Source organism: Trachypithecus francoisi, unplaced genomic scaffold (genome assembly GCF_009764315.1).
Source record: "Trachypithecus francoisi isolate TF-2019V2 unplaced genomic scaffold, Tfra_2.0 Lachesis_group11, whole genome shotgun sequence".
In the NCBI taxonomy this organism is placed as follows: Eukaryota; Metazoa; Chordata; class Mammalia; order Primates; family Cercopithecidae; genus Trachypithecus; species Trachypithecus francoisi.
Genome location: NW_022681456.1, coordinates 13,445,547 through 13,733,904, shown reverse-complemented (window position 1 = coordinate 13,733,904; position 288,358 = coordinate 13,445,547). Strand labels below are relative to the sequence as shown.

The 288,358-nt window shown below is 43.6% G+C and overlaps 2 protein-coding genes and 1 long non-coding RNA gene across 9 annotated transcripts; 1 reads left to right on the top strand and 2 right to left on the bottom strand.

Moving 5' to 3' along the window:
- Positions 1 to 3,646: 3,646 nt before the first annotated feature.
- LOC117090953 lies at positions 3,647 to 7,384 on the bottom strand. Of its 3 annotated transcripts, none has more exons than XR_004440169.1 (3): positions 6,989 to 7,378; positions 6,633 to 6,891; positions 3,647 to 4,172 (listed from the first exon to the last, which is right to left on the bottom strand). XR_004440169.1 is itself a non-coding variant. In XM_033223510.1 (3 exons), exons 2-3 carry the CDS (start codon positions 6,874 to 6,876, stop codon positions 3,726 to 3,728), a joined length of 711 nt encoding a protein of 236 aa, XP_033079401.1. In that variant the 5' UTR covers positions 6,877 to 6,891; positions 6,989 to 7,378; the 3' UTR covers positions 3,647 to 3,725. The 3 variants fall into 3 exon arrangements, 2 of the variants coding, with proteins under 2 accessions (XP_033079401.1, XP_033079400.1); XM_033223510.1 differs by having other exon boundaries at positions 3,647 to 4,192; XM_033223509.1 differs by having other exon boundaries at positions 3,647 to 4,192; positions 6,633 to 7,384.
- A 27,965-nt stretch (positions 7,385 to 35,349) lies between these two features.
- On the bottom strand, positions 35,350 to 48,576 carry LOC117089319. Its single transcript, XR_004439549.1, has 3 exons — positions 48,544 to 48,576; positions 46,934 to 47,035; positions 35,350 to 37,159 (listed from the first exon to the last, which is right to left on the bottom strand). It is a non-coding gene; the product is annotated as an uncharacterized LOC117089319 (long non-coding RNA).
- Positions 48,577 to 80,215: 31,639 nt separating this feature from the next.
- CCDC60 (coiled-coil domain containing 60) lies at positions 80,216 to 286,714 on the top strand. 5 transcript variants are annotated; one of them, XM_033220423.1, is made up of 15 exons: positions 81,107 to 81,241; positions 93,946 to 94,033; positions 170,089 to 170,168; positions 213,978 to 214,148; positions 221,054 to 221,161; positions 230,345 to 230,452; positions 242,282 to 242,453; positions 247,685 to 247,919; positions 259,796 to 259,880; positions 263,193 to 263,264; positions 266,011 to 266,073; positions 266,762 to 266,887; positions 273,744 to 273,875; positions 276,009 to 276,198; positions 286,281 to 286,707. In XM_033220423.1, exons 3-15 carry the CDS (start codon positions 170,104 to 170,106, stop codon positions 286,380 to 286,382), a joined length of 1,629 nt encoding a protein of 542 aa, XP_033076314.1. In that variant the 5' UTR covers positions 81,107 to 81,241; positions 93,946 to 94,033; positions 170,089 to 170,103; the 3' UTR covers positions 286,383 to 286,707. The 5 variants fall into 5 exon arrangements, with proteins under 5 accessions (XP_033076313.1, XP_033076311.1, XP_033076312.1 ...); XM_033220422.1 differs by lacking the exon at positions 93,946 to 94,033 and having other exon boundaries at positions 80,216 to 81,241; positions 242,282 to 242,372; positions 286,281 to 286,714; XM_033220420.1 differs by lacking the exon at positions 93,946 to 94,033 and having other exon boundaries at positions 80,216 to 81,241.
- Positions 286,715 to 288,358: the final 1,644 nt, after the last annotated feature.

Below are 288,358 nucleotides of genomic sequence, written 5' to 3'. Positions count from 1 at the left end.
TCAGCCTCCCGAGTAGCTGGGACTACAAGCGCCCGCCACCTCGCCAGGCTAGTTTTTTATATTTTTTAGTAGAGACGGAGTTTCACCGGATTAGCCAGGATGGTCTCGATCTCCTGACCTTGTGATCCGCCCGTCTCGGCCTCCCAAAGTGCTGGGATTACAGGCTTGAGCCACTGCGCCCGGCCGTTCCTTCCTCTTAAGGAGTAGTTTAGAATTCTCTCCAAACAGCCAAAGGGAAATAGGGCTTACCCGCTTACGCTTACTTGAGCCTCTTGGCCTGATATCTGTTAGGCACTCAATAAATGCTTGTTGAATGACTGCTTGATTGGCTACTACGGATACAGCTACTGTAGGTCCAAGATTTTAAATACGAATATTCCAATTTTGAAATTTTTGTTTAACTATCAAATCATTTTGTATTTATAAAAGAGGGAGAAAGGGCCTGGGGTCTCCACATTGTAGAAGAAAAGAGACTACTAGGGCATTTTAATGCAAAAGAGAAGGCCTTGGACAAATCACTTAACCTTTCAGAGTTTCCATTGATTCACCAGGAAAACTGGGGTGATAACATCAACCTAAGCTGGTTCCCTCCACACCCTCATACCTGCTTCCTTCAGCGTCACACACACTCACACACGCTCGTGCACACACACTCTCACACACACACACACTCAGGCCTGTCTCTGGACATTTTTCGTTTTGCAGCCTGGGAAGCAGGATGAGGTTTAACGTGGAGGAGGAAGGAGAAGATGGCCAGGGGTCTGGTCCCCCAAGGAAACTGAGGTTGGAGTGAGCTCCTATGGCAAGAGGGAGTGAGGATCAGAAGCTGATGGAAATACTCATGACAGTCTTTGTGCTGTGTGGGGCACAAGCGGGATAGCCTTGGGGCCCAGGTAGCAAAGTATGTTCCCGAGAAGGAGTAGCCTTTCTTCTCACCATGCATGGGCACGGCGCCATCCTGGCAGCCCCAAGACCAGAAGCTTTGAAGCACCAGGAGGTAGCTTCCTGGTATGGACATCGGCGTTATCACAATGAGTTCAGTGGTGACAGTGTCATCACTCCAAGTGGCTCCACTGGTTGAAAACATGTGGATCCAGAAGAGGAGAACAGGACAGCCAGATGCTGTGAGTGAACACATCTGCCTTTGAGGCTTCTGGGTACGGGTGTGAGCTGGAGGGAACCTGGATGGGGCAGGATGAGAGCTTTCCGTTCTGCATAACCAGGTTGGGAGTCAGGCCAACCCACCCTGGATACAGAATCCCCCACTTCTCACCAGCCCCACTCTTACTACCTGGTCTGAGCTGCCATCGTCTCTCACCTGGATCCTTGCAGGAATTCCTAACGTCTTCCTTGCCCCTCACAGACTGTTTTCAACGCAGCAGTCAGGGAGATTATTAAAACCGAAGTCAGATCACATCACTTCCCTGCTCAAGATTCTACAGGGGATCCACATTCAGAATCAAAGCCAACTCCTTACAATGGCCATAGGCCCACAGGACCCAACACCCTGGACCTTCTCCATCCCACCTCCAATTACTCTCCTGCCTCATTCCCTCTGCTGCTGCACATCGGCCTCCTCATTTCCCCAAACATAGCAGACATGCTCCTGCCCCAGGGCCTTGGCACCAGCTGCTCTCTCTTGCGATTGTACTTTTCTCCAAAACATGCAGATGGCTCACTTTCTGCCTTTTTCAGATCTTTGCTCAAATGTTACCTCTTCAGGGAGACTTTTCTTTTTTTTTTTTCCTCTTTTGTGGAGAACAGGGTCTTGCCATATTGCCCAGGTGGGTCTCGAACTCCTGGGCTCAAGCTATCCTCCAGCTTCTGCTTCCCGAAGAGCTGGGATTACAGGTGTGAGCCACCACACATGGCCCAGGGAGACTTTTCTTGACCATACTTCTCAAAGTTGCAACCTCACTCTATCCTGCACTCACCATCCCCATTCCATGCTTTGGTTTCCACATAGCACTCCTCCCCATGTGACATCCCAGACACAGTGCTAACTTGTTGTTGTCCTACCCACAGCCCACTAGCATGTCAGTTCCATGAAGGCAGGAAATATGGACTCATGGTCTGTCTCCTTTTCTGCTACATGCCTAGAGCTTAGAATAGTGCCTGCCGTATATCAGATGTTCCATTCAAAAGATATTTGTTGAATGACTGAATTAATGAATATAGGCAGTGTGAACTTTATTTATTTATTTAGACAGAGTTTCACTCTTGTTGCCCAGGCTGGAGTGCAGTGGCACGATTTCGACTCACTGCAACCTCTGCCTCCCAGGTTCAAGCGATTCTCCTGCCTTAGCCTCCCGAGTAGCTGGGACTACAGACGTGTGCCACCATGCCCAGCTAATTTTTGTATTTTTTTTAGTAGAGATGGGGTTCCACCATATTGGCCAGAATGGTCTTGATCTCTTGACCTCGTGATCCACCTGCCTCGGCCTCCCAAAGTGCTGGGATTATAGGCATGAGCCACCGCACCTGGCCAGACCCTTTTTTTTTTTTTTTTTTTTTACTCATTTTTTTTTTTTAATTGAGACAAGGTCTCACTTTGTTGTCCAGGCTGGAGTGCAGTGCTGCAATCAGGGCCTTGACCTCTCAGCCTCAAGCAATACTCCCACTTTATCCTCCCAAGTAGCTGGGACCACAGGCATGCACCACCACACCTAGCTATTTTTTGTATTTTTGTGTAGAGATGAGGTTTCACCACGTTGGCCAGGCTGGTCTTAAACTCCTGGGCCCACATGATTGACCCCCTCAGTCTCCCAAGGTGCTGGGATTAGAGGCGTAAGCCACCGAAGCCTGCCACACCCTTTTCTTTTAAAACATCCACAGGTAGATGAGGCCTGACACGTATGGGTCATGCTGCCTCAGAGGGTCATGATGAGCACTAAACGGGCTTTGGTGTGTGAAGTATCTGGCACATAGTAGACACTTTTCTTAGTCTGTTCAGGCTCACAGTTTTGGAGGCTGGAAAGTCCAAATCAAGGCATTGGTAGATTCGGTGTCAGGGGAGGGCCCGCTTCTGGTTCATAGATGGACAGCCGTCTTCTTGCTGGTCCTCACATGGCAGAAGGGGGCAAGGGACCTCTCTTGGGCCTCTTTTATAAGGGCACTAATCCCTTTCATGAAGGTTCTGCTCTCACAACCTAATCACCTCTCAAAAGTTCTGCCTGCTAATACCATCACCTTGGGGTTTAGTATTTCAATCTATGGATTTGGGGAGGACACAAATACGTCTCCCACAGCAGAGCTCTATTGGTGGTAGCTGTCATTACTGTTGCTGCTGCTGTTGTTGCTTTTGATCTTCTTAGCTCTAAACCTCTCTGTGTCAGAGGCAGAGCACAGTGGTTCATGCCTGTAACCCCAGCACAAGGCAAGTGAATCACTTGAGGTCAGGAGTTCGAGACCAGCCTGGCCAACATGATGAAACCCCAGCTCTACCAAAATTACAAAAATTAGCTGGGCATGGTGGCGCACACCTGAAATCCCAGCTACTTGGAAGGCTGAGGCAGGAGAATCACTTGAGCCTGGGAGGCAGAGGTTGCAGTGAACTGAGATTGTACCACTGCACTCTAGCCTGGGTGACAGAGCGAATGTCTCTCTCAAAAATAATAAAAATATAAAATAAAGAAATAAACCTCTCTCTGATCCTCTGTCATTCCTTGTGCTTTATTCCCAACCCCACTGACTCCTACCTTTGGCTCTCCCTGGGTCTCCTATCCTCATTCATCAGCTCCTACTGGCTCCTTGATTTTCCTCCCTTCCTCCCGCTCAGGGAAACAATCTAACCCAGCAGGCCCCTGGGACCCAAGCCTGCATCTCCACTGGGTCTCCCTGACTCCCTGGAAAAGCAAATCATCATGAATCACTTCTTCTCCGGACCAAAGACCAAAAGCATCCTTGACAACACGCGCTGGTTCTGGCTCCCGACAGACCTTTTCAGATGGGACAAGCTTCAAATCAATTCCTATTTCTTCCAGGTGAGAGAGATGGCTGTTTGGTGACCCAGGAGGCCCCCCATGAGTCTCCTCCAAGAAATCACTTTGACTTCTACTTTTCTGCTCAGATGAGCTGCCAGCTTCTCTGCAAACTCGGATCTTTCTCCAAATAATTCGCAGAAACGATTCTCCCCAAAGGCAAAGACAGGCCGATCCCCTTGTGCTGGCATCCTGCAGCAGAGCGGCATTCACTAATTAAATAAAAATAATAAAGGAATAATGCCAATAATAATAGCTAACCCTTATAAGCACATACTACGTGCCAGACTCCAGACATATAGTAGCTTATTTGGCTCTCACCACAACATTTTGCAGTACATAAGATTCCCCACTTTGTTGATAAAGAAAATGAGACACAGAAAATTGGAGTAACTTGCCTGAAGTCACACAGCTAATGAGTGAAAGAAGCTAAGATTTCAACTCAGGCAGTCTGGCTTCAATTATGTCGAGCTGATACTACGGCCAGGCACTGTGCTGGGTGCTGGGAATAGAGGAAGGGACAACGGAAGACACAGCCCCCTGCCCTCAAAGACTTTATGGTCTACGGTAGGTCAGGGAAAGAGGCATTCATGAAATGCACAAATAAATCTATAGTTACAGGTTGTTATGATGCCAGGAAGGGAAGAGGGTATGAGATTATTTTTGGGCTTCCTTTTAGAATAAGAGGAATTTATTTGAAATTTATCTTCAGGAGAACCCAGTGGTAGCTTTTAGACCCTAGAAGCCTAGGCTTAGGTAAGCCCAATGACTATTGTTTCTTGAGTATCCACCGGGTACTAAATGGCATGATTTATGCCCAAACTTCTTTCCATCATTACAAAACAGTAATCACTCTTTGTCCCTTCTCACGGATGAAAAACTGAGACTCAAAAAGATTGAGGGACTTACTCGAGGTCTTATGCCTGAGACAGAGAGAGCCAGGACTGAATCCAGTTAAGTTCAATTCTTTCTACCATATTGGAGATCAGATTTCTCATCCTCAACATTTACTGGCATTGTAGGCCAGATAACTCTTTGTAGCAAGTGGTGGGGCTGTCCCAGAAACTGCAGGATGCTGAGAAGCATCCCTGACTGATATGATTTGTCTGTGTTCCCACCCAAATCTCATGTTGAATTGTGGCTCCTATAGTTCTCACGTGTTGTGAGAGGGACCCAGTGGGAGGTAATTTAATCACAGGGACAGCCTGTCTTTCCCGTGCTGTTCTTGTGATAGTGAGTAAGTCTCACAAGATCTGATGGTTTTATAAAGGGCAGTTCCCCTGCACATGCTTTCGTCTGCCACCATGTAAGACGTGTCTTGCTTCCCCTTCACCTTCTACCATGATTGTGAGGCCTCCTCAGTCACGTGGAACTGTGAGTTAATTAAACCTCTTCCCTTTATAAATTACCCAGTCCAGGTATGTCTTTATTAGCAGTGTAAGAATAGACTAATACACTGACCTCCACCCACTAAATGCCAGCAGTACCTACTCCTCTTGTGACAACCAAGCATGTCTCCAGACATATCCCAGTGTCCTCTTAGGGGTAAAAGGAAATCACTCCTATTTGAAAACCACTGCTGTAGATGCCAGCTCCCTACAGACTGTTTCTTATCTATCTTTATGTACCTGGTACCCAGCACTGTAGCTCAACTAAAGTTTATTTAACAACAGAATGGAAGAAAGGAAGGAAGAAAAGATACAGGAAAAGAAAGAAAAGGAGGGAGAAGGGGAGGGAAGAAGGCCTAAGTTCACCCAGTATGTATATTATGGAAAGCTTATAGATAAATCAACCAAAATGGATTTTGTAGCCCAAATTCTATTTGAACTACCTGGGGTAGAAATCAGGGCTTCAGATTTATCATGTGATAAATTCTTTAAAAATGAGCAGTCTTTCTGACATGAACATATACATCTGCACATCTGCATGCACACACAAATGAAAATGCCCTGTGGGGCCGGGCGCCATGGCTCATGCCTGTAATCTCAGCACTTTGGGAGGCCAAGGTAGGTAAAGGTCAGGAGTTCAAGACTAGCCTGGCCAACATGGTGAAACCTCGTCTCTACTAAAAATACAAAAATTAGCCAGGTGTGGTGGCACATGCCTGTAATCCCAGCTACTCAGGAGGCTGAGACAGGAGAATCACTTGAGCCCAGGAAGCAGAGGTTACAGTGAGCCAAGATTGCACCACTGCACTCCAGCCTGGGCAACAGAGCAAGACTCTGTGGCAAAAAAAAAATAAAAACAAATGAAAACAAAAATGCCTTGTGGGTTTGGCATTTCCACATTAAATTTACATAGAGACCACTCCCCAAAGTGGGGTGAACCAAGCCATCCTTGTTCCCTCCCAGCAGGGAATTCAATTACCCATTTGAAACAACCAGCACCCCAGGGGTCCCTCCAAGCTTCTTCATGAAATAATATTTATTAATGATTGTTATTATTACCAAGTGGATTCCCACAGGCCTGGGGTCTGCTCCTCCCCCACCCAGGAGTTCACCCATTTCCAGCTCTTCTGGGTGTGGCCGATAATATCACAATCTCTTCAGCTCAGAATTTCCCCCGGAACTGAAAGACGGCTTTCCTGTGTGTACATTTCAATCAACAGAAGCACCGGCATTTCCAAAGCAGATGTTTCCTGTCGCTACTTACTGTGTCCTGAGCAGGTGGCCCTGTTAAAGCTGTATTGTTGGACAAGTCTTTCAATCAAGGCTTTCATTCCTGGATATGAGTGACGGGCAACAGGAAAGGGAGTTCTGCTGTCAAATCCAGGCAGCAGAGAATGGTGCAATCTACTGTCTTCCTCATGCTTCCACATGCGACCGAGGTGTGTTCTTCTTGCATTGGGCACCTGGTTGGTTAGCTTAGCAGCGTGGCAGGTGAGAATCACAGACATGGACTGAAATCCCACCTGCAACATTTGCTAGTTGAGTGATTTTTGGAGGAGCAACTGTAGTTCTCTGAGTCAGTATCCTCATTCATAAAATAGAGATCCTCATATTACCTACCTCATGGGGTGGTTGGGAAAAATAATTAAATCACTCGAAGCACATAAAATCCTTTTAGCACAAGGCTTCACACCCGGTAAGTTCTCAATAAATGATCGCTCTTGTTTTGACAACAATCTCACATCAAGGGCACAATCTGGTTGCCCCGGGAGATCCAGACTTGAAATGAATAAAATGCTCACAAAGCTTCAGTCTAGACCTCAGCACAGGCAATACTGTCCTAACACTGTCTCTCCCCAGCTGTGCAACTTGGGATGTGGAATCTCACCTCTCAGAGGCTCTCATCACCTGGGAAACAGTGAGGGCAATTCCTGACTTAAATTGTTGGAAGATCTTTGGTACATGGCCCATAGCACAGAGAAACTCAGGATGTGTTAGCTAGAGGTACTGTTGGCCAGTTCCAGGCATCATAGTAGGAGATGATTCTTATTAAAGTGAATTGGAATCTTGGGGAAAGCAGCATGATCGGGGAGGTGATCGTCATGGTGATTGGATTTGCGATGTGAGGAATGGACTTGCCTGCTTTAAATCTCAACTTGACTTGGAAGGGCGTGGGGCTGTGAAAAATAACTGAGACTTGCTTCTGTCAAGCTACTTCCTGTGACAACATTAGAGGGAATTTCTGTCTTTCTTTCTTTTTTTTTTTTGAGACAGGTTTTCACTCCCACAGCCCAGGCACGCTGGAATGGGCACAATCTCAGCTCACTGCAACCCTGCCTCCCAAACTCACGGGATTCTCCCGCATCAGCCTGGGACTACAGGCACACACCACCGCACCTGGCTAATTTTTGTAGAGACAGGATTTTGTCATGTTGGTCAGGCTGGTCCTGAACTCTTGAGCTCAAGCAATCCGCCCACCTTGGCCTCCCAAAATGCTGGGATTACAGGTGTGAGCCACGATGCCCGGCGTTGGAGGGAATTTCTATACATGAAGGACAATGCCAACGAGTATCACTTCCTCTGTTATCTGGAGTTTGAGCTCTGTGTCTTCAATAGGCATGGACAGGAAGTTCCTGGCTCAGAATGATATCAGGGGTTTTCCAGTGCTTCTCTAAGAACAGAGATGGTAGATAAGTAGGAGGATGGTGGGAAAATCCTTCAGTTTTCTAAGGAAGGTTCACGTTTATGGTAGAAAATTTGAGACAAAAAATGTATATTTTCTTCCCACCAGTCATAATTCGCGTGACTTTCATGTGTCTCTTAACCTTTCTGAACCACCGTGTGATGGAATATTGAGTTGTTCCCCCAGATCATTTCCCTCCTTCCTGCCATGCACTTAGGTTTTCCGTAGGTAACTACATTAATTAAGGATTTGGTGTAGGTTCCGTAGGTAACCACTCACCATCTTCAGCTCTGTTGTTTTCACTGGGATTGATCTCACCCCCAGCTCTAGAGCAGGTCCGGATTGGCTTAAGCCAATAAGTGCCTACTATCCCTTGTTCACTGTAGTTTGGTTGAAGGATGGGCATCTGACCTAGTTCATACTAATGTGACATGTGAAAAGGTTTTCTGAGGTTTCTGGGACAGACAAGTGCTCCATCTTCCAAAAGACCTATGAGAAACATCTGTCTGCTTTTTGTGTGGTGTGATGTGAGGCTGAGAATAGAAGGCCAGAAATACCGTACTACGGAAGAGTCAACCTGAAGAGGAAGCCAACAAGGCAGCTGAAAGAATCATCCAGGAACAAAGCCAGAACCTTAATGGTAGCATGAACCCCTGGATCAAACCATTCCTGAATCAGAATATTACAGGGCAATTCAGTTATGTGAGCCAACAGTCTTCTCATTGACCCCTCTCCCTGTTTCTTTTTTCCTTACTAGTTTAGGTTGGAGTTTTCTGTTGCTTGCAACCAAAATATTCCTAACTAGTACACTGTTTTCTCTGCCCTCTCCATACGTCTGGAAGAAGAAAAAAAGATAATAAGGTATGTGAAAATAATACTGTTTTGCCTTGGGCAGGCCTATGCAAACCTACCCCAAAGTCTGAGGAAGCTGAGAAGCTGAAGAAAGAGGCTGACAAATCCAGTTTCTTAGGAAGAAATATGTAATAGGGGCTTGGGAACACAAGCCATGCCTGCGTCTTGGGTGGTGGCAAGACAAGATGGTGGATCCATGCAGCACCAATAGCCTCCAGACCCAGAGAGATTATATACTCTAGGGGAGAGGCACACATGTTTCACAGAGAATAGGTAGGAAATTTCCCTGATGGCAAGATTTGCAGGAAGTACAGTCCTCTTACACAATGAACAACAGATAAACTGGAAATCTCAGAGGCCTTCCCAGAATGGGTTAATCAGAAGCTAACCTGGCAGATTAGCATCCAAGATGGAGCTGATTCGACCTTCACAGATATGTAAACTGTAAAGCACAGTACCAATTAGATGTGAGGATTATCGGAACAGTTATTATCACCACCTCAAAGACTTCCTAGCTCAGAATAATCCAATTTGCAGATGTGTAATATTTCCTTCCATTCCTCTGAAATGTATCAGTTTCATTATGTTGAAACTATTAGATCATGCATTGATAATGATGCTTAATGAAGCTAACAGTATTATTCTCCTGTAAACAGAAATGTATATAATTAATGACTCTCTTAAGACTTTTGGTATTCACTGGTACTAATTACATTCCAGCCCTCATCAGCAAGAGTCCAATCAGAGTAGTCTGAGTGAAAACAGACACCCAGTCCTCAAGGAGAGAAATATGAGGTCTCGGTATTTGCCTTGACTGTCAGTTGGCCGTACTTTTGTAGAGAAGAGAGCACTAGTCTGTGTTCCAGCTCTGCCACTGAGTCTCTTTGTGACCTTGGACATTTAGACATGTCACTTAACCGCTGTGTGCCTCAGTTTCCCCATCTATAAAATGAGGAAGATAGACTTGCCAGATTCTTAACTTTTGTTGAACGCTTGTGAGAATCTGCTGAAAACTCTGCATCTTCTCCAGAGAGATCCACTTCTATATATATATCTATAGTTATAGATATATATTTTGGGGATGGAGTCTCACTCTGTGGCCCAGGCTGGAGTGCAATGCCACAATCTCAGCTCACTGCAATCTCCACCTGCCGGGTTCAAGCGAGTCCCCTGCCTCAGCCTCCTGAGGACCTAGGATTACAGGCACCCACCACCACTCCCGGCTAATTTTTGTATTTTTAGTAGAGACGGGATTTTGCCACGTTGACCAGGCTGGTCTCAAACTCCTGACTTTAAGCAATCCGCCCACCTCAGCCTCTGGAAGTGCTAGGCTTACATGTGTGAGCCACTGTGCACAGCCTTCTATATTTTATATATCAAATAATTTATATACAATCACAAGAGGCCCATGGAAAACTCCATTTGCTTTTTTTTTTAATCAAGCCAAACCAACAAGTAAGAAATTCAAAATTAAATGACCTTTAAGGGCCCTTTAAGCTCTACCTTTTCAGTGCCCATAATTCCATGATTCCCCTAGAAGTAGCAGAGTCATAATTGAGTTCTAGAATGTTTTTTTTAACTAAAAGGTGGAAATTCTTTGAGCATGGGCATTGGTAGGGAGGGGCTTGAAAACAGGGGCAGTGAGGAGATTGTTACAATCACCCCAGCAAAAGATGATGTGGCTCAGACAAGGATAAAAGAAGGAGATGTACTGAAGAGATAGCCAGAATGCAGAACTTTGTATAAGAGGAGATTTGGGGAAGCATTCCCAGAATCCTATCACTTAGGGTTAGTTTCAGCTGTGAGGAAGAAGAAATCCAATTATAATGACTTAAACAGCAAGAAGAATTTGTTTTTCCTCAGGTGAAAGTCATCTGATGGTAGATAGTCCAAGTCTGTTTAGAAGCTCTTCAATACTTGATTCTATCTATTCAACCACTCTGCCACATTTGTTCTCTCCTCAGGTTCCAAGGTAGCTGCAGGAATTCCAGCCATCACACCTATGTTTCAGGGTATAAGAAAGAGAATACGTGAAAGTGCAAAATGGAGCCCCTTTAAAGAGCTTTCCTGGAAGCAAAGCTTCCACTTACATTTCATCAGCTAGAACTCAGTCACTTCCAGCTGTGGGACAGTCTGGGAAATGGAGAAACCTAATGTTTTGCTAGGCATATTACCCAAGATTCCATTTCTAAGGGAGAAGGAGGAGGCAACTAGCAGCTTCTGCTACAGTTTCCATTTAAAAGAAATACAGTGTGGAGGGGACAGTGGAGGAGAGTCAGCTTTGGGGAGGAAGAACTAGAGTTCAGTTTGTACATGCTGAGTTTGAGGACTTGGGAAACAATCGTGAGAGTTGTGCTATAGAGAGTTGAATATACATGTATGAAACTTGGAATAAAGGTGTGAGCCAGAGCTAAAGATGTGAGAGCCACCAAGATACAAAGGACACATGGAACCCTGGAACTTTTCTTCACAAGAATGATCTCAAAACACAAACCTGACGATCTCAAGCCTCTTTGTCATTTTTAAAATAGTTCAAGGTCTTCTTACAGCTCTCAAGATAAAGATGAAAATCCCGAATGTGAACTACACTGATTTTCGTTATTTTGACCCCAGATTACCCGTTTCATCTAAACTCACTATCACCTTTGCACATCTCACCTCAAGGCCTTTGCAGGTGCTGGCCAATCTCCCCTCTCCATCTCCACTTCCAGCTCTACATTCTTCAATATGATCTCTGCTGGTCTTTAAAAGCTTTAGAATGTTGGAAAATTGGAATCTTCGCCCCAGTTTTATAGATGAGCATGACATCAGCTCAAAGAGTAAAGGAACTTCTCTAAGGTTACACAACTATAGTAAGAGACAGAGTAGAAATCAAAGCCAACGTCTTCTAGCAGCTGGAACCTTCTCTCCACTTAGCACAGCGGGCTGCTGCTTTTGGGTGGCTCTCCATGCCCTCACAAGAAAGGATAGATAAGAAGAGAGAGGGAACAAAAAAAACCCAGATACTCAGAGCTGACTCCACAGAAGGGCTTATTCAATCAGTCTAGACAAAAGCCTGCCCCATTCCTCCTTTCCTCCCTCCCTCCCACCATTTCTCCCCACTTCCCAGAGGAACTTGATTAATCCATTAGGTTTAACCTCTATTTAACTTCCTGATTAGTTACATTTATAAACTCCATTTGTTTTTGCTTTCTCATCAAGCCAAACCAACACCCCCAGAAAAAAAAAAAAATAGGCCAATTTTCAGTGACACTGATTTACTGCAATTTCTGAAAATCAGACCGAACCGAGGAGAAACATGACTAGAATTTCAACTCCCCTTTTCACATTGCAGGTATCTTTGCGAATGGAAGAGAAGCTTTAACAGAGAGAAAAAGAAAAAATTCAGTGACGGCAGGATCCCAAATTTGGCCAAAGTGGCAAAATACAAAGCCCGTTAACGAAGCAGATTAATAAATTCTGTAATTTCCATTTCCTAGTTGAGTAACAAAGCTACAAAGTACAACAAAAAAATAAAAGCTGAAGCTCAGGGATTATATGTTTTTATCGGCAAAGTGAAATACTCAAGCTATTTTCTCACTTTCATTTTCTCCCTGTAGTCCGTGATGTAGGATATTTAAACTTTTAAATAATTTTATTTTAACAAGACTAATACATATACATAGTGAGAAGCTATGTACATGTATTTTTTTTTTTTTTTCTGGGAGTGTTGGTTTGGTTTGACGAGAAAGCAAAAACAAATGGAGTTTGTAAGTGTAGAACTAATCAGGAAGTTAAAGAGAGGTGAAACCTAATGAATTAATCAAGTTCCTTTGGGAAGTGGGGAGAAAAGGTAAGAGAGAGGAAGAAGGGGTAATGGGGCAAGCTTTTGTCTAGACTAATTGCAATTTTATTATAAAACTTATAACAGGCTGGGTGCAGTGGCTCACACCTGTAATCCCAGCACTTTGGGAGGCTGAGGTGGGCAGATCATGAGGCCAAGAGATTGAGACCATCCTGGCCAACATGGTGAAACCCCGTTTCTACCGAAAATACAAAAATTAGCTGGATGTGGTGGTGCACGCCTGTAGTCCCAGCTATTCAGGAGGTTGAGACAGGAGAATCGCTTGAACCTCGGAGGCAGAGGTTGCAGTGAGCCGAGAGTGTGCCACTGAACTCCAGCCTGGTGACCGAGCATGACACCGTCTCAAAGAAAAAAAAGTATAACAAAATTTCAGCAGTCTCGTGTATGTCCCCAAGCAACGTCAGCCCCTAATCTTGCTCCACAGAGGCAACCACATTCAGTATTTTAGGCTGCCTTTTCTGGTATTCATTTCCACATTTTAAGTAACACACTGATACTACTATTTATTGAGTTATCAACTAAGCATTATCTATTATATTTTCTATTTTTCTATGGAAGAAACATTTTAATTCTTTGACATCATGACCCTTCACTCACATAATCTAACTCTCTCTCCCTTTCTCTCCCCCACCCCCAATTCTTCCTCATAATATCTCAATTTTTGTTTAAACTAGTATATAGTGTTATTATTAGAATCATGTAACTAATGTTAATTCCTTAAGTAAGTATTGTACTGTTATTACATGTCTTTTCTTGTCTTCTATTTTTTTTCTAGAGATAATAATTGCCTCAAAACCACAATGAGATACCATCTCACACCAGTCAGAATGGCTAGCATTAAAAACTAAAAAAATAACAGATGTTGATGAGGTTGCAGAGAAAAGAGACGGCTTATACTCTGTTGGTGAGAATCCAAATTAGCTCAACCACTGTGGAAAGCAGTTGGAGAGTTCTCAAAGAACTAAAAATAGAATTACCATTCAATCCAGCAATCCCATTACTGAGTATATACACAAAGGAAAATAAACTATTCTACCAAAAAGTCACCTATACCCATATGTTTATCACGGTACTATTCACAATAGTAAAGACATGGAATCAATCCAGGTGCCCATCAATGATAGATTGAATAAAGAAAATGTGGCACATATACACCATAGAATACTATGCAGCCGTAAAAAAAGAATGAAATCATGTCCTTTGCAGCAATGTGAGTATAACTGGAGGCTATTTTCCTAAGCAAATTCACAGAAGAACAGAAAACCAAATGCCAGATGTTCTCACTTAAAAATGGGAGCTACACATTGGGTACACATAGACACAAAGATAAGAACAATAAGCCCTGGGGATGCCAAAAGTGGGGAGGCAGAGAGGGAGGCAAGGGTCAAAAAAACTACCTATTGGGCACTATGTTCACTACCTGGATGCTGGGATCATTAGAAGCCCAAACTTTAGCATTGCACGATATACCCATGTAACATACCAGAACATGTACCCCCTGAATCTAAAATAGTAATAATAATTTCCTCTTGCTTTTGTTTATTATGTACTTATTATTAGTTACTCCTAAAATCTACAATGCAAAAATCTTAATACTATTTTTCTACCTGCTCAAAAGCATCATAAAGTCTACCAGCTCCTACTTTCCTCCCTCCCTTCTTGCCATCCTTCCTTCCTTTCTCTTCACCCTGCCCCATCCCCTTCTCTCTTCCTCCCTTTCTCACATCCTCCCTACCTCTTTGTCTTTCTTTCCTCATTCTTCTTCTTTCCTTTTCTTTTTTCCTCCTCTTTCTCCTTCTCCTCAATGTCCTCTGTTCCTCTTGCTCTCCTCTTTTCCTCGACTCTCCATTCTCCTGCTTCAAAATGAACTGGTTTTATTTAAGGCCTGAAGCATGACTGTTGTCTTGGGACTTTCCTTTGTAATTGTCCTGAGACTTTCACTTCTCTCCTGGATCTCCTATCCAAATATCCTGTCACTTTTTTGGATGTCCCACTTGTTTTCCTGGAACATTTCCTTTAGCAACGTTTTGAGAAAGGTACTTAGGAAATATTGGATACTTCGCAGATCTGAAAATATCCATCTTCCATCCTTGAACTCAACAGACAGTTTCCCTAGATATATACTTGAACATTGAAAATAACATTTACTATGAATTCTGAAAGCATTGATGCATTCACTTCAATCTTTGAATGTTACTGTTGGTGGACTGATGCCAGTAAAATTTTTATTCTCACACACCAAGGTAATATGGTTTGGCTCTGTGTCCCCACCCAGGTCTCATGTTGAATTATAATCCCGAATGTTGGGGGCAGGACCTGATGGGAAGTGATCATGGGGGCAGATTTCTCCCTTGCTGTTCTCATGATAGTGAGTTCTCATGAGATCTGGTTGTTTTGAAAGTGTGTAGCTCTTCCCCCCTTCACTTCCTCTCTCTTCTGCTGGCCATGTGCTTGCTACTTCTAACAGCATATGCTCATACGTGTTCACAAAGAGATGGTCTGAAATTGAAACTTACATGTAAATGGGAAGAATAACATAAAAGTTTGGCAAATTTGCAGGCTGACCATGTGGTAGAAAAAAAAAAAAATTTCTGGGGAGGAGTTCAAGGCTGCATACATTTGCGTAAGTAAAGAGAAGCCGAATGTTAATAGCCAAGACAATGGGGAAAATGCCAACAAGGCCTTTCAGAGACCTTTGTGGCAGCCCCTCCCATCACAGGCCTGGAGGCCTAGGAGGCAAAAAATAGTTTTGTGGGTTGGGCTCAGGGGCTCTGCTCTGTGCAGCCTCAGGGCAGATTGCCCTGCATCCCAGCTGCTCCAGCTCCAGCTGTGGTTAAAAGGAGCAAAGGTACAGCCCAGGCCGTTGCTTCAGAGGGTGCAAGCCCCAAGCCTTGGCAACTTCCATGTGGTGTTGGGCCTGCAGGTGCACAGAAGGCAAGAGTTGAGGCTTGGGAGACTCTGCCTAGATTTCAGAGGATGTATAGAAATGCCTGGATGTTCAGGTAGAAGTCTGCTGCAGGGGCAGAGCCTTCATGGAGAACATCTACTAGGGCAGTGTAGTGGGGAAATGTGGGGTTGGAGCACCCATACAGTGTCCTTACTGGGGCACTGTCTAGTGGAGCTGTGGAAAGAGGGTCACCATCCTTCAGACCCTGGAATGGTAGATTCACCAACAGCTTGCACTGTGCACCTGTTAAAGCCACAGGTACTCAATGCCAGCCCCTGAAACAGCCATGGGGGTTGCACCCTGCAGAGCCATAGGGCAGAGCTGCCCAGAGCCTTGGGAGTCTACCCCTTGCATCAGCATGCCCTGGATGTGAGATACAAAGTCAAAGGAGATGATTGCAGAGCTTTGAGGCTTGATGACAGCCCTGCTGTATTTTGGACTTGCATGGGGCCTGTAGCTGCTTGGTTTTGGCCAACTACTCCCTTTGGAACTGGAGTATTCACTCAATCCCTGTACCCCTATTGTATCTTGGAAGTAGCTAACTTGTTTTTGATTTTATAGGCTCATAGATGGAAGGGACTTGCCTTGTCTCAGATGAGACTTTGGACTTGGACATTTGACCTAATGCTGAAATGAGTTGACTTTGGGGGACTGTTGGGAAAGCATGATTGTGTTTTAAAATATGAGAAGGGCAGGAGATTGATTTGGGAGAGTCCAGGGGTGGAATGATATGATTTGGCTCTGTGTTCCCACCCAAATCTCATGTTGAATTGCAAATTCCCAATGCTGGGGGAAGGACCTGGTGGGAGGTGATTGGATCATGTGGGCAGATTTCCCCCTTGCTGTTCTCACAATAGTGAATGAGTTCTCATGAGATCTGGTTGTTTTGAAAGTGTGTAGCACTTCCCCTTTACTTTCTCTCTCTCCTCCTGGCCATGTGAAGATGTGCTTGCTTCCCCTTTGCCCTTTGGCCATGATTGTAAGTTCCTGAGGCCTCTCCAGTCATGTTTACTGTACAGCCTGTGGAACTGTGAGTCAATTAAACTTCTTTTCTTCACAAATTACCCGGTCTCAGGTAGTTCTTTATAGCAGTGTGAGAATAGACTAACACACACTGTACGTGACCTATGCTATTTTAAAATTTCATTTCTGGTCACCTTTTTTTTCTTTTTGAGACAGGGTCTCACTCTGTCACCCAGGCTGAAGTACAGTGACATGGTAATGGCCCACTACAGCCTCAGCTTCCTGGGATCAAGCAATCCTCTGCCTCAGCCTCCTGAGTAACTGGGACTACAGGTGCATGCCACCACACCTGGCTAATTTTAAACCTTTTATAGAGATGGGGGTCTCACTATGCTGCCCAGGCTGGTCCCATGCTCCTGGCCTCATGCAATCATCCTGCTTCAGCTGCCCAAAGTGCTGAGATTATTGGCATGTGCCACCATGCCTGGTCTCTAGTCACTTTTAAGATTTTCCTTTTATCCCCTCTGTTTTAAAAATATCATAATGATGTGCCTTTGTGTGGATATTTTTTCCCCTTTAGGATGCAGATTACTCAATAGACCCTCCTAATCTGTAGTCTCATATGCTGTAGTTCTTGGATATTCTCTTATACTTTGATTATCTCATTCACTCCACTTTTTTTTCTGTTTTCTAACTCTATGACTCACTTACTCCTGTTTTGAGTCTCAGACTAAGTCTCTAATTTTCTTACTTCTTCCGTTTTATTTTCCAGCTGTTCATTTTTTGTTCTACTTTATGGGAGATTTCTTCAACTTTACAACCTTTCTATTGATTTTTTTTAGCAGTATAATTCATTTTATTCTACTTTTAATCATTGTAGGTTGTAAACATACATATAGAAAAGTGCACAGAGCAAATATGTAACCTGAATTATTTATAGTAAAACAAACAGTCATGTTCTTTTAAATTATTTCAATAACTCATTCTTAACTCTCACTGCCCCTTTTGGTGATATTCTTTTCTTATTTCACGGATGTAATATCTTCTCTTAGCTCTACAAGGATATTAAGTATTTCTTTTGTTTCTATTTTACTTTATTTTCTGTTTCTATGTCATCTCTGCTTTCTCCAAGTTTCTCATTTCTGTTTGTTAACTTTGGTATCTGTATTTTCATGTTACAATTTTACGTAAGTCTTGTCCAGTCCTAAAATGTCCAGACATATGAATAGATTTAAAAACTAGAAAGCTAATTGGAATTTTTTTACCTACAAGCAGGATACTTCAACCAATGGATCTCTTAATTAAGGGTGACTAGATAGGAATCTGTCACATCTTCTTTGGTGGGTCACCCAAAGGTTAGCACCAAAGAGTATATAGTTGATTCTCCACAATTATTTACTGAATGACTGATATTTAATGCCGTGTTGTTTATACAGTGGAAAATTGAAACTCTGCAGCCTATTTTCTAACTTTGTATTCATGAAAATCTCAAACACAAAAGAGTATAGTCTCATGTACCCATCACATTTGGCCAAGCTTGCTTTGTCAATATCCCACTCTAGAGAATACTTTAAAGCAAATCTCTGACAGCAGATCACTCCATCAAAAAGGAAGCCCATGTTGGCCAGCCATGATGCTCATGCCTGTAATCCCAGCACTTCGGGAGGCAAAAGTGGGAGGATCACCTGAGACCAGGAGGTCAAGGCTGCGATGAGCCATGATCATGCCACTGCACTCCAGCCTGGGCAACAGAGTGAGACCCTCTATCAAAAAAAAAACAAAGAAAGAAAAAGAAAGCCCTTTTTGACGTCTTGCCTTTGCACATGAGAGGAGTATCTCTGGTTGGAATGCAAGACTGTGGTGACTTTTATTCTTCAGTTACCCCTTGTATGAGTCCACTTTCATGCTGCTGATAAAGACAAACCCAAGACTGAGCAATTTACAAAAGAAAGAGGTTTAATGGACTCACAGTTCCACATGGTTGGCGAGGCCTTGCAATCATGGTGGAAAGCAAGGAGAAGCAAGTAACATCTTACATGGATGGCAGGAGACAAAAAAAGAGAGCTTGTGCGTGAAACTCCCCTTTGTAAAACCACCAGATCTCATGAGACTTATTCACTGTCACAAGAACAGCATGAGAAAGATGTGCCCCTGTGATTCAATTATCTCCCACTGGGTCCCTCCCACAACACATGGGAATTCAAGATGAGATTGGGGGTGGACACAGCCAAACCATATCACCCCTGGTTCCAGGAGTAGCTCTTAGTCTCTTAGTCTTCCTCTATAATGCTCCCTGCAGTGATTTCAGGCCTGACCCATGGAATGTTCTTTGAAATATTAGTCCCAAGGAAATAATAATCAGTTTCAGAAGAATCAGGACCTATTCTCACCCAGTGTGGATATTAAGGAGAAAGGATGATCCTGGTAGCAAAAACTTTTAAAACCTCTATAGCCCTCAGGAAAATCTCTGGTATCAGGACAACTGGTAATGAGATGTTTCAAGCTAAACTCCCAGGAGGAAACTTAAACCAAGTTTTGTGAAGCTTAATCTACAAGGCCACTTTGCACAATCCCCATTACCTCTTTTGTCATGATAGCAACCCACGTTCCATAATAAGTAGTAAAGGCATTATCAGAAAAGACAAGAGGCCTGCAAATGTACACTTCACTCCTAGTCATTCTTAATCCTTAGATGTTTTCTTCTTCTTATAGTTACTTGGTGTCTTGCGATCTATCATAATCACCTGTTAGTGTTTGGAAGCATCTCCACATAAATCAGGATGTTTATAATATCTTGACATCAGGCCAATTCACACTCAAATTTCTCAATGAACCCAGTAGTAGTTCAGACCCAGAATTTTAGTTCAGACTTTCTATCTACATCCCAATCACAAAAGTCTAAGATAAAACTGAATGGAGGCAGGGCACAGTGGTTCACGCCTGTAATTCCAACACTTTGGGAGGCCGAGGTAGGTGGATTGCTTGAGCTCAGGGGTTTGAGAGCAGCCTGGGCAACATGGTGAAACCCCATCTCTATAAAAAATTAGCCAGGCATGGTAGCAGGCATCTGTGATCCCAGCTATTTGGGAGGCTGCGGTGGGAGGATCACCTGAGCCTGGGAGACCAAGGCTGCAGTAAGCCCTGATCACACCACTGCACTCCAACCTTGGATGACAAAGTGAGACCCTGTCTTAAAAAAAAAAAAATGTGAAGGAAAATAGATTATCAGGAACAAACAGCCTCTCAGTACTTCGATTCCTTAATCATAAAACAGGAGTGATATCATCTCCCTTACCTCTATCTACAGTTCAAGAAAGTTCCTATGAAAGAGTGACCACTAATCAGGCACTAGTCTGTACAGCAACCTGAGTGTTAGTTCCATTTTACAGAGGAGAAAACTGAGGCTCCAACACTCCTAGTATTTTATCCTAGTACTTTATGGCACAGCTAGAAAATGTTGGAAGTAAGATTTGAACCCGTCTCTCTTATTCCAAAGCCTTCAGTTTTAATTATTGTGCAGAGAGACTGGATGGGCGGGTTACGATGATTTCCATTTGTAATTGAAATGATCAATTTCTCACCAACGTAGCTACTATTACTATTTTTAGCTCTCCTTTCAACCAGACACACCTTATCCCTATTCCAGCTGAACATGGAAACCAATCTTCTAACAGTGGACAATCTGCAAGATGCAGCTTCTACACCTGCACTTTTCAAATTATCTATTATGACAGACTGATTTTTTTCCCATCCTTCATAAGCCAATGCTTGTGGTCTAAAACCTGTTCAACAAGATGAGTCCACTCATCACAAACTTGGATGTTGTACAAATATTGAACTTCTCTCAAAGTTTCGAAGTGCTTACCCTCAATTACACTTCTCATCTCATCCTGGAAAATAACAAATGGTTCATGAACCAGCATGGCCTCTATCAATGTCGGCTGTCATTCATGGATGGAGTGGGCATTCACCACTTGTTCATGCTTTCTAGCATCTATTCCCTCCCCTCCCAACTTAACCTTCCTAGAGGCTCTCAATTCCCATCTGAGAACTCATGTTACTCTGGGGAAGTTGATACCATCCCTGGATGCAGGCATGGGACGTGTGACCCAGGAGAAAACAATCAAGGGGTTTCATCCCTCTGGCCTCAGTGATTGGTTCTGGGGCTAACATGTGACCCAAAATGGTCCAACTGGAGTGAATCTCAAAACAATTCCTTGGAATATTGGAGACAAGATACTCTCTTCCCCTGGATTTGTGGTGTTTGGGAATGAGATCTCAGCAGCTATTTTTTCTACCATGATGCAGATCTCCCCCAGAGGACAAGGACACAAAGAATTGCCAATCTGAGAAGACTACAGAAATGAAGTCACAGCTAAGATAACATCATACACCTCTGGACCAATGCTACAACCCCTTACCTCTGAACATTTCTCTGTCTTCTTCTTGTTGTTAAGCCAGTTTGAGTTGGATTTTCTGTTAATAGCAACTGAAAACTTCCTTTTCTATTACTTGGCTGCATATATTTCATGAGCAAGCACCTATTAGGTGCCCACTTTGTATCAAGTACTGTGTTAGGTGTAGATATAGTGCTTCTCACAAAAGATACTGTAAAATGGGTCAGAGGAGGGATGAGTGGTTAATAGAGTTGGAAGCATTTAGACACATCAACTGGCTCGCTTTAAGAGAGTCCTATGTAATTTTAAGGCATTTGAAACATAGATATTTGTAATTTATTTGCAAATTATTAATTTTGCAAGTAAAAAAAAAAAATACAGTGATTTTAAGGTTATCCCTGGAAGAAGGACAACCTGACTTCCTTGCATTATAATATCTGCTAATGTCATAATCTTTACCAGTTTTACATACTACCTGTTCATTTTTATTTAATATTATTAAATTGATTCACTTACAGAACTTACATAGATGTATTTCAAGACAAAATTTCTATAATACCACTAAAATGGAAAACGAGTACCACTTTACATGAATAGAAGGCAATCATAAAATACGTACAATGAAATTATAGAATGTTACTAAATACTGAGAAAGGTGACCTGACAAACGCCCTGACCCTGCGGACTGCTCTGTCTTTTGCCAAAAGGGAAATTAGCAAGTGTCCAAAAGGTGTTAAAGACATGTTAGCACCCCAACTGAGACTTTCTCCTTGTTACGTTTGGAGGGATTAAAAGAAAATTGAAAAAAGGGATCAATTTCTCACCAAGTATTTCATTGTTATTTAATGCTGCCTCTGCGCACAACCACAAATTATCTCCTTTGCACAAAATGTACTGCCCTTGCCACTCTTTGAGAAACACGATTTTAAACAAATTTCATTTGATAGCTGAGCAAATCGAAGCCCGGAGAGGTCATGGGACTCTCCTAAGGCTTCCTGATTTCCAGCCTGCTCAACTCCCCTGTATTCAATAATATTTTATTACTTTCATTGGATTTATTTTGTGATTACCTTCTAATTAAGGCCAGCGACTCTGTTTTATTTTTTATTTATGGTAATGAAATCAAGTTTCCTTTTTAAATAAGCTTTGGTTGCTTTTAAACCATCCCATTGTTGAGACCAATTTGAAATAAGGCCCTTAGCAATGCCAATGACCCTGTGTTCCCAACACTGATATGGGAGTTGGGGCTGGGAAGTGCTGGGCAAAGAAGGGCAGGGTCCCTGGCAAAGGCTTCACCCTTGGGCCTGTGCCCACGGACCTAGGTGAGGACAGGCACTCCTGTTTTCACGCCCAAAAGTTGCATTTTCCAAGACCACTCTGACCTGCTACACCCTCCTCCTGTGCCTATAAAAACCTGGAGACCCTAGCAGACACAGACACAAACAGCTGGATGTCGAGAGGAACACTCTGGCAGAAGCACACACCAGCAGACACCAGTAGACGCCAGCAGGCCATCTACTGTGGGTGCAGAATTCAGTTAAGAGAGGTCGGAGGAGAGTCCGGCTGCTGAGCATCCCGGAAAGATCACCTTTCCACTCCATCCCCTGCTGGCTCCCCATCCACGTGCTGAGAGCTATCTTCACCCAGTAGAACCTTGTACCCATCATCCAAGCCCACGTGTGATCTGATTTGTCCAGGACACTGGGGCAAGAACCCAGGATACAGAAAGCCCTCTGTCCTTGTGATACGGCAGAGGGTCTAGTTGAGCTGATTAACACAAGCCGCCTGTGGACCGCTACGCGGAAGGAGCACACTGTACCACACGCCCACTGGGGCTTCGGGAGCTATAAATACTCAACCCTAGATGCTGCTGTGGGGTCGGAGCCCGCGCTCCCCACAACCTGCCCGTCTGCGTGCTCCCTCTAGGGACTTAAGCTGTGGGGCACTGAAGAAGTGAGCCACACCCCCATCGCACACCCTGAGAGGGAGATAAGGGAACTTTCCCCGTTTCACCACTACCACCCCCAAGCAAAGGCAGGCACAGGGATTTATACCGTCCTCTACTGCCCCACGCTGGAATCCCCAGATATGCCCCATGATTCAGGTCGTTCCCTCCCCAAGCCTAGAGGGGAAAATAGAAGCTAGGATAAGTAATTCCTCTAAAGCAGGGTTTCTCAATGTCAGCACTATTGACCTTTGGGATGAAATAATCTAGCAGCTCTGTGGATGCTGAGCAGCATCCCTGGCCTCTACTCCTGAGATGCCAGTAACACCCCCTGCCACACACACAAGTTGTAACAACCAGAAATTTCTCTAGACATTGTCAAATGTCCCCTGGAAGCAAAGTCACCCCTGGTGGAAAACCATGGGCTTACTCATGGCCGGCAGGTTCCTATCCCAGCCCTCCAAATTTTCACAATAAACTTTAAATACGGAGCAGTCCTTTGCCACTACAGTTGAGGTCATTTGAGGTCACTTTCTTTTTTCTAAGACCAGAATATTTTCTAAGAAAAAAAAAAAAACAATATGAACTCTCCACCAGCCATAAAGTTTACTCTTTTTGGACAATTCATGTACACTCTCCCAGGCAAAGGAAGCTTAAGTGACAGCACCTCCAATGGGTCCCTTACATTTGCCCACTGCTGGATCCTCTCTTAATATTACTGAGCAGAGCCAGAAGGTGGCACCTGCTGAAGTGGGCATTCTATTTTCTCATAACCCCTTGCACCTTGACTTTAGACATTTAAAACCAGATGCATTTCCATGCCTCATTTTGATATTTGGTGTCCATGCATGGCAATAGTGTCACTGACTAAATGCTGTGCCTGAACAAGTTTGAGCATGACTTAATGCCCCAGAAAGCAAATGTGCCATTCTTAAAGGAATTGTTGATGCTAAAAAGTCAAGTCACAAGGGATAGTATGAATGAATGAATGAACAAATGAATGAATGAATGAAAATGTGTACATATTTATCCATTCATGTAATACGAAATTATGGTAAAATGCTACTGTCTTAATTTGGGTTCCTTTTTAAAACAGACTCTGAGACAAGGATTTGGGTGCAAAGAGTTTTTTTGGGGAGTGATCCCAAGAAGCACTGTGAAGGAGTGGGGAAGTCAGACAGAGAATGGAAGATGGCAATCGACGACATCTTAATGAGCTGGTCACTCCCTGTGGACTGCTGGGGTTTAATCCTTCAGGATACTTCTAGTAGACAATGTAGAATACGCTTCAGAATTGTCCCTCCAAGGGTCAAGGAAGCTGGGGTACTTGTCCTCATGGATTGAGGAACACTCATGAGGTGTCACTCCTCTGGTGCCTCCTACCTGCTCTGAGAGGTACCAAGCACATTACCATGGTGCAAGGACACCCTTAGGCTGAGAGACATTGAAAAACATCACAGTGTACTGGAAGTCATCAGAGCATCCAAGAACTGCCACAGACAATTAAGGCCTAGGGAGTGCGGGCTGGGTACCAACTGCACCTCCCAACAGCATCTGCCTGGAGTAGGCACATGTGGCTTCAAAAACCTTGTGTGGGGATGAAGGAAAGCTCCCACCCCCTAGTTCAGGCTGCAGGTCTCTGGAATTATTTGAACAGCCTTCAAATAGTCTTCCTATTCCCCTTCGTCTGCTCTCCACTTGGCAGCCAAAGTGAGCTTCCTGAAACACAAATCTGATTATTTCACCCTTAAAACTCCTCAGTGCCTATAAGATAAAATCCAAACCCTTCAACGCTCTAACTTTACTTATCTCTGTGGACTTACTTCTCAGCATTCCCACGCCTTCTCTGCTGAACCTGAAGTTCCTAAACAGAGCACTACTAACTCTCAGAAGTATGCCAAACATGGGAGATGGAGAAGACAATGTGGTACGATACACTCCCTGCCTTCAGTGATGTCACTGAGAGCTATGATGTGGTCTATCAGGGTTGGGGAGTGGAGGGCATGCAGGAAGAACAGGATGGAAATGAAGAATTCCAGCCCTGCATGTACCCAGGAAGCTACCATGGAAGGCACACATTAAGTAGATGTCATCCATATATACAGATTTGGTTATTTTAAGATTAACTCTTTCCTGTCTGGAGTTGGCTAACAGAAAGTCAGGGATGGGAGACAGGGCTGCTAAGTTTGGGAAAAGAATGTCTCCCTGATGTGTGCAACAGGTTGCACAGGGCACTGGGAATAGGAGGATGTACTGGAGGGAGCCAAGAGGGAAAAATCGAAGTTGCAGGGCTATGTGTTTTTCTCAGCAGCCTTTACAGCCCCAGATGACAGCCTCTGCAGTCAGTGTCTGTGGCCCCTCTACAGCCCTCTTGGAAGCTTCAGAGCTCGGCAGACGCATAGATCTTCCGCTGATTAGGCTCAGAGGTGGCTGGGCGGCTTCAAGAGGCTAGAAGCAAAGAAAGCGCAGGGAGTGTGGAGGTGGATGGGTCTAATTATGCAGGAGCCATTTTCTGTTTACATAAAAATACCTTGAGTAATCAGCGGTGATGAGCAAGGGGAGCAAAGAGCCTGCCTGAGAGTCTGAGGATGTTATGATCAATTAAATACCATCTTTCCAAATGTTTGCAGAGGGGAATTTTAAGGTGGAACTGATTTTAATTTGACAGAGAAAACCTGAAGCGCTTTTCCTTGGGGCTCCAAAATGCATGCATACTGGCCTAGCCTGTGTCACTTGCTTCACTAAGAGTATATATTCCCTTCCTGTATTTTCAGGATGAGCAAACAAAACAGAAGAAACTCTCTTTAGATGATGAGTGCCTACTCTGTGCCAAGTGTTTTGCAAATATTATTTCTAACCTTTGAAAATCCCATAAAGGCGGGTGTTACTATTAACTCCACTTTATAAGTAAGGAAACTGAGACATCAAGAGGGGAAGCAACTTGCAAAATGGAAGTCTAGAGTCAGTTTCACAGCTATGTAAAGTTGGTATGACTTCCATGTATCTATTTCCAAAGCTAGGCAGGGATGGGGATCACTACTATCCCACAGGACAGAAGCAGAGCTTGGAACAAGGATAAGAAGGTCCCGGACTCTGCCTCCAACTTCACTGTAAGGTTAGGCTGGACTAGATGATAAAAAGCCCCTCAAAACTCCTGCAATCTTTGCTTGTCGGTGGATTTGGCCATGGCCTGGTTGCTTACGAGAAGTAGACACTCCTGGCAATAGAGCAAGGTGGAGAGTATGTGCCTTTTGGAATCAGACAGGTCCCACTTGCAAACTGGGTGGCCTGGAGCAAGTTGTTCAACCTCTCTGAGCTCCAATTTTCACACGTATGAATGGGAGGTAATTTTTTTTCTGAATAATTAGTGCAAGATTCAGTGTGATGATGTCCATTAAGTATCTGGCACAGAGTGGGTATTTATCGAAGGTATGCACCTTCCTGTTTCTTCTCCATCATTCTTCCCAGGTCAACCCCAAGATTGAAGTCCTAATCATGCAGTAATAGCTGCCTCATGGAGCTGCACTGTGTTCAGAATGCGTGCAGGTCTGTGAACCTAGCACAGACACCTACATAGCTCATAGAGCACAATGAATAGTAACACCTATAATAAGAATTATTCTAATTATCATTGTTTAAAAATATACCCCTATCATCCAAAGATAATCCCTGTTAACATTTTCCAATATATCCTTGCAGATATACAGAGTGAGAGATATGTTACACATATTCTCTTCCTTACTTCATCCACTTAATTTGCATTATGAATCTTTTCCTGTCTATAAATATGCAGCTACATCGTTGCTTTAAGAAAACCTGGCCTGGCGCGGTGGCTCACACCTGTAATCCCAGCACTTTGGGAGGCCGAGGTGGGCAGATCATTTGAAGTCAGGGGTTCAAGACCAGCCTGGCCAACATGGTGAAACCCCATCTCTACTAAATACAAAATAAATTAGCCAGGCGTGGTGGCGCATGCCTGTAATCCCAGCTACTTGGGAGGCTGAGGCAGGAGAATCTCTTGAACCCGCGAGGTAGAGGTTACAGTGAGCCAAGATCATGCCATTGTACTCCAGCCTGGGCGACAAGAGCAAAAATCCATCCCCTCCACAAAAAAAATAAAAAGAAACTCTATAGTATTCTGGTGTATTTACAAATCCAAAACTTTGTTGTTGGAGGTTTAGGTTTATATTCTTTTTGCTCTTATAAAGAAAGCTTCAATAAACACCCCTATAGCTAAGCACATTTTTCTTTGTATTCATCAAAGGTATTGTTTTAATACCCAGAATGCAGGAATGTCGTAATTTATTTATTTATCTATTCATTTATTTAAAGCAGTGTCCTACTGCTGGATATTTAGATTATATACTTTTTTGGCTTTTATAAATAATAATACGAATGCCTAGATACCACATCTTTACATCTTATCTGATTATTTCCTTGGGATAAATTCTTAAGAAGTGGAAAGAATGGGATCAGAAGAAATTTACATTTTTAAGGCTCTTGACACTCGGTAAAATCACCCCTGGAAAGGATTAAGGGAGTTTATTCACTCACCATCTTACCCAGTCACTTGCATTCATTCAACAAACATTTTCTTTGTTAGGAGGGGCTTCTAACCTTCTTCTCCTCAGCACAGTCATGCAATGATATGATTGGGACCCGGCTAGATTTGTACTGGGGGGTCTGGTTCTACTCCTCTTTAGCCTGTGTGATTTTTGGCAAGTCACTTCACTTTCCGAGACCCTGTCACTACCGGCTCACCAGCCTCCAGGTTTATTGTGATGATCACGTGAGACGCTAGATTTGAGAGGGCTTTAAGGGCTGAACAAACAGAAGGGATTTATTGCTAACACAAAGCGAATTTCTCGTGCAGTATTCTCATTATTTTGCTTTTGCACATAACTTTAGGTTTGCCTTGCGACTTTTTATTAGGTTTCCTTAACTGTCCCCTGCTGTGGTTACCAAGACACAGATAGACCATAATTTCTTAAGGAGGAAATGGGTCCAGAGAGACATGGTGGCTTTCTGTAGGCGCCATGAGCCTCAGGACTGCTACCGAGCCCTTTGTCAGGCTGCTGCCTGGGTTGTATTTCCTTTTTCTATATCAGCAAGATAAAAATGGCTATTACCCCAAAAAGATGCAGTTGTATTCATAACGAATCTGATGGTGCCAGCAATTCAAAACATAAAGGCAATTTACCATTTAGTGCTTTGTAACCAAATAAAATGCAGTGACCCTTTCTTTCTCTTTCCAAAAGATTTGGAATCTTCTTTGAGGGTTGATAAAGAGAAGAGGGAGGAAATAAGATGGTAGATTCCTTAAGCATTCAGATCACTACTTATTTCTGTATGCAGCAGAACACCTGGTACAGAATGAGGCCCTCTGCAGGGGCAGCAACTGAGCCATAGAATAGGCATTCATCTCAAAGCTTAAAACCTAGGCCTAAATCACGGTAGATCACTTACTATCTGATCAATTAACACATAACTTATTAGTTGCCTACTAGACATCAGACGTTGCACTAGGTACTGTGCAGCTTTCAGCAAATTAGTTCACCTCTCTGAGCCTGTGTTTCTTCTCCTGGATAATTACTGGAGAATCTGGAGAAAGACCTGGTCACACAGTAGAGGTTCAATGACAAATGACAGAGCAACACTTCTTTGTTCAAATGTGTCATTGTGCATGATTTATGGAGACACCCATGAGGTGTGTCCCAAAAACTTTGACAAAGGGAAGTGTAACTGCCCTCCTAGAGTAACTCTTCAAAGCATATAAATAAGGCAGGGTCAATAATTCGTGTCACACATGCCTCTGTCATCCTTCCCTCACCCACAGCAGACATTGCTAATCAAACACGTCGATCTTTGCTGAAATCCTTCTAAAGGAATTCCAGCCAGTTAAAACCAACAGAACAGGGTTGACTAATGTGGTGACTAGCCAATTCCAGATTTAGTCCATCAGAGCACAATTATTTTCAATAATTATCCTCAGGTAACTGTCTTCCTGTAGTTTCTAAAACACAATGCCCCTTTAAAGACAATGTTATAGAAGTACCATTTCCTCTGCACTGAAGGTCATCAAAACAACCCATTTAAAAGTGACCTTGGAACCCAGGGGCTGCAGAAGTAGCTTCTTATACATATCAGGAAATGCCACATACCCCTCAAGTTGGAAATCACCCAAAATTGGGTTTACAAGGGACAGGGGTTTTGTTTCAGCTCAATCCAAGTGTCCTTATGTTCTGCCCTTCCTCTTCTCCTCTAGAGAATGTGCTCAGTCTCATGTGAAATTAACCTTTTCTGCTAGATGTTTGACCTCAGACAAGTTGCTTAACCTCCGTGCCTCAGTTTCCTCAACTGTAAAATGGAGCAATTAACAGTACCTGCCTCATAGGATTGACAAGAACACCAGATGAGATATTATGTGGAAAGCACTGGCCCACGGCATCTGCTCAGTAAGCTCTAATTATTAGCTATTATTATTAAGCACTTACCAAGTGCTAGGCTTCACTGAGCATTAATTGTGTCTTGAAAACAATCCTATGAGGTAGGTTTTGTGTTATTAAAATTTTTAAACCAATTGTTGTTGATTGATTTGCACAAGCATATGGTGTTTGTTGATAGCAAAACATTTAATGATAAGGTGGTTTCGTTCCCATGCCCACACGATCTGGAAGTCACAGCCCAGTGATAGAAGAATACTATGTGGTAGATATGACAACGTTAATTGTACGTGGCTTTAAACAGGTGGTGCAACAATTACGTGGCAGAGTCAAGATTTGGACCTGTATTGTTTCGGTTCCATGCACCATGAGTCCTCCCCTGGTCCCTTTTTCACTACTCTCCCCCTCCACCCACCCCCTCGACACTTTATTAGGAAACAAAGACACAAACAAACATTAAGATAAACAAAGCCAGCGTGTGTGCTGTTATTGTGTGCCAGGTAATCTCTTATATGTTTACTTCCCTGACTTACGTGACTGTCACAACAGCCCTGTGAGATACGCATTGTTAGTATTCCCATTCTCCAGGAATCCTAGAGACACTCCGAGGACTAAATGAAATAATGGCACCTGAAAGCAGCATTTTTGGCTTAAAGCCCTTCCTGCCACTCACTAGCTGGGGAAATGTAGGTCAGTTACAGAACCTCTGTTTCTTTATCTTAAAGAGTAGTTAGCTCCACCTCACAGGATTGTCATTCATTCATTTGTTCACTAAACACTTACTGAACATCTAATGCAAAAAATTGTGCTGTGTACTGAATCTATACCGGAAACCAAAATGGGCATCACAGCTGGACATGGTGGCTCATCCCTGTAATCCCAGCGCTTTGGGAGGCCAAAGTGGGAGGATCACTTGAGCCCAGGAGTTTGAGACCAGTCTGGGCAACATAGTGAAGCCCTATCTCCCTAAAATGTAAGAAATTAGCCAGGTGTCCGGACGTGGTGGCTCATGCCTGTAATTCCAGCAATCTGGGAGGCCGAGGCGGGTGGATCACATGAGGTCGGCAGTTTGAGACCAGCCTGACCAACATGGAGAAACCCCATCTGTACTAAAAATACAAAATTAGCTGAACATGGTGGCACATGCCTGTAATCCCAGCTACGTGGGAGCCTGAGGCAGGAGAATCGCTCACACCGGGGAGGCAGAGGTTGTGGTGAGCTGAGATCACAGCATTGCACTCTAGCCAGGGCCACAAGAGTGAAACTCCGTCTCATAAATAAATAAATAAATAAAAATTTTTTAAAAAAGTAGCCAGGTGTGGTAGCACACACCTCTAGTCTCAGCTACTCGAGAGGCTGATGCAGGAGGATCACTTGAGCCTGGGAGGTCAAGGCTGCAGTGAGCCATGATCACACCACTACAATCCAGTCTGGGCAACAGAACAAAACCTTGTCTCAAAAATCTAAAATAAAAAATAAAACAAGCATCACCCCTGATCTTAGGGAGATTCCTGTCTAGGATTAAATGAGATTATTTCTATATAAAACTCACAGCACAGAGCCTGGCAAACAAAACATGCTCCATACAAGTTGACATTATTATTAGTATTATTTCTATGGCCCAGTTGGGATTTGAACAAAAGTCTTTTTGACTCCAAAATCTTTTCCATAAAAATAGCATTTTGTAGGGGGCCCGCTGAGGTAGGAATAGAAGGGAACTTGAGGATGTTCAGAACAGACTTCAAATGCTAGATTTTTAATACATAGAGCAGCAATCTGCTGTATATATTATACTTCCAAAGCATTCTTAGATCTTCTCATTCTCTTTCTCATCATCCACCCCAGCCTGATGTGCACATGTCTCTCCATTTCCGTAAACACACTCCTCTCCATGGGAATAAATTTATTTCTCCCTTGAACGTGGACCCCGTGTGTTTGATTTGCCTGGAAAGGTGCGGAAACCACCCAGACATAGAGCTAATGGGATGTGACAGAACTCACAGCTTCTCCAGGCCTGGAAGGAAGAATGTTGACAAAGGGGAGCTTAATGAGCTTCCACCCACATTTCAATTATCCTAACAAGCTGCCAGAGGAATCCCTGTTTGCCGTACTGCATTCTGGAAAGTTTTGACAAGCCCAGGAGGAATCTATCAGGCTGAAGCTGAGGGTGCCTAAGGGAAAGAAAAACAGTCTTCCTCCGGAAGGGATGTGCATGGATGACAAGGCCAAGCCAGCAGTCAGCTTTGTCACCTGATATTTGAAAGGGTCCTCTGCTCAAAAAACACTCCCTCCTTAGCTACCCAGTACAATGTATCGGTTACCATAATGCTGCATAACAACCAACCACAAAGCCCCAGTAGTACACGGTAACAATTGACTATTTTCACTCACAAGTCAGTGGGTCAGTTGGGCAGCTCTGATCATCTGAGCTGAGCTTGGTGGGGTTTGCACATGTCTCTGTGGTCAGGCTAAGTGGCTCTGCCAATCTTGGTGGGGCTGTCTCACATATCTGGGACAACTGAGCTGATTCTGCTCTTATTCACGTGGTCTGTCATTCTACCCACGGCTTTATTCACAGGACAGCAGAAGAACTCCAAGAGACAGGCCCAAATCATGCAGGGTCTCTTGTTCCCAGGCTCAGAAAAGGTATAATGTTCTTTCTGTCACATTCTGTTGGTCAAAGCAATCACAAGACTAGCCCAAATCCAAGGACTGGGAAATAGACTTCAACCCTCGATGAGAGGGGCTAACAAGTCATGGCAAAGAGTGTGGATCCAGAGACACCATTGATGAGGTCCATCAGTGCAGTAAACCTCCCACAACAACTAGATATTGAGAAGAGTCTGGTGGAGAAGTTCACAGCATTGTTACTTTTGATGGGACAGCTTTGGCCAATAAACTGGATTCTTTCATTCCATGAATCCCTCTCAAAAGCCATTACCTGTGTCTGTCCGTACTCCCCACCCATGTCTCTTTGCTTGACAAACTCCTAATCCTTCAGAGCTCAACAGAAATCTCATTTGCTTAGCCAAGGCTTCTCTGCCTTCCTGGATGAAGTTTCATCCTTCTCATATGTGTACTTATCAGGTATTCAGTCCTGTTTCCCCTGGAATGACATGCCAGACAAGGAAAAGATTACCTCTGTCTTGTACCTGGAACATAGTAGGCATTCAATAAATATTTGTTGACCAATTTATTTTTTTTAAAAAAACTAGTTTAAAACTGCAATTACAGCCAGGTGTGGTGGCTCACGCCTATAATCCCAGCACTTTGGGAGGCTGAGGTGGGTGGATCATGACACCAGGAGTTCAAGACCAGCCTGACCAACACGGTGAAACCTTGTCTCTACTAAAAATACAAAAATTAGCTGGCCATGGTGGCGCGTGCCTGTAATCCCAGCTACTCAGGAGGCTAAGGTAGGAGAATCGCTTGAACCCAGGAGGCGGAAGATGCAGTGAGCCGAGATTGCACCACTGCACTCCAGCCTGGGCGACAGAACAAGATTCCATCTAAAAAAAAAAAAAAAAAAAAACTGCAATTGCTGAAGTCTCTTAAAAAATATCACAGAGCACAGAGGCATTCCATTCATACAATAGAGCAAAGCTTGAAATGCACTTCCTTCTCATTGTGTTCCCCACAAAACGCTCCACTACATTCTTCTCTTCTCTTTTATAAACTCCCTAAAAATCTCCAAATCTAGCCGTGCCCCCTGGCTTGTGTTCCCTAGTCTTCTCTTCCCATGCAGCAGTTTCTCCTATGAATCGACTGAGCCTTTCTATCTCTTTTGAGTTTTCACATTTATCCATTACCCAGATTCTAGAAAGCAAAGAAAGCCTTGAAACTGACTCAATAATCTTCCCTCCTTGGAAAGTGAGACAGGACTATAAACTCCTAAAGGCATGGATTTATGCCCATTTTTGTTCCCTGCTGTGTTCTCAGTCTTTAACTGATGCTCAGCCAAGATTTACTAGTCTAACAATATAGTTCTCTTAAGCTTATCATATATTTTTGTTGTTGATGATGAATAAACAAGAAGACGTGTTGCCGGAGTGAAAGGAGGAAAGGAAAAGTTTAATAAGGAATAGATTCTCTATTTGGAGGTCTAAGATGGGAAGTCTGCCTGAAGAACCATACCAAGTGGAACACAGCCCCTGGTCATTCTCAGACTAGACCAGCCTCTGTGTGCTGCTGAATCAGCAGAAAACAGCACAGGGGATATAAGTGAGGTACAGTTCGGCAGCGTGGCAGCAATTTGGCTGACAATTTCCTTCTATGTTTCAGCATAATTGAATTAGCATCCATGGAGACTGTCTCCCAGACATCGGCAAATGCAATACTGTGGAGCAGGCACCACAATTCATCTGGCATTATGAGGCACTGAATTGCCATCCAACCCCACACCTCTCCTTGTTGCTTTGTGTGCGCTCATTAGAGAAAATTAGGTAGATGCGACAAGCCTGGTAACAATTAAAATCTTCCCACTTAGCCAATTCCCAGCAGTGGTGTCCAAGTTCTCCTGATACGCACTCGGCTTGCTCAGCTAGTATGCACAACTTCCTGGATGTGCTTTCAAATTTTAAGCAATGGATAAAAATTCATTTTGCTCCAGCTGAGGATAGGAATTGTTAGGGCACAGAGGGACAGCCATGATACGAACCAACCAGAACATCATCCATAGTGGATAGCATCAAGACCAGGAGTCCTGGAACTCAGTCCAACTAGGAAGAGCATTTATCAAGACAAGTCTAGGGCAGTGGAGCTGGGTGGTGAGTCAAAGTCAAGGGCCAGGGAGAGAGCATCCAGCGTTGCATCCAGAGGGCTAACAGAAACTAGATGTTGGGGGTGTTAAAAGCAGGATGCAGTGGAGGAATAGCATTGAGCACATGATTCAGAGCCAAGGTGCTGAACATCAAGAAAGTGCTAGATTAAACAGAGGCTATGGGTGGCCAGTTAAAGAATTGTATTCTGCTGGCTGGAATGGCTTACAACTGCCGGGGAGCAGAGTGGTGTGAGGAAAAGAGTATATTTTTGGAGTCATATGGATCTTCTGCTTCCTCAGTGGAGAAAGAAAGAAACCCATCTTGCAAAGTTAGGAAAGGATTAGAGATGTGCTAGGAATAAAGGTATTATCTGAATAACAAGGCTTTGTCTTAGTTTGAGTTCCACCAGAAAGGGATTGTATTCATCCATTCTCACACTGCTATGAAGAAATACACAAGACTGTGTAATTTATAAAGGAAAGAGGTTTAATTGACTCACAGTTCCTCATGACTAGAAAGGCCTCAGGGAAATTACAATCATGGCAGAAGATGAAACAGGCATGTCTTACATGGCGGCAGGTAAGAGAAGTGAGTGCTGAGCAAAGGGGGAAGCCCCTTACAAAACTATCAGATCTTGTGAGAACTCACCCACTATTATGAGAACAGTATGAGGGTAACCACCTCCATGACGCAATTACCTCCCACCAGTTCCCTCCTATATGGGAACTATAATTCAAGATGAGATTTGGGTGGGGACACAGCCAGAACATATCAGGGACCCTGAGATCAGGATGTGAGTACAAGTACTTTATTTGGGAAGTGATGGGAGGGGACTTGGATGTATTAGTCTGTTTTCACACTCTGATAAAGACATACCCGAGACTGGGAAGAAAAATAGGTTTAATGGAATCATAGTTCCACGTGGCTGGGGAGGCCTCACAATCATGGCGGAAGGCCAAAGGCACTTCTTATATGGTGGCAGCAAGAGAAAATGAGGCAGAACTGAAAGCAGAAACCCCTTATAAAACCATCAGATCTCATGAGACTTATCCCCTACCATGAGAACAGTATGGAGGAAACTGTCCCCGTGATTCCATTATCTCCCACCGGGTCTGTTCCACAACACATGGGAATTTTGAGAGTACAATTCAAGATGAGATCTGGGTTGGGACACAGAGTCAAACGATACCATGGGGGAAAAAAGTCAGAGAAGAGAAAAAAAATAAAAGATTTAAAAAATCAAGTCAAATACCATTTTGATGGGCATCAAAAATAACTTCCTAGGAACTCTGAAAAGCATGCAGAATACATGCCTCAATGTTCTTCCAACTCAGCAGTGAGGGATCTGGGAGCTTTATATACTAACTCCCATCAGTCATTGGCTGATGGCTTTTCCCGGAGGATGTTAATTCCCTGGCACTTCCGGTCTCCTTGGGAATGGGCAGACTGGTCTTCCTCATCTTCAGAGAAAGCCCCCAAGCACAGAGATGGCGATACTGAGAGATGACAGTTGGCCTTTCAGGGTTGCTATGATCAATTCTGATGGGGCACTGACCACTTCTACTGCCAGTTTTGGGAGAGAACATGGCCCAGAACTCCATCAATTCTATCTAAAAAATCTCCCTTCCAACGTTCTCCCCTCTCCACGCTTCAACATGGACTCTCTTATGCCCTCAAATTCGAGGAAAGGCTAAAGGGACATGAAACAAGCTCTGACCACCTCCTTTGCTGGTCATGTTGAGAGTCTTGGACCTCACTTTGGAGCATTGGATGAGTTGGCATTTACTGTTTTGTTCTTGGCTTTCTTAGAGCAGGGATCCCCAAGCCCTAGGCCACAGCCTGTTAGGAACAGGGACACACAGCAGGAGGTGGGCAGGCGGAGAGCGAGCAAAGCTTCATCTATATTTACAGCTGCTCCACATCCCTCTCATTACTGCCTGAGCGTTGCCTCCTGTCAGCTCAGCGCAGCATTCGATTCTCATAGGCGCACAACCCCTATTATGAACTGCGCATGCGAGGGACCTAGGTTGAGCGCTCCTTATGAGAATCCAGTGCTGGATGATCTGTCACTGTCTGCCATCACCCCCAGATCAGACCATCTAGTTGTAGGAAAACAAACTCAGGGCTCCCACGGGCTCTACATTATGGTGAGTCATATAATTATTTCATTATATATTAAAATGTAATGATAGAAATAAAGTGCACAATAAATGTCATATGCTTGAATCATCCCAAAACCATCCCCCGACCCGGTCTGTGGAAAAATTGTCTCCCACAAAGCCAGTCCCTGGTGCCAAAATGTTTGGGGATGGCTGTCTTACAGGACTCAGTCCAAACTGAGACAATGTGTCCCATATGAACACCAGCAGAAGTGGTCAGTGCCCCATCAGGATTCGCCATATCAGTGCAGAAAGGCCAACTGTCATCTCTCGGGGAACAGCAGGGGCGCACTCCTCCCACCTGAAGCCTGATGAAAGCGACTTTGCAGAGAGGCCTTGGAGAGCTTGATTTCTGTCCCCTGATGATTGGGGACCCCTGTGGACTGGAGTCTGACTTGCACCTGAGAAATCCAAGGGGCCCAGGGATAGCTGAAGAGGGCTTCAATCGAGGAAGCAGCTGCACTTTCACCAAAGGCCAGTGTTTTCTGTGGGGGGCAGGGGATAGAGAGAGAGTGTGTACAAGCAAGCTGACCTCGGGATATTTGAAAGATGTTTTGCCTGATCTTCTCAGGCATGATGAGCCTCTGTGAAGGGGATGTCATGCATGACTGGACAGTTAGAATGTGAAGCTCGTGCAGCTCCAGTGCGAAGAACTACAGGTAAGAGACGTGCATACAGGATCCCTGAAGATGGACGTGTCCTCAGTGCACTGAACAAACGTTCTCGTTCAAGAGTGTTGCAGACATCCAGCCATGTTCTGCTCTTAGGATGTACATGTCCATGTGGGCTTACAGAAACCTAGAGAAAGGGAAAGACTGTTTCTAACTTGCACAAGATAGCATCCATTTGCCAAGCTGAGCATACATGAGGCTGTGTCTGATCCCTTTTTTTCTAATCCCTACAAAGATCTTGTGTTTCGAAGCCAATGGAGCCAGAGTTCCAAAGTTCACACGAACTCATCCTGAGAGAGTGGCATCCTGTAGGACACAGCTCACAGCAGCAGTCCCAGTGAAGCCAGACCTTTTTCTACCCCTTGTCTCTTCCCACTGTGCCCTCACCAACCTTAAAGGGGCAAGGGCAGCCTGGCTGGGGAAGAGATGGGAGGGCAAAATTACCACTCTCTTAGAGAAAACTCACAAAGCTGACGGTACCCATTTCCCACTGCAGCTTCTGCCTGCAGCAAGTCTGAGCCAGTGAAGTCAGAGGCATGACCCTGCACTGGACTGGACACATTAATCACTGAACTAAAGTGGTGTGGGGGACCACTGATGCCAAGGACATTTTTATTACCTACAAATAACAAATTTGTAGCAAAGGGGCCGGCTGACATTCATTCAGAGGCAGAGGGGACTGGTCCTGAGATTACACAATAGGGGAGGGGGCAACAAAAGTAGCTTTCTGATTGTATCCTACAGCCCTGCTCTTTCCATATACGGGCTATTTAGAGAAAGCGTCCAATAGGCATTGTATATGGAAAGCCTCCAAAAGGCACTCACGAAGTGGTTGCTCTTGTTATTATGAGCTGCTTGTGCAGGTGAAGGTTAAACCAGACTTTCAGAGCTAAATGCCAAGAGGGTTGTTCTTGGTTATCAGCCCTGGGCTGGACAGGCCAGGAGGAGGAAATGATTGGCTGGGAGCAAGGTCTACAAACCAGAGTGGAGCATGAGGGGCCCTCCACACCGCCACTGCTGGGTCGTCAGCCACAGGAAAACTGCATGTGTTGTGATCATGATGCTGGCTCCTGGAAGAGCATCTTTCTTGTCCCCGTTGGACAGCAATTCCAGGGAGAGATTTGCTAATTTGTCTTTCTGAAGCTAAACATCAGGGTGGGTTGGGGAGGGAAGTTGGGGTGAGAGTCAAGACTGTCTGCCGCCTGCACCAGCATCATAATGCAAAGAGGACTGCTCACCCAGAGCTCAAGTCCCAGGCACAGTACAGACACAGGTAGAACTTCTGTTCCTCCGGGGTTTAGGGAAAGTGCCCTGGGACACCTCATGCAGATGCCAAAAAAATAAAGTCAGAACTAAAACGAAGGGATATCCACACACAACCTATGCATTCACTGGTTTCTTTCTTTACCCAAGGGCAATGGAGATGAGCTGTTTTATTTATACCTGATACACACTTCAATAGGGAACTCTTTAGCTGAGCTAGCTCCTTTTTCTGTAAAACACAGAGCTCCTTGAGGGCAGGGACTGTGTCTCAACTCATCTTTGACTCCCTAGGACCTAACCCAAGGCCTGGGTAATATAACAGAAGGTGAGTGGGCTTTAAACTCATACAAATTAGGGTTTGAATTGCAACTCTGTCACTTACTAGCTGTGTGACCTCAGGCAGGTCACCTCACCTCTCTGAAGTTCAATTTCCTCATCTGAAACACAGAAATAAAAATATCTACCTTCAAGTTTTGGAGAAGCAGAACTAAATTTAAATTTAATATGTTGATTATGGTAACTGGCCCCCAGAAAAATAGTAATTATCACCATCATCATCATCACCATTATTTTCCTTTAACATCCTCTCAGTTCCTCAGTTATGTTCAGACAGCTCTGGTTCTCTTACAGAATTTACTGCAAACATTGCCAGATCATTTATACACTGAAGACATCTCCCAATTTTGGCACGAATCCTTAGTTACACAGTCTGTAAACATAGTCAGAGCTAAAAATACTTTTTCATTATCGGATAAGAAGATTCCTTTCTTGTCCTTTCTGCTGTCTCCTCATGCTCTAGCTCTGCCCCCAGTGGGTCCTGAGAAAAGTAATCTTGTGTGACACGTGAGCTTTATATCTAAAATCAAATTTGGCATCCCAGTTCCCAATAGGGCAAGTGTAGCATTTTCACACATTTCCAAAACGTCAAAGAGAATAGCTGCCCGTTTTGTTTCACGCCAGTTTCCTCCAAATCGGTTTTCTACTCATTAATTTATCTGAGATTCAGTTGCTTAATCTGTAAAATGGATCCGTAAAGTGATCTAAAAACACTGTCTTCACACATAGGAATGCTCTGAAGATGGATGAGTGGCCAGAGAACTCGGCTTACTTATGTGGCTGCTTTCATCAATCTCCACTGTCCCAGTGAAGGAAATCAGTGGGTCTGTCCTTCCCAGCTGCTGGTCAACATTATGTCCAGGCTGAGCTTGATCAGATTTGCTCTGCTGAGCAGAAGGAAGTGACTCTGTGACACTTTTCATGAATTCTGATCAAATGCCATCCCCAGGGTAGCTATGAAGTCCTGCTGTGTTTTTTCTGTTTAACCCTTTTGGAACTCTGTAAGTTACAGAAGACATAGGAGAGAGGAGAGTGTTTTGGGGGGAATGGAGGGACCCGTCGCAGGGCTTGTGAGTGGCCGTGGTTAGAGACAAGGCTGAAAGGAAGTAAGACAGGACGGTGAGGGTGAAGAAACTGCAAGTAGAGGTGTCTAAATATCATGCCTTAGGCATCAGGACTAGGGCAGGAATCAGAACAGAAAAGAGTATCTTTCTCTTTTCTGACTCCATCAAGTCACCACACATGGAAAACTGGATTTCTTGTGTGGAAAGTCCCCAAAAAAGGAAAAAAGAGAGGTGAGCAGGAACAACCATTGCAGATATCACTTACTGAGTACTGTGCTAGGCGCTTTATATAGAGTCTATATTTAATCCTCCCAATAACCCAAGAGGTTGGTAGTATCATTATGCTTTTCATACCGAGATGGTAACTGAGACCCAGAGAAGTGCCTTCCTTGACATTCCCCAGCTCCCTCTATCTGCCAGGCCTTTAATGTTTCCATCATTCATTCAATCTTCAACCATCATCGACTGAGTGTTAGACTCTGTGCTAGGCACTAGAAGGGTTCCAATCAGGTAAGCAGAGAGAAGAGAGGAAAAGAATTTCAGACAAAGGGTCAAGGGGTGAAGACAGCACAAAGCCAGAATGCAGGAGAGTTCTGGAATTCAGAGTGTGCTTAGAATGCCAGGGAAGCAGGTGGGTCAGGCCCACCTAGGAGGTTCCTCAGGGAAATCATCCCCATAGTCCCACCTCCTCCCCAGTTCCCCAGTTCCAGTGTCACTGCAACAAGAGAAGCCTGTGGGGTTAAGGAGCAAGTTTTGTTGTTTTCCAAAGTCCCAGGAACAATGGTGCCAGCAACCCATGCCCAAGTCAATCAGAAACAGAGCCACAGTCTCTGGAAGGAACAGGTGTCACCTAATCCCACCAGGAAGATATGTCTCCCTAAATCATGGTTTTCCAGAAACAGCCAGTAACACTTACCAAGCAATTTACCTTGTCCAGAGCTCTTATAGGGATTTCACATACATAAGCCCATTTAACCCTCACTCTATGAGGTAAATAGGTTAATGATCCCCCATTTCACAGATGAGCTAGATGAGGTTTGGGACTTGGAAGTGGCATAGTCAAGATTCAAAGCCAGATTTATCAAACTCCGAAGGCTTTTTTTTTTTTTTTTTTGAGACGGAGTCTCGCTCTGTCCCCCAGGCTGGAGTGCAGTGGCCGGATCTCAGCTCACTGCAAGCTCCGCCTTCCGGGTTTACGCCATTCTCCTGCCTCAGCCTCCCGAGTAGCTGGGACTACAGACGCCCACCACCTCGCCCGGCTAGTTTTTTTGTATTTTTTAGTAAAGACGGGGTTTCACCGTGTTAGCCAGGATGGTCTTGATCTCCTGACCTCGTGATCCGCCCATCTCGGCCTCCCAAAGTGCTGGGATTACAGGCTTGAGCCACCGCGCCCAGCCTCCGAAGGCTTTTTCTGAACCCTTGTGCTACGCCATCCCTCCCACCATCTTGCAACTGTGAGCTCACCCCACTTCTCTGTGGACACAGGTTGGCCTACTCCTAAGAGGGCTATTGCAGGAAAAGCAGCATGGTAGCTCTGCCCCTTATGAACTAGGTGACCTTGGGCAAATGACTTCATCTCCTGCAGCCTCAGTCTCCTCATCTGTGCAATAGGAACTATATCCTAGAGTTCTTGGGGGTACTTTACACAGGACTTTGTGCATAGGAAATGTGCACACTGGAGATGATCCATCCCTCTTAGGAGTCTCCTACGCCATCCTCACTGTTCCATTGGCAAAACAAAGCCGAGCAGACCCTGGAATGGTGAAGAAAAGGCCACAGCTATCTGCAACAACCAGTCACTGAGACCTAGCGGCCAAGATAGAATTTTGCTCATCCTTTTTTTCCCAGAAGGCTGGTCACATGACGATAGGTATTCAATAAATATTTCTTCTGAAAACATACACACACACATGCATACATACATACAAACACACACACAGCAGAAAGGAAATACATCAGCATGTTCTCCCTGGTTATCTCCAAGCTGTGGAAACTTTATCTTTCTGTTTGCTTATCTGAATTTTCTGATTTTTCTTTTTTTTTTTTTTTTTTTGAGACGGAGTCTCGCTCTGTCGCCCAGGCTGGAGTGCAGTGGCCAGATCTCAGCTCACTGCAAGCTCCACCTCCCAGGTTTATGCCATTCTCCTGCCTCAGCCTCCCGAGTAGCTGGGACTACAGGCGCCGCCACCTCGCCCGGCTAGTTTTTGTATTTTTAGTAGAGACGGGGTTTCACCGGGTTAGCCAGGATGGTCTCGATCTCCTGACTTCGTGATCCGCCCGTCTTGGCCTCCCAAAGTGCTGGGATTACAGGCTTGAGCCACCGCGCCGGGCCATTTTCTGATTTTTCTATGTTGAGCATGTATTATATGTGGCACTGAGATCTTGAAAGACACACATCTCACTATAGATTACCTCTGGGAAATGAAAGTGGGAAAAACTAATTAATTAGGAGGGCTTTTTTAAAGTTTTGTGTTCATTCTTCATTTTTGTGTTACTTTTGAAATTTTTTACACTTTCTTATTAGTTCAAATTTATTTTCTTCTTTTTCTATTCCACCAAAAAGTCTTCCTCTGGATGGAATATTCACCAATACCCTCTCCCCAACTCCAAAAGATGACGAGGAAGTGAGCGTCATTCCGGATGCGTGGTGGAGTCCAGCTAATCTTTCCCTGTGTCTTTGGGAATTTGCTTGCCATTTGACTCAGATGCTCTACACACGCTCATAAAAACCTTCTGCCGAACTTCATTAGCCATTTAGGCTGCTGTGGTGCTATTCTGAGTACCTTATCCTCTGGCATGAATTTAAAACAACATTGTCTCACCTCTGTAGGCATGCTCTCATGAGTTAGAGGCTTAAAAAATGGACTGCAATGGATTTTGTCAAAAATTGCCGAAAATCAAAATGTCTGGTTTCATCTCCTATCTCATTTCCAAATCATTAGTAGCAACTGCCTGTAGCACTTAGTAGGAAAGACCCTGAGACCATTCCCAGGTAGAGCAAAAACAATCAAACCGAAAGAAGTTAAAAACACCGGCCAGGCACGGTGGCTCACCTGTAATCCCAGCACTTTGGGAGGCCGAGGCAGGCAGATCACTTAAGGTCAGGAGTTCGAGACCAGCCTGGCCAACATGGTGAAATCCCATCTTTATTAAAAATACAAAAATTAGCCAGGCATGGTGGCTGGTACCTGTAATCCCAGCTACTTGGGAGGCTGAGGCAGAAGAAACACTTGAATCGGGAGGCAAAGGTTGCAGTGAGCCAAGATCGCGCCACTGCACTCCAGCCTGGGAGACAGAGCGAGACTCCATCTCAAAAACAAACAAACAAACAAACATACACCATAGCCTTTATGAATTAATGTTTTCTGCTAATGGATTACTGATGTCCGCCATGGCATGAAATCAAGGGCTACTGGCATATCTGATATCCCAAATCTAATGAAACACATCCTCCTTTCTCCAAAGAAGCAAATTGGTGGGACTCCCATGTGGCACAGTGCGGCAATCACACAGTTATTATTTGTGGAGTGCCGCTTTGATTTTTTTATTTTATTTTATTTTATTTGAGACGGAGTCTTGCTGAGTCATCCCAGGCTGGAGTGCAGTGACGCAATCTCAGCTCACTGCAACCTCTGCCTCCTGGGTTCAAATGATTCTCCTGCCTCAGCCTCCCAAGCAGCTTGGATTACAGGCACCTGCCACCAGGCCCAGTTATTTTTTTTTTTTTTTGTATTAGAGTTCCACTTTGAGCAAAGGATTTTCCATACCTAACAAATCTTACAGCAACTTCCCAGTTATCAGGACAGTTTTGGTTACAAGCGTCAGACAGCCAACTCACACTAGCTCAAGCAAAAAGGGTGTGTTTTGGCTCATATAACTGAGAGGAGAACTGAGTTAGAGCTTAAAAATCACAGGAAGAGCTTTAGGGGTTACAAGCGTCAGACAGCCAACTCACACTAGCTCAAGCAAAAAGGGTGTGTTTTGGCTCATATAACTGAGAGGAGAACTGAGTTAGAGCTTAAAAATCACAGGAAGAGCTTTAGGACTGACATCAGTGGCGGGTTCCAGAAGACTTCCCTTTTTCTTACCTCTGTGTGCATTTGCATGCTACTCTCTCATTTCCTCTTTGCTGTGGTTTGAAGGTGACCCCCAAAGTTCACGTGTTGGAAACTTCATCTCAAATGCAACCATGTTGGGAGGTGGGCCCTAACAAGAGGTAACTGGGTCATGAGGGCTCTGGCCTCATGAATGGATTAAGGTTGTTATTTCAAGAGTGGCTTTGTTTTTTTGGTTTGTTTGGTTTTTATTGTTTTTGTTTCTTGTGATGGAGTCTCGCTCTGTCGCCAGGCTGGAGTGCAGTGGCGCAACCTCAGCTCATTGCAACCTCCGCCTCCCGGGTTCAAGCAATTCTCCCGCCTCAGCCTCCTGATTAGCTGGGACTACAGGTGAGCGCCACCACGCCCGGCTAATTTTTGTATTTTTAGTAGAGACGGGGTTTCACCATGTTGGCCAGGCTGGTCTCGATCTCCTGACCTCGTGATCTACCTGCCTTGGCCTCCCAAAGTACTGGGATTACAGGCGTGAGCCACTGCACCTGGCCGAGAGTGGCTTTATTATAGCAAGTTCCAGTCCCTCTTGCTCTTGCACTTAATTACCCTTCTTTCATGGGATGACACAGCACAAAGGCTCTCTCCAGATGTAGGCCCCACTACCTTGGACTTCTCAGCCTCCAGAACTGTAAGAAATACGTTTCTTTTCTTTATAAATTACCTGGTCTGTGGTATTGTTATAGCAACACAAAACAGATTAAGACACTCATACTACAAACAGGCCTCTCCCATACGAAGAGGAATATGGTTGCTGTTTCCCCAGGCACAGAGTGCTAACTTTTCCCAACATGTGTTTATCAGTCCCAGGGGAAAACTCTGATTGGACTGTTTGGTCGTATGGCCATTCTTTGGGCCAATCACTGTTGTCAGGTAATTTGGTCAGAATTCAGCTATATTCCCATCCTTCTGGCCAAGGGGTCTGTGTCTACCAATAAAAGAAAGGTTTGAGAAGCTTAACAGTCATTTAAAAATCAGGACCACTATGAACAGTTGCGCAGGTTGCATGCTGCACAAGGGCACCAGCTGAGTGGATAATGAAGGAATAAAATCCTGCCTGTGCCCTGTTTATGGAGCAAGCCATAAACTCTGGCCCCAGGTACATCTGCTAGAATTGTTCTAATTCATAACATGGTGTCATGCAGGCTGGCATTAGCCCAAGGAAAAAGCAACAGCTACTGCAAGACACTACAGTCCCTAGGAAGTAAATAATGATTATCCCATTTTTAAGATGAGAAAACAGAGCTTACAGAGGCCAAGTGAATCACCCAAGGGTATATAGGAGTCTCTCCTTATTCCCAATGCCCAGCAGATGCCTGAAACCATGGATACTACTGAACCCTATATATATATATTTTTTTTTTTTTCCTAAGAAACAAATCTATAATAAAGTTTAGTTTATAAATTTGGCACAGTAAGAGATTAACCACAGTAACTAATAATAAAATAGAATAATTATAACAATGTACCGCAATAAGTTATGTGAATATGGTCTATCCCTCTTCTAAATATCTCACTGTAATGTATTCATCTCTGTTCAGACAGCAGTGGACCACAGGTACCTGAAACTGGGAAAAGTGAAACCGCAGATAAGGGGGAATTACTGTACAGCAGGAAAAAGTAGAGTCAGGATTCGAACCCAGATTTGTGTATCTCCAAAGCCTCTGTTTTGCCTATCATAACCCACTCAACAACCTGTAAGAGAAATGGGACCCACCAGGCTCCTAACAGCATGAAGAAGAAGTGAAAGAAGTGGATTCTTGTGCCTCTTCTCTCTGAAAACCCAGTTAACCCCACAGAAACAAACAAGCCACTTAAGAAAGCCAACCCAAGCCCAAGACGAAACACTCCAAAAAAAACCTGTGTTTGCAAACAGCTTGAAAGTCATGGTGTTCCACTTAAAAAGGTAATTTCTTGCTTGGAACAGTGAGAAATTAGATGCAATCTGTTTTGATTTCTTCATAATTTAGGACACGCTTTAGTGACCAATCTGCACACATGCCAGCATCCTTCTGTCTTGAGGGTGTGCTGGCTTGGTTTGTGTCTCTGTTCATAAAGGAAGTCTAAATCATCCCACAGGAAAAGTGGCCTAGAATTTATACCACAGGCATGGAGACAGGCTGAGCAGCCTCTTCCTGGATATTATTATTAATAAGAACAAGAATAATTACCATTTACTGGGCTTTTACTGTGTGTCAGGTCTGGTGCTGAAAACATCCATCACCACAAAACCTTATTGGGATGGGGTTGGGGGGATATTTTTTGTACTCAGCATCTGAGCACCCTTCCTCTGTAGGAGGAGAATCCCCCACTGGGCAGTTCTTGGTAGGATTTGGACCTGTCTCCCTCCATAGGCTCAAAAGAGGCCAGAAATCCATGAGCTCCCCACGATCCTTTCAATATATTTTGTTTGTAAAAAATAGACTGTATTGTTCAGAGCGGTTTTAAATTCACAACAAAATTGAGAGGAAGATACAGATTTCCCATATATCTCCCTCCCGCAACATCCTCCCCCACTGTCAACATCCGCCACCAGCGTGGTCCAGTTGTTACAACCGATGAACCTACATTGACACATCATCACCCAAAGTCCATAATAACATGTGCCCACCAGTACAGTCTCATACAGAGTCGTTTTGCTGCCCTGAAAATCCCACCTACTCATCCCTTCCTCCATCCTAACACCTGACAACCCCTAATCCTTTTATTGTCCCCATCGTTTTGCCTTTTGCAAAATATCACGTCCCTGAAATCACACCATGTGTAGCCTTTTCAGTTGACTTCTTCCTCTTAGCAATGTGCATTTCATTAAATTTCCTCCACATCTTTTCATGGCTTGATGGCTCATTTCTACATTCTGTGTTTGCTTACATTAACCAAAGTCTATTTCTGTTGTTGGCATCCAAGCACCCTGCTACAGAAAAAGTGCTGTTATCCCCATTTTACAGATTAAAAACAACAACAACAACAAAAAACCCTGAGACTCAGAGAGACAAGACTAGGTGAAAGAGTAGGAAAGCTACAAAGGGCAGAGGAAAGCTGCAGGAAAGCATGCAGGTGGCACGATGCAGTTGAGAGAAGTGCAGTTTTGTAGTCAGGAACTCAGATATGAGGGCCGGCTTCATCACTTACCCGCCGGGGGGCCTCTGGAAAGTTGCTTAACTTCTCTTCATTTCTTCATCCATAAGGAAATGGGTCTCCATTTCTTCATCCATAAAATTCAGGTTACTGTGCCTGTAACAAGCAATTCTTGAGAGTATTAAAAGAAATCAGGTATAGGCCAGGTGTGGTGGCTCACACCCGTAATCCCAGCACTTTGGGAGGCCAAGGTGGGCGGATCACTTGAGGCCATGAGTTCGAGACCAACCTGGCCAACATGGTGAAAACTTGTCTCTACTAAAAATACAAAAATTGGCTGGGCATGGTAGCAGGTGCCTGTAGTCCCAGCTACTCAGAAGGCTGAGGCAGGAGAATAGCTTGAACCTGGGAGGCGGAGGTTGCAGTGAGCCGAGATCTTGCCACTGTACTCCAGCCTGGGAGACAGAGTGAGACCCTGTCTCAAAAAAAAAAAAAAAAAAAAAAAGAAAAAGAAAAAAGAAAGAAGAAAGAAAAAAGAAAGAAGAAAGAAAAAAGAAAGAAATCATGTATATATTGCACTTAACACAGTGCCTGTCTCAACATGTGTTAGCTGTGGTATCTGTTATTGTTATTATTTGTGTTCATTAACCTAATTCTATCATACCCTGTTATAAACCAGGACTATCTGACTATCTGGAAGGATTCCGTTTGCTCTATTTTGTCCTCTCCTCAACCCCCAGAGTTGCAGGTGAGGGAAAGGAGAGGATGAGTGACCCTTCTGCCCGGAGATTCTTGACATGAGGTGATGTCTGAAACTAGACATTCCGTCTGCTTCTTTCTATATCTCAGGGGAACCCTAGCACAAGGTAGTGGGCACTCGGCCTGTGCTCATTGATTACACTCATGATGATGGATTTCCTCCCCTTTGGCACTTAATCAACAGCTGCCCAGTGTTTTATCACCATTTCCCAGGGCAGAGCAGGCCACCCCAACCCCTACTCACGAGGGCCTTTTCTTTCTTACTCCATGTGACCCAGAACAGAGCCCATTAAAGAACTCACTCATTTCTCCACCCTCCACCCCTTTAATTACAAACAGTGCTGAGAGCTGAACAACACAGAACAAAAGACAGATTTATTTACCCCAGGACATAAACAAGATGATCAGAAACAGGCATTCAGAAGCCCTTAGCTCCTGGGAGAATTTTAATTTGCTGACCCCTGGCTTACAGAAATCTTAGGTCTTTTCATATAATTATAAAACCCCGAGAGTTTTGCCTGCTTGAGTTATTTATTGGCACGCATCCCCAACCCGGCTGCTGGCTCTCATTGGCCAATTACAGGCATCTCCACTGGGACTTTAAAACAGGCTCTTTTGAGACAATGCAGGAAGGCTGAAAGAAATTCTCTTTTCCTTGGTGAAGTTTTCCTACTGGCGGCTTCCTGGAATGACCGAGGTACGCAAACAGGAGGGAGAAGGAGGCATGATTACATTGATTAGAACATTTGGGTTACAAATCACTTAATCCCACATCGAACTGGCATTAAACCAAAAAGGGACTGTATGGTAACTGAAAAGTCCACCATTAAAGTTACTTTCAGGCACAGCTCAATTCTGGGGCTATAACCATGCCAGTGGGCTCAGTCTCTCTCTACATCTCTCACTTGTTTGCCTCTAGGTCGTTGGCTTCTCTCTCATTGGAAAAATGGTCCCCAGCCCTCCTAAGCTTCCAATCTATCAGCTCCTAGAATTAAGTCTCATTCGCTCAGCTTTGGTCATGTGCACATAGGGAACCAATCACTGTGGCTGGAGGAGGAAATAAGCTGATTGGCTAGACCTGGGTCATATGCCCAATTTTTTTCTTTTGTTTTTCTTTTTTTTGTTTTTTTTTGTTTTGTTTTGTTTTTTTGAGATGGAGTCCAGCTCTGTCGCCCAGGCAGGAGTGCAGTGGCAGGATCATGGCTCACTGCAACCTCCGCCTCCAGGGTTCAAGTGATCTTCCCAACTCAGCCTCCCAAGTAGCTGCGATTACAGGTGCCTGCACCATCACCCCGGCTAATGTTTCTGTATTTTTAGTAAAGACAGGGTCTCACCAAGTTGGCCAGATTGGTCTGGATCTCCTGACCTCAAGTAATCCACCCGCTAGGTCTCCCAAAGTGCTGGGATTACAGGCGTGAGCCACCGTGCTCAGCAAGTATACCCTATCTTGTATCTGGGGTGGGACCAATTCTATCTGAACCATATGGGCTAAGGCATCATGGGGTGAGTCCTCAAAGAAAAGTCAGGGTGTGTACCCAGGAAAAGGGAGACAGATGCTGAGCAGATAAAAGCAATGAAATGCTTCGCTTTTATCTATCCATCATAGTATTCCTCTGGGTTAGGGGTTACAGGACACCCCACACTCTTCCTGGAGCATCTTGGAAGTGGCCACTTTAGCATCTGTTAGGGGTTACATTGTTTTCTCCCCCTAAATGTATAGCTTGACATCGTAACCCACAGTACTTCAGAGTGTGACTGTGACGGTTAATTTTAGGTGATGTGTAGGGGAAAACTCTCCTCAAACTGCGTTTTTCATCTACTCTCACACCACAGCAACCATCAACACAGAAGGCTTCTGTGACCAAATGTGGGGCAGCGGTTTCCCCACATACCAAGCGGCAGACACCGGCTGGGTGTCCTCTAATTCAGTTCTGACACCATCTACCTGGAGATAGTATCGTATCCCACAGGTTGAGGGCTCAGTCCCCAAGACTGCCTCTCTACACACACAAACCAGTTGCAAGTTTGGAATTTCTGGCAGATCGGTTTCAAGTTGGGGTTCCCCCAACCCTCACTTTGGATTTGATTAATTTGCTGGAGTGGCTCACAGAACTCAGGGAAACACTTACTTACATTTGCCAATGTATTATAAGGGATATTGCAAAGGATTCAGATGAAGAGCTGTATAGGGCAAGGTAAGGGTAGGAGTGCAGAGCTTCCACGCCCTCCCTGGGCACCACCGTCTGGGAGCCTCCATGTGTTTGTGAAACCCGAAATTGAGACAGGTGCCAGTTAATTTAGAAAGTTTATTTTGCCAAGGTTGAGGACTCGCGCCCATGACACAGCCTCAGGAGGTCCTGACGACACGTGCCTAAGGTGGTCAGGGCACAGTTTGGTTAATACATTTTAGGGAGACATGAGACATCAATCAACACATGTCGTAAGATGAACATTGATTCTTTCTGGAAAGGTGGCACAACTCGAAGTGGGGAGGGTGCTTCCAGATCATAGGTAGATAAGAGACAAATGGTCGCATTCTTTTAAGTTTCTGATGAGGCTCTCCAAAGGAAGTCATCAGATATATATTTATTTCAGTGAGCAGTGGGGTGACTGAATAGAACGGGAGACAGGTGTGCTGTAAGCAGTCCCCAGCTTGACTTTTTCCTTTAGCTTAGTGATTTTGGCGGCCCAAGATATTTTCTTTTCACATGTTCAGCTATGTGGAAGCTCCCCAAACCCTGTCCCTCTTGGGTTTTTCCGGAAGCTTCATGATATCACCATTCCTTCCCCTAGGATATAGGGTGGGACCCTCTCGTGGGAGGGTCTTAAGATCCACGGTCAGAAAGGTGGGGGAACATTAGAGTGGAAAGAGGGCAGGAGAAAGTCAGAGGCCACTCACGAGGCCAAACACACCCACCATTCTTAAAAAAGCCGTAACAAGGGCTGTGGGAGTTATAAGCCAGGAACCGTGGACAAAACCAGTACATATCATAACACCACAAGGGTCAACTTGGCTTCATTAAGGAATAACTAGAAACCTGGTGAAGCATTATTTTGGGGTAGGTCTGTGGAGATATTTCCAGAGGAAATTAGCATGTGAGTCAGTGTGAACTAGATGGGGAAGAGCCATCCTCAGTGTGGGCAGGCACCATCCAAACTGTTGGCGGCCCAGAGAGAGCAAAACCAGAGAAAGGCAAATATGTCTATCTGTCTGCTGGACTTGGATCCACTCCTTTTCTCCTGTTTTGGGGCAACTCTAAGTTCCCCAGCCTTTGGACTCCGGGACTTAAACCAGCACCCCTTCCCTCTGACCCCAGGTTCTCAAGCCTTTGACCTCAAACTGTGAGTCACACAATCGACTCCCTGGTTCTCAGGCCTTCAGACTTGGACTGAGCCATGCTACTGGTATCCCAGGGTCTCCAGCTTGTGGACAGCCAGTCATGGGACTTCTCAGTCTCCACAATCATGTGAGCCAAGTCCCCTAATAAATCCCCTCTCATCTATCTGTCTATCTATCTATCTATCTATCTATCTATCTATCCTATTGGTTCTGTCTCTCTGAAGAACTCTGACAAATCCAGTGACCCTTAGGTCTTTAAAGAGAGAATCAAGTTAAGGCCAGGCGCGGTAGCTCGCACCTATTATCTCAGCACTTCGGGAGACTGAGGCATGCAGACTGCTTGAGCTCAGGAGTTCGAGACCAGCCTGGCCAAGGTGGCAAAACTCCATCTCTACTCAAAACACAAAAATTAGCTGGGCGTGGTGGCGCATGCCTGTAATCCCAGGTATTTGGAAGGCTGAGGCTGGAGGATCACTTGAACCAGTGATCCAAGATTGTGCCCCTGCACTCCAGTCTGGGCAATAGAATGAGATTCTGTTTCAAAAAATAATAATAATAATAATAATAAAGTTAAAATAAAGTCATTAGAATAGGTCTTAATCCAATATAACTGGTATCTGTTTAAGAAGGGGGTTTTTGAACACAGATATGCATATGGGAAAAATGTCGTGTGAACATGACGATGGCCTTCTACAAGCCAAGTAGAGAGGCCAGAAACAGGTTATTCCCTCACAGCTCTCAGAAGGAACCAACACTACCAACACCTTGGTCTTGGACTTCAAGCCTCCAGAACTGTGAGACAGTGAGTTTCTGTTGTGTAAGGTATCCAGTTGTGGTATTTTGTTACCCAAGCAGCCCAAAGTAATACAGCATCCTTTGAGGAAGAAGTGAGGCGAAGTGTTCAGGTTCCCCGAGAGCCTGGCTCAAGCCTCACTCCATACTCTAGGAGATTCCAAAGCTCTCCCGGGATTCCTGTAAATCCCTGGAGGGTTATACCACCATGGTCCCTCCTGATTTCAGGCTGCTGTTTCCATGTGGGTTTTCTCTGTTAATCACCATTGATTTGGATATGATATTCAGCCCTATCCTGTAACGGCCACCCAGAAAAAGAACCCATTCATCCAAGACATGTCTGTGCACTTTGCTGAAGTCTCTTGGATTAGGGAGAGGAGGAGGTTAAATGGTAAGTTCGCATGAAGCTTCGAAATTGAACGATAAGAGTCCATGTTCATTCATTCATTCATAAAAAAAATTATTTATTTATTTATTTATTTATCTGATACAGGGTCTTGCTCTGTTACCCAGTCTGGAGTGTAGTGGTGCGATCACTGCTCACTGCAGCCTCAAACTCCCGGGCTCAGGTGATAGTCCTGAGTAGCTGGGACTACAGGAGCATGCCACCATGCCCAACTAATTTTTTGTACTTTTTGTAGAGATGGGGTTTTTTGCTGGCAAAATAATATATATATATGTTTATTGAAGCCCACTTTGTGCCATCACTGAGGCACGAGAAGACACAGTGAAGAACAAAATAGACAAGACCCCCATCCTCACAGAACTTATATTTTAGTTGGGAACACAGACGATAAACAGGAAAAGTAAGCAAGAGAGTTCCAGCTTGTACTAAGTGTCATGAAGAAAACAGCATGGTTGGAGGCTAGGCATGGTGGCTCACACCTATAATCCTAGCACTTTGGGAGGCCAAGGGGGTGGATCACTTGAGATGAGGAGTTCAAGACCAGCCTGGCCAAGATGGTGAAAACCCATCCCTACTAAAAATACAAAAACATTAGCCAGGTGGCAAAGTCCTAGTAATCCCAGCTACTCAGGAGGCTGAGGCAGGAGAATTGCTTGAACCCAGGAGGTGGAGGTTGCAGTGGGCCGAGATGGCGCCACTGCACTCCAGCCTGGGTGACACAGTGAGATTCTCCATCTCAAACAAACAAAAAAGAAAACAGCAGGGTCGGGTGGTGGCAGTTACACGGGAATGAGCACTTTGGAGATGACATTTTTTAGCAAGGGTGAGGGAGTCAGAAAATGACTCTTGGAGGAAAAGAAAGTGGGGGTGACTCTAAAAAAAAAAAGGGGAAGGAGTGAGCCATGTGCCAGTGATGGAAAGCTGGGCCCAGATTACAAATGAGGCTGTGATGTTAATTTCCTGTGTCAGCTTAACCAGGCCACAAGGTGCCCAGATATTTGGTTGAACATTATTGCTGGGTGTGTCTGTCACAGTGTTTCTGAATGAGCTTAACATTTGAATCAGCAGACTGAGCAAGGCAGATGGCCCTTCCCCGTGTGGGTGGGCTTTCTCTAGTCCATTCAAGGCCTGAATAGAATAAAAGGCTGAGGCCCAGTGTGGTGGCTCACACCTGTTATCCCAAAGCCTTGGAAGGCCAAGCTGGGAGGATAACTTGAGCTCAGAAATTTGAGATCAGTCTGGGCATCATAAAGAGACCTTGTCTTTACCAAAATTTTTAAAAATCAGCCAAGCATGGTGATGTGTGCCTGTAGTCCCAGCTACTTGGTAAGCTGAGGCAGGAGGATCACTTGAGCCAGGAAGGTAGAGGCTGCAGTGAGCCATGATTGTGTCACTACACTCCAGTCTGGGCAACAAAGTGAGACCCCATCTCAAAAAACTAAATAAATAAAGTTTTTTAAAAAAGAAAAGGCTGAGAAAGAACTCTCTCTCTCTCTCTCTCTCTCTCTCCGATTGTCTCTAAGCTGGAACATCAGTTTTCTTCTGCCTTCAAACTGGGATGTAGACTGGAACTTACACCATTAGCTCTCCTGGTACTCAGGCCTTTGGACTCAGACTGGAACTATGAGATTATACCATCAGCTTTTCCGAGTCTGGACCTCTCAGCTTCATGATCATGTAAGCCAATTCCTTATTATAAATCTATATATGGAGGTACACACACACACACACATATAGAGAGAGAGAGCGAGAGAGACTGCGTATCTTCTGTTTCTCTGAAAACCCCTGACTAATACAAAGGGCCCCAGGGCAGCATACCCCCTGACAATAGGGCCAGATTTTCCCTGAAGGGAGTAGAAATTTCCACTGCCAGCGTCCTGGAATGAGGTCAGACAATGAGGCTGCGGAGAGGCGGATCTTCTACTGGGCAGGCCTTAGACTGGGCCGTGGTGGGCATGGGCTCCAAGAAATTCGTTGCCCTGACCACCCAGGGGCGTACTCTGTGAATGTGTGTGCCCAGTGAGGGCGCTGGGCTCTGAGCACGTTGCCTCCGGGAGTAGCTGGGAGCAACACTTCATGCCTCCTTCCCTTCTATCATCTTGGAACTTTCAGTAGACTCAGCATAAAAGCTGCAGCCTGTTCTTTGCTGGTGCTGTAGACAATGAGGAGAGGGCCTGTTCTGGGTCCGAGGGGAGGGGAAGGTGCACCTGGCGGAGCAGCAGTAGCGGGAAGCAGAAGGAGGGGAGCTGAAGCAGGGAAAGAGCCACGCCTCCTGGGAAATGTGAGGCAGTGGTCCAGAGAGCGCAGCTGGCTACAGTGACAGGCAAGATGGATCTGCGGAGCATGCCCGTGCTCCCCAGCAAGGGAAACCTGGTCGTACAAAGGAAAGTGAAAAGAAGAGGAAAAACGAAAACCAGAACAAAACAAAAAAAGCAAAAGGAAAGGAAGAAAAAGAAAGGAAAATGGAGAAAATCTTCTGGAAATCGAGTGGGATGGGAGCCAGAACATCACAATTAAGGTCTTAAAAGAGATAGCAGGCTGGATGCTGTGGTTCACGCCTATAATCCCAGCATTTTGGGAGGTGAAGGCAGGAGAATCGCTTGAGCTCAGGATTTTGAGACCAGCTTGGGCAACGTGGCGAAACTCTGTCTCTCCAAATAATACGTAAATTAACCAAGTGTAGTGGTGCACGCCTATAGTCCCAGCTACTACCGAGGCTGAGGTGGAAGGATGGCTTGAGCCCAGGAGGCAGAAGCTGCAGTGAGCCACTGCACTCCAGCCTGGGCAATACAGCCAGACCTTGTTTCAAAAAAAAAAAAAAAAAAAAGATAGAGAGAGAGCAGCACCACAGATGGGTAAAATTTAGGTCTACTGGTAAATAATTAAAATTCAATCAATCAATCAATAAAATAAGAATATAAACCATTTACCCAGTTACTGGACTGAGTCCTCTCCATAGCTTAATTAATGTGTACTTTGCAACATCACTGAGCCCAGTATGACTACTTCACTGTATGCATGCAGATATTGAGGCTCAGAGAGTTGAAATAAATAGCCCCAGCTCACATAGCTAGGAGTTAGTACACTCAAGAGTTAGACTTGGTTGTGTGTAACTCCAACCCTGGGCCCGAGCTTCTTAAGAGCTGTTATACAGAACACCACACCCAAAAGGTCTCTGTATTAAAAAAGGAGGGGATGGGGAGAAAAGGAGATGAGGATCTCCCACCTCCCTTTCTCCTCATTTCAATTCCAAATAGAATTGGAAAATGAGGCATATTACTAGCCACTTGGAAAGTCACGACACACGCAGCAGCTGTGAGAAGCTGTCTTGGTTACCTGCTAGTGCATAACCAACCAACCTGCAAGAGTTAATTTTATGTCAAATTGGCTAGACCATGGTACCCAGATATTTGGTCAAACACTAGTCTAGATGTTGCTCTCAGGTATTTTTTTAGATGAGGTTAAAAATCCATAGACTTTGAGTAAAGTAGATTGTTCCTTATAATGTGGGTGGGCCTTATCCAATCCGTTGAAGGCCTACAGAGGAAAAAGACTGACCACCCCAGAAGAAGAGGGAATTCTGCCTGCAGTCTGCTTTCAGACTCGAGCTACTGCCAGCCTCCAGAATTGCATGAGCCAGTTCCTTAAGATAAATCTTTCTATATGGTGGGATGGAAGGGATCCTCCAAGGAAAGAGACCAATAGGAGATACATATATTCTATTGAATATGTATATCCTGTAGAAATTCTATATATAGACAGAATTTGATATAGCTCTATATCAAATTATATATAGATTGATATCTACAGATCTCAATAGATATCTGTATCTGTAGATACAGATCTACAGATCTGTATCAAATTATGTATAAATCTATATAGAGAGATCTATAATCTATATAGATATAGATACAGATACAGATGATATTCTATTGGTCTGCTTCTCTGGCAAACCCTGATCAATTGACAGCCTTAACTTAGTGGCTTAAAACAACATCATTTTATGATGTTTATTACTTCTATGGCTCAGGACTCAAGGAAGGCACTATGGGGACCTCTTGCCTTTGCTCTAGGATATCTGGAATTTCAACTGGGAAGCCTCAAACGGCTTGGACTAGAAAGGCTGGGCTGAAGGGTTCAATCCCTGGTATTATAACTTGTAAATTTTATTTATTTATTTATTTTTTTTTTTATTATTATTTTTGAGACAGGGTCTCACTCTGTTGCCCAGGCTGGAGTGCAGTGGAGTGATCACAGCTCACAGCAGCCTCAACCTCCCTGGGCTCCAGTGATCCTCCCACCTCAGCCTCCAGAGTAGCTGGGATTACAGACACATACCACAATGCCTGGCTAATTTTTGTATTTTTTGTAGAGACAGAGTTTCACCATATTGTTCAGGCTGCGAGTGATCCTCCCACCTCAGCCTCCCAAAGCGCTGTGATTACAGGTGTGAGCTATCATGCCTGGCTAGGTAGCTTTTATTTTTTTTCTTTTCCCCCAAGCTGGAGTGCATGATACCATCTCTGCTCACCGCAACCTCTGCCTCCCGGGTTCAAGCGATTCTCCTGCCTCAGCCTCCTGAGTAGCTGGGATTACAGGCACCACCATCATACCCATCTAATTTTTGTATTTTTAGTAGAGACAAGGTTTTACCATGTTGGCCAGGCTGGTCTCGAACTGCTGACCTCAAGTGATCGTCCCACCTTGGCTTCCCAAAGTGTTGGAATTACAGGCATGAGCCACCGCACCTGGCTCAGCTAGGTAGTTTTTTAACTCACCTGTCTGGCACTTTGGCAGGATAGCTGAAGGACTGGGCTTAGCTGGGACTGCAGGCTAGAGACTTTATATATGCCTCTCAGGGGGATGGCCTCTTGGTATTCAAATATCTTGTATGACAGCTCAATGTTCCAGCAAACAAGGCAGAAGTGGAATGGCCTTTTAGGACCCAGGCTTAAAAGTCACATAGCCTCATTTCCGTCATATTCTATCAGTCCCAGATTCAAGGGAGGGGACAGAGACCCCATCTCTCAATCGGAAGAGTGTAACAGATTTGTAGCCACATGGTAAAACTGCCACGGAGGCCCTGAAGTAAAGAAATCTGTTGGATTTTGCTTGACTCAGCTTTCCTCAAGATTTCACTTAGGTGTTGTTATGGGTTGAGTTGTGTCCTCTCTCAAAATCCATATGTCTTAACCCACAGGAACTCAGAATGTGAGCTATTTTGGAAACAGGGTGGTCACAGATTAAATAGTTAAGATGAGGTCACCCTAGAGTGGAGTGGGCACCTCAAAGAATATGCCAGTGTCCTTCTAAAAAGGAGAAATTTAAACAGACATGCCCCCCGGAAAGACACCATAAGAAGAGAAGGCAGAGATCAGGTTTATGCTTTTACAAGCCAAGGTACACCAGAGATTGCCAGCAAATCCCCACATGCAAGGGGAAAGGCTTGGAACAAATCCTTCCCTCACAGCCCTCAAAAGAAACCAACTCTGCCAACACCTTACTCTTCAATTTCTGGCCTCTAGAACTGTAAGACAATACATTTCTATTGTTTGTTACCTGGTTAGTGGTACCTTGTTGCAGCAGCCTGAACAACTGAATACAAGTTGTCAAACTAAATAACAGAGAGAGGCTCTCTAAAAGAAAAGATGTTTACTTGGGAATATAGCACAGCAATGGGAATACACATGTCATAGTAAACATGCGCATATTCAGGGAGGTAAAAGAAGAGAAAGGCTTTTTAAAGGAAAAAAAAATGAAGAGGATTACATAACTGTTTAGAAATAATTATCCGTGGCCAGTGTGGTGGTTTATGATCCCAGCATTCTGGGAGGCCTAGGTGGGAGGATCATTTCAACCCAGGAGTTTGAGATCAGCCTGGGCAACATGGCAAAACCCCATTTCTACAAAAAAATATAAAAATTAGCTAGACATGATGGTGTGTGCCCGTAGTCCCAGCTACTAGGGAAGCTGAGGTGGAAGGAACAGTTAAGCTGGGGAGGTTGAGGCTAAAGGGAGCTGTGATTGTGTCACTGCACTCCAACCTGGGTGACAGAGCAAGACCCTGTCGAAAGAAAGAGAGAGAGAGAGACAGAGAGAGAGAGGGAGGGAGGGAGGGAGGGAGGGAAGGAAAGAAGGAAAGAAAAGAACAAAGAAAGAAAGAAATTATCTTTGGCCACAAAGTCCAAGGTTGGACAGGTAATGGCTGAGCAGATGTCCTTTCAAAACATTTTTTTGTGTAAGGTTGCAATGGCTTTTGTGTGAGGTTGTGGTTTTTACAGTCTTTTGTGATGGTTTTTGTTATCAGGCATACACGCTTGAGAACTCTCTCTTCATGGCCTTCCTGGGCTCTATTTGTCAGGATTTTCTTAACACTGGTGACTCCCTGTTGATTCTGACAACTTTCACAAGGTGTTAGCTCCGTTCATTTGTTCATTCACTCGCTCATTCAGCCATATTGAAGGCCCTTCACAGCACGGCCTCTGCCAATCCCCACTTTCACCTCCAACTCCCTTTCTTTCCCCTCACTCAGCTACTTTGTGTTCCCTGAAACTAAAATTTTTGTAAAGATTAAATAAAATATGCAAAAGCCTGGTAAGTAGGAACTCAGTAATAAATACCCATCCCTTTTCTTAGCTGTTTATTCTCTCTCAGTTGTTACTTCTTGTTCTGCTGTTCTTGCCCTTGGGTTTTCTTCTCTTGCTGCATCCTAGGCTTCTCTTCCAGACACCTGAGATTCTAGTCTCCTAAAGAGGCTGGAGTCCGACCCCTCCATGCCCCTGTAAGCTCCTCCTTCTGGCTCCACGCAGAGCTCCCAGGCAGCCCCATGGATAGGGCGAAGGGCTTGCAAGGGCAAGTTCAGGGAAAGAAGACTTTGGATGTTTCCAGGTTTCACAGAAGCGGCAGAAGAAAGGGAATGCTACCTGAGCCAGGCAGAGAAAACTGCTGAGACCTGGGCAACACAAAGTGTTCAGTCCTGGCTCTAATAATAATTAGCTGCTGTAGGCACAGCTCAGAACCTCTTTAGGCCTCGGTTCACCCATTTATGCAGCCCAGATAGCCACAGGGATCCTCTTTCCCTTAAGATCTAGATAAAATGGATAAATACACTTCCTATAAATCACAGAAAATCTGGCACCTTCGGCAAGAATTCTGTGCACTCCCAGCTTCACAGCTTTTCTTTTGGTCTTACTTCTATTTAGGGATCATCTTTCCGTCTCACCCGTAGGGTCCGATTCTGCATTGGGGAAGGCAGAGGAGGAATCCAGTTTCTTTCTTAATCTCCACCAAGCTAACCACTCGCATGAGGTATCTGTGTGAATGAGCATGTTGTGGTCACATACTGTGTGTGCTGCCCACCATTGAGTCTCCTTATGTGAACCTACTTTTCCAGCAACCACTCCTCCCTTGCCCACCTCAATCCCAGTGGAGGTGGAGGCGACCCCATGGCTAATTCCAAAGGTGAGCACATGATACCCTCCTGGCCAATCAGAACATTCCATCCCCCTGGCCCCAATGATTGGCTCAAAGATGGTCATGTGATCCTAGGCAATCAAATGACATTACTGGTCCTCCTGGAAAGAAACTATGTATTGAGAATCAATACAAAGCGAAGTCAAAATAGAAGATATATAAAGTGGCCGGACATGGTGGCTCACCCCTATAATCCCCGCACTTTGAGAGGCCGAGCCATGCGGATCACCTGAGGTCAGGCGTTGGAGACCAGCCTGGCCAACATGGCGAAACCCCGTCTCTACTAAAAATACAAAAATTATCTGGACATGGTAGCGCATGCCTGTAATCCCAGTTACACAGGAGGCTGAGGCACAAGACTGGCTTGAACCCAGGAGGCAGAGGTTGCAGTGAGCCGAGATCGTGCCACTGCACTCCAGCCTGGGCAACCGAGTTAGACTGTGAAGAAGAAAGTTAGACTGAGAAGAAGAAGGAGAAGGAGAAATAACGTTTCTTTTGTGTGTGTGTGTTTTGTTTATTTATTTTTAAATAATTTTAACTTTTATTGAGATTCAGGGACATGTGTGCAGGTGTGTCACGTGGGTATATTGCATGATGCTGAGGTTTGGGGTACCATTAATCCCATCCCCAGGTACTGAGCATAGTACCCAATAGTTAGTTTTTAAATCCTTTATTGTTAAATCCTTTATTGTTGCCATCTTTATGTCCATGTGTACCCAACATTTGGCTCCCACTTATATGTGAGAACATGAGACATTTGGTTTTCTGTTCCTGTGTTAATTTGCTTTGGATAATGGCCTCCAGCTGCATCCATGTTGCTGCAAAGGACATGATTTTGTTCTTTTTTATGGCTGCATAGTATCCCATGGTGTATATGTACCACATTTTCTTTATCCAATACACCATTGATGGGCACCTGGGTTAATTCCATGTCTTTGATATTGTGAATAGTACTGTGATGAGGAACACTAAGTTTCTATGCCACTAATTAAGGCCCTGGATCCAGCCATCCCTGGTGTATTCAATTTCACAAACAAACAAACATTCCTAATTCATTTGTTCTTAATCCAATTTGGGTTGTTTTTCTATCACTTGCTCCTGAAAGAGACCTGACTAAATGTTAAACCTTACTGAAAACTACTGAAAATTCAGTGGACAGATACATTTTCAGCACAGCAAATAATATAAATTCAATATTACATATTCTTGTTTCTAAAGCCCTTTGTCTTGTTAACTCAGGTTCTGCCCTCCTCCTGTGCTACTTGGCTCAATGTTGTCTATTCCAAATTCCTATTTATTCCTTGTGTAGCGTGGTTCAATTACTCCCTCCTCAGCAGCACCCCTTTTAATAAGCATTTATGAAGGTATTTCCCCAAACAAAAAAAGTCCCCTCCCTGCGGGGGATTCCCATACCAGCTATTGCTAAAGTTAAATTTTCACTTCTCTGCATATAAAATGAAGACGCCTGGACAAGACCTCCTCTATGACTCCATACAACTTCAAAACTCTGGAGTTCAAAATATAATAAAGTCGTTAAAATTGTGACATAGGAGAATGTTTTCCAAAATGCAAGTCACAATCCATTAATGGGTCTTGAAATCAATTTACTGGGTCATAACCAGCATTTTTTTTAAATGAAAGAGAATAAAATAAAAAATAACAGAGTATATCATACATAATGGAAGTGAGAATTGGTTCATGAAACTTTTATTTTGGTTATAAATATATATGCACTGTACATACACTGTACTGGATCGTAGTTTAAAATGTATTTCTCATAGTGTGTACTTTTTTGAAAGCCAATGGGGTAAATCAGCACTCACTGAGGGAAAGATGTCATTAGGTTAAAAAGTAATATACTTAATGTGATGCAAGTTTTGTTTAAAAAAAAGCAGAAAGGCTAAGCTATACATTAGATATAGAAATATTTGAAAAAATATGGAATTATATATAACAAAAGCTAAATTATTATGCCTTCAGGAGGAGGGGAATTATGGTATTTTTACTTTTCATATATCTAATTCTTGTTGTTGTTGTTGTTTGTAAAGATGGTGGGGTTTCGCCATGTTGCCCAGGATGGTCTCAAACTCGTGAGCTCAGACGATCCACTTGCCTCAGCCTCCCAAAGTGCTGGGATTACAGGTGTGAGCCACTGCATCTTGCCAATCTAATTTGTTTAAAGACATACTTTACTTCTACAGTCAAAAAACATTTAAAGCTTGTTTTCATTTTGAAAGATAAGTATTTAGTCATGTATTGCTTAATGACAGGAATGCATTCTGGGAAATGTGTCCTTACGTAATTTAATCATTGTGTGAATGTCATACAGTATGCTGACATAAGCCTAAATGCATAGGCCACTCCATATAGAATATATAGTACAGCCCATTACTCCTATGCTACAAACCTGCATATGGCATATTATTGTACCGGATACTATAGGCAATTGGAACACAATGGTAAGTATTTGTGCATCTACACATAGAAAATATGGTATAAAAGATAAAAACGGTACACCTGCATAGGATACTTACCATGTATGGAACTTGCAGGACTAGAGTTGCTCTGGGTGAGTCAGCGAGTGGTGAGTGAACGTGAAGGCCTAGGACATTTGTGTGTGCTACTAAAACTTTATAAACACAGTGTGCTTATTTTTTCTTCAATAATAAATTAGTTTTAGCTTATTGTTACTTTTTAACTTTATAAGCTATCAATTTTTTAAAATTTTTTTCACTCTTGTGATAACATTTCGCTTAAAACAAATACCTTTTACCTCTGTACAACATATTTACTGTACAAAATACATCTGTACAAAATCTGTACAACATCTGTACAAAAATATTTACTTTCTTTATATCCTTATTCTATAAGCTTTTTATGCTTAAAATTTTTTGAATTTCACTTTTTAAACTTTTTTTTTTTTTTTGAGATGGAGTCTCGCTCTGTTGCTCAGGCTGGAGTGCAATGGCACAATCACGGCTCACTGCAACCTCTGTCTCCCAAGTTCAAGCCATTCTCCTGCCTCAGCCTCCTGAGTAGCTGAGATTACAGGCGTGTGCCACCACGCCCGGCTAATTTTTTTTATTTTTAATAGAGACAGGGTTTCACTGTGTTAGCCAGGATGGTTTTGATCTTCTGACCTCATGATCCACCCACATTGGCCTCCCAAAGTGCTGGGATTGCAGGCGTGAGCCACTGCGCCCGGCCTACTTTTTAAACCTTTTTTGTTAAAAACTAAGATGCCAACACACACATTAGCCTAGGCCTACACAGGGTCAGGCTCCTCACCATCGCTGTCTCCCACCTCCACATCTCATCCCATTGGGAGGTCTTCAGGGGCAATGACATGCATGGAGCTGTCATCTCCTATGATGACAGTGCCTTCTTCTGGATACCTCCTGAAAGACCTGCCTAAGGCTATTTTGCAGGTAACTTTTTTTTTTTTACAATAAAATATAATATAGTAAACATATAAACCAGTAACATAGTCATTTATTACCATTATCAAGTATTATATACTGTATCTAGTTGTATGTACTATATATTTATATGACTGGCAATGATATTGTTTACACCAACATCACCACAAACATGTGAGCAATGCCTTGTGCTAAAACATTTGATCACTACGACATCACTAGGTGAGAGGAATTTTTCAGCTCCACTCTAATCTTAGGAGACCACTGCGGAATATATGGTTTATTATGGATGAAACATCATTTGCAGTGCATGACTACATTTCTAAAAACCACCTAAGAAGAGCATATGAAAGAAATATACCCAAATATTAACAGTGCCAATTTCTCAATGTTTTTTATATTTTTCTCTTTTGTTAACTCTTTGTATTTTGTAAATTTCTCATGATAAACAAGTTTTATTGTAAAAGTAAGAGGAGAAAATCGTGTTTTGTTTTAATTCCAAGATTCTTCAGTAGGAGAAAGAGGTTTGCAAACAAATCTTGAAATTTCAGAAAACAGGCTGGGTGCGGTGGCTTACACCTGTAATCCCAACACTTTAGGAGGCCAAGGCCGGTGTATCATCTGAAGTCAGGAGTTCAAGACCAGCCTGGCCAACATGGCAAAACCCCGTCTCCACAAAAAAACAAAAAATTAGCTGGGCATGATGGTGGGTGCCTGTAATCCCAGCTATTCAGGAGGCTGAGGCAGGAGAATCACTTGAACCAGGTTGCAGTGAGCCGAGATCACACCATTGCACTCCAGCCTGGGTGGCAGAGTGAGACTTCGTCTCAAAAAAAAAAAAAAAAAAAAAAAAGTGAAGGGAAAGAAAGGCTGGGTGGAGCTGGGTGGGGAGGGCGGGGTAGGAGGATATGCAAATCCTTTGCATTGATTTTCCACATCAGTGAGTTCCTTTTCTCCTTTTAGCTACTATCTGATGAAGGTATATGTGACAATGTACTATTATATATTCCAAATGTCATATTCCTCAACATCTGTTCGAAAGAGCATAATTTATTGAGAAAGAAGTGTCACTGAAGCTCAGAGAAAGAAAGACGGTTTCTACCCAAGTGCCCCAAGTCTGGCGACAGCTAGGCTGGAAACAGTAGCGTGCCTCTGAGACTGTCCTTGAGCAGAATCCAGATAGCAACAGAGGACAAACCAAAAGAGAGGGGACAGAGAGAGGCACTCCACGGAAGATATTGTCAGGAAATTGAAAAATGGCACCACCCCACCCAGATTATCTCAACAATGATGCCTGAAACAAGGTAAAAGTGAAAGTGTTGCCACCCCAATAGTTCATCCAATTGTGAGTTCAAAATTGTAAGTTATAAAAATAAATTAGAAGGAAAAAATAGGAGGGAGAAAGAAGGGAGAGAGATAAAAATAAACCAATAATGGTGAACTAAATTCTTGCCTGTCATGTTTTCAGAAGAGCAGGAAGAAAAGTATCACAGAAAAGAGATGCATTTGGGACAGAAACACACAAATGTAAATATTCCAACCTTGTCTTGGTGATCAATACAATATCAGTCACCTAGAACACTCGGCCCTCTGGGGAAGAAACAGTTGTGCCCAAGCTTTGTGCCTGGACTAAGTCATTTGTTCTTGCCTCTTCATCTCTGAGGATAACACTTTTCGCTTTGCTTCTGTGTGCAAAATGGGGAATAGAACTGACATTTATTTTTATAATAATGCACACATGTAGGTTAGAAAAAAAAATCACACAGTATGAAAGGCAACTAGTTTAAAGTAAGTTACATTCTATGCTAGACATTTTCCACTTGCCCCCAGTCTACTTTCTACCTCTATGGCACCAACCAGGCTCACATGCCCCCTGGCTTCTGTGTGGGCTGAGTCAATAGGAGGTACTGGCAGGAGATTAGAGGAAAGGATCAGGATGTGTTCTGGGCATTTATTTCTCTGGCATTTATTCTTCCTGCAGGGTTGCCTCAGACCAGCTGAATCCTTCAACTAGAGATTACTGCTTCTCTCCAGGAGCCCTCGCCTGATCTTTCTCCTGCATGGTGCTGGGAACTACTCCCTCTCCCTGTCCCATGAAGATTAGGAATGGCCTTCATTGATTTTATCCCTGGGTTACTTCACTGTCTCCTGTGTTCCACTGCACCCATACTTGTGTAAATGGCCCCTTTGTAAATGATCCCTCCTCATATCATCTTAATATGAGTCTGCCATTTGTGTCCTGCTGGGGCCCTGACCGACATACCCTCCCGTTTCTCATCCTTCCTCAGTGCGACTGTTCCCCACTTTCAGGTAACCACTGGTACAATTTCTTGTGTATCCTCTATCCTTCGAGCTCTCTTTCTCTCTCTAATGTTAATGTATGATATACTTTATTTATATCTTTTTTTTTCTTTTTTTGAGACAGAGTTTTGCTCTTTTGCCCAGGCTGGAGTGAAGTAGTGTGATCTTGGCTCACTGCAACCTCTGCCCCCTGGGTTCCAGCCATTCGCCTACCTCAGCCTCCCAAGTTGCTGGGATTATAGGTGCCCGCCACCAAGCCTGGCTAATTTTTGTATTTTTAGTGGAGATAGGATTTCACCATGTTGGCCAGGTTCGCCTCAAACTCCTTACCTCAGGTGACTCACCCACCTTGACCTCCCAAAGTGCTGGGATTACAGGCGTGAGCCACAGCACCTGGCCTATTTATAGACTCTTTTAAAAAAACTTAATGTATCTTGCAGATTGTGCTAAATACTTTTTGCATACCTATTTGCACAACTTCTGCCCAATCCACTCACCACTTTTCTCCACCTTGCTCTGCCTTGCTCTGTGTTTCTGGAGGCTGACCTGTATGGACTTTGTCACTGGAATGCCTTGCCCTGTGGCATCTAATTGGGCTTTGATGATTGGAGGCCCATTGGCAAGGGAAGAGACTCGCAATAGACAAGAAGTCAGGAGAAAAGTGAGCCTGGGGTATGGATTTCTTCTCTCTCCCTGCCAGGTTGCATGGATGGCTGCTTACCTCTTCAGAAGGCTCCTGCTTCTGCTGGCAGCTTTATTCTACAGGTTCTCATTCTGCCAACTCTTCCTTCCCTTTGTCCCTTCAGGTCTAGGGGTGCTAACAGCTTCCCACTGTTGCCAGCCTTGAAATACTGCCCAATCTGTTACTGGTTTCTGTTCATTCTGCCTACACCTCTGTAAGTAACCCGCCACTTCAACTCTCTTCAATTATTTCCTTATGACTACATCATGTCTCTTTCTGATGCCCTGACTGACATCTACATCATCTCATAGCCATATATAGAGCATGACTTCATGATAATTTTAACAACTGAGTGGTATTCTGTTGTAAGACTATAATTTATTTAACCAGTTCCCTATTAACGGATATTTCAAGTTGGAAGGAACACTTTTTCACAACCTACTAAGTGCCTGGCATATTTTTACATAAAATATCTCATTTGGCCCTCACATCCATGCTGTGGGATAGGTATTACTACCATTATGTCCATTTATGAGAAGAGGGAACTGAGGTTCAGCAAGGTGATGAAAGGGCTCAAGGTTATATATGTAGTAAATGTAGATGCAGGATTTAAACCCAGCATTTGATTCAAGCAGACCGGAATCCAAAGCCCGTGGGATATTGGATCCTGGTATAAATCTTAAGATTTGCCCTCAATAACAAATGTTGCCATTTGCTTAATTTTTATAGCTTTAATGTATTTTAAAATAAACTTAATTATTAAAGTGTCACATACTTCAATGCACAGAAAGGTACACAAATCAGGATCTACAACATTTAATGTTCACAAAATGAACACACTCATAGAATCACCACCCCAAGCAAAAGAGAGAACATTATCAGCAGTGCAGACACTCCCACGGTCCCCCTCTCAGTTACCATCTCCTCCTTTCCCAAAAATCATATCTGTTCTCTTTTCTTCTTGGTTTAATATAATGTTGCATCTATCTACTGCATACTTAGCTTTAGTTATTACACTATATAATTATAGACTTTCTGGCTTGAATGGAGTAATAGAGATTGAATGTACCCTTCTACCCAAAATACTAAAAACTCAAACAATATTTATATTAAATAAAAGATATTAGCCAGGCATGGTGGCTCATGTCTGTAATCCCAGCACTTTGGGAGGCTGTGGCAGGTGGATCACCTGAGGTAAAGAGTTTGAGACCAGTCTGGTCAACATGGTGAAACCCCATGACTAATGAAAATACAAAAATTAGCTGGGTGTGGTGGTGCACACCTGTAATCCCAGCTACCCAGGAGGCTGAGGCAGGAGAATTGCTTGGACCTGGGAGGCAGAAGTTGCAGTGAGCCAAGATTGCACCACTGCACTTCAGCCTGGGCAATAAATTGAGACTCTGTCTTAAAAAAAAAAAAAAGAGTTTTTAAGGCATTGGACATCAGCCAGTGAAGGACAGTAATCTCTGAGAGACAGCAAACAAACAAGCACAGCGAGCCCTGCAGTTTCCCTGGTTTACGGGCTGGAGGGTTTCCAGACTGCAGCACAGGAAGAGAGAACAACAGTCTCTGAGCTGAGGAGATAAAGCTGGCAGTTCAGGGAGGCCAAGACCTTCTAGAATTCGCAGGAAAAGGTACTAAAGATGATAGGGCTGCACAGCAAAAGGCAATCCTCAGAAGGTTCCTCTTGAGTCTCCAGCTAAGTACTGACCAGCACATGCATGTGAGCAAACTAACGGCAGCTACAGAAGAGCCATCCAAAGAGACTACAGAGAGCAATATCCAGGTCTCATGTAGGGCCAGGAGGAGTGTCTGTTCCAGCTGTCCAGACTGGAAAAGCTCACAGCTTAGAAGGCATCATAAAGGCTTGTCTCAATAATGGGGCAAGATGAGTCCTAAATTATATCTGCCTAAAAGGGCTTAAAAGCAAGACTTGAAAGAATCAAACTTAACTATGTTCCAGAAGAAAGCTCATAAGCATACAAAAATATCCAACACCTAACAAGGTAAAAATTTCAATGTCTGGCATCCGATAAAAAAATTACCAGGCATACCAAAAAATTGGAAAATATAATCCATACATAATAATATAAAAATCAAACAATGAAAACTGATTCTGAAATGACAGCTGTTAATAGATGAGTACATTAAAACTATTAAGTAGCTAGAAGAAAGATTGAACATGTTAAGTAGAGTCATGAAAGATAAAAAGAAGACTCAAATTGCACCTCTAAAGAGAAAACTACAGCATCTGAGATAAAAATACACTGAATGGGATTCATATATTAAAGAGGGAAAGATTAATGAACTTGATGACATAGAAATTTCTATTTTCTTGAATGTGTTAGTCCTAGTTATTTTAAAGTCTGTGTCTGATAACTCTAATACCTGGATCTTTGGGGGTTTGCTTCTATTGTTTCTTATTGCTCTTGATTTTCTGTTATCTGGGCCTATCTGCTAGCATGCTGGTAATTTTTTACTGACTGCCAGACAATGTACATGAAAAAACGTATATATTTATTTTGAAGCTCTGAATAGTATTATCATGTTTCATAGAGGAATAATTTTGATTTCTGACAATCAGTTATAGAAGAAAGGAGCACCTTAATTTAGTCAGGGATTGAGTTGAATTAAAGTTGAGTTTTAGTCTTTCCAAAGCTGGTCTATTCCCTGTTCACCTTCATTCTTAGAGTAGAGTCCATCAGTGGATTCTAACTGAAAGGAAAGAAGGAAGGGAGGGAAGGAGGAAGGGAGGCACTTCCGGGGGACAAAGGACTTGGAAACTAATAATGATAGCTACAATTTATTTGTACCTATTTTATGTTATGTTTTATACCTAATACATGTATTAACATATTTTATACCTCATATATGTTTTAATATATGATTTATATCTAATATATGTAGATGATAGAGATAGGTGTACAGACAGGGAGATAGATAATTATGTCATTTAACCCCCCAATGGCCCTACAAGTTTGGTGGAAATTTTGATTTTTAGTCTTCATAATGGAGAGATTGAAGCTTGTATAAGTTAAGAAATTTACCCAAGGTAACAGGGACAATGTATGTGATGAAAAAGCAGAATCTGAACTCAATTCTGTTTGGCTTAAATCCCAGGCTTTTCCTCCCTACACCCATAGTGCCTTTCAGCCTAATGCACGCCCACCCTCAAGTCTAGCTCTCTTGATTCTACAGTCAAGGTGGCCTACCTCTTATGTGAGAGTCTATTTTAAAATCCCAAATAGGATTTTCAGAGACTGGGGTGGGAAACTGGGTAGAAAAGAGATTGGGTAGAAAAGAGTTAAGCTAGTCAACTGTTTCCAATGCAGATGACAAAAATCTCAACTCAAATCAATTGAAGGAGGACAGTAAAAACAACCACAGCTGCAACAATAACAAAATGGCGTTCAGGGACTCACATAAATAGGATTTGGGGATAGCACTAGCCTCAAGCCCACCTGGATTCAGGCACACACACACATTTCATTAGAATTCAATCTCTCTCTTCAATCTGCTTTCTCTCTAACAGAAAGTCTTCTCTTTATGGCACACACACAGAATGCCCTCAGACAGAGCATAACTTTCTAGTTCCATGACCTGAAAGGAAGTCCCCTTTCCTCGAAATGTCTGACAAAAAAGTACTCTGGAAGACAATTCTGACTGATCCAATTTGGGTGACATTCTTACTCCTGATCCAGTCACTGTAGTCAGGAGGAAATAGGGTTTTCTGCTCTATGGGCTTAGGTGATGAGCTCATTCCTGTGAACCTCACAAGAATCCCAGGGTAGGAATAGAATGGGACCAGTTCCCCAATGGAAGTGTAGATTCTGAAGAGCAAAAGTGGTAAATGACAACTACATGAGGTCTTGCCTATATGTGCTTGCACTAGGCACCCACAATGTCCACAGGTGTAGACATTGAGCTAAAGTCTAGCTCAAGGCTCCAAAACCAACAAAACATCATCATACCTTCAAGACACTGCCCAGTTGTAGAGTCAGGATAAAAACACACCATTTCCTGCCCAGTAATAAGGAGCCAGTTGAACAAACTGTCGGACAGTCATAAACTGGAACTCCATTCTAGCAAGCATTCATTTAAGAGCCACATGTAAAATACATCTATAGAAATGGAAGGTGTTTATATCTTATTAAGTGAAAAAGCAGCTTACAAACAGCATGTCTGACAAAGGTGCTTACCCCTACCTGTGTGTTAGACTCCCCCAGGAACTTTACTTTTATGTCATTGAAAATCCAGTGATGCCTAATATCTAATTTTAAGTTACTGACTCTGCAGAGCTGTGCTGCAGTTTTCATCTGTTATCCCAAACCTCCACTAAAGTCCTACTATACAATGCCTTTCGAAAATAACATTTTGAGGGCATAAATAAATTGAGGTGGACAGGGAAATGAAGCTGCAGCCAAGAGAGGTGGTGTATTAGTTTCTTGGAGCTGTTGTAACAAATTGGCACAAATTATGTCGATTAAAACAACAGACATTTCTTGTCTCGGTTCTGAAGCTAGAAATCCAAAATCAAGACATCAGCAGGGCCATACTCTCTCTGAAGGCTCTAAGGAAGGATTCCTTTGCCTCTTCCTTGCTTTTGGTATTTCTTGGCAACCTTTGGTGGGGTTTTGTTACCATTTTCTGTTTTTTTATTTGTTTATTATTATTATTATTATTATTTTGAGACAGAATCTCCCTCTGTCACCCAGGTTGGAGTGCAGTGGCATGATCTCAGCTCACTGCAATCTCTGCCTCCCAATTTCAGGCAATTATTCCCACTTCACCCTACTGAGTAGCTGGGACTACAGGCACACACCACCACATCCAGTTAATTTTTGTATTTTTAGTAGAGATGGGTTTCACCATGTTGGCCAGGCTAGTCTCAAACTGCTGACCTCAAGTCATCTGCTTGCCTTGGACTCCCAAAGTGCTGGAATGACAGGAGTGAGCCGCTGTGCCCGGCCTGTTATTGTTTTTTGTTGGTGTTGTTTTATTTGTTTGTTGGTTGGCTTGTAGAAGTATCACTCCATCTCTGCTTCCATCATCACTTGGCATTCTCCTTGTGTGTCTCCTGTCTCTATATCTAAGTTTTTCTCTCCTTATAAAGACATAAGTCACTAGGCTGTGGCCCATCTTAATCCAGGAAAACCTCATCTTAACTGGATCATCTGCAAACATCCTATTTCCAAATAAGGTCACATGTGCAGATCCTGGGGCTGAAGACTCGAACACATCTTTTTCAGCGTGATATCATTCTACCTAGGCAGTTAGGAAACCGGCTGGAGGATATATGGAGCAAGAAATTGTGAGCTACTTGGAAATTCATGGGAATACTTGGAGGGAGCTGCCTTCCTACCTGGGACTGGGGCTTGAGGTGTCTTATTTGGATGTTAAAGTCAGGACTTCCTCCAGAAAGCTGTAGAAGATCATCTTCCAGATGGCTTGGAAATCCCAATTGTCTTTGTTTCTTAGAGAAACAAAGACAAGTTTCTACTTGCAGAATATGTTTTCTGCAAGTTACTACTTGCAGAAGTAACCTCAGGTTGTTCTGCTGAACAACACACACACACACACGTGCGCGCGCACACACACACACACACAAATACACACTCACCTTTACGTAAAAGAACATTAAGACAGTGTGACAGAGTGCCGAAATAAATCACTAAGTTTGGAATTAAAAAAACAGGTTATTGGACAACCTCCACCACTAACAAATTACTACATGCCAGAGCTTGCTTCAATGTCTACATTTGTGAAATGGGAGTAATAGTTCCATAAATCCAGTCTGGCCTACCTCCCAGGACACTGTGGCATGAAACATATACAAATGGAAAACATCACTCATGGAAGCAGTTGGATCCCATCCTAGGACTCCAGTAGGACTCCATATTCGCTAAGAATATTCCTGGGGCCACATTTCTTCTTCTGCTACTAGGCCAGTTGATATGATTTTGATCTGTGTCCCCACCCACATTTCATGTCAAATTAGAATCCCCACTGTTGGAGGTGGGGCCTGGTGGGAGGTGATTGGATCACGGGGTGGTTTTTCATGGTTTAACACCATCCCTTCTTGGTGCTGTCATCGCATCGCAATAGTGAGTTCTCATGAGACCTGGTTGTTTAAAGGTGTGTGGCACCACCCCCGACCTTGGTCCAGCTTCCACCACGTAAGACACGCACTCCCACTTTGCCTTCCACCATGAGTAAAAGCTTCCTGAGGCCTCCCCAGAAGCAGATGCTGCCAAGTTTCCTGTACAGCCTGCAGAACTGTGAGCCAATTAAACAAACCTCTTTTTATTTTTAATATGAATTACCCAGTCTCAGGTATTTCTTTATACCAGTGTGAGAACTGACTAATACACCAGACATACCAAAGTAAAAAAGAAAGGAGAGTAGAGGCAGGTTAACATTACATTTTCTTGTCTTCGTTCTCAAAGATCCAAATTCACCTCTCACCTGGGCTGTGGTTTGGAGGACAGAGTAGGAATGGGATGTGGGGCCAGAGATCCCACAAGGGCGCTGTAGCATGCGGTAATTCTTTAATCTAACGAAGGACAGGAATCCATGAGGTGGTACAAATACACATTATCCAGTGGTATTTCAACCTGGAAACAATTCTTCAATAGATTGCCAGCTACCAGATGTCAAGGGAGCCCCAAGTTTTACTCTTGCCCTGGGCCCCATAATTTGTAAATCCAGTGCTGACATTTCGATAAAAATACCCAGAAGGAGTTTTCTGGGTACTAGATGCAACACAAAAAAAAGCTTATTAAAGATATTCCAAAAATGATGACTTTTCCAATAGGTTTTTAATGCCAAACATATGTATTACTGACTGAAATTCAAGTGTTTACCAGACTTCAAGCTTTCTCTTCAGTTACCCCAGCTGGCGTCTGACACATTCCAAAATTTTTCTTCTGCTTGATATGCCTATTTTTAATCCCTTCAGATACTTTTCTTTTTGGCAAACCGGGAGAAGAGAATGCCTGTCGCTTCACATCCTTCAGTTCATATTTTGCATGAATCAACCAGGAATTAAGCATTAAACAATCACTTCATATCTCGGTTGTCAAATATTTCACCGTTGGGGTATGTATTTACGTATCTGAAAACATGTTGGCCTCTCCGTGTTTAAGGGAGGTGGAGAATATCAAGAAACTCTTTATGATAAACTTGAGAGCAATGGTAAGAAGGAGATTATGGGACGAGGTGATCAAAGGAGGTAGGAACCCCATGTAATGAGATAAGGGAGAGGAAATAATTCAGGTGTCCTGACAATGCACTATGGCTCAGTGTCAGAGCCTGACTCAAGTCTGACCTCCTCAGATTATTTTGGTCAACACTAACCTAGGTTGGTTCCCCAGGAGCAGACCCAGGGAAACACCTTGGATATGTAGTTTACTGGGAGGTTATCTAGGAAGTACCAGAAGGGGATTGGGGAAATGAGACAGGAAAAAGAAAAAAGCCAGTGTGGGGTGTTTGGGTGGAGCAGGCAGTGACCGTAGGCAGTGGTGTTTCCTATAAGTCAGTCCTGCAGGGGACCGCTGGGGCAGTGTAGACCATGCTCCAGACTTGTCCTACCCAAGGGGTGAGGAGGCAGAGTATTTATCCACTAACTCCCATTAGTCGTTGCTTTATGGCTATGCCCATGGGTGTTAACTTGCACTTCTAGCCTGCTCTGCTCAAAGGCAGAATGGACCCAGCGCGGTGGCTCATGCCTGTAATCCCAGCAGTTTGGGAGGCCAAGGTGGGTGGATCACAAAGTCAGGAGATCAAGATCATCCTGGCTAACATGGTGAAACCCCATCTCTACCAAAAATTAGCCGGGCATGGTGGTGTGCGCCTGTGGTCCCAGCTACTCAAGAGGATGAGGCAGGAGAACCACTTGAACCCAGGAGGCAGAGGTTGCAGTGAGCCAAGATGGTGCCATTGCACTCCAGCTTAGACAACACAGCAAGACTCCATCTAAAAAAAAAAACGGGCATTCCTATAGCCCTGTGGTTCCCAAACCGTGTACCAAGGTGCCCCCAGAGTGCCACAGCAAATTCACAGAAGAGGCTATGGATATTTTTAATTTTTAAGGGAAACACACAACATCTATTGAATGCCATATGAACTACTAGTGACACATAGTTCAGTGTTCAGGGCTACACTGTGCCCCTCTAAGATTTACGTGTTGAAGTTCTAACCCCTAATACCTCAGAAGGTGGCCTTATTTGGAGACAGGGTCTTTACAGATGTCATGACATTAAAACGAGGTCATGAGGTAGGCCCTCATCTGGGCTCTGCAGGGTGAGAGGTCCAGGTTCCCAAAGTGGGTACACTCTTGCCAGGTGACACAGCATAGATTGTATTAACTCTTAGCTACAGCTGCCACCAGACACTTTGAACTCCTTGTGTCCAGGAACCAGCAGGTGAGAAGAGGAGTCACAATTTTGGCAAGGACAATTGATCCTGACCAGTAGTTACACAGATAGGAGCAGGAAGGAATATATATGGAACCTGAGTGATCCACTTGGGTGCCTCCTAGTAAGTACTCTCTTGATCAGGACTGCAGTCCTTAGAAGAAAAGGAGATTTGGACACAGATGGGTGTGGAGGAAAGACCATATGAAGACGCAGGGAGAAGGCTGCCATCTGCAAGCCAAGGAGACAGGCCTGAGAAGGAACCAAGCCCACTGATACCTTGATCCCAAACTTCTACCACAGAACTATGAGAAAATAAATGCCAATTGTTTAAGCCTATTAGTCTGCAGTGCTTTGTTACGGTACCCTGAGCTGACTAGAACACTCAGTTTCAACAGTGGATTCCATGACATTGCTTTCATGAAATATCTTTGAAAAAGCTGGATTTGGGGCAGTTGTTGTGATAAAAAGTGAGAACTGCACAAAAAGTAATGTCCTACCGAAAATGAAGGTGATGGTGTCCAAACTGAGTCCAAGGTTTGAGAAGTTTCACAGTGACCACCAGGTGCACGTGCCCCACTGGTAAGCAATGGCGGCTATTTAAGAAGCAAATACTGTGCTCACTTCTGCAGCACATATACTAAAAGTGGGATAATCAAATACACATACTATTTTCTTTCCATTTATATGTGTTAGTGTCCACATGATTAGGATGTAAATACTAAGTTGTGCAGGCCTAAATGAGAAGAGAGAGAGACCCTCTCATATTGTTTTATATTGTTTTATACTCAGTACTCGTTTTAAGAAAAAAACAAGGAAGTAAAACCAAAGACAGGCAGCCCGGTGCCAGGCTCAAAACCAGGCCTGGGCCTGCCTGGACTAAACCCAGTAGTTAAAAATCAACTCATAACTTAGAAACCGATATTATTCATAGATTCCAGGCATTGTATAAAAGAACATAGTGAAACTCCCACCCGTTTTGTTTCTCTCTGACCACCGGTGCATGCAACCCCTGTCACGTACCCCTTGCTTGCTCAAATCAATCACGACCCTTTCATGTGAAATCTTTAGTGTTGTGAGCCTTTAAAAGGGACAGAAATTGTGCACTCGGGGAGCTCGGATTTTAAAGCAGTAACTTGTTGATGCTCCCAGCTGAATAAAGCCCTTCCTTCTACAACTCGGTGTCTGAGAGGTTTTGTCTGCGGCTCATCCTGCTACATAAAGACTTCATAAATGGGATTCTCAACATGTTTCTTTCAGCTTACAGGTGGCGTGAAAAAAATTACTGGGAAGTAAAGGGTACCAAGAGCCACAAAAGTTTGGGAACTTCTGCTGTAGCCAGAGAGAAAGGTCTCAGGCAAAATGGCAGCAAGGAGCTGTCCTTAGGAACTGTGAGTGTCAAGAGAGCATGGGCTGTGTTCTGACAATGTCTGCACCATCACTGCCCATCTATGCCCATGAAAACTCTAGGAACTAGAAATCACCTTCACAGTGGTCATGGATCCAGCAGTATCACATACCACCCCACCCAGAAGGAGCTGGTATCACAGAGTTCTAGATCAGTCTATTGAAGCAAGAATGGGCTATCCTATAGTTTGAGGCATATGCATCAAATCAGACTTCTATACAACTTTGTGTTCCCAATGGGAACCAAGATCCAGGAACCCCAGAGATCCAGGAGCCAATAAGTGGAACCAGGAGTGGTTCCCACTGCCCTCATGCCCAATGAAACACTGAGGGAGTGTGTCCTTTCCATTTCTGCAACTCTGGCTGGGCTGGGCAGGGTGAGAGGTCCAGGTTCCCAAAGTGGGTACAGTCTTGTATTAATTCGTTAATACAGCACGGATTGTATTAACTCTTAGCTACAACTGCCACCAGACACTTTGAACTCCGTGTGCGCAGGAACCAGCAGGTGAGAAGAGGAGTCACAATTTTGGCAAGGACAATTGACCCTGATCAGTGATTATACAGATAGGGGCAGGAAGGAACATATATGGAACCTGAGTGATCCACTTGGGTGCCTCCTAATAAGTACTCTCTTGATCAATTTTAACTAGGAATGGATACACGCAGCAACCCTGAGACAATGAGGAGACTAGATTTACTTAAAGGCTCAGAATTCTCAGGAGTAAAGATTTTGGTCACTCCACTAGCTAAGCCTAGACCTAGAGAAGACACTAGCTAAGCTAAGCTAAGCTTGAGGGGGAATTTAGAATGTGTAGTGAAGGAGGAAAAGAACAAACACCAATTTCAGCCCCCAATGCCAGTTGCAGTGATGGAGGCTATAATTTGTCTCACTAATTTCCCTTTTCTAAGTTTCCTGTCAGGAAAGGATGCCCACAGGAGCCAGGAGGGAGGGACTGTTACTTGGGCATGCATTCTAAAGTGAATCTGTGCAGCATAAAAGATGACCTGGAAGGGCCATGGAGGTCTCCAGCTCAGATGCCTCACCAAGAGAATGCTACAGGGAGCATAGTTGACTGACAGATGCTGCATCTTTGAATCCACTGTGTACATCCCACACCCAGCTGTTCCTAGTTAATCACTGAGTAGAATAAGGGTCCTAAAACCAGGACTTTCCTGCACAATGGGAAATTCATCCATTGGACAACTTTGGCTCAGGGTCTCCCTGTCAGCCTGGCTGAGACTTTCTCAGAACTGTGTCTCAGTGCATGGCTTTTCCTACCCAATCTTTTCTTCCTTCTCCTCTTCAACAGACTCTCCTTATGTACTTCTACTTCCTTCCCCCTTATCCTTCACAACCATTTTCTTCTATAAATCTCTAGCATATCTAATCTCATTCTGGCATCTTCTTGGAGGATCCCAATTAACACCTTATATACTGTTTCATTGTGTGTGTGTGTGTGTGTGTTGTGTGTGTGTGTGAGAGAGAGAGAGAGAGAGAGAGATATTCTTCTCCACCCAGCTAGAGCTAGGTTGGGAGATGCCATAAGACCAAAGAGCTTTTCTTACTAACTGTAGTTGGCCCCCCAAAGCACTAAATCATTCTAGAAAATATTTTTGTTCACATGATTAAAAAAACAAGAGCTAGCATTTATTGAGCATTTATTATGTGCCAACTGTACTAAATGTTTTATGTACATGATATCATTTTCACGAATGTACTATTACCTTCATTCTATAATGAGAAAACCAAAGCTTTGAGCAGATAAGTTACTTGGTTAAAATCACACAGCTGGTAAGTGGCTGAGTTGGGATTTAGACACTGACTCAACTAGTACTCTCTATAGTCTTTCAGTCTCTGTCTGGAAAGCCTTCCAGTGGTGGGTAGTTCGTTCCCTCTTTAAGGGATATACCCCTTCCTAGACAGAGAAGGGAAATGTATTATTTTGCTTCATCCTCCTGGTAGCAGGTATAAAACAAGCATAACCATTCACCACACATGAGTTTTATACATGTGAAAAAATTGAAGCTTGGAGAAGTGAACTTGACCCAGGTCTTACTGGCAGCAAATGGCAGAGCCAGGAATTGAACACATGTCTTTTCAGTTCTACAACCCTTCCTATTTCCAGTTCTTACATGGCTCTGACAGGTGAGTATAATAACAACAACAAAGGAAATAAGGGCTAATATTTATTGAGCACTTCCTCTGCGCTAGACATTGTGCTTTGCAGGAATTATCTCATTTGCTTTTCATCACAGTCCTATGAGAATTATTATCATTGATGCTGCTCAGTGGCTAATTCTGTTGGACTCCAGAGGTCACACCTTTTAAAATTATGTTCTGCTGTGTATGTACTTCTTCCTGTTGAACCCAAACTTCCTCCTATTCTTTGAGCTAATGCAGAACTAGTTGAGTTCCTCTTTGCCAAGCCTGTTCTACAAAACCATATGAAGACAGCTTTTGTCTGTTCTACTCAGGGCTGAACATTTCCCATCCTGCCTTGTTTTCTCATCCCCTCATCCCCAGCCCTATCTCCCAAACATGATTCCCTTTATCTGCCTCATTCTGAGAGTGTCTGCCGATTGCTTAATGCTGCCCACAAAGGAAGCCAGAGAATCAAAACTTCCTGTGAAAGGGAAGGTCAGGATCAGTCTTTAGGCAATGGTGAGAAAATAATGACTTTCAGGCATCAGTATCTAGAGCTACATGGCTAGGTATTTTGCATTCTGTAGAGCGTCATCTTGCAGTAGATGCCTTCTACAGAGAAGATGGGCTGGGCACCATGGCTTACGCCTGTAATCCCAGCAGATCACTTGAGTTCAGGAGTTTGAGACCAGCCTGGCCAACATGGTGAAACCCTGACTCTACTAAAAATACAAAAATTAGCCTGGCGTGAATCCCAGCTACTCAGGAGGCTGATGCAGGAGAATCGCTTGAACCTGGGAGGCAGAGGTTGCAGTGAGCTGAGATCACGCCACTGCACTCCAACCTGGGCAACACAGCAAGACTCTGCCTCAAAAAACAAAAAAGAAAAAAGAGGCCGGGTGTGGTGGCTCAAGCCTGTAATCCCAGCACTTTGGGAGGCCGAGACGGGCGGATCATGAGGTCAAGAGATCGAGACCATCCTGGCTAACACGGTGAAACCCCGTCTCTACTAAAAAAAAAAAAAAAATACAAAAAAAAAAAAACTAGCCAGGCAAGGTGGCGGGCGCCTGTAGTCCCAGCTACTCGGGAGGCTGAGGCAGGAGAATGGCGTAAACCCGGGAGGCGGAGCTTGCAATGAGCTGAGATCTGGCCACTGCACTCCAGCCTGGGTGACAGAGCCAGACACTGTCTCAAAAAAAAAAAAAAGAAAAAAGAAAAAAGAAGGAAAGAAAAAAAAAGAAACAGAGAAGATGCAGCCATAATGATATCGTAATCCCCAGTAGCTCAAGGTTGAGGGATAAAACATGAATCAGATAGATCCAGTGTGAAACAATGCAAGGATAAGGCATTCAAATCCAAACATACGAAATAAATCTGCTGCAGGCTGGGAACCTACCCCATAGGGTTATTGGAAGGATTAAATGAGTTAATGTATGCAAAGTGCTTAGTACAGTACCTAGCACAGAGCAAGTGATCAATAAATATCAGTTAGTATTAACACCTGCTGTGAAATGAACCCAGCACGGTGAGAATGCCTGATTCTTCCTAGGGAAGTGATGTCAGGGAATAATAATAGTACTACTTAGCTAGGACTCCCCATGGGCTCAGTCTTCATATGCATCATCCACTTCAATTCTTAACAACCTGTGGCAAAGCTATTATCCCCATTTTAAAGACATAGAAGCCAAACTCAGCAAAGTTAGGCGTCTAAGTGGTTGAAAGCTTGCTCTTTAGACTGGCTTTGAATTTCAGTTGCAGCACACGTATGACTTTAAACTTGTCATTTAATGTCTCTGTGCCTCAGCTGCTTAGGCTGTGAAATGGGGTAATAAAACGTCTTCTTTAAAGAGGTGCTGTATGGATTGAGTCAATAAGTGACACTTAGAACAGTGTCTAGCACACCCTAAGCACTCAATAAATGTCATATGCACACATGCCCCCACACACAAATACGTATATACACACATATATACATGTCTATATATGTGTATTTACATATGTATGTGTGTGCATATATCTATACCTATATACAGCTGTCCCTTTTCTTCGCTCCCACAATAACCTATGATACTTCCCCAGCACATCATAAATCATCCTGCTTTATAACCATGTTTCTTGTCTTTTGCTCCCCATCCCAAACATACATACTATAGATTGTGAGATTCTTGAGGGCGAGTCTTTTTTTTTTTATTTTTATTTTTATTTTATGTTATTTTAGCAAAGAGTCAATAAATCTTTGCTAAATAAATGGAATAACAACATTTCATTTTATGAAATGAAGGGCTTTGAAGGATGAGCAGGAGTTTGTCAGGTGGAAAAAGGGAGAAACAGGCCTCTCAGGTTAAGAATTGCAGGGCTACAGGCCACCCACTCCAAGGTACAAAAAATTACTAGTGGGTTAGCAACAGGACAGAGCAGTTTGAAAGGAAGGAGTCGCTTGTAGTTAGGCAGAGAGAAAGGGTATGGTCCTCAGGCCCGAAAAGAGAAACCAATTTATTTAAAGAATGCAGCTCCCGTGGCAGCCGGCTGCTCTGAGCCCGCGTCCCAGCAACCTGGGCGAGTTCACGATCCCCACGACACCGCCCCCACCAATTCCAGCCAATGAGGAAGCCCTCCTCCGCGTCCCGTAGCCAAGCAACTGGGTGCCCCCCGCCTCCCCCGCCCCGCGGTTGGCAGTTGCCGACTTTCCCCGCAGTGCGCTAAACCCCTCTTTGGGGCCGCCTTAGTTCTCGCCCACTCTTGGAGGATGGGGATCCGGGAGCCCCTCCACGGGACCCCTCTCACACTTTGTCACTGGAATTTTATTTTTTTTTAGTTCATGTTTTATTTTGCTTATAGAAGAGAAAGATATCCCTTCCGAAGAGGGGGAAGCTTACAGAAGTTTGTAACCTTTCAAAAAGTAAATAATTGCAGGCTCACCTGATTCTGCCCTACCCGGACTTCCTTATCCCGTCTGTGGAAGACCCAGGTGCTTTCTCATTACTCCTCACGGAAACCGCTTTGGAATTCCTGTAATTGGGACTTGGGGATCAGGGAGAAGTTGCCGAAACCTCTCATACCAGTGACTACTGAAGTAGAAGATTCTGGAAAAATCCTTGCCTTGGGGGCACAGGCTGAAGCCTGAAGGATTTTTAAGATGACCAAGGTTCCAGTCACCAAGAAACTTCAGAGTTCCCCCAATGCGGGGGCTGTCCGGCCCTTTTATGCCTCGGAGAACCTAAGGCAGGTAAGTCTTCCCTCTTGCTGAAACCAATCATATTTTAGAGAACAAGTGAAATAGGAATTAGCCTCAAGACCAACAAGGAACAGGTGGAGAAAGGAGAGTCATGGCTGGTGTAATTAAATTGTCGAGACACATCCCTATTGCTATCAATGGTCGGTTTCTCTTAAAGAATGAAAACGCGAACCAGAGCAGTGAGTTGGGCCATCCTATTAGCCAGTAATTCCAAAATGATGGAATAAATCAGCAGTGACACTGTAGAACGTCAGAAAAAAATTAAGATGAATTGTAGGTTTGCCGTTCACAGAACTTACTCTCAGAGATCTGCCGGTCTTCAGAAACAGGCATATCACCTCTCTCTGTGGAGAGCTTGCAGAGGGTCAACTTTTGAGGTTCGAAGGCTAGGTTTGCCATTCACCAGCTGTGTGACTTTAGGCAGGTTAATTGCTTCGCGTCTCTGAGACTTTATTTCCTTGTGTCTATGAAATTAGAACAGCAACATCAACTAGGCAGAAGCAGTGTGAGGACTAAATGAAATAAGCTATGAAAACTGTCCACTGTGATGTTAACGCTGGATAATGTGTTTATGGGACATGAAACGGTGTTGTTGATTTGAAAAACAAAGAACAATCGATAGGTGCTGAATGACTGAGGTTAATAGTTCCTGTTTTTAAATAACCATTAATGGGTAAGCACAACTGTAAGTGTGCATTTGTTCTTGTACCCTCAAACCCCACTTTGCATGGATTGGCCAAGCTCAGCAATGCTGGCCCACTCTAGTGCATCCACAAGGCACACTTGTAGCTCACAGTCATGCCCCAGGAAGGAGGGCCTGGCGGGTGGTCAGTCCATGAAGGAGAGCTTAAAACTCACAAGGGCTCTCCATGTGGTCCAAAATGTTCCCAAGCTGCGCTTCTCTAAGGCTCAACCTATCTCTGCACTCCTCCTTACTCAGCCCTCTTAGCAAGACCACTCTGCAAGATACAACCTTTTTCCATCTCATTTCATCTCAAAATACCACACAGAAGGATGTTCAATCTAGAGCAGCCCCCTCTGGGACTGAACTTTCCAGCATAGCAGTGGGGGAATGAATGACGCAAAGAATGAAGAGGGAAATGAACACTTCAATAGGGAGGGTGAGCATCAGAGCAGGAGCAGCAGACAGAATCACCCTGGGTTTGGATGTGCCTCTTCGCAGCCCTGTGGCCTTGGGCAAGTTGCAGAACTTCTCTGCTTCAGTGCTGCCATCTGCAAAACGGAAATATCATAGAGTTTCCTCATTGGATTGCTGTGAGCATTAAATGAGTTAATGTACGCCAAAAGCTATGAGCACAGTTCCTGACATATAGTAAGCACACTTTAGGTTTTAGTTATATTGTTATTTCATTTATTTAGTAAAGATTTATTGAACCCCTGTTAGGTGCTAAACACTTGCTCTAGTTAAAAATGAGACTTGCTTTCAAGAATCTCACAATCTATAGTGTGTATGCTTGGGATGGGGAGTAAAAGAGGTAAGAAATATTGTTATAATACAGGTTGATTAATGATGTGTGGAGGAAGTATCAGAGGGTGTTGTGGGAGCCAAGAAAAGGGACAGCTAATTTAGATTCACGCGTGCGTGTGTGTGTATTTGTGTGTGTGTGTCTGCATGTTGGATTTTGGGAAAAAACAAGCCATAGTACTCAAATAAATGCAACAGAGTTTTTCATCCTACCATAGAGAGATGTAGAGAGTGGAGGAAGATGTAGAAGTTGAAATGATCATCTCTTTCATGGGAGGAGGGTAGTGGGACTCAGGGAGGTCAAGTGATAGGAAGAAGGCTTCCAGGGAACTGTTGGATAGACCAAGGCTTCTGGCCCAAAAGCTTCACTGAAATCCTTCTGCACCCCTCTCTACTTTCTAGGAAATAATGAAGACGCCAGGGGGTTCCTAGCTCACATTCAAAAGATTGTGCCTTTAGGAATTTCAAGGTTTTAGAGCTATAGTAAAGCATTAGTTAAACTAATCTAGGGTCACTAGAAAGTGACAAGCCATAAGGAAATATGTAGAGATCAGGATTGATGTCTAGGGTACACCAAACAACTAATAATTGCAGTCACGATCATGATGATGATGATATTTGGCACGTATTGAGTATGCATGCATCATGTGCCATGTATTGAACTCAAAAAACTCTTAAGTGTGATATTTTCAGAACGTTCTACAATCCTTCAAGCTATGAACTGCTACCTCCTCATGAGATGGCAACACTGAGGCTCAGAGAGGACAGGTCCCTTACCCAAGGACACCCAACGGGCAAGGAACAGAACTGGGATTTGAATTCGGGTCTATCTGGCTCTGAGCGCAAGCTCTCTCCATCTCACCATTCTAGTCAAGCTGTGATAAATGGTTGTTCTGTTCAATATGCCCAGCACCACAGGGGCTACAAAAATAAGGTGTAAGACACAATCATTGGCTTCAAATAGCTTCCAGGTTTGTTTGGAAGAGGAAAGGGAATGACACCTAAAAATAGCATCACAAAATGCTAGGCGTCCCGGTAAGTGTCCAGTGAGGAAGAATATGAGGAGTGGCCTCTCCTGGAGGAAGGTGTGGCCACACTGGCTGCGTGGTAATATTAAGAGTCCCCTGCATGCTGGTATAATGAATGACTTTGGAAAAAACCTCAAAAGGGTCTCGAAGCCCTCTGAACTGGCCGTTTTCCTTTCTCACAGGGTTGGAGGTTGCTATATCCTAATGAATATTCCACTGGCAACTGCCTTGTACAGGATCTTCATGAGTTTTTTTTTTTCACTGAAGGAATATAAATAACATATGCAAATCCTCAGTTTGAAAGTCTTTTGTTAAAGAAACCGTCTAGCTTGCCCGTATGTTGGGCCCCCTAATCTGCTTAGGGAGTCTCTTTTCCCTTTGTTTCCCAAGGAAGCAGAAGAAGTCTAATGAGATCAGACATGGGGGAGGGGAGAAGCAGATTGTGTATAGAATTACCACGGACCCATGATTTCTGCCTTGGAAAAGGCTGAAAAAGAGAGGTGCTTAGAACATCCCCCTTTATGTTCTAGAATGAGAACTCAAAAGCAGCATTTGACAAAATCTGTAAAGGTTTGCAATCCTTTATACAAGCTCTATCTCTTAGAACCTGAACTTCCTACCTTGTTTTCATTAAAAACCCAGAGAGAAAAGAAGCATCCCTAATTTGGGCAGATTCTGAAACTTCCAGGAACCGTTCTGGGCGCCTTGCTCATATCCTAGCTTTTAGTTATTAAAGAAGCAGATTCTGCCAGGCACAGGGGCTCATGCCTATTATCTCAACAGTTTGGGGGGCCGAGGCAGGAGGATCACTTGAGCCCAGGAGTTTGAGACCAGCCTGGGTACTATAGTGAGACCCCATCTCCACAAAAAGTAAAAAAAACACAAAAACAAAACAAAACAAAAAAAAACTGGCCAAGTGTGGTAGCATATGCCTATGGTCCCAGCTTCTCGGGAGGCTGAGGCAGGAGGCTTGCTTGAGCCCAGGAGGTCAAGGCTGCAGTGAGCTGTGATTGTGCCACTATACTCTAGCCAGGGTGACAGAGCGAGATCCTGTCTCAGTAAATCAACCAACCAATAAAAGAGCATATTCTTCAGCAAACTCTGTGGGTTCGAACCCCAACACTGCCACTTACTAGGTTGTGTGACCTTGGGCTACTCACTTCCTCTCTGTGCCTCAGTTTGCTGCTCTGTGAAACAAGTGTATCACATTTTATCCAATCCAAGAAGCCTTCCATTTCCAGATGCATCACCATTTTCTTGTGCTGCTAAAAAAGAAAACTCAACAAATTAAACTATCACCTGTTTCAATTATGTGTCCCAGTTTCAGAGGTATTGAAATGCAGAAAGAAAAGGTGCATCTCAGAATAGATGAAATATATGTAAAAATGCTTCCCCGTCAAAGGAGTGTTGTGGGAATTAGAGGAGTTAATGTGGGTAATGCTGTTAGAACAGAGCCTGGTATAAATAAATACCATTAAATGGTAGCCACCATTATGGCGTTGTTTAATCCTTTCAACAACTCTATAATAGAGGTATTGTTAATAAGCTTTAGTACCTAGGTAGACTGGGGCTTGAAGATCCCCAGGGTCTAGTTGTCTGCTGAGAGGTAAGTTGGCAGGTACCTGCAGAAGGGGACAAACCAGACAGAATCCCAGGTATGGAAAAGATCTGGGCCTGATAGTCTCCATCCTTCCTGCCACCCCACCCCCCACCCCCCACCACCAAGTGATGAGGATGGATGTCTCCAGAGACAGTCTTGGAAGCCCAGTCCAGCATACACCCAGCTGGGCTGCCTGGAGTCAGAAAAGGAGAACCAACATATTTGAGAAACATTTTCCCCAACAAGAGAAACCTTGACTCCCAGCACAATACGTTTCCACCGCAAACATAAAACAATTTTTCTTCTTCTCCAAATAGAAGAAATTGTGACTTGAAGAGATAAATGCCGGGCTGTGGTGAGTTATTGGTTTTTGTTAAAGGTGACGTCAGTGCTCAGTGATCTCTCTGGCCTCTAATCACTGAGACCATGCCCCCTGCGTGGAATCACTGATTACCCTGAAAAAATAAAACAAAATAAAATATCTAACAACAACTTGAGATTCAGTTCTAAAGAATCTCAGCTGGCTGTACCTCCATTTTTATATCGTTCATGACTTAAGCCAGGAAAAGAACAATGAGGGAGAAGGGACTCTTTTCTCTTTCCAAGGGGTTCTTCTAGCTCCATTGCTACTGCATGAGAGAAATTGCAGAATTCATGCTTTTTGTTTAGGTGGTTTGCTTGGGTTTTTTTGTTTTGTTTTGTTATTTTTGTGGCCTAATGCTTTGGACAGGCAATGCTTGCCTTAGCGAATCTTGCTGTGTCTAATTGCATAGCCATGTGACAGTCGGCTCCTTTCCGTGATAAATCAGGATGCAGGGAAGAACTGTGTTCATTACCTCCTGACACGGGAAAAGCGATTGGCACACTTCATGCTGTACAAAATGAAGCAGGCTATTTGTCCCATCTGCAAAGAGGCAGCTGCTCCGCAGGGAGAGGGAAGGGTGGGAGAGGAGTGAAGAAATGATCCAAGAGTCTCATTGATGGGATAATAAGCTTTGTAATTAGTTAGAAGCTCTGCCTTTGGAGTCAGGCAAAGGTGGGTTCAAATCCTCTTTCTGACACTCTAGTGTGAGTTTCTGGTAAATGGGGTTGAAGAACAATAAGATCTATGACACAGATGTTTTGGAAGGATGAAATAAAATAATGCATGTGAAATACTGAGCACAATACCCAGTTAGCCTCCAGTAAGTGGTGACAGTGGTCATTATTGTTACTTGTGCTCCTCTCCCTTCTCTGATTGGACATGAGTGCTACCATGACTGTTTTGAAGATATGCCCAACCCAGAAATGAAGTCTAGAGGAACCTGAGTATTAACTGTAAAGTCACATAGTGAGGCCCATCATTAATGAGGCCAGGCCCCAGCTTAAGGGTAGAAGGGAAGAAGCAGGTCCAAAGATATTTTTAGAGTTGGTATGAGAATATATTTGCATGAGAGGTGCAATGTGTTAGTTGTGGAGAAGGGGGTGCTCCTGAGCATGGTTTGAGTCCCTTGGATTTACCTGTCAGTTCAGTCCCATTATTCATGTTTTAATCCCATAGAGATCCAAAGGGTAGTGAGGAAAAAGGAAAAGGAAAACACCATATATCAATTAGGGTTGTTTTTGGCTGCAAGTAAGAGAAAAACTGAAGAGCAGCGAAGTAAACAAATAGGAATTTATTTTTCTCATGTGAGAAGTCTGGAGGTGGATAGCTGCTGGCATTGGCTCGAGAGCTCACTAGCGTCAGGCTGGCAAGGCCTTTTCCCTCGTGGTCACAAAATGACTGTCCCAGGTCCAGGCATGACATCCATATTCCAGCAGAAAGAGGAAAAAGTAGAGAGGAAAAGCTATGGTTCGTCCCTTTTATGAGGCAAACAGAAGCTTTCCAAGAACCTTCCTGACCTTTTTTCTCTATTTCTAATTTTCCAGAACAGCATCACCTCTCTTTTCTAGCAGTAAGAATGTCTGGGAAAGTATGGATCTAACATAAGTATAGAAAGTAGGGGCAAGGAAGCGATGGTGATATCGAAGATGAGTACTGGATTGACTATTCAGCAGTGACTTGCACAAATGATTTCACAAAAACTCAAATAATAGGGATCCCAAGCCATGCATTGACAGAGGGTAACCCAAAAAAGAGAGTCATCCCTATCCCCTACCCTACACAACAACTGCTTAGGAATCTCAAGGGCACTTTTCCACAGTAGTACCCATCAAAGAGCTACAGGGGTGAGGGAAAAAGTAGAGTTCCCCCAGTGGGAACATTTATTCACTCAACTAACATGTACTGAGTTCCAAGTGTGTGCCAAGCATGGTTATAGGTGGTGGGGACACAGAAGTGAATAAGGAAAATCAAATGAGACACTCTGGACACTCTGAAAAATGTAGGGAGAATAACACGAGGATGGATCTAAACAAATGGAATGTGTGCCATCTTTATTCCTGTGACCCCCATCTGTTTCCACTGTTTGGTGAGGCTTAAGGAAATTCTGGTTAGATAAGCCTTTGCACAACTGTGGAAAGAAACTTATTCTTGACTTCCTTTCAACATCTCCACAGCCTCCAAAGACTCAGCCATCAGCTGTTACATTCAAAAGCTGCAAACATTCATATCGGGTTCAGTGGCAAATAGCACTTCCATAAAATCTGACAGAAGCCAATTAAACCTTTCTTGGACTAAATAACCCACCATATTTTTTCTCAGAGATATTTCTGACAGCTAAATTCAAAATCATAATCATCATAATGGGATACCTTCTATCATGAGATGGTGGCATTTTCCCTTCCAAATTCCTGTTTTCAAACTCTGCTGAGAAAATTCCTTGCGGGGCTCAATTTTGATCTAATGTATTTCTGCCTAAATTGGAATTTATGCAATCGGTAGTTTTATTTAATAACTTGAAAATTAGCCGCGTCTGGCAATCGGCTTTCAAGCCTGGAAATGCCTCGGGGTTTCTGGATTTCACAAAGCGGGGAGATTATGCAACTGGGACAGATTCTGGGATAGGTTCAGCATTGTCAGGGGTTTCGTGGTGGGCTGTAGATCAGGGGCAGAATGGACAGAGATTATCCCCCCATTGCAGCCTGGTACATGATCAGGGTCATCTTTTGAGGTATATATTGAGCACCTCCCATGTGACAGATGTTTTGAGGGCGCTAAAATGCAGCAGACTTGTGGTCTTCTCCCAAGGAACCCACAGTTCTGTTGGAAAGAACATTTATAAATAACTATGAATCAAGATGGTGCAAAACAACTACCAAAAGAAAGGCAAACTATATATATATGAGTTTGAGGTAGAAACAAGTTCTATCATGGAAAGACAGGGGCAGTGAAGCCATCTGAATCTTGAATGTTGGCTGGATATAGACTTAGGGTGGTACTAGACACTGAGCCAAACCTAGAACTCATTTTCTAATACATCAGGGAGGAAGGGAGGGGGGCGTATTACCATTCTTCTGCAAAAGCCAAGTTCTTTCTTGGTATCCTGTCTGACAAAATGTTCCCTCACAGAGCTCCAGCAGATCACTCTTTTCACACTCTCCCTCTCCATACACAAAGTTACCCAAGTTTCTGTCCCAAAGGGTTGTCAAATTAGGGAGGACTTTGCCCCCATGAACTCCCACTAAAGCTTTAAATAATTGGAAATATCTAGTGTGTTACTTCTCTCCAGGCTTTGTGTTTCAGCAGAGTTTCTCAAATTTGGCACTGTTGAACATTTGAGGCCAGATAGGCTATCCCTTGCATTGCAGGGTGTGAAGCAGCTTTCCTGGCCTCTCCCTATTAGATGACAGTCACAGCCTCCCCATGGTGACAACCAAAAACATCTCAGTATTGCCAAATGTCCTCAGGGGGCAAGACAATTCACAGTTGAGAATCACCAGCAGAAGGATACTAAAGTCTTGACTACCCTTGCCCAGTCGAATGCCTATCTGATGGTAAAACTTTCCCCATCTAAATGACGCCGTCATGTACCCAGTTGTTCAAGTAGAAACCCAAGCTTCATCTATGACCTCTGCCTTTTCATCACCCCATATGTCCAATTAACTACCACAGGGTGGGTGTTCAGTGGATGCTGCCTCCTTCCCCAAGGTTACTACCTGGTCCATAGCACCATTATTTATTGCCAGGACCATCCCATTGGCCCCATAACTATACTTTTTACCTTCCATCTGACCCATTGTCTTTCAATGCAATTGTGATACTGTCATTCCCCTTGTTAAAACAATTCAATGACCGTCTATTGTCCTCACAATGAAGATGAATATCTTTAACGAAGTTTAAAAGTCTCTGCATGATCTGGCCGATGGCAGGTTCTTCAGCCTCATCTTTCATCATTTGGTCACCACTAAGGAGCCACACTAGTTTTGGAATTTCTGCCTGATATCTTCCTCCTCCTCTTAGAACATTCTCTCTCTCTCTCTCTCTCTCTCTCTCTCTCTCTCACACACACACACACACACACACACACACACACACAATCTCTCCTACGTCTTTCAGTGTCAGCTTAAATGTCATTTCTTTTGAGAAGACTTCCCTGGCCACCACCTCCCAATCCAAGTCACATGCTTCTTTTGCACCATAAAATTCATCTTTGTAATACTATCTTCCCTAGGAAACTATAAGCTCCTCCAGAGCAAGAAACGTGGTAGCCTTTTTGTTGTTACCACCTTGATATCCCACAGGACCTGCCACATGGTAGATGTACAACTAAGACTCGTGTGAGTAGGACCTTTCTAGTTCTCTCTTGTCTCATAAGCAGCCATTAATTACATAACATTAAAGCCAAACCAACCCTGCTTAAGACAAAAAAAGGAAGCCGGGCACAGTGGCTAACACCTGTAATCCTAGCACTTTGGGAAGCCAAGGCAGGTGGATTATGAGGTCAGGAGTTCGAGACCAGCCTGATCAACATGCTGAAACCCCATCTTTACTAAAACTACAAAAATTAGCCAGGCATGGTGGCGTGAACCTGTAATCCCAGCTTCTCAGGAGGCTGAGGCAGGAGAATTGCTTGAACCCGGGAGGTGGAGGTTGCAGTGAGCCCAGATCATGCCACTGCACTCCAGCCTGGGTGACAGAGTGAGACTCCATCTGAAAAAAAAAAAAAAAAAGAGAGAGAGAGAGACAGAAAATGGAGCCTGCAGTTTAGATGGGACATAGAGAGGGAATAGCTTGGAGCTACCTCTCAAGACCTCCCCTCAACCAGTCAAATTCTTATTGGTTTTTCATGACAATACCTTTCCAGAAATTTGCATGCTGGTGGAGCAGGCATAGCCCTTACCTGGAATTAAGAGACCTGGTTCCCAGCTCTCTCACTATCTGGCTGTATGACTTTCTGTTTTGTTGTTTTTGTTTGTTTGTTTGTTTGTTTTGAGACAGTCTCACTCTGTCACCCTGGCTGGAGTGCAGTGGCACGATCTCAATTCAATTCAATCTCCACCCCTCAGGTTCAAGGGATTCTCTTTTCTCAGCCTCCCAAATAGTTGGGATTACAGGCACATGCCACCATGCCTAGCTGATTTTGGGGTTTTTTTGTATTTTTAGTAGAGATGGAGTTTTGCCATATTGCCCAGGCTGGTCCTGAACTCCTTGGCTCAAAAGATCTACCCACCTCGGCCTCCCAAAGTGCTGGGATTATAGGCGTGAGCCACTGCACCTGGTCTGGCTGTATGACTTTGGACAAATCACTTAACCTCTTTGATTTCTTTGTCTTCATCTGAAGAAGCAGGGAATCTTAACCTGGAAATTGCTAGGCTCCCTTGATGGCACGTGAAAAAAAAAAATGACTACCACTTACTGAGCATCTATTTTGCACCAATTGCTTTGCATATATTATTAAAATGAACTCTTCAATCCAGTGTGGCAAGTGCTATCATGACATCTAATCTCTACTTGTAGAGATGAGGAAACTGAGGCTTGAAGAAATTTTGCAACCTTCCCAGAGACACCAGAGAAGCAGGTGGTGGAGTTAGGATTTGAATCCAGGACCAAATAACTGCAGAAAGCCTGTGCTTTTAAGATGAGCCTGGTAGGTTGCAGTAAGAAGGGGCAAGTATATCTCTAAAAGGGGCGGCTATTGGTGCAATTTTTAAAGAATATATTTTTAAAGTCTCTGGAAGAAAGGGGGAAGTGCCAATTTTAGCTGTAGGCAATGCAAACAAGAATGTGACTGTGCCCGTGACCACAGACAAGGATATTTGCATTTTCTTGAGCTTTTCCTAAAATATGCTAGCAGGTTTCTGCCAGAAAACAACACAGCTAAGGATGAGAAAAAAAGGGGAAAAAAACCTGCATGTGGCTTAGACTCATCTTTCTTTCTTTCTTTCTTTTTCCTTTTTCCTTTTTTTATTTATTTTTTATTTTATTTTATTTGTTTTGAGACGGAGTCTTACTCTGTCGCCGAGGCTGGAGTGCAATGGCGCAATCTAGGCTCACTGCAGCCTCTGCCTCCTGGGTTCAGGTGATTCTCCTGCTTCAGCCTCCTGAGTAGCTGGGGTTACAGGCACACCCCACCATGCCCAGCTAATTTTTGTATTTTTAGTAGGGATGGGGTTTCACCACGTTGGTCAAGATGGTGTCGAACTCCTGACCTCATGATCCACCCGCCTCAGCCTCTCAAAGTGCTGGGATTACAGGCATAAGCCACTGTGCCCGGCCTAGACTCATCTTTCTAAATAATGTTCATTTCAATGAAGATTTGTAAGCCATTTCTAATTAGAGTCACCTTTCTAAGAAAGTCATATTTTGATCCTCGGTCAATATACTGCCAAGACCTGCTAGATAAAACGGAGAGAAAGACAGGCCCAACCACCGAGAGATGAGGCTCTGGGGTATGTGTGGCTGAAATGCTGATACTTGTAAACAGCTTAATTGGGTTGAATAATTTGAGTAAATATCAAGTTAAATGGATTCACTCTGAATCCAAGCTCTGACACATTGAAATTTTTATTTTCTCCAAAACAAATTCTGTATCATAATTGCCTGTTTATTTTTCTGATCTCACCACTAGACTTGTAGCTCCTTGAGGAAAGTGATCATGTGTTTCTCGTGATTCTATCCTAGCGCCTTGCACAGGGGCTGGTACTGGCAAAATGTTCAATATTCTCTAGTCTCTCTTCTCAGGACCAAGGATAGTTCCACACAGTGAGGCAACACATTCCTTAGGCAACTGGAAATTCCATTTGGGCAAGGCCTACAAATGTTTTATTACTATATTCCCAGTACATGCTGGGTGCCCCATAAATATGAATACCATTCTAATACTTGCTATGTAACCTTGGGCAAGTTACTCTCTTTGCCTCAGTTTCCCTCTCCTCCATACAAAAATAATAACAGTTCCTGCCTCATCGGGTTGTTGGGAGGATCAGGGATAGCCCCAGGCAGGTAGTAAGTGCTCACAAAATGTTATCTCTTAATATTCTCACTTCAAAATCAAAGCCAATGGCTCCCAAATATCAAGAATTAAAACATTTAAATACTGACATTTCCAGAGATGACAATTCTTATGCTGATCATTTTTATGCATTCAGGAAAAGGCAGCCAAAACGTTAACATGACTAAAATGTTTCACTTCTAAGAGCCCTTGAAGAAAATGCCCAAAAGGCAATTAGCACATGACTGTCGCTTGTGTTGCTATTACTTATTAGCTGATCCCATCCTCTGCTAATCAAACTGCTTCTTTGGTATTTTTAGACCTCTTAAAAGAGGCTCCTCAAAACTCAGGAAGCAATGCTTGTTGGCAGGTACCAAGGAATTTGAGATGCCATGAATACGGCATTCTCATAGGGAATGTGAGAATGGTGGGAGCATTCTGCAGGGTCTTTTAGAACGCGAGTAAGCAGTTTGGATACTTCTTTAACCCTAACTAGCCTCCTCACCTTTTCACTTCCTGCCCCAACCAACAAACAGCCCTCCCAGTCCCCTTTTCCTTGTGTTCTATGGCTCAGGATTTAAATTGCCCCAGTAAAAGCACAGTTCTTGAATTTCCTTCACTAAACAGACAAACTCTAGCCAGAAGTGGTTGAGTTAGCACCTGGATCATGGGCTCATTCTGGGTTTTGAGTCCCAATTCTGATGTTGTTTGCCTGCTCTGTGACCTTACACTACCCATTTCACTTTTCTGATGCTGAAGGCTCTCACCTGGAATTGAATCTCGTGAAGATTCAAGATAATGTTCGTAAGGACTGAGTCCAAAATAATAGCTAAGGTTGATTTGTGATTGACATTTTTCAATGCTCTTGATGTTTTATGTACATCCCAACCATCCCCATGTTCTGGGGTATGTAATGCCAAATTGGCTCTTTTGTCCAGAAAAAGATGGCATAGTATTCAGAAAAGAAATCTCCTGATGAATCATCATTCTCTCAAGGTCGTCCTGGAGGTACGTTTTTGTATCCTCCATGAGGTTAAAAACGACGTCAATGTTTTAAGAATAAGTGATTGGTACATTATATAGCCATGATGATGATAACGGAAGTAACTGATGTTATTGGCTGTGTACTTCATTGTGTGTCTTGTGCCATGCAAACCCCTTATGTGAGTTATGCAATTCCATGCAGTCTACAGTGCTAAGAGGCAGGCATTATTAATTCCATTTTACAGATGAGGAAACCTGTCAACAAGGGTCATACAGCTGCTGATTAGTGGACCATCCATCATTTTTAACCATTATGCTGTATATCTCAACAAGGTAAACTTGACTTTTCCCTGGGGGTGGGTGGGTTGAGAGAAAATATGCCCCCACTCTCAAAAGAAGAGCAGAAGGAAGGATAACCACCCACTTTCAAAAGCTTTGGGGAATAGATAAAACATTGACTGCATCTTATAACTGTTCACTTCTGCCTTCTCCTCACCCACCAAGGCCAAGGTCCAGGGTGTATTGAGACACAGTCCTTCCTGTTGCCCAGGCTGGAATGCAGTGGTACAATCTGGGCTCACTGCAACCTCTGCCTCCCAGGTTCAAGGAATTCTCATGTCTCAGTCTCCTGAATAGCTGGGATTACAGGTGTGTGCCACCTAATTTTTTTGTATTTTTAGTAGGGATCGGATTTCACCGTATTCGCCCAGATGATCTCAAACTCCTGACCTCAGATTATCTGCCCGCCTCAGCCTCCCAAAGTACTTGGATTACAGGCATGAGCCACTGCGCCTGGCCCAGGGCATGTTTCAAGGACACCCTATTCACCCCAGTAGTCCCTGAAGTTGACAACTGACAGACATTCCACAGGACTCTCAATCCACTGCAGCCCCTCCAAGAACCCCACGAAGTCTCCATCCCATCTTTTGTAATGTCGCTAATCACGAATACACCCTGTTCATTGAATGAAGCCTGGGATTATCTCATCAACACAACTTTATCTTTGCCTCTCATTTCTCCCTTCAGATATTTTCAGTGCAGGAGCCTGCATAAAAATGGTGTACCCAGTCCCTTTTCTGCTCACCCTTGGGTGACAGCCACTCTAGTAGTCTCTTTAAGTCACGAAACACAGCCACAATTCAAAAACCAAAAGCATTGACAAGATATTAAGCAACATTACAACCTTCCCTCAAGGAGAAGAGTGGTCCCGTTCTCTTCCCTTTTAAGGATGGTTTCAGGCAGGCCACCCAGGAGGGAGATGTGGGATATGCCCCTATCTTGAACCAGGGAGATCCCCAGTTCTCCTTTGCTTTCTTTTTTTTTTTTTTTTTTTTTGAGACAGTCTCACTCTGACACCCAGACTGGAGTGCAGTAGCATGATCTCAGCTCACTGCAACCACCACCTCCTGGGTTCAAGCATTTCTTTCACCTCAGCCTCTTAAGTAGCTGGGACTACAGGCACATGCCACAACACCCAGCTAATTTTTTTTTTGTATTTTTAGTAGACACAAGGTTTCACCATGCTGTATTTTTAGTAGAGACAGGGTTTTTCCATGTTGGCCAGGCTGGTCTCAAACTCCTTACCTCAAGTGATCTGCCTGCCTCGGTCTCCCAAAGTGCTGGGATTACTGATGGGAGCCACCGTGCCCAGCCTCTCCTTTGCTTTCTAACTGTATTGGCTGGAAAAGAAAATGGGAGACATGGGAAAGCTCTTATCAGCACTGCCATAAAACGGTTCTATTCTCTCTGGGTCCAGCAGATGCCTAAAATTGGCTCATTCTGAAGGTAATTTTGTTGGCTTTTTCAAAGTTCTCTACTACAGCACTCTGGTTCCTGCTCTCGACATATTTTCTACCAGCTGTGCACTCCCCTCAGATCCTGGTTTTTCAGAAATCCACCCCTTTCAGACTCATGATATTGGGGTCTCCTGCATTACTGGTGGGAGTCATTGTGGGCAGGATCCCAGGTTGCTGTTTCTGCCTTTGGTGTCACATCTGATCCCCAGGTTTCACACACCCCTGACATACCACTGAAGACAAGCACCACTTCCTGACATAGCACCTATTCTCCATCTCTCTACCTTCTTTGCCCCAGAAGCACTTCCTAGCCTGCCTCTGTTCTCTGGATTTTCCAGGAGGGTGTCAGAGACCAGCCCACCAGTCCCCAGCTGCAGGGATCTCATCTTCAACTCTTGAGCAATCCCAATGGTGGTCTCTCCCTCATTCATTTTGAGGTGAAGGATAAAGCATCCTCTTCCCTTTGGATTCAAAGCATCACAGAAGCTATTGATGAAATTGCTTCCCAAGTGCCTCTCTCCCTTTCCACTCTCTAGTTTTGTATTCTCGAAGTGGGTAAGAATTGAGAGATCCATTCTCCCATTGCTACTTTGAAGATGCCTTCAGGGTGGTCTTTCTCACTTTCACTTGGTGTCTGATGCTTATCTTGAGCCCTCAGTCTATACTATCTGTATTAGTCCATTCTCACATTGCTATAAAAAAATACCTGAGACTGGGTAACTTATAAAGACAAGAAGTTTAATTGGCTCATGGCTCTGCAGGCTGCACAGGAATCATGGCAGCAACTACTTCTGGAGAGGCCTCAGGAAGCTTTTACTCATGGTGGAAGGCAAAGCAGGAGTGAGAGCCTTACATGGCAGGAGCAGGACCCAGAGAGAGAGGGGGAGATGATACAGACTTTTTTTTTTTTTTTTTTTTGAGACGGAGTCTCGCTCTGTCGCCCAGGCTAGAGTGCAGTGGCCAGAGCTCAGCTCACTGCAAGCTCCGCCTCCCGGGTTTACGCCATTCTCCTGCCTCAGCCTCCCAAGTAGCTGGGACTACAGGCGCCCGCCACCTCGCCTGGCTAGTTTTTTGTATTTTTTAGTAGAGACGGGGTTTCACCGTGTTAGCCAGGATGGTCTCAATCTTCTGACCTCGTGATCCGCCCATCTCGGCCTCCCAAAGTGCTGGGATTACAGGCTTGAGCCACCGCGCCTGGCCCAGACTTTTAAACAACCAGATCTTGTAAGAACTTTATTGTAAGAACAGCAACAAGAGGTTAGTGCTAAACCATTCATGAAGGAACCACTCTTTGCTAAAGCATAGCAAGAGTGACCTTTACTCCAGTTTCCAGTAAGTTCCTTGTTTCCTTCTGAGACCACCTCAGCCTGGACTTCATTGTCCATATTACTATCAGCATTTTAGTCACAACCATTCGGCAAGTCTCTAGGAAGTTCCAAACTTTCCCTCATCTTTCTATCTTGTACTGAGTTCTACAAACTGTTCCAAACTCTGCCTATTACCCAGTTCCAAAGTCACCTCCACATTTTCAGTTATCTTTATAGCAATGCCTCACTCCAAGTATCAATTTTCTGTGTTAGTCAGTTCTCACACTGCTGTAAAGAACTACCTGAGATTTATGAAGAAAAGAGGTTTAATTGACTCTCAGGAAGCATAGTTGGGGAGGCCTCAGGAAACTTACAATCATGGCAAAAGGGCAAAGGGGAAGAAAGCACATCTTCACATGGCCAGCAGGAGAGAGAGAAAGTGAAGGGGGAAAGAGCTACACACTTTCAAAACAACTAGATATCATAAGAATTCACTCACTATTGTAAGAACAGCAAGGGGGAAATCCACCAACATGATCCAATCACCTCCTACCAGACCCCACCTCCAAAACTGGGGATTATAATTTGACCTGAGATTTGAATGGAGACATGGGTCCAAGCCATATCGCTATCCTGCCTGTTAGTCTATCCTGTTATCCCACCATTTAAAAGGGTTCACTGTGTGCCAAGTGATTTACAAACGGTGTTTTGAAACCTTATGACAACTTTGTGAGGAAGGTGTTATCACCTCCCTTTTACAGATAAGAAAACCAAGGCTCAGAATTTAAACATGACTTATAAGATGTTGCACTGCTAATAGATGGAGAAGCTAACCCTGAAAACCAGCCCAGTCTGGCCCAAAAGTCCCGTTTCCCTCTGCAGGATGACCAGAGCTGCTAATAATTGCTGGGATGGAGTCTTGGCTTCATTCTCAAGTTTCTCAAAATTCACTTCCCAGTTAGACACAGTGACTCATGCCTGTAATCCCAGCACTTTGGGAGGCTCAGATAGGCGGATCACTGAAGGTCAGGAATTCAAGACCAGCCTGGCCAACATGGTGAAACCCCGTCTCTACTAAAAATACAAAAATTAGCCAGATGTGGTGGTGGTGGGTACCTACTTGGGATGCTGAGGCAGGAGAATCACTTCAACCAGGGAGGCAGAGGTTATAGTGAGCCGAGATTGCACCACTCTACTCCAGCCTGGGTGACAGAGAGAGACTTTGTCTCAATAATTAAAATTAAAATAAATAAATAAATTCACTTCCACATGATACTCATACAGCCTGTATGAGCCCTCCTTGCTACCAAAGACTCTTAAGCTCAGCAGAAGTTACAGGAGCATTTGAGAGGGTGGAATGGGGGTGAGGGGGTTATGACACTGTTCACATCAGATGCAACTGGCTCAGGGTCACTCACAATCACTCACAAAACAAAGTGTCCCTTTTCTCCTTTTTTTTTTTTTTTTTTTTTTGATGTAAGAACATGGTCCTCCTGCAAATTGACTCAAAAGGAAGCCAGATTCCACTGTTCCTTGTCTGCCTGTGAAGGAAGACAGCCTCTTTCAGCACTGTCTAAAGGACATTAATCCGTGATAGGGAACTTCATGAAGTGGCTAGGGATGTCGATCAGAGGTCAGATGGCCCCTAAGTAGCCAACCCAGATCCAAAGGAAATCAAATAATGTAACTCCCCAGAAAGCAGTTTTTATTTCACCAAAGGTTTGAAAACTGTGCATTAAACAAATCTCTCAAAATCTCTCTGTCCATCTCTCTTTCTCTGTCTCTCTGTCTATATTTCTCTCTATCTCTGTCTCTCATTCTTTGTCTCTCTCTGTTTTTCTCCTTCTCTCTCCCCTCTCTTCGTTGTCTTCTTCTTGTTTGTTTTTTTGGTTTTTGGGTTTTTTTTTGGAGATGGAGTTTCACTCTTATTGCCCAGGCTGGAGTGCAGAGGCGCGATCTCAGCTTACTGCAACCTCTGCCTCTGGGGTTCAAGCAATTCTCCTGCCTTAGCCTCCCAAGTAGCTGGGATTACAGGTGCCCACCACCACACCTGGTTAATTTTTTATATTTTTAGTAGAGACAGGGTTTCACCATGTTGGCCAGGCTGGTCTCAAACTCCTGACCTCAGGTGATCCACCAGCCTCAGCATCCCAAAGTGCTGGGATTACAGGCGTAAGCTACTGCGCCCAGCCACACCCCTTTCTTCTCACCTTCTTCCTCGCTATCTGCTCTCTCTCTCCATGCTCTCTCGCTCTCTCTCCTCTTTCTTTCTCACTCTCTGTCACCCTCTTTCTAGCTATCTGCTGTCTCCCTGCTTGCTCACTCTCATTCTCTCTCTTCTCTCTCTCCTCCCTCTTTCCCTTCTTCTCCGTTCCTCTGTCTCTCTTTCTCTGTCTACCCTCTATCATGACAGCTAACAACATTTGTTAGTTCTTCCTATGCTTCCTTTTAGCTTTTTAAATAATTGTAACAATTTTATCTGTTTAAAAACTGAACAGAAAAACCCTAGACAGCCTGTTCACTTGGACATCAAGGAAAGCAGACTTTCAGACCAATTGCTAGGCAATCCAATCCCACAGACTCCTTGTTTCATTAATGTGCTTTCGTCTGCCTGGATTGTAATAGGAGTCTGTCTGTAATTGTGTACTTTAGGTAAATAGATCTTTAGATAAGATTGATAACAGAGTGGCTTAGCTAATGTTTTAAACCAAAAGCAGAAAATCATCAGGGTGTCTCCAGCTGTAAATGACAGGACCACAATTCATGCAGTTTCAGTTAAGAGTCTGTCAGGGTTTTTCAGCATAAATCGCCATTTTCTGAAGGTTCACCTTTCTGCTTTAACAAAGAAACAGGAAGCCTTTCTTTCCAGCTACAGCACAGTCCAAGGGGCTCCAGGCAAATGGATGTGGGTTTCTTTGGATAAATAATCTGATATCAAGTTACTGCTCATTAATGTAGACCACAAATGTTTTTACAAATAATTTCTTCATTTTGCAAAGCCTGGTTCTCAGCATTTGCTGCTGCTTCAACCAGGGTCACAGAGCACTCAGACACTGTCTTTGTGTTCAAGTAGCAGTAGAATTCAGGCCAACAGACCAAGCCAGAGAAATCTCTTCTTGGGTTAAAGAGGCAGAACAATCCAAACTAGATTCTCCCAGTTCTGAAGATGGGGCCCCATCATCTAGAGACGCAGAGTCATGGAGTAAACTTGTAGGGCATCTAACCAGCTTCCTATTCATCATGGGAGGATGTGTAATGTTTTTGGCTATCAGGCATGGTATGAGCCATGGCTCTGCTATTTCCTTGCTGTATGATCCTTGGGCAAATCACCTCTCATGCCAAGCCTCAGTTTCCTTATCTACAAAATGGAGATAAAGATAGTGCCTACTTTTAAAAGTCTTGAAACTTGGGTAACCAGGGTAACTTGGTCTCCCTGAGGCGGGCACAGTACTAATAGTTGGTCTGATCTTATATACTGTCTTCCTATTTGTTGGTAAAATTGTTGGCCTGGGTTCAGGCACATATTCAGAGCTCATGAAAACCAGACAGATTAGGAAGTTCCTCCCTTGAAGAAGCTTTCTCCAACTCTCTCCTTGTTTTCTTCCTCCCCAAGTCTGCGGGGCTCCACAGTCATAGCCTTCATCATGCAACTGCTGATACGTCTGTGTCACCACCAGCATCAGATTCATTAGAGCGGGAACAGCCATTAATCATCTTTGAATTCATTCATTTATTCAAAAACTATTTGCAGCACACCTACTATGTACTGATGCAGGGCAGATGAGTCTCAAAATTGGGGCTTAGCCCGGGAGGGTTCTTGGCTTTGCCCAGGAAAGAATTCAAGGGCAAGCCAGTAATGTTAGACAGCAATTTTTATTGAAATGGCAGTGTACGGCAGCAGCAGAACTGCTGCTCCTTGCAGAGCAGGGCTACCCCACAGGCAGGGTGCCCCGAGCAGCAGCTCAGGGGCAGTTCTGCAGTCACATTTATACCCATTTTTAATTATATGCAAATTAAGGGGCAGAATATGTGGAATTTTCTAGAAAAAGGGTGGTAATTTCCAGTTTGTTGGCTTGTTACCATGGAAAGGGTAACTTCCAGTTGTTGCCATGGCAGTGGTAAGCTGATGTGGCACACTGGTGGATATGGCTCAGAAAAAAAACTGCTTCTGCCTTGTCCATTTTAGCTAGTCCTCAATTTAGTCCAGTGTCCAAGTCCCATCTCCTGAGTCAAGTCCTGCCTCCTACCTCAGTACCAGTTAAGCCCCATGGAAAAAAACACAATAAATATTTGTTGAACAAATTAATGCAACATCTTCCCCCAAATAATGGACTTATTATATCCTTGTACAGCTACTTACTCTAAACAGTACAAATTCTATTTAAAATGTATTGTTCTTTTTGTAAAATTTCCACTCATTCTTAACTTTAGAGTTTTCTGGATAATTCCAGAATATTCTAGAGGGCCATTTACTCCAGGGACCAGTCATCTTCACTGAAATCTCTTTGAATATCTGAGATGAGGTTTTCTGTGGAAATCAAGGTTCCCTAGGTACTGCACCTTTTGCTTTGTTATTAGTATGATACACAGTTATCCATTTCATTTCATTCATTTCATTTATATTCATATTCATTCATTCACTCATATTCATTTCATTTTCTAGAGTCCTTCACCATCTAATGCCATATTTCTTTCTAGAGACTTTAGCAAAGAACTCATGTCAATCTTTTATGAGATTGTTCAGACCATTTCTCTCCAAAATCTCGTTCAGAATTATCTCCTTCCCAATACAGTATCAATCCCCAGATACAGACACTGTGGTGAACTTTCCCCAAAGTTTCCATCCAGTTTTCTTCCTTTATTGGCTCTTGGTCCATTTTTCACTTTATTCCTGTGTTTGTCCAAAGATTAAATTCCTAGCAATGCAAATGAGAAATATATCAGATGTTTCACTTCAGGTTTGCAACAAAGGCCTGAAAAATTGGCCTTTCATCATTGCAATATCTTGCATCAGGACCAATTTTGCAATGTCTTGCATTTCTCTCTGTGTTCTGAAGTCCTTTCCCCTAGTAGAATTTTTCTAAATTATTTTATTCTCACCCAAATGCTTTAAAAAATAATTTTATTAAAGTATAACGTACACAGAGAAAAGTACACAAATATAAGGGCATAGTTCTATAAGCTTTTACACAGTGAAAAGATCCATGCAACCTCTTCACCAAAATCAAGATACAGACCATTACCAGTGCTGTTGTTTCAACTTTTGTCCTCTCCAAAACTCACGTTGAAATTTAATTGCCACTCTAGCCATAAGTAGAAAGCTGAAACTGGATCCTTTCCTTACTCCTTATACGAAAATTAATTCAAGATGGATTAGAGACTTAAATGTTAGACCTAATACCATAAAAACGCTAGAAGAAAACCTAGGTAGTACCATTCAGGACATAGGCATGGGCAAGGACTTCATGTCTAAAACACCAAAAGCATCGGCAGCAAAAGCCAAAATTGACAAATGGGATCTCATTAAACTAAAGAGCTTCTGCACAGCAAAAGAAACTACCATCAGAGTGAACAGGCAACCTACAGAATGGGAGAAAATTTTTGCAATCTACTCATCTGACAAAGGGCTAATATCCAGAACCTACAAAGAACTCAAACAAATTTACAAGAAAAAAACAAACAACCCCATCAAAAAGTGGGCAAAGGATATGAACAGACATTTCTCAAAAGAAGACATTCATACAGCCAACAGACACATGAAAAAATGCTCATCATCACTGGCCATCAGAGAAATGCAAATCAAAACTACAATGAGATACCATCTCACACCAGTTAGAATGGCAATCATTAAAAAGTCAGGAAACAACAGGTGCTGGAGAGGATGTGGAGAAATAGGAACACTTTTACACTGTTGGTGGGATTGTAAACTAGTTCAACCATTATGGAAAACAGTATGGCGATTCCTCAAGGATCTAGAACTAGATATACCATATGACCCAGCCATCCCATTACTGGGTATATACCCAAAGGATCATAAATCATGCTGCTATAAAGACACATGCACACGTATGTTTATTGCGGCACTATTCACAATAGCAAAGACTTGGAATCAACCCAAATGTCCATCAGTGACAGACTGGATTAAGAAAATGTGGCCGGGCGTGGTGGCTCAAGCCTGTAATCCCAGCACTTTGGGAGGCCGAGACGGGCGGATCACAAGGTCAGGAGATCGAGACCATCCTGGCTAATACGGTGAAACCCCGTCTCTACTAAAGAATACAAAAAACTAGCCGGGCGACGAGGCGGGCGCCTGTAGTCCCAGCTACTTGGGAGGCGGAGGCAGGAGAATGGCGTGAACCTGGGAGGCGGAGCTTGCAGTGAGCTGAGATCCGGCCACCGCACTCCAGCCTGGGCGACAGAGCCAGACTCCGCCTCAAAAAAAAAAAAGAAAATGTGGCACATATACACCATGGAATACTATGCAGCCATAAAAAAGGATGAGTTCGTGTCCTTTGTAGGGACATGGATGCAGCTGGAAACCATCATTCTTAGCAAACTATCACAAGAACAGAAAACCAAACACCGCATGTTCTCACTCATAGGTGGGAACTGAACAATGAGATCACTTGGACTCAGGAAGGGGAACGTCACACACTGGGGCCTATCATGGGGAGGGGGGAGGGGGGAGGGATGGCATTGGGAGTTATAACTGATGTAAATGACGAGTTGATGGGTGCTGACGATTTGATGGGTGCAGCACACCAACATGGCACAAGTATACATATGTAACAAACCTGCACGTTATGCACATGTACCCTAGAACTTAAAGTATAATAATAAAAAAGAAAAAAGAAATTTAATTGCCACTGTAGCATTACTAAGAAATAGGGGCCTTTTTTATTGAAATGTAATATTTGTAAATATGTCGATGGGTACAGGTGATATTTTGTTACACGCATAGTATGTATAATGATCAAGTGTGAGTACTGAGGATACCCGTCACCAGGACCATTTATCATTTCTATATATTGAGAACATTTCAAGTCCTCACTTCAAGCTATTTTTAAATGTATAATACATTGCTGATAACTATTATTACACTACTCTGCTATCCAACATTATAACTTATTTCTTCCATCTAACTATATGTTTATACCCATTCACCAACCTCTCTCCATTCCCCTCAACACGCACACCCATATCTTTCCCAGCCTATGCTATCATTCTATTCTCTACTCCATGAGATCAGCCTTTTTTTTTTTTTTTTTTGAGATGGAGTTTCACTCTTGTTGCCCAGGCTGGAGTACAATAGCATGATATTGGCTCACTGCCACCTCCGTCTCCCAAGTTCAAGCGATTCTCCTGCCTCAGCCTCCCAAATAGCTGGGATTACAGGCATGTGCCACCACGCCTGGCTAATTTTGTATTTTTAGTAGAGACAGCTTTTCTCTATGTTGGTCAGGCTGGTCTCAAACTCCCGACCTCAGGTGATCCACCTGCCTTGGCCTCCCAAAGTGCTGGGATTATAGGAGTGAGCCACTGCGCCTGGCTGAGATCAGCTTTTTTAGATCCCAAATATGTATGATAGATATATTCTATCCTTTCTCACATTGCTATAAAGAAATACATGAGACTGAATAATTTACAAAGGAAAGTGGTTTAATTGGCTTATGGTTCTGCAAGCTGTACAGGAAGCATTATGCTGGCATCTGCTCAGCTTCTGGGGAGACCCCAGGAAACTTACAATCATGGCTGAAGGTGAAGAGGAAGCAGGCATGTCTTACATAGCAGGAGCAAGAGCAAAAGAGAATGGGGGTCAAGGCGAGCTACACACTTCTAAACAACCAGATCTCATGAGCACTCACTATCATGAGGATAGTACCAAGGGGGATGGTGCTAGACCATTCATGGAGGATCCACCTCCACAATCCAATCACCTCCCACCAGACCCCACCTCCAACACTGGGGATTACAATTTGACATGAGATTTAGGTGGGACATAGATCCAAACCATGTCAGGTGATTACATGCAATATTTGTCTTCCTGTGGCTGGCTTATTTCACTTACTATAATGACCTCTCGTTCCCTATAAGGTGATTAGACCAGGAAGGCTCCACCCTCATGGGTGGGGTTGTCATTATTATAAAAGGGTGAGTTTGGTCCTTTCTCACCCCTCTCTTGCCCTTCCCCCTTCCACCATGGGATGACAGAGCAAGAAGGTTCCCACAAGATGCCAGCCCCTCAATCTTGGACTTCCCAGTCTCCAGCATTTTGAGCAATAAATTTCTGTTCATTATAAATTACCCAGTCTCAAGTAGTCTGTTATAGCAGCACAAAACAGACTAAGACAACTAGAACCCAGAAAACCCCTTCAAACATCCTCCCAGACATGGTCCTCCTCCTCATTGGTAACCACCATCCTGACTTCTATCACCATCAATTATTTTTGCCTGTTTCTTGGATATCATATAAGTGAATAATACTGGGTATACTCTTTTGGATCTGGATTCATTTGCACAATGTTATGTTTATGGGAGTCATTTATATTTTTGTGCATCACTGTCATTTGTTCATTATCGTTACCATATAGTATTCTACAATATGAATGTACCACAATTTATTTATCTGTTTACTTCTCGAAGGACTTTTGGGTTGTGTTTTTCTTCAGGGAGAAGATGGGAGTGGAGCTATTACATAATGCTATGAATATTTTTTGTACAATGCCTTTTGGTGAATAAATGTAGATTTCCCATGAGTGGAATTGCTGGCCAGAGGAAATGCATATGTTCAGCCTTATCAGCTTTATATGCTGCCAAACAGTTATCCATAGGGGTGGTTCAATTTATACTACCACCAGCAGTGAAGGAAATTTCCAGTTGCCCCACATCCTCAACAATCTTGGTATTGTGAGTGTTTTTAATTTCAGTTATTCTGGCGGGTGCTTAGTAGTATCACATTGTGGAAATGCTTTAATTTGCATTTCCTTAATGCCTAATGAGATTGAGTATGTTTTGATAGGTTTATTGGCCATTTGGATATATTCTTTCATGAAATGCCAGTTCAAGTCTCTTGTTCATTTTTCCGTTGTTATACACATCTCAGATCTACGTCCAGATATGGGGAAACAAGCACTCGTGTAGGTGAGAGTGAAAATCTGTGCATTCTTGGAACATGGTTTTAAAAACACCAAGACCCTTTATGTAGTCATTTCACTTTTAGGTGTTGATTGCATGGAAATATTCCTAATAAGTACTGTCCTCAAGAATAAATATTGAGAATATTGAGTACTTATACATATATTTTTAAATATATAGATAGAAGCTTATCACAGGTCTATTTTATCAAAAATCTTTTAGTTGCAAGCAACAGAAAACCCTCTCAAATTTACACAGCAAAAAATATTGGAATCAGAGGTTCACATTACAGAAACTCTAAGGTTTCAGGCATAGCTGGATCCAGGAGTTTAGACAAAGTCATCAAGAATCTGCCTATATTCATTGTCTCTATTTCCATTTGTGGTGGTTTCATTCTCAGGCAAGAGCTCTCTATTGAGTGTCAAAATAGCCACCAGCAGTTCCAGGTTTAAATTATTCTGGCTTAGGAACAGCATGGGAAAAAAAATAAGCTTCCCTTTCCCTAAAGAAATATCAAGGGTCCCAAAAGAATCACCCCTGAGTTATTCACCTGGAGCGCAGAGACCAGGGTTACCCACATTTGAGCAACACGTACGGAGGATGGAGAATGGATAAGTCTTGAGACAAAAATCCAGGTGCTTTGATCAAAAGAAGGCAGCCCAACTGTTGACAAGACAAAAACTGCTAGTGTCTATTCCATCAGTATTAATCATATTTTCAAAAAACTGACAACAGCCCAAAATGTGCACCAATAAGAGAATCAAATAATAAGTCATGTCCATGCACGTTGTGGAATATTATGCAGCCACTAAAATAAACAAGGTAAGTCCATACATATAAACATGGAAAGATGGTCATTGTGCATAGTTTGATGAAGGCAGTGATTATTATATGTACAGTATAATGAGTATGGCCATATAATTTATTGCCCAACTTGGACACTTTTCAGAGTAAAATTAGGTGCATAATCAGTTATCCTGGAAAAATACATATAAATTAAGATTGTCCTGGACAAACACATACGTATTATGGGCAGAATTATAATCCTATCTATCTTGTATCTATAGCTGTGTCTATATCTTTCTAGCTATCTATCAATCTATCTATCTACCTACTCGTATGTATTTATGATTTGTTTTTATGTAAGACTTGGAGGTTGATCCTAGGACACATGAGAAGGGGTTTAGGGGAGACTCAGCCCTTTTAAGTTTGAGATGTAAATTACATGCCGTAAAATGTTTAAAACTTAAGTTACAGCTGAATTAAATTTTACATATTCTTTGTACCTGTTAACCATCACCTTAATAAATGTATAAAACATTCCAGAAGATTTTCTCATCTCTTCTTAATCAATGCTGCACCCACTTCTCCCTGCAATAAATAAATAAACAAATAAATAAATAAATACTACACACACCACAAAGGTAACCAGTATTCTAACTTCACAATAGATGAGTTGTGTCCATTCTTGAACTTCATGTAATGAAATCATAGGGTATATTCTGTTTTACCTCTGGCTTCTTTTGCTCACCATTACATCTGGGTGATTTAATCCACGGTGTTGCATGTATCAGTAGTTTATGTTGCATGTATCAGTAGTTTATTATTTTTCATTGGTAAATAGTATTTTCTTGTATGACTGTACCATAATTATTTCTTTACCCTCTCATTGCTAGACGTATGAAGTGTTTCCCATTCAGGACTATTATAAGTAAATCTTCTTGGACATTCTTTTACATGTCTTTTGGGTGAACATATACACTAGATTTTCTTAGCTAGGTCATAGAATAGGAATATGTTTAGTTTAATCAGAAACTGACCCACACGGTGGGTCACGCCTATAGTCCCAGCACTTTGGGAGGCCAAGGTGGGCAGATCACTTGAGGCCAGGAGTTCGAGACCAGCTTGGCCAACATGGCAAACTCCCATCTCTACTAAAAATACAAAAATTAGCGGGTGTGGTGGCACATGCCTGTAATCCCAGCTACTTGGGAGGCTGGGGCAGGAGAATCGCTTGAACCCAGAAGCTGGAGGTTGCAGTGAGCTGAGATCATGCCACTGCACCCCAGCCTGGGCAATAGAGCCAGCCTCCGTCTCAAAAAGAAAAAAGAAAAGAAAAAAGAAAAAAAAGGAATTGGCAGGATTCCAGCATTCCAAGGTGTCAGCCATGTATGAGAGCTCAAGTTGCTCCATATCCTCATCAAAATTTAGTCTTCCTTATTTTAGCCTCTCTGGTGAGTGTGTAGTGATACCTCGTTGTGCTTTTAACCTGAATTTTCCTGATGAGTAATGTTGTTGAACAACTTTTCATGTTGTTACGGAGAATTTGGATTCCTCTTTTGTGAATGCCTGTTTGAGTCTTCTGTCTTTGCAAAATTTTGTCTTTTGTTATTGATTTGTAAGAGTTCTTTATATAGTCTAGGTATGAGTCCTCTGTGTGTGTGTGTATTCACGAAGTGCCTTTTTATTCCTTTAATGGTGCCTTCTATAAGCAGAAATTCTTAAATTTAACAAAGTCAAATTTATCCATTCTCTTTGTTATAGTTGGAGCTGTTTTTCTATATTTATTAGAAAGCCACAAGACACAGCTATTAAGATTGCTTTAAACAGTCAGTATTCTATTCAGGCATTCCTGCATTTGCTCCATCTGGTCTCATCATTCTATTCTGTGGGCACCTGTTTCCATCTGGGATCGACTTTCTGCAGCCCGGAGAGCGGCTTTCGTGTTTCCCGTAGTGCAGACCTGCTGGTGGTGAGGAATTTCCTGAGCTTTTGTAGGTGCGAAAATACCTTTATTTTGCTACCATTTTTGAAAAATACTTTTATTGGATACAGAACTGTAGGTGAGCAGGTTCTGGGGATTTGCAGGGTTTGGGGTTTTCATTGTTTAGCACTTAAAATATGTCATTCTGTTGTTTTATGTCTTTCATAATTTCTAAGCGGCACTCTTTACTCTCTGAAATTTAGTTCTTCTTTTGCTTCCACGACTCTTCAGTGCCTTAGAAAATATGACCCTTGTAATTTATCTTTCATCTTCTCGTCATTGCAACGAAAACAATAGGCTTTCACTAACTGCCACAACCTACTCAGAAATTGAAAACAAGCTGCAATGTGGGGGAGTTTCGAGCTAGGATATTTGCTTCCCTTCCTTCTTCTCTCCTTCCTTCCTTCTTTGTTTTGACTTTGATATACTCATTTATTTTTAATCAACTTTTTGAGGTGTAATATACATACAATCAAATGTACACATTTTAAGTCTACAGTTCAATGAGATTTGACAATTGTGTGCACCCATGTAACTGCCATCCCAATCAAGATATAGAGCATTTTTATAGTCCCCAAAAGACCTCTCGCACCCATTTGAAGTCAATCCACTCCTCCTACCCTAAAACCCAGGCAACCCCTCATCTATACTCTATCACTATAAGTTAATTTTTTTTCTGTTTTCAAATTTCCTATAAATTGAACCACATAGTATATGCTCTTCTGTGTCTTGCTTCTTTCATCCAACATGTTTTTGAGACTCATCATGTTGTTGGACGTATCAGTGACCTGCTCTCTTTTATTACTGAATAATAATATGAATCATATGAATATAAGAGAGTTTATCCATTCGCCTGTTGATGCACAGTTGGGTTAGTTCCAGTTTTTCCTCCTTTTAAAAATCTGAGAAGATAAAAGTAATTTGCCGGTGCATCTTATAATTGATGCCCACTGGTAACAGAGCACAGACTCCATGTTTGTGTAAGATGCAGCCTGGACAGGGGGATCTCCCGTTGGACAACCTCAAGCATAATGAGTGTTGCAGAAAGGCAAGCACAGGCTGTCACAAGAGCAAACAGCAGGAAGACCTCGTTTTGTTCAGAGATTCAGGAAAAGCTCCCTGAAAAAGCATTTGAGATGAGAGCCAAGGATGACAAGGATGACTGGGAGTGAATGATGTGAAGACTGAGACAGGCTCTGAGGTGTATAGAAAACTCAGTGGACATGGAAGGCAGATGGAAATTAGTATATCACCGAACATCTACACAGTAAGGCAGACGTTGTGATAGACATTTCTTAAAAATATTATTCCCTTTAATCCTCAGAACACCTGTGAGAAGTATACCAAGCTCCATTTTATGAATGATGAATCAGATTCAAGGAGAGGGTAACGTGTCCCAGGTGACAGCATTAGTGGTCATAGCAGGATTCGAACCCAGCTCTCTCTGACCTCAAAACTCACGCTTCCTCCCTGTCCTGAGACCAACCCTGGTTAGACTGATTGCAAAGGCGATGGAACAAAAGGGACAGATTCAAGAAGAATCAACATGTTCCTGGCAGTAATGAATACTAAAAAAAGTTCTATTTACTGAATGAATAAATGTCCAAGGAAAGGAAATCCTTTAGCATATTGTCGATGTTTCCTCATTTGTATTTAGTTCATTGTTTAAATTAAAAATAAAGACACTGATGACTGACAAAGTTATTAAATCCTATGCAGTCTACCCTGAAATTGTCACATTATACAGATGTAGACTTTTGTGTGTGTGTGTGTGTGTTTGTTTTGTTTTGCAGTCAGAGGCAAGAGCTAAAAGAAAGCAAGATCAGAGAAATACCAAGAGGTGTTTACAAACTAAAGGGCAAAGGGATCTATCAGTTAACCAAAGCAAGATAAATAGAACTGCCAATTAACTTTATATTCTCAGAAGCAGTACGCAAAGAACGCTGCCTGAACAATGAAAGTGTTGCTGCAAGCTTTTATATTTGGTGTTGTCTGCATGTAATTTGTTTCTTTTACATAGAAATATGTGGTATTAACAGAGGAATGTGATTAGAATACCAGCGGAAGCTGTCTTTGATAGGAGACACACAGGCAGGCGCCTAGCAGCCTATGGAGATCAAGACAGTTTCTCTCCAGTAAACTCACAAATTGCGGGGAACATGATCTGCTTAATAAGTAAAGGGCAAAGGGGCCAAGATTATAATGTTGAAAATATCCAGGCTTCCCACCTGGAGTCCTGGCCTCACAGTAATAATAAGAATAAAGATGTATTGAGATATATCTATAGCTAACTATATAAATAGACAGATAGATATACACACATACACTGCGCTAAGATGCTTCACATGAATTCCTTCATTTCACCCCCAAACAACCATAGGGTAGATGATTTATCCCCATTTTAGATACAAGAAAATTCTAATTAGTATGTCACTGAAGATCTACACAGTAATACAGATGTTGCGTTAGACATTTCTTAAAAATATTCCATTTAATCCTCAGAACAGCTGTGAGAAGTATACTAAGCTCCATTTTATGAATGAGGAATCAGAGTCAAGGAGATGAGATAACATGTCCCAGGTGACTGTGTTAGCAGTCATAGCAGGATTCGAACCCAGCTCTGTCTGTCTTCAAAACTCATGTTTAGGAGACTCTTCTGCTTTCCACCAAAGCCCTTGATTTTAACCTTTGCTGTCTCCTGAATCCACACTTCTCATGAAGGAGGAGCAAGGTGGAGATGGGATAGGGCACAGGATGACTGACTCTCTGACTGGAGAGCCTGAGAAACCCCCATTTTCACACACACAGAGAAAACTATGCCCTGGGTGCGGATGGGGGGCTTCATGAGAAAATCAAGTAGCAAGAGAGAGTCTTAACATGCTTAGATGGCATGTGCCTGTTCTCCTGATTTAATGGATGATAAAACTGAGATCCAGGACAAGGGCAGTGAGACAGTGAGGGTCTCTTAGAATGAGTACAGCCTCAGGGACCCACCCCATGTACCCTGGGATCAAGATGAGCCAGAGGACACCTCCTAGGTAAGAACAGAAGGAATAGAAAAATCTTAGGGTTTGTTGTTGTTGTTGTTGTTGTTGTTGTTGTTACAGAGTCTCGCTCTGTTGCCCAGGCTGGAATGCAGCCACATAGTCTCGGCTCACTGCAACCTCTGCCTCCCAGGTTCAAGTGATTCTCCTGCCTCAGCCTCCTGAGTAGCTGGGATTACGGGCATCCGCCACCATGCCTGGCTAATTTTTGTATTTTTAGTAGAGACGGGGTTTCACCATGTTGGATAGGCTGGTCTCAAACTCCTGACCTCAGGTGATCCACCCGTCTCAGCCTCCCAAAGTGCTGGGACTACAGGCGTGAGCCACTGCACCTGGCCTGAAAACACTTATATCGTACTCTCAAAGTGCCAGATACAATTCTAACCACTTTTCCACAATTAACTCAGTCTTCAAACAATCCTAAAAATTAGGTAGGATTATTTCCTGTATTTTACAGATGAAGAAACTGAGGCACAGAGAGATTAAGAGGACTTGCACAAGGTCATGCAGGGCTATAGTCCTATCCTCTGAAGTAAGTTTAACCCTCTCCAGAAAGAGCCCTTGAGTCTCCTTCTTCTTGTTCCTTCAAAGTCACTCACAGCTTTCCTGCCCTACATGATAATCCCACCTCCTATATCCTCCAAGTCCCCCAAACTCTGCATTTGAAATATTATAGGATCTTCACATATCTATTTAATAGTATAGAATGAGATATCTATTTTAGTGTTTGTGTGCCTGAGTTATGGAGGTCTGAGTCCCAGGTTTGCCCTTAGCTGTGACCTTGGGTAAGCTTAGTACAATGTAGAGGTCAACATGACAGCTCTGCCCAAAAGTCCATGAAGTGACAAACAGATAAACAAGATATAGCATGTCCATACAGTGGAATATTATTCAGCCCTGAGAAGGAATGAAATCCTAATACAAGCTGCAACATGGAAGAACCTTGAAAACATTATGCAAAATGAAAGAAGCCGGTCACAAAAGGACCCATATGACATGATCCATTTTTATGAAAGTACAAACCAGGGAAATCTACAGCGACAGAAAGTAGATTTGGGGTTTCCAGGGGCTCAGAAGCCTGGGGGGATAATGAGGTAATATATAAAGGGTTTTCTTTTATTTGATGAAAGGTTCTAAAAGTGATCATGGTGATGGCTGCACATATCTGTGAGTCTATTAAAAACTGTTGAACTGTACACTTTAAATGGGTGAGTTGTATTGCGTGTGAATTATATGCCAATAAATCTGTTTTTTCTAAAGAAAAAAAGGAACAAGAAGAAGGTGGGGGAGGAGGAGGAGTAAAGAAGGAAGAAGGAGAGAAAAGAAGAAGAAGGGGGGGAGGAGGAGGGGAGAGAGAGGAGGATGAGGGGGAGGAGGAGGGGAGGAAAAGAAGGAGACGGCTCTGATGCAAGAATTCCTGGGTTCAAGCCCCAGAGCTGCCATTTTATAGCTGTACAACCTTGAGCTACTGGCCCAAACCTCATTTTTCTTGTCTAATAAATATTAGCTGAGAATGATCGTAAATGATATTAAAATGTTTAGCAACCAGTATGGCTAGGACACCAGACCCGCCATTAACCGTTTTGTTGCTGGATCATGTGAAAGTCCAAGGAGCTTGCTGGAGAGGGACTGGAGTGGTCAGGGGAACACAGGGCGGTACTCTTGGCCTCACAATAATGAATTACGCCTTCCGACTTCTGAGCTGAGAATTTGCAACCATGGGGGAAACCATCTAAAATTAGGTTTGTCATCAGCAGCTTCTAAAGTTTATACCAGTGGCCTCAACTTTCCAATACATGCCCTTTTGCCCTTTAGCACCATTTTGCAGTGCAGCTAGTTCCAAGTAATTAACACAAGTTCATAAATGTGCCCACCTTGGGTTTCCATGACAATCCCTGCTCGTAATTAATGTGGCCCGGCTGCATCTCTGTGCTTCGGTTCAGGCCAGCCTCCACTTAGTCACCACTTTATTTGTAATAGCCCAAATTTAATTGGTGCTGATTATTTCTCTTTCTATGCTGGTGTTAACCTGATCGTTTTGTAGTTCTTTTTCCCCATTTCCTCTTGTTTTTCTGAACTAACATCTAGAGAGGATGAAGAAAGAGGAGTGGGTGGGGAGAGACAATGCCTATTCTCTTTGGTGACAGAGGAAGAACTGTGGAAAGGTAAGAGTCTCAATATCCAACCACGCAGTGAGGTCTCAGCTGGTAGAACTCAAGGCTGCAGAACTAGGGATACAGGAGGTAAAAGCAGGCGTGCAGGTTGGTACGAGAGAAGAATATAACACAAGCATGACCTTATACGAGGCCTTCCTTGCCTGTGCTGAAGAAATGAACGCCAAATCCAGGCCTGAGAAGTAGCCATATTTGGAGAGAAAGACACTCGCAATGTAGGTTTTAAAAAGATTTACAATGCACAAAGCACCAAGCTCATCTCCAAGGAAGTGTCCCCTTTCAGTCCAGAAAAGGGTGGACGCTGCAAGTGCAGAGCTGACAAACAGCATTCCTGGGGGATGGGGGAAGCTCTCTAGTTTTACTGGGTTAGAAAAAACACTTGTATTGCATTACATTTCTTAAATCTGCAGAGCGCCAGAGATTCAGAGGGCTGCAGAACTTTAAAGCCCAGTGAATCCTTGAAAGCTAATGTAAGCTCCCTGGAAATCATCTTACCAGAGAAACAGTGATGCATAGCGGTTAAGAACATGGACTTGCTCACTGGCTGTGCAACCACAGGCAAGTTACTTTGCCTCTCTGAGCCCCGCAGTCTCCATCTACAAATGGAGAAAATAATAGTACTTAGCTCATGGGGTTTTTAGGAGGATGTAATTAGTTCGTGGGGTTGTTAGGAGGTTAATGTGTTGAAGCAGCATCCCGTATGTTGTGTTTGTTAATTACTATTGCCTGCTGCCTCCCAGTACCCAGTACAGGGCCTGGCCTGGAGCAGGTGCCAGTAAATGGTTGTTGAATGAATGAATGTGGTGAAATGGGGGTTCAGAGGCTTGCCAAGGGCATCAGTAAGTGCCTCAATTATTCAGAATTTTGCCTTTCAATCCACCAACTGAAAGCAGGGATTTCAAATGTAAACGTCTTCAAGACCCAGGCAGGAAATACAAATGAGTAAATTCAGCTTGGGGATAAGGACGTATACCTCCCTATCACACACAAGAAGAGACCAGGCCAGACCAGCTTTGAGGTCGCTTCAGGAAAGGTGGTCATTTAATGTGTTCCAACGTGCCTGAACCTGTCCAATGCCTGATTCAGTCCCATAAGCCCAACCCTGCACTTAGACAATTCCAAACAACACAATCCATTTCTAAAGTTCAGTTTCTCTCCAACCCACAGAATCCATAATGAATTAAGGAAAGCGTATCAAATATAATCATGCACTATTGTTAAGTTCTTGGCAAAGTTGCCAAATGTCAGGCAGACAGCGCGCCCCATGGTGCATTCCACGTCCGGGACTATGGCTGAAGTTGTCATGATAATGAATTGCCGTGCTCACTTAGGCTTGGGAATAGATCCAGAATATCATGTCGAGTTGAGAAAGGAAGTACCTCGCAAAGGTGACACCTTGTACCTCATTTGCAAGGCAACAATCCCAAACACACATCAGAGGTATGGATGGATGAGAGAAGGTTATTTTCAACACAGCTCTTTAAAACTGTACTTGAGGGGCTGAAATCCATGTGAAGGGGTCACATGGACTGAGCAGTCCACTCCTCCCTGCTCATCTCAGGAACAGCTCTGACATCTCACCAACAACCTAGGCCTTCAACGCTGAAATGTAGAAGCTCAGTAATAATTTAAACCTGGAAGTAGGGGGGCATTCATCAAAAACATTTACTCTTCAACAATTTGGTTTAGAATATGAGGCAGGCATAGTGGCTCATGCCTGTAATCTCAGCACTTTGGGAGGCCGAGGCAGGAGGATCACTTGAGCCCAGGAGTTTGAGACCAGCCTGGGCAATATAGTGAGACCCCATCTCTACCAATAATTTCAAAAAACTTAGCCAGGTATAGTGACACACCGCTGTAGTCCCAGGTGCTTAAGAGGCTGATGTGGGAGGATCCTTTGAACCAGGAGGTTGAGGCTTCAGTGAGCCATGATCATAGCACAGCACTCCAGCCTGGGTGACAAAGTGAGACACTGTCTCTATTTTAAAAAATAAAATAAAATAGAAGCTTTTTAATCACCCTGGGCCTGGACCCTAATGCCTCAGCTATTGGATGGGTTGGTTCTGTCTACCTGTTTCCATTTCTTGAGACAGCCTCGTGTTTCTTCATGAAACCACCATCACTGGGGACTCGATTCCTTCTATAGGGTAACAAGATCAGATCATGACGTTGTGTCTCCATCAGCAAAATAGATACTTGAGATAATTAACAAAAAATGCAAGACACTGTCCCCACCCCAAGTGGTACCCATGTCCAACAGGAGAGAGGGGAGGAAGGGCTTAAAGCCAGAAAATTCCAGGGATTTTTCTCCAGAGCCCAAATCTCATCGTTCCCAACCTATTCCCAAGGTCTGGATAGAGCAGTGGCTCAATAAATAGTTGTGGAATGAATGAGTGAATGAATGACTTAGTCTGCTTTGTGTCAGAAAAAAAACAACTATCCTTATAGTCAGAGCTGGGTTAGAACCCCATGTCTACCGCTTAAAGGCCATCAAATCTTGGTTAAGACACTTCTCTTTTCTAAGCCTGAAGTTTTCCCATTGGTGGGATCTCAGAAGTGCTCCCAAGTTGCTGTTTCGATTTTCTAAAACAAACCACAGCATCCATCCAGTTCTCTAGGCAGCTGTGTTTCCTAACCCCAGAGTTGTTCATTTCTTTAGGAATAGGCTTTTCTCCAGGCTTTAAGAAACAAACCACCTTGGAATTCTTCCTGCAGAGCCTGGCCAGGAATTCCCCTCCCTGGTTCTGGGAAGAGTCCATCCACTACAGCCTACATCCATTATTAAAAGGGGCTTATGCTGAGTCCCTGTGATGATCGCACCCAAGGACTTTTTCAATCTGGTGATCCCAGGTGGGAGGTGGCATTAGGACCGAGGTTAGAATGGCAGGTAAGCATGATCTTAGGCCAGGCGCAGTGGCTCACCCTGTAATCCCAGCACTTTGGGAGGCCAAGGCGGGTGGATCGCTTGATGTCAGGAGTTTGAAACCAGCTGGGTCAACACGATGAAACCCCATCTCTATTAAAAATACAAACAAAAATTAGCCAAGGGTGGTGAATCGTGCCTGTATTCCCAGCTACTTGGGAGGCTGAGGCAGGAGAATTGCTTAAGCCCAGGAGGCAGAGGTTGCAGTGAGCTGAGATCACACCACCGCACTCCAGCCTGGGCGACAGCAAGACTGTGTCTCAAAAATAAAAAATAAGAATGGCAGGTAAGCATGATCTTTAAGAGTTAGGCTAGCCTGGGCTTGAAGCCAGGCTCCTCAACTTACTGGCTGTGCCACTTTGCCTCTCTGAGCTCTCATCTGCAAAACTGGGGCATAATGTCAATCTCTCAAGAAACTGTGAGGTTTAGAGCTGATGCATAGAGCCCTGGTAACTAGGAACCACCCTCCCATACCATGGCCTCCAGGGTCCTGGGGTAACATAAATCAAGATAGAGACAATCACTGGGCAAAATCTCAGAGATTTGATTGACACATAATCCCCCACATTATGGAAGTCAGGCAGTGCTTAGTCCAAAGCTGCTTCTGGAAAATGCTTCAGTCTTCAACCTCCACCTACAAATCCCCATTCAGAGAGATATCTTGGTGCTTGAGTCCTCCCGCTTTATCAGCAGGCATGACATAGATATCACACAACACCTGGGCCCTAGAGATGGTTGCACAACCCACTAAACAAGCCACAATACCTGGGCCTTAGAGGTTGCTATACACGTCATGGTGACATGCAGGGTAATTTTAAATGGACAGTCACTTTTACTCTTCATTGTTTGTGATGTGTTAATTTCAATAATGCATTAGGAAAACTCTAACAAGCACTTTCAAAAGCATAATGTCCTGGATATTATTGCTTAGGAGAGAACTAAAGTAGATACTTAAGTTTTTTTTTTGTTTAATGTTACTATAAAGAAAAATGTTAAAAGTAAAAGAGGCAGTGCATGAGTACCACAACAGATTATGATGATTGTAAGTGAGAGTTTGAATTTTGGAAAACGTGGAATCAGGAGGAGGGAGAAATGTCAGGTTTAAGCTGCCGAGTGGGTGGTGTCTCCATTACAACGTACTGAAATGCAGTCAAGGTGGCTGACCTCGATCTAACCCTGGAGCAACTTTAACTTCCTGATACTAAATGGGGAGTTCACAATATAACTCCAACTAACTCCCTTACAGTCATAAAATGCCTAGCACATAGCATTTACTCAGTAAATAATCTGTGATTCTTTTGGTGGTGCTTCAGAGAATACTGATTGGCCAAAAGGAAAGCTGGCTCCAATCACTCTGAACCCCACCAGCAGTTGTGTGACTCTGAGCCGGTTACTTAACCTCTCTGAGCCTCAGTTTCCTCATTTGCAAATAGGGGTTTTCATCAGTCCAACCCTGCTTATCACAATTGAGGCACTGTCAATAGAAGCTTGCTGCCAAACCACTTACTACATGCCTCTGAGTGTGGGACCGTGTCTGGCACCGTACTGAGCAATTTCAGCCAAGAGGAGCAGTGTGGTGGACTTGAAACTGCACTGGTGAAAGTTCATGCTTTAGTTTTGTCACCAAAAATCTGTGCAAACTTAGGCAAGATACTTTCTCTCCTGGGGGAGGGTGTTAGTTCCCTCATCCGTAAAATGAGATGGGGGGGTCCCCCTTCATTTCCACAAGTTCTCATTAATAGAAGCTTGGCTTAGCCTCTTTTCTAGCCATCCAGATGTTTCTAAAATATACCAGTTCTGACATGGCAGAGACCAAACATGTGGATGATTGACTACATTTTTCACGTTTCATTTGTCATCTAGACAGGCTTTAAGTACGTGGATAATGAACCTGGAATTTCAAATGAACTTAAGCCAATTCCTTTCTCACTCTCTTTGAGGCAAGAAAGGTTTCTTTGAAGGAAATGAAGAGAACTTTATCTTTTTTTTTTTTTCTGCTCCTGACAGGACACCAGCTCTTGCCCAGGGGCCGAGTGGTAGGAAGGCAACTCGCCACAGGGAGAAAACCTATGCTGAAGAGGAAGTTTTCTGTGCTGGTTAGATACACAGACTTTGAAATTCCAAAAGCTCTGGGTTCTAATCCCAGCTCTGCCTCTTAATGGCTGTTAGACTTTCATCTAGAGACTTAAGATCTGAGGGCCTTCCCATCCTTATATGGATAATACTACCTTTGTCACTGGGTTATTGTGACGATTAAATAGATTAAAATATTAAATATAATGTATTACACCACTCCTCCATGGCAGCCATGAAGAAACTACCTATATGGCTCAATGCTATTACTCTCCCCCATTTTATAGATGAGAAAACTGAGGCACAGAGAAGTTAACTGACTTGTCCAACTTCAGAGGTAGTAAGTATGGAGCTAGAAAAGGAAACCTTATAGAAATCATAAATACAAATACATAGGTAGTTACAATCTGTATGGGAAAGGGTATGATGAGAAATGCTATAGAAGGGTGGTGGTATTCCCAGAAAGGGGTCTTGATCGAGACCCCAAGAGAGGGTTCTTGGACCACACATAAGAAAGAATTCGGGGCAAGTCCACAGAGTAAAGTAAAGTGAAACCAAGTTTATCAGAGAAGTGAAAAAACAAAAGAATGGCTACTTCACAGGCAGAACAGAGGCATGGGCTGCTTAACTGAGTGTATTTATAGTTAGTTCTTGATTATATGCTAAACAAGGGGTGGATTTTTCACGAGTTTTCTGGGAAAGGGGCAAGCAATTCCCAGAACTGAGGGTTCCCCCTCCTTTTAGACCATATAAGGATCATTTCTGGTTGTTGCCTTGGCATTTGTAAATTGTCCTGGCGCTGGTGGGAGTGTCTTTTAGCATGCTAATGCATTATAATTAATGTAAAATGAGCAGTGAGGACGACCAGAGGTTACTTTCATTTCCATCCTTGTTTTGGTGGGTTTTGGCTGGCTTCTTTACCGCATCCTGTTTTATCAGCAGGGTCTTTGTGACCCATATCTTGTGATACCAGTCCTGCCAACCACCTATCTCATTCTGTGACTAGGAATGCCTCACCTCCTGGGAATGTAGCCCAGTTGGTCTCAACCTCATTTTACCCAGTCCCTATTCAAAATAGGGTCGCTCTGGTTCCAGCGCCTCTGACAGTGGGGTTTAGAGACGACGTGTCTTAAGAATGTATCTATATGGACAGAAACTTTTGCCGTGATGTGATGTGCTGGTAAATGTTTAACAACCAGCTTTATGGAAAAAAACAAACAAGCAAGCAAAAAACTCTAATTTGTAATGTTTGTTTGCCAATTTCTGTGGTGTAAATATTCCCACTGTGACCAATTTCAAGCTATTGATCACTGAACAAAGAATTGGGAAGAAGATGCATACAATCAGCTCTCACAAAATCACTGTCACCAGCCAGTACACCATTGCTTTCTCCCCACTGGACCTGAAAGATCCCCCTGGGCTGTCTTTGCTGGGCCACATCCCTCCACCTTAGCTACTGACCCGTCAGAGAATGTCCCCATACAAATAACATGTGTCCATGAGCCCCTCCCCCCAACTGTCTCTCTATGAATAGCTCACTGAGGGCTGTGTTTTATTTAATCAAGCAAAATAACAGGGTGTGGGGTCAGGGAGTGAGGGACCAGAGTCCTTCCTCCTAAACTGCTCCCTGTATATGACAAAGACAGTTTTCAGCAGAATGAACAGAAATAGAGCCGTGGAGGGAAGTGGCTTGGATGTCATGAAAATTTAATGTGTTTCTGATGCATGCAGGATGCAATGTGGGGAAGTGGGTGAGCCAGAAGGCCCTGGGGCCAGTTTTCAAAATGAATCAAGTCCTCAGCTTCTTCCTGCAACAACCAGCCCTTCCCTCGAAGCTCTTAGTATAAAGTCTGATAAACGTCGAGCCACCTAATCGACTTGCCCGTCATCTGTTTAAAAGACCTCTCCTGACTTTCCTCTGGTGAAAAGAGCAGAATGGTAATCAGACAGAAAGGTCACATTATACCAAGAAATGTGGCTGTTGGAAGAGGGCCCACACACCCACGCCCATCCGGATTTGTGTGTTGGACACGTTTTCTCCTTGTATTTCATTAATAACAAAGAAAGCATGACCATGTTGAGAGAAACCCACTTGCTAATACCCCAGTGAAGCTTAGCCCACTCATTTGGAACAGCAGAGGCACCCCTCTCTGAGCTGAAGATTGGGGTTTGCCAAAAACTGCCTTATACTACAAGGCTCTTCCTTGATCACTTTGATCCCTCCTGTCCTACCTTTCCAGGAATACCTGCAGGCATCCAATTAACCAGAATGAAGAAACAGGGCCGAGTGTGGTGGCTCATGCCTATAATTGCAGCACTTTGGGAAGCTGAGGCGGGCAGATCACTTGAGTTCAGGAGCTCAAGACCAGCCTGGGAAACATGGTAAAACCTCGTCAAAAATAAAAAAAATTAGCTGGGCATGGTGTCACGCACCTATAGTCTCAGCTACTTAGGAAGCTGAGGTGGGAGGATCGCTTGAACCTAGGAAATGGAGGTTGAAGTGAGCTAAAATTGAGCCACAACACTCCAGGCTGGGCAACAGAGTAAGACTTTGTCAAAATAAAATAAAATAAAATAAAATCAGGGGATGGTCCTAAGTACACAGTAGTAATCTCAGGATGCTGGCTTCATCTGGTTCATTCCCAAACCTCCCTTAGGCTCCTATCCTTTAAACAGTGTGTCCCTATGTATTTCCAACAGTGCGGCTACTTTATAGGCAATAGTATAAGTAGTTGGGGCTGGGGTCATTTACCCATTTTGGAATATTGGGGGATGTTCTGTAGCTGCAGGGATTTAGGGCTAGAGAAAGGCGTTGTCTTTCTCTGGGCTGGATAGTTATTTGCAAGCTTCCACTAGACTATGTGGATGGAGACTAAGCCCTCAATATTCCAACCCAGGCCAGGCACAATGGCTCACACCTGTAAACCCAGCACTTTGGGAGGCCAAGGCAGGCAGATTACTTGAGGCCAGGAGTTTGAGACCAGCCTGGCCAACATGGTGAAATCCCGTCTCTACTAAAAATACAAAAATTAACTGGTGAGGTGGCACATACCTGTAATCCCAGCTGCTTGGGAGGCTGAGGCATGAGAACTGCTTGAGCTTGGGAGGCAGAGGTTGCAGTGAGCTGAGATCGTGCAACTGCACTCCAGTCTGGGCAACAGAGCAACACTCCATCTCAAAAAAAAAAAAAAAAAAGAGAGAGAGAGAAAAAGAAAAAGAAAGAAAGAAAGAAAAAAACATTCCAACCCAAGTCTCAAGAGACGGAGAAGTAAAATAAGAAGCCTTGTCTCTGCAACCACAAAAATCTGGTAAATTCAAATAATCAGTTCGGTTTTCTTTTTATTCTCAGTGTTTACATGCACAAGTAATAACATCACTACATTAACTCTGTAAACAGTTACAACATTATAAATAAAGTTAAAAGTATCATTCACCATCATCCCAAACCAGTTTTACTCCAGAAGTAACAACTGGTCACTATATAGTTATTAACTAAACTAACTAAATAGTTAATAACTAGATAGCTAATAACTAACAAAATAGTTACAAAATAGTTATTAACTATTTAGTGTGAGTCCTTCCATATCCCCACTTCTACGCATAACTAGTAGATGAAGAAATTTGGAATCAAACCCAGGAAAATTTGCTTTCAAAGTCTCTTCATTTTACTTCTGCACATATTTTTCTACACCGAATTTAACCGCTGTGTGAACACAGGTTCTTAAACCCTTTGCCAAGGAGCATAAGGAAGTGATTGTGGTATGCCAGGCACGGAAGTGGCATCGTTGTCTGGGGTAAATACTCGAGGTTCGCCGCCTCACGCCAGGGAAATCAAGGACACAGATACACAAGAAGTGAGTTTGAGAGCACGGTTTTCCTAGGTGACAGAGAAAAGAGAATAGCTCTGTCTCTTGCAGAGAGAGGGGGGCTCCCGAGTGGGACTTTCAGCTCCATGGTGAAATATTTGCACAGCATTTTATAGACAAGCTTGAGGAGGTAGAGTCTGATTCACACAGAGCCCGAGAGATTGGTCGGATCAGGGATGACGTTTGCATACTGTGCAAAGAAGCTGGCCATCCCACCCTAATCTCTTATTAGCAGACGGGTTCTCTACCTGGCCGGCGCCATGTTGTCTGTTCCTTACTGTACATGTGGTTGACAACGAAAAGGGAAGATGGAGCCACCATGTTGAACATGCCTGGCCCTCAGGTAGCCTTTTCCTATTGACACAGCTGCCGGCATTCACCCGTGCAAGCTTCTAGCTTGCCTTTCTGTGTCTGCAGCTTGATTTTACAGGCTGCTCTTTATTAGAAAAGAAATGATTTGGGGGCTGCCTTTTATTAAAAGGGAAACCTTACCAAGGACTCCTTTACCCTCACTCTCTGCCTAAATAATTTCTTTCTAGCTCCTGTATCGGCACTAGACCAAGTACCTCAGTTAATCTTTACAGCAGCCTCATGAGGGCCAGTGTTATTGGTCCCATTTTTGCAGGTCCACAGACTGAGGCTCAAGAAAATTAGGTAACTGGTCATAGAGCTAATAAGCATCAGAGATAGGATTGGAACCCAGGTCTGTCCATGCTCTTAACAAACATGGCACCTGCCTCCCAAGACACAGCTGAAATTTGCTGTCCCTCCAACAGTTATAAGTGGATTGCTGAAATTGTTTGTTTTTGTTCTTGCCAAAATCCTCAAGGCACAAGCCTATATAATATCACAGGCAAAGTCCTATGCACAGGCCAAGATTGACACAGGCTTGTCAAGACAGCAGGCAGTGAGCCTGTTGGACACGTGCAGAGAGCCAGACCCATAGCTGAATCCTCCGTCTGTACATGGTGGGTAAGCCACCCATCTAAGATGTTGATAACAATCGATGCTCAGCCCAGAGCCAATACATTCTGGTGGGTCTGGGACAAGAGGGCAAGGTCAGCAGACGACAGTTTTATTCAGCAGTTCTCCACTCATTCTGGAAGTCCCCAGCTCGGCCTGGCTTGGTTGTACCAGACAGAGGCCAATTCCAGCATTGAAGGGGAGAAGAAAAAAAGAAAACACTAGGAGCTCATGCCAGACCTTTGCTAGGAAGCTAAAAATAGTTGTTGCTGTAGATGGCCACAGATCATGAAACACATATGCCAACGTAATAACCGTGTATAAAATCACCCCATGTGGGGTGTCCTCCAAACCACTCGCAATTAAGCTTAAGTGATGATATATAGAACATCATTTTCCAGGTGGAGGACACTCAAATGTTTTGTGGCCTGGACACCCAGGAGATGTTGAAAGGGCTGGACTGGACTGAAGACCAGCCAGGGCTTGCATCTGGAGCCATTGGCAGCCTTACTGCCATCCATGAATGTTGACTGGGGACCCACAAGGCCCACAACACTGTTCTGCACTTTGTTGGGTTACAGGAACAAAAAGGAAGGATGCCATGGCATGGCAGAGGTGGATAAGCTTCTTATCTAATCCTCATAGCAACTCTGAAATAGACACTCCAACAATCATATAATGCCTGGCACATAGTGGGTCTCAATGCAATGTTACTTAGACCTAGGGCTTTCTTGAAAGTATGTACGGTGAAATGTGCAAACAGATCAGATGAAGATGTAATTGCCACAGTCATACACAGTAATTCACCTGCACATGGTAATTGATGTGCAGGAGATGCTAACTATGGAAAGGTGATGACTGGTTTGAACTGATCCAGGGAAGCTACTGGAAGTAGGGTAACCCTTTGGCCATGACTTAAAAGTTAAGTAAGCAGAAGCCTGAACACCATGCTTGGATATAAAGCAAAGCTACCTTTGAGAATACCCAGCAGGTGAAATGCAGATGTTAATTAAATATAGATGTGCATATACATACAGATGTGTACAGTGGACAATCAAAAGTCAAGCCCAACTCAGTGGTTACTAAAGTGTTTGTATGGCGGTGCAGGCAAGAAAGTATCTCAATGCCTCTATCTCTGAAACGGGCACAAATGGAATCAGACTGTGGAGCAGGACTGCAAGAAGTCTTCTAGTTCATGCCTCACACACACATTCTCTAGAAGATGACCAAGTGTCTCAGAGACTTTTTCAAGATTTTTCAGTATTAGGTATAAATCCCTTGGATGCAGTTTTATTTTATATTCTTAAGAGGACAACCACAGTTGGGTGGGAACAGTCATGTGTGCTAGAAGCAGCTCATACTGAACCTATTGTATTCATCTCCTTCCGACTCTTGGTCGGAATTTGATGATCTCATATTGGTAGAGTACAATCAGCCATGATGGGAATATTTACACCATGGGAATTGGCAAACACTGTAAATCAGGGCCTTTCCTTATCCCCTGGAGAGCAGATTTTTAAGCATTTGCCAGCGTTTGATGGGAAATGCATATCAAGAAAGTATAGTGAGAAACTGACGTCATAGTATCTCCGAGTTGGAAGGGATTTTAGGTCTTCTCTTACCAAACCTCAAATTCTTCTGCCATGAGTTTCTCCAAGGATGGGGCAGTTACTAACAGCAGATGGTGAAACGAGTTTTCAGTGTTACATAGACGTTAACATGAAATCGCATAGCAGAAAAGGTACTTGTTTTTAAATTCTCTTTTGTCCTTTTTTATTATGCAAAGGAGAAAGTCTCAATTTAGTGCTATTCAATCTTTAACACCTCTCTAAGGACTTGTTGCTCTTCGTTTTAACAGAAAGGGCAGGCCTCAGGCTCAGAGCCTTGTGAAGATTAGTGCCTAGCTGTAATTGAATAGCTTGTTTTGTTTTTATTGTATTTACTTTTATAGTTACTTTCTATTTGTGACATGCAAGAATGGCTTTCTTCCTACAGTGATAGTAGCAAGTTTTCTTTCTATCACGTTTCTAAAATGAGCTCGCTTACAGACAAATATTAAGTAGGTTGTAATGAAAGTAGTGGAGAGAGATGGCAAATATCCTGAAGGTGATTTGTGAATGACCAACGTGTCCGGAACACCGATGTACCCTACGTCAAGCAGACTTTGCCTGAATATGCCCAGTGACAGAGAGGTCACCACTCGGCAAGGCACTTCTTCTGTTACTGTAATCAGTGAAACACTTCATTTGAATTAACAGGGACTTCTGTTTTCTTCCTCCCCATGACCACCACCAAATTTAAAGTAAGTGTATTTCCTACAATATTCTCATATTGGGCCAAAACTACTCAGTCCGCAAGGTTTCCAGTTTCTATTCTTGGTTTGTCTTTGGCTCAAGATCTCCAATAATTGTCATAGGCTTAGGGTCTTTATGGTGAACTGAGCCATGATGACCTTGAAAGCCAAATTCTGTCCTTGATGTGTCAACATTTCTCCAGTCGAAGCTGTTCTCCCTATACAGGAGGAATTGGCGTCTGTGGTTACCAAGCAAAAGTAGCAGGATAATTTGTTTCTATACCTTACATCTCTGGAATTACAGTCTCTAGCTCCCTATCTTTGTCCTTTGGAAAACCAGATCCTCAGTGTGATATCCTGATACTCAGACTCAGTGGTAGTAATCACTGCTCTCTACTGTGGCCTTCCTGTGCACCAGGCACCAAGCTGACAGCTTCTCATGCATTCTCTCACTTACACCTCATGAAAACCCTGGTGCCACCTGCTATTGCCACCCCATTCTAAGGATGAGGAAGCTGGAGCACAGAGAGTCGAAGTCATTCAAGGTCGCCTGGCCAGCAAGCAGTGCTGCAAGCTCATGACAAGGATTTCTTATCTCAAACCCTAAGATCCACAATGGAAAGTTGAAGCAGGTAACATGGGGAGGTGCCTGTGCTACAACCAGAGACCCTTTAAGGAAAAGTCTTGTTTTCTAAAGTCAGAGGAATGTGCAGTAAGTGAGCACAAAGCAGGCTGGCTCTTTGCAGGCATCTGACACCTTCTCGTGACCTTCCTATCTTTATCATTAGTGCTTGAGAGAGAGAGATAAGGCGGGGCAGGGGCAGAGCTAAGGAGAAACCCTACTTGACCCTCATCCAGGCAAATGTGTACCTTTCTTCTCTTTCTGCAAACATGAAGCTGATTTTCATGTGCTTTAGCCACAAAACTTTTAGTCACAAAAACTCTTTCCCTTGTCAATGTTCAGTAATTAAACTTTTCTCAAAATCTGCAAATGAGCTTCATAGCAGTCTTTAGCATTTTACCATGAGGCAGAGATATGTCTTCCAGCCCTTTTTTTGACATTAATCCATTCAGCAGACTTGGCCTGATGCTCAGCTGTGTGACAGCCAGCACACTGGTCACTGCGGGTACAGGGAAGCAAGACGGGCACCATTTCTGTCCTCTGTCTTCATCCCAATAAGTCCTGACACAGGAGGGGAACAGAGTACAAAGTTCTGTGGGAGCACCTAACTGATGAAGGGGTGGAGGAAAAAGTGTTCCTGACAGGGGGAAGAGCATCTGTGAAGGCCCTGAGGCATGAGACAGCAGGAGCTCAAGGAGGCTCAGTATGGCCTGTACTACTGGGCTGGCCCATCATAGGCATTCAGAACAGTGGGAATGAATGAATGAATGAATGAATGAGCAGAGTGTAATGGGGCACTCTGGGAGATGAGGATGGAGATGTACTTAGGCTGATTCATGAAGTCTTTGAAGTCTGTTATGAGGAATTTTGACCTTGAGCCTAACTGTGAGGGGAGGTCATGGACGCATTCTACACAATAGTGATGTGATTATATTTAATGCTTCCCCAAACATGCCGGGCCACCAAGCTGTGACTATCTCATCACCCACCCATCCCAACACTTTCAGTGTGAATACAAAGCTTTACTTCTCCCCTTTGCTCCCAAAGAGATGAGTCGCTGAAAATGCAGCAGACCCAGGGTACTTGGAGATCTACTAATGGGGGAACCTCTTTGTGCTTGTCTGTGAGCCATGTTCTTGAAGCTGGTCTTGCAGGCATTACCCTGGGTGGCAACTGCACTGGAAATTAAATTAATTAAAGAAATTAAATAATTGATCAAAGATCTGGAAGTGATTGGATGAATGGAGATTTAAATCCAGATCTGGGGTGGGCTCAGTGGCCCACACCTATAATCCCAGCACTTTGTGAGGCCAAGGCGGGAGAATTGCTTGAGCCCAGGAGATCAAGACCAACCTGGGCAACAGAGTGAGATTCTATCTCTACAAAAATAAAATAAAAAATATCCAGATCTGCTTTTGCCTCTCTAGCATCTCTTCTTGGATGTTCTAGAGAAGTCTTCTGGCCACACCCATATTTCCTATTTCAGAGACAGGAAGCTATACAGACCACATGGTCCCACCCTCCAGGCTACAGATGACTGGACCAAAGGGAAACACCTGATACAAGCTGAACCAATCAGATTTCCTTATCTGGAACTTGGACTTTGGACACTGAAAGACAGATCCAGATAGCCACAGAGTATGGAGATGAGGGCCCCATAAACTCTAGGGCCGGGACAGCTATGATGGGTTGTGTGGGACAGTAGAAGGAGCCAGCATAAAGAGAGAAAGAATAAAGAAACACGTGTGCAGAAAATAGCATATCTGAGCATCCATGCCCTTTTGAGAGCTCAAGAGACACAACAAGTAGCTGAGCCTTCCTGTCATTGGATACCATGAGATTTCCTACATTTTTTAAAACTTGAGCTGAATGAACCTGTTTGTTTCTGCCCACCACAGATCCCCGAATAAAACAAAATCTAGACAACACAAGAGACCTTCAAGAGGGCATGTTCATGAGATGGGTGAGCATATTATAAGCAGATGAAAAGACTTGGGGTATCCATGGATTTCTTGGTAATATCTCTGCCTAGCCACTTTAAAGAGACAGAGCTAGGCCGGGCGCGGTGGCTCACGCCTGGAATCCCAGCACTTTGGGAGGCCGAGGTGGGTGGATCATGAGGTCAGGAGATCGAGACCATACTGGCTAACATGGTGAAAACCCATCTCTACTAAAAACACAAAAAATTAGCCGGGCATGGTGGCGGGCGCCTGTAGTCCCAACTACTTGGGAGGCTGAGGCAGGAGAATGGCTGTGAACCAGGGAGGCGGAACTTGCAGTGAGCCAATATCCTACCACTGCACTCCAGCCTGGGGGACAGAGTGAGACTCCATCTCAAAAAAAAAAAAGAGAGACAGAGCTAAGATATTCTGCAGCCAAGGGAGAGTGAAGGCAGAAAGGTGTCAAAGCACAGGGCTGCAAAATGAAAGATGCTTCATTAGGGGTTTGGCATCTGCTTCTTAAGAAAAGAAGGGGAGCACAGCTCAGGCCTTCCTCCTCCCCGCAGCTTCACCACTAATAAAGGCAGCTGGGTGATGAGTTTCTGTATCTGGCAAATCTACTTCATTTTTCGTCCCTCTGTCGACTGCAATGTAAGACAGCTCAAGAAGAAATTAATACTCGGAGTCAGTGTCAGCTTCACTGACAGCAGATCAAGGCTGAAAGACAAATTGCTCATCACAGTTCAGGGAGCCAGAGCTGGGAGAAGACAGACCTGCCATTCCCTGCAGGAGCTCCGGGCAGCTCCCACTGGTGGTTAACTTTGCAAGGGACCCATCCTGGCTTCTGCCTACCTGTGAAGTTTGCAGGGAGCTGCAAGGACTGGTCCTGGGGGAACAGCTTGTTGGACATCCTTGGGGCCCCTTAATGACCCTGTATTTGCAGCATGTCACCATGTCACTGGTATGACGAAGCCTAATGCCCTAGAAAAGCTATTTCTGTGCATCACTTGTCACCAGCTCATTCCAAGTCATGGATTTTCAATTTTCTTTATGACACCTTGACCACTTGGTCATGAAGGATATTGTGTTTTGTGGGTTGAGTGCTGCACAAGCTCCTGACCAAACATTGAGTGGGGGGCTGATATCCAGCCCTTGCTAAACCATGTGCCCTGGCATGGGGCTGAATCCATTGGGAGAGAGGGTGGCTTTTTCTAATTTGCACAGAGGTGCTGCTTAGATTAATGAAGTCCTGGCAACATTGTATTGTAGAGCTATGGGCTTGTTTGTTTGTGGTCTGTGTCCCCTAGGTAGAATATTGACTCCTAGGGGACAAAGACTGTGCTGGAAATAGTCCATTTGCCCCTTCAGAGCCACTTGCCACCCTTCTCCTCCCTGCTTTGTGCCCCAGGAGAATGGCAAATTAATGACCTCCCTTGCTCTCCAGCCTCCAGTTGGATTCAGCCAATAGAAAACACTGCCAGGAGATCAAAGGTGATATGGTTTGGCTGTGTCCCCACCCACATCTCATCTTGAATTGCAGCCCCCATAATTCCCATATGTTGTGGGAGGGACTTGATGGAAGATAACTGAATCATGGGGGCAGTTTCCCCCACACTGCTCTTGTGGTAGTGAATAAGTCTCAAGAGATCTGATGGTTTTATAAAGGGAAACCCCTTTCATTTGGCTCTCATTCTCTCTTGCCTGCTGCCATGTAAGACGTGCCTTTTGCCTTCCACCATGATGATGAGCCCAGTCACGTGGAACTATGAGTCCATTAAACCTCTTTTTTAAAAAATAAATTACCCAGTGTCAGCTATGTCTTTATCAATAGCCTGAAAACAGACTAATACCAAAGGGCAGGTGGAGAGAAAGGTTGGAGTCTCTGTTCCCAGTCTCATTTTCACTACATGAACTTGGTTGGTTGTGATTCTCTGGTCCTGGTTCCTGTCACACGGCATCTCCCTACCACCAACCTCTTCACTGCCAGTCGCTGCTCCCCTTCTGTGCCCTTTCAGGGTGGTAACAGCTCCCTGCTGTGGCTAACCCCAGGGGACTGCATGATCCCTTGTAGGGGGATCTTTGCAAACAGTCTGTGCAAATAGTCCCTTTATTCAACTCCTCCTCCAATTCCCAATTTGAGTGCACCACCTCTTTCCTACTCAGAGCCCAGTTAAGATATAGAGACATTGCTTGGTTCATTGCTGTGTCCCCAGCTCCTAGAAGAATGTCCAGCACAGAGCAACCACTAACCATTCAACCATTTATTTGTTGAATGAATAAATTATGATCCCTGAAGGTGGTAAGCCTTGGTTTTTTATTGTTTTGTTAAGGACTCACTGGCATCCTCTTTATTCAGCCTTGCAGCTCAGCTGTTGGAAATCAGTCATGAAGACCATTCCTCCCACCTCATCTGTCCATGTTCAGCAGTCCTCAAACCTCCCTGTTCTCATTTATTTCAGATAACAATTAGACCCTGCCGGAAAAATTTTTCTTCTGCTCTTGCCCTGGGTAGTTTGCAGGGGTGGAAGGAAAAATAAGTGATATCCTCAGAAAAGCATCCTTTTTGATTTCTGAAAACCAATGTTTTTCCTGCCATTCTTCTTTTCTTTACACCCATTTGTCAGAATCAGTCTCCTAAATTAGTGCTAGAGGGTGCTTGCTGAGCAGGGTAATTCCACTCTAAAAAATAAAAAAATAAAAAAAAAATAACCAGTAACACAGTAAGCCCTCCAGAGCTGTTTAGTCTGGGGAGCCATGGTGCAGTTGCCCCAAAGGTGCATGTCTTTAGGGGTAGCTGTCTGAGGGCTGCTGGGCATAATGACTAAGTGGCAGCATTCCAGTCCTGGAAAATGTGTGGTATTTTCTCTCCAGGGTTTTGCAGAAATGACGCTGTCAGATAAAACAATGATTTAATGGCCACATGACAGGAGCCTTGAGACTAATGGTACCCAACTCAGAAAAATGTAGGAGACAACTGGAAGGCAATTACGAAACAATCCGTGCCTACAACTCAGTCATTACCAACCAAGCATTGCGAGGAAGCCTCTCTCCTTTGGAAGGTCAAATTCTTATGGTTCCAAGTGGTTGGGAGCAGAGCCGGTGCTGGAAAACACAGGGTGGATATTTCTATGGAGAATTCTCCAGAATCGTGTACATCACACAGAGCACTCCATCCTCCTCCCCTCTTCTCCCCCAACTCTGTCTCTCTCTTTCTCCTCCCTCTCTCTCTCTCTCTGTCTCTCTCTCTCTCTCTCTCTCTCTCTCACACACACACACACACACACACACACACTCCAATTTAAATGATTCAGCTTTTCCACTTTCCAAACCCAGTCCTCACAAAGCTTTGTTTACGCAGGCTAGGCAAAGTGATATTACCTACTTGACAAGTAGCTTTTGATTAAAAACACTGAACTCTGCCCGAGTAATTGTGCCACACACATTAAAATCATTTGAGGGTCTGAAGAGAAGTTCCTCTTTGCCCCGAGGAAACCTGAAATATTGTGTTTTTCTAAACAACACCAACAACAAAAAAAACCCTCTGTCTTGCATAGTTTGAACAAAACTTACATCTATGCATTCTAGCATTTGCTAGATTTTTCTATAATGAGCATGTGGGCTATTTTCCAAACATTATCTTTTTTATGACAAAGCCATAAATTCACTCATTTGTGTTGCTAAAAGGACAAGTGCCATACATAAAAAAGCACAAGTTTCTCTTAACTCTCACCCACTGCCCACCTCCCAGCTCCAGAGGCAAATGCTTTTATGTATATGATGTGATTCCTCCCACCTCCTTTTTCTATAGGTATGAATGTGTATATATATGAATCTTTACACATTTTATTTTAAGGATTATTTTGTTTTTCATAAATGGGATTATACCATATGTATTTATTTCACAACTTCTTAAAACTTAAATGTCTTAGAGATCTTGGAGATGTTGGGATCAGCACATAAAAATTTACCTAATTGCTGTTAATGGCTGCCTCAAATTCCATAGTGTTACTGAATCACAGTTTATTTCCCTAGGTCCCCTCTGACGCACATTTCAGGTTACTCTTAATGTCTCACGATTACATGCAACGCGATAATAAAATAGTTGCGCATTGCCTATTTGAGCACATAAGCCCCCATTTCTATATGGGAGAGATAATTATATCAGTTAAGATACTTTTGGCTGCAAATAAAAGAAGATCCCAGTGGCTAAGCAATAGGGTTTTATTTTCTCATGTTAAGGTGAACTCTGAAGGTTAGAGCAACACAAAGATGGTTAATTCAGTGGCTCAATGTCTTCATCCTGGAGCTAGGCGCTTTCTTTCCATCTTTCTGTTCTGCTTCTCTCAGAGAGTTGGGAATGCCTCCCCCAGGAATCACATGATGGCTGGAGATGTTCTAGGCGGCATGTGCAGACATGCCTCTTCAGCAGGCCTCAAATCCCCTTGGCCAGGATTGAGCTGCAAACTCACACATACACCTGCCACTGGCAAGAGGAATGAGATGACCGTGACTGTCATGGACCGATTGTGATTCCTTCTCTTGTTTTAGGAAGAAGAAAGTGAGAGGATGGCTGGGTGCAGTGGCTCAAGCCTGTAATCCCAGCACTTTGGGAGGCCGAGACGGGCGGATCACGAGGTCAGGAGATCGAGACCATCCTGGCTAACACGGTGAAACCCCGTCTCTACTAAAAATACAAAAAAACTAGCCGGGCGAGGTGGCGGGCACCTGTAGTCCCAGCTACTCGGGAGGCTGAGGCAGGAGAATGGCGTGAACCCGGGAGGCGGAGCTTGCAGTGAGCCAAGATTGCGCCACTGCACTCCAGCCTGGGCGACAGAGCGAGACTCCGCCTCAAAAAAAAAAAAAAAAAGAAAGTGAGAGGAAACAGATTTTATTAATCAAATAAACCTCCAGAAAATGTGTACCAAATCACAGCCTACTTGAATATCCAAGTACCAGTTACTTCACTTCTTCATCCACCCTTTAATAAGGCGTTTAACTTTCTGCCAGTGTGATGGGCAAAGAGGACATCTTGTTGTTTTCTTGTACTTACCTGATTGTCAAGATTGAGGATCATCTATGTATATTCATTGTTTATTTATATTTTCTCTTTGGAGAGTTACCTATTTGTATTCTTTGCCCTATTTTCTCTTAGGCAGTTTGCTGCCTTTTCATTGATTTGCAAAGTTTCTATATGTACCTCTTGGAAACACGTATAATCAAGACATTTTAAAAGGTTCTCAAGAATAAACACTTAAATTATGTATCTTTGTTCTTACTTTGATTCTCAAGTGCTTCTATAACAGTTTGGGGAGCAGAAGAAAATCCATTTCATGGAATAGGTTGTGGTGACATGCTTTCTAAATGGTGTGCTTCAGAACAAAAGTTCCTAAACAGATGTTAAAATGCAATTGGAAAACACTGCATAAAATCTCCTACTTTTAGAGTGTCACCATGTACAAACAGCATAGGGACCAGCTCTGTTTTGATCGTGACCACTACCTTCCTTGTGAGCTCATACCATCATTTGCCCTCTCTGAGTCTTACTTCACTCATTGTAAAATAGTCCCCTCTTGGCTCTTCCCATGCTCACGCACATTCGTGGCTTCCCACAGTAGCACCTGTGGCTCTCTGTCTGTGGTCTGGGGCAGTTCATAAGGGACAAGAAGGCAATGCCTTAAGGAGCATCCCTCTACCAATGGCAGACAAATGATAACAGATAAGTACCTGAGTTGCCTTGCCTTCAGATGCAAGAACTCTGAGACATCTTCTATATCAAGAGTCAACAAACTACAGTTCACCAGCCAAATCTGGCCCACGACTTGTTTTTATAAATAAAGTTATATTGGCAGTCAGCCACGCCAATTTCTTTACATATGGTCTACAGTTGCCTTCATACTACAAGGGCAGAGTTGTACAAGCGACTGTATATCCCCCAAAGCCTAGTATTTATGGTGTGGCCCTTTCTAGACAAGTTTGCTGACTCCAACTCTATATTATTCCCCTGTGGTGCTAGCAGGGTTGAGCCCCAAGTTGCCCATAGTGGTCACCTGCTTGCTCTTTAACACACCTTCCTCTCCTTGTCCCACTCTCCTATGGGGGTTTCCCAGGATCACCTCCCAAATACACTACTTGTGCTCACAAAGCTGTGACATACTAGACTTAGAAAAGAAGTCTAGGCTTAGAAAAGAAGCAAGTAGAGTGGGAAATGGTAGGGGACTGTAGACCATGATGAGTCTGAGCCCCTGAGCCCCAGACCCAAGGCATCTTTAGGGTTAGTCCCCCCCCAACCTCCCATCACTTCCACAAATCACCACCAAGACACAGGCATGCACACATGCACACACATACACAGAGCAAGCCTGCCATTCATTTGGGTAGTGGCTTTGCACACATTACCATTAGTGGCTGATAAACTGAAAACTAAATGGAAAATGCAAATGGAAGACAAAGATGCTTTTCTCTTCTCTGCATCAAGGAAAACACCTTGACTCCTGGCCGGTGTGTGACCACATGAAAGAAGTAGACTTTCTCCATAGGGAAATATGTCTGTTTAGTCTGTAATGATGCATATTTTCATATATAAAATAAATAGGTCATCAAATATCTCTCCTAAGGGGGGAAGGGCTCCTAACATTTCACTATTACATGTAATGCTACCATAATGCCACTCTCAAATCATAGCAGACAAGGCTTCAATATACCTCGCATCTTCCCGTCTCCAGGCATTTGCACAGACTATTCCTGCTGCCCAGAACATTCCCTTAATAAACACACTTTTGTCCTTTTTGGGGTCTGTTTAGATACCACTTCCCCAAAGACACCTTCCCTAATCCTCCCTGCAAGTTCTCCCCGTCAGTAAGCAGATCAGGGCCCTATAACACTGTGTTTGTTGTGCTTACTAAATGTATCTATCCTGGTACTCACTATAATAACCAAATAAATGTTTGTTTAATGTCTTTCTCTCCCACCAGTCTATACATCACATCTCTCATGTTTACAGTCATAGCCCCAGTGCCTGACATTTACTGGATAATCAATATATTTTTTAAATAGACGAATCAGTGAATGGGTGAATGAATGAATGAATGGACAAATGAATGAATGTGGATGGACCCCTCAGAGAATCCAGTGGCCATTCTTTCAGTATAATTATGCCAAGATGAGTTCTTTGATGACCACAAGCAGCTCTCTGCTTCTCAAATTCTAATCTGCAAGAGGAATCACCTGGAGATCCTTGTGGAAATGCAGATTTGAACTCAGCAGCTCGAAGTAGGGCTGACACTTGCTTTTCTGACAAGCCCCCAGGTGACACAGATGCTTCTAGTTCCCGAGCCACACTTTGAGTAGCAAGGAGTTAGATGATCTTAAGCAAGAACAGTGGCAGGTGCATTTATTTTTAAAGAGCTCATTCCTTTTGTCTTCACTGACATTTATTTTTACAAAAGTTCTAAAAAGCAGCAATGCTTCCAGGTGGGGCAGCCATGCCACTTGACTTAATTTCCTGCTGTTTAACCTCAGGCCAACTAGTCAGACCTCAGTATACATTCAGGATTTTGTGTGATGCCATTTCTCATTTTGGATTAGGTCTTAACCACGTTCCTCAACAAAAGCACCCAGTTCTGCATGACTTTACTTTTTATAAAAGGTGAGGGGAGGGTGTGAGGATGCTGAGATGAACCAAATTCAAGACGCATCAGAAAATGGACTCTTACCCACATGTCTCTGAGGCTATTCTGAGCTCCTCTAAGCCACAGTGGGACCAGCAGCACCTACTGTCACCATTCATGCCACTGTGACTTCTTTTTCCAAGTATGTGTCTATGTGTATGTGTGTGTGTGTGTCTTTTCTCAAAACGCCATCCACGTCTGGGTGCTTTCAGTACTCAGAGAGGATATTCTGAGCTGCAGATCCTGAGGACTTCAACACTAACCATCAAATTGCTGAAACACCAGACAAGGCCTCAATGTCTTAGGCATGATATAACATGGATATAATGTTAGAACTTGGGCTCTAGCCTCAGAATGATCTGGATTGGAGAGCCACCACCCATACCTCATAGTTTTGTGCCTTTGGGCAAATTACTTGTCCCTCTTGGGCCTCAGTTTCTGCCTCTGCACAATGACAGCAATAATAACCTCTACCCAAAAGGGCTGTTGTGAATGTCAAACAGAAAAATGCATGTAATGTGCATGCCGCGGAGTAATGTGCATGTAATGTGATACTGCAGTGTCTGGCACCTAGCAAATGAGAGCTATCGTTGTTGTTGATACCCCTACAGAAAGCTAAAAGAATTTTGTTGTGTAGGTTGACAGGGCTTTCCTGTATTAGAATTAGCGAAGGTCCAGTATCTTTTTCTTCCCTCTGAGCCCTGTAGAAATGCTTGGTCTGAAGTGGCCACCTTCTGGAAGCCTTCTGCAGTGGGGTCCCGCAGCATACCAGTGAGTCGTGTGGCATATCTGAGTGCTCGAGACAGCTGTGCATTCTACTGCTTTGCTCCACTGTGCAATTCGGTGTGCAATATTGCAGAGATCAGGGGTCAAAACCCAGGACAGGGCTCTGGAAGTATTCAGCTCTCTGTGATTATAAGACCAGCCAACTCAGGCCCCCTCAATCATAAGTAACATAAACCCTTTCAGAGATCAAGAGAGGGGGATTTATTCTAGAAACAAGGGGTGTCCTGTGGAGTTCAGAGGTAAGAGCTGCTGTGGGACCTCCTAGTGGAGTGGTCCCAGGACCTAGGATATCATTGGCCTAAGATATCCATCACTTCATCTTCCCCCAACTCCACCCTCTATAGCCCAGCAGACATGGAAGAGGGTGCAGCTACTCACGGAGACCCTGTTTCTCTGAGAACTGCCTCCCATTGGACTATAGCCAACTTTGAACTAAGTGACACAGCTCCACTCTCTTCACCTCTGCTGTGAAGAGAAGTGGACACTTGACCCAAGCTGGACCAATAAGGTTCTTCCCTGAGAGTTTGGAATTAAGGCTGAATTAGTCCTGGCTAGTTTCCTCATCTGTAAAATAGTGATAATAATAGTAACATTTTTCTAGTAGAGTTGTGATGGAGATCAAATGAGAGATGCCATGTCAAGTTCTTACCCAACACAGGGCGCATAATAAGCACTCAATAAAATGACTGTTATGATCATTGTTATCCCCAATACCAAACACCATAGCATAAGGCCTAGCACAAAGTGGTGCTCAATAAATATTCATGGGATGAATGAATCAATCAATCCGGGAATGCCACAGGCTGTAATCAGCCATGCGAGTTGATGCTCAACCATAGCACTGCATGGACCACATGTTTGTACAAAACCTCTCTCTGGAGAACAGTAGACTTTGCCTCCTAAACAAAACCAAGGTGAACATCCTGACCCTGGGTCTCCTGTTTGTGAGGTGCAAGTGCTATATAACAGTTTTGTGGCCAGGTGCAGTGGCTCACGCCTGTAATCCCAGCACTTTGGGAAGCCAAAGCAGGAGGACTGCTTGAGACAAGGAGTTTGAGATCACCCTGGGTAATATGGCAAGAATCCATTGCTACAAAAGTACCAAAAAAAAACTAAAAAATCAGATAGTCATGATGGCACACGTCTGTGGTCCCAGATACTTAGGAGGCTGAGGTGAGAGAATCACTTGAGCCCATGAGGTTGAGGCTGCAGTGAGTTGTAATCGCACCACTGCACTCCAGCCTGAGTGACAGAGCAAGACCCTGTCACAAAAAAAGAAAGAATTCTGAGGGTTGCCAGGTACTCATAATACATTTTACAGCTCATTAAATCTCTAGTTAGACAAACTCAATCATGTGTTTTTGTTAAAATGAGATTTGGGCCATTTCAAAGATTTCATCGTGCAGGAAATATGGTTTAAGTTTTCCTTGGAAAGGGAGGAGGGGGAAAATGCATTTCACAATAGCATCCAAGAGTTCCACAGCATATTTCTGATTTTATACTTCCTGCAGTCATTCTCTCTTTCACAAATGATTCGTTGTTTTGCTTTCACTGCTCCCAAATAGTATTGATTTTGTCTGCGTCTCCACCTACGCCCTAGGCTCAAAAATGCACATCCTGGAGATTTGTACCTGCATTAAACAGGGAGCATGTTTATATTTTTAAAATGTAGCTGCAGTAAACAACTTTTGAAATGTACATGGAATAAATGCAGACGAACATGCTTAATCAACTCGCCCTTGAAGAGAAAGACACAGGGAAAGCTTTGCAAATGAAATTTTCTCCCAGTGGCTTAGAAAAGAGCCTTCAAAGTGGCAACTCGTGCCCACACCTGGACAGGCTTCAAGAGGAAAGAAATATCAGTCTGGAGCTTCCTGCTTTTGTGTGACATTTTCAGTGAAGGGATAGAGAAAGGAAATAAGGATTCATTTAATAAATGACACAAGGTCAGATGACCTCTTCTGGTGCAACCGGGCTACAATGAAGCCGTCAGACTTTAACCAGCACCTTCAGAAAGTGAGCACTCACACACACCACCTTTGGTGTTGTAAAACAGTGTTTAACAACCCTGATCATCTTGAGCTTAAGCATTTTAGAGTCTCAAGATGCTGGAACTATGACAGGCCCTTAATGGGCCCCCAGAAAATATTTGTGGAACTACTAATCATCATGCTAGACAAAAAATGACAGATTCCATTTACCGATAGCTTGCTACATGCCAGCCATTCTGTGTTCACTAAGTTTAATTGTTACAACTGTACTGCAAAGAAAGTATTGTTATAAGCACCTTCACCATAGTAGCAATGAGAATGTAGAGGCTCAGAGAAGATAAAGGACTTGTCCAAGGTCACTCCACCCGGAAGCAGAAGCTTGAAGATTTGAAACGTATGTCCGTCTGATACTAAAATCCACATTATTGTCTCTTGTCTCCCCAACGTCTCTCCTTTTTCTTCTTAAAAGCATTTTCCCTAGTTCCTTCTACCTGTTACAAAGGGAACAGGAGGTAATTTCATGCTTCAAGGGATCTGCATGCTTAGCGTCCACCCACCATGTGGTAGTCCAGGCAGGGACACCATGCTTCCGGCAAAGCCAAAGGAGACCTCTCACTGCCCCCCAGGCATCCCCTAAAAGCACAGTTGCACTTTCTAGTTACTCCCAGAATGAATACCCCCCTGGATATACAGAAAACAGTAATTCTCATGGGTGACCGAGGCACGGCATGCATGACCATATGGGCAACTGGTGTCCCCAAGACTGAATAGGAAAATTGAATATCTTTGTCTTTCATGTCCTTTTTGTCCTTGCCACCTTCCAGCTGTTGCATCTCCTGTTAAATAATGTCATTTCCCTGCAACTTTCATTTAGTCAAGCAACAAACACTCATTGATCCCTTACAAAGACAAGACCAGCTCTGATCTCAGGATCAGACCCCTACCTGAATAGAGGCAGATGCATAAAACAAGTAACTTTAGTGCATGAGCTCAGTGTTCCAAGAAGAGAGACTTGATCAATATGCTCTGGAAACACAGAGAAGCATGACTAACTCAGCCAGTGGAGGGAGAATTGAAGAAGGGGGTGCTTAGGAAGGCTTCATAATGGTGATGATATTTAAGTTGGGTCTTGAAGGATGAGTAGTTTTCCAAGTGAGAGAAGAGAGAAACAGCATTGCCTACAGAAGGTATAACGTGTTTCCAGGAGCTCAGAGTGTTTCAGAAGTATTCAGAGTGGCTGCAGAAAAGAGTGTGTGTCAGCAGACGTGCAACCAACAGATGCAAAGTCATGAATGACTCTATAGAACACCCTGAAGAGTTGAGGCTTTGCTTTGTGATCCATAGAAGCCACTGAAGGGTCTTGAGCAAGAGCATGTGTATCAGAGAATTCTTGCACCACTATAAAAAAATACCTGAGACTGGGTAATTTATAAAGAAAGGAGGTTTAACTGGCTCACAGTTCCACAGGCTGTACAGGAAGCATGATGCTGGCTTCTGGCAAAGGGAAAGCAGGCCCGTCTTACCAAAGAGGGAAGAGAGAGAAAGAGGGGAAGTGCCACACACTTTTAGACGACCAGATCTTGCGGTAACTCAGTATCACAAGAACGGCACCAAAGGGGAAATCCACCCCCATGAACCAATCACCTCTCACTAGGACCCACCAACATTGAGGATTACAATTTGACATGAAATTTGGGCAGGGACAAAGACCCAAACCATATCAGCATGGTAATGAGTTTTATTCTATAGAAAGATGGTACATTCGTTTTTAGGGCTGCCATAACCAATGATCACAAATGGGTAGCTCAAAACAACAGATATTTCTCCTCTCCCAGCTCAGGAGGTAAGAAGTCCAAAACCAAGATGTCAGCAGGGTTGGTTCCTTGTTCCAAGCTCTCATGTTCCAAGCCTCTCTCCCAGCTTCTGGTGGCTCCTGCAATCCTTGGTGTTTCTTGGCTTGTAGCCTCATCACTCCAGTCTCCACTTCCATCTCCACATGGCATTCTCCTTCATCATGTGTTCTTTTCTATTTTTTTTTTTGAGACGGAGTCTCGCTCTGTTGCCCAGGCTGGAGTGCAGTGGCCGGATCTCAGCTCACTGCAACCTCCGCCTCCTAGGTTCAAGCGATTCTCCTGCCTCAGCCTCCCGAGTAGCTGGAATTACAGGCACCCACCACCTCGCCTGGCTAATGTTTGTATTTTTAGTAGAGACTGGGTCTCACCATGCTGGCCAGGCTGGTCTCGAACTCCTGACCTCAAGTGATTCACCTGCTTCAACCTCCTAAAGTGCTGGGACTACAAGCGTGAGCCACTGCACCTGGCCTTATCCTCTCCTTTTCTTGTAAAGACACCAGCCATCGGACTTAGGGCCTAATTTAGTATGACTTTTCTTGACTAATTACATCTGCAGAGGTAATATATAAGGTCCCATTCTGGGTGGATGTGAGTTTCAGAGGGACACTATTCAACCCACTCCAGATCATGTAGAGGTGAGAGTGGTAGTGGGAACCTAGGAGACCAGCTGGAAAGCCAACCCCACAGAGGGGGAATGGGTCATGTATGCAGCAGTGGAACAGTGACCCACTGTCATACCAAGGACTTTGCGTGGGCCCTTTCCCAGAACGAAGGGGGTCATAATGACACAGTGAGTCCCATTAGAAGGGACCTCAAAGATCAAATTGGGCCTAGCACGGGGGCTCATGCCTGTAATCCCAGCACTTTGAGAGGCCGAGGCAGGAGGATCACTTGAGGCTAAGAGTTTAAGACCAGCCTAGGCAATATAGCGAGACCCAGTCTCCACAAAAAAATTTAAATAATTAGCAAGGCATCTGATGTGTGCCTGTGGTCCAAGCTACTCAAGATACTGAGGTGGGAGGATCACTTGAGCCCAGGAGTTCCAGGCTGCAGTGAGCTGTGATGGCACCACTGCCCGCCAGCCTGGGCAGCAGAGCAAGACTCCATTCCTTTAAAAAAAATCAAATTGCTCACTTTTCTTTTTCACTGATAAAAGTGGTCATGGACACTATTAAGTGGTGAAACTAGCATTTTACAATTAGATAATCTGTCTTGAGGATCCCTTTATAGTCTTAAGATTGTTTAATGCATACTGACTCTTTGTAGGAAGGTTTCATTTAGGCCTTCAAGAGCTGAGAAGCTTATTGGCAGAGCCTGTAATTGTCTTAATAGACAGCATTTATTAAGCACACACTAAATGCCAGGTGCTATGAGAGGTACCTAGAATTCCCTAGCTGTAATTCTCATACCTCTAAAAAGAAAGGCAATATTATGAATGTCTCCTTTCTACAGATGAGGAAATTGATGCATGGGGAGGTTCTAACTTGCCCAGAGTCACACAGTGATGATGCTAACCTGAAATTTAGGGCCATGCAATGCCAAAGGAAGTTTTTCAAACAAACAAAAACTATTGAGAAAAAAAAATAGAGGATGAAGGGCAGAGGGTTGTGAATATTTCAATTCAAGAGGCCCCCATTTATCTTGATCCCAAAGAAGAAGTCTTAATTTATCCTAGTTTAGGATAAAGAACCAGCTCTGGAAGCCTGGAAGACAAACTGGGGTCACCCTCTTAGTTCATGGGGTGCTTAAAAGGAGATGCACCCAGGACCCAGATGGGCATCCTCCTGCTGAAACAGGGAACTGGGATCCAACTTAATTAATCTTCTTCTCACTGCCAACATTTCCCTTGCCCTCCCATCTGTTCTTTTCTCCAGGGATTAAGGGACCTTTACAGTTCCAGCTCATTCAGAATAAAGTTCCTTCAAATGAGTGGCCAATTTCTTTTTTTTCCTTTGAGCCTGACATGCAGAGCCAGCTGTTGACTTAGGAAACTCTGCCAACAGCGCCTGTCGGGTGCAGACCTCATCTGGTGTCTGCTTGGGATTTTCCTTTTAATTATAATTATACTTCAAAGGGAATCTGGAACTTGCAGAGCCAAAGATCAAAGCCTCAAGAGGGGCTATGTTCTCCCTAACAGTCCCCAACAGGGCTCTGAAGACAGGGGGAAGGGAAGGATGTAGGCGATGCCATCAGCCTGGTTAACCTCAGCCCTCCCACATCGCACCCCGTGTTCATATGGCTGCCACCAGGCATCCAGCTTAGCCAACTGGTCCCTTCAGTGTGGCCAGAGTAGGAAATTACCTATGGGGTATGATCTGAGGATGGAGCAGCATAGTCCACACTAAAACATACCCCTACACACCAAAACTTGCTACTTGCCTAAGATTACACCATTTGCCAAGCATCCTTTTAGATTAAGTATCGTGCACTCCATGCTCTCCATTTTCAAGGTGAAAATGCTACTAAGCTAGCGATGCCATGTGTCACTCCCACCTTAGTATAAATTAGCCTACAGGTTGGTTTCCATAGTTCAGAGCAGCATGAGGATATTTAGCACTTGGTGGAGGAGGATGATTGGTGGAGAAGAGTAAATATTTCAATATCGCTGAAAGGGGAAAGAAATGAAGGAAACCAAAATGTATTAAGCACCTACTGTGTGATAGTCTTTTACATATGTGATATTATTTGTTTTCTTAGCAACCCTCTAAAGTTGGCATTATCACCCACATTTTGTAGTTGTCTCTCCCCTCCCAGCTGAGTTTAATCCAGTGGTTCTCAGACTTTAACAGCCATAGGAATGCCTGAAAGTGGAGATTCCTTGGTCCGCACCAGAGGTTCTAATTCACCCTATCAGAAGGTAGACCATGAATTTGCAGGTGTAATAAGCTCCCAAGTGATGCTGCTGGCATTGGTTCATGGACCACAGCTTGAGCAGCACTGGTCTTGGCCAGTCATAGCTGTCTTGTTCGCTTAGCCAACAACTGGTTCAAATGATGGGCATCCCAGAGCCCATTTGGGCCAATGGGTAGGGGAAAGAAGCCTTGACCCTGGTTGCTGCCAGAAGCCACTTTACAACCATGAGGGGAAGATGTCTAAGGATGAGGCTAATTCTGTGGGCAACTGACTCTGTGCAGAGCTCAGTGACATGACAGACCTTCAAAGTCAACCCTGAAATCCCAAATCCTACTCTGTACTTCTGGAGTAATAAATTTCCTTATGTGTAAGCAAGAGTGAGTGGAGTTTCCTGTTACTTTTGGCTCAAAGACACTATCAACATTCTCAGATGAAGAAAGAGGGGCTTGGTCCAAGGCCCATGGTCACAGAGCTGGTTACCCAGGTCTGTGTGATGCCAAGTGTCCTTCCAATTTACCACACTGTCTGAGGGGTTTCTCTCCCAATACCTGATGTGACTCCTCATCTACTTTGGCACAAGCATTTGAGACCAGACCCATCTAATCTCCTACCAACAAGAGGTTCAGGATCCCATTCATCCATCCAACTGTCCATCCATCTGTCCATCCATCCATCCTTTCATTCATCAAGCATTTATCCAGCACTTGCTGGGTATCAAATCCTGTACTCAAGGCTGGGGATCTACTGCAAGACAAGACGTAATCTTAGCCCTGAAGGAGCTCAGATCTAGAGGAAGAGACAGCCCCACAATCTCAGTATCTCTTTCTACATTCAAGACACGGGCATTGAGATCAGCCTATGGATGTCCAGATGTCCAGTTGTTGTGGGTTTCTAAGGTGTTGGCAGATAATAAAAGCTCAGTCTTCTTTTGTTTGACTCAGATAGATTTATCCACTTTTGGAAGGTTGAATTTATTTAAACATCAGTAAAGCAATTCAAGTATCCTCAATAATAGATATCATATAAATATTCAACCATCACATTTCTCTGTTTATAAAGCATCAAAGCACACAGCACATTGTAAAGCTGCTAATTAATTCTTGTAACGCCCTGGTGTCATGAGCAAAAGGCAGATAATAACCCTATTTTACCAGTGGGACCAATGGCCGCTGTAATTCAGTAACTAGCCTGTGGTCATGTGGCAGATCACCTGCATTTTATACCTTCATTAACAGCACAGTTTATTAATTGTAACAATTACATTCACCATTAACATTTATTGAGAGCCCCCATAAACCTGGCTCTGTCCTGAGAACTTTATACACACATCACCTCGTTGATTCTCCATCACAAGCCTATGAAGTAGGCTCTGTGATTATTCTCACCTTGCACACAGGGAAACTGAGGCTCAAAGAGTAATCTTACCTGCCAAAGACCTGGCTGGTGAACTCAGGTCTGTATAACTCCAAATCCCATACCCTGCCCTTTGACTTACTGCACCTCCGGGGTGACATGTTGGGAGGAGAGGATCGTGTATTCTTCCATTCCTTTGCTGTGTGACATTAGGGAAATTCTCCAGCTTCTCTGAGTCTTGGATTGCACATCTGTTGGTGAAGCAGAGAGAGTACAAGCTTTAGAGCCAACGTGCAGTTTGTGTTTGAACCCCACCTCTGTTCCTTACTCTGTCATATAACTCTGGAAATTAACCTCTCTGGACCTCTGTTTTCTCTTCTGTAAAACAGAGATAATGGCAGCCCTATCCCACAAAACATATTGCAAGGGTAAATGGAATTAACATGTGTAAAACTAAGTGGGTAGCACATAGTATGCACTTAGTAAGACACTTAGTAGGTAAATGGCAGCTGTTTTTAGTGTGTCTGTCATGTGATGGAGGTGTCGTGTTGGGTAATCTCTCAATGCTGATGATCTCTGATAATTTTTAGATGAACGATCTCCCATGGATTTTGGTTTAGCCACAGGGAACTAGTGTAACTCTCCAGGGGTGTAGTTTGGGGTTATCTCGACAAAAATATTTGCAATATGCTAACAAAATTATGGTCAAATCAAGATCCCGCTAGTTGCAAATGATAGAAAACCCCAATTCAATGTGGCCTACACAAAAGAGAAAACTATCTTCAAACATTATCTCCAGATACATACTCTTCTTTCTTCTGTGTTGCCTTCATTCTCAGGCAGGCTTTACCAAGTTGATGGCCAAGATAGTCACCAAGAGCTCTAGGCTGACATTCTTCCATGGGAGCAACCCCAGCTGAAAGAGATCTTCTCTTTCCCAAGAGCAGCAGCAAATGGCCTGAGACGAAATACTTTGGTCTTTCTTTGGGTCTCAGACTCATAAAAAACTAAGATCATCCCTGAAGCCAGGGAGGTGGAATATTCTGACTGACTGGGCCTGCATCCAGTGTTCACCTCTGAAGTCACATGGATGGAAGGTGAGATAGGAAGGCTCCCCTGGGGAGTTGATTGGCGCGTCTACGCCTTGGAGGAGACTAGTACAGTCTAGCTGCCAGTCTGCAGATTTTCTGGGCTTGGAGTCTAAGAGCATAACGTAGAGCTTTAATCACCAAGTTGCAAATTTCCTAGGCTTAGAGTCTAAGAGCATAACATTGGGCTTTAATCACACAGCTACAAATTGGTGTCCCATTCCCAATCACAGTGGCCTGGGGAGAGTCCCAGCAGCCATGATCAAACCCCTCAGCCCATCTTCCCTCTGTGCCCTCAGCATAAAATTCCAGATCCCAGCTGTTGTCATATTCATGATTTGGCCCTTCCTGCAGCTCCCTGGTTCCTCACTCCTCCCCTCCACCAACCCTATTGGGATGCTCCAGCTGGACTGAGCCACCTTCACTATCAAGCTCTCATTCACCTCCATCCCAATCTTTGCAAATGCTATCCCCTCTGCCTGACACATCTTCCTCCTTCCTCTTCTTTTATTTATTTTTTCAACTGAAAAGTGAAAAATTGTATATATTTATGGCATACAACATGATGTTTTGATGTATGTGTACATTGGGGGATGATTGAATCAAGCTAATTAACATATCCATCACCTCACATACTAATCATTTCTCATCCTTCAGAACTCTACTCAGACTTAGAAGTCATTTCGTTTAGGCCAGGCATGGTGGCTCATGCCTAGAATCCCAGCACTTTGGGAGGCCGAGGTGGGCGGATCACTTGAGGTCAGGAGTTCGAGAACAGCCTGACCAACATGAAGAAACTCCATCTCTACTAAAAATACAAAAAAGTTAGCTGGGCATGGTTGCACATGCCTGTTATATCAGCTACTTGGGAGGCTGAGGCAGGAGAGTCACTTGAACCCGGGAGGCTGAGGTTGCAGTGAGCCGAGATCACCCCACTGCACTCCAGGCTGGATGACAGAGTAAGATTCTGTCTCCAAAAAAAAAGTCATTTTGTTTATCCTTCTGACTGTCCCTCTACCCTTGCTGGGCCAGTTGTGCGCTCACACCCCCAGCTCCCTCACTCCCACCACAGCTACATCATATGGTATCGTAACTGCTTTATTGTCTGCCTACCTACCCCTCAGCACCCTGCCATCAGTGAGACTCTGAGAGGGAGTTTTGGGGTGGGTGTGTGCTTCCTAGCTCTTAGCTGGGACCCCCAGAGAGGATCAGGAAGACCTTTCTGAATGGAGAAATATCTGGACAGTGAGGATGATTTATTGACAAGTCCACAGGTCAGAAGAGCAAGGAGCAAGGCACCAAGTATGAGCCGGACTTGAGAAGGTCCTGGTTAGTTGCCAAGAGACCCCAACAGGGATGAGGACAGGGAGGTCTCTTGGAGGTTAGGCAGATAGGGCACTCTTGAATCTCAGCTCTTAACCCAGCTCCAGAACAATAAGAGATCTAGAAGGTTGTGCCCAGCAGTGCCCCTTAGAGACAAAGATCCTCACCTCTCCCTCCCCAAAGGCACATGGAGATGGTTTGAAAGAAATCTTTGCAGTTCCTACAAAAAGCTTGTGCTCTGCAAACAAAACTGCTCCCTCACCTGCCTTTGTGGCGTTTGGCTCACCTTCTAATTTGCATGATGAACCTGCTTGGGTCCCTGATTAGCCCCAGGAAAGCATGAAAATGAGCATTTGACATCATCAAGGGCATCCACGCGTGCACCTCTTTGGAGAAAGGGGCTCCTCTATTCAGGCTTTCACGTCTGAAAATAATAAGCAAGTTCAGCTCATTTCTCCACCCCACGCTGCAAACTGCAGTCTTCTGTCTCCGCACACACCCCCAGGAACCGTGTTTGCTAACGATGAAGAGGAAGGTATTTTGCTTTTCAAACAAGCCTGAACCCCAATTAGTTTCTCAGAGACTTGATCCTCATTGGTGGCAACTGTGGTTTCTCATCCAGCGTTGTTATTGATTTGGTCAGAAGTAATTAAGGAGATAATTCTTACTCAATTACATTTCCCTGAATTTCCTGAGGTTGCTAACTCTGTTCCCCGGCTGTATTTTCTTTTCCAAATTAATTTTGTCTTGACTCTGAAATGAGCACGGATATGACAAGGCTTGTTGTGCTTGTTGGTTTTCGCAGGAACAAAGTAGGGCTCTGTATTTTAATGCCAGCTAGGGCTGTCAAACTCTCTTAGTTTTTAGAAAATTAATGTAAAACATACACAGATTTTTAAATATATATATATCATCAAAAATCTTCTGCTGTAAAGCAGGAGTCTCTCTTCCCTGCCCTCTTCTCATCCTTGATGGCACACCTCAGGGCAGCCATGTCTAACACTTTTTGCTACTTCTTCCAATGACCTGTGCCTCTAAAGTAAATGTTACCTGTGTTTCTTAGTGTATGCATTTAAGACTTGAATAATTTTCTGCTGTGAAAGATGAGGATCTAGTTCCTGCATCCCCACACCACTCCCCACTCCTAACTCCCATCCCTCCAAAAGTAGCCTTATCTTTAGCTCCCCTAGTGGTTAATTCTGTAATTTAAAAATACAGGTGAGGCCAGGTGTGGTGGCTCACGCCTGTAATCCCAGCACTTTGGGAGGCCAAGTTGGGCGGATCACCTGAGATTGGGAGTTCAAGACCAGCCTGACCAACATGGAGAAACTCCATCTCTACTAAAAATACAAAATTAGCTGGGAGTGGTGGCGCATGCCTATTATCCCAACTACTCAGGAGGCTGAGGCAGGAGAATCACTTGAATCAGGGAGGTGGAGATTATGGTGAGCAGAGATTGTGCCATTACATTCCAACCTGGGCAACAAGAGGGAAACTGTCTCAAAACAAACAGAATATATATACATATATATATATATATACACACACACACACATATACACACATCTCTATACACACACACACACATATACACACATCTCTATACACACACACACACACATATACACACATCTCTATACACACACACACACACATATATAGAAAGAGAGAGAGAGAGGATACATTTGTGCTTCTTGCCTCATTCACCCTACAGAGTGTCTTTGACTCCTTACTTTGTGGAAGAGATGAGGGTCTCATCAGCTCTCCTTGCATCTTTACTACTATTTTTACTTTGTCAAGATCAATAGCATTCACATGCCATACCCATAATACAGTTTCCCAGACTTTGTCTCTGAGTTGTCTAAAAGTTGAAAAATCAACACATATCGAAGTTTTATTTTCATCCCTTCACCCACTCACTGAACAAATAACTGCCAAGAAGCCACTCTTCGTTTGGCATTGTGCCTGAAACCAAAAACACAATGTGACAAGGTCATACTCCTCACATACAATGCAATGCTAGAATCCAGAGGAGGAAAGAGAAAACACAGAATTTACAATGTAAGAGGAATAGCTGCTTAAATCAGTGGTTTTGAATATGTTTAAAATATGAATACAAAACGTAATAAAAATAAGCTGAATATAGAAAAAAAAAGGTTTTAAATTGGAGCGGCTTGGTTTTCTTTTTACTTCATAAATATAAGCCAAGTCTTGGTGCTCCAGCCTCACCCACTTACCTACATACCCCTATTGATCCTCAGGCTGAAGCCGGAGCACCAGAGGATACAATACACTAGAGTTTCTATACTTCCTCCAGGGACTGAGAGATGGTGACAGGCATCACGGTTGCATTTTGGTTTCATGTTTATAGAGCTCCTTCATCAGCAGTGAGTCTTTATAGCATTCAATGTTCATAACACACTGGCTGGAAATACCACTTTAAGGACAGCTGAGGACAAATATCTTCTCATCATGAGAGGTGCCAGAACAGTCACCATGATGCCAGTGGGGTCAGCAGAGAACACTGAGGGGACATCCAGGGCCATAGAGGGGTATATTCTGACTGCCCTTGGCATGAATGTCCCATCCAGGTGGGGTGTGTGTACGTAAGTGGAGCATGACAACACCAGAAGCCAGGTGACCAAGTTCAGTGGGAAAATTAAAATTATAAGATGATGTATCTGGTCAGGCACTGTGGCTCACACCTATAATCCCAGCACTTTGGGAAGCCAAGGCAGGACGATTACTTGAGCCTAGGAGTTCAACACTAGCCTCAGCAATATAGGGACAACTCACCTCTACAAAAAAGAAAGAAAGAAAAAAATTTAATTAGTCAGGCATGGTGGCATGTGCCTTGGTCCCAGCTACTTGGGAGGCTCAGGAAGGAGGATCACTTGAGCCCAAGAGCTCGAGACTGCAGTGAGCCATGATCGTGCCACTGCACTCCAGTCTGGGTGACAGAGCAAGACCCTGTCTCAAAAATAAATAGATTAATTACTAAAAATATGTTGTATCTATCCAAGCACACATGCAAGCATACGTATCAATGAAGAAAGCCCCAGATTGTTCTTCTACTTGCTTACTTTGCAAACGACCCAGTAGTTGTTTTACTTAATGATCACCACGGGTTCATTTCCTGACTCTGTAGTTATATGCAGTCACTCTGCCCCTCCATGCCTTGGTAGTGATTTTTTTTTAACCTATACAATGGGCACTTCAGAAGGTATATTTCTTATGGCTCTTGCCCAAACTAACAGTTAGCAAATGGCAGAGCTGGGATTTAAAACCAAGTCTGTCTGAATCTAAAGTCTGTGCTTTTCAGTACTACAATCTACTGTATCCCGTGGTAGTTCAGTTATGGAATGATCTTGTTTACAACCAAGTCATGCCCAGGCCGTGGACAAAAAATTAAATTAAAAATAAAAACGTTTTCTATGCTTTATTTTATTAAAAATGGAAAGGTGTTTTTTTAATGCATATGGGAGCCAGGTAATAGCTCACACCCTGAAACAGACCAACGCATTTTTCTTGCCAATAGGGGAGACTGATAAAGTCAAAGAAGTGCTATTAACTTTGTGACTAGCCCCTAAAGAGAAAGTAAATGAGTTTATGTAACCCAAATCATCAACTGTTTCTTGTAGGGAGTTTATTACTGTATAGCTGTATTTCAGTTACATATTTCCATGTGACAAATTACTCTAAACCTTAGCAGCTTAAGGCAACAAACATCGATTATCTCACAATCTCTGTGGGTCGGGAATCTAGGCACAGCTTAGCTGGGAGCCTCTGGTTCAGGATCTCCTGAGGCCACAATGAAGATGGCAGCTGGGCCTACAGTTATTTCAAGACTCAACAGGGAGACGGCTCACTCCTGAGCTCACACACTTGGCTACTGGCTGGTATCAAATGCTTTCTGGCTGTAGGGTAGAGATGTATTAGGTTGGTGCTAACATAATTGTGGTTTCTGCCATTTAAAAGTAATAGCGAGAACCACAATGATGGTGGACCTCTCCCAAACAGAAGCTCACAATTTGGAAGCTGTTTTTTTACCCAGATCAAGAGCAAGTGCCCAAGACAGAAGCCATGTTTATCCTGTAACCTCATCTCAGAAGGGACATTGCATCACTTTTGCCATATTCTAGTCATTAGAAGTGAGTTACTGGGCTCAGCCCAACCTCCAGAGGAGAGGATTACACAAGGGTGTGAGTACCAGGAGGTGGGGATCCTGGCGGGTATCTTAGAGGCGGCCTACCGCAGACTCCAGTGTAGGGGAAAGCAAAACCTAGATCCTGATCCTCACCAACCTAGGTGCTGGGTGCCCCAGGATCTCCAGGAGAAATAAAAACAGAGCGCTTGTCTTGGCAACAGTGTTGCTCAACCTCAGCACTCTTTGACAATTTGGAGCTGATACAGCTTTGTGGGGGAAGGACTGTCCCATACGTTGTAGGATGTTTAGCAGCATCATGGGCATCTACTTACTAGATACACCCTCCCCCACCCCAGCAAGTTGTGACAGCCTAAAGAACTTCAATAACACCTTGGAAAGTTGCCTGGTTATCTACTGAAGGTCTCCCTTGCAGTGAAGAAGAGGAGGCATTGCAGCCACCAGGCAGCAGCAAGCCCTTAACGAATGACATCTTTATTGTCCCCAAAATGTGCTCCAGCCCTCACACCAACAAACAATTAAGAAATGCAGAAAGATAAATGATTTGACATTTTGCAAACATAGAAGACTGTGATTTCACTCAATATCCATTTTCTTGTGTTCTAATAAAACTTTATTCACAGAAACAGGCAGGCTTTTCTGTATCTTCTTGGTCCTCTATGTTCCTTGACAATTTTCCCCTGTGTCAGTCTTTGACCTTCTAACCTTCATTATCTTAGTATCCTCTTCTCCCCTCCTCCTTCCACGGCCCCCCTCTCTGTCTCTTTCTGTCCCTATCTGCCTGCCTCTCTCTGTGTGTCTCCTCATTCTTTCTCTCTCTCTGCCCCCTTTCCCCACCTCCCTGACAGCTAATTCAACACTCCTTACCTTAACTTCCAATTCCATCCTCTTCTCAGAGCTCCAATCCATGCATTAATGATAGGCTCTTAGCCACCATTCTTGTTCCCAGATTCAGCTCCAAAGACTCAAGAGTTTGGCATCCACCTGCTCAAGCCTCCCTATAGTCCCACGATACTCAATATGCTGACACTCTCCAAGATACATTGTTATGTGAGGGGAAGTCAGGGCACAAACAATGCTGCCATGTGTATTTGTGTAAAGGTAGATGCTAGTGTTGGAAAGAATGTGTGTGTGTGTAGGTGAGTGTGTGCATGTGTTTCCAAATCTCTCTGGAAGGATACACAAGAACTTGATAACACTAGCCATTTCCAGGGAGGGAAATGAATGGTTTGAGGACAAGATGGAAGTAATACATTTTTAAAAGTGACATACCTTTTGATATGTTTTTTAAACCATTTGAAAATACTACTTGCTTAAAAAAAAAAAACTAAAGTAATAAACGCAACGACAGAAAATTCAATGTTTCATCTTCATTTATTCACTGGGCCCTCACCCCTAAGTTGATTTTCCTGAAATGGCTTCTAAGCACCATTACCAGCTCCAGGAATGTTCTCTCCTGCCTGGTGACATCAGGAAAACCTTCACCACCACACCCCAAAACACACACACACACACACACACACACACACAAACACACACATCCGATCACGCCACTGCACTCCAGCCTGGGTGACAGAGGGAGACTCTATCTTAAAAAAAAAAAAAAAAAATTGTTATGCTTTTCTCTCATTAATATGTCTTTTGTTATGGGGATGTCATCCAAGACCCTTGTGACGGGTGAGGTAAAAGGTTTTACTTTTTCTGCCCTATAGGTGTTTCAGACAGAAGGAACCAGAAGGAGCTTGTTCTCACCTTGGGGGTGAGAAATTCCAGTTTCTACGATCTTCTCGGGGAGAAAGAGGAGAGGTGGAAAGAAAGTCAGAGAGACCTTGTTTCTGAGCCCCTCCCCATCTCTTTCCATCCAAAATAATTAGCATGCCAAGGCACCATGTTTTGGGGTCTCATGTTCTGAGCCCTGACACACCCGTCCCTCCAAGTTTTTGTGTTCAGCACAGTCTGAATTGCTGCCAGCAACCCTGCCAGCCCTCACACTGTATTTTGTACCTGCACTTCCCTACATTGTAGTTAAGTCTCTCCTACTAGACCACCAGACCCCTGAGGAAAGGATGGTCCCTTGTTTAGCACCGTATCCTCAGACATTTTCTAGCTCCTAATAGATATTTAAGAAATATGTGAGCTGTTCTTGCCCCTCGATAAGCCTCAGAAGGTAATCCATGTAAATGACATCTAATGGCACCCAGGGGACAGCATCATAGAATTCATGTCCCAGCATCCCTGGTGTCACACTAAAACTCAGCCCAAGAGTTAAGCCCCATCCAGCCCCGACCAGCTCTTCTGAATCTTGGCTCTTTTCTCTTTCACAAGTGGCTTAAGCTCAGCTCTGCTTCTGCTTTTCACATTAAAAAAAAAAAAAAAAAGAGAGAGAGAGAGATTGAAAGTTATTAGCCAATGGGAGGCTGTGTTTCTTTGGACCTTCAGGGGGTTCCCTTGATTGTTGCAGAGATGTCAACTTTATCTTCTTCCAGGGAGAGAGAAAACAGATGGAAGCCACATGGGGGCTTAACCATCAACACACATTCTTCTTATCAGGACACTGGCAATGTGAAAGGATACTTTCTTGGGTCACTCTTTGTTTCATTTATCCAGGATGAATTGCCAAATAAATTTTTTCATTTCCAAGAAAGGAAGTAAATTGTGGTGTAATGTGCAATAAAGGGAGCCCTGCGGCCAACTGGATACGTTCGAACTTCTGGTTCTAGCCCTCACTCACTCACTGGGTGGCCTCTGGCAAGTTATTTAACTTCTCCATGTCTCAGGTCTCTTAATCAGAAAATAGGGATAATAATAATAACGCTACCAACTTTTGGAGTGGCTGCGAAGATTCAGTGAGCAAAGGCAGGTAAAGCCCCCCACGCAGGAATGGCAATGGGGTACCATTGATGCTGCTGTTCCCTCCTGGGTCTGTGGCAGACATCGCTAATCAATCCCAGACATTTCTTCTGATAAGTCTGGACTGGAGGACGCTCCAGACAGAATGACTACTCATAGGTAGATTGAAGCTGGCCCTCAGATTGGAGCCCCTTTGCCATCTCAAGCTTCCCACATTTCCAGACACACCATTTGCAAGGTTCGCGATACAGAATAGAGCGGTTGTCACATCCCGGGGCTCCTGTTTCCTGAAACTCCTCCAGGACTTTGAACAGCAGCCCCTCGCCCATAGTACAGATTCCCATTAGCTCCCAGAGTCTGACAGCTGGGCTGCTGGCCCCTCATACCTAGTCTTTCAGAAGAGCTTCTGAGATTAATGTATTTGATTAATTTTTTTAACTGGGTGGATAACACATTAGCTGCTGGCATGCCAGCTCAGTCCCAGGGCTGCTGGGGGCTCACCGATGCTGGCAGCCAATTTCCATTTCAATCAAGTGAGAGAAAAGGGAGACAGCGATGGAAAGAAACCAGGACTTGATTGAAAGCTATGGCATCTAGCGCCACCTACTGTTATATCGCTGCATCGCTACCTTTGCAGACCATCGGGTCACTGATACTCTTAGCCCTTAAGGCATTTTGGGGGGAACATCTTCGTAATTTCACGCAAGTCATATTTTTTCATTCATAGCTTATAATTGATTCAATGTGTATAAACTACAGGTACTCCTGGTATAGTGAGAGTAATAGTGACATTTCCTTGGCTTGTTTTGGATCACAAAACCCTGTGTACCAAGCGGGCCTCTTAGTATCCTCACGGCCTTTGCATGAAAACTAGGCAGTGCCAGGTGAGAGCCTGAAGGTACAGAAGAGATGACTTTCCTGGGGTCACGCAGGTGCGGTGCATGGACAGGGGATTCCAACTCCACATTCTTTTCTCCTGAATCCATCCCTTGTCCACCTCTGCTCCCCCAGCCCACCTTGGGGCCTGGCTTGTCAAGCCCCTCAAAGCACAATCCCCACTCCGTATGTGCCAGTACATAATGGAGACTTTTTTTTTTTTTTTTTTTTTTTTTGAGATAGAGCCTTGCTCTGTTGCTCTGTCGCCCAGGCTGGAGTGCAGTGGCACGATCTCGGCTCACTGCAAGCACCGCCTCCCGGGTTCATGCCATTCTCCTGCCTCAGCCTCTCCAGTAGCTGGGACTACAGGCGCCCGCCACCTCGCCCAGCTAATTTTTTGTTTTTTGTATATTTAGTAGAGACGGGGATTCACCGTGTTAGCCAGGATGGTCTCGATCTCCTGACCTTGTGATCTGCCTGCCTCGGCCTCCCAAAGTGCTGGGATTACAGGCGTGAGCCACCGTGCCCGGCCCATAATGGGGATTTTATTGAAGGTTTCATAGAAGAGAGGGAGAAGGTTACATTGTACCTCATACAGGAAAAACAATAATACAGTCCTTTAGCAGCTTGTGGGTTCTTTTCTGGATGTCAGTTTCCCCCTCCCTCACCTCTTCTCCCAGGCCCCCTCCTAACCTTGCACTGTCTGTCACTCTGGTTTGCTTTTTTTCAGATGGTGCCTCACTCTGTCACCCAGGCTGGAGTGCAGTGGTGCAATCTTGGCTAACTGCAACCCCTGCCTCCCGGGTTCAAGTGATTCTCCTCCCTCAGCTTCCCAAGTAGCTGGGATTACAGGCATGCACCACCACACCCAGCTAATTTTTTTTCCTTTTGGAACAGACGAGATTTCACCGTGTTGGTCAAGCCAGTCTCTAACTCCTGATCTCAGGAGATCCACCCGCCTCGGCCTCCCAAAGTGCTGGGATTACAGGAATGAGCCACCACACCTGTCCTGAAACCTAGTTTTAAATGCAGGAAGACCAGGGTTCTCATCCTGGTTCTGACCACTGACCAACTGAACCTCGAACAACTTCATCTATCCTTCCATTTCTCCTTCTATAAAAGGGACAGTTATTTTTTAATAACCATCTCATTTGTTTGTTGAAGTAAATGAGATTGATAATGCAAAATGCTTAGCACAGTGCTGATGTGTAGCAATTCTTCAATAATTTTTCAATTTAGGTGACTTAGACACATCTTTTTTTCCACTCACTGATTAAAGAGAGATTCCATTCACATAGACTAAAATGCAAATAGTGTATCTCCCCAGAGTTGTGCAGTGTCCAACCTGTGCATCCTTATATGACAGCCTGCCAGGCTTAGAGAGACCAAGGAATGCATCCCAGCAAAGAGTTAAAGGATAAGCCACAGCTAAGAAACTGAAAGTGAAAGGATAGCACAAAAGCAACCCAGGAAGAGAGAGTAGCGGGTGCAAAGACCCCATGGTCAGAATGAGCAAGACACTTAAGGGAGGCTCATTGGCTAGACCATAAAGATCAGGACAGGGGAGCAACACAAGATCACACTGAAGGCAGGAGCTAGATCACACAGCTGTGTAGTTCCCAACAAGGATTTTGGACTTTAGTCTAAAAACAATAAGGAACATTTTAGGCAATGGAGTCATGGGATTGGGTGTGCATTTTGGAAGGGTCGGCTATGCAGACAACAGACAAGGAAAAGAAGAACGGAGAAGAGAGGTCATCAGAGGCTGTGTCTGTTGTCCAGGTGGCTTGCAGCAGCATAGGAATGATACTGGTAGGAAGACAACAGAGGGAAGACAGATTGGAGAACTCTCTGGGAAGCAAAGTCAATGACTTGGTAAATTAGCTCAGGGCTTAGTAAACTTTTTCTGGAAAGGGCCAGATAGTAAACATTCTAGGCTATGCAGGCTGTGCATCCTCTGAAATAACTACTAAACTCGCTGTTATAACAGGAAAGCATTCACAGACAATAATAAGCACATGGGTGTGACTGTGCCCAGTAAAACTACTATACAAAAGCCAGCCACAGGCTGTAGTTTGCTGATCCCTGGATTAGATAAGGGTAGGAGAGGGTATCAAGGATTGGAGGGTGCTGAGCTCCCCTACTTCCTATCTCTGTGACCTTGAATAATTGACTTAACCTCTCAGATACTGGGTTTCCTTTTCAGGAAAACAGGAATAAAGATTCCTCATAGGGTTGGTGTGAGGATTAAACGAGACAGTGTTGGCCAGGCATGGTGGCTCATGCCTGTAATCCCAGCATTCTAGGAGGCTGAGACGGGTGGATCACCTGAGGTCAGGAGTTCGAGACCAGCCTGACCAACATAGAGAAACCCCATCTCTACTAAAAATACAAATTAGCTGGGCGAGGTGTTGCATGCCTCTAATCCCAGCTACTTGGGAGGCTGAGGCAGAATTGCTTGAACCCAGGAGGCGGAGGTTACAGTGAGCCGAGATCGCACCATTGTACTCCAGCCTGGGAAACAAGAGGAGACTTGTCACAAATAAAAATAAGAATAAGAATAAGACAGTGTCTGCTGTGGGACAAACAGGGAGGTCTCATCCACAAACACACTCCAGTGAGGAATATCCAGCTACATTCAAAATGGCCATCGAGGGTAGAAAATGAAGTTCTCTATTACTGAGGCCCCTACACAAAGAACAAATAGAACTTACACAGAAAAATCAGAATCTTTAGGAAGGGGGAAAAAACCCAGGCTGATTACAACTTTCCTCACACAGCTCAATAGATTTTTTTACTTCAAAACAACTCTATAGGTGGGAAGAGGGTTCCAGCCTGAAGCAGGACTGAAGAACAAATAAATTGCATGGCATTAAACAGAATGTTGATTTTGCTGTTTATTTTTTTCTTTCAGGTGCCCTGAGTTTTTTCAAAAATTTCCCCACAAATCAAGGGTTGGGCCAGGATTCAGAATGGAGTCTTTATAAAGAGATTCCTGGCTGGGCGACGTGGCTCATGTCTGTAATCCCAGTACTTTGGGGGGCCAAGATGGGCAGATCACCTGAGGTCAGGAGTTTGAGACCAGCCTGACCAACATGGTGAAACCCCATCTATACACAAAATACAAAATTAGTCGAGCGTGGTGGCACGTGTCTGTAATCCCAGCTACTTGGGAGGCTGAGGCAGAAGGATTGCTTAAACCTGGAGGCAGAGGTTGCAGTGAGCCAAGATCGTGCCATTGCACTCCAGCCTGGGCAACAAGAGCAAAACTCTTGTCTCAAGAAAAAAAAAGAGAGATTCCCACCCCTCACCTCATCAAAGTTTAACTCAGTAGTGTTCTCAATTGAGGGTGATTCTGCTTCCCAGAGGACACTTGGCAATGTCTGGAGACATTTTGATCATTGTAACTTGCAGGAGAGATGCTACATTGTATGATGTACCAGAAAATCCCCCACGAGGAACAGTGATTTGGTCCCAAACTTCAGTCGTCCTGAGGAAGAGAGATCTTGTTAACCAGCCTGGGCTGTTGCCTGGAAGAGGAAACAGTTTATCTTTACTTTTTGGAATACATCAGCAAGATTTTTCTTCCTACCCCTCTTTTTCCTTTTTCTCTTGCTTTATCTCTTTGATTGGCTTTTAGCTGACAGGCATGCAATCCTCCTTCCTGGAGCACCCAATTTCCTTTTATGGAGTTACTTCTGCTCTATTAGATACAATCAGGCTCTGTCCCCCTACTTATTTAACTAGTACCTGGTCCTGAGCAGGTGCACAGTGGCCCCAGAGAGCCTAATAAAGGAAGTGGTTAGGGTGTGACCTTAATTAACTCCTCAAGAAAAGGGACTGACTGATGTAGCCGAGGCCTCAACACTTAGCCAAAACAACCAAATCAACCAAAAAACTGTATGACAGGTGGTGACTTGTATGCTCTGCTGGGCCACAATTTCTCCAGCCTCAGGGGCATGAGTCCTACCTTTATTTCCCAGCTTCATCCAAGCTCCCACCCTGAATGTCAGCAAGAAGCCCAGACCCTTCCCTTATTCCCAAAGCACGGCTTCCATGAGGCAGTCCTGCATGAGGCAGTCCTGCTTCACTGACATTTACAGAAGACCCAAGCAAATGAACTGCAGCAAAGGAAAACCTGAAACGGGGGTTTCAGCCACTTCACAGTCTTTCCCCAACTTGTAAAAGATTGTAGAAGATTTCCAACCTACAGAAAGTTTGCAAAAATAGTACAATAGGCAGTCAAATACCCTTAACTTAAATTCACAATGTTATCTTTTTGCCATGTTTGTAACATGTTGCCATATTTTTCGTATGTGTATATATATGCATACATGCATGTATATATGTACTATATATATATAATACGTGTGTATATTTACAATTTTTTAAGCTAAGCCCTTTGAAAGTCAGTTGCAGACACTTCACACCTAAACAGTTCAGCATGTATTACCTAAGGACATTCTCCTTCATAGTCACAACACAGTCAACACAGAAATCTCACATTAATCTAATGCTATTATCTTTTTCTTTTCCTTTTCTCTCTTCTTTTTTCTTTTCTTTTTAATTTTTTAAATTTTTTTATGTTTTATTTTTTATTTTTTTGAGATGGGGTTTCACTCTATTCCCCAGGCTGGAGTGCAGTGGCACGATCTCGGTTCACTGCAGCCTCTGCCTCCTGGGTTCAAGTGATTCTGTTGCCTCAGCCTCCTAAGCAGCTGGGACTACAGGTGCATGCCACCATGCCCAGCTAATTTTTGTATTTTTAGTAGAAATGGGATTTCACCATGTTGGCCAGGCTGGTCTCCAACTCCTGACCTCAGGTGATCCACCCACCTCAACCTCCCAATGTGCTGGGATTACAGGCGTGAGCCCCAATGCTATTATCTAACATAAAGTTCACGTGCAAATGTCCCTAGTTATCCCAGTCATGCCCTTTATAGCCTTGTCTCCAGCCCAGCATTCAATCAAGGGACCATGCATTGCATTTAGTTGTTATGTTCGCTTGGTGTCCTAAAGAAACAGATCCTCTGCCTTCTTCCTCTTTTATGACATTGTTAGAAGACAAAGAGGTATATCCCTTGGATTTCTTTCTAAGAAAGAACTTGCCAGCAGGAGGCACAGGTAGCTGAGAGTCTCCAGCTATTGACACTGCCAGCATCCACAGTAGCTTTCATGCAGCAGAAGTCAGAATCTTCCCCAGAAATTCCCCATCAGTTGGCACTGGCCATTTCTGCTTGTGCTTGGACTCAATCAAGCAATCTTTGCTCTGGAGCTCCCTGTTGCATTGGCTGGACTCTGTCAGATCTGCATCATGGTCTACGGCTCCCCTGCCAAATCCCACTTCCTCCTCCTTTTCTCTTTCAAGGGCTTACCCCCAGTGAGCATTTTGTATTCCTCTCTCCGTGTCTGCTTCCCAGAGGCCCCAGTGGACACAGACATTGACATCTTTTAAGAGTCCAGGTCACCTATTTTGTAAAATGACCTTCACTGTTTATTTTTCCTTCACTTTTGCTTTCTCATGATTAGATTCAGATTGGACCTCTGGGGCAGGACATGTTTGTAGGTGACGTAACCACGTAGGCGATGCTGTGCCCTTCCCAGTGCATCACTTCAGGTGTGCCTGATAAGAATTTGTCCTGTCAATGGTGATGCTAAGCATAGCCATGATGGTTAAAGTGGTGTCCGACAGACCTCACCGTTATATGGGTACCTCGTTTCCTTTGTAACAACTCATTAACCTGTGGGGTTAAACCTTGAGACTGTGATGCTTTCATCTTCTCATTCATTCAGCAATGACAGAAAGAATGCAGAGCCAGGCCCTGGACCAGGCACTGAGTATCAGAAGTTTCCTTCACAGGGACTGTTGTTCCTTCTCCTCTTCTTCCCAGAGGACTCCTGCTGCTTTGTCTCCCCTTAGTTCTCAGGGGAGGACTTGCTCGTCTCCCCAGATGACAGTCCCTTCTTCCATCACCTCTCCCTGCCAATCCACAGACCCCCAACTTCTTTTCTCCTGGGTCCATAAGAAGATGGGGGGGAAAGAGGTTGAATCAAAATATCCTATAAAAGGTGCGACCTGTCTTCAACAAGGAGAGCTATTAAATCATTCTATAGTATATTTCCTATTTCAGTTTGAAGGATCTGTGTGTGGATGAGGTCACTAATTCTGGGTATCTCTACGTAGGTAGGTACACATCTTATATTCTTATGACAAAAAAAAAAAAAAAAACTCACTCTCCCCAAAAGGAACTGCCCATCATCACCATAAAACCACCAAAAGGGAGCATTATTCAGCCACAAAAAAAGAATGAGATCCAGTTATTTGCCACAACATGGATGGAACTGGAGATCATTATGTTAAGTGTGTTAAGTGAAACAAGCCAGGCACAGAAAGACAAACATCACATGTTCTCACTTATTTGTGGGATCTAAAAATCAAAACAATTGAACTAATGGACATGGAGAGTAGAAGGATGGTTACCAGAGGCTGGGAAGGATAGTGGAGGAAGCGGGGCAGAAGGCGAGAATGGTTAATGGATACAAAAAAAAATAGAAAGAATGAACAAGACCTACTATTTGATAGCACAACAGGTTGACTATAGTCAATAATAACTTACATTTTTAAATAACTAAGAATGTAATTGGATTGTTTATAACTCACAGGATAACTGCTTGAGGGGATGGATACCCCATTCTCCATGATGTGCTTATTTCACATTGCAGTCCTGTATCAGAACATCTCATGTACCCCATAAATATTTGCACCTATTATGTACCCACAAAAATAAAAAATGAAAATTTTAAAACCACCAAAAACTTAAACATCCGTGTGCAAGCTCAGGTCTTCGGGTTCACGTGTGTACTCCTGCCATGATCCTGCCTACTCTGTTCTTTACAGCTTCTCCGCAATGAGTCTGAAATGTGTTAATCAGCGTGCTTGCTTCTCAGTGCTGTCTTTTCAGTCTCCCTTCCCCCCAACCCCTCGACGGAGCATCCCAGCTGTTTCCCTGATGTCTGTATCAACTCGGGCACATTTAACAGGAATTCATTTCCATCTTACTCTGATTCTGGGAAGTAGATCATATTTTAAGGAGTAACAAAGATGAGTTCAGAACATTCTTTCATAAAACGCAGAGAACAACAGATATTTAGAAAATTGGCTTTCCGGCCGTGACCTTCAACAAATCATTCTGATTTTCTGCCATATTAAATTCTTTATGATGAAATCTAACAAAATTCAGTGGAAGAATTTTGGAGGCAGTATCTGTAAATCAATAGCTAGCAACTGTTGCCCCTCAGGTAGTTCCCACTATGCAAAATAGGACAAGGGGGGGATGGGGATGCAGAATGGAGTAGTGAATAAGAACACAGGCTTCAGTGTCACTTGAACATGAGTTCAAATCCAGGCTTTGTCACTTAATAGCAAGTCAGTTTCACCTTTTTAAGCCTTCTCTTGCCGTCCTATAGAATGGGAATAGTAATATGGCAAGGACTCAATGGACTCATCTATTTCATATAAGAACACACTTGGGACAGTGCAGAGCACATAGGAGATTGGCATCAGTTCCATTTCACAGATGAGGATTGGCATTAGTTCTGGTAGGATTGGCATTAGTTCCATTTCACAGATGGGGAAATTGAGATTGGGGAGTAATGGTACCTCACTCAAGGTCACTGAACTCCTGAGTGACAGGGCCAGGACTCAAACCTAGGTCTTTCTGACAGCAAACATCTTTCCATCCATTCCCTCCACACTTCAATTCTCAGCTTTCAGGTTAAACCACATCACTTCCAGATGTTACTATTTAAACATCCCCAGCACATGAATATTAAATGTGAATACACCTGCCAAGAAAACCATCCCCATCTAAGAGTCCACTGTGAGTCCGTGCGTGCTCCACCCCTCCCAGGCCCCTACCCCCAATTACCACCTTTTAACCTGGTACATCACGGGACATTACACAGTATTTCTCACGATGCTGCTCTCAAAAACTCATTGGGTCGATAAGAGAAAGGATGCTGTTCACACATGCTGTAGGAAAGGTGGGCAGGGCAGACTTGACTTTGTTTTCTATGAAACAAAGAATGGAGAAACCTGTACTCTGCAGAGCAATGGAAAAACTGAAAGTTCTGAAGCCGATGACACATCCAAGGGAAGCAAAGACAGAAAATCACAATCAACCAGGCTTGGAGTCATCACGGAGCACAAAACAAAGGATATCTGCAGAGACAGTGTATTAGTCCATTCTCACACTGCTCTAAAGAAATACCTGAGACTGGGTAATTCATACAGAAAAGAGGTTTAATTGGCTCATAGTTTCACAGGCTGTGCAGAAAGCATGATGCTGGCATCTGGTCCTGGGAAGGACTCAGGGAGCTTCTACTCATGGCAGAAGGCAAAGCATGAGCAGCCATCTTACATGGCAGCAGCAGGACCGAGAGAGATGGGAGAGGTGCCACAAACTTTTAAACAACCAGATCTCACGAGAAATCACGATTGAAAGGATAGCACCAAAGGGCCATCGTGTTAAACCATGAGAAATAACCCCCATGATCCAATCACCTCCTACAAGGACCCATGTCCAGCATTAGGAATTACATTTCAACATGAGATGTGGGTAGAGACACAGATCCAAACCGTGTCAGATAGTGATGGGGTTTTGCTTGGTTTTTATTTTCTCCTAATTTTTTAACTTTTCCTGATTTTCTATTAGGTTGGTGCAAAAGTCATTACGGTTTTGGCCATTTCAATGGCAAATGAATTTTTGGCATTCATTCAATGGCCAGTGAATTTCAATGGTAAAACTTGCAATTACTTTTGGACCAACACAACATAATACAGTGTTAATTAGTGTCAAAACCAGATTAAAATATTAAATGTGAGGTTGTATTACAAATAAGTTACCTGGATAGGGAGAAACATGAATGAGTGTCAGTAAGGAATATAAAGATCTAACAATGTGGGAGGTAGAGCAGGTAAGTTTTGATGGGAGGGGAGGTGATCTACAAAGATCTGAAGAAATTTGGAGAAGTAGGAGGGTTCTGAATACCCTAGAATCGTGATTTTTGATGTTTTTTGGGGGGGTGAGGGGCATGACCAATTCTGGATATGCATTTTAGCCACGGAAAACTCTGGGAACCTTAGGGTTAAGATCAAAAGGAGTATCCAAAGTTATCATCTGTAAAGGGATCCTTGATTAAATTAAGGGGAGGAGGACCTGCTTTATGTCCCAAAGTGGTCTGGGGCTAAGGCATTTGCATGAGTTGTACCCATAATCACTTGCTTTCACTCTCATCTCCATTTCCTGCTCCCACAGGGTGCTGATCCTTACAAACTACATTTCCCAGATGCCCTTGCAGCTGGCTTCCAAGTAGGTTCAGCCAATAGGAGGCACCATCAGGAACTGAAGGGTGAGAGTTAAGCAGAAGCCAGGGCATTTCATCCCTTCTCTCATTCGGCTTATGGTGGCACCTCTAGCTAAAACTACATCTCCTCCATGAGTCTAGCTTATGCCAAGTGGCCCTATTCCAGGGCTTCTGAAGTCCACCTTTTCCCTTAATTCCTCCAGCCCTGGAGATGGTAGAGGTTTCCTTTCGCTAATCTCTAGCTTGCCTCTCCATTCCTTATGTGACTTTTGAGCTCTGCCTCACCATTCCTTATGTGACTTTTGAGCTCTGCCTCACCATTCCTTATGTGACTTTTGAGCTCTGCCTCACCATTCCTTATGTGACTTTTGAGCTCTTCCAACACCTTTGTAACTGCTCCCCTGGATTAAATTCCCTCTGTTGAACTACCTGTCATGAATTCTGATTTCCTGCCTAGACCCTGCCTGATCCAGTATGTTAAAATAAACTATTAGCTTACATCATTCCAGACTCTTAGATGACTCAATTTAAACTGGCATTAAACATTTCTACTTTGCCCGCCTTGAGAGAATTAGTCAAAATTGCTTTACAAACATGAAAAATGCAATTATTTTATTAAAATTAATCTACGTGAATTGTAGAAAAAATAGGAAAAAAGATAACCAAAACAAAAAGTTATTGTTTAATTGCCTATAATTCAAATGTCCTGAGATAACATCTCTATAAACAATTTATTGCATTTACTTCCAGCTTGTTATATTAGTACATATATGCCTTGTCATATGTCAATATTTTAAAACCTAATTTGTATTAGATCACATACATTTCTGGAAATTTCTATAGATCCTATAAGTATAAATCTTAGAGCTTCTCTATGATCTACTATCTTTATATTTTGTAGCATGCATTTTCATCTGAAATTACATTCCATTACCACCTTTCCACATTAGTAAATAAACAGCCATAGCAGCACTAAGTGGAAGCACCAAGACTCAAATGCATTCACATACCACTGTCTGGATAGACCACGATTTATCCCCACAATGGCTATTGTGGGACATTTAGGTATTTTTCACTATTATTCACATTGCTGTGATAAATATCCTCAGGGATAAATCTTTTCATCCTGGAGACATAATTTCCTTGGCTGGGGCAAGAGGATATGTATTTCTAAAGCTTGTCACACATATGTCTAAATTGCCCTCTAGAAAGGTTGTAGAGAGAGTGATTTTTGAATGTTTTATAAGCTTTTTAATCTACTATTTAACTTATTTATTTAACTTGTTAACTTATTAACTTTTAACTTATTATTTTTCATTTAACATCAAATGATGTTTGTAAATGTCCTGAGAACTAGTTATTTCTGCTGGCTTATTATAATTTTAATTAAACAAAACTATAATTATAAAGTTATAATCATAAACTTACATTTATAATTATAAAATTATACTTTGACAAAAATGGTTTCCTGAGAATCCACTTAAATGCTGACATAGTTGTGAGGCTTTGGGGGGTGCATCTCATGCTGCTAAAATCGGCATCAAGTTGAGGACACAATTCAGTACCAATCCCAGTCGATACAAATCCACTCTTACACAATGATGTGAATTCCTGGTGCCCAGGCAACTATCATCAGGTGACGTTTGAAAAACAAATGCTTGAATGTTGGACATTATCACAGTTGTTTCATGAAGAAGGTGAAATTTCAGATGTTTAGGAGAGTGGTAAAGACATGACCGTGGCATAAAACACGGTTTCAATCATGTGTTTTCAAATTATCTGGCAGGAAAATTTCTGATGTGCTTATTTTTCCTTCATTTATAAATATGCTTAGTTCACGCATCTTTTTGGAAAGTTACTTTGGGCCTGCGGGAAACATATAATGAGGTTCTCTAGAGTAAGTGGGATTAGAAAGACAGGCAAACTCATTTTCAAATATTTGATCTCAACATGGCCAATCTCATTGCTTTCACCGTAAAATATACCAGAATTGGGGTCATCTGATCTTGATACCTCAAAAGCAGTGTTGGGAAAGGAAGAATAACTAGTTAAAAGAAGTCTCAGTCTCTTAGCTGTTTTGCTACTCCTAAGAGAAGGACGCATTTCAGATAGAATTCTGTGGCTGCAGGTAACAGAAAACCTAATTTAAGCTGTTATAAATAATAAAGGAAATGTTCGTGGAAAGTCAAGATTCCAATGAAGCTTAATCATTTCAACAAGGCACCATGGGATGAGTTTTTCTCTGACTCTCTTCTCTGCCTTTCCTCCACATCATCTTTGCCCAAGGCTGGCTACCCTCAGGGACACAAAATGGCTGTGAGCAACTCCCCAGGGGCTATCTGCTTCCCATTTCTAGTCAGTGAGGAAAGAGAACATCTCTGCCTGTGCTTCCCAGAAGCCCCTAGAAAATGCTTGCATCTCATTTGCCCAAACTGGGTCACATGACCATCTGTAAACCAACAGGTTGACAAGGGATGGTTTGTGCTGTTTGGTTTCAGTCATTCAGGGCCTCCCCTGCTGCTGGTACCATGAGCATCTCCCAAGATGCAAGTGCTGAGTGAAGGAAAGGCAAAGGGCCTAACCAGGGAACTAACTGGTATCAACAAGAAGAGTGAACAGATGTTGGATGTGTGAGACAAATGAATGTTCATTATGCAAAAGCTTGGGAAAGTACTCCTGGAGTTCCTTACATGCCTCGTTAGAGGGTGGTCTCTCCACCCGCTTCACCCACCCCTCAAGATGAACACAGATAGGTCTACCATCAATTTCCAGCCAAGGGTTGAGGCCACCTGGTATACTGAGATGAGCAAGATATAGTACCTGTAATTCATTACTAATATTAACCAAAGAGACAAAGGTTGTAAATGATTTCATTGTTTCCTATCCAGTTGACCTGATTCAAGGCTATTCAGATGTTTTGTTTTGTGTTGCATCCTTTATACTTTCCTTTTTCCTTTTTTTTTTTTTTTTTTTTTTGTGACTGGGTCTTGCTCCGTCACCCAGGCTGGACTGCAGTGGCGCTATCTCCAGTCATAGCAACCTTGACCTCCTGGGCTCAAGCAATCCTCCTACCTCAGCTTCCTGAGCAGCTGGGATTACAGGCATGCACCACCACATGCTTAGCTAATTTTTTGTATTTTTTGTAGAGACAGGGTTTTGTCATGTTGCCTAGTCTGGTCTTGAATTCATGAGTTCAAGCCATCCTCCCGCCTCAGCCTCCCAAAATCCTAGGATTACAGGCATAATCCACCATGCCTGGCCCCACTTTCTCAAGTGGGCAAGTAATAGCTACAGTTACAAATATTCTGTGGAATTGCCATAGACTCTTCACCCTTCATCTGTGCTGCCTTACATGGGAACATGTATTGGCCAACCCAGGAGAAAAATGGAATCAAGCAGGCCAGAAACAGTTCCTTCCTCCACTTCATCTCCCACTCTGTCTCCCACCCAACTCTTCCACAAACGTCATTCAACTTTGAAACAACTATGCTTCTCAACTTTCACTTTACACTTCAAAGCCCCAGAGCAGTAGGCACCGTAGCCCAATTTCACTGATGGTGGCTGCAGAGAAAACACTTTGCCTCCTCCCACACATAGATATTGGGATTTCTGTTAGTGAGCAGCCAACCTGTTCTTACCCTGCCTTCAAAAAACACTCTCAGTACGGTACTACCAACTAGTCTTTGTCAAATTTCACTTTGCCATTTACTTTTTAAATCTTTTCTCTTTCATTATGTAATTAATTAATACTTATTGCAAAGTTATAGGAAATGCACATCAGCTAAGAAAAAGAAATAAGACCTGCCATAATCTCACCCCCAGAGAAAATCACTGCATTTTGGAGCTATGTCATTTCATATCTCGATATGTGTATATCCACATAGATCATTTTTCAAAAACCAAAATAGAATCGTGCTATAAATATTACTTTGTAACATCTCTTTTGACTCAAATAAATCAAACATCTTTATATACCAATAAACATACTTACATTATGTTGCCATTATACTTAATTACTGCATCGTATTCCATTGTGTAGATGCACCATAATTATTTAACCTGTCTTCTATTGTGAGATGTAAAGTTGTTTTCCAATAGTTTGCTATTACAAGCAGCATGCTGGTGAACAGTTTTGTTGATGAACCTCTACGCCCATGAAAAGATATTTCCTTAGGATTCTTGACAGCAGAATTGTTGGATCTAAGGACATGCTCATTTCTAAAGCATCTGGTATGCATTGATGAATAGCCCTTCTGAAATGCCAGCACAAAGTATTTACCAACTTTATCTGAGAACACCCATTTTCCCATAATTTCCTAGTATTTTTTTTATGTAAAAAAAATCCTAAGGTGCAGGAAAATTTCAAGACAAGATAATCCAGGTAATATTCTGATTATTGTTTCTCCAAACTGCAGGTTGAGAAAAATGACTTTTTTACTAAAATATAATTTGCCAAGTATGATGGCTTGAACCTGTAATCCTAGTCTTACTTGGGAGACTAAAGCAAGAGGATCACTTGGGCCAAGGAGCTCGAGGCTGCAGTGAGCTGCACTCTAGCCTCAGTGACAGTGTGATCCTGTCTCTAAAAAAATAAAATAATAATAATAGTATAATATAGTTAATTTATCTCTCTTCTTTATATTGAGCATGTATCAACTTCTGAGTAATGTGAGGTTTCCCCTGGGTATAGTCAAGGCAAATTAATAGGGAGAAAGAAAAACTCGTGAGCAATTATCTGGATAATTCATTCATAAACCTCTGCTATGGGGGCAGGAAGAGAGGGGGAGTACATTTGCATCTTTACGTTGACAAGATTCAGCTCTCCAAATCAGATGCACCACCACCAATAATAATTAATTTTAATGCCTAATTGTTTGCTTTAAAGTGTAATGCTAATAGTAGTAGCTTCCATTTATCTAATGCTTGCTATCAGTGAGGAATTTAGCAATTAATTTAATCCTCAAAACACAGTAGGAGTTATTTCCCCATTCTACTGAAGAAATTGAAGCCCAAATTCTTCAGAGAGGTTGAGTAATTTGTTCAAGGTCACACAGCTGGTCACCAGACAGAACCAGGGTCAGAGCTCAGGTCCACCTGTCTCCAAAGCCCTTACCATGTCCACTTTGTCACACAGCAGCCCCCTCTTTGGTGTCAAAGTAGACTCTGTGCTGCCCAGGACCCGTTAAACCTAGCCATACATCTCCGATAAACCCATGAGCCTCCTGCGCCTGTCTCCCTTTGGAACCATTGTACTAACATCCATTTGGAATCGTTGTACTAACACTCCTTTTACTTTCACCCCTTGTCTTCTTATCAGGTCCGAGACAAGCCAATGAAGAGCATCAAGTATATGGACAAGGAAATAATAAACCTCAAAAAGGACCTTATACGAAGCCGGTGAGTGAGCCCAGCAGGGAATGATCCATAGACAACCCAACAGGCATGAGCAGGCTATGGGGTGTTGCCTACAAGTCCTTGCCCAGTCCCAGCATCCCCCAATCCTGAACACTGAGCAGAAGACTTACAGGAGGGTAACCCTGGGAGGAGCAGAGGGCAGGATCACTTTGTCGGTTGGACTTCCCAGGGAGTACCCATGCCATGCCAGCCTCCAGTCGCCTGCCTAGAATTCCCTCTGCTTTTCTTCCTGGACCTGAATCCAACTCAAGAAAGTTCCCCAAGCTCCAGAAAACCTTCCCTTTTAACTCCAGACCTACATGATGATACCATGAAGTCAGAGTCATTCTCAAATTCTGGTCCTGCTACCTGCTGGCAGCGATGCTGGGGGAGTTCTTTGAACTCTCTGGGCCTCTCTTTCCCTATCTGTAAAATGAGAATAATAGGAGGTTGTTAGAAGAACCAAGGGAAATCGGCCGGGCGCGGTGGCTCAAGCCTGTAATCCCAGCACTTTGGGAGGCCGAGACGGGCGGATCACGAGGTCAGGAGATCGAGACCATCTGGCTAACACGGTGAAACCCGTCTCTACTAAAAAAATACAAAAAAAAAACTAGCCGGGCGAGGTGGCGGGCGCCTGTAGTCCCAGCTACTCGGGAGGCTGAGGCAGGAGAATGGCGTGAACCCGGGAGGCGGAGCTTGTAGTGAGCTGAGATCCGGCCACTGCACTCCAGCCTGGGCGACAGAGCGAGACTCCGTCTCAAAAAAAAAAAAAAAAAAAAAAAAAAAAAAAAAAAAAAAAAGAAGAACCAAGGGAAATAAAGCAGATAAAGTGCCCCTCATATGGCCTTGAATACAAGGCTATTCCTATCTTTCCTCACTCCCCATTCCTTCCCTCCCTGATGATTGAGGCCCAGGACCATGTTTTGATCATCTCTGTGTGGTGAGATGGAAGTTTTCTTTCCTTTCCCTTAACGCTTTCCTGAGACCTGGAACATCCCAAGATAGGGTACTAAAATGAAACTTTTGGCAAAGCAACTAAAGACAGAGTAAGAGATGAAGACTCTTTTAGCACAAAACACATAAGACGTATGCTGAGAGTGGTAATCTAGGCAGTGGAGAAGTTCTGTTTATTTTAGACATCTCCCACTCTGAGCCAGACGCAGTAAGAGGCAGAGTGAGATACCCTCTCCCTTCACCTCCATCTTCTGAAAGCCACCCTTCTTCACCGCTACCGGAATCTCCACCCTGCCCCACCCAGCAGCACACCTTGACGGAACTGATGACTGAGCCCGAGGACTCCTGGAAGGTGGGAGAAGGGAAAGGAGTTAAAGGGCCCAGGGGAGAGGTGAAGAGAGGGTCCCAGAGGGCCATCTTCCCACTGACTGCAGGGAGTGGCTGTGTCGGCTATCTGAGGCTCTCTAGACACTGTCCAGTGAAACATAATTTGAGTCTTGTGTGTAATTTTAAGCTTCTGAGTAGCCACACTAGAAAAAGTAAATAGAAACAGGTGAAAATCATTCTAATAATACTGTTAACTCAATACCTCCAAAATAGTATCATTTGACATGTAATCAGTATTAAAATGTATTGAGGAGATGCTTTTCATTATGTTTTCTAACACATGATGAAAAGTGATGAAGGGATTAAAAATAATGAATGATGAAAAATCTGGGATGCATTTCATACTTAGAACACATGTCAATTTGGACCAGTCACATTTCAAGTACCCAATAATCGTTATGGACTAAATTGTGCCCCTGCCCGCCACGACACACACACACACACACACACACACACACACACACAAATTAATATGTTGAAGCCCTAAGCCCCAATGTAAATTTTTTGGAGACACGACCATTAAAGAAACAAGTAAGGCTAAAGAAAGTCAAAGGGTGGGACCTTAATCCAATGTGATTGATGTCCTTGTGAAAGAGGAAGTGACATCAGGTATGAGCACACAGAGAAAAGGTCACATGAGGACACAGCAGGAAGACAGCCATCTGCAAGCCTAGGAGGAAGGCCTCAGGAGAAACCAACCCTGCTGGCACCTGCACCTTCAGTTTCCAGCCTCTAGAACTGTGAGAAAATAAATGTCTGTTGTTTAAGCTGTTCAGGGTGTGGTATTCTGTGAGGGTGGCTCCAACAGACTAATACATAAGAGTCAATGCTGGGATGTTCCTGCAGAGAATGATCCAGCTCAAAGAGACCAGTAGGGCCTAGTCTCAGATTCCCTTGCAGAGCTCTGAAGGCAGTATTTGAACTTGGATCTCCAAATTTAGGGCTTAGAGCCACAAGGATCCTCTGTTAGTTTCAGACCTACTGGCCTCTGTGTAGGGGATTCACCTTACCTGAATTTGTAATTGCCCAGTGAGTTCACCTTGCCTGCTGCCTAGACAGAGTTGATTTATCAAGACAGGGGAATTGCAATAGAGAAAGAGTAATTCACACAGAGCCAGCTGTGTGGGAAACCAAAGTTTTATTATTACTCAAATCAGTCTCCCTGAGCATTCGGGGGTCAGAGTTTTTAAGGATAATCTGGAGGATGGGGGAAGGCCAGTGAGTCGGGAGTGCTGATTGGTTGGGTCAGAGATGAAATCATAGGGAATTGAAGCTATCCTCTTGTGCTAAGTCAGTTCCTGGGTGGGGACCACAAGATTAGATGGGCCAGTTTATCCATCTGGGTGGTACCAGCTGATCCATCAAGTACAGGGTCTGCAAAATATCTCAAGCACTGATCTTAGGGGCAGTTGAGGGAAGGTCAGAATCTTGTAGCCTCCAGCTGCATGACTCCTAAACCATAATTTCTAGTCTTGTGGCTAATTTGTCAGTCCTGCAAAGGCAATCTAGTCCCCAGGCAAAAAGGGAGTTTGTTTTGAGACACGGCTGTTATCGTCTTTTTTGAGATGGAGTCTCGCTCTGTCACCCAGGCTGGAGTGCAATGGCACAATCTTGGCTCACTGCAACCTCTGCCTCCCAGATTCATGCCATTCTCCTGCCTCAGCCTCCTGAGTAGCTGGGACTACAGGTGCCTGCCACCATGCCCCGCTAATTTTTTTGTATTTTTAGTAGAGACGGGGTTTCACCGTGTTAGCCAGAATGGTCTCTATCTCCTGACCTCATGATCTGCCCGCCTCGGCCTCCCAAAGTGCTGGGATTACAGGCGTGAGCCACCATGCCCGGCCCTTTGTTTTTAAACGATAAACTAAGTTCCTCCATAGTTCAGCTTATGCCCAGGAATGAACAAGGACAGGTTGGAGGTTAGAAGCAAGATGGAGTTGGTTAAGTCAGATGTCTTTCATTGTCTGTTACAATTTTGCAATGACAGTTTCATCTACAGTGCTTGAACCCAAGTTAGAGGACTTTTGAGACTGATGCCTTGGGAAACTTGGAGCCCCAGGGACTAGTGACACATAGGATCAAGAATCCAAGAGCCATCTGAGTAGGGACAGCAGGGGTAGCAGGCAGCTGAGAAAGAAGATGGCACGGTGGGGGATGAGCCTCCCAAAAGGGAATTGCACTCTGTTCCACAGCTTTGCCCGGAGGATGTTCCAGGCTTCACAAGGAATAGTGCAGCGGGGACATTGGATCAGAAGACAGATTCCAAATACAGAATTTCATGGGCACCAATCAGTCATAACAGACTCTGGCCATACCCAACCATTATGACCATGTTAGTTCTTACTAGCTGAATATTATCAGCCACCAGGTAGATGAAGCCAACCAAGAGCCGCAGCTGCAAAGATATATCAGAATATCTAGAGCCTGAGGAATGATGGTCTCCACAAGAACCTGTACACTGTAGACAAATGGCTGTTGATGAGATAGATGCCAGTAGATGCCTTGACCTAGACTCAACTCAGTCTAAGAAGGGCGACAAAGTAGTGGTGTGCCAGCTTGTAACTAGAGCCCAATGCTAAATTTTCAGTGGAAAATTATTGAACCAATTATTAAACACAGCTATTGTTAAAGATTAATTATATAAATGTATATCTATAATTGCAAACCAGTTGTTAAACACAGCTATTATTACAAATTAATGATATGAATTTACAATTAAATACAATTAAATACATTCTATTAAAGCACAAGTAATAAATACTTAGAACTCATCCCTTCCCAATTGTTTTATACAGTTTGCTAATAGCTATGCTCTAGAGGCTATCAATGGTTGTAGTATCTATGTGGTGGAAATAGTATATAAGGAGTGCTACCACCAATCTCTTCCCAGCTCTGTGTTCACTGATGTCACCACTTTGGCAGGTCGAAAGCAACTGGTGGGAATATTTGCACCATGGTGACAATATTTGCACTGTGGAAATCAGCAAGCACTACAAATCAGGGCTCACTTCCCCCGACAGAGAGCCAATTGTGAAACATTCACCAGCACACCACTGGTACTTGCCCCATGAACGACAAAGGTTCCAACTCCCACTAACCCAGTAGAATAGAGGGGATTAATTTTTTGTTGTTGTTGAGATGGAGTCTCACTCTGTCACCCAGGCTGGAGCGCAGTGGCTGGATCTCAGCTCACTGCAAGCTCCGCCTCCCGGGTTTACGCCATTCTCCTGCCTCAGCCTCCCAAGTAGCTAGGACTACAGGCGCCCGCCACCTCGCCCGACTAGTTTTTTGTATTTTTTCAGTAGAGACAGGGTTTCACTGTGTTAGCCAGGATGGTCTCGATCTCCTGACCTCGTGATCCGCCCGTCTCAGCCTCCCAAAGTGCTGGGATTACAGGCTTGAGCCACCGCGCCCGGCCGGGATTAATTATTAATAAAAGGTGATACAGGCAACAGTTGTTCTGCCACTCTTCAGTTGGCCAGCTGAGTCTGTCACTCCCAACAGACGCATTAAACATTAAAGCTGAGATTTAACACTCTCCTTGGACACGCTTAGCCTGTCCCACTGCTCGACACAAAGGAGAATGGGGAAAAGGCCACACAGAAAAGCCACAAGCAAGCAAGAAAGAAACGACAATGAGACGTTCCATCTGGCCACACTTCTGGATCCCACCAACATTAAGGAAGGAATCAGGATTCCCCTTCAGAAGGAAACACCATGTTTTCAAAGTGAAGTCATCTCTCCAAGTGGTGCAAACTCCCTGACCCCATATCCCAGTATTAAATGAGGCAAATTGTTAACAAAGATGATGTTGACTTTTCCATCCATTGTTTCTTAACTTTGTTTCCCCTCCTGTTAGAGACTAGCCCACCTTAAGCCAAGCTACTTTACTGTCTCCTGGATTTTTATTTAATATTTTAGCCCTCTTGTAATTCAATGGCACTATCCCTGGTTTCATGGCCAATTTAACCTGATGCTAAAAAGAATACGATTCTAACTGCTTTCCTCCTCGCCTGTTCCATCAGATGTTCAGTGGCACTAAGCAGCACCCTATGCACAAACTTGCCGAATTTCTCGCGGAAGTTGACAATCAAGGTCTTCTTTGTATGTGCCCAGTTCTTGGTGGACTCTTGAAGCGTGATGACATACCTTCCTGCAAAGGTGCCAGCACTTTTCATTGTGAACGTTTTAAGGAAAATAAACATCTCTGCAATGAAAACAACTGAAATGTTGAACATGAAGCCATGATTAACTCTTGGCAAAATTTAGTTAGGTCCAGGCAATTGCATATAAACAGTGATGAATTATCCACTCTCCCCTACCCCCAGCAGGGTCCAGGTGATGCATGTGTTTGCAAGGTCTGAGACTGCTTTCCAGCTGTGTTTGGTAGACAGCTGAAGCAAAGTAATCAGAAATAACAAAGGTGGAATTTGGGGCAGAGAAAGAAGCTATTCTTTTTTTTTTTTTAATTGGGTTAGGCACTTCTTTTTGGTACCTCTTTAGCCCTCTGCACTCATTCATTTTTTTCAACAAATATTTATTGAGTATGAGGTATCACCAGGTGTACACCAGGCATTTCTGTATATATCGGAGATGAACAAAACAGATAAGACTCTTGTCTTTGATGAATAAGAGATGATGACTTGCATTATAATGAGGTAAAAATGACAATCAAATTAACACGTAAATAAGCAGAATTTGAAGGTGGGGATCTAAAACCAGGTGATGTATAAATAGTGGTGATGAAGAAGCTGATGCTTTAGCTACAGCTGTCAGAGAAGAGTTATTTATAAAGGTAACCCTGGGCCCAATACCTGAATGGTGAGAATGAACCACCCCAATAAAGACATAGCACGGTGAAAGGTGGTGTATTTCAGAGAACAACAAATGAATGGGTACCAAAGTCAGAACAAGCTGAAAATGCTGGAAGAACTGAGGTGAGCTGGGTGGCCAGAGCAGAGTGAGAGAGGATAAGAGAGACAAGAGATAAAATTGAAGAGCTGGTTAAGGGCTGGCCCACACACTGCCTTGTAGGCTGCAATGAAAAGTGTGGGTTTTAGTGTAAGTGCCACAAGAACCACAGGAGCATTCTGAGCAAGCAATGGATATAATCTGATTTTTAAAAGAGTATCCCATCCACTGCATAGAGGCTATGGTGAAAGATGACAATGGCTTCAATCAGGGAAACAGCAGTGAACTGGGGAGAAGTGGATGGATTCAGGATTCCTTTGGAGGTAGAGCCACAAGACTGGCTAACGGATTAGATGTGGGAGCCTAAGGAAAAGGCTGCACTGTGCATCCACATTCTACAGTGACCTGTTTCCATCTCTCATGCTAGCATGTGAGAGATCTCACAGTATGCACCATGTCATGTCCACTGTCATGGTCCCAAGAAAGTGTTTATTGATGGGATGAATTAATTATCTTGCCCATCTCTAGAATTTATCAGTTAAAATAAGGAGGAAGGCTTATTAACTTAGTAGGGAAAGTGAATAAGTAAAGTGGCTTATAAATTAATTTGTGGGTAAATCAAGAGATAAGATAGCTAGCTCATTGCTTTAGGCCTTCCAGGTGAGTCTGATAACTTCTCCCTTTTCCACTGCCATTCAAACAGGAGTGTCCACTTTGACTTATTGATGACTGGTCTATGGCTGGAAGGAAGAGGTAGTAATGTTGCCCTACAAAAGAATTAACCTGTCCTGCAAATCCCAGGGTCTAGCTCAGTGCTTGGCATAGAGTGGGCACTAAATAAATATTCTGAAGTTTGTATTTACATAGCATCTTATAATCTTCCCCGAGGCAGGCAGGAAAAGTCTTGTTGATTAATTTCTCAAATGAGAAAACTAAGACTCAGAGCTAAGTTCAGAGATCTACTCAAAGTCATTGTATCGGTCAGCTATTGCTGCATAACAAACTACCCCCAAAACTCAGTAACTTAAAACAATGAGCATTTATTAGTGATTGTGAGGCTATGGTTCCACTGGGAGGTTCTCCAGCCTCAGATGGGTTCCCTTGTGCACCTGTAATTAGCTGAGGGTCAGGGAGGTGGTTTTGCTGATCTTGGCTGGATTCTCTCATATGTTTGGAGGTCAACTGGCTCTAGGTAGGCCTAGGATAATCTTGGGCAGAACAACATGGTATCTTGCTCTCAAGTAGGTCAGCCAGGACTTGTGGTCCTAAGAAAGAATGAAAGTATGTGAGACCTCTTGAGCTTTAAGTTAGGAACTGGCAAAACATCACTTTTGCCATATTCTTGTGGCCAAAGCAAGTCACAAATCCAGAGCAAGTTAAAAGTGGAAAAATAGATTCTACTTCTCAATGGAAACAGCTGCAAAGTCACACTACAAATGGTGGAGATTTGGGGCCATTTTTTCAGACTGCCACAATCATACAGCTAATTCTGCACTGGCTTTGGAGACATGAGCTAACATCATTAGATAATCTGTACAAATCAGAGTCTCACTCTTCGGAATGTAAAGTGGAAAACATGTCATTTAAGCAGACAGCAGTGGGCACAGAGGTTGAAACACTAAGAGAAAGGGAGGCCAGAGGGGCCATGGTGAGCTGTTTGGAGCCAGAGGTTCCAGGGAATAATGACTATAGGTGATCAGATACTTTAAACTGAGAAAAGATGGAGAAGAAGCCAACTAGGAAATTAGAGAACACAGCAAGCAAAGAGAAGCAAGCAAATCCCCTTGAGTGATGCCAATACTTTTAACTGCATTACTCAGGTCCCTGAAGCTATCTTCTATAGAAAATCTCCAGTTCTTCTCTCTGTGAATTTCTGATCTTGGATTTCCATGAGACCTTTCATATCCCTTATGACCCCAATAAGTACTCTTAAAATAATCACCTCTCCAGTAGGCTAGTTTGCCAACCAAAGAGCCCAATAAAAATGATTTCCTTATTCATAAAGTGCAGAGAAATCAAGAGGACATGTGGCACTTTTATCATCCCACCAGCCCTATTTCTTGGGCTTCTTTTTGCATTAATGGTGTTTCATAGTGTTAACGATGGTCACTTCAAGATATGGTTTGTGTCTTGGCTGGCAGGTAGGGCGAGCTTCTCCTTTTTTAGAAATAAGAAGGGATAAAACTAATAATTGCATTGAAACAATGCAAGTTTTATGACAGTTATGTGGCACACGTATCCCTACTTCTCTCTTCTGTGCCCAGGGCAGACATCACTAATGGATCACAACACTCTTTTATTCGAACCCAGATTTTCTAAAAACCTTCTCAGCCTAGCATTCCAGGCAGCTACCACCATGGAGTAGAATGGTTACATGGGATGTAATTTGTTTGTCATCTCTAAATTAGAAATCTCAAAAGGAAACTTTGAGATGTATGTGTATATATATATATATATATATATATATATATATATCTTATTAACTCAAATTGAGGGTTGGGGTATGAGGGACCAGCAGGAGGAACAGACCTCACCCAAATCCCTTTATAAATGAGGCTCCTTTAAGTGAATTTAAGTAGTTGGAAAAATTATTGTTGATCTCAGGCATTTACTGACTGCTCTCAGTCGCTTCTGCATCTCATCATTCAACACTCAGGATCCCCACACCCATAGCCAGTAACCCAGAACTTCGTTTAGAAGTTCAACCCTTGTTCTTCCCACCGTTCCCTCCCCCAGTCTTGAGACCTTGCCTCAAAGGCTCGGGATTGTTTAAGATCATGGATATATATGTTGTTCAATACCTTGAATGCAGGCATAGTTAAGGTTTCTGAAATGTATCTTGTGAATCACTCAAAGAAGACCTTAGTCCCCCTGAGTCACATCTCCCTCATACCCTGCAGACAGCAAGTGGCCATTAACGAGTCACTAGTTTGTCCCATAAGGACAAACACTTGACCTCATGTTCTTGGCCCAGAACTGGTCAACACAACTGCACAGCCCACGGGTACGCAGTTGGAGGGACCTGTCTCAAGTTAACTGCGGTTTTATCATCTTGGATGTGACCCAGAGGCCCTACCCATTTTTCTCTGTTTCTGGTATCTTTATGTATCTTTGACACCTGTAGTTATCCATAGTTTTAGGGTGAGGTTTTTTTTTCTCTGCTTTTCTTACGCTATTCTCTCCTAAGGGTAAATAGCTTTTTTTTCCCCTTTCCTTGTGTCAAAGTCTGCCATGGAAGACCCCAATAAAAGAGAATGCTAGAGGACCATGTTTTCAAATTTAACCATCAAAAATACTGTGAACTTCTGAAGCTTTTGTTACACAGGGCTTTGCACAAAACTTTGTATTCCAAAATTCTTTTCCAGATGGCAAGCAATGTGCTCAGTTTTATAGCAAGGCTTTGCAGGCTCACAGAGCATAGTCAGAAGTCTTCTGGCATTGGAGTCAGCTGTGGGTTCAAATCCTAACTCTACCAGTTATTAGCTGGGTGGCTGTACACAAATGAATTCACTTCTCTAGACCTCAGTTACTTTATCTATGGTATGGGAGAGAGAGATCACGAGATCTATTCCACACTGCTCTTGGGACTTTTGAGAACAATATGGATGAGGAATATATGACTAGACCAATAAAAGGAAGTCACTGTCTTTTTATGCTAGCTGTCTTGAAAGTATCTGAAAATATTCATGGGTGGCAACAAAAAACATGAGCTATGCAGACAGAGAGACCCAACCAGATTCCTGTCAGCTGGGTGACCTTGGGCTGGTCATTTCACCTCTCTGAGCCTCAATTTCTCCTCTTGGGATGGGACTGTGCCTTCCTACAGGGATTTTTATGTATGAATAAGAACAGAATGAGATGATGTACATAAAAACCCCCGTTCTGCTTCCCTTTCTTAGATCCTACAATACCTGGAGAACAGAGATGAGGCCAACGAATTCAAAGCCCAGTAGCCCCACCTATCTTTAACTAACTAGAGGACATCACCCTGGCATCTTCTGCTCTCTAGGCTTCCATGGTCCTGGACCATGACAATACATGCTCCTCATCATTGAAGATGCAGGATGAGATCTTACTCTGTAGAGTACAAACACTATATACATCCCTCTTCTGGGCAAAAAAAAAAAAAAAAAGAGTTAGCTCAGTCCCTGCATTGCCCTAGGAAACTCTTAGGTACGTGGGTCTTTAGGTTAATTTATTCTGTTGATCAAACTTGTGTGTGTGTGTGCACATGCATGCACATACATGTGAGAGAGAGAGACAGAGAGAGAGAAAGACTGTTATCCAAAGTGGACTCCACACTATATGTAACTCCCCTAGACATGGAGGGGAGAAGGGGGTACCCAGATCAGAATTTAATTCATTTACATCCTTAATTTACCAATGGGAGAGTCCAGATCAGCTACAGTCAGAAAGGAAATGTCAGGAGATAAAATGCTGACAGCGAATGGCAATTATCCCTCTTCTATCATTTTCAATTTCATTGCAACAATGCTGACCTCTGTTCTCCCAAGTCATTAACAGAGAGAGCCAATTATTTAAAGAGACCAACTAGATTTTAGCTCCATAAGCAAACAGGTCATCTTGCCCAAAGTTTCCCAGTGTATACTGAGCAGGGCATCCATCCTACAAAATGCACCGTGAAGAAAAATGTTCTGTAGTCACAGAAGTTTAAGAAATGCTGTGAACTGCACCCCCATCCCAGAGATTCTTAGTGCATAGTGATATTGTCAAGCTCAGTAAAGTCCAATAGTAAAGAAACCTACTTAAATATAGGTAGTCCAGCACTTCCTAGTCATTAAGGCATGACTTCCATTTCTGGCCATATAGCCAACTAGACACCTTGGATGATTCTCCCAGTAAGGGAAACATAACTAGAGGAAAATGGATGAAGCTGGAAGCCATCATTTTCTGCAAACCAACACAGAAACAGAAAACCAAACACCACCTATTCTCACTCGTAAGTGGGAGTTGAACAATGAGAACACATGGACGCAGGCAGGGGAACATCACACACCAGGGCCTGTCAGGGGGTGGGGGCTGGGGGATGGAGAGCATTAGGACAATACCTAATGCATGCAGGACTTAAAACCTAGATGACATGATGGGTTGATATGTGCAGCAAACCACCATGGCACGTGTATACCTATGTAACAAACCTGCACATTCTGCACATGTATCCCAGAACTTAAAGTAAAATTAAAATAAAAAATAAAATCTGTATATAAAATCCATTGACACTTAGTATGTGTTGTAGGATGGGTTCCCAGGGAAACAGCGTCTGAGATGGAAGTTTGTGTGCAGGGGTTTACCGGGAAATAGTCTCAGGATCGACACCTGTGAGGGAGTGGGGATGCAGAGTGGGGCAGAAGGAGAAGGTGAACTGTGATGGAGCCACAAAGAGACCTTGGCCAATCCCAAGGGCAGCTCTAAAGCTAGGACTGCCCTTTAGAGGTGTACCACACTGAGACACAGCAATGAAAAAGCTGCCTAATTTCTCTGATCTCCAAAGTGGAGATCACAAAGTACTCTCTCTCCCAAGGCTGTAATGAGGATTAAATAAGCTAATACATGCAAAGCACTTAGAACAATGCCTGACACACGGTAAGCACTTGGTAAATGGTGGGTGCATGTATTACATCATTCATGTTCCCTGAATGGCTGCAACTATTTTACAATATGATCATGATCTCATTAATTTCTCCCTGACCCCAGCTACAGGCAGAGCTCAGCACCAGATTCAGTGTGTTCACCAGATATCCCATATTCCGAAACTTGGAGGTCCATGTTTTAGGGAGAGCTGGAGCAAACATGATATGGGGTGGGGGGAGTCAGGATGTTTATAAGCGGAAGCTGTGCAAATGCAGCTGTTCATCCAGGATTTCCATATTTAATTTTAAATCTCTTCCTGTTGGGATTGTTGAACAAGCCATTACACTAATGGATGTAACCACAGGCTGCACGGTAAAGCACCAGTTCACCACTTAGAGTGGACACTACATGCAATAAGCTCTGTAATTTTTTTGAACTTTTAATTGAAATATAATGCAGGAAAGCCCACAAATCATTCAGCATCCAGCCCAATACATTTTCCTGAAACACACCCATGTAACCCACATCAGCATCAGAAGGAATATTACCAAAGCCTCCCAGGCAACCTCCTCATATCCCCTTCCAGTCTCTAACACCCCAAAGAAAATCACTCTCCTGACTTGTAACATTTAGATTTGTTCCTCTTGTCTTGAGCTTTAAGTCAATGGAATTACTCAGTTAGCACTGTTATTATACCTGGTTTCACTCAATATTGTCTTTCTGAGATGTATCCATATTGTCTCTATTACTTGGAGTCTGTTCTCTCTCAGTGTCTGCGTAGTACATATTGCATGAGGATAGCACAATTTATCCATTCTAGTATTGATGGATATTTGGGTTGTTTCTACTTTAAAGCCATTATGAATAAAGCTGCTATGAACATTCTTATACTTCTTTTTTTTTTTTTTTTTTTTTTGCTGAACATATGTATATACTTCTTTTCAGAATATACCTAAAAGTGAAATAATTGGCTCAGAGAGTTTGCATATGCTCAGCTTTAGAAGATACTGCCAATTTCCCAAGCCCAGTTTTTTTAAAAGCTTAAAATGTACAAATAATACAATCTGGAAAAGCTAGAAAATAACGATTAATATGTATAAATAAGTAATAAAACTATCCATAATTACCCCACGCAGGAATAGCACCTATTTTGGCATCTCAACTTGCAGCAATGTTTCTATGCATTCATGGATCCACGTGTATTTTTTACAGAAAACAAAATTCTGTATAGACTACCTGCTTTTTTATTTAGCAAAAGATTATGAGCACCTTTCACGACCTCAATAAATGTACAGCTGTGTGTGACTTCATTTCTTTCAACTTTTTAGTATAAAAATGCTCAAATACCTATGAAGGCAGACAGAATAATATAACAAATGGGCCAGGTGCAGTGGCTCACGCCTGTAATCCCAGCACTTTGGGAGGCAGAGGCGGCTGGATCGCTTGAGCCCAGAAGTTCGAGACCAGCCTGGACAACATGACAAAACCACATCTCTATGAAAAAGAATAATATAACAAACTCCTATGCACCCATTGCTCAGATCAACAATCATATCATAATCAACCTGATTTCATTTATGCATTATCCTCTCTCCCATTATTTTGAAGCATTAAATCATTTTATCTGTAAATGTTTAAAACTATTTAGAGAAGATAAGGACTGTTTAAAACTATAACCACAATAACATTATTATATCTTAAAAAATTATTTAATATCCAATATCCATGTAAACATAATAATTATCTTTGCATGGATACATTCTATTTCATTGTAAGAACGTAGCAGCATTATTTATCTAACCAGTTTAAATTTTAAAGCATGCAGCTTTAAGACTCTCAATACTTAACTGAAGTTGTCTAAATTTACACATGCTTCCGTTGCTGACAACTTCATAAATGCCTGGAACAAAATAAACTTTTCCCATAAGAAATGAAAGAAAAGCCAGAAATATGGTGTAAAGAGGTTGAAAGCACTTCTGACACGACTTTTTGCTCTTCTGACTTTAGTGTAGTCATCAGCAGCAAATAAGCAGTTTATGGAAAGCAAAATGAAAAGAGACAGTGTTCATGAAAGTAACTCTCCCCCGAAATTTACTGGCAATGTCCAGCTGAGCCACCCAGACAGTGTCAACGTGCATCAGGAATATCACTTTCTACCTGTAGGATTCTTTGTCCTACTCAGTAACATCCTAGGCTCAGCCTTTTCTTTAACACCAGCACCTCCATTAATGATTGTTCTGATGGTTTTTACTCAATTGAGCTAATTGCCAATGTCTCCAATCTATTTGCCTTTTTCAATGCAGGTGGAAACTTCTATTTTTCCTGAAAAGACTAGCCTTTGAATACTTCTTTGCCTGGGTCCTCTCTGTCATATTAACTGCTTTTTGCAGTCATGATTTTGCTTAAACGTAAAATAAAATAAAGTTGTATTAAAAAGCCAGAAATCTCACAAGCTCACCAAGTTAACCTCAAAACACTTGTATAGTTCTCAGGAGTAACAACTGGGATGCTAGACGGGAAATGGCCTTGCAGCCCACTGTGGGGAAAGGGACGCATCTGTCACTTTTCCAACCCACAACCTACAAGAGTTCAAAGTCCTGATAATAATAATAATAAAATAGCAGGCAGTTTAAACCCATTGTTCCCAAATTAATGCTTACAAATATATTTCAATAGGTATTAATTTCCTCATGGCTCTATTCCAAAGTGCATGAAAACAAAAACTGTCTTTAAAACCAGCTTCCCAATCACCTACCTGATCTAATGTATTCACAGGCAATAGAACAAATCATGGTTTTTGGAGCCAGCATGAATCCTGGCTCTACTACCTACTAGCTTTTTGAATATGGATGAGTTACCTAATCTCTCTGAGTCTCACTGCCCTCATCTATGAAATGGGGATAATAATAAAGTCTAACTCACAGGGTTGGGAATTAAATGAGTTAAGATGCGCAAACCGGCCAGGTGCGGTGGCTGACGCCTGTAATCCCAGCACTTTGGGAGGCCGAGGCGGGCGGATCATGAGGTCAGGAGATCGAGACCATCCTGGCTAACACGGTGAATCCCCATCTCTACTAAAAATACAAAAATTAGCCGGGTGCGGTGGTGGGCGCCTGTAGTCCCAGCTACTCGGGAGGCTGAGGCAGGAGAATGACTGAACCTGGAAGGCAGAGTTTGCAGTGAGCCGAGATCGCGCCACTGCACTCCAGCCTGGGCAATAGAGCGAGACTCCGTCTCAAAAAAAAAAAAAAAAAAAGATGCGCATACCTGGCACATAGGTGACATAAGTGTTACACACAGGCACACATACACACACACACACACACACCCCAAGAACAGACGATATCTCTGAAAGCTGGTGTTTACACCTCAATTCCAGCTGCTTAGCTATGCCGTCAGGTGAGATTTTCCTATTATCTGTGTAGGGACCCAAAGTTGTCTCATTCTTGTCTGATGGGAAAATCAGAAGCCAGAAAGCATACAGCTAAGAAACTTAAGGTTCTATAGTTTGTTCTTTGCCTTGAAAGACAAACAGCTAGATACTTTTCAGACATTGTTTTCAGGATAACGTTAGTTAACACAATGAAAGCGTTTAGAATAGAGTTGTCACAGTGTGTGTTGACTCATTACCAGAGTTCTTCTTATTGCTACTTATTGGAAGTAGAGCCAATGGCTTGAATCAACGGGAAGAGAAAAGGCTGGATAAGAGTTCAGCCAGCCTAATTCCTTTCCTTTCTCATAGTCTGGTCACCGGGAGAAAAGTGAGTAAGAACATCATAAAGGCCATTTATTTTGTAACATGAACTGAGCTACAAATTCAAGTCTCACTTCTTTTATTTTTCCAGTTAGCCATAGGCCATTACATGAATTATTCGTGGGGAGTCTACAGTGTCCCTCTAGGAGACTCACCTTTCTCTTGAATTGTCTAATAAGAAGAATTTTGCTGTCCCACAGAAAGTTGGCGTGGTGTCCTCCACTGCCATTGCTTCTCAGGGCCACAAGGTGTCGCTGTACAAAACAGGTCCTCCATGGTCTTAGAGACCACGCTGGCCACTCTTCTCTGACATCTCTCTGACCCACACCATCGTCGCTTTCAGAACCCAGAGCGTTTGATTAAAGACCTTCCCCCAGACAACCAGGCTACCTGGACAAAGGAGGCTACCTTTAGGAGCTCCAGGATACCTTATCCCTGCTCGATCTAAGGGAAGTTGCTCTAATGTCTAACCAAAGAGATTTTCTGGCCCTTTCTTGCTGAAAAACTTACAGGAAGAGTAAAATGGCTTTTCTTTTTTTCTTTCTATTAGGTGCCCAGATATAGTACATAAAGCATTTTAATAGATGAACAGTGATGTGGAAGGAAATGTTTCCCCAAAGTGAAAATACCCTCAACCTCACCACAGCTGCACTTTACCATACAACTGGAATAGAAAGATCCCTTAAAAATATACCTGAAGTTTATCTTCCCCAAATTTCCCATGAAAATGAGAATAAAGTCAGTAAGAATGCCCTGAGGCCAGGCACGGTGTCTCAGGCCTCTAATCCCAGCACTTTGGGAGGCTGAGGCAGGTGGATCACTTGAGTCCAGGAGTTTGAGACCAGCCTGGTCAACATGGTGAAACCCTGTCTCTACTAAAAATACAAAAATTAGCCGGGTATGGTGGCACATGCCTGTAGTCCCAGCTACTCAGGAGGCTGAGGTGGGAGACTCGCTTGAACCCCAGGAGGTGGAGGTTGCAGTGAGCTGAGATCACACCACTGCACTCCAGCCTGAGTGACACAGCGAGACTCCATCTCAAAAAAAAAAAAAAAAGAAAGAATGCTCTGAGAAGCATTTTTCTGACCTGAGCTGGAAAAAAATGTAGGACAACCAAATCAAACAGCCTGCAAAGTGTTGAGAACAATTCTTCAACAAGTTCCCTTAGGTTGCATCTGAGGCAGATAGAGTTTGGGGGTCAGGAAATTCTGATGTCATTGTGCCTTCTGTGTCCCATTTTGTAAAAGTGAATGGCCTGACCCTTCAGCACCTATGACTATGTGTTAAGCTTTAGAAATTATTCAGAGTTGGATTAGCTTCAAAAGAGTGTTTCCTGGAATACTACTCAGCCACAAAATGGAATGAATTAATGGCATTTGCAGCAACCTGGATGAGATTTGGGACTATTCTTCTAAGTGGAGTAACTCAGGAATGGAAAACCAAACATCATATGTTCTCAAGCTAGGCTATGAGGACGCAAAGGCATAAGAATGATACAATGGACTATGGGGACTTGGGGGGATGAGGAGGGGGGGTGACGGACAAAAGACTACAAATATGGTGCAGTGTATACTGCTCAGGTGATGAATGCACCAAAATCTCACAAATCACCACTAAAGAACTTACTCATGTAACCAGATACCACTTGTACCCTAATAACTTAGGGAAAAATTTAAAAATAACAAATTAATAGTGTTTCCTGGCAGAATATGGGTGCAAAGTTAAAGAAACCAAATAGAACGTTGTTTTGCAAGATAGTCTCAAAAAAAAAAAAAGCGTATGTTGGAGTCCATTAAATAAAGCCATATCTAAACAACTAGTTAAAACAGGAATCTGAATCTCTATCCTTGCTCTGAGACAGCTCAAAATGCACATTAACTGAAAAGCAATTCCTAAATCTCATGAACTTTTCCTGAAGGTCTACTATTACACAAGCACAAGGACTGAGTGGAGATGGGAGTAGTTTATGTTCAGGGCAAGGCTGCCCTTTTGCACAATTCCAGGGGGCGTCATTCACAATATATACTCAAGGGTGAATGTCGCCACAATTTGTAGAGTTCAATGTCAGTGGTGCCCCTGGGGCCGTACAGCTGAACAGCCCTTTATTGGTGGTTATACAAAGATAAAAATAAAAGCTTAAAGAGCTGAGCTGGGGGGTCACAGAAGGATGTGGGAGGAAGGGGACAGGAAGAAAAAAAGGGAGAGGGAGGGAGGGAGAGAGAGAGTGAGAGAATGAATCACAGACCAAATTATGAGTCAGAGTGTCTATGATGGTTCACTAGATACAGCTTTAAAAGCTGTGTGTGCCTGTGTGGATGTGTGTGTTTGGGCGCATTTACCTTTCACCTGCATGGACCCTGTACTTTTTTTTTTTTAATTTGTACCCTTTGGATATTTTTGGTCTAGAAAGATAACAGGTAATAATCAGATTTTTAAAAAGTCACAGGGAGTTGGTGGAGATATCCCAGACAGAGAAAGCAATCTGCACACGATCACAGGCAAGGACCTGCAAGGCTGGATGCCTTCTACTAAGCTCCTGCTGTGAGTCAGGCACTGCGCTAGGATTGACGTAAGGTCATCTCAAATGTGAGAAGATGAGAGATGATAGCTTAATCCTTGGGATCAGGCAGTTAAGGGAATGGCTTTCACACTGACACAGCTCAGCAAACTCTGGATGAAGGGGACCGAGCTGGCCTGGAAGAAGGTTTTACATCTGCTGGGATCCCTCTGAATATATGGAGGCAATCAGAAGCCCTCTGCACGGTGACAGGCAAGACTCAAGTTATAAACTCAAAAGGGAAGCTTTGACAACACCTCACAACTGCATTACGCCTCAGACCCCTCCCACTTCCCCTTGTACTGATGCTTAGTGAAGGAGCTGTTGTGAATTCCTAAGGAGCTGTGGGTCTCCAGTGAGTAGTCCCTGCCATCAATCAGGCAGAAGAACACTGATTGAACCATCACAGGCTGGTGGTCTTGTGCCTTATTCCATCGTCTGTTGTTTGTCCTGAAATTATAAACCAGGGGGTGATTTGGAAATTGTTGGCATGCCCTGGAAAAAGCCTCTCTCCCTGCTAATGCATTTTTCTATATCCACAATGGCAGGTCCATAAGAGCAATCCCTCCCATTCCATTTAGTCATTAAGCACAATAGGTAATAACAGGGATGGCAGGGTGGAGTTTGCATTCTTGAAAAAAAAACATATTGAACTGGTTTATCTCAGAACTGAAAACTGACTGCTGAACCACCACAACACACAATACTTTGCTTCTGTTTTCTCATGTAGGATAGCTGCCTGGGTGCTGACAGGTGGCAGGAAGGCACAGTGGCTAAGAAAGTGGCTCCTGAGAATCGCCTGAACCCAGGAGGCGGAGGTTGCAGTGAGCAGAGATCGCGCCATTGCACTCCAGCCTGGCCAACAAGAGCGAAACTCAAAAAAAAAGGAAGGAAGGAAGGGAGGGAGGAAGGGAGGAAGGGAGGAGGCTCCTGAGTCTAATAGAGGCAAACAGGCAAACTCATTGAGGCAGAGAGTATAAGAATGGTTGCCGGGGTGGGGCGGGGGAGGGATGGAGTAGAACGGGGACATGTTTGTCAAGGGTACACATTTTCACTTATGCAAGATGAGTAAGTTCTGGAGCTCTAATGTACAGCATGGTGCCTACAGTAACAATACTCTACTGTATACTTGACATTTGCTTACCAGGTAGATCTTATGTGCTCTTATCACAAAAAAAAAAAAGGTAACAATGAGAGGTGATGGATATATTAATTATCTTGATTGTGGTGATAATTTCACAACATATACATGTATGAAATCATCAAGTGGTATATCTTAAATATAAACAAATTTATTTTAAAAAGGCGATGACTCCAGGATTCAGACAGACCAGAATCCAAATCCTGGCATTGCCACCTTCTCATAGTGCAACTTTGGGCAAGTGGCTTCAATCCGTGAGCCTCGGTTTCTCCATCTTTGAAATGACAGTGCCTACCTATAGGGCTCTTGTAGGAATTAAATGATGTGACCCTTGTGAGGCTTCAGAGACCTGCCTGGCACACAGATGGTGATCTAGAAATAATAACCATCAGGAGCATGATTTTCCAAGCCGGAGCCTTCCCCAGGGCTTTTGCCCTCGAAGATATTTAGCTTCTTCAACACCCCTCCAAGACATAATTTGCTTCTAAATATGATGGGGTAAATAGAGAAGAATGGGGGTGGGGAGGGGAGGGGAACAGGAAGAGGCACATTAGGTTCCTTAACAAGGCCGACTTGGCAATATTCTCTTTCCAGTGAGGTTCAGAACTCCTAATAGCAGTTGCCTAGAAACCAGAGCTGTGGTGGGCTTCTGCTGCCTTCCAGAAATCACCCTAATTGGGATGCATATAGAACTGTTTGTTGACACTTGGCAGGTTTTTATCCCTCTTCTTCCAGAAGAAATGCAGTCCTCTTATACAGCGTTACACAAATGCTGACTCACATTAATTAAAGAGAAGCCCTGAGCCAAGGCACCTTTTAACCACATAGAAGTCAGGCGGTGGGGATTGCAGCCTGGTCAGCATCCTCTAATCCACTGGCCATTTTAGGTTGCTATCACTGTGTTCCCAAGGTATGGGTGACTTTTTGGGGGCAGGCAGGATGCTGTGCGGCCTGAGGGTCTATGTGTATGTGTGTGTGTGTATGTGAACAGGTCACAAAAGCTTGCCAAGTCCATGAGATTCTACCATCAATCAAAGCACAACATGTGCACACTTGTGTAACTTGATATTAAATGCCAGATCTGCCTTCTCTTTGGGGAGTTTAAACACCACTCCTAGTCACGTGGCATAAGGTAGGTCACAGACTGCATTACAAACGAAAGAAATAACTTTCCTGAGAGGCATGTAGGGAGCTTGTTTCATTTGATCACTTCTTCCAGAACACAGCTATATTCTAGTTCCCAGTTGGAAAAAAATATAAATTTCAAAGGCATCCATTTATCTCTATCCTGTTTGGATCATTCAGCTTCTGCACATACGGTTCTATAACCTGCTCCATCCAAAGAGAAAGTGAATGCACCACATCAGTGTAAGAAGGCGCCATTATCACACGCCAAAAAAAAAAGGCATGTATTTAATTAGCATTAAATTCAAGAATTTCAAATAGTTTAGTTATTCATGCAATAGATATTCTTTAAGTACTCTCTATGTGCTAGTCACTGTGCCAGGTTCTGAGGACACAGGAAAAACTGAGAAATTGCCCTGCATTTAAGGAGCTCAGTCTAGTGGTGGGTGTGGGAGGGGAGAGTGCATGGCCAGACAGGTCAATCAGCAGGTTCATGGGAGAGACCAGTGGCACCTAACTTAGCCCAGGAAAAGCAGAAGTAACTTCTGGTGGCAGGGGCGGGCAGGTAAGGCTCATACCTAATCAAGTTCTAAAGGATGAGTTGAGAAGAACTAAAAATAGATCTACCATTCAATCCAGCAATCCCAGTACTGGATATACACCCAAAGAAAAATAAATCATTATTTTAAAAAGATACCTCCACTCGTATGTTTATTGCAGCACTGTTCCCAATAGCAAAGTCAAGGAATCAACCTAGTGTCCATCAACAGATGATTGGAGCAAGAAAATGTGGTATACTACTCAGCCATAAAACAGAATGGAATCATGTCTTTTGCAGCAACATGAATGGAACTGGAGGCCATTATCTTAAGTGAAATAACTCAGAAACAGAAAGTGAATTATTGTGTGTTCTTATTTATATTAAGCTAAGTAATGTGCACACATGTACATAGAGAGCAGAATAATGGGCATTGGAGACCAGGAAGGGTGGGAGGAGGGCTAGGGACGAGAAATTACTGGGTTACAATGTGCTCTATTCAGTGATGGCTACATTAAAAGCCCAGACTTCACGGATATATATGCAATATACCCATGTAACAAAATGACACTTGTGCCCCTAAATCCATTAAAAGAAAAAAAATTTTTTTTAATTAAAAATAAAGGATGAGTAGAAGTTTGCCACGTGGAGAAGAGCAGAGCATTCTAGGCAGGACAAGCAAAGGCACTGAGATGAAGAAGAGCATGGCTGTACAGTGGAATATCTGGTATTCCTACAGCATCAAGAGGTTAAAGAGATGAGAGGCCGGGCGCGGTGGCTCACACCTGTAATCCCAGCACTTTGGGAGGCCAAGGCGGGCGGATCACAAGGTCAAGAGATGGAGACCATCTAGGGCAACATGGTGAAACTCCATCTCTACTAAAAATACAACAATTAGCTAGGCATGGTGGTGCGTGCCTTTAGTCCCAGCTACTAGGGAGGCTGAAGCAGGAGAATCGCTTGAACCTGGGAGGCGGAGGTTGCGGTGAGCTGAGATCACACCACTGCACTCCAGCCTGGCCACAGAGCAAGACTCCATCTCAAAAAAAAAAAAAAAGATAAGACAAATTCAGCTCTCACAGAGCCCTGCAGGCTTGACTGCAGAGTCTGGAAAGGGTGTGTACTATATAGGGAAGCATCATTGGGAGAAAGAGGCCTGAGGCAGGGAGACCAATTAAGAGAGAGTGGCCCTTATGCAGGGGAGAGATGACAACAGCTTGATTTTCGAGCTCGGCCACCTGAATTGAAAACGTTTGATACTCAGCCCCATGGCGGGGGCAGAGTCCAGAAACAAAGCAAGGTCCAGCCAACATGAAGGGAGGGGAACCACCGAAGGACTTAAAACAGGAAGGCTTTTATTTTATTTTATTTTATTTTATTTTATTTTATTTTATTTTATTTTATTTTATTTTATTTTTGAGAGAGAGTCTCGCTCTGTCGCCCAGGCTGGAGTACAGTGGCGCTATCTGGGCTCACTGCAAGCTTCGCCTCCCGGGTTCACGCCATTCTCCTGCCTTAGCCTCCCGAGTAGCTGGGACTACGGGTGCCCACCACCTTGCCCGGCTAATTTTTTTGTATTTTTTTAGTAGAGACGGGGTTTCACCGTGTTAGCCAGGATGGTCTCGATCTCCTGACCTCGTGATCCGGCCGCCTCAGCCTCCCAACTTGCTGGGATTACAGGCTTGAGCCACCGCGCCCGGCTCAGGGATGCATTTTTCACAAGATGTACATCTGCACCTTTAGGGAGATAACTGGTGCTAAGTGGAAGAGCAAAAAACATCTTGGTCATTACGTTGCCAAGAGTTTTGAATTCCAAAGCCGCAGCTAAACATATCATGCTGTTCAGTTCCTTGAGTGGTGCGTAGGGTGATAGGGGGTTTAGAACAAAGTGCCTTGCACTGGGAATCCAGAGCCACACGCCCCCCTCCCCCCAGCCCCACCCCGACCCCTGCACCATTATTGTCCTAGGTCTGCCTGTAATTTGTCATGTGATATGCCGCCTCTCTGGGCCTCAGTTTCCCTATCTGCAAAATGGGGGCTTGGGGCTTTCCCCAAGGGTCTTTTCATTCCAAAATGCTCAGTCTAGCTTCTGACTCAGGTCAGAATAATAATCCCTAATGCCAACCACAGACACCAGGAGTGGAAGCTTCTGGCCCTCAAATGCCAGCTAGAATATAGATTCTTTGGTGGCAAAGTGCAAATCTTTTCAATTTTTGTATCTCTCCTCAGCATGGCACAGCACCTTATACACAGTCAGTGTCCAATAAAGATATCAGGAAGGAAGGAATTAAATGAATTGCATTCAAAATTAGGCAGAACACATGGAAATGGGATTGGCAAGCAGTGAAGAGATTTAGATTAGATAAATACTTACTGAGAGTACATTTGTGAATCATGAGAAATGTTGCCTGAAGATGTTGGTCCCTAAGTTTAGAGATAGATAAGAATAGAACTGGCTCTCACCAAGGGATCAAATTACCAACATCATCTTTTCTTCTTCACTGAATCAACTAGCCATTTGATCAAAAATAACAGTAGGTCCCCACGATGTGCCAAAGGGATGAGGAGAGGGGTGGAAGAATGAGTATAATATGGTGTCTGCCTCCAAGGAATTTAATTTCTAGAGATTCATTTAGCCAAAACTCTGAAGCTGCTTTGCATAGAGATACAGCTTTTTTGCATCTTAATTTCACTCATCACCTACTCATCTATGGGCGTATCCCACACTGATGAAAGGGCTTGCTTTTCTAATTGTGGTCCTGACAATTAGCAATAATGTGATTAGGTGAAAAGAACCAGTCCTCCCTCTTTATAAAGCAGTTTTGAATATCCAATTTAGAATTGTACTTTCTCTTTGCACGGCATGTTTTAAGACCTTCCAAACTGCTTTTGCGTCTATTTTCTAATTTTCTTTCACAACAACTCAGATAAGACAATATTGGCTTGAAGAATGACTGAGCGAGACAGGCTCAGGCCCAAGAACCAGTCCAGACTCCACTCCACTCAGACTGGGTACCTTTGCATCAATCAAGTCACGGAACCTCTTGGCATTTCAGTTTCCACACAATGAAATGAGGCTAGTAACACTACTGAGGGTTGCCTTGGAGGACTGTTTTCAGAAGTTAAAGAAATCAGTAGCTGCAAAAGCTTTCTCACAGTTACCGGCACATAGTAATGAGTCATATTCTAATTATGATGATGGTAGTGGAAATGGCGATAGTGGTGGTGATGGTAGAGATGGCAGTGGTAATAGTTATTCATTCCCAGATAATAGAACAGAGTGGTTCATGAATCTGTCTAAATCCCACAGCAATTTGTTGGTAGAGTTAGAATTAGAACTTGGCTTTTTTTTTTTTTTTTTTTTTGAGATGGAGCCTCACTCTGTCACCCAGGCTGGAGTCCAGTGACATGATCTCGGTTCACTGCAACCTCCACCTCCCTGGTTCAAGCAATTCCCCTGCCTCAGCCTCCAGAGTAGCTGGGATTACAGGCATGCACCATCATGCCCAGCTAATTTTATTTTGTATTTTTAGTAGAAATTGGGTTTCACCATGTTGGCCAGACTGGTCTCAAACTCCTGACCTCAGGCAATCCGCCCACCTCGGCCTCCCAAAGTTCTGGGATTACAGGCATGAGCCACCGCACCCAGCCAGAACTTGGCTTTTTAACTGACATTCATGTATATCCCACTTTGGCCTAAACCCTTAGATTTGGTTGTAATTTACTGTTATCAGCAATGTCTTCCTGTGAAACATCCTGTGTGTTCACAGGCTGTGATATGGGATCTTCAGATTCTTCTTTCCATTTTTTATCCTCCCCTCTTCCCTCCTCCTCTTCTTCCATCGTCATTTTCTTTAATGAAGATCTGAGATAGAGATTAAATCAAAGAAGAATTAAGAAAAGAAAACCATTTAAAATAATTAGAAGGTTGCTGCATGTCATTTCTTTTCCAGCAAAGCAGAGGTTAATTCCTGGGCCCCTTAGCTTAATAAATTTCATTATTTACATGATAACCAAGCATTTGTCCTACCACCACTAGGCACAGCAGACTCACAGACCTTTGTGAATTACTTCATAATGCAATTCACTAAATCCCAAAGTAATTGTAATCTAATTAGACTGTTCTTCCCATCAACCCCAGAGAAGAGAACCTCCCAGGCTCACCACTTGAACTAAGTGCCACTTCCCAGAAGCCTGTGGGACTTACAGCCACACCACCACCCAGGTCGTGTGCAAAGCGAGAAAGTTGTACCAGAAGGCATTCATGGTGATGACAACAATGAAGAAGAAGAAGCATTAGAAAGGGGATGGAGGAGGAGAGGAGAAGGAGGAGGAGAGGAGGAGGAGGAGGAGAAGGAAGAGGAAGAGGAGGAGGAGGAGAAGGATAAGGGAAAGGAGAAGGAGAAGTCAATGATGATGATTTGATGATTGTTACCATGATGATGATGATGATGATGATGATGATGAAAAGTAAGAAGAAAAAAATGATGATGTTACCATGTATTGAACAGCTCCAATGTGCTAGGCACCATACTAATTGCCTCTCGTATATAATTTTCAACAGTGTCCCATGATGGGTATCAATGTATCCAAATTTTAAAGGTGAGGAAAGGGCATCTCAAAGAGGTAATATGACTCACAGACATTGAGTGATAAGGAAATCACGGCCAGTCAAACCTAGAACAGACCATTTCCAAAACCAGTATATTTTTCTCATGTAATACTTTGGAATCAGCCTGCCTGTATTTAAATTCCAGTGCCACCTATTACCAACCCTACGGTCAGACTATTTGACCTCTTTGAGCCTTAGTTTCCTCATCAGCAAAACGGGGATAATACTATTTACTTCATAGGATGTTGTGAGAGTTTGATGAGATAACGCATATAAAGTGCTTAGCTCAGTGCCTCACTCAAGCGCATCATCATAGAGAGAAACCTCCTGTTTCTCTCTAACTGCAACCACCCCCTCCTGTCCCAGCCCTCATTTCTTACAGGCTCAGACTCACCTGTTGCCTATTTATCAGCTGCCCTGGACACCCTCAGTGGAGACTCTCCCAGGCTAAATTCTCTTAACAGAGTTTCATGTTTCTAAGTTTCCTTGTCACTATCCAATTATCTAAACCAGCCTCTCTCTATATCTTTTTCTGGTCCATGGCCATTGATTTAGCCAAGGACAATAGCATTTTAAATGTGTGAATTGTGATAGGTTGGTCAAGAAAAAAGAAAGAGGCAGAGAAAGAGATATTGTCTCTTGGGACTGTATTCAGCTGCATGGTAGCAGAGAACTGAAATCACTATGGCTTAAACAAAATAAAGAATTACCTCCCTCCCAAAAAAAGGGTTTACATTTAGACAAAGGTGATCTAGAACTGGTATGGCAGCTTCCTGGTCATCCAGTACCTGGGTTCCTTCTAGGTTTTATCCACCGTCCTCCATATTTGCTTCCATCTGCCAGAATTCCTCATGCTCAGAAAATGGCTGCTGGAGCAGCAACCATTATTGCCAAGTTTCAGGCAACAGAAAGGAACTGAAAAAGGGGCTAACGGGCATATGTTACCCAGCTTGCCAATTTCCTTTAAAGAATTTTCCCAGAAGCCTCTCCAAATGACTTCCACTTGTACCTCATTGGCCTAGCCTATCTGGAAAGGCAGCTGAGAAATATAGCTTTTATTTGTCATGGTTGTTGTTTGATTTTGCTTTGCTTTGTTGGTTTTTAATCTAGGCATATGAATACCCAAGATAAAGTGGTCTATTACTAAAGAAACTAGGCAAGTTGATACTTGGTAGGCAACTGGCATTTTATGTCATTGGGAGCAATAGAGAGAAGTAGGGAAGGAAAACCAAGCACTGATAGCCTTCTACATGCCAGAGTCAAGTTCAAGGAGCCCATAAACTAGTAGGAAAGGCAGACAAGTCAAAAAACAATCACCATGTAGTGTGCTGAGTGCAATAATAGGAAGTACAGAGGCACAAGGAGCTGTGGGTGCACTTGACCTAGCCTGGAACTGAGAGGAGAGAAGGGGAGAGGTATTGAATGACCAACAGTTGATAGTTTTACCCAAACCTTGAAGGTCAAATAGAAATCAAGCCAAGTGAAGACAATGGAGAAGGTGCTGCAGAGAGAAAGAAAAGCATGTGCAGGCGGGGCACAGTGGTTCATGCTTATAATCCTAAATCTTTGGGAGGCGGCCAAGGAAGGAGGATCATTTGAGCTCAGGAGTTTGAGGCTGCAGTGAGCTATGATGGCACCACTGCACTCCAGTATGGACAACAGATCAAGACTGTGCCTCTGAAAAAGAAAGAAAGGAAGAAGGAAGGAAGGAGGGAGGGAGGGAGGGAGGAAGGGAGGGAGAGAAAGAGAAAGAAGGAAGGAAGGAAGGAAGGAAGGGGGGAGAGAGAGAGAGAGAGAGGAAGGAAGGAAGGAGGAAGGAAGGAAGGAAGGAAGGAAGGAAGGAAGGAAGGAAGAAAGAAAAGAAAGAAAAGAAAATAAGGAAGGAGGGAGGGAAGGAGAAGGAAGGAAAGAAAGAGAGAAGGAGGGAGGAAGGAAGGAGAGAAAGAAAGAAAGAGAGAGAGAGAGAAAGAGAAGAAAGAAAGAAAAAGAAAGAAAGAAAGAAAGAGAAAAGAAAGAAAAAGGAAGGAAGGAAGGAAGGAAGGAAGAAGGAAGGAGGGAGGGAGGGAGGGAGGGAGGGAGGGAGGGAGGAAGGAAGGAAGGAAGGAAGGAAGGAAGGAAAAGCAAAGCAAAGCAAAGCATGTGCAATTTCAAGGGGGTAGAGAGATATGCAAAGGAATGGCAGGGCAAATGGTTAGAGACAAATCCCAGATCTTAGAGGACATTGCTAGGAGGAGAAGGAAGGACACAGGACTTCACCCTGAGAACAGTAGGAACCCATTAGAGGATTTTGAGCATTAAGTAGGAATGATGAGATTTGCCTTTTCAAAAAAGCCCTGGGGCAGCCAGGTGGCCAATAGCAAGGAAAAGACCTGGTAGGAAACTATCTAAAGTAAATGATGGTTTCTGACTAGGGTGGTAGCAACAGGAAGAGGGTCAACTAATATTCAGAAAACAGAGTTGACATCACTTCATGATCAATTAACTGGATATGAAAGGGGTCAAAAGGCACAAGTGTTACAGGACCCCAACACTTACTGGGGTTTCTGCACTATAGTCCCTTCATGGTCACTAGAAAGATGTTACAGGAAAGGGGTCCCGATCCAGACCCCAACAGAGGGTTCTTGGATCTTGCACAAGAAAGAATTCAGGGTGAGTCCATAGCGTAAAGTGAAAGCAAGTTTATTAATAAAGTAAAGGAATAAAAGTAAAGTCCCAAGGGCTACTGGTTGCCCATTTTGATGGTTATTTCCTGATGATATGCTAAACAAGGGGTGGATTATTGATGCCTCCCCTTTTCAGACCATCTAGGGTAACTTCCTGACATTGCCGTGGCATCAGTAAACTGTCATGGTGCTGATGGGAGTGTAGCAGTGAGGACGACCAGAGGTCACTCTTGTCGCCACCTTGGTTTTGGTAAGATTTCGCTGGCTTCTTTACTGCAACCTGTTTTATCAGCAAGGTCTTTATGACCTGTATTTTGTGCCTACCTCCTGTCTCATCCTGTGACTTACAATGCTTTAACTATCTGGGAATGCAGTCCAGTAGGTCTCAGCATCATTTTACCTAGCCCCATTCAAGGTGGAGTTGCTCTGGTTTATACACCTCTGACACAAGCAATCTTCCTGTTCTACATTTAGAACAAACTCGTTTTTGCCACCTGCAGGGGCCATTGAAAATAATATGCTAAGAATAGATAAGGCTCAAGGACAGTATCTCTAGCTAGTTGCACTTTCAATGAACTCCAGTAGTCAAGGACAGTATCTCTAGTTGAACTTTTAATGAACTCTAGTAGGCGCCAAGAAGGCAGACAAAATAAGAAAGAGCTTAGAGACAAGGAACTAAGCAGAAGGTTATATCTGGGTGCAGAAAGTTTGTTTTGCATTGTGTTATTTTTGCTGACGTGGGATTTATGGAGTATAAATAAAGTGAGGCGGAGGCTCTAGGCGCGGCCGCCATGTTCTCTGTTTGCCTTTGTCTCTTGTGTCTGTTCATTCTCCACCACCCCTGGCACGGGCCCCAATAGCCACCCTAGAGTGATTTCTGAACAGCACACACTCCCTTGGCCAAAGAAACACTTTAAGTTCTTCCAACACAAACGGAAGTCTGCTAGGTGTATAGCAGGACAAGCCACAGACAAAACCCCTCAGACACCGAGTTAAAGAAGGAAGGGCTTTATTAAGCCAGGAGCTTCGGCAAGACTCATGTCTCCAACAACCGAGCTCCCTGAGTGAGCAATTCCTGTCCCTTTTAAGGGCTCACAGCTCTAAGGGGGTCCACATGAGAGGGTCGTGATCGATTGAGCAAGCAGTAGGTGCATGACTGGAGGCTGCATGCACCAGTAATTAGAATGGAACAGAACAGGACAGGGATTTTCACAGTGCTTTTCTATACAATGTCTATAATCTATAGATAACATAACCGATTAGGTCAGGGGTCGATCTTTAACTACCAGGCCCAGGGTGTGGCGCCGGGCTGTTTGCTTGTGGATTTCATTTCTGCCTTTCAGTTTTTACTTCTTCTTTCTTTGGAGGCAGAAATTGGGCATAAGACAATATGAGGGGTGGTCTCCTCCCTTAGGTGCATGTGTGCACTTTGCTCAGACCCAAGAATTTTGCAAAAATGCCGGAGAGAATAAAATTGAAGCAACTAAAGGAACTTCTCCTCCACTGAGACTCAAATTTTCTGGGCCATTATAAAAGTCCCAGTAGCATCTTTCTTCCATCTGATTTATGATCAAAAAGAACCCATTAACGGGTCTTTGTCTTTGGGCTGAGTCATTCAGAAAGGAGAGAAATCCATCTGAAACTTGATCTGAGAGGTGAAATCCTGACTCAGCAAATTTCCCATTGTTGGACATTACAATTAGCAAATGACCCAGGGATGGTAAGGAGATGTTTGGATGTGATTTAATAAGAATGTGGTTGCAATAAGCACTCAGAATATGTTTGCAATCAATTTGCTGTATACACAATATGCTACCAGAGCAATCTTTTGTGTACGTAGTTGACCTTTATCTCTGGCAATCTTGTCCTATAAAGAAGAGTGAAATCCTCCATTGCAAATCATTAGCACTCAGGAAATGGCTTTAATTTGCATGCTGACAAAGATATTAACTTGGTGGTGGGCGGGGGGAGAATAATACAACACGTCCTTTTGTCTGAAAGGCAGTCCAAAATCTGTGTTGTGACTACAGTTGACTGAAGTTCAATTACTGTAATAAATGTATTCCAAATTTCATCTCAATTGCATTTGCATTTTAATGAATGATTCTCACCTTCTTGTCAATTTGGCAGCCAGGCTAGATTTATTAAGTTATTGTATAAACAAGGCATTCTAATGCAGGAATTTAAGTGCAAAATATTTGCTTGGTGCTTTTGAACTGGGGCTGCGTTATTAATTTACCTCTATGGGTTGCCTGAAAATTCGAGAACTTAAGGATGGTGTTTCAGATCTCTTCATTCCATCATTTTTGCCCTCTCCTCCTCCAAAACCAGTATGTCCGGGTGCGCTGACAGAGCAAGGCCTGAGCCAGCCAAATGAAGTGGGCTCCCCAAGCCTCCAGCCTCAACCAACTGGGAATAAACTATTTGCTATTATTTGAAAACAGTAAAATTTGTTCAGTGAAAATTTCCCATGTAGGCAATTCCCTTCTGCAAGAGCAGGACATCCCTGAAATCGGATTGCCAAGAGTGTTTGTTCATCTTAATGTCATTCTGCCTTTCCCATCAAAGCACTCCTGGCTTTATAGCCCCATATTTCTTGTAGGCAGAGACGGAAAATGTAAGTGAAAACCAGCTGGATGTACAGCCATAATAGCATTAAAAGTTTTGGGGGTTTTTTTGTGTTTTTTTTTTTTAAGTACATCTGGGCTGTTTTTAACACAGTGATTTATGGTAGTTAATCCCATGCCCCCCATAATAGAAAGGTTGAACATGAGTTTCCCTCACCACCTCCCAAATCTTCAATACTCTGCAGCTTCTTGTGAGGTTCCTGAGAAGAGGGCTAGGAAGGTCTGTTTTAGGTGATGTTCAATCCTAGTCTCCTTTAGGGCCCTTGGGAGGGAGGCCGATTCAGGTAATGGGAGATGTATTCTAGCAGAGTGCCCTCAAGATAAGAATGTCCAATAGAGAGATTCTTTTTTTTTTTTTTTGAGATGGAGTCTCACTCTGTCACACAGGCTGGAGTGCAATGGCGTGATCTCGGCTCGCAGTAACCTCCACCTCCCAGGTTCAAACGATTCTCTTGCCTCAGCCCCCCGAGTAGCTGGAATTAAAGGCACCCACCACCATGCCCGGCTAATTTTTTGTATTTTTAGTAGAGACGGGGTTTTACCATGTTGGTCAGGCTGGACTTGAACTCCTGACCTCAGGTAATACGCCCCACTCGGCCTCCCAAAGTGCTGGGATTACAGGTGTGAGCCACCATGCCCGGCCGAGGGATTTTTAAAGAACTTCTGAGATTAATTGATTGCTAGCATGTGGCAAAGTTTTAGTTCAGACTTGCAGGAAGGGGACCAGCCTTCTAGTAGAGCCAGCTGGAAGATTTTTTTTTTCTGGAAAGAGTTCCTTTCAATAGGGTGGAAAAGGTATCGAGACAAGTGCATCTCAAACTGCAATGTGTGCATCAATTACCCGAGGATCCTGTTAAAATGAAGATTCTGATTCAAGAGGTCTGGGATGGGGCCCAAGATTCTGCAATTCTACCCAAACCGCCTTTGCAAAACTTACGACAGTGAGAAAAATCTGACATAGGAAAATTACGACAATAAAATAAATCTGACCTAACTGATTCCATCTTGCTTCTACTCTCCAAGATGCCCTTGTTCATTCCTGGGGATAGATCTAGGTAACTATAGTAGGAATTTAGTTTAACTTTAAAACAAAGATGATTTGGAAAACTAGCAAATTAGCCACAAGATGAGAAATTATGGCTCCGGAGTCATGCAGCCAGAGGCCACAAGATTCCTAACTGCCCAAGTTGCTCCTATAGATAACAACTCTATTGTAAAACCTAAGCCTGGTGTTCAAGGTATTTTACAGACCCTGCATTCTGATGGCCCTGCTTGCGCTACCCAGACCAGTAAACTGGTTTATTTGGTCTTGTGCCTCCCAACCAGGAACTGACTCAGTGCAAGAAGTTAGGCTTCAACTCCCTATGGTTTCCTCCTGGACCCAACCACTTAACATTCCTCATTCTTTAGCCCCTGTCCACCAAGCTGTCATTAAGAAATCCTAGACTCTGAATTTTCAGGGAGGCTGATTTGAGTAATAATAAATTACTGTGCTGTCCTTCCACTTAGCTGACTCTGCATTTATACAACTTTTTCTCTATTGCAATAATGCTATCTCAGTAAAGTGGCTTTATCTGCACAGCAGGTAAGAGGAACCCATGGGGCAATTGCATAACAAGCTCTCACGTGATGCTGATGCTGCTGGACCACACTTTGATTTGTAAGGAACTACATAGCATCACCTGAGGTAGGAGAGGTTGGTTAAAAGTTAACAGCCTTTTTGTAAGTCTGTTAGGCCAGCACTGTGGGTAAATCCAGTGCTCCAGAAAAGACTCTTAATCTCACAGAGAATATCAGAAAATTGCTCAGAAATTTTATCAGATTTGCCAGATACTTCTCAGAAGGAGCTGTTAATTACATCGTGCTCCAGGTCCTACTCCAGGCCATCTTTCTCAGGTCTGAGGCAACTTCTTTCTTAACACTATATTTTATCATGTCTAAGAAGCACATTTTTTGCACATTTTATCATCTCTGAACTTGGAATGCAATGTACAATCATGTCTTAATTTAACTGACATGTGTTTTTGTGTTTTCTTCTTTGTGGTTCATAAAATAATGGTGCATTTTATGATGGATGATGCACCAGTCAGCTATTTTCATCATGATGCTGTGTAATAAGCTGCCCCCAAACTCAGTGGCTTTCAACACATATTTCTTTCTTGCTCCAGCCTTGGCTGAGCTAGGCTAGAATTGCTGGGTTCAGAAAGGTCTGTTCCATGTCTTTCTCACTCTTCTGGGTCCAGGGAGATCATGGATTTTGTTCACATGGACCTAGCTGGGAAAGCTCATTTTATGTGTTCATTCAATTCATATCTGCAAATATCCCATCGACCAAAGGAGACGCATGTCCAAGTCCAAATTCTGGACACTGAGAAAATACATCCTAATCCTGAATGTAGGGGATGGGAGAGGAAGAGAGTATTTGCTCAATAATGACCTAATCTGCCAAGGATGGTGCTTTGGATTGGGTAAAAACATAGTCTAAAGGGGAAAAAGGTAAGCCACTTGCTTCTATTCTACAGAGCTAGAGATGAAATCTGCAAAACAAACAGTCCAGAGGTACATAAACTCAAAGCCTTAAAGCTTCCTACTGAACATACGTATGCTAGGAGCATGCAATTAGAGAGACAGAAATTCTGGAATCAACCCTACTGGCTTCCAATCTCTGCTTGGCCACATTCCAGCTGTTATGACCATCATTTACCTAATCTTTTCTCTGTTTTCTCATCTGTAAATCACTCCAGCCTCTCAGGACTGTTAAGCAAGTTGACGATAATAACAACAGCTTCCCATTATGGAGCCCTATGTACTAGGCACTACAGTAAACTCATTATCTTTACTATCTCATTTAATCCTCCCAATAGCCCTTTGAGGGAGGAGCTAATATTTTCCCCATTTGAAGATGAAGGGGTTGTGAATCAGAGAGGTTTAAAACCACCCTAAGGGAGTGAAAAAGTAGAGTCCATCCAGAGGGAGTCCCCTCTAACACCTTCCCATCGTCCACACTGCTCCTCAAGTCCAAAGGTGCTTAGAAATGGAACCTGGGCTTCCTTCCTTTAGTCTGTCTCAGCTGAGCCCTGCTGAGAATACTCCTGTTGCTGCAGTAAGCATCCTTCTCTCGTCAGCTCACACACAGACTCCCATACAGAGAACATATGTCCCTTAATAATAACAACCCACCGTCTCCCATGCACTGGTTGAGAAGAAATTGTATTGGATAGAGAAAACTTTCCATTTTATAATCCGCTTTTTCCTCCGCTTGCCTGATGCAGTTAATTATTTTACTCCCCATCGTTCCTCTCGTGATGTTAGTCAGGGGAGTTTTACATCGCGCAAAGCAGTGAGCAGGAGGCCCCGGGTGAGTGGATTTAAAGGCGAAAACTGCTCTTCCCTGCAAATCGCTCCCTTCACACAAATAGCCTGGTAATCAGCAATAATGATGAAGAAAATGTAGGGAACATACAGGGAATTAAATGAGAATTTGCTAAAATATTAAGCGTTTTTAAATGGGCCTCCGCGGTATCAAGGGAGCACTTCCCAAGCTCGTTGAATGAATATCCTGCAGCCTGAAGTTCCCAGAATAGACTGGTGTGTCTGACATGAAGGCCCAGACCTTCCCCGCAACCACATTCATCTGTCACTCGGGCCTTTCCAGAAGATCTGGCAGCTGGACATCTGACTGCCTTGCCTGAATTGGGGCTGAAATTCCACCAGAAAATTTGCTTGCTAGGTTTCTCAAAGTGTCCAAGTCTGCCCTGTCTCTTTCTGTGGAGTTAATTGATAAGACAAGCATTTATCACTCTGTTTGTATCCAGGGGTTTGTTACAGACTTGACTTTTTACAGGATGCTCCCTATACAGCTCCTTGAAAGAAGTCTCTTCCTAGTTGCAGCACCAGGAATGGCCCAGCATCTCCTAAACAGCTTTTTAAAAATCATACAGCCATTAGGAATCACATTAGGATTGTGTTTCCCTCTTTGCCTCAGCCACTAGGATGCCCAGGGCCAAATTTGTGCACCAGATTATGTGGCACGGGTAACAAAACCCATGACAAGTAACAAAACTTGTCTTACCTGATTTTGTTTTCTTGTTTTTTTCTGCCTTCTGTCTTATTTAAAAAAAGTTTTTATTTCTAATTCTTTTTAGAATAAGGGCATGAATAAGTTGAAAAAAATCTCTTCCCAACTTGTTAATTACCACAAAAAAGTAAATGACTGAGATGCAGAGGTAAAGACTGAGAATTTTTTTAGAGACAGGATTTCACTGTCACCCAGGCTGGAATGCAATGGCACGGTCATAGCTTACTGCATCCTCAAAATCCTGGGCTTAAGTGATTCTCCTGCCTCAGCCTCTCAAGTAGCTAGGACCATTGGCATATGCCACCATGCCCAGCTGACTTTATTTCTTTATTTTTGAGACAGAGTCTTGCTTTGTTGCCCAGGCTGGAGGTCAGTGACGCAATCTCAGCTGTCTGCAACCTCCGCCTCCCAGGTTCAAGTGGTTCTCGTGCCTCAGCCTCCTGAGTAGCTGGTACTACAGGCACTTGCCACCACGCCCAGCTAATATTTGTATTTTTAGTAGAGATGGGGTTTCACCATGCTGACCAGGCTGGTCTCGAACTCCTGACCTCAAGTGATCCACCCGCCTCCCAAAGTGCTGGGATTGCAGGCGTGAGCTGCCTCGCCTAGCGTCAGTGCCTGTTCTGTTCTCTGCTCCTACAGACCACAGTCTGTCTTGGGACCTAACAGATCACTCTGACAACCTTCCAATCCATGAGAGAATCTGGACAACAGCAAACCCCTGGCACCTACCAGTCACTGATAAACCACCCAAGTTAGTCCTTGACCTAGTGGCTCACGGAATCTTCAAGGTCAAGGTCCACACTGGTGGGACTTCCCAACAGAAAGGCTGACTAGCCACATTCGGAAACATCCTGACCATCTACCAACCAGCACAGTGCACAGCTGGGCTCTACAGTGAACTCGCCACTTGGGTTCGGACCTCAACTCTGCTCCTTTCCAGCTCTGTGACCTTGTCTTTCCTGACCTCAGTTTCCTCATGTGCAAATGGAAGTGATAATAATAGCACCTCTAACATAGAGTCATTGTGAGCATAAATAAGTTAACACACGTGCCCAAGAATGGAGAGGTTAGGAGAGTGAGGCACAAAACTGGTAAGAAGCACTAAAGTCTACCGCAGATGCGAAATCCCGACAGTGCCTAGTTCACCTTAAAAGAGCTCTTATGTGAATGCTTTGCAGCATCTCAAGTGTACACTGGAAGCACTTGAGAAGTCTCATTGAAGTCCAGTGGCAGAGAGGGACCTCTACAGCTCTGTTCCTGTGGCCCTGCACATGAAGATGTTAAACTGAGTTATTAGAAATGAGCTTCTTAATTTGAATGGTAAAGTCTATGGCCTCCTGGAGTAGGACCCTGGAGTAAAGCAGTTGAGAAGGAGATGCCCAGACCATCACTGTCACCTGGTTCTCCCTACCTTTCCAGTTTAGGACACAACCCACCCTTCCTTCTTTCCTCTCTTCCTTTCTTTTTTCCTCCCTCTCTTCCTTACTTCCTCTTTCCTTCCTTCTTCCTTTTTTCTTCCATCCCTCCCTTTTTCCCTTCCTTTCTCCTTCCTTCCCTCTCCTTTCCTCTTCCTCCCTCCCTCCCTTCTATCTTTCCTTCTTTCCTTTTACAGAGAAGAACCTTTCTGTCAAACAAAAGTCTTAAGTAGAACACTGTAAACTAAAACTAAAATCCTAAGCCGCCTCCAACCAGCTGAGTAGACCCCCTCTTGGCCAAGGGAACTCCAGAAAAACCTTAAAAACTGACTTCTTGGCCGTGACAAGATGGGAGGTCAGACATACCTCATTATATTCCATTCCTTTTGGAATTTAGACACAACAGCTGCCCAGCATTAATGTTAAAACAGAGCTCAGAAGACTGACAAAACTGACTGTTTGTGATAATAAGATACCAAATTATAAACAGGACATAAAACTCTGCTGGACAAGGGCAGAACTACAGTTCACTCTGACCCAACGTATTATGTCTTGCTCTTGCAACCCAACTCTGGCAAAATATCACATGATAATGTGCAGAAACTGCAACCTACTGGATCCTGAAATGTGTGTACTATGGATTCAGTTGTGTCCTCCCCAAATTCACACATTGAAGTCCAACCCCCAGGAACTTCAGCTTTCCTTTCTGCCGACTCCAAATGTTTGAATAAAGTTCTTCCTCCTTTAATCAATTACGAATTAAATAAATCTCTGAACCCACCTATGACCTGTAAGCCTCAGCTTCAAGATATCCCACCTTTTTGGGGCCAAACCAATGTAAAACCTGTATGTATTGATTTATGACTTAGACTGTAACTTCCACTTCCCTACAATGTATAAAACAGGCTGCATTCTGACTGCCTCTGGGCCACTTACTCAAGGCTTCTTGGGTTTGTGTTTTCTCCAGGCCATGGCCACTCATATTGGCATAAACCTCTTGGAATGTTTTACAGAGTTTGGTTTTATTTCCATCAACAACACCAATTTCTAAAACATGCAAAGTCAATATTTTGGTAGCACACAATGTATTATATGATGTTATATAACATTTTATTCAATGGAAATTAAACTTTTCTTGGTTTAAAATTGTACTTGCTCAGAGCCTTTGCACATGCTGTCCCCGCTACTGGAATACTCTTACCCCTACAAGTATCTGCATGGTTTACTCCCTTACTTCTGCAAACATCACCTTCTGAGTGAGGGTTTCACTGACCATCTTTTTCTAAATGCACTGACACCCCTCATCCCTGGCAGTCACTCTTCCCACTTGCCTGCTCTGTTCTTCTGTAGCAGTTGGCATTTTGGGTACCATTTACTTCTTGGTTTTGAATCTGTCTCCATCCTCTGGAATATGAGCTTCATCAGGGCCAGAACTGTGCAGCTATTTTGTTTACTGCTGCATCCTCAACACACAGTGCTTGGTACGTAATAAGCATTCACCAAATATTTGTTGAATGGTTTCATTGAATGGTTTGATAATGGTGCAGTTATTTAGGCAAACACACAAATTGGAAATTGGGATTAATCCATGTAATAAAGAATCTGACTCCATTCTTGATATTTGACTACTGATAAATTTCAAGCCCCAACACTCCATCCTCACCCTCCACACCATTCCCTTCTGCCCTATATCTGGGCAAGTTGATAAGAAAGCCCAGGTGCACCCTCCTTTGATGCTGGTGGGAAGTTCAAATCATCCCCAAATGTGGAACCACTACCTCACCCCCTAACTACCATAAAACCCCAAGCCACTGGCCCCTTCCTGCTCTTTCAGGCAGTTTAAGACCTGCTTGGGAGACTTCCCTGCTGTCCCCAGAAAATCTAGTTATGTGAGTAATAACCCATTTCATATTCTTTTGGTGTGTGCATTGTGTTGAAGTAAGAGGTGGGACTCTATACCAGAGGTGGGTCCTGGACACCAGACCAAATTGAGGACTAGCTGAAACAGGGACAGGGTGGAAGCATAAGATACATCCATCAGTATGCCATGTCAGTTTACCATTGCCATGGCAACACTCTGGGAGTTACTGCCCCTTTCCATGGCAATGACACAATGACCCAAAAGTTACCACCTTTTCCCTAGAAATCTCTGCACAAACCACCCCTTATCTACATGTAATTAAAAGTGGGTATAAATATGACTGCAAAACTGCCCCGAGCTGCTGCTCTCAGCACACTGCCTACAGGGTGGCCCTGCTCTGCATGAGCAGTCACAGAGCTGTAGCACTGCCTCTACAATAAAGCTGTTTTCCTCTACCACCAGCTCACCCGTCATTCTTTCCTGGGTGAAGCCAAGCACCCTCCCAGGCTAAGCCCCAATTTGGGCCATGTCTGCCCTGAGTCAGTATCAGTCTTGACTTCTGAACCAAATTTTCAGTGAATGATCTGCTACAGATTACATGTTTGTGTCCCCCCACCACATTCATATGTTGAAATCCTTACCCTCCTCCCAGTATGATATCAGGAGCCGGGGCCTTTTGTAGGTGATTAGCCTCCATCTTCATGAACGGGATTAGTGCCCCTATAAAAGAGACTCTGGAGAGCTCTCTTGCTCTCTTTCCTCCATGTGAGGCTTCAGTGAGAAAATGGGTCTCCAACCTGAAAGAGGCACCTCACCAGAATCCAGTCATGCTGGCACACTGATCTTGGGCTTCCAGCCTCCAGAAACGTGAGAAATAAATTTCTGTTGTTTAAACCACCCAGTCTATGGTATTTTTGTAACAGCAGCCAAAGCAGACTGAAACAGAGTTCATCACATCTCTGTAAAGTAGCATGACAATGAAAAGCAGTTGCTGTCACATCAGTCTCACCTCCCACGTTATCTCTGCATTTGCTTTGTTTGCGCTACACAGAGAAAAATCCTCATGTCTGAAGTTAAGAGGTCGCAAATGCTAACAGTTTTCTTTTTATCAAGTTCCCTCGCAGCTTCAGGACCCTCACTGATTCACAAGCTCGAAAGCAAAATGGAAGCATATTTTTGTTTCAAACATGAATTCCACCTCATATTAACTGCTCACATTCCTAAACTTAAAAATAAAAGCCAGGTGGCTGGGCGAGGTGGCTCACGCCTATAATCCCAGCACTTTGGGGGGCTGAGGCGGATGGATCACAAGATCAGGAGTTCAAGACCAGCCTGGCCAATATAGTGAAACCTCGTCTCTACTAAAAATACAAATAAAATAAATTTAAAAAAAAAAATTAGCTGTGCGTGGTGGCACATGCCTGTAATCCCAGCTAGTCAGGAGGCTGAGGCAGGAGAATTGCTTGAACCCAGGAGGTGGAGGATGTGGTGAGCTGAGATCACACCACCACACTCCAGCCTGGGCAATAGAGCGAGACTCCGTATCAAAAAACAAAAATTTAAAAAAGAAGTCAGGCAAAAGCACCTATAACTGACAGTATGGCATTACTAAGTGATAACAGGTTACCCATTCATTTGCTTTTGCACAATTTTATACATAAAAAAATTCAGAGATTATTTTGCAATGACAAGAACATGAGCTGAGCAGATACGACTGATCCTTGCCTGCAACTGACTGTCTGGGATGGATATATGACATGTGGCATAAACATTCAAAAAAATTTTACATGAGCTGAGAAGCAGGGTTTAAATTTAGAAAACGTTCAGTGGTAATCTTCCAGTGGCACATTCATAAAGAGCAAAAATACTGCATTTTATAGAGTCTAAACCACTGTCAAATCTAAGATATGCCACTAAAAACAAAAAAAAATTAAACAATGAAAAGAATTTTTACTTAAAAAAATTTAACATAACAAAATAAAAACTGCCAATTAAAATAAGATGGTTCTTTCTTATCACTTAGAATTTTTATTTTATAAAAATATTTTAGGCCCGGTACAGTGGCTCATGCTTGTAATTCCAGCATTTTGGGAGGCTGAGGCAAGAGGATCACTTGAGGCCAGGAGTTTGAGATCAGCTTGGGCAACATAGTGAAACCCCATCTCTACAAAAATTAAATTTGTTTATAAAATTAAAAAAATATATATTATTTCCTAATTTTTAAGAAAAACTCCTTTTTTACCTACTTAAATAATTTCTTAATATTCCATTTATATTTTTATATTCTGTTCAAACCAAAAGGAAAACACAGGTAAAATACATTGGTTAAGATACTCCTGGGCCGGGCGCGGTGGCTCAAGCCTATAATCCCAGCACTTTGGGAGGCCGAGACGGGCGGATCACGAGGTCAGGAGATCGAGACCATCCTGGCTAACAGGGTGAAACCCCGTCTCTACTAAAAAATACAAAAAACTAGCCGGGCGAGGTGGCGGGCGCCTGTAGTCCCAGCTACTCGGGAGGCTGAGGCAGGAGAATGCCATAAACCCGGGAGGCGGAGCTTGCAGTGAGCTGAGATCCGGCCACTGCACTCTAGCCTGGGCGACAGAGCGAGACTTCCTCTCAAAAAAAAAAAGAAGATATTCCTCAAACCTCTTCACATTCAAAACCCAGCTCTTCAGAATCACCCTTCCACTCTGAGTCAACAACGTCCTATGGAACACTTCTTGAGAGGATGCTCCTCTATTATCTCCAGGATTTCTTCCCAGCTGCGGACCCAAGTCTGAAAACTTTTATAATGGCACTTTCTCACTTTTTAAAAAAATTTTTGAGATGGAGTCTCACTCTGTCACTCAGGCTGGAGTGCAATGGCGTGATCTCGGCTCCCTGCAAACTCCGCCTCCCGGGTTCTAGTGATTCTCCTGCCTCAGCCTCCCAAGTAGCCGGGATTACAGGCACCTGCCACCACCCTGGCTAATTTTTGTATTTTCAGTAGAGACGGGGTTTCACCATGTTGGCCAGGCTGGTCTCAAACTCCTGACCTCAAGTGATCCACCCACCCCGGCCTCCCAAAGTGCTGAGATTACAAGCATGAGCCACCGTGCCAAGCCTACTTTCTTGATTTTATAAGAAAATGTCAAAGAAAACGACTTTTCCAACTTCGAACTCCTGGTCCAATGATTTATTGCCTGGAGGGGGCGATTGTGCAGTCAGGCTACCAGGAGTATGAACCAAATTTAAACCTATAGAGGCCATGACAACTGCAAAGCAACTGCCATATGGCTGACTGTGATTGTGAATGGCCAATGATTGTAAGACGCAGTTTCATGTCTTGGATGTTGAGATGTGAAAAAATGGGCATTTCAGAATTGGTGAAAGGAAGCCGATGCAATAGGAATGTACATAATGCATTGATTTGGTATATAACAGAATGTTTTGTGTTGTGGGTGTTGTTAATAGCTTTAAAAGCTGTTAATGAAAACTCAGACATTTGCAGATTCCTGAAGCATTTTCAGGTACAGTCCAAGCAACTCCCAAATCCAGGCTCACTTAAGAACCCAAGGCCCTGCACCATGTTTCCCGCTGCACTGTCGGCTTTAGCACTAGTCACTCTTCTGTGCTCCAGTGTTTTAAAGATAGCTATAGTTCCCTAAAGAGGCCATCATCAGACTCACCATTTTGCATTTACACCTGATATTCCATTCACTGGAATGCCATGTCCCACTTTGTTCTGCTGGTGAATTCCTACTTAGCCCAAATACTATCTCTTCCAGAAAGCCTTCCAAGATTTCTCTAGGTTCCTATAGCCCTTTGGTACATTAGGTTGAGAGTATCTGTTTGTGGGTGTTCTTCCTCCATTACACTGTGAACTCCTTGGGGGCAAATGCTTTATCTTGTTGCTTTGTGCAGCCACAGTCCCCTGAACTGGTGCCTGGAATAGCAGGTTCTCAGCCAAGGTCAGCCAGAAGAATGAATGAATGAAACGTTATCACTTAGCTGCCACCTGTGTGACGTTATTTGAAAAATGCTGTAAAATCCCCACCACCCACCTCCCAGAATTTTCCTAGTGGACGTTTGTAAGAGTCTCCTGATGAAATGAAATGCCCTTAATGACACCTTAACTCATCTTAGCAAATAAGCAGGGGTCAACTAATCACATGAGTCTGGCCATGACAGGTGGCTGGGAATATTCCCATGCAAAACTGAGCACAAGAGAGAGACCAGAGGAGAGAAAGAGGCCACCCTCAAAGAGTGAAAGAAAATATAACTTTCTCCAGGAAGAGGTCTCCAGCCTCCCCCTAGTCTCAATTAGGTGCCCCCTTCCCCAAAGCCCAGAGTTCTGCCTCTCCCATTACCCTGTGCTATTATTGACTTCATGTATCTCTCTCTCTCTCTTTCTCTCTCTCTCTCTCTCTCTCTCTCCTACTAAACCATGAACCCTGAGAGACCCAATGTCTTGTTCATCACTGAATCCCCAACAGTCAGCACAATACCCAACACACGTTGGTTGCTTATTAGGAATTTGGAGAACAAATAAAATTGATGGTTGCTTATTAGGAATTTGGAGAACAAATAAAATTGAATTTGAGAACCAACATTTACATCTAGGAACAAAGTGGGCCGACAGACAGAAAGAAACATGTAGACACCTCTGCATCAGTCCTTCTCCACCACAGGGCTGCTAACTCCAACCCCGAGGTGAAGACCGGCAAAGTGCAGGGAGGTGTGTAGCCCATCAGGGCTGAGAATGTCTTCACATCAAGCCAGCATCAAGACATCTGATTGGGAAATAGTGGCTGAGTTGGCATGAAGAGAATAATGAAGTCCCAACATACGTTACTTGACACAGCAAGAACCCACACATTGGTACGTGAACTTCTGTAGCACTCATGTTCACAGATGTGAGCATTTAGGCAAATCAAAGTGAGGGCAGCCTTGGCCAGGAGCCTAGGCCCTTTAGTGCCTGCTATGCCACTGATTTTCATGGAGGAACCCCTCTTCCGTGTCAGATACTTCACAGCTGACCCCTTCCCATGCATGATGGTATCCGATCCTGTGGGCTGTGAATTGTTATGTTCACTCCATAGCACCTAGCAGAGAGCCTGGTGCTATAAGTGGGCACTCCATAAATATTTGTTGAGTGATGGGATGATGAAGGAAATGAGGCTCAGGGAGATTCAAGGACTTGACCAAGGTCTTCAGTACAAGGTGGATCCAGAATTCAAACTCAGGTCTGGCTGAGTCTGGAAATCGACAGCTGGGAAGGCCCTTGCCCTGCAGGCACAAGGGCATGCTCAGAGATTACTGGTCCCAAGACAGTAAGAGTCAACTCATCTTTTTTTAAAATGTGTGTCTCCCTCTCCTCCCTCGCTCCCTCTCTCCCTCTTTCCCTCCCTCTCCCTCTCTCTCGCTCTCTCTTTCTCTATTTCTACCTGTTTCTTCATCTCTATCCCTCTTTATCTCTCTTTTCTCTTTCCTCTCTCTCTCTTTTTCCTCTCCTTCTCTTTCCTTCTCTCTCTTTCTCTCTCTCTCTCTCTCTCTCTCTGTCTTCCCCCACCTTCTTCCCTCTCTCCCTCTTCCTGCCTGCATGTCTCCAGCTTTTTGATCCAGTCTGTGAAGATAGGCCGTGGATATTTTGCTATTCTGAGGGAAGAGACTGCAAAGAAAAAGAAGCAACAACAACTTCAGAAACTGAAAGAGGAAGAAATAAATAAATTCCAGCCAGCCAAAAAGATCTCAGAAATCCAGTATGGGGACACCTTATTGAGGTAAGTGGGTGCAGTAGCTGTGGCACTGAAGGTTTTAGGAATGACCACTAAGAGTGAACCCTGCCTGGTTAGGTCAAGCGAGTGCAGCTATCTCAGAGCAGGTGCCCCTTCTCAGCCAGGCATGTAACACCTTCTTTAGTGTGATCCAACCAACCTTGATAGCCTCGCTTTCTGGTATTCGCTGGAATATCTTCCACTTATCACTAACCACCCAGCTTAAATGCTGCCCTCTCCCAATACTTCCTGGAATTCAGTCCAACCATCTGCACCCATTTGCACTCCATGTCCCCATAATATGTGTTTATATGCTAGTTTGTTTTATTCCACATCAGTTATCTCTGTTCCATACCTTCAACTGCAGCCCCAGGACCTGGCTCACTGTCCACAGAAAGCAGGTGCACAAAAAATGCCTCCTTTTTTTTTTTTTTTTGAGACAGAGTCTACCTCTGTCACGAGATCTCGGCTCACTGCAACCTCCGCCTCCCGGGTTTAAGTGATTCTCCTGCCTCAGCCTCCCAAGTAGCTGGGATTACAAGTGCCCACCACCATGCCTGGCTAATTTTTTTTTTTTTTTTGCATTTTTAGTAGAGATAGGGTTTCACTGTGTTGGCCAGGCTGGTCTAGAACTCCTGACCTTGTGATCTGCTCGCCTCAGCCTCCCAAAGTGCTGGGATTACAAGAGTGAGCCACCGCGCCCAGCCTCCTTTTTTTGTAAAGGACTTTCCCCTCGTTGGAAAAGGACTATCAACAGATTGGTCCACTATGAAATGCCCATGCATATAATAATAGTAATAACAACAATAACAATAAATACAACCATACTGATGTTTACTGTGTGCTTTATGCACACCTATTTGGCTAAATGTCAAAATTTGGCTAAATTCCTGAGATAGGTGCTACCATTGGCCCCATTTTAGAGATGGAGAAATGAGGCTTAGAAGTTAACTAATCTCCCCCAAGGTCAGTATTAGAAAGCAGCTCTGAGTCCCAAACTCAGTGGCACCAAAATCCATCAACTGCACCATTTGGCATGGACGAAGTCCTGGGATACTGTGAGCTTGTGCAGACTGAATGAGGCACAAACCAAGGAAGAAAGAAGTGCCAAAGCAGCCAGGGAGGAAATGCAGGGTAGAAAAATGGCCTGCAGCTGTAGCCACTCGCCTGTGAGAGCAGCTGTTGCAACCCTAGCTACACATTAGAATCATGTGGCAAATTTTTCAAAACACCACTGTCCAGGCCAGTTGCATTAGGCTCTCTAATGTACATTAGCTTTTCATACATTATTTTTTTTTTTTATTTAAATAGTTTTTGGGGAACAGGTGGTGCTTGGTTACATGAATAAGTTCTCCAGTGGTGATTTCTGAGATTATGGTACACCCATCACCCAAGTAGTGTACACTGTACCCAATGTGTAGTCTTTTATCCCTCACCCTCCTCCCACTCTTCCCCCGGGAGTCCCCAAAGTCCATTATATCATTCTTATGCCTTTGCATCCTCATAGCTTAGCTCCCACTTATAAGTGAGAATATACGATGTTTGGTTTTCCATTCCTGAGTTACTTCACTTAGAATAATGGTCTCCAACTCCATCCAGGTTGCTGCAAATGCCATTATTCTGTTTCTTTTTATGGCTGAGTAGTATTCCATGGTGTATATATACACCACATTTTCTTTATCCACTCGTTGATTGATGAGCATTTGGATTGGTTCCATATTTTTGCAATTGTGAATTGTGCTGCAATAAACATGCATGTGTAAGTGTCTTTTTCAGACAATGACTTCTTTTCCTCCGGGTAGATACCGAGTAGGGGGATTGCTGGATCAAATGGTAGTTCTGGTTTTCGTTCTTTAAGGAATCTCCATACTGTTTCCCACAGTGTTTGTACTAGTTTACGTTCCGGAAGAAAAGTGCTCAACATCGCTAATTATCAGGGAAATGCAAGTCAAAACCACAACGCAATACCACCTTCCTCCTGCAAAGAACCGCCATAATAAAAAAAAAGTAATAGACGTTGGCTTGGATATTCATAGAATTTTTTTAAGTTCCCCTAAGTGAGTCCAGTGTGAAGCCACGGTTGAGAGCCATTATGCTAAGGCTGCCTTCAGGAATCCAAACTGCCAGGTCATTTGCTGAAAATGAAATGGAAGCCACGACAGACACCCGCTTTCCTCCGCACTATTTCCCAAATTCTGTTCTTCAGAATGTTAATTTAGAGAATGTGAATATGTGCTTCTTATAAACAAGGGTCCTGCCAATGGAATCATATAATATGTGACCCTTCAGTGTCTGGCTTCTTTCACTTATAGTGCATTCGAGGTTCATCCTCGACAGACAGCAGATTGATGGTTGCGGGAGGCTGGGGGCAGGGGGAATGGGAAGTGACCAGATGGGTCTGGGGTCCCCTTTTGGGAGTGATGAAAAGGTTTTGTAACAAGAGGCGATGGTTGTACAACATGGTGCAATGTACTAAATACCACTAAATTCTCCTCTTTAAAACAGTTAATTTTATGTTCTGTGACTTTCATCTTAATACATTTTTTCTTCAGGCTGGGCATGATGGCTCATGCCTATAATCCCAGCACTTAGGGAGGCTGAGGCAGGAAGATCACTTGAGCCCACGAGTTCAAGACCAGCTTGGGCAACATAGAGAGATTCCATCTCTATTTAAGGAAAAAAAGAAAAAGATATATAACTTTTTTCAAAAGGAACAAGGGTTCTTGTCGGTGAGACCTGGGGTATCAAGTCAGAGGAGAACTGGACCTCCTGAAAGCCCAAGGTTCCAGGTGATGGATGAGAACCCAGACTGCAAGACCTCATGGAACTGGTATATTTCCAGTCACCTCCCCCTGAATCATGGCTGTTGGGATCCCAGAATACTGTGGAAAGGGTCTCCTCCTTGACTCCTCATTGGTGTAGACCTTGGGATCAGCACAAATTGTGCCTTCCTGACCGAACTCTATGGCACCCATAGAGTCTGATACTCCTAGTGACAGACTGGCAGCCTTTCCCTGGAATAAAGAGAAGGCATGAACTCACAGCTCTTTTTTCAGGAGCTATGCTCAGATTGACAGGCACACCCAACAAGCACTGGGGAAAGAGGGTGTTTATGAAAGACACTCCTGTGCCTGTTTAAATGACTCGGGTGTAATATTCCACTTGTTTGGATGGAGTTTTTAATCCATGGTCGTAGAATGCAATTCTCCCCTCTCCAATCCATGTTTCAGTGTGTGAGACATGGTTTATTTAAAGTTTAATACGTTTAAATATGCATGAGATCGCTCCTCTTGTAGACTTTGGTCTGGTTGTGTCTTATCTGGTAGGTTCTATGAGCTATACAAGGATGGTTATTAAAATAAAACTGGAAGTCATTATGGCAATGTAGCCATCAAATGCATGGGTGGGAGGGTGTTATAAAGTAGCATTAGGAGATTGTCTGTATCCAGACAGGGTAGTGGTGGTGAAGTCCACAAGCCTTGGAGCCAGTTAGGACTTCCCACATACAACTGTTTAACTTTGAACAGATCCCTGTACCTCTCTGAGTCTCCTTTTCTTCACGTACACAAATAAATGGTACCAAACTCCCGAGCTTAATTAATTATGAGGATTAAATGAAATGATACTTAGCCTAGAGCCTACGTATAAGACCTGCTCAGTAATCGTTCCTACTATGATGCAATAAAGTGAGTTTGAGCTCTCTGAGCCTCAGTTACTTAAAAACCTTAAATGTATGGCTAAAAATCTTAATTTCCATGAAAGCTAAAAAGCCTCTCACATCTAACAGCAATGCTTCTATAGATAAAATTCCTATCACAAAAGTATAAAAAATACAAGTGTTCATTTATAAATACTTTTTAAACAAAGTATTTGATCTCGTGCATCATAAAAGCGAAAGGAATTATTTTCTCCCCTCTGGATCTAAGACCATAGAATACATTGTTTTAGACAAAAATTTTAAGTCTGACAAACTATGCAGGGGAAAAAAAAATCAAGCACGTCCTCAAAGATTTCTGCCTGCAAGCAGTCTTTCCCACTGTGCTCGGTGACCTCATTTTTCAGCTGCAGATTCAGCTGAAAAGGTGGGGGGATAAATGACGGGTAGAATTTGTTTTATTATTGTGGCTGAGAGAAGACATAAAACCAGAGATTAGGAATGTAAAAGCTGGGTTAATTTCCACATATCCTAAACCACTGGAAGCATGGTTGAGCCAGTAAGAAAAGGTCACAGCAATGTATTTGCTTGTGGTTTTCTCAGCTCTAGGGTTGAATAGTCAGTGGAAGTGAACATTGAAGGACCTAGATTCTGGTCCTAATTTGTGTTAACTCTGTGATCCCAGAATTATTCTCAAATTCCCAGGAGGAAGGTATACCCCTAACTTGTGTCCCAGCATCATCTCCACTGGCCCCCTCCATCCCATTCCCCATGCTAAGCCCCAAGCTAAGTGATCTTTTCAAAATATAAATTGCACGCAGCTTAACACCCTCCATGGTTGCCATTCCTTGCAGGGTAAACACAAAAGTCTGAGCAGGGGTTCCAAGGCCCTGGATGGTCTAGCCTGTGGTTTGCCTCTCCAGCCCCAGCTCATAGCCTCCTCTTACTCCCTCTAACCCAGCCCCACTCTCCTACTTTCTTAGTCATGACATGGCCTCCTCTACAGAGTCTTTACACATGCTGTTCTTTCTGGCTGGAAGGTCTTTCCTTCCTCCATTTACCCAGTTAATTTCCATTCAACCTTCAGATTTCAGCTCAATATTTACTTCTGCTACAGTTACTATCACCATGAACACCTACTCTAAAACTTATTAACTCAAGATAATCAGAACTGCTTTCTCTCATAAATCTGCAATTTGAGTAAGGCTCAGAGGGGCAGCTCAAAGGACCCATTTCCAAGACAGCTCACTCACATGGGTGGCAAGTTATACTTGGCTGTCAGTTCGTGAACTCGGTTCCTTTCCCTGTGGGCCTCCTCACAGGCTGCCAGCTTCCCCACAGCATGGCAGCTGAATACTGAGTGAGCATCCCAGGACACAGGGAGGAGAGGTTGCCAGTTCCTGGTGCCCAGAATCACATTACTTCTGGCACATTCTATTAGGTCAGCTGGTCACAGAGCCAAATGAACATAGACCTACCTCTCGATTGGAGAAGTTTCAAAGAATTTGGGGGACATGTTTTGAAATTTCCACAACTTCCTCAAGGAAGTATAGTATTCCCTGGCTTCCATTTCAGTCAAATTTACTATTCTAGGCTATTAAAGCACTTTCTCTTGGAACACTTACCACAACTGTGTGTTTGGTTATGCCCATCTCCCCGACTAGACTCTAAACTTCAGAAGAGGAGAGGCTGGATCTGTTTCATGCATTGCTGTATTGGCAAGCCCCCAGCTCAGAGATGAGGTTCAATAATTATTGGTAGAAATGAATGAATCAAGGAACCTGTCAATGATCCAATCAATGAAAGTACTTAGACTGCGGCTCAGAAACTAAAAGGCCTTCAGGTAACAGGCAGATGGCATGAATTAGAAAGAAAGGCAGTGTGTGAGAACCAGGGATGATTGTGTTTGGGGTAACTCAGGAAGCACACACCTCATTCAAAGCTGTCTGTGGCCCATCATTCTTGTCAGTGGAAACACAGGCCCCGAGTGGCCAGAGCTTTCAATTTTTTGAAGGCCAAAGTTTTTCCATTTTATGTGACATCTCCCAATTTTAAAATATAGACAATTGATTCAATTACACACACACACACACAGAGAGAGAGAGACAGAGAGAGAGAGAGACAGAGAGAGAGACAGAGAGAGAAAAAAAAAGAGTGGATTAATTAAAATATGTCTGTGGGCTGAATTTGGCCATGGACAAAAATATATATACCATACAAACAAGTGCGATGTCTCATGCCTGTAATCCCAGCACTTTGGGAGGCCAAGGCAGGTGGATCACTTGAGGATAGGAGTTCAAGACCAGCCTGGCCAACACAGCAAAACCCCATCTCTACTTAAGAAATATAAAAAATTAGCCAGGCATGGTGGCACATGCCTGTAATCCCAGCTACTCAGGAGGCTGAGGCACGAGAATCACTTGAACCTAGGAGGCAGAGGTTGCAGTGAGCCAAGATCACACCACTACACTCCAGCCTGGGTGACAGTGAGATTCTCTCTCAAACTATATATATCATATGGTTCAAGCATGACAACAACCCCCCCCAAAAAAACCCTATTTTCTATAATGGAAATGATTTGCTCTGCTGTAATGGTGGAAGAAAAAACACCTAAATATAGTATTAAATTGCTATTTACAGAACACAGCTGGAAGTATACCTTATCTGGCCCTTGAAGCAAATATTTCCAACCCTAGTGTAATATACAAGTATACCACATGATTTATCTTGTTTATTCTCTTGGCTCTTCTAGCAGATTATATACTCCATGAGGGCAGTGACTGCTTTTTTTTTTCTTTTTGAGATGGAGTCTCGCTCTGTCACCCAGGCTGGAGTGCGATGGCGCGATCTCAGCTCACTGCAACCTCTGCCTCCCGCGTTCAAGCGATTCTCCTGCCTCAGCCTCCCGAGTAGCTGGGACTACAGGTGCCCACCACCATGCCCAGCTGTTTTTGTATTTTTAGTAGAGATGGGGTTTCACCCTGTTAGCCAGGATGGTCTCAATCTCCTGATCGCCTCGGCCTCCCAAAGTGCTGGGATTACAGGGAGTGAGCCACTGCACCTGACTGAGGGCAGGGACTTTTATATGCTCTGTTAAGGAACTGCATCTGAAACCCTCATCCCTCCAGCAGGAATTATTTGCCTGATACACAGTAAGTGCCCAGTTATATCTGCCAAATAGACCGTAGCAAGAGAAGAAGGTGTTCAAAGCTACTTATCATTGTTCACTTTGTTTCTCTGTCTGCTTGTCCTTCAGCACATACGATGATGAGAAGCCGAAGATGCTGGGAGCTAGAGTCACACATCGCCCGTTCACTCCCGTCCACAGCTGCATCATTTCTCCCTCGCTACCCGAGGCTCACGTGTAAGCAGTCTCACCTCTGGCTCATTTGCTTTGCTAGCTTATAAATTGAAGCCGAACTGAAATGACTCAACGAGCTGTCATGTCGGGAGCTGTTCCTTTGTCCTCTTGAAAGGGACATGGAGCCTGGAGCTGGCAAAGCTATTTGGCATATAAAAATAACAGAAAGTAGACACAGTGGTCTACAGCTAAGTGGCAAATCAGCTGGGACTGAGTCATTTCAATTCTTACCAAGCCAGACGCTCTAATGTCAAATAGTCTGCAAAGCCTGATAAAAATCTGTCTACAGCCCTCGTCGAGTGTGTGTGAGAACATCTCAGCCTGTGCTCAGGGGACACGTTTTCCCCAAGATTCAAGGAGCTGTTTCCTGGAGAAGCCCCTCCAGTTTTCTGACCCGAGGCATGAACTCATCATTGCATGGTGCAACAGGAGCTAATCATCCTTCCAAAGAACACTCTTGCTTTCTAAAATCTGGACATCTTGTTCCCCTTGTGTCTGTTCCAAATCTCAAGCCCAACTTTTTCTTTTTCACCAGTTAGCACTTTTCAGCTGGAAGATTTCAGGCACAGGGATACATGCTTTTGACTTTAGGGCAGGGCTTTTCAGCCTTGACACGGCTGACATTTTGAGAGAAATAATTAATTCTTTGTTGTGAAAGGCTGTCCTGTGTATTGTAGGATGTTTAGCCACATCCATGGCCTCTACCCACTAGATACCAGTGGTGACAACCAAAAATGTCTCCAGACATTACCAAATGTCCCCTGGGAGCAAAAGTGCATGAGCCCCCACCCCACATCACACACACACACACACACACAGAGACACACACACTCCACGTTGAGAACCACCGCTTTAGGGCAATGGATTCATGTAGAGCTGTGATACAATGATTACAGACTTCTCTGTCTGCTCATTTGTCAAATATTTATTAGGCTCCTACAGTGTTCACAGTGATAATGGCCACTCCTCATCACTCTGTAGCATTATCTCACTCAGTCCTCTCAGCCTCCCTGTTGTGTAGGTGTATCATCATCCTCTCTGCAGATGGGAAAGCAGAAGCCCAGAGACATATACTCACCTATTCAAGGTCACAGAGGTCAGTGTGTTGCTGAGTCAGGTTGGTCTGACTGCAAAGCCCAAGCTTTCATCACCACACACTACCTAGAACATATATCCCAAAGCCTTGCCTTTAAGGAGCTCATAATATATTTAGCAAACCAAGTTTCCTATACGTGAAGAGTAAAAGAATGCAAGAGTGAAATCATAAGATAAGATGGCAAACAAAAGAAAATCACTAATAAGTACTTAGTTCATGAATGGAAGATGCAAAAGCCATCACCAACACCATCATCATCATCACCATCATCCTCACCACCATCATCCTCATCCTCACCATCATCATCACCATCATCACCATCATCCTCACCACCACCATCACCACCATCATCATCACCATCACCATCATCACCATCATCTTCACCACTATCATCCTCACCACCATCATCATAACCATCATCCTCATCACCATCATCATCGCCATCATCATCCTCACCACCATCATCCTCATCACCATCATCCTCACCACCATCATCATCATCCTCACCACCATCATCATAACCATCATCCTCACCATCATCATCCTCACCACCATCAACATCACCATCATCCTCACCACCACCATCATCACCATCATCCTCATCACCACCATCATCATCACCATCATAATTATCACCATCATCCTCATCACTATCATCATCACATTGTGTCGGACACATCCTTATCCCTCCCTAATATTTCAGTCATTAATAAGCCCCATCCCACTCCACGCCATCGCACTGTCCTCCTACCTCTCTTTGATTGGTATTGTGATTATAACATTCCAGCTGGCAGCCTAAGCTTGATGTTCTTAAAGCATTTCCTTGCAAAAATAGGCCTTGCAACTTCTCATGATGTCTCTTGAATACACTTGCACTTCTGCCCATCTCTCCCATGGACAAGCCTTCTGAAACCAATTGGTATAGAACCAATGGGCTTTCACTTGCATCTGAATCATCTGGGGGTAGGGGGAGAGCAGGGAGGAAGTGTTTCTGAGAATGCATATCCCTGAGTCCCATCCACAATTTATTTGGTCTGAGCCATTGAGGCTTACTTAAATCAGCTATGAAGTGATGGGGAGAGTTTCTTACCCATCTTCTGTCAGTGTCAGATGGGAAAACTAAAGCCCAGAAAGGGGGAAGAACTTGCCCAAAGTCTCACAACAGGGTTTTTTTTTTTTTATTTTTTATTGCCATAGGTTATTGGAGAACAGGTGGTGTTTGGTTACATAAGTTCTTTAGTGGTGATTTGTGAGATTTTGGTGCACCCATCACCTGGACATACACATTGCACCCAGTTTGTAGTCTTTCATCCCTCACCTCCTTCCCACCCTTCCCCCTTGAGTCCCCAAAGTCCATTGTGTCATTCTTATGCCTTTGCATCCCCATATCTTAGCTCCTACTTATGAGTGAGAATATATTGTTTGGTTTTCCATTCCTGAGTTACTTCACTTAGAATAATAGTCTTCAACCTCATCCAGATTGCTGCAAATACCATTAATTCACTCATTTTTATGGATGAGTAGTATTCCATCATATATATATATATATATATATATTATATATATATATATGCCACAGTTTCTTTATCCACTCGTTGATTAATGGCCATTTGGGTTGGTTCCACATTTTTGTAATTGCAAAATCACAACAGGAATCTTGATCTCCTGTCAGCTAAGTCAGATCTTTATAATAGGTTTGTTACATAGGCTATATTATTATTATTATTATTATTATTATTGAGGTAGATGTGGTTCATATTTGTATTAGACCAGAGGTCGGCAAACTTTTCCTTAAAGGGCCAGACAGTAAAAATTTTAGCCTTTGCTGACCAGGTGGTCTCCCTTGCAACCACTTAACTTTGCTGTTGTAGCATGAAAACTACAATGGATGTGGCTATGTTCCAATAAAGTTTTATTTACAAAACCAAAGTGGCAGGCTCACTGGCTGTAGTTTGCTGTAGACCCTGTCCAGCACTGAAGGCTGCCTTTTCTTATCCTCAGCTGTTCAAAGGCTCTGGCTGCATTTGGTGACTGTATAGTAAGCTATGGCTGTATTACAGATCACCTCAACATGGAGTGGCTTCAAACAACAATTTAGTATTGCCCCCAAGTCTACATGTCAATAGGGTGTTTCTGCTGGTCAGGCTGACTCAGCTAATCTTGGCTGGATGTGCTTATGTGTCTACACCCAGCTGATGGGTGAGCTGGAGGTTGGCTGATCTCGAATGGCCTCACTCACAAGTCTGTTGGTTGGTGGCCAGGGTGACATGGGTGAGATGCTGAATGTCTCTCAACACCCAGCAAGCAAACTCAGACTTGTTCACATGGCAAGCAGAAAGGGTTCCAAGAACAAGATCCTAAGTACCCAAAGCCCCTTGAGGTCAATGATGGTGATGATGATGGTGCTGATGACGATTATTGCATTTTCCATCTGTGAACTGGGCTCAGAATGACCACAGTTACCCTCTCACCACATTCCACTGGCCAAAGCAAGTCACCAGGCCAGTCTAGCTACAAGGAGTGTGGGGAAAGACTTCCCTTCTTGATGGGGGGAAGCAGCAAAGTCACATCTCAAAGTGTGCAAAACAGAGAGGGATGGCGCTGTTGTAATCAGTCTACCAAAAGGCACCAGGGCCGGCCCTGCCTGGTGATTCCTGAATTCTCAGTTGTCACATCAGCCAATGCAGATTAGAGTCTGGTCAGTCCCCTCAATCCCTGTGTGATTGATCCCCAAAGTGGCTGATAATTCCAAATCGACTGTGTAGGGATCAATTCAATCATGTAACAAGAGACCGACCTTTACCTTTAAAAAGGGAAGGGGGTGGTCTCTAGGAATGAGAAACAGCCACTCGTTTTTCCCTCTTAGATGGCTGGGCTGTGCCCCACAGCCTTTAATGAGTGACTGGGCAGCAAGTGCAATGCCTGCAACCTGTGTCCAGATTTGCCCTTGGCAATCAGCATGGGGTGCTTGGAATGGCTTTGAATGCATTTTCCAATTTCTCTTAGTAAAAGAAAAAAAAATGTCTTCTTCTCAGAGATGTTTATGCCCACTGGGATTCTGACTGGTACAGCAGTTTTAATAGAGTGAGCTATTCAGGTGTGCTGACCACTGGCACTCGCCCGGAGTTCTGAGCTCAGGGACTTCGGAAGCAGGCTTTGTGTATCCCCGTTCAGCATTTTCACCTCCTACGCCCTGCATTTAAAAAAGCAAATGTTCTCTCTTTTAATTTGATAAAATCCAAGATACTATGCTATGACCTGACACATGATCATTATGAGAAAAGACCGATTTCTATCAAGCATGCTTCTGGGGACTTTTTTTTCACTGCAGATTCGACGCGCAATCATCAGGTTTAGGGCACTTTTTATAAATGGAGAAAAAGGGCCAGATCTATCAGATGAAACCCTATTCTGATAAAAAGGGAGTCTCTACCCTCTAACAAGGGACAACATCCACACTGTCATTAAGAGCATGAATTCGGAAGCCAGACTGCCTAGGCTCACATTCCAGCTCTGCCATTTGCTGTCTTTTGTGACCTTGGATAAGTCACATGGCCCTTTATGCCCCAGTGTCCTCATCTGCAAAACGGGGATAATAATAGTACCTTCTTCACGGGATTTTATAAGAATGAAATTAGTTAATGGATATTGGGCACTTAAAACAGTGTCTGGCATACAGTAAGGACTCTTACGGGAAGTATTCACCATTACTACTACTTTGTCGTTCTGTTGTTGTTGTTTTTGTTACTACTGTTTATTATCTCAGTGGTTCTGTATATAAGAATTGTGCTCAAGGTGCAGTGGCTCATGTCTGTAATCCCAGCACTTTGGGAAACCGAGGCATTGAGCCCAGGAGTTTGAGACCAGTCTGGGCAACATGGCAAAACTCCATCTCTACAAAATACAAAAACCATCTGGGCAGGTGGCACATGCCTGTAGTCCCAGCTACTCAGGAGACTGAAGTAGGAGGATCGCTTGTGGCCAGGATGCAGAGGCTGCAGTGAGCCAAGATCACACCACTGCACTCCATCCTGGGCAACAGAGTGAGACCCTGTCTCAAAAAAAAAAAAAAAAAAGAAAAGAAAAGAAAAAAAAGGAATTGTGCTCAAGTTATCAGTTCAGAAAATACCAGATCTGAACCAATTCATTCCCACCATTTTCCATCAGTAACTGGAAATCTATTGAGCCTACTCTGTGCTCAGCACAGAGCACCCTGTGGTGGACAAGACTGCAGGTTGTAGGCTCAAGGGCTGGAGAGTCCAGTAAACAGGTAGTTACAGTAGAGCACGAACCCAAAGGTGAGGACAAGGAGGACACATTGTAGGGATGGGGATTCTTTAGAACCTCCTTAGAGTGAGCCCAGCCCAGACCTCCAGCAATCAAGGAAGGCTTCTGGATGGAGATGAGAGCTGAAGCCTAATCACTGAGAGTTGAGGAACATGTATCAGGAGCAGTGCTAAGCATGTCACCTCACCCTCACTCTCACCTTTTAAGAGAGGTACTGCAATTACCTCCATTTTACAGATGAGAAAACTGAGGCTCAAAGAAGTTAAGTAATTTGGCCAAGGCCACAGGGCCAGTACATGGCAAACCTAGAAGTTTAACCTGGACAGTGCAAAGAGCGAGCATGCTGAGCTTGAGCGACTGAGTGGATTTTTGCCAGGCGGCAGATGGTAGCACAAGGAACAGGCGGGGCAACTCAAGGCTGGAGAGGCGGACGGGGCCTCATGTGTGTCAGAGCATTAGTTTGCTGGGGCTGCCACAGTAAACTACTAGACTGGGTGACTTAAAGAACAGAAATGTATTTTCTCACAGTTCTGGAGGCTGACAGCCCAAGATCAAGGTGCTGTCAGGGTTGGTTTCTCCCAACCCTCTCGAGGTTGGAGGATGGCTCTCTCCCTCTCTTCTCTGCATCCTCACATGGTCTTTTCCTCAGTGCTCGCAGCCTTGGTGTCTCTTTGTGTGTCCAAATTTCCTCCTCTTATAAGGACACCGGTCAGATTAGATTAGGGACCACCATAATGGCTTCATTTTTCAGTGAAGCCCCTCTTTAAGGTGCCATCTACAAACACGGTCACACCCTGAGGTACAGGGGTTAGAGCTTCAACAAATGAATCTGGGATGGCCACAATTCAGCCGATTACAAATTCTTTAGGAAGTTTGAAGATTTTAAGCAAGAGAGGGAGAGGGTCAGGTTTGCATCTGTTCTTGTCATCTGCAGAAATGAATCTGATGCTCACATGCCCCACATCCCCTCCACCACCTTGTGACCAAGTAGACCCCATCTCACCAATTCACTTCCTTTGTTTATTTCCCTCCCCACCCCATATATCCCAAAGCCCAGGTCTGCAGGGGCTCCAAGTTGCAAAACAGAAGAACCCATAGGCCTCTGCCCCGGCCTCTCGCAACCTGCTAGGGTTATGGGGAGGGTGTAGTGAGGTGCTCATGGCCCACTGCCAGGCATGTGGCACAGCTAGCTGCTGCCATTGCTAAATGCTGGACAGGTCCTATGTGCCCAGACCTACCAAAATGCTGTCACCTGTAGGGCCCAAAAAGGTGTTAAGAGAGAAGAAAGAGACAGTAATTAGAAAGGGGTCAGGTGCAATAGCTCATACCCATACTCCCGGAGCTTTGGGAGGCAAAGGCAGGAGGATCGCTGGAGGCCAGGAGTTTGACACAAGCCTGGGCAACATAGGAAGGCCCCATCTCTACAAAAAAAAAAAAAAAAATTAAAAATTGGCTGGGCATGGTGATGCGTGTCTGCAGTCCCAGCTACTCTGGAAACTGAGGCAGGAGGATCACTTGAGCCCAGGAGTTGGAGGCTGCAGTCTGGTGATAGAATGAGAGCCTGTCTCTTAAAAAAAGTCTTATTTAATAAAAAAAAGGAAAAGACTGTGGGCTTACAAGTCCCTCAAATTAGAAGTAAAGGAATGGTAGGCGCTTAGTAAATAATTTGTGGAAGGAAAAGACTCCAGGGAAGAAAGGAAAGAGTTTCTCACCGTAGTTTTCCAAAGACCTGGTGGATACAGTCACCCTAGTACACAGAGGTGAGGGGGTGGGGCAGGGCAGGGCTGCCTGCTTCAAGCTGAGCGAAATGCCTGCCTCTCAAGGGATTAGCCGGGATAACCCTGGGCCAGCTCCACGCTTGAGCCCAGGGATTGGGTATCACCTTCTGAAGTGGTGCCTTCCTGGAAACAGAGAGCAGAGATACCTTCCTGCCCCTGAAAACACCAGGCCTAGGAACCCTGGGGAGTGTTGATGAGGGCAGGATGCAGTTTCAGAGAAGAGCAATTACACAGCTTCTTAATGGAGGCATCTGGCCCATTAGCGCAAGAGGAGAAATCTTGCAGGGAGAGGGGTGGCTGGCCAGGACTCCACCTTGTTTCCAGGAAAAAGGCAGGCAGCAGGTTAACCCTCTCCTGACCTCGCTCTCAGGGTGCCCACTGCATCGGCTCCATCAGCACCTCCTCAGAGTCCAGGCCCGTGAGAGCACAGACGTGGAGTCAAACTGACACTGGTTCAAATTCTCACTAATCCTAGCAGTGTGACCTCAAGTCACTCATTGCCCCTCTCTGAGCCTCCCATCCCCCATTGTAAAGAGGAGGTGGGGGCGGTATATTACCTATAGGGTTGTTGTGAGCTTTTTTTTTTTCTCCGAGATGAAGTCTTGCTCTGTCACCCAGGCTGGAGTGCAGTGGCGTGATTTCGGCTCACTGCCACCTCCGCCTTCCAGGCTCAAGCAATTCTCCTGCCTTAACCTCCTGAGTAGCTGGGATTACAGGCACCCGCCACCACAACCAGCTAATTTTTGTATTTTTAGTAGAGATGGGGGTTTCACCATGTTGGCCAGGCTGGTCTTGAACTCCTGACCTAGTCATCGGCCCACCTCAGCTTCCCAAAGTGCTGGGATTACAGGTGGGAGCCACTGTGCCCGGCCTCATTGTGCGCTTTAAATGATACTGAGAACCATCTCAGTCACCAACAAGCTCTGTGACCTTCAGCAAAGTGATTGCACCCCTCTGAGCCTCAGTTTCCACTTCTCTAAAATGTGCATAATAATTCATACTCCAGCAGGTTGTTGGAAGAATTAAATAATGTGTATAAAACGCCCCTGTCAATACCTGCCCCCTTGTAGGTGTTTAATACAAGGTATCCAAAAAATCAGAAAAAGTAAGTGAAACATATGTGGTTGTTGTTGTTGAAGACAGTCTCACTCTGTCACCCAGGCTGGCAGGCAGTGGCATGACCTTGGCTCACTACTGCCTTGACCGCCCTGGCTCAAGCGATCCTCTTACCTCAGCCTCCCAAGTAGCAGGGATCACAGGTACATGCCACCACACCCAGCTCATTTTTGTATTTTTTGTACGCGGGTCTCGAACTCCTGAGCTCAAGCAACCCAGCCTCCCAAAGTGCTGGGATCACACACATGCACCATCATTCCCAGCCTGAGACGTATTTGTAAACAGTGTTTCAGTGAACATTTGCAAGTGGTACGCTCTATGTGTTTTTCTTCAAAACCCAGCTACATTTTCAGGCAAAGGACTCATAAATGTAAAGCAATGCATCCAATTTTTAATCTAGGGGGGAAAGAACAATTAACACACCAATTTCCCTGTTACGCTGTTTCCAGACTTTTTACACACTCTTATTTATTGTACTTTTATCAGATTAACAATTGGACATACATAGGATGCTGATTCCCTTGAAGCCTCTCATTTGCCTGAGTCAAGACTTCCAGCTGGGGGACCCTTCCTTGTTTCTCTCCCTGCTATTTATACAAATTCTCAGTAACTGGCATTGGATAATCTCATTCCAAATGGGCTCTATCACCTACTGGCCTGGTGACCTGGCACAACTTCCTTAAGTCCTGCGAGCCTCTGATTCCTCATCTGTAAAATGGGCTAAAGAATATCTCATGGGCCCATCGCAAAGGCCAAATGAGATGATACATGCAAAATACTTACGCATGCCTGGAGCATGGTGCCCACTCCCTCACTGGGAGCAAGTACCACTACTATTTTGATGGCTATTTTTGCGAAGAATGTTGTTCTAACAGGATCCCACTGTGTTCCCTCTCTCTGTCTTTGCAGCGAGCCCCTCTTCCGCCAGCTCTGTGCTCTCCACTGGCTTCTGGAGGCCCTGACTATTGACCACACCCACCACACCATGAAGCCTGTGATCACCTGTTGGAACCCAAAGTATGCCTCAGCCCTTCACCTTGTCTCAGACTAGCAGTAGGCTGGGCAGTGGGGAAGAGATTCCTGTATGTTCTTCCACTCCCTTTGCTGTTTTGGTGGGTAGGCTGTTTTAGGAGCTCTTCTATGTGCTGTGTGGGATCTGAACAGGGGAGAACTAGAGACAGCTTATGCAGATTCATGGGAGCCTGTTGTGTGCATCTCCTTCCCACATCTCTTCCCAACTCCACATTCAGTGACATCACAAGGTAGCTTGAAATCAGCCAGCCACATGGGAGTATTTACACCACAGAAATTGGCAAGCTCTGGAAGCACATCACTGGATCCACAGCTCGACTGTTCTCCAACTCTCTTCTTGGACTGTGTCTCCCTAACACTAATACTAGTCTTCTTCCTTTCCCTCCTCCTTTCCCTCCCTTTTAATCTTTCTTTTCTTTTTGTTTTTACTTTTATCCTTTCTTTCAAGGTTGTCTTTTGTTTTGCTTTGGTCTTTTTGTTGTTTAATTTACATTGGTGGCTACTTCTCCACTTGGATCCAAGGGAATATTTGGTATTCGGTTCCCTGGAGCCACTCGGTTTGTACAGGCAGAAGCTCCAGAACATGTTGTCTAGGTCAAGAGAAGCGTTAGGTGTCCCCACCAGAAGAGAGAGCTCATGCAAAAGCTTGGAAGCCACTGTTGCAGGAACAGCATTGTACACACAGGGCAGAACAAAGAACAGACAGGCATGTAAAGGCATTGGTTCTTTAAGAAGAGTCAGGTTGTTCGCAAGAAGGGGACAAACAAAAGTAAGAACCCTGACTTGAAGAATCAGATTTTCCCTGTGAAAATAACAGGCTGAGTTAAATAAAATAGTTCCCCACTCCCGGTGCTAACCCATGCCCACTCATAGTCCTGCCTCCCAGGCGGATCCAGTCTTCCTCTTCCCAAACCCTGAGTCTTTTTTTTTTTTTTTTTTTGATGGAGTCTCGCTCTGTTGCCAGGCCAGAGTGCGGTGACGCAATCTTGGCTCACTGCAACCTCCGTCTCCCAGGTTCAAGCGATTCTCCTACCTCAGCCTCCCAAGTAGCTGGGACTACAGGTGTGCGCCACCATGCCCAGCTAATTTTTGTATTTTTAGTAGAGACAGGGTTTCACCAGGTTAGCCAGGATGGTCTCAATCTCTTGACCTTGTGATCCACCCCCCTGCAGCCTCCCAAAGTATTGGGATTATAGGCGTGAGTCACTGCGCCTGGCCAAACATAAGTCTTAATTAACTCTTTCCTCTTGAAGACATTTATTACCCATCCCCTAGATCTCCTGCACCCCCAAGTCATCTCTTACACCAGGACCCAGAGAAACTAACCTCAAATGCAACCAGCAATATAAATCAAGCATCCGTTGGTAAATCAGTAACTCCAATCAATTCAGTGTTTTTGGTTGGGATAATTTTTTTGTTGTTGTTCTTTTGATTTTATCTTTGACCCATTGATTGTTCAGAAATGTATTATTTGATTTATACGTATCTGTGAATTTTTCCATTTTCCTCCCACTATTGATTTTAAATTACATACTATTGTGGTCAGAAAAGATACTTGATATGACTTCAATCTTCTTAAATTTATTAAGACTTGTTTTATAGCCTCACATATGATCTATCCTGGAAAATGATCTGTGTGCACTTGAAAAAAATGTGTATTCTGCTGCTATTGGATGGTATGTTCTGTAAATACTTGTTAGGTCCATTTGGTCCAGAATGTTGTTCCAGTCTGTTGTTTCCCTACTGCTTTTCAGTCTAGGCAACCTGTACATTGTTGAATGTGGTATATTAAAGTCCCCTACTATTATTTTATTGTCTATCTCTCCCTTCAGATTTACTAATATTTGTTTTATATATTTAGGTGCTTTGATGTTGGGTGAATATATATTTACAATTGTCTCTTTTGATACAAGCGGTTGACAGACTTTATTTTTTTAAGCAGCAGACACTCATTTTTTAAAAATAGAAGCCCCTATCATGTAAAAGAGACTTTTCTAAATGGAACTTCTTCATGAAGCAAAAGGTTTGGGAGCCTGGGAGACCTGGGACCCCTCCAACTTCTGTCCCCACCGTGGCACCCTAGTTATTTCCAAAATGTCTTTGTGGCTTCCAGAATTTCTTTGAAAACCACAGCCTTAAAACATTTTTCATGCCTTCTTTTTTTTTTTTTTTTTTTTTTTTAAGAGATAAGGGTCTTGCTCTGTTGCCCAGGCTAGAGCACAGTGGCACAGTCATAGCTCACCACAGCCTTGAACTCCTGGGCTCAAGCAATCCTCCTGCCTCAGCCTCCCAGATAGCTAGTACTACAGGTGAATGCCACCGCACCTGCCACCATACCCGGCTAATTGTTTTTTTAAGTTTTTTAGAGATGGTGTCTTTCTATGCTGCCCAGGCTGGTGCCTAGCTCATGGCCTCAAGCAATCCTCCTGCCTCAGCATCCCAAGTAGCTGGGATTAAAGGCTATTTATTTTTCTCTAAAACAAAACTGCTCAAGTAATAAATGAACACAATTTATGCTTATGGAAATCTTTCAAAAAATGTATAAGTATATAAAATATGAAAACCTTTATTCCCTCCCTGAAATCCCCTTTTAAAAAAAAACTCCTTTTAAAAGTCTATGATATGTCCTTCCAAATCTTTCTAATGCCTTCCTTTTATAAACATATACAGTTACATTTTTTAACAGAAATAGGATCACATCTGCATGTTGTTCTCTACATGATTTTCCCCCTTTTACAATGACTCATGGGCATCTTTCCATGATGGTATACACAGGTTTACACATTCTTTCAACAGCAGCAGAATATTCTATTGTATGGATGGAGTATACATCATTTCTTTATTAATAGACACTGAGGTCATTTACAAATTTTTGACATTTCGAGTAGTACTGCGTGGAATATCCTTACACATATCTTGTTTTGTTTTTTGTTTTTGTTCTGTTTTTGTTTTTTTTGAGATGGAGTCTCGCTCTGTCACCCAGGCTGGAGTGCAGTGGTGCAATCTGAGCTCACTGCAACCTCCACCTCCCGGGTTTATGCCATTCTCCTGCCTCAGCCTCCTGACTGGCTGGGACTACAGGCGCCCGCCACCACGCTCAGCTAATTTTTTATATTTTTAGTGGAGACAGGGTTTCACCATGTTGGCCAAGCTGGTCTCGAACTTCTGACCTCGTGATCCACCGGCCTTGGCCTCCCAAAGTGCTGGGATTACAGGCGTGAGCCACCACACCTGGCCCCTTACACATATCTTCTATGCCCAGTTGCGAATGTTTCTATTAGCTGGATTCCGGGAATGAGAATCACTAGGTAAAAGCAGTATCTTTTTCTTCTTTTTCCTTGGTTGATTGCTTACATTCTAAGAAAAAGGCCTCTGAGCCAGAGGGCTCCTGACAGCATTCCATCTCCCTGAGCACACCACCAACAGCCACATTTGGCCTCCTACATGTGGTGACTCTTTCTCCAAAACTGAGAAAAGAACATCATGTAGAATTTGGATTGAGCAGAGAAAAGGGGCCATGTCCCTTTCTTTTGGTTGGTTTTAGAAATGTGCTCAGAACGTGACCAAAAATTGTTAACCGCAGTAAAAAGACACAGTGGCCACATTGAGAGTAGCAGATGTTCTACCACAACTTGCAGTGGCAGAATTCTATCAGCGCTCCGAGGATGCCCAGCTCTATAAAATCAGCACCTGAACCAGACCCAGCCACCTGAGGTAAAAAATGCAGTCCAGGAAGATTCACATAGGAAGTCACAGTATTTGTTGGGGTTTGTTTTTTTCTAGTTGACCATTTCTTCCTGGTGGGCATTTTAGTTTAGGGTCAATGACAATGCTGGTAAATGTTTTAACAACCAGTTCTCTAGGAGGTGAAGAACCACGATTTGTGACAATGCCAGTTTCCACGGTGTAAATACTCCCACCGTGGCTGATTTCAATCTTCCCAACATGATGTCACTGAACTTGGAGTTGGGAAGAGATGTACAGAATCCGTTCTTGTGAGCCAATATGAGCCAGCTCTAGCACATCACTGTTTGGGATTCATTTTTAAAAATTATGAATCTGGGGGGCAGTTTAAGTTCCCAATAAAGTATAAGAAAACACCTTTTTAGTTATAAGAAAGCAGAAAGAGCTCTTCTCTTCAACATTTAATCCTCATTTATGACATTTCACCCTTATGCAGCAGTGTGAATTTCCCCAAATCTTCAAGTGCATTTTTTAAACCCAGAGGGATTAGAGTGATAAAGAGGAAAGGGTTTAGCATCAGATGAACCCAGATGAGTCAAAGCTTTGCCACTTAATAGCTGTGTGACCTTGGGCAAGTCACTTGACATCTCTGGCCCTCTGTTTCTTCATCTGTCAAATGGGGTCCTGCCTCAGAAGAGTTACTGTAAGAATTAAGCAAAATCAAGTCCATAGAGCACTTAGCCTAATATCTGGGAACACAATGAATGTTCATTAAGTAAGAGCTATAAAAGGTAAAAATCCTTATTTTAAAGAGAAGTTAGGTGTATGATTATCAGTACCATTGAGACTGAAGGCTAGGAAAGAAAGGAACTTCTGAGCAGAATTTTACCAACAGGTGAGATCTATGTTCACTAGGTGAACAGAAAAGTATGCAAACAAACAGGGGGAAAGGCTACACAATGCCACCCAAAACCTAGTTGCAAAGATAAACAACCCAGGTAATGAGCCCAAGAAGGTAATACAAATCTCCAGTTCTCCTGAGTGTGTTTTTCTGAGTCTCCATCATCAAGCAACCAGTACCTCCTGTTACTAAAGTATTTTGACACTTAAACCCTGAGCCTGACACCCACCATGCATTTTCCAAAAGGGAATATGCATCCTTGGGGACCTGTAGATCCCACAGGCTCCATTTTGATTAGGCATAATGACAGCTGCAGACCCAATTCCTCCCCCTTACAGATTTTATAGCAAGAATGTCGGGGTGGTTCGATATCTCAATGAGGGCTTTCTACAGGCAGCAAAATTTCACTAACTGGCAGTTACTGTGCTGCAAGCAGAAGAACAATCTTTGTTAGTTGCAGGATGATCTCATATTTGGATGGATTGGTGGATGTTTGGGTGAATGGACGGATGACAGATTTTAGGATGTCATTATGAGTTGCATCTGAGTCTCTGCTTTATTGAGAAAAAAAAACTCCTCAACTTCCCAATTTCATCATGTGGCAATTTAAACACATTATCATTATCACTTCTCAGCATCCTTGTTAATTCCACTGCTAACAAGAGCGTTTATTTCAATTGACAAGATGATCGGGTCCACAATAGAAATTGAAACCAAGCCTTCAATAATGAATGTGCCAATTATGTTTCTCTAAGAGATATAAGCCTCTTTTTAGGCAAAATAGGATCTGATCTTTTTTCATGAATGCCCATAAGTATTTATTCAAACCCTTAGGGCCAAATGCATTTCAGAATTCTGAGGAGTTTTTTTTTGTTTGTTTTTGTTTTACATTTTAAAAAAGAATATTGAGACATGTCCCAAATAGAACATCACACTCCCAGAGGGGCCTGTCATCAAACACAATATTTCTGCAGAAAACAAATAAGTGAATATTTATCTTAAGTGCATAACAAAGGTCAAAAAAAAAAAGGCCACTAATAGCCTCCCATCAGTTTTTGTCACACTTTGCTACCAAATAAGCTATTTAAATTGTTTTGGTTTAAAGACTCTTTGCATACTGGAATTGGTTAAGTGGTTGTGAACCTGTATTGATTTTATTCTTATTGGAGACCAACTTTCCAAGAACCAACCAGAAGACCTACCTAGAAACAAGTAGACCTTTACAGAGACACAGACATCAAGTGTGCAGAAATGTGACAAGCTCTAATGTTGCCTCCCCTATCCCTGTGGCCATCTTCCCTAGTTGCAGTGGTGAAGAAACAGGCCAGACCCCTGGCCAAAGAAGGCAGTGAAGAGTTACCAACTAACCCTCCAGCAGGTACAGCACACACCTCAAAGGAGTTGTTCTAACAGGCTGGAGTCTCCAGAATCCTGTGCTCTCCCCTGGTGCCACAGGGGCAGTTCAGTTATCTACGTCTTACTGCTTCAGGCTGTCCAGGGAGACACCACTGGGCCCACTATTTAGCGGGGAGACCAAGTGGGTGTAATCCCTACGCTTACAATCCTGATTCTTATACTCCTGACTCTTGTAATCCTGACTCTTAAGAGACGCCAGACATTCAAGGGCTGGACTGTCCAGGCACAGAAAACCCACCATTCCTTTAGAAATACATATATGAGTAAAAGGCAACCAGCCCCACTTTGAGGTTTCAAATATGACACAAACATCAAAATCCATCAACTGTTTTATGATGAAAATGGCTGGCACTTGAGTGTTTCCTATGGCAAGCATTGCTCTAGGTGTATTATCTCAGTTAAGCCTCACTCCAAATTACCAATAAGGAAACTGAGGCATGGAAAATTAATTTGCTCAAAGTTGCATAGCGAGCAAAAAGTAAGCCAGGATTTTAACCCAGGTAACCTTGCTGCAAAATATGGGTGCTTCACCCCCCAAATGGTTGTTCCTCTGTAGCTAAATCCTAAAGTCTTTAATTAATTTAGAGAATAATCTGGTGCCCCACCTCCAAGAAAAGAAGATCTTATTACAATGTGGTACTTTCTGGGAGGCCCCAGGATACAAAAGGGACTCGACTTACCGAGATGTGATCACATATAAAATGAAATTTTCTTTTATAAAATAATTTCAAGTGCCGTTTTGCACATATTGTTTTGAAACTAAACTTTTGCTGTTTGCCTTAGTATATAAGGAGCGTCTCTCCAGATCTGAACCTCTGCTGTGGAGTTTATCAGCATACAAATGTATTGAAACATAGTTAACCAATATTCCAAGACCTTTAAGTCTTTTCCAAGCTTTTGCTTCCATGAAATACCGTCGCAATCGTTCTGAGCAACACACAGAATAGCGTTTTTAAACTTTAAATTGTTTATATTTAAATTAGTTTCCCCTTGTCTTGTAGTACTCCTTCCCCACAACCAAGAAAATCTCATTTTCCTCAAACCTGCCTTTTCCAGGCACTAGTGGGAATACTGCTGTGAAGAAAACAGATAACATCCCTGCTCTCAGGAGCTTCCATGCTAGAGGGGTGAGGGAAGCAACAGATGATGAACATGCCATAATCAAGATACTTTGAGATAGCAATAAGTGTCAAGAAGAAATTGATGGGTGATGTGACAGTGATGGGCAGGGGAGTTTTCAATTGGATCATCAAGGAAAGACTCACTCGGAAGGTGACATGTGAGTGAAGTCTCTGATTTCCCCTGCTCTCCTCTTTGCACTGATTTAATTACATGGCTCCTCCACTGCGGTACTCCAGGGGACATCTCTATGGAGTGGGAGAATGTGGCAGGAGGATCAGATCATCGCTCAGGAGTTAGGATGGAGCCACCTGGTCCGGGAAGTCCCAGAGCTTTGACCTCTGCCCCCTCCCTGGTGCAGAATCAGCAGCTCTTCCCCTCGGTCATGGACCCATGAGCATGTTCTAACCTAGCCTACAGCTTTCCGCCCTGGGAAGCAGACATTTTACCCCAGATGGGAGTTCAGAAAGACAGCACAAAGTATTTGAGAAAATTGCTCTGAATTGCCACTGTGGATAGACATCTTCAAGTGACTGCCTGGAACAAAATGTGCTTGGCGGATATAGTTACAAGAGATTTGACAGTGCTCAATGCCCTATTCCCTTGATTTCTGGCAAATAGGATCCCTTAGGAAGCTTCAGCAGGGGGAAATTATGGTCTGAAAATTATAGCTACATCTCCCCCAAGGATCTGCCCTGGTACCTTGTTGTCTACCATCAGCTCCTCCTCTAAGCCACAGTAAATCTCTGTTGAAAAGAGAAGGTTATTGTTGTTAATAGCTGAACTGTATTCAGCTCTCTGTACACAGCACCCATGAAGTCCTTAACAAGCCCCATTTCTCTTCATCTTCACAGCAATCCTTTGTCACAGCTGCTATTATTCCCCCATTTTACAGATGAGGACAGTGAGGCTCAGAGAAGCTAAATTACTTATACCAAGTGACACAGGTAGGAAGCAGTGAGGCAGACAGAGGACTCGAACAGCTGGTCCAATCTATGGTTAAATTCACTCTTAACCACTAAGATAACACTTTTCTGGTCCTGATACTCGGAGACTTGCCCGAGGTCACACAGACAGTAAATCACAAGGATATTAAATGGGTGAGCTAAGTAAGTTAGGCTGCCATAATGAACAACCCCCAAATCTCAGCAGTTTAAGGCAAAAGAAGCTTGTTCCTTGGCTCACCTTTCAAGTCCAACAGGGAGGCTCTACTCTCTAGAGTCACTCAGGGATTCACGTTGATAGAAGCTTCCACCATCGACGAGGCAGAAAAGAGAATCTGATGACTTCAGGACTAGCTCTTAAATCACCTACCCAAAGTCCCACATGTCACTTTCACTCATGTATTTTTGAACAAAGCAAGTCACAGTGCTTACACTTGCCTTCAGAGAGCAGCGAAGCCTGGAACTATTTGGTGGATGGCACTAACGCTTACCCCACCAGGCCAGGGGAAGGACCACCAACCTGCTTTGCCCTCCTCCACAAGGTATGCAATGGATGATGCGGCTTAGGTGGTTTTATTTTTTCTCTTCCTTCCCCTACCGATCTTCCTTTTTGGGTTATTCGCTACTGAAAATGAAACATCAGAAAGACCGATTCTGTCTAACCAGGCCTTTTCTTTATCAATGGGTTTGCAAGAGCAAGGGCTCCGAGCTTTTCAAGGTCTGTGGGAATCTTGCTGCATTTTGAACTCATTTAGCCTGCTGCTTGAAGTCGCAATAGATTTCAGGTCATCTTGGAAGTCAGCAGTAGTGGAAAACCTCCATCTTCCTGATTGGACCTGAATATTTAAGATTTTGAAAGCTTTGCCAGGATCAGATTTAATTTTAAAGGGGGAAAGGAGGTTGCTTTTGAACTTCAAGAAGAAGGCTGGAGGCTCAGCAGGGCTGCGTTAGCAAAGGGAAATGTGAAAAGTCCTGTGGTCTTGAAATAAATGCTCCAAAGTGGAAAAAAAAAAAAAAAAAAAAACGCCAAAGCCTCCACTGGGTGAACCTTAAATCAGACTTCAAAAGCACCGCTAGTTTAAATATTGTTTATAGGACTGAAGTATTGCTCCTTCCTCTGGCTGGATTTTAAATATCCCCTAATTTGATTACTCGGGGGAGAGGCAGGCAGAACCAACTTAAATGAGCTTCACTGTTAATTATTCAGAGGGCTTTTTAATTGTGTAATCAAACATAAAGTCTTACAAAGAGCTTAGAGGCACATTCCCCCAGCCCGACTTCCACTTTGGGTCTGTGTACATTTCTTGTGTGGTGGCAAATGGCTGGTTGATCTTCAGCAAAATCCCATTGGTGAAGAGAGGACATCCCCAACTCCTCGTACTGGGAAAAGCCTTTGATTCTGTCAGGCCTCTGAGCCCAAGCCAAGCCACTGCATCCCCCGTTACTTGCACGTATATGCCCAGATGGCCTGAAGTAACTGAAGAATCACAAAAGAAGTGTCAATGCCCTGCCCCGCCTTAACTGATGACATTCCACCACTTAAGAAGTGAAAATGCCCGGTCCTTGCCTTAAGCGACATTATCTTGTGAAATTCCTTTTCCTGGCTCATCCTGGCTCAAAAAGCTCCCCCACTGAGCACCTTGTGACCCCCACTCCTGCCCACCAGAGAACAACCCCCCTTTGACTGTAATTTTCCTTTACCTACCCAAATCCTATAAAATGATCCCACCCTTATCTCCCTTCGCTGACTCTCTTTTCGGACTCAGCCCGCCTGCACCCAGGTGGGGTGCTCACACAAAGCCTGTTTGGTGGTCTCTTCACACTGATGCGCATGACAGATTCTGCTACTCAGATTTCCATGCCATGAGAAGTCAGCCTTAAGTTAGGTTTATCCTGATCACCTTTTGCCTTCTATATCTGAGCACCTTCCTTCCACCCACAATCACCAGCACTCATCACCCTAACAAGCCTAGAGCCCTGTCAGTGTCTCCCAAACCAAAGCAGTTCTGTTTGTCCTCTTTTTCTTTTTGAGACGGAAGTTTCACTCTTGTCCCCCAGGCTGGAGTGCAATGGCGCGATCTCGGCTCACTGGAACCTCCGCCTCCCAGGTTCAAGCGATTCTGCTGCCTTAGCCTCCGGAGCAGCTGAGATTACAGGCACGCACCACCACACCCGGCTAATTTTTTGTGTGTTTTTAGTAGAGACAGGGTTTTACCATGTTGGCCAGGCTGGTCTGGAACTCCTCACCTCAGCTGATCTGCCTGCCTCAGCCTCCCAGAGTACTGGGATTACAGGCATGAGCCCAGCTGGCCTTCTCATTTCAAGTTCCTGCTCTCTGCTAGGCGAGAGCTAGAAAAATAATTAAAAGAATCCTTGTGATATAAAATTCTTTCTGCAAAGAAAAAGGGGATAAAGAAAGAGATAGGCGGATGGATGAATGGATGGAAAAATATATGGACAGAGAGATGGACAGACCAATCAGTCGATCAATAGATAAGTAAAGGTAGTTGAGAGATCACACGTTGAGACTCCCCACTCTCTTACCAATAGAGACCCACTGCCCCATAGCCACAAGTCCAAAATCCAAAAGCTCTGAAAACTCAGTTTTTCCTAACTCATTTGGCAGCAAAATCTGACATGAACCAATCTAAGTTGGTAGCAAAATTTGACTTGAAGCTACTTCTGGTCTTTATTTCTCCCACCTAGTGTAAACATCCGTGTGTTCCATTGCAGAAACAGTCATGTATTCGGTTACAGGATGCTGTCCCCTTAGCGCCCTCAGAGGGATTATGTTAACATATAGAATATGCAGCATGTTTCCTTTCCAAAATGCCAAAATTATGAATTTGGCAACACATCTGGTCCCACACATTTCAGATAAGGGATTACGGGTGTGTCACCAACAGAACTTACTGGGCTTCAGTCTCCTATTCAGAAAATTCCCAACCCATGAGAGGAGGATCCAGGTTTTGTGGAGCCTGAAGCTTATTTAACGGGGGAGAGGGCACTTTAAGAAAAAAAAATACAAAATTACAATACAAAATCAGGTACAGGATCCTGGAAGCGGGACCCACACAAGTGAGGAGCCCTGAAGCTTTAGCTTTATTCATTTCACTGTAAGTGACTTAAACTCCCTTAGTTTGTTTTCTCATCTGAAAATGGGATGACAATGACTACATCACAAGGTTATAGTGATTGAGATGATACAGCGAAAAGGCACAGAAAGGTGTTGCACACAGCGTCGCAGAGAACTTTTGCCCAGTCAACCTCCAATCAGTGATTTTCATTGTGCAATCCACCCCCATCGGCCCCACCCTCAGTCCCACCCAGTAATATTCTCTGTGTGTCTCTCAGAAATGTCTCTGATGGTGGACCCCTTGGGCAATAGAAAAAGCAAAGATTCAGAAATGAACATGCTTTTCAATTCACTCCCTAGGAATAATCGCAGACCTGCCCAGGATTCTATGAGAGGACCGAGTCTAAAATACAAATAGATGCAAAAAACATACAAATATATACCACCTCCCTCCTCCACCCAGTAAGCAAAAGTCTCTCCAAACCTCGACTTCACTCAAAAGAGCCAGCTATGGAGAACTATCCCTCCCATTTCTTCATAAGTACAGGAGTGGGGGCGGAAATCCTAACAGAGCCCAGCCACCATTCCTCCTCTATTTATTGCATTTCTTAAAAGAACGTGTAATAAACCGAGGCTCTGGAAACGGAAAACTCATTAAGCTGTTTCTCACTCAGGGACCCAGGTGGAAGCAAGAGCACCATTAAAAAAATCAATAAGGACAAGTCCATGGGACAGAAATGGGAGCATTTCGTCACAGCGCCAAAGGTAACCAACCACACGCCACGCGACCCTTTGGCTCCCAAGTCCATGGGACAGAAATGGGAGAATTTCATCATAGCGCCAAAGGTAACCAACCACACGCCACGCGACCCTTTGGCTCCTAGGTCCCAGCTTGTGTTGAGTATTTTTGTCAGTCTTTTCTCTAATGGGAATTTTTTTTCTAGTTGGTTCTCAGAGTGAAGGGAAGTCAGAGCCACATGCTGTTGGATGGTTTTCGTAAATTTAATTAAAACAGTTATCTGGGGATTATAGGAGAAATGACACTTGTCTGGACGCTACATAATGGGGACAGGAGGGGGTGCTAAGCAGCTGCTTAACAAGATGTCACCAGAAGGAAATGGACTCACCTCACTCTATTTTCTAAATCAATAACAGTCATTTCTCTCTCCTTCTCCCTCCCTTTCTCCCTCCCTCCCTCCATTCCTTCCTCTCTCTCTCTCCTCTTTAACCCAGTCAGAAAATTAAAGCCAGGCACACTAGCTCATGCTTGTAATCCCAAAGGATTGGGAGGCCAAGGCAGGAGGATCAGTTGAGCCCAGGAGTTTGAGACCAGCCTGGGCAACATAGCAAGACCCTGTCTTGACAAAAACTTTAAAAATTAGCTGGGCATAGTGGTGTGCGCCTGTAGTCCCAGGTATTAGAGAGGCTGAAGTGGGAGGATCATGTAAGCCCAGGAATTGGAGGCTGCAGTGAGCTATGATCCCACCACTGCACTCCAGCCTCCCACCTGGGCAAGAGAGTGAGATCCTGTCTCTAAGAAAAAGAAAAGACAACGTGAGTGATTCAACAGACAAGATTTTCTACAAACCAGAACATGCAGTTATTAGGAGGACACCAAGATACAGATTCTTTTTACCCAAAGGTATTCCTAACCCAGGACCTCCCAAACTCATCTACTCAATAAACAAGCCTAATAATTAATAATAATAATAATGGCAAAAGGTAGGTAAAGGTAATAGAGCACACAACTAGAGTGTTTGCTGAACCTGTCCCCTAACCCATGAAATGGATATGATGTGCTTTCCTGCCTACCTCACAACTTTAGTGAATAACTTCAGGAAATAAATATAAGGCAAACTCACCTTGAAAACGTGGGAATGCTTAGCATTACTGTGGTTATGTAAATTTTAGAGGCCACTGTTCAACATAATTGTAAATGGGCTAAGTTCTGTGCTAAGGATGCTTCTGTAGGTATATTATCCAGTTGTGCTCTCTTAATAACCCTATGGGGCACTATTCTTACCCCCAGGTGAGAGAGGAGGAATTTGGGGTCTCAGAGAGGTTAAGTGACTTACATAAGGTTACCCAGCTGGGTAATGGCAGAGCCAGAAGTTAATTCTGGGTCTGTTTATTAAACAAAGTTTATTAAACATATAAACATCAATATGTTTATTAAACATATAAACACCCAATGCCTGTTCTCCCTGACCCCATGATTACATTGCCCCTCATGAAGAATTTCACCATTTTCTTACGCTTTCATCAGGGTGCTCCTAGATTTAAGAAGAGCCTTGGTTTTTATGGCAGAAAGTTGCTATGGAGATGCAGTGTGCATCCGTCTTCAGAAACGCACAGAAAAAGCAGCGGGAGCTACAAACCTTTTTAAAAAATCCTTCAGGGATATCCACTACTAAAATTGCAGGAGGGGAAGGGGAGAATGAATAGCTGTGCTTGAACTCTTGCAAAACAGAATTCAAGTTTGTGGATCAAACCCTGGGCTGCAGCACGTTCCACCCTGGGCACGGGTGAGCACTCGATTAGGCTGCAGGAGACCTGGCTCAGCCATGGTGACTCAGTTCACTGTGTGACCTCAGACAAGTCCTTTCCCCTCTACTGGGCCTCAGTTTCTCTACCTATAAAATGAGGACTTTGAAAGAGGGAATCCAACCAGCTCCCACAATACTCTTCTTTTCCCCTGACACTCTTCCGTATGTGTAGGCAGCGTTCATAGGGGCCAAGCAAATTGTGTTATTAATAAAATAAAAAATCAGGCTAAGTGTGATACAGTAGGGAGTGATGGGGTCTGTGGCAAACTGGAGCACTCCTGCACAGCTAAAGGGAAGAAACTCTGTGCAGCTGTAGCTCATTTTGCCTTGTGAGACTGGGAGCCCAGAGCTTACCATTGTCAAAAGAAACAAAAAACTTACATTTTTATATAAAAGTCTCCCAGTTTGTAAAATCCTGGGTAGCTAAACATGTCTCCCCATGGGCCACCAGTCTGCAACCCCTACTTCATAGAAAGTGTAGGAACCTTTCAGGAAATTCGTTTCCTCCATTGCCAAAAATCAATCCCTACTGAGATGGAACATAGCAACCGGTTAACACCACTGCTGAGTGAAATACAAAAAAATAGAGAAGCAGCATTTAGGGATTTAAGTCAATTTAGAGAGGTTCAGTTCAATAAAAGGCAAGCAAGTGCCTGTCACATCTTCCCCCTACGTTTTATTTTTCTGCCACTTTCAATTAATCACAAGTGTTAGCCCTTAACTTTGGATTTCCTGGCTAGGGTGGTTAATTAAATTTTAATTAATGGCAACTCTGGGAGCATAAGATGAAATCCTAGCTCAAGGAAGATATGCACAGAATCCTGGATATGGAAGGCTCTTCTGAGATTGTCCCAGGCTATCCCCTAAGTTTTATAAATGAGGAAAGTTTTATAAATGAGGCATGGCAGAGTGACGTACTAAAGGCCCCCCCCGAGGTCCCCTGACTCTGACTCCAGTGCTCGTTGCAAGATTCCAAGCTACCCCATGCCACCATCTGTCCACCCTTCAAAAATTACATTGATCTTACTAGGCACAGTGGCTTACAACTATAATCCCAGCACTTTGGGAGACCAAGGCGGACAGATTGCTTGAGCTCAGGAGTTCAAGACCAGCCCAGACAACATGGTGAAACCCCATCTCTACCAAAAATAACAACAACAACAAAAAAAAATTGGCCAAGCATGGTGGTGGGCACCTGTAATCCCACCTACTTGGGAGGCTGAGGCAAGAGAATAGCTCAAACCTGGGAGGCAGAGGTTGCAGTGAGCTAAGATTGCACTACTGCACTCCAGCCTGGGCAACAGAGTGAGATCCTGTCAAATAAAAATAAAGATAAAAATAAAAAAATTTCATTGATCTGAAGAGCCTGGTTTCTAGAGTCAGGAATTCATATTGTTCTAGATAAAATGGAAAGAGGCAACTTCTAGATGATTCAACCCTGAGCTCTGATATCATCTCTCCTCAGAGTGATAAAGGGTAGAGGGGCCTTCTGTCAGTCCTGGCAAGCTCAAGATCAATTGCAGTGTCAGGACAATGGGAGCATTGTACCAAGCTGCTAATTTATCAAAGGAGAGGACATGCCTGCTTTGGGTACTTGACTTTTCTTGATCAGTCATTTTGTAACTTGCATGGCCTCTTGAAGATCTGGTTAAATCCAGTTCAAATTCCATTTCTCCAGTCTATCATATTCTGAAACATTCTGTCATTTGTATAGAATTTCACTGAAGATTTGAGAGAGATGAGGCAGGCACAAGGAGAGATCAAATCTTAAGGCCCACAGCTTCTCCCTCCTCTCCCCCAACCTTCTCCCTCTCCTGTGCAACCAAGAAATCCCTCCCCTCTTCTAGTGCAAGAAGGTTCCACTCATATTCAGTGCCCTACAAGGTAGTCATTTGAAATATTGCTTCTGATCACATACAGTGGACTCCCTGAAATGAATTCTGCTGAATACAATTCTCTCCACCCTGTGCAATGTATATTAAATGTTGGTGTGGTCTTCAGTGCTGTCTCTTCTCCCTATCACCTTTCCCAGGGTATCAAACGCTATGAGTTTCATCTAAAGAAAACACCAGTCTACCCATCAAGAGCTTTCATTTTAAATGTGCTCAAATAAAATTATTTCTATTAAGTGAATATAAACTACAGCCCACTCTGTGTTGAGCTATTTCTCTGGGGCATCTGAGGGCCTGTTCATCCCCCATATAAACTTGGCATTTTATTTTATTTTATTTTATTTTTATTTTTATTTTTTTTGAGACGGAGTCTTGCTCTGTCGCCCGAGCTGGAGTGCAGTGGCCGGATCTCAGCTCACTGCAAGCTCCACCTCCCGGGTTTACGCCATTCTCCTGCCTCAGCCTCCGGAGTAGCTGGGACTACAGGCGCCCGCCACCTCGCCCTGCTAGTTTTTTGTATTTTTAGTACAGACGGGGTTTCGCCGTGTTAGCCAGGATGGTCTCGATCTCCTGACCTCGTGATCCGCCCGTCTCGGCCTCCCAAAGTGCTGGGATTACAGGCTTCAGCCACCGCGCCCGGCCTAAACTTGGCATTTTAAATGTCATAAAGAATCATTAGCATAGGATAAAGGGCATTTTCGATGCCACTGAAAAAAAACTTTTGAAGTATTTTGAAGCCAGGCATAGTAATGAGCTTTGGCATTAACCTGACTTGGGTGTGAATTCTGGTTCTGCTCTTTCCTTGCTGTGACCTTGAGGAGGTTAGGGAGCCTCGCTGAAACCTGGATGAGTTATATGAGGACATAACCCCAAACAGTGCATTCTGAAGTGACACCAATCTCACAGGAAGGTACACACAGACACACACACACACAGTATGTGTGTACTCTACCTCTCAGTCCCTTCCAGAACTTATCATCCAATTGTCCTAGCCCACTACAACCATGGCTCCTCCCCCAAGAATGCCACCGCACCAGACAAATCTGCTTCCTCCCACTCACTTCCTAAATGTCAGGCCTAGGATTTCCCTATTCTGTGTTCTTTAGAAAACCTCCATGATTACAAATTATTCTTTGAGGCCCAGGTGTCAACTTGGGAACCAAGAAGTATATACATGGAATCTGAAGCCAAAACCAAGATTCGTTGAAAAATTAGACCCATCCTTATATACAGTTTGAAAATCAACTCCAATCGTTATTACAAAAGAAAAGTCAAAACCTGTTCTGGGCCTTGACATCATCATGGAAAACACGTGTGGCTTCCTATGGTGACTTCGTGGGCAACGATGAGCTTGTTCAATAGAATACATTCCGCCACATTTGCTTCAAATAATACACATTTTAAGATTATCTCGATTTGTGACAAAAGGTCACTGCAGATCCAGAATATATCTCACGGTGTTTGGAAAGAGCCAGAAGGAATTCACAGTCAGACCCAGGCTTTGCTTTTGTCTATTGTCCCTCCCCACCTCTCTCCTTCCCTCCCTTCTTTCTTTCTTCTATCTTTCCCACCCCACCCCACCCCACCCCCCCCCACCCCCCCGCCTTCCTGAAACCTCTCTTTCTTCTCTTTCCTTTAGACCAAGAAATTCAAAATTCCTACAATGCGAGTCACCAACCGCAAACCAAGCCGGCGAGGCTCCACACTCAGTCTGAGTCGGGCCAGTGGGGGGTCCTCTCCCCAGAGCAGCATGATCTCTGTGAACCCTGGCTCAGATGAGCCCCCGAGTGTGAACACCCAGGTGACCAGCAGCAAGGCTATTGAGGACAATGAGTCATCTTCAACCAAGCCAGATGACGAACCTCTGTCTATGAGTAAGTCCTACCTGAGATCTGACTCATCTACCCTGACCCTTTGCCTTTAAGCCAAACATCAAGAAACCCTCCTGCCTCAAGTCCACCTCCAGTCATTTAAAGGTGACATGGGTTCCCCCATCCTTGTTCAATTTCCTTGGACCTCTTTGTTTTCCCCAGTGGAGATCAGAAATATACTCCATAACTTGGGTTGCCCTGAGCCATTTCTCCTACAGAGACAGCCTGTGGTCACCAACTGCCCTGTGCTAATTTTAAAAATGTTTTGATTTAGGCCAGGCACAGTGGCTCACGCCTGTAACCCCAGCACTTTGGGAAACCGAGGCAGGCAGATCATTTGGGGTCAGGAGTTTGAGACCAGCCTGGCCAACATGGTGAAACCCTGTCTCTGCTGCAAATACAAAAAGCAGCTGGGCGTGGTGGCACGCGCCGGTAATCCAAGCTACTTGGGAGGCTGAGGCAGGAGAATCGCTTGAACCTGGGAGGCAGAGGTTGCAGTGAGCCGAGATCATGCCACTGCACTCCAGCCTGGGCCACAGAGGAAGACTCCATCTCAAAAAAGCATTTTTTTAAAATTTAGCCCAATGTATACAGAACATTATCATTTCAATGTGTAACCAATGTAAAAATTATTAACGAGATATTTTATATCCTCTTTTATACTAAGTCTTTGAAATCGGGTGTCTACTTTTTTAAACAGCCTTATTATTGAGATATAATTTACATACCATAAAATTCACTTATTTTAAATGTGCAATTCAGTGATTTTTAGTAAACTTGGAGTTGTGTAACCATCACCACAATCTAATTTCAGAACATTTCCAACCACCCGAAAGAAAAGCTTCTGCCCTTCTTACCCAGAGCCCCCAGGCAACCACAAACCTGCTTTCTGTCTCTACTGATTCGTCTTTCTGAACATTTTATAGATGGAAGTTGCATTGCCCTGTGATCTACACCCTGAAAAAGCCTTTTCAGTGGCTCAAAATTTGAGGGAGGCAAGTCCCTTAAAAAATATCCAATTAGGCCAGGCATGGTGGCTCATGTCTGTAATCCCAGATATCTGAGTGGTGGAGGTGGGCAGATCGCTTGAGTTCAGGAATCTGAGATCAGCTTGGGCAACATGGTGAAACCTCTCCAAAAAAAAAAACAATTAGCCATGCATGGTGACATGTTCCTGTGGTTCCAGCTACTCAGGAGGCTGAGGTGGGAGGATAGCTTGAGCCTAGGAGGTAGAGGATTGAGGTGAGAAAATAGCTTGAGCCTAGGAGGTAGAGGCTACCGTGAGCTGTGATTTGCTTCTTCACTCCAGCCTGGGTAACAGTGCAAGACCCTGTCTCAAAAAGAGAAAAGAAAAGAAAAGAAGAGAAGAAGGGAAGGGGGAAGGAGGAAAGGAAGGAAAAAAAAAGGAAAATTCATTGAAATCTATGAGACCTCACATAAGACAAAAATTCAAACATACACATATATACAATTTTGCACAATATTTTGAGTGGGGTGCTGTGGACCTCTACTAGATAGAATCGTGACTGGATTCCATAAGTCACATAAAACATTCATTTTCAGAACTTTCTGGCTTGAGCTTGTATAGTAAAAGGAGATAGGAAAAGCAGGAGAAGGATCCAGAAGGATTCATACAGAAAGATGGAGAAGGTAGAAAGAAGAGAGGGTAAGACAGGAACATGAAGGAGGAATGGCCCACCACAAAATTCTTGACTCTGATGCATGGGACATCTTCCTGCTTTCTCCCCATCTGCTGTGTTCCCTCAGTAGTGTCCAGCTGAACCTGCCTGTTTGGCCAGTGTTCTCCCTTTTTTTTTTTTTTTTGAGACAGAGTCTGGCATTCTCGCCCAGGCTGGAGTGCAGTGGCCGGATCTCAGGTCACTGCAAGCTCTGCCTCCCGGGTTTACCCCATTCTCCTGCCTCAGCCTCCTGAGTAGCTGGGACTACAGGCGCCCGCCACATCGCCCGGCTAGTTTTTTGTATTTTTTTTGGAAAAGACGGGGTTTCACTGTGTTAGCCAGGATGGTCTCGATCTCCTGACCTCATGATCCGCCCGTCTCGGCCTCCCAAAGTGCTGGGATTACAGGCTTGAGCCATCGCACCCGGCCTCGGCCAGTGTTCTCTATCACACCATCTGGAATGCCTGTGGCAGCCAAGGCTGGGCTGAGTGACAAGGATCGGGCATCGCATAGATTCAAGGAGGCGAAAAAGGAGGTCAAGGCAGACCAAGAATCTGTGTGGGGCCCTGATGGTCAAAGACGGAAGTGAGCAGAAGTGCAAAAGTCCACTGGGTGATCAGGGTTCAGAGTAATGACTGCCGATGGGAAAAATTCCCACCGCCCCTGCCTATCTACAGGGGGCTGGGAAAGGTCCCAAGCCCCGAAAAGCTGTTTTCTGAACAGAAGAAGTAGTATCTGAGATGGGAAGAAACTAAGATAGACCATCAGCAGATATGTGATTCTTATATATTTCTTTTCTCTCTCTCTCTCTCTCTCTTTTAGAGACAGGGTCTCACTCTGTTGCCCAGGCTGGAATGCAGAGGCACAGTCATGGCTCACTGCAGCCTCAAACTCCTGCGCTCAAACAACCCTCCCACCTCAGCTTCCTGTCCACTTAGGATTTCTTGATTCTTCTTTCATTTAACACATACTTTTTGAGCACCTACTGTGTGCCCAAAACTGAGTTACTTGAGTACCCACCCTTCCCAAGCTTACGTTTTAGAAGAGACAAATGATAAATAAGAAATCCATAGGCTGGGTGCAGTGGCTCATGCCTGTAACTCCAATATTTTGGGAGGCCAAGGCAGGAGGATGACTTGAGTCCAGGAATTTGAGACCAGTCTGGGCAAAATAGTGAGACCCCATCTCTACATGAAAAATTTTCAAAATTAGCCAGGCATGGTGGCACATGCCTGTAGTCCTAGCTACTTGGGAGGCTGAGATAGGGGGATCACTTGAGTCCAGGATTTCAAGATTGCAGTGAACTATGGTTGTGCCACTGCACTCCAGCCTGGACAACAGAGTGAGACCATGTCTATAAAAATAAATAAAGTAATAAAAAAGAAAGTCATGGCATGGCATGGTGGCTCACACCTGTAATCCCAGCACTTTGGGAGTCTGAGGCAGGCGTATCACAAGGTCAAGAGATCGAGACCATCCTGGCCAACATGGTGAAACCCCGTCTCTACTAAAAATGCAAAAATTAGTTGGGCGTGGTGGCATGAGCCTGTAGTCCCAGCTACTCAGGAGGCTGAGGCAGGAGAATCGCTTGAACCCGGGAGGCAGAGGTTGTAGTAAGCTGAAATCATACCACTGCATTCCAGCCTGGCAACAGAGCAAGACTCCATCTCAAAAAAAAAAAAAGAGAGAGAGAGAAAGAAAGAAAGTTGTAACTAGCAAGGCAATTGCATATAATATGAGCTCGGATTATGGAAGACAATGTGGCGATTCCTCAAGGATCTAGAACTGGAGGTACCATATGACCCAGCCATCCCATTGCTGGGTGTATGCCCAAAGGATTATAGATCATGCTGCTGTAGGGACACATGCACACGTATGTTTGTTGCGGCACTGTTCACAGTAGCGAAGACTTGGAATTGGCCCGGGTGTCCATCGGTGACAGACTGGATTGAGAAAATGTGGCACATGTACACCATGGAGTACTGTGCGGCCATAGAGGGGGATGAGTTTGTGTCCTTTGTAGGGACATGGATGCAGCTGGAAACCATCATTCTCAGCAAACTATCGCAAGAGCAGAAAACCAAACACCGCATGTTCTCACTCATAGGTGGGAATTGAACAACGAGATCACTTGGACTCGGGAAGGGGAGGAACATCACACACCGGGGCCTGTCACGGGGAGGGGAGAGGGGGGAGGGATGGCATTGGGAGTTATACCTGATGTAAATGACGAGTTGATGGGTGCTGACGAGTTGATGGGGTGCAGCACACCAACATGGCACAGGTATACATATGTAACAAACCTGCATGTTATGCACATGTACCCTAGAACTTAAAGTATAATAAAATAATAATAATAATAATAATAATATGAGCTCGGAAGAGAATACAACAGGATGCTGGGATAGAGAGAGACTATTGGTGGGTGTGAAGCTAAATTAGCAAGGGTAATCAAGGAAGACTCTCTCAGGTCTGAGGTTTGAACTGAGACCTGAAGACCTGAAGCTGGGGAGGGAGGCAGGGGCCACAGCATGCAGGGCGTTTGTGGAGCAAGTAAGACTTTAGAATTATTCCAGGTGCAAGAGGAAGTATCCGGAAAGTTTTCAGTACAGGAGAGACTAGACCTGATTTACTTTTCCAAGGTGTTTGTGTGGTTATTGGTGTTATATCCATGTCTTCACTATTTTTTTCAACTCTAAAAGCTTTGCTCTTAGATAAGAAGAGTAGAGTGATAGCCCAACTTCAAGGGCCCGCCCCAGTCCCAGAGCTTGCACATGGTTCTCCTGGGACAAACAGAACACTAGCGCTGGTGACAGAAGGGAGTAGCAGAGGAATGAGACTTTGCAGTGAGGGGAGGGGTAAATAGAGCATCTCTCTAGGCACCTGCAACACCGAAGGCCTGTCCCCAGTGGCCACTTTCCTCTCATATCCAATCACTCACCTGCTCTGATCAGTGCTGTCTCCTAAAACTCCCGCAAACCCTACCCTCTTCAAACCTTTTGCTTTTGTCTTGAAGACAGAAAACTAGGGGCACATACGGAGATCCTGACACTTAAGTTTTGTTCAGCATACACAAAAATTTGTGTTTTTTTGAAAAGTAGCTGTGACTTTTAAAGATTAAGATATTTTACCTAAAACTTCTACTTTTTACAAACAAAACACTCTTGGCCAGATATGGCAGCTCACACTCATAACCCTGGCACTTTGAGAGGCCGACGCAGGAGGACCACTTGAGGCCAGGTGTTCGAGATTAGCCTGGCTGACATAGCCAGACCCCATCTCTACAAATAAAATAAATCACTCCTTGTGGTAACAGTGGGCCTGCAACCCTGAATGACAACATTCAACTGGAGCTTGGTCCCTTTAAGTGAGGTTTGTGTTCTCCAGTTTTTCACAGTGTTCATCACTCCCTATTGCCCCACTCATTGCTCTGGTTGGCTGAGTGTGTGAATATTTATTATCACATTTGCCCTATTGTTTTCTTTAGAATGATGATGATGATGTTGATGATGAGGATGATGATAAAACTATAACTAACACTTAAAAGTATTTTTGTATCAGCTCCTTTATATGTACATTAATTCATTTAATCCTCACAAGAACTTCTTTATGCCTACTCTGCCGATGAGAACATTGGGGCACAGAGAGGTTAAGTTATTTGCCCCAAGTCACACAGCTAGCAAGTGATGAAGGTGGAATTTGAACCCAAGAAATCTGGCCCTCAAGTCAAATTTGATTGCTCTGCTTTACCCAAGTCTTCAGGAAAAAATAAACAATAAAAGATGGACCAAGAGACCAAACTGATTTTTTTTACATCAACTTGTGTCACTCATTTTTGGTATCTGGCCCCTGAAGGCCACCTGAGTTTTGGACCTCTGGTCTAGGGTCTCTTCACTTCTCACCTAGAAAACAGCAACAGCCTCCTAACTAGTTTCCCTGCTTCTTGTCCTGCCTTTACCCACTTATTTTTCTCCATGTTGAGTCAGAAGGGACTTTCTAAATGAAAAACCTGATATAGTTCTCTCTAGCTCAACATCTTTCAATGACTCTGCCTTTTCTCTAATACATTACCTCTGATCTTGCCCCAGGCTGCCCAGGTCAGCTCTTGCTAGTTCACACCTTTTTTTTTTTTTTTGAGACGGAGTCTCGCTCTGTCGCCCAGGCTAGAGTGCAGTGGCCGGATCTCAGCTCACTGCAAGCTCCACCTCCCGGGTTTACGCCATTCTCCTGCCTCAGCCTCCCGAGTAGCTGGGACTACAGGTGCCCGCCACCTTGCCCGGCTAGTTTTTTGTATTTTTAGTAGAGACGGGGTTTCACCATGTTAGCCAGGATAGTCTCGATCCCCTGACCTCGTGATCCGCCCGACTCGGCCTTCCAAAGTGCTGGGATTACAGGCTTGAGCCACCGCGCCCGGCCGCTAGTTCACACCTTAAGTGGGGCACTCCAACTTCATCAAAACACTTTCTTCTTTTTAAACAATGCACACCCTTGTATGACTTTCTCTACTTGAAATGCCTGTTCATCCTTGACCCTTCAGTCTGGTGGACTCCTGCTGAACCTTCAAGACCCAGCTCAAATGTTCCCTCCTCTGTAAAGTCTTCTCTGACCCACCCAGGTTTCCTTTTCACTTGTCTCTTAGTAGTTAGTATTTGCTTTTATTGAATTATTAATTTTAACTTAAAATGCATCTCACTGTATCCAGTAGGAACTTCTTATGGCTCAGTACAGAGTAAAAAACAGTGGCTTAAAAAAGATAAAAGCTTATTTTTTGTACAGGTTAAAGAAGATCAGTCCAGGGCTGGTAAGGTGGCTTCGATAGATCATCAGGGATCCTACTTTCCCCGCTTTCTTCTGTGTCATCCTTAACATCACTTCATAGTCCACCATGGCTGCCAGAACTCCAGCCATCACACTCACATTCTAGGATGGAAGTAAAAGGAATTAAGCAAAGTACGAAAGTGTCCATTCCCAGCGGAGTTTAAGCAGTCCACTCAGGAGCCCTATACCACACTTCTACCAAATTCTCATTGCCCAGAACTTAGTCACAGGGCCATGCCCAGCTGCAAAGGATGTTGAAAAAAATGAGCTAGCAAATGCTTCCCCTTATACGCATAGAAAGAATCACAGTTCAATTACTAAAAAAGAAGGGGAAAGAGTCCTATTCTGAGAGACACACTATTTGACCAAGGTCTAATTTCCAAGGCTTCTGAATAATGAAGTCTTTGTGGATGCAAATTATTGGAGACAGCAGGTTGCAGCCTCTCTGTGGAATGATACCGTCCCCAAACCAATGGCAGGAAGATTCCCAAGAAACAAAAGCCCAGGCTATTCCTCCTGCTGGTCTTGAAGCTCTGAGTCTTGGAACGATTAGGGAGAAACTCACTTAATAACAACTCAAAATATGAGTCCTATGCCATCTCATGTTTCCCTTCAAACTAGCCCCATATGACAAAAAGACCTCCTCTATTCCCCCTCCCCAAAAAGAAGAAATGGATTTAGGCATTCAAGGGTGAGATTCTTAGACAGGCTGGGCATGGGAAATGGAGAAAGGAAGTCAGGATTTTTTTCTCTGGGGATATAATTTGACATTTGGTGCTCTAGGAGGGCTGCTTGATGTACCAGGTAGCTGTGGTCATTTGCTGATATCCATATCCACCCGCCCTTAGGCTGGTTTGCTTATGCGTTGGGGGTAGGAGTGGTGGAGCAGTCAGATGTTGCTGCTTGGCTCCAAAGAGAAGGGAAGAAACTAGGAGAACCAATCACAGCTCCCTTGCTAATAGGCTTCTGGACACACTCCAAGGATTCTAGGACCTGTGGCTCTAGGGAAGGTGGGCATGACAAGACAAAAATAAAGGTCAAGTTCAGGTTAAATGGAATCATGCCCACAAATTGAGAGCTGGAGTAGAAAATGGCTTAATGCTGACATTTATCACAGCCTAGATGGCTCCAAAGTCACTAAGGAAAGGCATTCTTTCCTAGCATCCAGTAATTGCGTTAATATGCAAAGCTGGATGTACACAACACACAAATGGTCTTGGGAAGCACTAGGCTTCATGACCCCCTTCCAGGTATGGCTTTTAACATCTGAGCTTGAGTCAACTGCAGGTATCCACTAAGGAATGAGGTGTCTGCACTGGTATTGTCATTGTTCATCAATATCCAAATCTAACACATAGTCCCAAATCCTCCCCTCTATTTTCTCCCTAGTTGTTCACTTTTACGCTTAGCAACTATTGACTGAGACCCCATGTGCTAAGCATGCTGCCAGGTGCTATCAATAAAAAGACAAATAAAATGTGGCCCTCGACATCAAGGAACTCACAGCCTAGAGGGGAAGACCTGCAAGTGAACAGAAAATGGCTATCACATGAAATCAATGCTGTGATGGGGGTCAGAAGGACAGCTACAAACATTCTGAAAAAGCAGTCCCAAAGCTCATGGTTTTGTATCAAAGCAGATTCCATGCTAGGGAATGGAAAGAATTGAGATATCCAGGGATTTGCAAATATGTATCGACATAAGACAGGACCATTCACTTCCACTCTCCCACTTTTCTTGAGGCACGTAGCTTACTCCATCTCTATTTCATTTTCCAGCTTTTTGGAGTGTCCGTGTGTTCATTTCCTACAGCAGCTGTAAAATTTCTGACAACAGAAACTTTTTGTCTCATAGCTCTGGATACTAAACATCCAAACCAAAGTGTCCACAGGGCCATGCATCTTCCGAAATCCATAGGAGAGAATCGTTCCTTGACTTTTCTGGTGGGTGCTGGCAATCCTTGGCATTCCTTGGTTCATAAATGCATCACTTGAATCTAGAGCCCCTGTCATCACATAGCCACCATTTCCCTATTTATCTCTCTTTCCTATTTATAAGGACACTAGTCATTGGATAGAGGGTTCATCCTACTCCAATATGACATCACCTTGACTTAACTACAATCACGTGTCACATGACAATGATTCGGTCAACAATGGACCACATATACGACAGTAATCCCATAAGAGTAGAGTGAAGCTGAAAAATTCCTATTGCTTAATATATCTTAGCCATCATGATATCATAGCACACTATGTTATTCACAGGTCTGTACTGCATATAAAAGTATAACACAATTATGTACAGTACATAGTACTGTACTTGATAATGATAAAATGACTATGGTACTGGTTTATGTAAGTACTGTACTTTATTTTCTATTGTGATTTTAGAGTGTATTCCTTCTACTTATAAAAAGAAAGTGAATCGTAAAACAGCCCTAGGTAGATCCTTCAGCAGATATTCCAGAAGAAGGCATTGTTACCATGGGAGATGACAGCTCCATGTGTGTTACTTGTTACCGCCTCTGAAGAACTTATGGGGGACAAGATGTAGAGGTGAAAGACAGCGATATTGATAATTCTGACCCTGTAGAGGCCTAGGCTAATGTGTGTGTTTGTGGCTTAGTTTCCTTTTCTTTTCTTTTCTTTTTTTTTTTCCCTGAGACAGAGTTTCGCTCACGTTGCCCAGGCTGGAGTGCAGTGGCACAGTCTCGGTTCACTGCAACCTCCACCTCCCGGGTTTAGGTGATTTTCCTCCCTGAGCCTCCCAAGTAGCTGGGATTACAGGCACCTGCCACCACACCTGGCTAATTTTTTTTTTTTTTTTTTGTATTTTTAGTAGACAGGGTTTCACCATGTTAGCCAGGCTGATCTTGAACTCCCATCATCAGGTGATCCACCCACCTCGGCCTCCCAAAGTGCTGGGATTACAGGCATGAGCCACAGCATCTGCCTTTAGTTTTTAACAAAAATATTTTTAAAGTAAAAAATTTTTAAAAATAGAAAAATGCTTATAGAATAAGGATACTAAAAACATTTTTTACAGATATAAAATGTGTTTTTGTTTTATGCTGTTATTACAAAAGAGTCAAGAAGTTTAAAAAATGTAATGCTTATAAAGTAAAAAAGTACAGTGAGCTAAGTTTAATTTATTATTGAAGAAAGAAAAACATTTTTGGTAAATTTAGTGTAGCCTAAGTGTACAGTGTTTATAAAGTCCATGGTAATGTCCTATGCCTTCGAATTCACTCACCACACACTCATGGACTCACCTAGAGCAATTTTCAGTCCTGGAAGCTCCATTTATGATAAGTACCCTATATTGTGTACTATTTTTTATCTCTTATACCGTATTTTGGCTGTACCTTTTCTATGTTATCCCTAGATACACAAATACTTAACATTGTATTATAATTGCCTACAGTATTCAGTACAGTAACATGCTGTACAGGTTCGTGGCCTGGGAACAAAAAAGCTGTATATACCAAGTGTATAGTAAGCTATGCCCAGGTGTATACTAAGCTACGCCATCTAGGTTTGTGTGAGTGCACTCTATATGTTCACACAATGACAAAATCGCTTAATGATGCATTTCACAAGATGTGTCCCCATTGTTAAATGACACAACGGTCATTACATCTGCAGTGACCCTATTTCTAAATAAGGTCATCGACTGAGGTCCTGGTGATTAGGACTTCAGCATATCTTGGCAGAGAGGGTCGCACATTTCAACCCATAACAGTCAGGTATGAAGAAATATTTCTACACTATACAAAAATCAACAATACTCTTTTTTCAGAGACAGGGTCTCACTCTGTCGTTCAGGCTGGAGTGCAGTGGTATGATCTTGGCTCCCTGCAGCCTTGACTTCCCAGGCTCAGGTGATTCTCCCACCTCAGCCTCTTGAATAGCTGGGAATACAGGTGCACCCCACCATGCCCAGCTAATATTTTTATATTTTTGTTTTAGTAGAGATGGTGGTTTCTCCATGTTGCCCAGGCTGGCCTCGAACTCCTGAACTCAAGCAATCCTCCCACCTTGGCCTCCCAAAGTGCTGAGATTATACGTGTGAGCCACTGCACCCAGCCAAAATCAATACTAAATATGAAAATAAAAGTTAGGCGAAGGCAAGGAGGAGTGGTGGGAGCTGTGGGGAAACGGAGAACACTCGCCTATCTAAAGGCATGTCCAGCATGCAGCAGGAATGGGAGCAGTGGAGTCCCATCTCAGACTCTTTTCTAGGGAAGCTGGAGGTCTCGATTTTCATGTGAAATCTTCCAGTGTTAAAAGGTTGCCATCCGCATGGAATCAAATAAAACACATTTGTAAGCTGAATTCAGCCTGTGGATTGCTGGTTTGAAAATTCAGGCCTGGCCGGGCGCGGTGGCTCAAGCCTGTAATCCCAGCACTTTGGGAGGCCGAGACGGGCGGATCACGAGGTCAGGAGATCGAGACCATCCTGACTAACACGGTGAAACCCCGTCTCTACTAAAAAATACAAAAAACTAGCCGGCGAGGTGGCGGGCGCCTGTAGTCCCAGCTACTCGGGAGGCTGAGGCAGGAGAATGGCGTCAACCCGGGAGGCGGAGCTTGCAGTGAGCTGAGATCCGGCCACTGCACTCCAGCCTGGGCGACAGAGTGAGACTCCGTCTCAAAAAAAAAAAAAAAATTCAGGCCTACGGAGATCAGAGAGGGTTTTCCTGAGCAAGATGATTCCTTCTCAGGTTTGGAAACAGTTCTCTCCGGCTGCAGTAGAGTCGAAGGTGGGGAAGGGAAGGGAGATGAAACTGGGGATAAAAAGAGTAGCTGGATCCTGGCAGGCCTCACAGGCTGTGTTGAAATAATTTATTTAAGTTTTATTTCTTATTTTATTATTATTGTTATGATTTTGATTCAGAGTCTAATTGTATCACCCAGGCTGGAGTGCAGTGGCACGATCTCAGCTCACTGTAACCTCTGCCTCTCAGGTTCGAGCAATTTTCATGCCTCAGCTCCCCAAGAAGCTGAGATCACAGGCATCCACCACCGCGCCCAGCTAATTTTTATATTTTTTTAGAGGTAGGGTTTCACCATGTTGGCCAGGCTGGTCTCAAACTCCTGGCCTCAAGTGATCTGCCCGCCTTGACCTCTCAAAGTACAGGCATTAGCCAAAGGTAACACAGAGAGCCACTGATGGGTCTTAAGCAGGGGCATGGCATGGTTAGATGTGCAAGAGGCCCAACACTATGAGCCACCTCTTCTGGAGCCCAGTGGAATCCCTCTCCAGATCCCCAACCCTCAGGAGTAGAGGTGACCCCAGCGTGGGGGCTGCACCCTGTCCTGCACAATCCTGTCTCAGGCGTGGCTTCTGGTCATGAGTGGCCTCTCACATTCTCCTCAGATCTGCAGAAGCTCCTGGAGATGGTTCGGGAAGATGCCCGGAGGACAATCACCATAGAAAATGGGACGCAAAGGAAAGCACCCAGGTATGGGCTCTTGACTCCTGGGGCAAATAAAGCTTAGAATAATAGCAATCACATTAACAGTAGTAGTTGCCGGCTGTTGAGCATCTTCTCTGTGACAGGCACTGAGCTGTGTTGTTTATGTGTACCACCTCTCTGAGTTCTTACAATAATCCTGCAAGGTAGGTACTATTATCTTTATTTTACAAATCAGGAAATGAGGCCCAGAGAGCCTATGTGACTAGTTCAAGGTCACTCAGCTAGTGAATGATAAGGTCATGACTCTAATCTAGACCTTTCTTACCGGTTTATTTTGGTTTTAGAGACAGGGTCTCGCTCTGTTGCCCAAACTGAAGTGCAGTGGCACAATCATAGCTCACTGCAGCCTCCAACTCCTGGGCTCAAGTGAGCCTCCCAACTCAGCCTCCTAAGTAGCTGGGACTACAGACACACACCACCACACCTGGCGAATTTTTTTTTTTTTTATTTTGCAGAGACAGGGTCTCGCTATACTGCCCAGGCTGGTCTCAAACTCCTGGCTCAAGCAATCCTCCCACCTCGGCCTCCCAAAATGCTGGGATTACAGGTGTGAATCACCATACCTGGCAAATCCAGATATTTCTAATTCCAAAAACCATTCTTCTCTTTGCCACTCAGCCACACTGCCTCTCAGGAATCGTCTGGTTATTCCTTCATCCTTTGAGTGAATACTTACGAACACATGTGGGCTGTGTACTCATTATTACTGTGAGACGTGTCCATGAAAGGAAAGCTTGAAACTGTGAGAACAAATAATAAGGGCATTTGACCTAGTCTGGGTTGGGGATGGGGATCAGAGAAGTTTCCTCCAAGGAAGAAGCTTTAAGCTGAGATTTGGATGAAGCATGTAAATGAGCCAGCCTGATGAGGCTGGCATGGGTGGGTAGGGAGGTGGGGAAGAGAGTATTATAGGCAGCACATGTGCAAATGTGGTCAAAAGGGACCACAACACCTTCAAGGAACTGGAATGCAGCCAAAAAGGGATGAAACTCAAGGACTCTGGTTTTTATTCTAAGAGCAGCAGGAATCCTTTGAAGTTTCAAGCCGGCAACTGATATGATTGGCTCATAAGGAGGTACTACCAGACCTGAACCTAAGACATCCTCTTTCTGGTGAGAAGCCGCGTCCACCACACTTCTGACCTCTAAAAGCCCCAGAGAGTACACAGCCTAGAGCCAGAGTTCCCTTCCTAAGTGTGGATTCCTTCGAGTAAGCAAATTCCTTTGTGGAAATAAATGAGGCACTAGAAGAGGTTCATCATTGCCTTCAGCCCACTGGGATGCCAACTATGACTTATTGGTTATTGTTATTACCGTAATTACAGTTCACTGTGCACTTTCACGTGCATCATACCTCACCTCTGCTTGCGAGCGATGAATTCACTGGCTGCTGCCTCGACTCTCATTGGGGCTCATCTGGAAGGTGGCACTTGGAGGCACTCAGATGCAACCTTGACCCATAAGGCCCCCACTGCTGTGCCTGATTTGTAAGCATTAGAGACAGACAATAATAATGAAGCATCAGCTCAATGAGGTTCCTTCCTTTGTAAGAACTCACAGCACAAGCACTGGCTTTGGAGTCAGACTGACATGGATCCAAAACCTGCGGCCCTTGGACAAGTCATCTAGCCTTTCTCTAAACCTCAGTTTTCTCATCTATGAAATGAGATTGTGTCACATCAAAGCATTGGCTTTGGAACCAGACAAACGAAGGTCAGTCTCCATGGCCATGACTAATTGCTGGGTGATGTTGGGCAAGTTGCTTCACCTCTCTGAGTCTGATTCTCATTCTGTAAAATGAGGCTCATTAGCAGCCTATCCCAAAGGGTTGTAGTGAGAATTAGATATTATCCCTGTAAAATATTACTAATGTTATGGAAATAACATCTACTTCAATGAAACATTTTAAGCATTTAATCAGATAATGCATTTATATAACATACTACCATGTGCCTGGCATAGAGTAAGTATTCAACAAATGGCAGTGAGGTTGGTGGTGGGGATGGTGGTGAGGACGTTGTTACTTTTATCCCACACATGTTGCCCCATGGAATCTTCTCCTGCTGAGACAGGTACATTCACCATTACCATGACTCCATCTCACAGATGTCAAAGAGCAACAAGCAGTGACTTCCACAAGGTCTTCAAAGACAAAACCACACTAGAACCTGGTTCTCATGAGACCCATCACATGGCCTCTGCTTTCAATTTAATGATAAAATAACCATGGTTACAGAGCAAGAATGTGTTGAAGTTTCCCTTCCTCATAAATTCCTCTGGGAAAAAAATCTCCCTAATCTTTTGCTAAGGCAGCAGATATTGAAGCTTCAATACAGAGCTACAGAGAGATGGTTAGGAAAAGCTGCAGATTCTCTTTTGCCCCTCACTTTAGAGCTGGATTCCTGTCTCACTTTAGATCCCAAATCTGCTCCCATCAAGGCTGATATCGAACTGTGGGGCTTTCAGAAATCCCCACAAGCCAGCACATCCAGCCCCCAGCCTCCAGGCCGGGCTGCCCCTAGTCATCTAAAAATACAGCCTTTTCTTAAAATCTTGTAGCAGTGTCCCTGAAGATCAGAAGCAGTTGGGTTACTTGTGAAAAATACAGATTTCTATCCTTCCTCATCCCAGAACCCACTGAATCAGAATATCCAGAGGTAGCAAGATATGTGTGTGTGTGTGTGTGTGTGTGTGTGTGTGTGTGTGTATTTATATGAAGTGGTACGATCTCGGCTCACTGCAACCTCCACTTCCCTGGTTCAAGCGATTCTCCCACCTCAGCCTCCCAAGTAGCTGGGATTACAGGCATGCACCACCATGCCCAGCTAATTTTTGTGTTTTTAGTAGAGACAGGGTTTTGCAATGTTGGCCAGGCTGGTCTGGAACTCCTGACCTCAAGTGATCTGCTCGCCTTGGCCTCCCAAAGTACTGGGATTACAGGCATGAACCACCACGCCTGGCCAGTAGCTATATTTTTTTAACAAGCACTTCAGGTGGGCATTATTTCACAGTATTTTCTGTATGGTGGGGAATTTTAGGAGAGGGTGTGTGTGTGTACCTACCTGTATGTGTGATCTAAATGCACCTTCTGGGGCCCCCGTCCAGGCAATGATTCAAGTCCCAGAAAATGTGGCCGAGGAATCTGTATTCTTAGCAAACTCTCTAGGTAAGTGCTGAGCTCAGTAGAGTCTGAAGATTCTTGCTCTAGAAAGAGAATTCCCCCTCCTCTCACACGTAGTTACTGCACAAAAGCTTCATTAATTCAGCGGCTTGTTAAAGGACTCGTTTTGCCTTGCAGCCTCTTGTCAGTGCTGAAACAAAATAAGAGTAATTCTGCCTATAAGGAAATGCAGACCACCCACAAATCAAGGTAGGAAAGTCTGGAGCCTGCAGCAGGTGCCTTGGAAGGCAGCCCACAGTTACAGGCACCACTGCAGGGACGCGCCTCCCCAGACCATGGAAAGTGGGACAGGGAAGAGGGAACTTTTTCCTTCTTATGACCTCATTAGAAACAAGCTCCTTTACTGCAGGACCAGGGGTGAGAATTCAGGTATTTCTCCCCAACAATTATATACCATCAAGTTAAAATCTTCTAGTCATGGAGAAGTGAGGTAGGGAGGATGTGGTACAAGACTATGTCTCTTTCTCTCTACTTGGGTAATTTATAATGGGGGAGGTGGAGATCTTCCCCCAATTTATTTGTTCATTTAGAGAATACTCTCTTTTTTTTTTTTTTTTTTTTTTGAGATGGAGTCTTGCTCTGTCAGCCAGGCCGGAGTGCAGTGGTGTGATCTCGGCTGACTGCAATCTCCACCTCCTGGGTTCAAGTGATTCTCCTTCCTCAGCCTCCCGAGTAGCTGGGATTACAGGCACGCACCACTACGCCCTGCTAATTTTTGTATTTTTAGTAGAGACGGGGTTTCACCATGTTGGCCAGGCTGGTCTTGAACTCCTGACCTCAAGTGATCTGCCTCCCTCGGCCTCCTAAAGTGCTGGAATTACAGGCATGAGCCCGGCCCATTTAGAGAACATTGTTAGATTTCCCGTCTGTGCCAGTAACTGTGCTAGGTTTGCGGGATTCAGCAGCAAATGAAACAAACACAAACAAACACAGACTGCCCTCGTGGATCTCTGTGTCTGGGCTGGGGTTATAACCTTTTATGTGCCATGGACTCCTTGGAAGTCTGAGAAAACCTATGGACTCCTTTAAGAAAGATGTTTTTAAATGCATACTATACATTACAAAAGATCACTAAGATATTTATAGTAATCTAGATTACTATATTACAATCAAATTTGGAATATGGTAATCTATGTGTGTCTTTCACAATGCATTATATAACAAAACTCAACTCCTGTAATTTTGGATTAGTGTTGAGTATAAATGATTTTTCAAAATATCTCTCACAATTGTAATGTGATAGGCAAATACCTGCAATTTCCATTTTGGTTGAAGGTTAGTTCAACTAAAGATGCAACTTTTTTCCCATCTGCATTCACAGACCCCTTGAATTCTACCCAGGCTTAAGAACTGCTGATCTAATGGGAGAGTCAAACATTTCTCAGATAATCCCACAGCTAGCCATAACATCATGACTGTGAAGTGTTCTGAAAAAGAAGTAGGGGTACTGGGTGCTAATCAACACTGAGTCTGATGTTTAAGCTGAGAACTTAAGGACAAAGGAGAATTGACTAGACTATGAGGTGGAAAAGGTGGGAATGCTGTTCCAAGCAGGGGCAATAGCGTGTGCAAAGGTCCTGGGGCAGGAGGAAGCTCAGGAGCACCAAGCAAAGACCAGTGCAGCTGAAACTCAAAGAGGGCCAGGCAGGGGGCGCAGAGTGAGACAGGCAGAAGGGTCTTTTGCTGCTTATTTCTGTCTCTTGCTTATCACTCACTAATAACACCACCTTCCTTACCTCCCACCTCCTCCCTCAATCACTGTCAAAGCTCTTGAAAAGAAGAGAGCCATCTACAGGAGGAAGGCCAGGGTCACCACGCTGCCCCCACGAATTCATCTGCAGGGATTACGGCAGCTGGTTGGAATCTAAAATCAAGGCTTTCTGGAGATTGTTCATGGGGGCCTGCTTCTTACCCAAGTAGGATGAGGATTTGCCTACTAGGCCTAAGACCTCCAGGTCTAGTCCTGTGAGCTTCTGGGGAAACCAGCGAAGGCCAGGACCTTTTCTATGGGGAGGGGTCTGGAAAATGGCCAGGCCTGCCTGCCTAAAGAAGTCCCAAAGGCCACAGGGCTAGAAGCAAAGGTTACCCACACATCCTATTAATAAGGAAAACAGTCTTACCACCCCCTCCCCCAGAGCCACACAGATCAAGTGGTCAGTTTTCCAAGCATTTGCAAGAAAGAAGGGGAAACACAGTCAGAAAGAAGGTGCTAGACAATGGTGCTGAAAGCCCAAGTCCCTAAACAAGGATCCTGGAGAAAGGCATGAGCGGGGGTGGTGGGCAGGGGTAGGGGCTCTTCATCCCCCTCTAGGAAGCTTGCCCAGGCAGAGTCACAGGAGGGTGTATCCATAGGAGCATTCAATCATCCACACCTAGAAAGGGTTGGATGGCATGATGAGTTGATGGGTCACAGATGAGGAAACTGACCATCCAGAAGGGAGCTGCTTGCTCACAGACTGACAAGGGGTACAATGGGTGTTGGGTTTCACTAAATCTGCACCTGGCCCAGTGTTAAGTGTTGGGTATGGAGAGGAGTATGGAAAGGTCCTAAGCCAATTCACCCTCCAGACAAAGAGAACAGTTTTACACAAATGAAACTGAGATCCAGAAAAGACATAATCCTGACAATACGCAGAGGCGGAAGGTCAAAATTAGACAGGAGAGTTCAGATAGACAGGACTTGTCGTGGACCATAAGGCAGGGTAGGATTTAAGTTGGTAGAAAATAAACAAAGAGGACCCTCCAGGCAGGAATATGGCAGGAGGAAAGGCCAAGAGGTGGGAAGAAATTCATAGAGTTCTGTGACTGCTACCTTGATTAGCACCACCTCCCTTGCCTGAATTCTGGACGCTAGCAGGCGCCATGGAGCCCTGGGGACACCCTTTTCTTGAAAAGCAGACTCTGAGCAACTTGAACCCATCCTTCTGTGTTTCAGTGACAGATCCAGCAGTACAAGTGCAGAAAGCCACATCCAACCAGTCCAGAAGAAGTCTAAAAGGTAAGCCAGGAGGGCAATGGAAGGAGCCACACAACAGGGAATGTGGTGACCACACCCTCTATATTCCAGGGGTGTGGAAATGACCGAATGCAGACCAGACTCCCTACAGCCATAGACGATGATGAAGGACAAGGGATCCCCCAGGTTTAGGGACTCATAGTCAAGAAGCTGAGCAGCAGTGGCAGACAATAGCAAACTCCTCCGCTGTGCCAGGCACCATGAAAAGCATTCTGTCTTCATTACCTTCCTTGTTCCTCAAAACCGATCCTATGAGGCAGGGGCATTATCCCATCTTACAAAGGAGCAGGCAGAAACCTGGCCATGTGAAATGTCTTGCCTGAGGCCACACAGCTAAGAAGTGGTGGAGCTGGACTTTGAGCCTGAATCTCCCAGCTCCAAATTCCATCTCCCATCCTTAACATTCGCTGGGCTCCAGTGACCAGCTGTCTCACTGTGGGCTCATTTAATAGGGTCTGAACGACCATCCTGATGCTATTGGGAAGATCTGTCCTTCCTACATCCAGGGGGATGCTTAGGAAGGCTCCAGGTGAGGGCAGAGAACCCAGGTGGCTACAGGGAGTCCTACATGCAGAGCACCTTGGGGCCAAGGGGGGCCAGAGTGGGACCCAGGTTACTAGGGGACATCCCTGGGCTCCATCCCCCAAGCCCTTCTTATCTGTGTCCACAGCCGCACTAATTGTGACATCAACATCCAGTACAAGAGTGGGGTGTGTAACAGCATGAGGGCCAAGTTTTACAGCGTAGCCCAGGAGGCTGGCTTCTGCCTGCAGGACAAGATGGAAATCCTCATGAAGTAAGGGCACACATATATCCATTCATTTGAAGGGCATTCACTGGGTACCTACTATATGCCTGCCAGGTGCCAGGTGCTGGGGCTATATCACAAAGAAGAGCTTGCTCTCTGTCCTCAGGGAGCTCACAGTCTTCTGGAAAATATGGGCAGAAACAAATTAATTGCATCATAAATATGTAGGTACAAATTATAATCATTGTCCTACAGTAAGAGAACAGGGTGCTACGAGAGAGAGACAGACAGCATAGGTACCTAATCTAGACTGGGAAATCTGGGAAGACCTCTCTGAGGAGGTGACTTTCAGATGAGTCCTGAAGGATAAGGAAGAGCCGGCAGTGTGATGAGAAGGTGGAATTACATTCCAGGTAGAAGGAAAAGTGCATGCAAAGTCCCAAGTCCAGAAGGGACATGGAGAATTTGAAGAGGATGGACAAGTGGTAGATGAGGGCTGCATCATGCAAGCCACAAATGCCAGAGTTACGATGTGGGATTTGATTTTAAGAGCACCAGAAAGCTATTGAAAGCTTTTCTTCTCTGTTCTGACAACCCAATAATTTCCTCCCTTTCTAGCTTACCCCTTGACTCCAGAGACCATCCACCCCAATAAATATATCTATACAACAAAGTTTGCATTATGGCCCATTGCACTCTCATTCTCACAGCACTGATGGGCTGAATGCTCTGAGGCTAGGGTTTGGAGAAGACTAATCCTTGCCCTCTTCTTCTGGGAGCTAAGAGTCCAGTAGGGAAGATGGAAAAGTAAACAGGAAATTAGCACGCAGGGGTCTGGAGGTTGTGGGAGGAAGCAGCCTGCTAAGGGAACACAAAAGGGATGCCCCGCCTGGCCCAGGACAGCCCTCAGAAAGCTCTCCTTGGAGGAAGCAGCATTTTATTTTATTTTATTTTATTTTACTTTATTTTATTTTATTTTATTTTATTTATTTATTTTTGAGATAGGGTTTTGCTCTATTACACAGGCTGGAAGTTCAGTGGCATGATCATACCTTACTGCAGCCTCAAGTGCTAAGGTTTTTGGTTTTGTTTGTTGGTTTGGGGGTATTTTTTTTACAGATAGGGTCTCGCTATATTGCCCAGGCTGGTGTCAAACTCCTGGCCTCAAGCAGTCCTCTCACCTTGGCTTCCCAAAATGCTGGGTTTGCAAGCATGAGCCACCACACACAGCTGGAAACAATATTTTCAGTTTAATAAACATAGATGATATTCCCAGGGCACTTACTATGTACCAGTCATGGATGTAAGAGCTTTGTATTTACATATCATTTAATGCTCACAACAATCCTATGAGGTAGGTGCTATCATTAGACTTATTTTGTAGATGATAAAAGTGAGCTCAGAGAGGTCTCTTATCAAAGGTTCTCCAGTGGCTAAGTAGTAAAGCTAGAATTCAAACCCAAAGAGTCATACTGAACAACTTGGAAAATATATTTCAGGATGTCATCCATGAAAACTTCCCCAACCTTGCTAGAGAAGCCAATAGTCAAATTCAGGAAATACAGACAACTCCTGCAAGAGTCTACACAAGAAGGTCATCCCCAAGATACATAATCAGCAGATTTTCCAAGGTCAAAATGAAGAATGTTAAGGGCTGCTAGAGACAAAGGGCAGGTCACCAAAAAAGGGATCCCCATCAGGCTAACCGCAGACCTCTCAGCTGAAACCCTATAAACCAGAAGAGATTGGGGGACTATATTCAACATCCTTAAAGAAAAAAATATTCAACCACGAATTTCATATCCAGACAAACTAAGCTTCCTACGTGAAAGAGAAATAAGATCCTCTTCAGATAAGCAAATGTTGAGGGACTTAATCACCACCAAGCATGCCTTCCAAGAAATCTTGAAAGGAGTACTAAATATAGAAAGGAAAGACTGCTATCAGCTAATATAAAAACACACTTAAACATACAGACCAGTGTCACTGTAAAGCAACCACACAAACAAGCCAGCATAATAACCAGCTAACAGCACAGTGACAGGATCAAATCCACACATATCAATACTAACCTTGAATGTAAATGGGCTAAATGCACCACTTAAAATTCACAGAGTGGCAAGCTGGATAACAAAGCAAGACCCAATGGTATGCTGTCTTTAAGAGACTCATCTCATGCATAATGACAGTTATAGGCTCAAAATAAAGGGATGAAGGAAAACCTACCAAGCAAATGGAAAACAGAAAAAAGCAGGCATCCTAATTTCAGACAAAACAGATTTGAAACAAGCAAAGATCATAAAAGACAAGGAAGGGCATTACATAATTGTAAAGGGTTCAAATTCAACAAGAAGACCTAACTATCATAAATATATATGCATCCAACATAGGAGCACCCAGATTTATAGAGCAAGTTCTTAGAGGCCTACAAAGAGACACAGACTCCCACTCAATAATAGTGGGAGACTTCAACACTCCACTGACAGTATTAAACAGACAATTGAGGCAGAAAATTAACAAAGATATTCTGGACCTAAACTCAGCATTGGAACAAATGGATCTGACAGACCTTTACAGAAGTCTCCACCCAAAAACAACAGAATATACATTCTTCTTATCACCACATAGCACATACTTAAAATTGACCACATAATTGGACCTAAAACAATCCTCAATATATGTAAAAGAACCAAAATCATACCAAACACACTCTCAGACCATAGTACAATAAAAATAGAAGTCAACACAAAGAATATCACTCAAAATTGTACAATTACATGGAAAGTAAACAACATGCTCCTAAATGGCTTTTGAGTAAATAATGAAATTAAGGCAGAAATCAAGAAGTTTTTCAAAAATAATGAGAACAAAGATACAATATACCAGAATCTCTGGGACACAGCTAAGGCAGTATTAAGAGGGCAACTCATAGCACTAAATACCCACATCAAAAAGTTATAAAGATCTCAAATTAACAACCTAAATTCACAACTGAAAGAATTAGAAAAGCAAGAACAAACCAACCCCAAAGCTAGCAGATGAGAAATAACAAAAATCAGAGCTGAACTGAAGGAAATCAAGACATGAAAAACCATTCAAAAGACAAACAAATCCAGAAGTTGATTTTTTGAAAAAGAATAATAAAATAAATAGGCCACTAGCTGGACTAATTAAGAATAAAACAGAGAAGATCCAAAAAACACAATTAGAAATGATGAAGGGAATGTTACTACTGACCTCACAGAAATAAAAACAACCATCAGAAACTACTACAAACACTTCTATGTACACAAACTAGAAAACCTGGAAGAGACAGATAAATTCCTGGACACATACACCCTCCCAAGACTGAGCCAGGAAGAAACTGATTCCCTGAACAGATCAATATCAAACTCTACAACTGAATCAGTAATAGAATAGCCTACCAACCAAAAAAATGCCCAGACCTGATGGATTAACAACCAAGTTCTATCAGATGTAAAAACAAGAGCTGGTACCATTTCTACAGAAAGTATTCCAAAAATTGAGGAGAAGGGACTTCTTCCCAACTCATTCCATGAGGCCATATCATCTTTATTCCAAAACCTGGCAGAGACACCACAAAAAAAGAAAACTTCAAGCCAGTATTTTTGATGAATATCAATGCAAAAATTCTCAACAAAATACTTGCAAACCAAATCCAGCAGCATATCAAAAAGCTAATCCACCATGATCAAGTAGGCTTTGTACCTGGGATATGAGGTTGGTCCAACATACAAAAATTAATAAATATAATTTATCATATAAAGAGAACTAAAAACAAAAACCGCATGATTATCTCAACAGATGTAGAAAAGGCTTTTGATAAAATTCAACATTGCTCCATGTTAAAAGCTCTCAATCAACTAGGTATTGAGGGAACATACCTCAAAATAATAAGAGCCATCTATGACAAATCCATAGCCAACATCATACTGAATGGGCAAAAGCTGGAAGCATTCCTCTTGACAACCAGCACAAGACAAGGATGTCTTCTCCCACCACTTCCATATGTTGTAGTATTGGAAGTCTTAGCCAGAGCAATCAGGCAAGAGAAAGAAATAAAGCACATCCAAATAGGAAGAGAGGAAGTCAAACTATCTCTGCTTGCAGATGACATGATTCTATATCTAGAAATATCCATAGTATCAGCCCAAAAGCTCATTCAGCTGATAAACAAGTTTCAGGATACAAAATCAATGTACAAAAATCACTAGCATCCCAATACACCAATAACAACCAAACTGAGGGCCAAATCAGAAAGGTAATTTCATCCACAACTGCCACAAAAAATACCTAGGAATACAGCTAATCAGGGAAGAGAAAGATTTCTACAATAAGAATTACAAAACACAGCTCAAAGAAATCAGAGAAGATACAAACAAATGGAAAAACATCCCATGCTCATGAGTAGGAAGAATCAATATCACTAAAATGGCTATACTGCCCAAAGCAATTTATAGATTCAATTATGTTCCTATCAAACTACCAAAAAGATATTCTTCACAGAACTAGAAAAAAATTGTTTTAAAAATTATATGGAACCAAAAAAGAGCCTGAATAACCAAGGCAATCTTAAGCAAAAAGAAGAAAACTGGAGGAATCACATCACCTGACCTCAAACTATACTACAAGGTGACAGTGACCAAAACAGCATGGTACTGGTACAAAAACAGGCATATAGACTGATAGAACAGAATAGAGAGCCCAGAGTAAGGCTGCACATCTGTGACCATCTGATCTTTAACAAAGGTGACAAAAACAAGCAATGGAGAAAAGACTCTCTATTTGGTAAATAGTGCTGGGATAACTGGCTAGCCATATGTAGAAGATTGAAGCTGGACCCCTCCCTTACACCATACAGAAAAATCAACTCAAGATGGATTAAAGACTTAAATGTAAAACCCAAAACTAAAAAGTCCCTGGAAGACAACTTAGGCAATACCATCCCAGACCTAGGAATGGGCAAGATTTTATGACAAAGACACCAAAAGCAATTGCAACAAAAGCAAAAATTGACAAATGGGATCTAATTGAACTTAAGAGCTTCCACCCAGCAAAAGACGCTATCAACAGAGTAAACTGACAACCCATAGAATGGGAGAAAATATCTGCAAACTATGCATCTGACAAAGGTCTAATACCCAGAATCTGTAAGGAACTTAAAGAAATTTACAAGAGAAAAACAACCCATTGAAAAGTGGGCAAAGGATATGAACAAACACTTTCTTAAAAGAAGACATACATGTGGCCAAGAAGCATATTTTAAAAAGCTCAACATCACTGATCGTTAGAGAAATGCAAATCAAAACCACAAGGAGATACCATCTCATAACAGTCAGAATGACTATTATTAAAAAGTCAAAAAATAACAGATGCTGGCGAGGTCGTGGAGAAAAAGGAATCCTCATATGCTGTTGGTGGGAGTGTAAATTAGTTCAACCATTGTGGAAAGCAGTATGACTATTCCTCAAAGAGCTAAAAACAGAACTACCATTTAATCCAGCAATCCCATTACTGGGTATATACTACCCAAAGGAACATAAATCATTCTACCATAAAAACACATGCATGTGAATGTTCACTGCAGCACTATTCACAATAGTAAGGACACAGAATCAATCTAAATGCCCATCAATGACAGACTGGATAAAAAAAAAGTGGTACATATACACCACGGAATATTATGCAGCCATAAAAGAGAATGAGATCATGTATTTTTTGGGAACATAGATGGAGCTGAAGGCTATGATCCTAGCAAACTAACGCAGGAACAGAAAACCAAATACTACATGTTCTCACTTATAAGTGGGAGCTAAATGATAAGAATTTATGAACACAAAGAAGGAAACAACAGACACTGGAGTCTACTTTGAGGGGGTATGGTGGGAGGAGGGGGAAGAGCAGAAAATATAACTATTGGGTACAGAGCTTAATACCTGGGTGATGTAGTATATAATATGTACAATAAACCCCCATGACACACGTTTATCTGTGTAACAAATCTTCACATGTAGCCCCAAATCTAAAACAAATTTTTAAAAAGTCATGCTGGAAAAGTAGGGTGGAAGGGAGTTTCAAGGAAAAGCAACAGCTAGGTCTCAGAAGTCAGAGGGGCACAGACAGCCAGGGAACTGCTAGTAGTCAAGTGTGGCTGGGGCATAGGGTGTTTGCAAGGTTATCAGAGAGCTAGACAAGCCAGATTATAAAAGCTGTGATAGCCCAGCTGTGGAGGCTGAGCTTTATCTCAGAGACTTTGATCATGACCCAAAGGATAAAATTCTGGAAGAGAAGGGATGGAAAGGATGGGGATACAGCTGGAAAATGTGAGGGCTGAATTATTTAGTTTTGGAGAAGAATTTATTCTGAACAAACTGAAAAGCCATTGAAAGCTGTATGCAGTGGGGTGACATGGTGATATTTATCATATAAAGTCTCATTGGAGAGGCAGAACATACGCACAAAATGATAAGGGGAGTGGGGAAGAGAGGAAACAGCACGAGTTAACACCTACCGTGTGTCTGGCATGAAGCTCAACACTTGACACACATTGTATCATTTAATTCTCACATCTGACAAATAGGAATCATTATTATTCCCCATCTTAGAGACTGAAAAGCTGTGTAAATACAATCGGAAGTAGGAAGAGAATGAAAGCTAATAAAAAGTTTATGAGGAAAATAACTGGAAAATAGTGCTTCAGGACCTTGGAGAGAGCTGTATCCTCTTGTGGCAAAAGCAAGAGCCTAAGTTAAAGACTAGCTGACAGGGTTAAGAAAAGCCTCATGAAGGAAAAAGTGTTTAAGTCAGATCTCAAAGGTTAGCTAGGGTGGTTATAAGAGGAAGGAATCTTATTCTTCTCTCTCTTTCTCATACAACCTTGTAGGCGCCAAGAAGAAAGAGGTATCCAGAAGTTCCGTGCTTTTGTCCTTGTCTCTAGTTTTCAAAAGGACATAGCAAAAATGAGACATCACATATCTGTAGTAAAAGGAGATGCAGAAGAAACTGCAGACCACTGGTAAATATCCTAAGAACCACATAAGATGGTCCCTGGAAGAGGACAGGGTGTTGTTATTACAAGATCACAACTGATTCCACTCTCCTTCAAGGCATAGACAGGCATTACTCCAAAACTGTCATTGGCCACCAGTACGATCCCCCACCCCCCAGACACACTAAATCCAGAGCACAATCAGGCCCAAAACTCCTGGTTTCTGAAATCACAGATAATCCAATCCATTGTGTTCTCCATATTTACCTGCTGTTTGATTCAGACTTGCCAGGCCCTGTGGAACAGGCAGATGAGGCATATCAACCTGAAAATTTCTACAGATTCCAAGGTCTATGGGGTGATCACTGCATCCCCCAAGTAATGTAATCCCTAAAAAATGCAAAACCAGGCAGGCATATCCTAGAAACACTGTGCCACAGCACAAGGGTGATGATAAGTAACAACAAAAAAAGCAACATGAATTGAGTGATTACTAGATGGCAGTTATTATATAAGCAATTTTCATAAATCCTCTATTTTATCCTCCCAACAAAATAATCCTGAAAGGTACATATTAACTCCCATTTCACAAACAAGGAAACAGAGACTCAGAGGGGTAAATTCATTTGTCAAAGTTCACACCATCAGTTAACTGGTGAATTTAGGATTCGAACCCCTGTCTAACCTCAGTCTGTATGCTCGTTTGCTATACAGAATTGGAATCTACTGAACTGTGGTATCCTGAACTCCATCCTAGCAGGGTGAATACATTAAGATCTAAGACGAAGATGAGAAAGTAAAAAATGTACACAGAATCCCTTCCATGAGTTTTATAATGTGAAACAGGAACTTACAAGCAGGTCGCTGGAGTCTTTGCAGAGTTGTGGGAACTTCTACGCCACCTCACATCCCAAAACATCACTTTCTCACAAGCAATGTCTGACCCTGAAGATACATGAGTCATATAAGAGGGATACTCTTATGAAAGGGGGAAAAGGGTCTTCTGCAAACCCTCTTCCCTCTGTGGGAGGGAAGTTGGGGGGAGGAGGAAAGGGTGTTATGAACTAATTCACATAAAGGTATTATGGAAGGAAATTAATGCTGGTCCTCCCACAGTAAGATTCAGCCCACAAATCTAATGGTGGAATTTCTGTCATTATTATGGGGGAAGTAATTGCCCTCCATAGTAACATTAAAATCAAGTCAAACAAACCACAGCCTAGTAAGGATGATGTTCAGTTTAGTTGTTCATTCATCCAATTACTCATTCAGTCTTTCAAATGATAGTTATTGAGCACCTACTATGAGTCAGGCAGTATTCTAGCAATCTGAATGCTGAATAATTCAGACAAGTTTCCTCTTGTCCTCAACGAGACTTGATTCTAAACAAGGAGACAGGAATCAATATAACAAATGTATATCCTAGAATATAAAGCAGTATGAGAAGCCCAAAATATAGAATGGATGATCAATTTCATCTTCAAAATTTTCCACAATGAGCACATATATAGCAAGGGGTGAAGGATTTCTTTTAAAAGAGATCCACCTGCCTTAAGACCTGATCACATTTGAACCATCTCCTTAGGTTAGACCTAAGGTAGATTAGACCAAATAGGTTATTCAAGGATGGATTCCAAAACTACTCTCACATTCACACAACACTGAAATACTCAAAGCTTTGATCCAACTTTGATCATTAATCAAAGAGATAGAAAATATATATACACACACACAAACACACACACACACACACACACCATCTTGGGTGTGAGAGCCTCCTGCATCCTAGAAGACATCTCATAGATGTGTGTACATCCACTCCAACCTCATTAACCCTCAGAAGAGAAGTTTCAGATCCCAAAGTCCATTCCTTTCTTCTAACATTTCACATTGTCTGATAGAAAAATTACAAATACATCCCTTGAAATCGTACCTTTGTTTTATTTTGTAATGAAATGCAAGTCATTCTCCATCTTTTCCTACCCCTGAAAGTAAACACATGCCTGATCTGTGGGCCACAGAGGAAAGGCCCCTAGATAAAGAATCCTGCTGCCCTGGAGACATCACAGAGTAGCAGAAAGACAAAGCGGAGATGGATGGCCATAGGTGCTCAGATCTTCCAGCAGCTTCCTAACTTGCCCTCTCCTCTTGGAATTGAAGGTACTTTGATCTGTTGTCCAAACTGCCAGAGGATCTAAAGAACTTCCGCCCCGCCAAAAAGATCCTGGTAAAACTGCAGAAGTTTGGAGAAAACCTGGACTTGCGGATTCGACCCCACGTCCTCCTGAAGGTGCTGCAGGATCTGAGGATTTGGGAACTGTGTTCCCCTGACATCGCTGTGGCTATTGAGGTAACCACCACCTCCCTCCTCTCCATAGTGTCTCAGATGTCCTCATTCAATCACCTCTCAACACTCAAGCACTGTTTAAGTGCTGGGGACACAAAGGCCCCTGCATTTATGGAGCTCATATTCTAACAGGAGAAGGATTGTCCCATTACCTGGTTGCCCAACTCTAACTGCAAGGGAGATTGTATTCTATGTAAATGGTACCCCCTGGAAACTCAGAGGCTTTGGGGTGGCATAAAAAATGGGCAGTAATCATAAGGAGTCCTTTATCTTGCTACTAAAAATGTGGTCCATGGACCAGCAGCATGGACCTCACCTGGGTACTCGTTAGAAATGCAGAATTGCAGGCTTCAAGTCCATCTGCCAACTCCAAGTTTACATTTTAACGGGATTTCAGGTGTGTCGTATGCACAATACAGTTTGAGGAGCCCCGCATGTAAGTAAGTTAGAAGGGATCTACCTTAACTCAGGCAACTGGGAAGGTGACTTTTAAGGCGAGACCTGAACCGTGAGAAGACGGCACCATGAAGAGAAAGAGAAAGAGCAGATCAAGAAGAGAAGACAGTGTGTGCAAAGATCCCAAAGCAGCACACGACTTGACTTGTTGGGAGAACTCACTGGCAGTCAATGAGTATGGAGGGAAGCAGGCAAGGAGTGGATAGTTCCCAGGGGACTGGAGGGGTCAGTCTGTGCAGACCTTTGAAGGTCAAGACAAAAATTTAGGAGCCACTAAACAGTTTTCAGTAGTCATTCAACATTATCACCAGAAGAAGTTCCTGGTACTTTGTCAAAAGGCATCAGCAATACAAGGACTCCACAGTAAGAGGTTAATGAAGTCACTTCTTTCATTTTATTGGATGGCATATGTGCATTTTAACAGGGCCTTCAATGCCTTCCTCCTGGTAAAGAAGTCAAATTCCCAGGCCTTGACAGGCTATGGAGCATGTGACATTTTCATACCAGGCGGGCCCTTCCACAGAATGACCTGGGTGTGTTAATGAGGGCAAAGTTAGGAGTGGAAGGAGGGGGATGACCTTGTAGACAAATTCAAATGCCAAGACTCTAACTCTACTCCCCATGACCTGTGAGGTTCCTTCAGGAAAGACTCTAGCAGGTCAGGCCAAAACTAATTCTAGGGCAACTTCCACCTCCTACTTACCAGTTTTGGGGTCCAACTTCCACTTGAAGCTATGGAAGACGTGGAAAAGCTAGTCCCTGCATGGGTAAGAAGAGGAAGTACTAGGGGCTCCTCTTTTATTTGAGGTGAGTTCACAGCCCTAATAAAATTTAGCAAGCTCTTTTCCTAGTGAGAACATCATAGAACTTTTATTATTATTATTATACTTTAAGTTCTGGGATATATGTGCAGAACATGAAGGTTTGTTACATAGGTATACATGTGCCATGGTGATTTTCTGCACCCATCAACCCGTCGTCTCCTAATGCTATCCCTCCCCCAGCCCCCCACCCACTGACAGACCCCAGCTTGTGATATTCCCCTTCCTGTGTCCATGTGTTCTCATTGTTCAACTCCCACTTATGAGTGAGAACATGTGTTTGGTTTTCTGTTCCTGTGTTAATTTGCCAAGAATGATGATTTCCAGCTTCATCTATGTCCCTGCAAAGGACATGAACTCATCCTTGTTAATGGCTGCATAGTATTCCATGGTGTATATGTGCAACATTTTCCTTATCCAGTCTATCATTGATGGGCATTTGGGTTGGTTCCACGTCTTTGCTATTGTGAATAGTGCTGTAATAAACATATGTGTGCATGTGTCTTTATAGTAGAAAGATTTATAATCCTTTGGGTATACACCCAGTAATGGGATTGCTGGGTCAAATGGTATTTCTGGTTCTAGATCCTTGAGGAATCACCACGCTGTCTTCCATAATGGTTGAACTAACTTACACTCCCACCAACAGTGTAAAAGCATTCCTGTTTCTCCACATCCTCTCCAGCATCTGACTTTTTAATGATCATTCATCCAATTACTCTCACACAATTGGCTCTCACACCCAAGATGGTGTGTGTTTGTGTGTGTGTGTGTGTGTGTGTGTATTTTCTATCTCTTTGATTAATGATCAAGGTTGGGTCAAAGCTTTGTGTATTTCAGTGTTATGTGAATGTGAGAGTAGTTTTGGAATCCATCCTTGAATAACCTACTTGGTCTAATTTACCTTAGGTCTAACTGAAGGAGATGGTTCAGATGTGATCAGGTCTTAAGGCAGGTGGATCTCTTTTTTAAAAAATCCCTCACCCCTTGCTGTATATGTGCTCATTGTGGAAAATTTTGAAGATGAAATTGATCATCCATTCTATATTTTGGGCTTCTCATACTGCTTTATATTCTAGGATATATATTTATTATATTGATTCCTGTCTCCTTGTTTAGAATCAAGTCTCGTGGAAGAGAAGAGGAAACTTGTTTGAGTTATTCAGTATTCAGATTGCCAGAATACTGCCTAACTCATAGTAGGTGCTCAATAACTATCATTTGAAAGACTGAATGAGTAATTGGATGGATGAACATTGTTTCCTGACTTTTTAAGGATTGCCATTCTAACTGGCATGAGATGATATCTCACTGTGGTTTTGATTTGCATTTCTCTAATGACCAGTGATGATGAGCTTTTTTTTCTCTTGTTTGTTGGCTGTGTAAATGTCTTCTTTTGAGAAGTGTCTGTTCATACCCTTCACCCAGTTTTTGATGATGTTATTTTTTTCTTGTAAATTTGTTCAAGCTCCTTGTAGATTCTGGATATTAGCCCTTTGCCAGATGGGTAGACTGCAAAAATTTTCTTCCATTCTGTAGGTTGCCTGTTCACTATGATGATAGTTTCTTTTGCTGTGCAGAATCTCTTTAGTTTAATCAGATCCCATTTGTCAATTTTGGCTTCTGTTGCCATTGCTTTTGGTGTTTTAGTCATGAAGTCTTTGCCCATGCCTCTGTCCTGAATGGTACTGCCTGGGCTTTCTTCTACGGTTTTGATGGTTTTAGGTCAAACATTTAAGTCTTTAATTCATTCTGAGTTAATTTTTGTATAAGGTGTAAGGAAGGGATCCAGTTTCAGCTTTCTACGTAAGACTAGCCAGTTTTCCCATCGCCATTTATTAAATAGGGAATCCTTTCCCCATTGCTTGTTTTTGTCAGGTTTTTCAAAGATCAGATGGTTGTAGATGTGTGATGTTATTTCTGAGGGCTCTGTTCTGTTTCATTGGTCTATAATTCTGTTGTGGTACCAGTACCATGCTGTTTTGATTACTGTAGCCTTGTAGTATAGTTTGAAGTCAGGTAGCGTGAAGTTTTGTGCTTTTTGTTGAGGATTGACTTGGCAATGCGGGCTCTTTTTTGGTTCCATATGAACTTTATAGTAGTTTTTTCCAATTCTGTGAAGAAAGTCATTGGTAGCTTGATGGGGATGGCATTGAATCTATAAATTACCTTGGGCAGTATGGCCATTTTCACGATATTGATTCTTCCTATCCATGAGCATGGAATGTTTTTCCATTTGTTTGTGTCCTCTTTTATTTTTTTGAGCAGTGGTTTGTAGTTCTCCTTGAAGAGATCCTTCACATCCCTTGTAAGTTGGATTCCTAGATATTTTAACCTCTTTGAAGCAATTGTAAATGGGAATTAACTCATGATTTGGCTCTCTGTTTGCCTGTTATTGGTGTATAGGAATGCTTGTGATTTTTGCATATTGATTTTGTATCCTGAGACTTTGCTGAAGTTGCTTATCAGCTTAAGGAGATTTTGGGCTGAGATGATGGGGTTTTCTAAATATACAATCATGTCATCTGCAAACAGGGACATTTTGACTTCCTCTTTTCCTAATTGAATACCCTTTATTTCTTTCTCTTGCCTGATTGCCCAGGCCAGAACTTCCAACAGCATGTTGAATAGGAGTGGTGAGAGAGGGCATCCCTGTCTTGTGCCTGTTTTCAAAGGGAATGCTTCCAGTTTTTGCCCATTCAGTATGATATTAGCTGTGGGTTTGTCATAAATAGCTGTTAGCATTTTGAGATACGTTCCATCAATACCTAGTTTGTTGAAAGTTTTTAGGAAGAAGGGCTGTTGAATTTTGTCGAAGGCCTTTCTGCATCTATTGAGATAATCATGTGGTTTTTGTCTTTGATTCTGTTTATGTGATGGACTACATTTATTGATTTGCGTATGTTGAACCAGTCTGGCATCCCAGGGATGAAGCCGACTTGATCGTGGCACATAAGCTTTTTGATGTGTTGCTGGATTCGCTTTACCAGTATTTTATTGAGGACTTTCGCATTGATGTTCATCAGAGATATTGGTCTAAAATTCTCTTTTTTTGTTGTGTCCCTGTCAGGCTTTGGTATCAGGATGATGTTGGCCTCATAAAATGACTTAGGGAGGATTCCCTCTTTTTCTATTGATTGGAATAGTTTCAGAAGGAATGGTACCAGCTCCTCTTTGTACCTCTAGCAGAATTCGGCTATGAATCCATCTAGTCCTGGACTTTTTTTGGTGGGTAGGCTATTATTTACTGCCTCAATTTCAGAGCCTGTTAGCGGTCTATTCAGAGATTGAATTTCTTCCTGGTTTAGTCTTGGGAGGGTGTATGTGTCCAGGAATTTATCCATTTCTTCTAGATTTTCTAGTTTATTTGCGTAGAGGTGTTTATAGTATTCTCTCATGGCAGTTTGTATTTCTGTGGGATTAGTGGTGATATTCCCTTTATCACTTTTTATTGCATCCATTTGATTCTTCTCTCTTCTCTTCTTTATTAGTCTAGCTAGCAGTCTATCTATTTTGTCAATCTTTTCAAAAGAAAGAGCTCCTGGATTCATTGATTTTTTTGAAGGGTTTCTTCCCGTCTCTATCTCCTTCAGTTCTGCTCTAATCTTAGTTATTTCTTGTCTTCTTCTAGCTTTTGAATTTGTTTGCTCTTGCTTCTCTAGTTCTTTTAATTGTGATGTTAGGGTGTTGATTTTAGATCTTCCCTGCTTTCTCCTGTGGGCATTTAATGCTATAAATTTCCCTCTACACACTGCTTTAAATGTGTCCCAGAAATTCTGGTACGTTGTGTCTTTGTTTTCATTTATCTCAAATACAAATTTATTTCTGCCTTAATTTCATTATTTACCCAGTAGTCATACAGGAGCAGATTGTTCAGTTTCCATGTGGTTGTACAGTTTTGATTGAGTTTCTTAATCCTGAGTTTTAATTTGATTGAACTGTGATCTGAGAGACAGTTTGTTGTGATTTCTGTTATTTCACATTTGCTGAGGAGTGTTTTACTTCCAACTATGTGGTCAATTTTGGAATAAGTACGATGTGGTGCTGAGAAGAATGTATATTCTGTTGATTTGGGGTGGAGAGTTCTATAGATGTCTATTAGGTCTGCTTGGTGCAGAGCTGAGTTCAAGTCCTGGATATCCTTGTTAACTTTCTGTCTCATTGATCTGTCTAATGTTGATAGTGGGGTGTTAAAGTCTCCCATTATTATTGTGTGGGAGTCTAAGTCTCTTTGTACGTCTCTAAGGCCTTGCTTTACGAATCTGGGTGCTCCTGTATTGGGTACATATATATTTAGGGCAGTTAGTTCTTCTTGTTGAATCGATTCCTTTATCGTTATATAATGGCCTTCTTTGTCTCTTTTGATCTTTGTTGATTTAAAGTCTGTTTTATCAGAGACTAGGATTGAAATCCCTCATTTTATTGCTTTCCATTTGCTTGGTAGATCTTCCTCTGTCCCTTTATTTTGAGCTCATGTGTGTTTCTGCACGTGAGATGGGTCTCCTGAATACAGCACACTGATGGGTTTTGACTCTTTATCCAGTTTGCCATTCTGTGTCTTTTAATTGGAGCATTTAGCCCATTTACATTTAAGGCTAATATTGTTAAGTGTGAATTTGATCCTGTCATTATGATGTTGGCTGGTTATTTTGCCCATTAGTTGATGCAGTTTCTTCCTGGCATCGATGGTCTTTACAATTTGGCATGGTTTTGCAGTGGCTGGTACCAGTTGTTCCTTTTTATGTTTAGTGCTTCCTTCAGGTGCTCTTGTAAGGCAGGCCTGGTGGTGACAAAATCGCTCAGCATTTGCGTGTCTGTAAAGGGTTTTATTTCTCCTTCACTTATGAAGCTTCGTTTGGCTAGATATGAAATTCTGGTTTGAAAATTCTTTTCTTTAAGAATGTTGAATATTGGCCCCCACTGTTCTGGCTTGTAGAGTTTCTGTTGAGAGATCCACTGTTAGTTTGATGGGTTTCCCTTTGTGGGTAACCCAACCTTTCTCTCTGGCTGCCCTTAACATTTTTTCCTTCGTTTCAACCTTGGTGAAACTGACAATTTCATGTCTCGGAGTTGCTCTTCTCGAGGAGTATCTTTTTGGTATTCTCTGTCTTTCCTGAATTTGAATGTTGGCCTGCCTTGCTAGGTTGGGGAAGTTCTCCTGGATAATATCCTGAAGAGTGTTTTCCAACTTGGTTCCATTCTCCCTGTCACTTTCAGGTACACCAATCAAATGTAGCTTTGGTCTTTTCACATAGTCCCATATTTCTTGGAGGCTTTGTTTGTTTCTTTTTACTCTTTTTTTCTCTAAACTTCTCTTCTCACTTTATTTCATTAATTTGATCTTCAATCACTGATACACTTTCTTCCACTTGATTGAATTGGCTACTGAAGCTTGTGAATTCTTCACGTAGTTCTCATGCCTTGGTTTTCAGCTCCATCAGGTCATTTAAGGTCTTGTCTTCACTGTTTATTCTAGTTAGCCATTCATCTAATCTTTTTTCTAGGTTTTTAGCTTCCTTTCAATGGGTTCGAACATCCTCCTTTAGCTTGGAGAAGTTTTTTATTACCAACCTTCTGAAGCCTACTTCTATTAGCTCATCAAAGTCATTCTCCATCCAGCTTTGTTCCGTTGCTGGCAAGGAGCTGTGATCCTTTGGAGGAGAAGAGGTGCTCCAGTTTTCAGAATTTTCAGCTTTTCTACTCTGGTTTCTCCCCACCTTTGCGGTTTTATCTACCTTTGGTCTTTGATGTTGGTGACCTACAGATGGGGTTTTGGTGTGGATGTCTTTTTTGTTGATGTTGATGCTATTCCTTTCTGTTTGTTAGTTTTCCTTCTCCCAGTCAGGTTTCTCAGCTGCAGGTCTGTTGGAGTTTGCTGGAGGTCCACTCCAGACCCTGTTTGCCTGGGTGTCACCAGCAGAGGCTGTAGAACAGCAAATATTGCAGAACAGCAAATATTTCTGCCTGATCCTTCCTCTGGAAGCTTCATCCCAGAGGGGCACCTGCCTGTATGAGGTGTCAGTCAGCCCCTACTGGGAGGTGTCTCCCAGTTAGGCTACACAGGGGTCAGAGACCCACTTGAGGAGGCAGTCTATCCATTCTCAGAGCTCAAATACTGTACCGGGAGACCCACTGCTCACTTCAGAGCTGTCAGACAGGGACGTTTAAGTCTGCAGAAGTTTCTGCTGCCTTTTGTTTAGCTATGCCCTGCCCCCAGAGATGGGATCTACAGAGGCAACAAGCCTTGCTGAGCTGCAGTGGACTCTGTCCAGTTCGAGCTTCCCCGGCCACTTTGTTTACTTACTCAAGCCTCGGCAATGGCAGATGCCCCTCCCCCTGCCAGGCTGATGCCTCGCAGGTCAATCTCAGACTCCTGCGCTAGCAGTGAGCAATGCTCCATGGGTGTGGGACCCACCGAGCCAGGTGTGGGATATAATCTCCTGGTGTGCCGTTTGCTAAGACCATTGGAAAAGTGCAGTATTTGGGAGGAAGTGTCCTGATTTTCTGGGTATAGTCTGTCACAGCTTCCCTTGGCTAGCAAAGGGAAATCCCCTGACCCCTTGTGCTTCCCAGGTGAGGTGATGCCCCGCCCGGCTTCGGCTCACCCTCCATGGGCTGCACCCACTTTCCAAACAGTCCCAATGAGATGAACCAGGTACCTCGGTTGGAAATGCAGAAATCACCCATCTTCTGCATTGATCATGCTGGGAGCTGCAGACTGGAGCTGTTCCTGTTTGGCCATCTTGGAACGGACTCCTAAACTGGTTATTCTAGTTAGCAATTCCTCTAACCTTTTTTGAAGGTTCTTAGCTTCCTTGCATTGGGTTAGAACATGCTCCTTTAGCTCAGAGGAGTTTGTTATCACCCATCTTCTGAAGCCTACTTCTGTCAATTTGTCAAACTCATTCTCTGTCCAGTTTTGTTCCCTTGCTGGCGAGGAGTTGTGATTCTTTGGAGGAGAAGAAGCATTCTGGTTTTGGGAATTTTCAGCCTTTTTGTGTTGGTTTTTCCTTGTCTTCATGGATTTATCTACTTTGGGTCTCTGATGTTGATGATCATCAAATGGGGTTTTTGTGTGGACGTCCTTTTTGTTGATGTTGATGCTATTCCTTTCTGTTTATTAGGTTTCCTCCTAACAGTCAGTCCCCTCTGCTGCAGGTCTGCTGGAGTTTGCTGGAGGTTCACTCCAGACCCTGTTTGCCTGGGTATCACCAGTGGAGACTGTAGAACAGCAAAGATTGCTGCCTGTTCCTTCCTCTGGAAGCTTTGTCCCAGAGGGGCACCAGCCTGATGCCATTCAGAGCTCTCCTATATGAGGTGTCTGTCGACCCCTCCTGGGAGGTGTCTCCCAGTCAGGAGACATGAGGGTCAGGGACCCACTTGAGGAGGCAGTCTGTCCTTTAGCAGAGCTTGAGCACTGTGCTGGGATATCTGCTGCTCTCTTCAGGGCTGGCAGGCAGGAACGTTTAAGTCTGCTGAAGCTGTACCCACAACTGCCCCTTCACCCGGGTGCTCTGTCCCAGGGAGATGGGAGTTTTATCTATAAGTCCCTGACTTGGGCTGCTGCCTTTCTTTCAGAGATGCCCTGCCCAGAGAGGAGAAATCTGGAGAGGCAGTCTGGCTACAGTGGCTTTGTTGTGGGCTCTGCCCAGTTCGAACTTTCCAGTGGCTTTGTTTACACTGTGAGGGGAAAACTGCCTACTCAAGCCTCAGTAATGGCAGACACCCCTCCCCCCACCAAACTCGAGCATCCCAGGTTGACTTCAGACTGCTGTGCTGGTAGCAGGAATTTCAAGCCAGTGATCTTTTGCTGGGCTCCGTGGAAGTGGGATCCAGTGAGCTAGACCACTTGGCTCCCTGGCTTCAGCCCCCTTTCCAGGGGAGTGGAAGTTCTATCTCACTGGCATTCCAGGTGCCACGGGGGTATGAGAAAAAAACTCCTGCAGCTAGCTTGGTGTCTGCCCAAATGGCCACCCAGTTTCGTGCTTAAAACCCAGGGTCCTGGTTGTACAGGCACCCGAGGGAATCTCCTGGTCTGTGGGTTGCAAAGATTGTGGGAAAAGCATAGTATCTGGGCCAGAATGCACCGTTCCTCACAGCACAGTCCCTCCTGGCTTCCCTTGGCTAGGGGAGAGAATTCCCCAACCCCTTGTGCTTCCTGAGTGAGGCAACACCCCACCCTGCTTCAGCTTGCCCTCCATGGGCTGCACCCACTGTCCAACCAGTCCCAATGAGATGAGCCAGGTACCTCAGTTGGAAATGCAGAAATCACCCACCGTCTGTGTTGATCTCACTGGGAGCCACAGACTGGAGCTGTTTCTATTCCACCATCTTGCCAGCCACCCAACATCACAGAACTTCTAATAACCTGGATATGGGGGTCTACATGAAACTCTTCCTTTTGTGTGTCTTAAACCCTCTCCAGGAAAGCACGCCCATAGCTGTCATCAATTCTGAAAGGAATTTACAAACCAAAAACATTTAAAGACAAATAGCTGTTTGAAAAGATATTAAGGAGTAGAAAAGAAAACACAGATAACTGGGACTTCCTGTCCTCCCCAAATTTCCTTCCATCAATAGCAACAAGAAGGGTCTTAAAATTAGTCTGCTGAGCCAGGAAACTGGAAAGGGGTCCTCTTCCCCAAAGGACCACCCCAATCTGATGCTCCAAGATTATGAATGCCTGAATGGTATTCCTGGGGCCACCAGTCTCAATCACAAATCTTCCAGGATCTTGAGGGGATGGAGGGAAGGTAGAGTCTACTTTTCAGACCAAATTCTGAGATTACCACTGTGTCTGCCCCACAGTTTGTGCGAGAACACATCATTCATATGCCGCAAGAGGATTACATCAACTGGCTGCAGAGCCGGATCAACATACCCATTGGGCCCTACAGTGCCCTGAGGTAGGCTGGGCCTGGGTTGACCAGCTGTCCAGTGGAGGAGTGTTTGCCTATATCATGTTCCTGTATCCTGCCTGTGTTCCTGCCTCCTGACTACCCTCATGGATGCTCTTTATGGATGACCCTTTACAGTAGGGTCATCTGGAGACTGACTTCCAGCAACATTTTTAGAGGGGGATGGTCCCAGGTGGCCCTCCCCTCAATTCCACACCCCAGACCCAACCTACCAGTTTCTGTTCTTCAATGATCCAGCCTGACTCTACCTACTTCCTCTTCAGATTCCTTCACCTTATTTATCTGCCTCAAATACAGGAGAATAAAATTGAACTGAATGTTTGATGTCTGTCTGGGAAAGAGCTGGGGCCGTGGAATTCAAGTGTGGTATTTAGATCCTATTAACAACAGTTACCATTTATTGTGTTTCTGTTATGCAATAGATCCAGTGCTGAGTGCTTTACCTAGATAATATCATTTCAATCTCATAATAACTTCATTAAGTAGGCACTGATATTAACTTAATTTCACACCAATTAAGCTATGGCATATTTCTTAATATTATATATATTGCCTTGGATGGCTGGGTGGGTGAGTGGATGGATGGATGGATGAATGGGCAGATGGGTGGATGGGTAGATGGGTGAGTGGGCAGATATATGTATGGATGGATGGATGGACGGATGGATGGATGGATGGATGGATGGATGGATGAATGGATGGTGGGTGGATGGATGGATGGATGGTGGATGGATGGATGGATAGATGGATGAATGGTGGATGGATGGATAGATGGATGGATGGATGAATGAATGGATGGTGGATGGATGGATGGATGGATGGATAGATGGATGGATGAATAATGGATGAATGATGGATGGATGGATGATGGATGGATGGATGGATGGATGATGGATGGATGGATGGATGGATGGCACACTTCCCAACAAGGCAATGGTATGCAAGAAAATTTTAGCCTTGAGTCCTCGTATATTTTCCATTGGTCTTAGTTACAGAAGGAAGCTTATCTTCCTGTCATCTCAAAATGTGTGTAGACTCATAACCTCTTCCCTCATCTTGGTCTTATGCTCACCTACATTCTCACGAAGTTATAGGAACTGTAGGCATTTTAATGTCCTTAGTGATGGCCACGCTGAATTAAAAATTGGACAACTGGACTTGATTTGCTCTTGTGCCTGGATTATCAGAGCATTTAGGTAGGCTAGGCTTAAATCTCTCCATCTGGCAATCTAAAAGTGGGGAGGAGAGTTACATTCAAATTATTCTTTAGTCTAAGCAATCTCACACTCATCCATTCACCTATTCAGTCATTTATTCATTTAACGAATATTTATTGAGAGCCCAATATGCACCAACCAAGTTCTAGGTGTTGAGGATACAGCAATGAACAAGGCAGACAAGGTCTCTCTTCTCATGGAGTTTGTCATTTTTTACAATTTCTTCTTTTTCTGACATATGGTCCAAGATGAGATCATGGAGTTCACATAAAAACAGAGAAGTCAATAAAATGTGACAGGGAGGGCAGAGGGATTATGTAACATCACATGTCCCTCCACAGAGATACCCTGTGTTTAGCAGTAAACCCTGTAAAGCTGTTCGGGGTGGAAAGGTAAGATACACTCTACAGAGAAACTACGAAATTAAGAGACCCTACAGGTCTCTGTATTAAATAGGAATTTGAGTGAGGGAGAAGCAGAGAAGAAAGAGGGAGAAGGCAATAAAGAAGAAGAAAAAGGACAAAGGAGGTAGAGGAGGAAAAGGGAGCTGAGTAACAGGAGAGTGAGAAGGGACTTCAGGAGAAAACCAATCGGGGGGGAAAAACAGGGCAGGGCTGGCTGGTGGATCCCTAAGAACTACAATGCAAACCAACCCCTCCACTTCATCCCTCTGGACCTTTAGCAGTTTCTGTTACATACCCAACTGTCTTCCGTGAGCAATGTTTTGAAGAAACAAAGAAAAGGTGCTGTG

Bases quoted from the DNA above. Each gene is read 5' to 3' on its own strand.
- CCDC60 (XM_033220420.1), top strand. From the start codon at position 81,152: ATGACCAAGGTTCCAGTCACCAAGAAACTTCAGAGTTCCCCCAATGCG. The intron at 81,242-170,088 runs GTAAGTCTTCCC...TCTTCTTATCAG, and splicing joins CCTCGGAGAACCTAAGGCAG to GTCCGAGACAAGCCAATGAA. The intron at 221,162-230,344 runs GTAAGCAGTCTC...CTGTCTTTGCAG, and splicing joins TCGCTACCCGAGGCTCACGT to CGAGCCCCTCTTCCGCCAGC.
- LOC117090953 (XM_033223509.1), bottom strand. From the start codon at position 6,900: ATGTTGCAGGTGGGATTTCAGTCCATGTCTGTGATTCTCACCTGCCAC. The intron at 4,193-6,632 runs GTAAGTAGCGAC...TTATTTAATTAG, and splicing joins GGCCACCTGCTCAGGACACA to TGAATGCCGCTCTGCTGCAG.